This window comes from Fusarium vanettenii, assembly GCF_000151355.1.
Source record: "Fusarium vanettenii 77-13-4 chromosome 1 genomic scaffold NECHAsca_1_chr1_3_0, whole genome shotgun sequence".
Lineage (NCBI taxonomy): Eukaryota > Fungi > Ascomycota > Sordariomycetes > Hypocreales > Nectriaceae > Fusarium > Fusarium vanettenii.
The window spans coordinates 2,189,264-2,393,887 of NW_003315881.1; the positions used below are offsets into that span (position 1 = coordinate 2,189,264).

Here is a 204,624-nt window from a genome sequence, read left to right on the forward strand (position 1 = left end):
CTGACGGATTTCATTCAGATCCTGCAAGAGCAAGATATTGACCAGGTTGTTCTAGGCGACGTGATGAAGCTTGTGCAAGATCTTGATCATCCGACAAAGCAGCAGTCCAAGAGACTCAAGGCCTTTAAGAACGGGAGCGTGCATGAGGCGGCTCTTGGAAGAAGTGGGCTGATGATTCGAGGAGATGACGATCTCCTCCGGTCGCTTCAGGACGACAAGGGCAAACTCGAGAACAAGCTCAAGACAGCTGAGAGTCGGGTTCGACGGTTGGAAGACCTATTACATCGGCAAAGCCAGGCATCCCGTCCGGGAAATCTCTTCCAACCTTCAGGTCCTCAACAACGCGAAAGGGGCAACTCCGGTTCTTCGGTCAGATCAAGTCGGTTCGACGATCGCAGACGATCTTCAGATGGCTTGGATCCATTACTACGTCGTGTCACTCAGTTGGAGAATGAACTACGGGAAGAGAAGCAGCGTTCGACTCGTCTACAACAAGAGCTCGCGGCTCAAGCAACCCAGCACGAGGATGTGAAGGGCCAGAATGAAGATTTGAAACGCCGCCATGATGACCTGAACGGCCAGATTGAGGAGGTTAACACCACCAAGAAGGATCTACTTGGAAACATGGAGGCATTCAAGCGCGAGTTTCTGGAAGAGAGGAAGTCTCTGGAGAGCGAGATCAAGAACCTCAAAGCCCGCCTGGAGTACACTGAGGACGAAATCGAGAATTTCGATCAGTCTCGGCAGCACGAAAAGGCTGGCTATGTTGTCAGGGTGGAAGAGCTTGAGGCCGAGCTTGAGCAGATCAACAAGCAACGCCAGGACGATGCTCTCAAGGCTCAGGGCCAAGTCGAATTTCTCAGGAAAGAAACGAGGATTCAGAGGGAGCAGCAGGAGACGTTGGAGCGACAAGTGCAGTCGGCTCAAGAGGAAGCTCGCAATGCCTCGAGAATGTTGGCCACTGCCGAGGAGACGTCGGAAAATCAGTGGCAGGCCTTGACAAAGCTCTATGCGGAGCTTTCGCCCGATGCTGCCATCCCTGACAACCTGGTGGATCTCTCAGACTCTCTCCTTGCTGTAGCGACAGAGATCATTGCCAAGCTACGCAACTCGGGTGCTGACATTGATCTGCTCAAGACTGATGTGGAGCACCTCACAGCAACCGCCAAGGAATTGCGGGAACAGATTTCTGAAAAGAATTCGAAGCTTTCTGAAGATGAAATCACAACTGTCCACCTTCGAGAGAGTCTCTCCAAGGAAGAGGCAAAGGTCTCTGCTCTGGAAAAGGAGCTGGCAGATGGCAGAGAGCAGCTGACCGAGTTGCGTGGTAAACTCAGTGACGGTGAAAGTGGCTCAGAAGCATTGCAAAAGAGGGTCGAGGAAGAGGAGAAGAAGGTGATAACGCTGACGGAAGAGGTAGCATCGAAGCAATCCCAGGTCGGCAGTCTGGAGGAAGAGCTTCACCTGTTCCAGGAGAAGGTCGAAGCCCTCCAGGGCAAGCTGTCTACTCAGAGCACCCAATATGAGTCACGGGATGAGAAGACAAAGGATCTAACACAGCGACTATACTCGCAAAACGAACGCATGTGTCGTCTTCTCGAGCGGGTAGGCTTCGCCATTACGCGGAAGGATGGGGAGGTGACGGTTACCAAGATTCCGCGAGCCGAGAGGAACGCCCAGAACCCCAACGACTCCTCCGACCCTGGCTCATCTCTCCGTAAATCAGCAACGCTGAGCCGTGCCATGGCCGACAGCACAGATCTTGAGCTCCTCTACTGGCTCAGCAACTCGGACATGCAAGCCGAGGGCGAGAAGTACGAGGCGTTCATGAACAAGCTTGGCAATTTCGACATGGACCTATTCTCGGAAACCATTTACCGCAGAATTAAAGAAGTGGAACACATGGCGCGGAAATGGCAGCGAGAGGCACGAGCTTACCGGGAAAAGGCTCACCACTTGCAAAAGGACTCGCATGAAAAGATTGCGTTCAAGCACTTCAAGGAGGGCGATCTCGCCTTGTTCCTACCGACGCGTAACCAGCAGGCAGGAGCATGGGCGGCCTTTAATGTCGGATTCCCTCACTATTTCCTCCGAGAGCAGGATGCTCATCGACTCCGTCACCGGGAGTGGCTTGTTGCCCGAATCTCGCGGATCCAGGAGCGTGTGGTGGACCTCTCGAAGAGTCTACAGCCAAGTAACGAGACGGACTCGATTAACGATGAGGAGAATGACAACCCTTTCCAGTTGTCCGACGGTCTTCGGTGGTATCTAATCGATGCCTTCGAGGACAAACCAGGGGCTCCTTCGACCCCGGGTATGGGCAAGTCAACGGTGGCAGCCAACACGGTAGAAGCGACGGCAAACATACATACTCATGCCACGGGCGCCAGGGGTAAGAGCCGTGACAGCGTCGCCAGTATCGAGGGTATCAACAAGACTCTATCCAAGAGTCTCGAGAGCAGACGCAGCAGCACCGGGTCCAGAAAGGCTCTACCGTTCCAGCTTGGAGGTACGACTTTGTTAAAGAACAGCGCCCTGGCCAGTGAAACAAACTCACTCCGAGCTCACCCAACAGACACCCCTTCCGGCGCGAGTCCCACACAAGGAGGGCTTCTCACTACGACCAATGCCAGCAGTTCGAACCGGGCAGCGGACGGCCAAGATGCGCAGAGGAACGAACAAGCGGACAACCTTGCCAAGTCGCCCCCGAGCGAGTCATCAGCAAAAGGCGGCGGCGCCCGACCGGACGAGGTACGAAACGTCGACTCCCTTCTAGGACCCTAGGTTGCTGATGGCCACTTGGCAGCCTCGGATTGCGGTGCAGCGGGAGGACTCGATTGAGAGCCAGACGAAGAAGTCGGTGGTATGGGATTCACTGTGGAGTGTGGACTACAACTATGAGGGTGGTGGACGAAAGTAGTTCAGATGTGCGATTGTTTGAGTAGGATTTCACTTGTCACGGTCTGAACCAAAACTGCTGGGAAGCCTTCATGGTGTTATGGAAGGGTGTTTCTACTGGATGCATCAGCGGCACTTTTCCTTTGTCCTATGATATACAGGTGGGACGGTAGATAAGGGCAATGTTTTGTTTGATTTTGACAGCTATCTATGGAGGCACCGACGTGAAAACTGTCTGGGCAATATCGGATCAACTCTCAAAGGTGTCTGTCAACAGTCAATACACAGCATTTGGGCAATTGTGTCAAGCCGGGGGGTTGGGCACAACTAGGCGCAGCTCGCCGCCTGGGCGAAGGCATTCCTTGAGGAAGTGGATGTAGTTGGTGAGTTCGGTGGGATCATTGTATTCATCCCCTGGGAATACCAGAAACTTGTCATCCTCTTGTTGCGCAACGTACTCCTTGCTACCGACCAAGTTGAAGTCGATCAGTTGGGGGACACCGATGAGAACAAGAGTCTTGAGACGAAGGCGCTTGCCCATCTTGACGAACAAATCCTCGAGTGATTGGCGCCTGTCTTCCATGATGCCACGAATGTCTAGACAGAGGGTCTCGAGGTTGCTGAGAAGCCGCCATTCGAGGTCAAACAAGGAATCTCGATCGCAACAGTACCTTTCCAAAGCAGCATGATCGATATCCTCCAACTGTAGAAGAGGGATCCGGGAAAAGGTACCGCGCACGCTGTGGGCCACCGTCGAAGGCAATAGCCTGTCACCCTTGCGAATCATGAGATGGCGTATGTGCTCGCACTCAAGGAGGGGGTCCTCTGGCTTAAGGCGTCTTGTCCACGCCTGAGCGTTGGGGCCGTCTTTTCCGCCATACAAAAAAGGAGGAAAGGGAATCTTGTCGAGCAACCTGGTGCTTAGAAGGGGGGTCTCGACAACGACGTCGGTAAAGTCAACAATCGTGAGCGCGTCGAGGGCTGCATCAAAGGACTTAATGTCATCGCCCTTTGGTGCCTCCGACACACGCTTCTCGATGCCGCCAACAATCGCCTTTGCCTGATCCAACAGGCTTTCCATATACTCCTCGCCCCTGAATCGATCATAGACGTGGATGCGGTTCGCGAAGTGGTGGCTGATGAGTTCCTCCCTGAAGCAGGTCTCCTTTTCAGAGGAGCACTGAGGAACACAACACCCAGGGATGCCCTCCCTATCGGCGATGGGCAAGTCAAAGATGCAACTCTTCTCTGGAGGGACAACTTGGAGCTTTCCACGAAGATATTCATCCGGTCTCCCGTACGGACCAGAGGTGGGCTTCTCAAGCTCACCTCGAGTGTAGACAATGGTGGAGAAGTATTCCCTGTGCTCTTCGCAGCTCATCTTGTCTTCAATGGCTTCGCTTATCCAGCACTTGTCCTTTTGTGTGTCACGCTTAGCAAGCTCAAGGGTGTGAGAGATTGCAGTCTCAGCTGGTTCGGTGCTGTTGCTTGGTTTGTTGGCCATGTTGGTGGCTGTCCTGATCTGTGTGTAGTAAGTAGATGGTTGTTGGTGTTGGAGAGTGTGTTGTTGTTCTCGAGGCTGACTATAAAACCTCGAGTTAACAGACTTCTACGGTATACTTATACCAAGTCAGATGTCGATTACTCTGCTTTTCATTGTTCTTGCTTATGTTTATGGACAAAGGCATGATGGTGTTCACAGCCCAGTCAACCAGACTTGGAAGGCGTGGGTAAATGGTCTTTGTGCTTGTTCTAATAAGTTAAAGTCTTTTATGGTAACAACAAGAGACTCCAAAGTTAGCAGTGGTATTTCTTTCAAATCAGTGAGTTTCTGAGCCATCATGGCTTTGAATCAATAACTGATGTGTTGGTAGAGTTGTACTGAAATAGACCGCTGACGTCAGCTTCCGGTAGACGTTCCTGGGGTCGGTATTGTCGCTTATCGCAACCCTTGTCATGACGCTCGATAAGGCTGAAGTCCCTCTCCTAGCGGGCGGCGGCGCCTTTGGACACGCCTCTTTTTATACAAACTCCAACCTCACCCGACGCCCGGAGCGCGAGTCTTCAATGGGTAATCAGCCATGTAGGCTGCCATCTCGTCAATGGCAATGATCTCTCAAACGTCACAGGCGCATGCGCAGCCTGACGCGCCAGACTCGATGCGCGTTCTGCCCACCGAGCTGCTCTACCACATCATCGAGTCCGTCCTGCCCTCGAATCCTCGCGCCTTGATACCGCCCTCGCATATCTCGACAAAGACGCTCCTCGCCTTGACACGGGTCTCGCGCGACACGTACCGATTGGCCACTCGGCTTCTGCGAGAGCGATGCCTCTATATCGACACGGACCGCCGCCTGGCTGACCTCTTGCTCTGCGTCCCTCGCTTTGTCCCGAGCCTACCGCCCGTCTTATCCCTGCGAAATATCACATCTCTCTATCTGGCCCCGTTTGGCGACTCCCTCGATGACCAGCCCACGGCGATCTGGGTGCGAGAGCTCTTTTGCGAAGTCTGCGAGACGCTGAGGAGGCTGGTGGTTCTCATGCCATTCCAGAGCCTCGATCCCCTCGATGACCACCTCAGCATCCGGAGAACTCTCCGCGAGGGGTTTGAGCGACTGCACAGGCTGCAGGAGTTTGTCTGCCTCGGCGACTATCCGGCGCTGAGTGTCCCCGACAGCCCCACGGACGTATGGAGGTTATGGCCCGACCTCGAGCGCCTCACGCTGTTCGGGGCGCCGGTGGACAGCCACTGGCTGTGGTGGGACATTGCGACGCTCCCCAGGCTGCAGCATGTCATCCTCGCGCGGTCCCTCAACGTCGAGGCCACCAACATCAAGGATGAGTACTTTCATAAGCTACCCCGGGACGATGCCAAACTCGACCGAGATATCAAGATCGTGCTGCTGGACGCCGGTTTTGTGTGGAGGGGGGTCAAGACGGATCGCTGGAAGCAGATTGACCCCAAGAAACGCATGACGGTTGAGCTGTACGATGTTCCCACCTCGTTCTACGGTGACGAGATGCCCCGTGAGCTTGTTACGACGTGGGTGAGGCGAGGAGCATTGGATGGAAGCTTGTGGGATTGGCAAGGGACCGTTGTGGAGGAGTCTTGACATGGAAGCAAGTCACGATATAGATACACTTGAGATATAATACTGGGTAGAATCGAGGACGGTCTAGACCTCGCGGGTGTTTACAAGTAATTATTCACACCGACGCAAAGCAAGGCTTCCTTGTATAATTTGTATATGGGTCATCTGGCATCGAATGGATATCTCGTGAATATCCGTAACCTGTGGATATTCCTGCTGAGTTGTTAGAAACTCGGTGCCTGGCTCCCCACGTTCGGCGAGTTGTGGATCTCGAGACGGACCGCCAAGTTTTGGTGATCCGGCAAAACGGCAAAAACAACAGGAGACCAACAGTAAAGCAGACAAATAGAAATACACATCTTCGGAGCTACTATTCCTAGTACGCGGATCAGAGCCCCTCCCCCTCACTCGAGGGCCCCTCGATATCGCATTCTATCCGCGTGTTTAACGGGATACGGTGAAGGTCCAGGGTAGCAGATGTGCATGCCTCGCTGGTACGTTTTGGTGGTCAGCAGCAAACGACATTTCCAGGTTCCCCCACCGAAGCTTCCGAGGCCTGTTCCCGGGGGAAGAAGAGGGGGCGGGGGATCCACCGAAGCCCTCCCCAAAAGGACGCTAGAAATCCTCCACTGGCGCCCCGTGTCGGAGCTGCTCCCCCCCCTTGCGACCTGCCCGAATAGGGCGACCCTTCAGCGGGTTTCGGCCCATTCTTTCGCAGCGGGCTCCGGCTTCGCTTTTTCCAGAAAACCCGCCATCGCCATCGGATTGGAAACCACCTTGCTGCCCCCCCAAAATCTTGCCTCGCGATTCGACGTCAAACTTCCCCTCCACGCCGCCATTCGGAACCTTTCTTTTCTTTTTTGGCCTTGAGATTTTGAGTTAATAGTCTTGGTTGCATATCTCTCCACAACATTCCTCACATACCGACTCCTCTCTCTGGCATCTTCGACCTTGCCATGTCCTCGTCGGCCCTCCCAGACAGCAGCTAGCAGCAGAAACACACAAAAAAAGAGGGCTCTGAAACTCTATCCGTAACCCAAACCCTCCCTCGCATAAAGGAAAAAGAATACAGCACCGGGCATGCCCGCGCGCCACAGCCTGCTGTAAAACCGTTTGACCTGTCAGACTTGAGCTTGATTCCCACTGCTGCTGCTCGACCTTTCGAAACCCCCCGAGATCCCGATCCTTCCGAGCAACCGTTTGAACGGTTCCCGCTCCGCTCCCCGTTGACCATGCCCGACAAGTCGGCGTCGGTCGTCACCTACGCCGCCGGAGCCTCTCTCGCCGCCGCCGCCCTCATCTACGTCTTTGCGCCCAACTTTTCCATCGATCACGATCCCGCGAGCTCAAAGAAGAAGTCGATTGTCGGTCTGCGGAACCAGGCCAATGACTGCTTCATCAACTCGGTCCTCCAGGCCCTCGCCGGCCTCGGGGAGCTGCGCGTCTACCTGATCCGCGAGACGCACCGTCGCCGTATTGAGGATCCCGCCGTATATGCCAGTCTCGTCCAGCCCGAGGGCAAGCAGATGGCACAATGGAAGCTACAGGGTCTACAGGAGGGCCTCGTTACCCAGGGATTGAAGGAGATGCTGGATGCGCTTAACGAGCGCCCCATCTATAGGAAGTCCATTTCCCCTTTCCAGTTCGTCAAGGTCCTGGAGGCTGCTTTTAAGCAGAGGATCAGTCGCCAGCAGCAAGACGCGCAGGAGTTCCTGCAAATTGTCGCTGAGCGGCTCAAGGATGAGTATCACTGCGGCCAGCGCGCAAGACTCCACGCCCGGAGAGGTCTGATTGCCAGGCCCAGCACCGTAAGCCTCGATCAAACGTCGAGCAGCCAGGTCAACGGGAATGATAGCGATGGATCATCACAGGAGCAGTCAGCCAACAACGACAACAGCGATTCTGCCATTGAACCATCCACAGAAGCCGAGATTCCCCAGATCAACGGCCAATTACCAATTGAAATAGAGGAGGGCTTCCCCATGGAGGGAAAATACGAGTCCCATCTAGAATGCCAGACTTGTCGATACAAGACCAAGCCACGAGAGGAAACTTTCTGTACCATCACACTGGCTGTGCCACAGGTCTCGAGCACAACCCTCAACGGGTGCTTTGATGGAATCTTCAAGACCGAGTTTATTGACGACTTCAAGTGCGAGATGTGCCGCCTGCTGCAGACGAGGAACAACCTAAAAGATGAGATTGCCAAGTCGACATCTGACAGCTTCAAGGCGCAAGCCCAGGAGAGCCTCGATAAGCTGCAGTACGCCATTGACACGGATCCCGAGAACCCGCCTGAGGATGTGGAGCTTGGTGATATGCGGTATGCGCCCAAGCGGAGAATCGCAAAGACGACTCGCATGTCCATCTTTCCCAAGATCCTGGCCATTCACCTCTCGCGGTCCATTTATGACGCCGGGCAGATGACGCAGAAGAACTCTGCCAAGGTCTCTTTCCCAGAGCAGCTGCCCCTGGGTGGCTTGATGGACCAGAGGAAGTACAAGCTTCTAGGCCTTGTAACCCATCGTGGTGGACATAACAGTGGTCACTATGAAGCCTTTAGGCGGCAAAACCTCCCTGCCCCCTACTCCAACCCAAACACTTTCCAGGCTTCCGAGGTCTACAGCAAGACCCCGACGCCTATTTCTACTCCCGTGATTGGGGCTCGTCCGACACACAGCCCGGCAATCTCGACCCCTGATCTCCTATCGGCATCGTCGGGCGACAGTTCATCGACGCCGTCTCTGGAGTCAATGGCTGCCCCTCCGAGGAGCGTCCCCTCGGATCTACGCACCTCGATTAGTCTCCCAGCAATAGGCAAGAAGGACTCCGAGACTGTCAGTCTCCGCTCTGTCGCCGCATCTACCAAGTCGGCGCTCTCCAAGCTCACGTCCCCAAAGCAGACACACGACAGCCCGTCACCACCAAAGCCAGTGATCTCGCCTCCTAAACGATCGAGGAGGCGCAAGACGACGGACAAGTGGTGGCGGGTCAACGACGAAAAGGTGCGCGAGGCAAAGACCAGCGAGGTGCTGGGCATGCAGCGGGAGGTGTATCTGCTATTCTACGAGCTCGAGAAGGATTCCTAGTGGGCTTCGGCTCTGAAGAGTCTGATCTCGGGCCGTTGATTCATGTGCCACGAAGTGATGGATGTGTATTTGTTGTTTGCTCTGCTTCAAAGGGGGAGTGTGGCCGAGACTTTTTGATGATGAAAAGTCGGCCCGTGTTTCGTCTTTCATGCTTGTTTATTATTTTTTGTTGTTGCATGGGTTGGCGTTGCAAAATGCCGGTGTTTTCGATGTGGTTTAGATTCCATTGTTTTTCTTGATGAAGGATATCAGCACTTTTTTGGGGGGTGGTAAGACGGGGGTTGAAGTTGAGCGGGTTTTGTAGATGATGACGGTCTTTCAGAAGAAGATAGAACAGTACCAGGCGTACCTGCATATGAAAATCAATACAGCGCATCTCTTAGAACGGCAGTGTCTATATATCTTGTCTGGGGAAGTGGAGCAGTTAAGCCTCGGGGCTGTTCTCTAGGCCGGTGTTTAGGAGGTTATGTTTCGGCTATTCCTCACGTCAATTAGTTGCTCGAGGTCAACCTAAACAAGGACGTTGTGGGATACCGATATTGAATGCTACTAGGGTGGCCTTCTAGAAGACACATCATGTCAGCCTCGTTACAGACTGCGGAGCCACTGGCATGTTTCCAATGGCAGGGTGCAGATTGTCAATAACATCTGCCGAGAACTCTTGCTCGAGTGATGGTCACAGGGAACAATTAATATCCCTGTTCATCATGCGCATGATGCATGTCATGAATGGCTGGTCTCATTGCAGTATTTGGTCTAGTTACGGTCATGGTGTGTACATATTAGGCAAGATAGAGTTTTCTTGGCTGTTACGAGAAAAGAAAGAGGGAAAAATGGATAAATTCTATTTTGACGAGGGGTTCGGTTGATCACCTGTGTTGGCTTTGAAACAATATCCTTGTCTGTTTATGTTGGGCTCTCCTTTTCGACGGGCCGACTATGTTGTGTGATCATGGTATGTATTTGGTCATATTTGAAGTACCCAGTTTGGTTAATAAAAAGAGAACGATTGATAGCTAGAAACTGCCAGACTCCATCACCGGTGAAAATAAGGATCGATATAGGGTATACAGAAAAACCAATTGAAACATTTCACGATCCAAATCTGCCTTGGAGGGATTCACAAGATTGCGCATCACCCTAGCAGCCAATCATGTTCCCTCCCATCCCTTGCACCGACAGCTGCTGAGTCATCAAAAGGAGTCGAGGTCAACGTCAAGCATGACGACCCAGACCTTGGTTTCGTAGCAAGTTCCCAAGCCTGATTTTTTTTGTTTGCATCTGGCATCATCGATAATCATTATTCCCCTCGTTTCTTTTTCATCTGGATTCTGGAGTCTTCGGATTGAAGCTGGTTGTGTTTTTTATTCCTTTATTCATGTTGGAATTGTAGACGTGGAAAATCTACAGCTACGAACTTGCCCATTTCAGTGATCCAGTGTGGGCAAGGGATCAGCACATACGTCTGCATTGACATTTTCTCACTTGGATCAAGGCATTGACAAAGAAGAAACGTTTCCTTTGCGGTTATGAGGACTTCATGAGAATAGTAGCCTCATGAGAATGGTGCGGCGCAAAATTGGCACCTCAACAAGTCACATCGGCTCCCCCTGAGCCTCATCTCATCTTTATACGCCTTCACTCACATCACCACATTCTAAACTCACCTATTTCCCAAAATGGCTATACTTTCTCGTCGCCTCCGTCGTCGTCTCAAGACTCCCTTTATCCTAATCATCATCTCCCTCCTCATCATCTACTCCATTCTTCCACATGACTCAGCTATCCGACTAGCCCTCGTCTTCAACATATCACGCTTCTTCAACCTTTTACGCGGCGCCACGACAGACCGTGACGCATGGCTCCGAGCACCGGCGCGGTATAGCGTGGATCTGAGCACCGAGGTCGGCTACCTCATCAAGACCGGCTATGGTACCCGCCACCGCGTGCCCGACCAGCTTGCTGCGTTTGCCTCAACCGGCGGCTATCTGGGAAAGGAGGGTCAGAGTTTTCTCGTCGTTGGCGATTGGACCACCGTGAACCAGACGGATGCGGCGCTGATGGGCGTCACTGTGCATGATGCCATCAAGAGAGTCATGGAGACCAAGATCCGAGGCAAGGTTGAAGATTACCCGAGGTTGGTCAAGTACAGGAGCCTCCAGGAAAAGCTCGAGTCAGGAGATGAGGATGAGGCTCTGAGAATTGGCCAGAGCTTCGGCTGGGAGTTGGATGCGCTCAAGGTATGTCCGTCCCTTCCGATAGTTGGTTGGCGTTGGCCAAATATGGATACCAAAACTAACCTCATGCAGTTCATCATGGGCATGGAGATGATCTACAAGGAGCTACCCGGCAAGAAGTGGTACATCATCCTGGACGATGATACCTTTCTAGTCCGCCCTTCGCTGGAGCTCCTGCTGGGTCATGTCGACTACCGCAAGCCTCAGTACATTGGCAACGCCGTTGGGGACTTCAAGGCTCGCTTTGGGCACGGAGGATCTGGCATTCTCATCTCCGGAGAGGCCATGAGGCGCCTGTTTGAGCACCCGGGCATCGTCCAGGAAGCATACGCCGAGTCCATGACTGAGACGTGGGGTGACCGGCTCGTAGCCACAACGCTCCAGAAGCTGGGGATCTATATCGAGGAGAGCTACAACCATCACTTTAACGGCGAACCGCCGTCAATCACGCGCATCTGGGGCGACCGTTTCTGCTCGCCCCTGGTCTCTTTCCACGGCCTGCGCAAACCTGGCGAGATGCGCCACGTGGGGCAGACGCTCGCCGAGAGGAACCAGCCAGTGCTATGGCGCGACGTATGGGAACTGTTCGGGGGCTCTCCCATGTCGACGCTCGAGGGAAGACCGACCGAATTGACGGCCGACCATGTGGGAAAGCCTGACGAGCACACGCGTTCGTGGGGGGATGTGAGGAGCGCAAACGCCTGTCAGACGCGGTGCCAGCAGAGCGGTCGGCGGTGCTTGGCATGGACATACGAGATGGAGAGCGAGAGGTGTCACACGAGCCCTTGGGTTCTGCTGGGGGCGGATGGCGCTACGGCAAAGGCATCGGGGGTGAACTGGCCTGAGGTGAAGCCACTGCTCAGAGCCTGCTCATGATGGGGACGGTGAGCTTCTGCGCATCGCAGCTGAGAAAGGGAAGGGAGGATCCGAGAATTCAGTTCGGCTAGGGGCTCCATCCAGCTCAGCCCGGCTGTCGAATTCGAGTCCGGGACGAAGGGTATGGTTTGGGATGGGCTCCGGTGCATTGTTTTGCAAGGATAGGCGGCTTCGCCTGGCGGTATGGCACGCATGGAGTTCGTCAGACGGTGTATCATATCATGTATCATAGGTTGCCATAGGTTGTCATAGCTTGCCCCTTTTAGCGTCGACAGCAAAGCAAAAGCACGACGTCTCATTGGAACAGCATGCACGGCCGGGCTAGCGACTCAAGAGCCGACCGATTTGGATAACCGGCGTGGAGAGGGACACTGGAACGTGGATCCCCATCGTACGGAGGGGGCCGGGGGAGGCTACGGCGGTAAAGCCCGACCGACGTTCCAGGAATTCGGGAGCTAATCGCAGGCGAGTCACCAAGGCGAGATGGTGAGATGCGCGAAGGGGACGTGGTTGGCCAGACAGTCTGCAGCCCCTTGTTGACGGCTTTCGCTCGCTTGCTTCCCGCCGCGTCTGTCAACCGGGATGTTTGCTGATGGTTATGTGCCAGGATCCATCCATCCGTCCAGCGAGCGAGCGAGCGAGTGCTGAGGAAGCTGTGGTTGGATTGGGTTGGATTGGCGTCGGGTCGGCTGAGTGTGGAGAGGGTCTTCCTTTTGGTTCCATCAGATGGAGGTGTAGAGCTGAGAACTGAATCAGTCGCAGCAGCTGAAGAGGAGCTGCGAGAGTCAGTCAAACTCAGACATGGCTGAAGGCAAACAACGGTCGGCTGTGTCACTCTGACAGAGGTAGTCCAGGACCCGTTTTGGGCCCTTTTCCCTCCTGTTTAGGCATCTGCCCTCCTGGAGATGGAACAAGGCATGACGAGGTTACACAAGAAAGATGATAAGTACCAGGGGGTGTGAGAAATTGGAAGAAAGGGAAGAATCAAGGGAAGGGGAAGAAAAAAGGTTCCCAAAGGTCGGTCGGTCCAGGGGGGGAGATGAGATGAGATTGGGGGGGAGTGTGGGCAGCGAGGAAATTTGACGGTGGCTTGGCGGGTACCGTTGTACCTTTCCTCCATGTGCGTGCTGTGCTGTGCTGTGCTTGGAAGAACAGGGTAAAGCACACCTTCTGTAGAGATATCCATATGGAAATGTGCTGCTTCTCTCTTCTGTACAGTAATTATGACGCTAGAATGATGAGCCGAGGATCGGGGAATTTCTCTGGCGATCGGTACTGTACTGTAGGTTATGGCTGGATGGCTGGTGCTTGCTCGCCCCGTTCGTCAACCTCGCGTGTGCCCAACTGAGATGGATTCCCGTGAGATTGGATCAAAATGTGGGTTTGTAAAGGTTCTGGGTAGGTTCGCTGTCACCAGCTGGACGGGCTCGGGTAATTGAGTAGGTACATTAGCGTCTTGGGACCTCCTAGCCTCCCTGGGAGCTAAGGGTTTTAGGGACTCGTTCACTCGTGGGGTCCAGTGGCTTGCGGGGGATGGATGGGACCTGGAAGCAATGGATCCAATCGAGAGAAACAGGGCCCTGGCCTGACAGTTTCCATTTGTCTGGTCGTTGGACAGTTGAGGAACGAGCCCGATGGGCCCGATGCCAGCACGCCCCTTGTTGTTGGAGTAGGTTCCCACGTCCTGTCCACATCCACATCCACGTCCACGTCCACCCATGATTTGATTTGATTTGATTTGCGTATCGTAACCTGAAGGAGAAAAGAGAAAACAGAACCATACCTTTCTTTACTCATCTGGCCTGCCATTACCCGAACCTGGTCGGGTCGTCTTGTCTTGCGAAGTACATACCCCTAAGGTCCAGTCCAAGCGGACTTGCTCAGTCGTTCCCAGCTCACTCCTGAACCACCACCACCACGACGCACATACGACTTGTCACCGCCAAAGGCACGAATAGACGGATTTGTCGGGAGAAAAGGGGGGTGTGCGTTGTGTGTCCTCGATTGTTGGGTGGACGACCCTCGCGGCCCCTTGCTCCCTACGAACCATGAGTGGCACACAATCAAGCACGGGCGTGCGCCCTGCTATCAAAGCTCTTTCTTCGTTCACTCTCTGGTTCCTGGGTTTGCCCAGGCTTGTGCTTGTCCAGATGGAGTTTTGATGTTTTACCATGATGCATGCTCTGGGATTTCTTGTCAGACACCCATCTTTCCCTTCCCTTCCCTTTCCTTCCCGGTGCGACAAGAGATTACAGAAAAAAAAAACGGTCCCTGTTGGACGGGGACAAAGTGCGATTCGGCCCCGGAGGATGCTGATGCAAGTGGTTAATCCCGTTCATGGATCTCTCCCGGATCCATATCCTATCCAATGCCCACCCCCCTAGTCGCACTTGTGCTGAGCCGCGTGCCCTCTTCACAAAAGTCAGAAGCCAAGGAGTGCTACCTAGGTAGGTATGCTCGCCAGCTCCATGCCAAGAAAGGTCAATCCATGCTATATCCGCTGTCATGCCTTATGGACAGGGTAACTTGTTGTTTCGCAGAGGGAGCTTGGGTACGGTAGGTACCTGGCTACCGTATCTACCCAGCTCAGGGCCAGCTGCCAAAATAATGAGCTGCCGTTAGACTTGCCCAAGGGGGTAAAGCCTGGGTGAGGGAGGTTGCTTCCAAGGGACCAGCCTGCAGTTGGATTGGATGGAACCGTAGGTACCTAGATTCTCATGCCCTGATACAACCAAGACTAAGACCCTCCACTGCCACTGCCAGGATGGAAGCTCTGGAAAGCTTGAACGCCTTTATTGCTCGGATTAAAAAAACCCGACCGTTCAATCAGCTTGTCCATGCTGGTCGTTTGTGGCAGGAGCATGAGCAGGATGCGCCGCTAATGCAGCTGCCTTTCAGCAAAAGCCTCTCTGTAGCTCGAGCTGGAGCTTCTATTCTTCCGCGCGGCTGATTGCCCAAAGAGACGGGAGGGAGAAATAAAAAAAATTAATTAAAAAAAACTTATTTTTTTTTGTCCCCCAACCTCTTTTGAGCCTCGCAAAACATTAATCCGACTTGTTTCCCATCTTCAAACCTCCTTCTCCCCCCCCCGAGTGAGCAAGCGAGCGAGCGCAGCGCCCAGGTTGTATTCGGCCTCTTGTCTTGCCTGTTCCCACGATTGGAGACTAATTTTGCCCCCCCGTTCGTCTCCATTTGCCCGTTCCCCCTACCTCTCGCTTTTTTCTTTTCTGCCTAGGCTGGAATTCTTCTCACAGGGAGAAAAGAAGCTCGCGCGCTTGTTCGTCGAGTATCGATCGTTCCGCATGGCACATCGGCCTACCAAGCCCGGCCGTCCCCACTAGAAACTTACAATTTGCGGCCAACACCACCACCACGGTCACCACTCCCACCACCACTACCACTACCACGCGGCAGCCGGGCAGGGGGTAGAGTGAGAAGAGTGACCTCGATGTTCGACGACGACAGCGAGTCGATCCAATCCATCCCCCATCCCCGTTTGTTCCCGATCTCCTGGAGCCATCCTCTGTCTCCCGTCTCCGATCCCGCTCCCCATCCGCCTGTCGCAGTAGCGCCTCGTCACCTGTTGTTGGCCTTGGCCCAGTCCACCATCACGGCTTTTGCCTCTTGCCTCTGCCGCAGGCGCATCGCAAGCCGCATCGTATCGCACTCACAACGGTAGCTTGCTTGTACGGGGCCCGCTGCTCTCGGCCCTGGTTCCGGAGACGAGACCTGCCCCTCTTGCACGCCTCTTGTCCCCCTGCTGCTTCCACGCCCTGGGCTGGGCTGCTGCTATTCACCTTCCCTGCCCAGCACCAGGTCCTCCTCCGTGGCCTAGGGTCGCTTCCCCCCGGTCGCCTCTCGTTATTCCTGACTCTTGCCTCGTGGCTCCATAAAAATTTCTAATTAAAAACAACATGGCTCAAGAAGTCCAAGGGCAGAGTCACGGCGACTCTCCCAGCAATCCTCTAGTTTCTGCTCCGACGTCGACATCTCCCTCTCTAGCTCCCATCGCCGCGTCTGCTGCTCCCCCAGCATACGCCGCCAGTTCAGCACCTGTAGCTGCAGCCGATACGACCCTCCCGTCCCTCGCCGCCGCCATTGCTGGCACCTCTTCCTCAACACCACCGGATAACCCGACCGCCTCGACCGCCTCCGCAGCTCTTCCCTCCGCACCCGTGCCCGCCGCCGACCCCGACGTCACCGCTGCCTCATCCGCACCGACATCTACGCCGGCCTCGGCTGCTGCTGTCTCTGCTGCCCCGTCCGCGGTCCCTCAGCAGAACGGCGACAGCAGGGCTTCCGAGGGTGCTTCGACGCCCTCGTCCAATCCGGAAATGTCCAACCAGCACCCAGGAGCTCCCCATGGCCAGCCTGTGAGCTATCCGGGTCCCTCGACGCCGTACGCCACGACGGTTGGCGCGACCACCGCCCAGTATGCTTCTTATCCTGCTGTGACGAGTCAACAACAGATGGACGCATATCGACCAAACCCCATGCCCGTTGGGAGCAACGTCATGTCACTACCGAGCATGCGTACGATCGATCCGGTCCCCCAACAACCGGGGCCGTCCGTGACGAATCCTCAGGGCATGCAGATGAGCATGCCCATGGCGCCTGTGTCGGGAGGTTTGCCATACTATGGCCACCATGGAATGCCGATGGCTGCGGGTTACGGGATCCCCTCGGACCCCATGTCTCGATACGCTCTCCCGCACGATCCGCGACTGCTGGGACATAGGGGGCCAAAAAAGGTGTGTTAGAAGCTCAAAGCTCGACCTGTCGAGGTCTTTTGCGAAAATACGGTGAGAAGAGTGAGCTGACGCGGGATTCATCCGTGGTAGGAAATTAAGCGTCGGACCAAGACAGGATGTTTAACCTGCCGAAAGCGCAGGATCAAGGTAAGCTGTGATTTCATCGTTGTTGAATTCCTCTTGCGGCTCAAGGCATTGCCCTACGTGACGAGACGAGACGCGGTTTCTTGGGAGGTTGGGCTGGGAGGGGGAAAAGGGAGCAAGATACACATCCAGCGAGCCACGGCCGGTCACAAGCTGACCGAGATGGTTGCATTGTACTGGCGGTTCCTTGCAGATTTGCTCGTTTGCCATGGAGCTACAGCAGAAGCGAGCAAGACTCAAACTCACGTAGCGTCCGTGGCCAATGTTTCTTCCTCCCAGTAGAGCCTCCCTCTGTCCGAGACAATGCGCGCCCCAAGCTCGCCCAGGTTGCAAGCTTACCTCGCAAGTAAGCCACTGACGGAGAAACCGTTTGGAGGCCGTTTGCTGAGCTTTGCTGAGCTTGCCATTGGCCGTTTTGTCTTGTCGTGTCGCGCCTTGTGCGGCGTCTCGCATGCTGCGGCACTGCCAGCCAGCTGCTGCTGCTGCTGTTTACCCACCTCGCCCTCGCCCTCGCCCTACCTATTTTCTTTCTCTGGTGGATGCCCACCCCGCCCAACACCAATCTCTAACATATTCTGTGCCAGTGCGACGAGACTCATCCTACCTGCAACAACTGCAAAAAGTCAAAACGCGAGTGTCTCGGCTACGATCCGATCTTTCGACAGCAACCGGGTGGTCAATCGTCGTCAAATATTCAGCCTGCGCCCTCAAGCCAACGCACTCCACCCGCGATACCGAGCTCTATCCCCTCGACGATCCCCTCGTCAATCGCGACCAACCCAGGCCTACCTGCACGGGCGACCAACTCCTACGGTAGTCAGCCGTCTATGCTCCCGAGCTCCTACGCTACTGCACACGTGACCACTGCCAGCCCCAACCCGTCCATCACGTCGCTCAGCTACGAGTCCAGCCTCTCCACTGTCGCGTCTCCTCCCATCAAGTCCGAGTCCGGATACGAATACTCATCCGCAATCGATCCGGCACTGCAAAGCCTAGCTTCATCAGCGATCCAGGACGGCTCAAGACCAGTTGACCAAAAGCCTCTGGACAACAACCTGCATCTCAGAGGTGGCGCCCCCTACTTTTGATTTTCCCCTCGTTCGTCGTTTGCTGCGCTGCTGTGAGAACATCCGCTTACGCATGTTTTCGACAGCCAAGAAAATGAAGATCGATGAGATTATCGACCTCCTGGGCGCAGCCCCACCTACCCAACAGACGGCTCAAACTGAGGAAGTCCTTAATGAGGTGACCAAGGTGTATCATGAGATGTACGCACCCGGGCTGAGCTCCTTCTTTGAGACCGGGTGGTACTACTTTGCGGAGAGTGGAAAGATGTCGTTTCCTCGGGACCCACGCTTGGTGGACTTGATGGCGTCGTTTCTCAACATCCTGGAGGCCGTGAGGGCCAACGACCATGCCCAGATGGCGTATTCTGGTATTCTCGAAACACGCATTGTGTGGGAGCTTGCTCGGACCTCTTACCAGTCCCCTGACCAGGCACCTCCCATGGGTGCCATGGCACTACCTCGAGATGGTGACGCGAACGAGGCTAGGAACCGCGTCAAGGTTGTGGAAGCACTCTTGTGTGGTGACTATCTACAGGCCAACCCCCTTTGCCCGCCTTTGCAGGATGTCGACCCTCACCGGACCCGTCAGTTTGATTTCTGGTACAATCTTGCAGAATTTGTTCGCATACGCGAGAACCCAACACTACAGCCGGCCGTCAAAGCCAGGGACGATGTTCTAACCCGGTTGCGTTATCTTCTTGATGGCCGCGAGAATCGAGATGTTCTCTACTCGATTGCTGTTGTCCGGGAACTTTCGCCTCACTTTGACCCTAGTTATGGCAACACAATTCCGGCGCACCTGGACGAGAGCGACCCCAAGAACAGGCTCGCAGTGGCCTCCAAGTTTATTCTGGACGAGTCTCAAGTCACAGGAGGCACAACCAACGTGGTACGGCGGTTTAGCGATATCGCTTACAGATCGTTTGTCAACCCGGGCGTCAACGTTACTCGGAGGACTTAGGCAGCAGCCGAGGCCGCTTGAGCGGCTATACCATACATACCATTGTCCGAGCTGGATTGTGGACGAGAACCGGTTTCGAAATATCACCTTCAGATTAATTTTCTTATGTTTAAACAGAGTTGGAGTCGACTCGCCTGTCACTCTTTTCACCCACCTTTCCTATCAAAAGCACCACCTTGTTACTCTGGAGCGGCTATCTCGCTTGAATTCGTTGCATCGTTTGGGAGGCATGGCGAGGGGTTCACATAAAAGTTTCTTTGTCTGATTGTTTACTTGTTTGTTTGCTTTGGGCGTTTGTTCCCTACGGGGATGTGGGAGGCACTTTGTCTTTTCTTTATTCCCCCAAAGTTTGGACGGCCTACAGAGTTATTGGCCGAGGCGTTTGCAGAAAGTAATGGCCTAGACTGGCAGAGTTGTACAACTAATGCTCCTGCGACACGGCAGTGAGGGAGAAGGAGGCGGCATTCTTTTTTTTTCTTTTCTTTTCATTCTTGTTTTGGGCAGAGAAAAGGCACTGGTAGAGACTGAACATGGAGCGATTTCTGCAAGGAAAGGGATACCACACAGCTTGGAGGAATTCTAGAAGCCACGCAGTGGCAGCCATACCCATGTACGATATGACGGCCGTTTGAGCGTGCAAGGCAAGACAAGGCGAGGCAAGGCAGAGCAAAGCAAAGCAAGGCGATGTGGAGGTGTAAGAGATGTGAAGGAATAGACAAGCGGCCTAGGCCATGTTTCCGGGAGAGCGATGTGGGTGTAAGATTGCCTGCCTAGTCCGCCTTGCCAGCAATGGTTGGTTGATTAGCTTTGGTTGAGACAGCTCTGTTGTTGTGTCGTGCGTAGCCTTGCAACTCTCCGAAAGAGTCAAGGATCTGGGATGTTGACACCACCAAGTAGCCAACGGGACAAGGTCAGCCCCACGATCAGTCAGCTTGTCCTGCGAGGAATACGAGCACCTACCTGAAAACCACTAGCTTCGGAGGAGAATAAGATCCTTTGTAAATCAGATGTGACTGTACGTTATCGGTGAATCATGCCTAGCCCTGTCATAGTATATGAGATTCCTTCCGCCTAGAAATATGGCTGGAAACTCACAACTGACAACCACCGTCACTGGTCGCTCTAGACTACGTGATTGATCAACCAACCTTGGCTCGAGTCCCATATTACTTGTCCTAGGTATCCCCGTCCAAGATGGCGGGTCCTACAATACTATCCTCGCCCTCACCCCCTAGTGAGGAGGCCGGAACTATCCTCTTGGAGACGGAGCGGCTCATCATCCGCCGATACTTCCTCTCCGATGCCCCGGCAATGGCCGAGACGGGCAACGACACCTTGGTCACGGCCAATCTCCGAGCGGGGTTCCCATCGCCATATAGACTATCAGACGCTGAGGCCTTTCTCTCCACGGCGTGCAAACCCGATGGCACGGCCTACCCACAACACAACGGCATCTTTGTAAAGCCCCTCACGGCGGACAACCCATCCCCGGAGCCGCGCTTCATCGGTGCTGTGGGAATCATTCCCAAGGGCGACGTCTACTTTCGGACTTGGGAGCTGGGTTATTGGTTGGGTTCTGCTTCGTGGGGCAAGGGATATGCAACTGAGGCGATCGGACCGTTTGTGAGGTGGTGCTTCGATACGTGGCCTGGGCTGAACAGGATCGAGGGGGAGGCGTACGGGAGCAACGAGGCGAGTCAGAAGGTCATGAAGAAGTGCGGGTTCATTGAGGAGGGGACGAGGAGGGGGGCAGCGGAGAAGCTTGGTGTGCTGAAGGATGTGGTTAACTTTGGGTTGTTGAGGAGTGACCTTGAGGGGGTGAAGGAGTTGGTGAGAGATTCATGATGGGTTTGGGGCATAAGAAAGGAGTTGACTAGGAATAGAGGCATATGGACTTGGCAGGCTTGGTTTGTGTGTTAGCCAGTCGTGAGGTTATACATGGAGTATGTCAAAGTGGCTGACACAATTATTGATTCACCTCTTGCGCTATACTCATACTAAAGTGTGTTGTACATTTTAGTCGGATGACTATCTCATTCCTACTGAAACACGATTGGTTACTGATACAAGTCGAACTTTTAATCAATTGTACTATACCTGATTAGAAGGGTGCTTGATTGCATTACGCATAGACTTGGACTTGGTTGAGTAGTGGCGATTTCCCAACTGCTCAGTACATAACGTTATGTGGATGACGCTGTACATGGGAGATGACTAGACAGGAAGTCTGCTGCACATCTCCTTGCTTGCGCGAGGACTACCAGAGCGTACTCATCTCCACCATTAGAGCACTATCTAAACCTTTATAAAAATCATACAAGAATAGGTTAATCCCTTATCTTAATTTTGGTGAGCCTAGGAAGAGACTTATCATAATTGGTCTAGATCCCAGCTCAGTACATAATGGCAGTCTCCGCGCAAGCAAGGAGATTGTAGAAGGAGTATAGGCCCAGAAGTACTACTGCTGCCTCAATTCTATTCCAATAATGTACTATATATCAAGAATAATTTTCTTCAATTTTCCCCGAGCTTTACAGACACATTGCCATGTCCATCAGCTCTTGGCCGAGATGGATTGGACAATTGGTGAAGACGGACGCTCGGGTAATTGTATAAAAACGAACGAGTAATGGTCGGTCGTTGATTGGTCAAATCCCCGCATCAACAATAGTCCGGCCCACCACCAAGAGCAAAGCTCCCAGGTTTCAACAGAGATCCCCGGACCGCGGGAGATGACGGGCACAACCACCAAGGCGAATTCCCCTCCATCAACCAGCCATTGACCTCGAGCCAGAGGTCCTCCTGGGAGACTCTCTTAATCTCGCCTCACTCACGGCCGACCCTCCCTCTCCGCTCCTCTCACAATGGCTTCCCTCAGACTCGCCAGCCGAGGCGCCCAGAGCCTGTGTCGAATGCGGCCCGCTGCCCTCGCCGCTCGCCCCTTCTCGACGACCTCCCTACGAAAGTACGCCGCTGCCGAGCCCGTTGGCACCAGGCTTGTCCCCGTCGATGAGGACTTTGCCAATCCTAACGATCCCTACGGCCTGTCCCGCCAACTACCCAGTGGCACCAGAAAGTCGCGCGAGAACTCGGTTGAGGACCGCAAGGTCCGACACTACACTGTCAACTTTGGTCCTCAGCATCCCGCCGCCCACGGCGTGTTGCGTCTGATTCTCGAGCTCAATGGCGAGGAGATTGTCCGCGCCGACCCCCACGTCGGTCTGCTGCACCGAGGTACCGAGAAGTTGATCGAGTACAAGACATATCTCCAGGCCCTGCCTTACTTTGACCGACTCGACTACGTCTCCATGATGACCAATGAGCAGTGCTTCGCCCTCGCCGTCGAGAAGCTACTCAACATCGAGATTCCCGAGCGAGCCAAGTTCATCCGAACCCTCTTCGGCGAGATCACTCGTGTCCTCAACCACCTGATGTCCGTCCTCTCTCACGCCATGGATGTTGGTGCTTTGACGCCTTTCCTGTGGGGTTTCGAGGAGCGTGAGAAGCTCATGGTAGGTCAATGGCGGGCAATTGGTTGAGAATGACAGAAATTGACCAATATCAAGGAATTCTACGAGCGTGTCTCGGGTGCCCGTCTCCACGCCGCCTACGTCCGACCCGGTGGTGTTCACCAGGATATCCCCGTTGGTCTTCTCGACGACATTTACCAGTGGGCCACACAGTTCGGCGACCGTATCGACGAGACCGAGGAGATGTTGACCGACAACCGTATCTGGATTGAGCGATTGAGAGGTGTTGGTGTCGTTCCCGCCTCCGAGGCGCTGAACCTCTCCTTTACCGGTGTCATGCTCCGAGGTTCCGGCGTGCCGTGGGATATCCGAAAGAGCCAGCCCTACGACGCCTACGACCAGGTCGAGTTCGACGTCCCCGTTGGAACCAACGGAGACTGCTACGACCGATACCTCTGCCGAATGGAGGAGTTCCGACAGTCCCTCCGCATCATCCACCAGTGCCTGAACAAGATGCCCGCCGGCCCCGTCCGCGTCGAGGACTACAAGGTCTCGCCTCCTCCCCGATCCGCCATGAAGGAGAACATGGAGGCTCTCATCCACCACTTCCTTCTCTACACCAAGGGTTACGCCGTTCCTCCTGGTGAGACCTACTCCGCCATCGAGGCCCCCAAGGGCGAGATGGGTGTCTACGTCGTCAGCGACGGCAGCGAGCGGCCATACCGATGCCACATCCGAGCCCCCGGTTTCGCTCACCTGGGTGGTTTCGATCACGTCTCCAAGGGTCACTTGCTGGCTGATGCTGTGGCGGTTATTGGTACTATGGATCTGGTGTTTGGTAAGTCACCCTGGCTTTTTGCTGGTATATGCACATGCTAACAACCATACTAGGTGAGGTCGATCGGTAAAGTCGAGTGGAAAAGAAAGAAGATTAGAATGGGTTCCTTTTGTTTGTAATCATAGCTGATAGGGGGACCACGGTAAATACTCCCACAAATGTCGTGCGCTCGAGCGAGAAGCTATGTAGGTAGAGGTGATGTTGTGCTGTGAGGTATCAATGAAACATGTCAGTTCCAACATTTTTTGGCCTTTGACCTGCCCTAGAGTGATTATGTACAAGTCTAATGTTACAGATCAAGAGTACATGCGTTAAGGGGAGTACAGAGAAGTTTTACAGCAGCTTGATGCCAGTGCCTGAAGCCTGCTGCATGAAGAAATTCTTCAGGGGTCCAAAGGCATTGACAGCTCTGAGACCAACTGAGCGCAACGGAACTAGAGGACCGCTCTCCACAGAGTAGAGTCTGTGAAGCTTGTCGCAAACGCCTAGGATGACGTGGTTGGCAGCATAGCGCTCACTGTTGTACGACTCGAGAGACAGCTGCGTACCCAAGTCCTGACCGTGAGACACAGCGTACTCGATGGTCTTGGCCAGACTCTGAACATCGCCCTGACCCTGGTTCAGGCCCTGGCCAGCGAGGGGGTGAATGGTGTGCGCCGCATCGCCAACAAGGGCAACGCGTTCGCCGGTATAAGTATCGGCATGACGCAGCTTGAGGGGGAAAGATGCGACGGTACCCTCCTGAACGCCAACGACGGTTTGAGGGATCGACTCAGCATCGATGGTCGTGTGCTCCATGCGCCATGAGAACTCCTCCGCCTGGCCATCTGCTTGAGTGTGCATGTAGCCGATGTCGATAGGGCTCAGGCGGAAAGCGGCATTGACTATAGCGATAAAGTCCTTAGAGGAGAGGCTCTTGAGAAGGGTAGCCTTCTCTGGCGTGGTAGACCAGACCAGCGAAGCATGGTTACCAGGAAGAGGCAGCATCGCAACGGGACCTGTGGGCAAGAAACGTTGGTAGGCAATCTTGTTGAACTCGCCGCCCCATCCGTCACCCTCCAACTGAAGAGTTGCCACAACGCCGTGTCTACCATAGTCCCAGCCGCGGCTGTTTATACCAGCAAAGGTACGCACGGGGCTGTTGGCTCCGTCTGCGCCGATGAGAAGACGTGCCGCTAGGGAATGACCACCTGAAAGCTGGACGATCGGCCACTCGCTCAGATCAACCTCTTCAGTCTCCTTGCCCAGATCAATATTCTCCACCTTGGTCTTGTCGAAAATATCCACCCCACCAAGCTCATTCAGTCTCTTGAGAAGTCCAGACGTAAGGTTGAGGTTCTCGGCCATGTAAGCGATCGTCTTGTCGGCGGCGGAGCCCGGAGGCCAGTCGAACTCGATGCGGGCGCCCGTCACTCCATCCCAAACCTGCATTTCCTGATAATCCTGAATACGCTCACGCTTCATGTGCTGCCATGCGCCTATCGTGTCGAGATATCGGGCCGAGGAGGGGGTGAGGGAGCTGCATCGGTTGGAGAATTGGGTGGGAGGGAGAGAGAATGACGAGACCTTGGAGAGATCCTGGGCTTCGACGAGGGCGACTCGGAGGCCGGCGGTGACGGGATTGGCCCCTGTTTGAATGTTAGCCAGGTTCCGAATAGTGATGTAGTAACTTACGAAGAGCTGTAAGCAGGCTCAGGCCCGCTGGGCCACCTCCAACACAGACAACATCGTAAATGTTGTCTTGAGCGGCAGTGGACGCTCGGCGGATCTGCGACTGGTATTGGCGGACACAGCTCCGACAGACAAAGCTGGACTGTCCCAAAACAGACCTTCTGGCTAGCATGATGTATGAAAAGTTAATTGAGCCCTCAATTCCAGAAAAACGCCGTCGTGAAAGGCAAATCACGGCTCACGATGTGGGATGAGACATCGCTTGAAGCTCCCCAGCGAATGTCGTCCCTCAATCGTTCGATAGCTCGCGGGACAAATGTGGCGTACTGTGGCTGGACGTGGCGGTGCAGCTACCGCACGGGTCAAGTGACAAGGAACGTGCAAGTTCCAGGCTCCAGTTGCCACAGACAACGGCGCTATCAACTTTATCATTGCGTCAAGGGTCTTTGTCTCAACAATCTGTCCAGACGAGACGAGAGGGAAAAATCCATCACCCCACCTCGAGCAGGAATTTCTTACGCCGCCTGGGCATCTCTTGCAAGACGCTACTCGCGACTGCGCTGCGACCATTGCGGTTTCAGGTGTTAACCCAGGCGCAAACTGCAGCTATCTTTGTTGTTGATCCTGCTGCGTGACCTCACCTACATACAACGTGGACGGTCTATGATCTGCGGCCATCCCGCACTCTTCCATTCTTTGCAACTTGTCCTACCATATCTCAAGCTTCAACAGAGCAGACATCATGGCGGACGTTGAGGATTACCTCGAGGAGGGCTTTGACGCCCACAAAGTCACCATCCCGCGACTACGATCTATACTCGTCACCCACAACGTCGAATACCCCGCAACGGCAAAGAAGGCACAGCTGGTTGAGCTAGTCGAGGAGCATGTCTTGTCTCAGGCTCCCAAGCTCCGAGCCCAGCGGGCAAGAGCCAAGCGATCTAGCATGGGTATCGTCAATGCCGGTAGCGCCGAAGACACGGGTACCTGGGACGACTATGATCTTGCCCCCCCATCGGTCGCAAAACGGCGATCCAGGTCTCCTCGAAAGGTATCAAGAGGAATCAAGACTGAGGATGATGTCCCCGCAACCCCCGCTTCCAGGCTTAGAAGCCCGGCGAAGCGGAGCACACGATCCGTGAGCCGGGCACTCTCCCATGCCGATGACCACGATGACTATGACGCTCCTCGCTCGACCCGTCAGACTCGGCGAACCGTTACACCTAAGATCAAGGCGGAGCCCGAGGAGGAGGAGACCATCATGCCAGACCCCGACGAGAGCGTCTTCACATACGATAACCCATTCCAGAGTGGAAGCTCACCCGCTCAGAAGACCCCAACCAACCGACGACGCACAACCGGCGGCGGAGACACTATCCGAAGCGTCAAATCAACTTCGAGGCGACGAACAGATGGTTATTCCGATAATTATGAGGAGACACTTGAAGCCCCGACGCCCAAGTATCGCGAGCCAACACCCAAATATCGTGAGCCGACTCCTGATCTGCTTGAGCCTGGCGAGGAGTTCACTCCTGATGAGCAACTCGAGCTAGAGGAGGCAGCAAGCAGAGGGGAGACTACGATTGAGCCGCGCAAACCTGCTGGTCAGGTCGCTCGCAAGGGTGGTCTTGGCGCGCCGTTGCTGGTCCTCTTTATGGCCCTCTTGGGCGCATATCTTGCCTGGTATCGACAGGAGAAGATGGCCGTCGGCTACTGTGGGATCGGAGCACCAGCGAAGTCGTTGGTTCCACCAGAGATTCCTGTCCCTGACGCTCTCCTCCCATACATCGAGCCTCAGTGTGAACCTTGCCCTCAGCACGCCTACTGCTTCAAGGACTTTTCTGTTCAATGCGAGCATGACTTTATTCTCAAGCCGCACCCACTTTCTTTTGGCGGCTTAGTCCCTCTGCCACCTACCTGCGAGCCTGATGGCGAAAAGGCGCGACGAGTCAAGGCCGTGGCGGACAAGGCCATTGAAGAGCTCAGAGAACGCCGGGCCAAGTATGAGTGCGGAGAGCTTGTTAGTGAGGATGGCAAAAAGGAGGAGTCTCCTGCTATCCCTGAGCAGGAACTTAAGAAGACTGTCAGCCGAAAGCGCTCCAAGAGACTCAATGAGGATGAGTTTGATGAGCTCTGGGCTGCTGCCATTGGGGAGGTTACTGCAAGGGAAGAGATCGAGATTGTCGAGACAGCACCGTAAGTTCCATCTCTTTATCCACACGCGTCGACAACCGGCTCCGCGACGACGACGACGACATTGCCTCAAACCGTTTCTGACCAAAACACTAACCAGATCCACTATTGACCCTACAGACCGCCCGGTTCCCCCGATCTTTCAGAACGACGGCTATCGTCCACGTCTCTCGCTCGCCTTCCGCTCACCTGCGCGCTCAAACGATCGCTCAGACTCAGCCTGGCAAGATATCGACTCACAATTGGACTTTTAGTCACGTCAATCTTGACTGTCTTGTACATGCGAGCCCGATATCGCAAGCATGTCGCTACCTCGGCTCAGGTTCCTGCTCTGGTTGACTTGGTTCTGGGAAGACTGGCCAACCAGAAGGAACTGGGTGAGGAAGATATCGATGACCCTTGGTTGTTTCTGCCTAACTTGAGAGATGATATCCTACGCTCCGTGCATTCCCTCTCGGAGCGTGAGCGCATCTGGCAGAGAGTGAGAGTTGTGGTTGAGCAAAACAGCAATGTTCGAACCAGTCAAAGAGAAGGTCGCAGCGGTGAAGTCGGCCGTGCTTGGGAGTGGATTGGTCCTGTCGCAGGCGATGCAGCTAGAAGACGACGAAGTGGGCGCGTGTCACTCGGCCCTGGAGTGGAAGAGTCTCCAGCAGCAAAGGGAACTCCAGAACCCAAGAAGTGGGAAGATCCGAGGCCGATCTACTAATAGCTGTTTTGACAGCAGATTCTTCTGACCTGTTTTTCACAACAGACAGTCCTTTATCATATTTCTTTTTTATCTATTGGTCTTGATGCGCCGGGCGGATGGGTGGTTACCTATGCTTTGGATCTTGAATCCGTGGAGCAGATGGCCGGCGTTGAGGATTGCTGGTTTTCTCGAGTGTATAATTACCCATGTACAGACGCACAATAATTTCTTACTGAACATTGTTGACATGTTGTCGATTTGTGATACTTGGTGTAGTGAACTATAGTCCGCCCCCATCAGTTTATCCGCGGCGGATATAACAATCCAATGCTAGACGACGTTGCGAGGGATGAACAATTAATCTGGCAATGTCAATCGGGTCACTGTCACGAAAATAGACGACATCGTGTTGATATTTGTTTTGATTTTTCGCTCAACTCGGAAGATAGGATAGGCGATATCGGAGATCCCGACCTTTCCCGAAGAGCAAATTATAGCTCCGACAAACCCAATTGAAACGCAATTGACCCTATCTTGACGTATCTCACAGGCAACAATAGCTTTCCAGCAGTGAAGGAACTAGGGTCTTGATTGATTCGGCTAATGCACAGGTGTTGTTTTATGACACAAAAGGGGTACAAAGGGAAACTGTGGAATCTAGTGATCGAGACTCTAGCGGCGGTTGGTCATCTATTGCTTGGCGGCGACGATCTCTGTAAACTGTGTCAGCATAGTCAATTGGATATCCAGGGCAAATCCACGCACTCTCAACGTCGGCAACGCTCTGCTGGAGGATCTGCTGGAGGACCTTGGGGTTCTCGAGCTCCTTCTGGACCTTAGCGATGACAGACTGAGCAAGCTCCCTCTGCTGTCGCTGCTTGACCTGGCCCTCGTATCGGACCCAGGAGTCAAGGACGCTCTTGGCCTCGGCGGCCAGGGCGGTCTTCTGCTCGAGCTCGAAAGCCTCAGCCTCGAGCTTGGCGGTTTCCTAACACGCAGTACCATCAGTATATATCACCTCGGGTCCGACGGCCATCTCGGAATTACCTTGGAAACCTCAAACAGGTTCTTGGTGATCTCGACGACGCTGCCCATCTGCTTGACGTCCTCAATGCGGCCCTTGACAGCCTCGGTGTGGTCGGCACGGGCGCTGTTGAGGATGTTCTTGATCTTGTTGTTCTGCGCCTCGGCCCACTCCTTGTAGGCAGGGCCACCGTACTTGATCAGACCACCCCAGACGGAGAGCAGGCAGATGGCGATGATGGTCTCCTCGTTCATGACGTAGTACTCGCTGGAGATGCCGTAGATGGAGAGACCGGCGGCGGAGCTCAGGATGGCCGTCTTGCTGAGCAGGCTGTTTCCGGGAAGGGCGTCGATGAGGCTCTGGGCCTTCTTCTTGGGCTCCTCGGCGGGGACATTGCTGTTGAATCGCACGGCGGCGGCGGAGATGGCAGGGGCGGCTCGGCGGGCGAGGACGGGTCGGAGGAGGGGAGCGCCTGTTTAGGTCAGAAAGAGTCGTCGCGAGGGCCCAATTGGGGTGGAATTGGGCCAGGATCGAGTATCGAGGGCTCTCAGAACGTACCGACGGCGCTTCGTGCCAAGCGTGACGCCATTGTGAGATGGTTACGTGATGGGGGTATCGTGGGCTTGTCGTTGATCGGGGAGCTGGAAGTGAGGTTGAGGTTTTATCGCGCTAGCTCGGCAACAATCAGATCCACGTGACCTTGAAAATCGGAGGGGATCTGGCACGGCCGGGATTTTGCCGTGGGAGGTCTTGGCGCCGGTGTCAGATTTGATTGGACGAAATTTCAACAGTCAAGTAAAGATTTCTGGACGTTGAACTTTATGAACTTGGATGAATCGAAGTTTGAGACTTGCAACAGAACCGGCGATATTTGGTCCTTTTCTTTTCTTTTCTTTTTAATCTTATTGTATAGGAGATAAGCCCAAGGAGACGCGATCAAAATGCCCAAGGCCGCTACAGAGGAGCGCTCCAAGCGCAAGCGGTCCTCAACTCAAGAGAAGCCCACCAAGAGACGGAGGTCATCAAGCGCCAGCGATGAGTCTGAGGACCCCAACGCCAAGATCCTTCTCATGGAGCAAGGCATCCTAGAGTCGAGGAAGAACTACAACGACATCACCGTCCTTCTCAGTACCGCCAATGACTTCAAAAAGGGCGAGCCCGAGAGCATGCTGGCGACCGTCGCGCTCTGCCGCATCTTTGTGCGACTACTCACCCAGGGTGCTCTCATCGCCAAGAAGAGCCTGTCCGAGAAGGATCTTGTTGTCGTCGGTTGGCTCAAGGAGCAGTTTGGAGAGTTTAAGAAGACTCTGCTCGCGATGCTTCGGGATGAGGAGCTGGCCCCGACCGCCTTGACTCTTTGCATGAGGACGCTCAAGGCTGAGGGGCAGTTCATGTACGACAAGGAGGAGTACATTTTCCCTCGGGCATTCCATCGCGACATTATGGAATCACTCCTTGTGAGTGAGAATGAGGACGCAAGCAAGGTTTATATCGAGGAGTTTGCTGAGCAGTACGACGACATCCGCTACTTTACCTTCAGCTCAGTCAAGTACATCGTGGAGAAACATTCAGACGACAATGCTTCATCAGAACTCTTTGATCGATGCTTCGCGCTCTTGTCCGCTCTAGATGGCGTCCCGGAGTCAGCTGATGAGCTGGAGGATTATTACGTCCCCCGGCCAAAGAAGAAGGCTCACCCTCTTCGAAATGTCACCCAGCACAAGAAGCAAGGCCAGGAGGCATGGCTTGCCATCATGACCCTCGCTGAGGAAAAGGAGCAGCGCAAGCGGATACTCGACATCATCTCGACCGTGATTGCTCCCTGGTTCACAAAGCCCGAACTGCTCGCCGACTTCCTGACCAACTCTTACGACGTCGGTGGTTCTATGTCCCTCCTGGCCCTTTCGGGTGTCTTTTACTTGATCTCGGAGCGAAATCTGGACTACCCCTCCTTCTACACAAAACTCTACTCCCTTCTGGATCGCGATATTCTTCACTCCAAGCACCGATCACGATTCTTCCGCCTATTGGACACCTTCCTCGGCTCAACCCATCTTCCGGCAGCGCTCGTCGCCAGCTTTATCAAGCGCCTCGCTCGGCTTTCGCTGAATGCGCCCCCAAGCGCCATTGTCTTTGTGACCCCCTGGATTTACAACCTGCTCAAGCGTCACCCGACATGCACGTTCATGATTCACCGAGAGGAGAGGGATCCCGAGGTCAAGAAGCACATGAGCGAGCATGGAGCTGAGGACCCATTCCTACCGGAGGAGGCGGACCCAATGGAGACCCAGGCGATTGACAGCTGTCTCTGGGAGCTTGTACAGCTTCAGTCTCATTACCATCCGAACGTTGCCACCATTACCAAGGTCATCTCTGAGCAGTTCACCAAGGTTTCTTACAACATTGAGGATTTCCTCGACCACTCATATGCTACTGTAAGTTGTTGCTACGTGTGAGATTGATGACAATGTTCTAACTATTGTATAGCTCCTCGAGGCCGAAATGACCAAGAACGTCAGGAAGGCACCTGTAGTCGAGTTCCACATTCCCAAGAAGGTCTTTTTGCCTCATGAGGCCGGTGACGCTGAGCCCGATAGCCTGCTCGTCAAGCTGTGGGACTTTGAGGGATCTCCCCAGACCACCGAAGTTGCGTAAAGACGGTTAAGCGGACTGTAAGGATGGCAAAAGCTAGTTTGTTGCGTATACCCAAGTTAGACTCGCGTGTAATTCTTAGAGATGTGAGGAACATGGCGCAAATGGCAATGTGTTTGGGCATTCCACGAAAAGTTGTTACTCTAGAATGATAGGCAATGGATACTTTGTTAGTCTTGGTATGGACACAGGTTTTCATGCAGATGCGGCGCTGAAACATGCCTTGACGTCAAAATGCTGTATTTCCTCGCACAGCATGTGGCATTGGTTGTTGCTGGGGTTTCTGAGTGCTCATTGATAAGCCTCACACGACGGCGCAAGTTCTCGAAGCAGGGATACTCTTGCTATCTTGTAACGTAACCTGAAGTGCCTATCATAGATAAGAAGCAGTGGTGGCAAAAAGAAACGATGCTGAGTTGTCGTCTTGGTGGCAACAGAAACACCAACACCAATCGCGAAACAAGGCAAAAAATGAATCATCAATAACCGCAGAAAGAAGCAAAAAACCAATCGACGTGGGCCTGATTCGAACAGACGCCTCCGAAGAGAATAGATTTCTAGTCTATCGCATTAGACCACTCTGCCACCACGCCTTTGCTTATGATAGGTCGTGTGGTGTTGCGGTATATTGGGCTGGCTTGACGGCGCGTGCCGGACATGATACCGAGCTAGTAGTGACAACCGATAGTTGGTGGGGCCGGTGATGTTGTACATCATGATCATGACAACTCGCTGGCTCCTCTTTGATGTTGCGGTAAAGGCGAAAAGAGGAGTTGTTGTTTAGCGAGAAACGTCCTCAGCTGGACACATGTCACCGGGAACCCAGCGAGTGAACGTGGTGAGTCTGAGACCCAACAGTTGTCATGTGGTAACGCCTTGAAGCCCCAAGTTGGCGAGGGCCGGATATGGCCGATTGACTGGTGAGTGTGGAGCAGACATGTGTCTAGGTAGGCTGCAAGGCATGACCGACATTGCTGTCTTTGAGTCGCATACCAGGAGGCAGGAAAAAAGAGACAATGACTAGACACGCTGTCGATCTACAACCATGATGAAATTCACTTCTGACATTGACCTCCCTTTTACCTTTCTCTCCAGCTGCAACCCCAACTCTCATCGCCCCCCGCTGCGGGGATTGACCCGACGGTAACTTTGGTGGCCGGTTAGTGGGAACCCAGCTAAAAGTGCCCTACGCCAATTATTGCTCCAGGCGAGCGCCCCCCTGTAGCTGGCCGATGCAGGCGCCAAACTGTAGGCAGGTAGCCCCAGGTAGCTGACATCATCACTGATCCATGGATTTGCGGCTTGATGGCACTGCGCAGTCATTCCTACGACTTTTCCACAACCCTCGACGCTTTCTCTTCTTCTCCCTTTCACATAATTCCATAGTGTCCCTGTCTTCAGGAGCACGATATGGCTTCGAACAATCGCTTTAGCAACTTGGCAAACCCAAGCAACACTCAATCGCCTGGCACCCCCACCCAACGGCAGGCTGCCTCTGGCTCCGCCTCCGCCTCCAACTCTACCCCCAAGCCCAGGAAGAGAAAGGGACACCGAGGTGGCAAGAAGAAGCGCGCGCGCAGAAAGAGTTTTGCGGCCTTTGACGAGGATGATGGACGCGACGAGGCTGAGGAGGCTGCTGGGGAGGGTTTCTTCAACCTCCCCAAGGCTAATCTGAGCGGCGCGAGCATTGATAGCGAGGCATTGTTAGATCATCGGTGAGCTTGGCTTGCATGAACAATTGCTTCTGTAACATCCCACTAATATGCAACTCAGTGGTCACCACCCTATGCGTCCCAGACGATCATCGACAGTCCCGGCTCCGGTCTCGCCCTTTACAGGCCCAAGCAGTAACCGTCTCCGCTCGATCCCAGCCGTTTCCGCCGAAGAGGAGCATCCAGAACATTCGCAATGGGATGAATCCGCGCCTTTGCTCGGCGAATCGAGGCTACGACGTTCACAGACTGGTCTATCTGGCTACGGTGCAAGTGATGCGGTATCAAGCCACAGTCGAAGTCGTCGACCCTCCAACAAGTCCTCCACGACACGGCTGGGAACTTCATCTGGCGCAAAGGACCGTTACGATATCAACCATCCGCCATCCATGCCGGGCTCTCCTACATTTGGCACCGCCGATCGCATAGAACTCAGTCTAGGGGATGTCATGATACGGGATGAACTCGGCAGTGTCCGTGACGACTCCCCACATCGCTTGATAGGCGAGATTGACGGCCTTTCTGATGTCGGAAGTGTTCTAAGGGATAATCGACCTGAGCTTGGTCGAAGAATGGTGGCTGAGGCTGAGCAGGATGTTTGCTTCCCGGGTCCTGGTATGTCCGAAATGGGAGATGACGAGCCTCAGACACGAGGTCAGGAGCAACGCCAGTATCGAACACGACGTCGTCGCGGTCAATGGCCCGACTTGTCCACCCTGGAAGAATGGAGTCACATGGAGAAGGAGGACCGAACCGAGGAACGTCGCGTCAAGAAGATTACGGAGCCGCAGCTCATCAATGGACGACTCCGCCCGTTGCGCAAAGGCTGGTTTCAGTCAGATGAGGAAACGCCCTACCGGTTCACTTACTTCAACGAGGAGTTTCAGAGCACGATTCACAGCCAGACGATATCGGAGCTTGTCCAGCCTGGCGGCGGCTTTCGAGAACTCTTCATTCCAGATCCTAGACTTCTCTCTGATGACGAGTCTGATGAGGAAGATTTGGACCCCATCGCTATTCCCACCAAGGCTCGCAATCAGGGCTCGGGGACAGATAGCGAGTCCAAGGCTAATACACGCCAACCGTCATTGTCAGCCACTCGTGATACTCTCGAGACCCGGCCTGAAGGAACGACATCCCCCTCGAAAGATCCATTGGCGCATGTGGCCTCGAGAAGCGAATCAGGGCGGGCTACTCCGACGGGCCGCAAGTCAGCAGAGGAAAGCTTATTGCACATCTCACAGGACACTACGGCTGGTTCAAAAGACAAGATCCTGAGATATGGCGAGCGACCAGTTTGGTGGCTTGATGTTCTCTGTCCCACTGAACCTGAGATGAAGGTCATATCCAAAGCCTTTGGTATCCATCCGCTTACCGCAGAAGACATCATGCTGCAGGAGGCTCGCGAAAAGGTTGAACTGTTTAGGCACTACTACTTTGTCAACTATCGGACGTTTGATCAAGACAACAACAGCGAAAACTTCCTGGAACCTGTCGATATGTATGTGGTTGTCTTCCGAGAAGGTGTCTTGAGCTTCCACTTCTCCAAGACGCCGCATCCTGCCAACGTTCGTCGACGAATTCGACAGTTGCGCGACTACTTGATACTATCCTCGGACTGGATCTCGTATGCCATTATCGACGACATCACGGATGTCTTTCAGCCCTTGATACAGAATATCGAGGATGAAGTAGATGAGATTGACGATGTCATCCTCAAGCTGCACTCATCTTCTGATAAGCGGTTGAAGGAGGTCAACTCGAGGCCAGACGACGCCGTCACAACGTCGGATCCTAGTAGTGACATGCTTCGACGTGTAGGTGACTGCAGAAAGAGGGTCATGAGTCTATACCGCTTGCTGGGCAACAAGGCGGATGTTATCAAAGGATTCGCCAAGCGCTGCAATGAGCGATGGGAGGTTGCGCCTCGGTCCGAGATTGGCCTCTATCTTGGTGATATCCAAGATCACATCATCACCATGACTGCCAATCTTGGCCATTACGAAAAGTGAGTTGTATACGTGTATAAGGCCAAGGGACAAAGTACTAACACATGCAGAATACTCGCTCGATCTCATGGCAACTACCTCGCCCAGATAAACATTCGCATGAACGAGCGCCAGGAACAAACGGCCGACGTCCTGGGAAAGCTCACCGTCCTGGGCACCATTGTCCTCCCCATGAACATCATCACTGGTCTGTGGGGTATGAACGTCTGGGTGCCCGGTCAAGAGTATGAAGGCGACCTGGCCTGGTTCGCCTGGATTACGGCTGGTCTCCTTTTCTTTGGATTCGCATGCTACATGATAGCCAAGAGGGTATACAACATTGTATAGGGGCCATTCCTACATCCAGGAGAGCCGAAGCGAAGGATACACACAAGAGTGCTACTTTCAAGAGTTGAGCACACGATACAGCGGTTGGCACACAGTACACAGTCTTGCCGCCCTCACTCTTTTTTTATGTTGTTTTCTTTCTATCTGCCTGTTGGCATTTTCAACCTGTAGGCCCGGAGTTATCACGGTACAGCACTTGTTCGTCTGGAAATGGCTGGTTGGTTTAGGGGGGTTTGGGGGCGCATCCAGACAGTACATCTGGCGCTGGGTAGTTCGGGTTCCCAATACTTTTCGGCGTGTGGCATGGGAGAGTATACATAAAATTGACATGTCTTTTGGGGCGCGAGCCGTAGCAAAAATTAGGCATCTTGGCTATTGTGACTTTCTCCTTGATGGTAGTCTTGAAGATATGCCAGAACACACCTCCAACATGTTCTGTAAGTACTTTATAATAAATCCAAAAATCGGAAACGAATCGCATCGTAGTATCAATGAACATCGACATAGATTAACTAGTTCATGCATGGCTAAATAGATCAATTATATGGGATAGAAGTTGTCAATCTTGCCCACTACCTATGGTCTTCTTTACCCTACATCACCCCTGAAGCTCAGCTAGGATCACATTCAAACCCAGACCATTCGTATTCAAAGTAACACCGGGAATAGAATTCTGTTTCATTTTCTTTTCCGTAAATCTCAGTCGCGGGTATCTGTTCAATCCCTATCCCATAACTGTTGCAATCGTGCCACCTCTCTTACACCATCATGATGATACCCCTCACAATGACCTGGCTTTCAAGATACCGCCATGTTACCCCCTTCTCCTTGGCATGACGGAGTTGTGACCACCAGAAAGCACGTCCAGACAACTGCAACGTCGCATCATATGGCTACCAACCTTCGACCCTACGACTAGCAAATAGTTAGGGATTATGCTTCCGCCTGGACTTTGTAAATCAATGGCCCATATCTGCGCCTGAACGCCTAATACATCCAAATACCCTCCAAGTGCATGATGCGAGATGCCTCTGGCGAGTCTCTTCACTCAACACGACTGGCAAATCACCTTGTGCGAATGTATCTATACATCGAATCACCTCCGCTGGCCAGCAAATGTAGCCCGGAGAGCCAAAATCTGTTGCCTCTCAGCCTCGGGAAGCATGTCGATCTGAGCTTGAGGAAGCTCCATGACAGCTCGCATCAGAGCATCAGGATCCTGGGCAGCCGGCGCGGGCGTAGCGGCAGGAGCGCCGTAGGGTTGAGAAGGCGCCTGATATGGCATATTGGCGACTGGAGGAGTGTTACTCGCTCCGGGGTAGCCAGGCATCGGAGCGGGAGGATAGGCAGCAGCTGGTGGGGGCGCTCCTGGTTCGACGACCGACTGAATAGCTTCGGGGGAGACGAGACCCATAAGAAGAAGAGCCTGGAACACTGCGTATGCCAACTGTGGTGCTTGCTGGAGAAGCTCGGCAGCTCGCTGAGGTTCGTTGGTCGCGAGGGTCTTCATCTGGGAAAGAATGTCGAGGAGCTGGGGAGGTGGGAGGGTTTCAAGAGTGCGGGAGATAGCATCGGTGCAGGTGACGCCGTGTGGAAGCTCCTTTCCGGCAGGCAGAGGAGGGAGAGTGCTTGGCTGGGAGCTGTAACTGGGGCCGGCGCCATTAGATCCGTGTGGGTTATAGCCTGAGCCGCCCTGGTGTCCAAGGTTAGAGTATGAATCTGAATAGAGCTTGCATGCCTAGTACCTGGTCCTTGTCTTCGTCGGTGCTCTTCTGCTCGTTAGAGAAGTCAACGCGAAGCTTCCTGCCCATGATCTCGTAGTCGTTCAGGTTGCGCACAGCTGAGGAGGCCGAGTCTATCAAAGTCGGTTAGAAGAGAATGTATGTCGGCGATCGAGGAATCGTACCGGTATCCGGGTAGTCTGCAAAGCCAAAGCCCTTGGGTCGTCCAGTCTCGGAATCATAAACTAGGCGAAAGCGTTCGACCTTGCCGGCGCTGCTGAAGATTTCGGTGATTTGCTCCTCGGTGAGTCCTGCGAGACTAGTCAGATACAGTATGCCACAAACATAGCTGGCGGCGCCTACCATATGGGATGTTGCCCACAAACACAACGCGAGAGGGTGGCCTCGTCGACATGTTGACTATAGACGGCCGGGAGGCAACAAAGAAGATTATCTCGTATACGAAAAGAGGGATCGCGTGTTTGTCGAGGACGTGCAAGTGCGGCGCACAATATGAAAACGAACGAGTAAACTATCTAAACCGGAATAGTTGGTTCAGATGGCGGTTACAGAGAGAAATGGTGATGGTGTAGGAAAGTTGGAAGAGAGTGAGTGATGGCTGGAATTTCTCAGCCTTGCGATCTGATTTAGTGGACCTACAGCGGCAGGCTGAACCAAAGCTTCCCTTCCACGCAGACCAAGAAATAAATGGCACACTGCAGGTAGGTAATAAGACCTTTACCGGGCAATATAGATATAACTTAGACTAGAATAAATAAAAATAAAAATAAAAATAAATTATATAAATTATATTCTCAAGTCTATATGACTTCTTAGATTTATAATCATAAGCCTTTTATGCTGTGATTCAGTGGATTGAATACTTGCGAAGTGTGCCATTTTTTTCTTGGACCACTAGCCTTCCTTCCCGTCTGCAGTGCCTGACGCATGCGAAGCTCCAATAGAAACCGGAGATTTTCCGACCCAGTGCCTCGAAGCTCGGGATCAATCCCTTTTAGGTTTAGCTCAATTGAAGATACCACGGAGGGGGGACCCTGTTCTGAGGCAGGAGAGGAGGGCCCCAAGCTACGCGCGGAAGGACCAAGAGATAGGTACCGTACTAGGTAGTCGGCCGCAGTTGGAAAAAGGTGGCCTTTAAGAAATGTAAGAATAGGAACAAGCCAAACTCTTTATTCTCGCATTGCTTCAATTCTTCCTCTTTTTTTGCTGCTCGAGTGTGAGGTGCCGGTCCGCAGCCACTCTCGACGAATGCTGTCTCTCATTCACTGCATTTGATCCTTTTCTTGCCCATCTTCTTGTGGTTGCTCCTGAAGCCTGCTCTCCTTTTCAGCTGCTCTTTAGCGACCCGCGCTGCTGTCGCATTCATACCTACCAACTTATACCCGTCTCGAACCTCGTCGCATCCAACAAACGACACGCTTCTCCCAAAATGCCTCCCAAGTCGAGGTTCACAAGGCTCGATGCCTTTACCAAGACAGTCGACGAGGCGCGAATTCGAACCACAAGTGGTGGTATTGTTACTATCGTGTCTCTGATCGTCGTCATCTTCCTGGCCTGGGGTGAATGGTCAGAGTATCGCCGGGTTGAGATACACCCCGAGTTGATTGTGGATAGAGGACGAGGTATGGAATAGCGCCTAGGTCCCCGGGGATAGAACCGCGATTGCTTCCCCGTTGTGACTTTATAACCGCGAGTTGCTGACGTGGATGTGATTTACAGGAGAGCGAATGGAGATCCACCTCAACATCACATTCCCCAAGATGCCCTGCGAGCTCCTGACCCTCGATGTCATGGATGTCTCTGGCGAGCAGCAGCACGGCGTCATGCACGGTGTCAACAAAGTCCGTCTTCAACCCCAGTCCAAGGGCGGCGCCGATATCGACTCCAAGTCCCTCTCCCTCCACGATGATGCTGCCGCCCACCTCGATCCCTCCTACTGCGGTGGCTGCTACGGTGCTCAGCCCCCTGCGAATGCCCGGAAAGCCGGCTGCTGTCAGACTTGTGACGAAGTTCGTGAAGCCTACGCCCAGGCGTCCTGGGCCTTTGGTCGTGGAGAGGGTGTTGAGCAGTGTGAGCGCGAGCACTATGCTGAGAAGCTGGATGCTCAGCGTGAGGAAGGTTGCCGTATTGAGGGTGGCCTGCGCGTGAACAAGGTTATTGGTAACTTCCACTTTGCTCCTGGACGAAGCTTCAGCAGCGGCAACATGCACGTTCACGATCTGAAGAACTACTGGGATGCTCCCAAGGGCAAGGCGCACGACTTCACCCACATCATCCACTCTCTTCGCTTTGGTCCTCAGCTCCCCGATGAAGTCGCTCGCAAGGTCGGCAAGGGAACGCCCTGGACCAACCACCACCAGAACCCTCTTGATGGTACTCGCCAGGATATTAAGGATCCCAACTTCAACTTCATGTACTTTGTAAAGATTGTCCCTACATCGTACCTCCCTCTGGGCTGGGACAGCAAGGGTCTTAAGATCGCCGGCCTACTGCAGGACGACACAAGCCTTGGAGCCTACGGTTACGCCGAGGATGGCAGTGTCGAGACTCACCAGTACTCTGTCACTAGCCACAAGAGGAGTTTGGCTGGCGGTAACGACGCCGCTGAAGGCCACGCCGAGCGCCAGCATACCAGTGGTGGTATTCCTGGCGTCTTCTTCTCCTATGTAAGTGCACTCCGGCGCTTGTCTTGACAGGTGAATCGAAACTGACGCTGGCTGTAGGATATTTCCCCCATGAAGGTTGTCAACCGCGAGGAGAAGGGCAAGACCTTCAGCGGTTTCCTTGCTGGACTCTGCGCCATTGTTGGTGGAACTCTGACCGTCGCCGCGGCGGTTGACCGCGGACTGTTCGAGGGTGCCGCTCGTCTCAAGAAGATGCGATCCAAGGACATGTAAGCAGAGAGTACATAGATGTGATGCAGGGACGAGTGAGTATGAGCAAGGTACAACCAGCTATGGTGAAGGACCTGTGTAGCTATTGTAAAAGTCCAATGCTCCCTATGCATTGGTGGGTTAGGCGTTCTGGAATAGTTGGGAATTTTTAAGGAGCATTATCAAATCATAAGAGGAGCCATGAACTTGATGGCACATGCATCTTGTTCGAGAACCTAGGCCATGGGACGTCAACTGGGGAGAGAGAAGGGTGGATTATAAGATGGGCTTTCACATGTCTCATGAGGGCGGCTATGTAAAACAGCGTCGGATCGAAGACAGTTTCAAATACGGCGGCGGGTGGGAATTGAGATCTGCAAATCACCGACATCGTACCTGGGAGATTCTGCCATTCCCTCTTAGTCAATTGCGCGTACTCGTCCGTATAACCCCTGAAGCAGGGGATCGATCGTTGAAGACGCTGTGGAGAAGAGAAGCACTCAAGGATGGCGAACCTTGGCTTGTGCCTGGCCTTGTGCGAGCACGGAGATTAGTGACGAGATTGTGAGATTATTGTGCACAAAGTCCTCGTGCTCAGGGACCAATCGAGGAGTGCTGTCAGCAGGGGACCATGTCCCTGGATCATGGACAGTTGAGAAACACTGGCGGGATAAGGACCGGGGTCGGAAGCTGGACAGTGTGACGGGTGGTGTTTCATTGGTAGGTGCCGCTGTAGAAGGCATAACAAAGTGAAGAGGCTCAAAATGAGACTTGAATGCGTCTTGACCACTTGATTCTCTGACAGAGACAATGGCTGTAAGATGGATGGATGGCTGTGTAAGAGGACTCAGGAGAAGTCTAGACGGAGTGTCTGATTGGTTCATCTCGGGTGATCGTTCATTTACGATTGACAGGCGAGGGACGGAACGATGGCTGTTAGCGATATCTGCGCTCCCTTGCGAGATACTGTACTACACACTGTCGGGTGGAGGAAGAACTTCAGATGCTGTACAGTACCCTTGGTGGAACGGGTAGATGCAAGATTCGGCCATGACAGTGGTGAAACCGTAGCCACATGTACGGAGTACCTAGCAACCGGTTTGAGGTGTGATCCAATTGTCCTGTCCTGTCCCCGTCCGCTGTCGGCAAACAAAGGGCCGCCTGCGTCATTCCCTGTGCCCTTGCGTCAGGCTCTGTAATACGTGAGCTTTCGTGGCATCCAAGGCCGCACTCCATCTGGCACCAGTGACACGGCGTGGCTTGACCCTGGAGGTAAAGAGAATTATGATTTGCGTCATTCGCTGCGGCTGAAGCAGCAGTTGCAGTGATCCACGTCAATCCTCCGATAAAGACGGAAAAGAAAGACGTTTACGCGTGCAAATTTGCCTTTGTGGCCCGGGTCGCCGTCTTGGTGGACTAGCGCTGGTCATCAGTTGCTATAAAAAACTCGTGAGTGAGAGAGAACTGGGGTCGGGCGTGAACTAGTCGTAATCAAGAGACAGAGGCGGAGGCGGAGGCGCATACAGTACGGAGTAACTAATGCTGAGAGGCGAGGCCTGTTGACGAGACCTATGTTTGTGGCTGTTTTCAAACTCGGCTGGCATGCAGAACTGGGTCTTGGATGGACCGTCAAAGACAACAAATGAGCCTAGCCAGGCGAAACTGTCGCTACATACGTGCGTGCGTACGTAGCACACAAGGCTAAACGAGATCGGAAGAGTCCAGACAGCCAAGCAATCATTGTCTAGACCTCTCTCTCCTCTTGTGCCAGGGGCCGAGAACAGACAGGAAAGGGTAGGGTAATCCTGGAGAGCTGAAAGGGGGCGATGAAGAGAGGCGAGGTTCAGATACCCGACCCGAGGTGAACCATTGACAACGGGAGCCAGCGCTAAAAGATGTTGTGTTGTCTGGCAAATGTAGACCGCTCTCGAGGCTGAGTTTGATCTGCAACGGTTTATCAATGGCCAGGTAGTGCATCCGTCACCAGGCATATGCCTTTCTGACAGTCAGATAATAGAACAAAGATAACAATGAAAGCCCCAGAGCATGTACCCCAGACTGGCAAGTGGCTGCAATAAGACAGGTACTTTACACTGGAGCCATGGAGTCTGTGGAGCCTCAAGCCGGCCGACCCTGGTCTGGTCTCATTGTTTTGCCGTCGTCTTGGGGTTGGGGTCTGACAAGTGAGAGAGAGAGACACGCTGGGAGGCCTTTGAAAGGATGAGAACAAGGGGAGCAAGACATTTGTTGTTGGAGATGGGGGGAAAGCAGGGGATAAGAAAGAAAAACAATGACGACGGGCCGCAGGGTGGTTAGAATGTGCAAAGACGCATGCAAGGCACCGAAATGAGGCGTCGAGGCCGTTTTTTTGCTTGTGTGACCGCGGCTGCTGGTCCTTGAAAAACAGCGAAATTGGATGCTACTGCGAGAAAGAGGTTGCCTTCCCGAGTTGGTAGCCTTGACGGGGGAGCAATAAAATCTCCCTGGGTACGGCTGACTTTGAATCCATCCATATTACACTCTAGAATCCCCTTTACTGTAGACGGACATGGCTCCGTTCTCAGTTGGACTCGGTCCCCGCCCGTCAATGTCAAGTCAAGTCGAACCCTGGTGATGGTCCTGGAGCAGGTGGGACTATTCGAACGCCTCCTTTCGGTCATGGGGGGTGGTCTAGAGGGCCAGCTTATTAGACTTGCCACGAGGGTCGGCGTTGTGCAGCGCAGTGCAGAGCGGGGAGAGAAACATTCAGCGTAATAGTGCAGGTCAAGGGCCTCGTATTTTGGACATGGATTGTCAGTGCATTCGCTGCGCCGCCACGCCCTCTGAGAGAATTGGATCTTGTGCAGCCCAGTCTCAATGTACAGAACACCTCATCAGCACAGACCTAGTGGAGAGAGGGCATCCACATCAACAACATTGATGAGAACATGAGGCGAAGTTGGCGAGATCAAGAGGTTAGCATTTCAAAGCCCCCCCCCCTTTGATAGTCAACTCTCCGCCGGGGCTGGCTGGATGCAGACAACAGCGTAATGCAAGAACCGACCTAATCAAAATGCCTTGTCCTCTTGGAGCGTTGCACAGCACAACGCCAGAGACCTCCCTCTCCCCATCCGGTATCCCTCCACCCTGGGTCCCATCCAAAAGGGACCCGACGGGATCCATCCATGATCCATCACCTCCCTCTCCACTCTTTCCACATCGCATCCATCAATCTTCTGCACTGTAACCAAGGTCTAATAAAGCCACCCAGGGCAAGGTAAATTAGTTCCCTGTTCGCGCTTGGGGGCTATTGCTTGGGGGGGAAGGACGAGAGAGAAAGACTTAGCTAGGGCCGCATGTCTATGCTCTCTACAGATACCTTAGACCTTAATCCTACTTCCCGTCTACAAACACCATCCCTCCTCTACCACGACTCCCCTGTTCTCGCCGCTTCTTCTTTGACTTTGAGTCGTCATTCGCATACTTGGCCGCTCGTTCTCTCGGTGTTTTTCTTTTTCTGTCGCCCTCGTTCTAATACTCGTTCGTGCTTCGTCTCATCTTGGCCCCATCAACGAAGGAAGGGCGTCGCCCCGTCACCCCACGAAGACCCAAGACCCGTCAACAACACCGCCGTCGCCGCATAGCATACAATACATACATAGCATAGCACGGCTCCGTGTTGCGCCGTTCACATCTCCGACAATCTCGAACCCCGTTCTCCGTCTGCGTCGCCGATTTCCTCTTGGTCGTAGTGGCCGTCGCTCGTTTCAACTCCGTTCCATCGAGCTTCTTCGTGGCACTAATCGCATAGCGCGGCCCGCGCAAAGATCCCTCTTCCCCCGCCGATCACTGCTTGGCTGTCTTTCGCCGTCACCCTCGTCTCGCCGTTCCTGACGTCTGTTCGCCATCATCCATTCTTTGTCGACCCCCAATGTCTGCCGCAGCTTTGTAACGCCTTGTTAATACCGGTGCCCCCTGCTCTTTGACAATCGCTCGGCCTGTTCTCCCGACCATCTCGGATCCTGGTCCTTCCTCGCTGCAACCGAGCGTCAAAGCAACGAAGTAATACAGCCAACTCTCCTGCTACACTCTCTGGTTGCTTTGGTTTTTTGCGGAACTCTCGAGAGGGACAACCTCAGTTACGCTTCCGCATAGCGCATTCGATTTTCCATAATAGTAATATCTGCATGGGCACCAGACTTTACCGCTAGAGTTATACTTGAGAGCGGCCAACCATGTCGACACGACCGTCCATTTTGGACTTGCGATCCGAATCGCAGCATTCGAATATTTCCACCATCTCCAAGCCTCTCCGTTCACCTCGCCTCCATGTCGCCGGCGAAATCCCTCCCGAGCTGTCCCCGTTGGACGCCTTTGCCATGCAGAGCCGGTTGCTCGCAAGGCAATTACAAGAGAGCGCCAAAGAGGGAAACAGGATGAGCCGACTTCCTCCCCTCACAGTCGAGAGCCCTTTGATTGTTCAGGGGCGGTCCGAATACTTTCGGTCCATGTCCCAAGATTCGGGATCTGAGGCTGGTGATCGCCCTGGTTCTAGTTTTGGCCCGAGGACGGATATTGAGCTGGAAGACGCGTTTAGCGATGATGCCGACCGGCCAGTCTCGATGCATCCACGAATGAGCCGCATACCCCCCACTCCGGATGAGGATATACCAGCAGTGCCTGCTCGTGATCCAGCTCGGTCTCGCCCACTGCTAAACCAGATTGACGAGACAGACCCCTTTTTTGGTGCTAGGAGAGAACGCTCACCTTCACCGTTGCGCAGTGAAACTCAATCGCAGTATGATAGGCGAACCGAATCATCTCCTTCTCGAAAGGAAGACGCGGCCTCACTTTCTTCTTACCGGCGACCCAGCGGGTCAATCAGTGGCTCTATCAATGGATCTGTCAGTGGCTCTCCTCACAAGCCGAAGCAGCCTTCGTTCGATGAACTTGGACTCGCGCCTCCTCAAACCATGTTCACGAGGAGATCATCCAGTACCGTTTCCACCCCCCTATTACCTACCGATGAAGAGTCGACCGGTAATATGGCTGGCTCATTCCATTCTTTACCTCCACGAAAACTCTCCTCTGGGAGCGCCGCCTTCAACGGCGCAGTGACATCCCCGGGCATTGGCTCTTTTCAAAGATCGCCTTCAGTGAGCTCGGACACGTCTGCTCTTCCCCGACCGTCCTTCAACTTCTCGAGACCTCTCAGCAGGTCTGGTACGCCTGGTATGGAGTCACCTCTGAGACAACTCTCTTCCGATAGCCAACCCTCTTTCATTTTGGCTGATGACACGGCCCATACACCAGTGAGCATGCATAGCGAAGCCTTTCTAGAGCAACAGCTCGACGACAAAGGCGCACCGTCGTACATTTACTCCAAGTTTTCACTGCCCAGAGGCAAGACTATCCAGCGAGCCGAGCCCTCTGATCATCAAACACAAGCCTCTTACCGATGGGAGCAACCCATTGTTCCTCCTAGCAATGTGCAGCGAATCCACGCTGACGCTCCTCCCTCGCCTCCCACCCGCCCATCCAGTTCTTCAGCCAAGATTGTCCCAGAGGATTCCTTGACACCCAGCAGCCCGATGCCAAGACCATCGACAGATTTGAGAAAGGTCTACTCAGAAACAGCGGTGCCCCCAATGCCGCAGGTACCCTCTAGTCCCGAGAGGCCTTCGGTCGACGACCCGCGATCTTCAGAAGATGCACCTAGGGGTCGAGGCAGGACTCCCGTCTCCACCACAACCAGCGACACCGCTAGCACGATCCGACCACCACCTACGGCTCGGTCTGCGGCTCCCACCGCTTCAGAAATGTCAGCAGAAGAGCATCTCGCAAAGGGCATAGAATGCCATGAGAACGGGTCCCTGAAGGAGTCGACATATCACCTTCGATACGCAGCCCGGCTGAACGATCCTACCGCCATGCTCCTGTATGCGCTTGCCTGTCGTCACGGATGGGGCATGCGGGCGAACCAGAAGGAGGGCGTTGAATGGCTCAGGAAGGCGGCTGAATATGCCAGTGTCGAGATTGCGGATGATGAGGACCAGGTCAAGGAGGGCAAGCATGTCGATGTCATTGAGAGGAGAACTCGAAAGGCGCAGTTCGCTCTCAGCATTTACGAACTTGGTGTCAGCCATATGAACGGATGGGGAATTGAGCAGGATAAGTCTCTTGCGCTAAGGTGCTTTGAGATCGCCGGTAGTAAGTCTATATGCCTCCGCCGCAGATGAGTTGTACTAACCGAGAACTAGACTGGGGCGATGTCGATGCACTGGCTGAGGCTGGCTTCTGCTACGCACAGGGCATAGGTTGTAAGAAAAACCTCAAGAAGAGTGCCAAGTTCTATCGTATGGCTGAAGCCAAGGGCATGAGCATGGTTGGAAACAGCTGGTATGTATCTGCTGAGACAGGCGTCTCATTGTGACCCGTTACTAACTGTCATGCTACAGGATTCACAAAGCCAAGTACGATGATGACGAAGACTCAAGCGCACCCAAGAAAGACAAGAAGAAGGCTCGGAGTAAATCTCGAACCCGAACCATGTTTGGACGGAAGTGAGCTCACGAGCCGCTTTATTTGACACGCCTACCACGATAATGATGAGATCTTCGACATACCCATTTCATCGGAGTTTGAGTTGCACATCGCATTTGGGATTCATGGGTTTTCTGGGAGGAGTATTCTTGTGCTCTATGCACCGACTTGGGCGCAACACTTGTTGATCATACGACATACCACAAGCGCAACGTTGCTCAGGGAGAGCAATGATGTGGTTTGGACAAAGGGAGTTAACTTCGCTTCTGTACCGGGCTTGGATTTTGGGATGGGGGGGTTTTTAGCGATGATTTGATCCCCAGCACTGGCTACGGCTTTCGTGGCCTGGGAGAGGCGATTGCATGGCACCGATTTGCGCATAGCAGATCGGTTGGCTGTTATTATTCTATTCTATTCTTGTAACCTTCTTGTCACATAGAGATAGTGGACATATCCACGGGGTGTAGCTGGAAGCATATTTGGAGCTTGGATCCTTCTTTCAATGCTAGCCAAATAAACAAGCGGCAGCTGTTCACCTCTAAACGAACATCAATGGTCACCTCTTGGAGATCAAATGACAAGTTCAGTGCTCCAGTTTATAGTGTTCCCGGATTGTGTTGTTACATGCCACGCTCTAACCATCTAACTGCCCAAGCATAATCCAGGCGCTTAGGTGTCGACATCCATCTTCTCAAGAGGCACCTCTTCCACACTAACGTACCGCCCGATCTCGTTCTTGGTAATGATCTTCTCGTTCAGCACAGCTGTCGTACCCTTGGGGAATGCGTAACTCTGCAGCTTGGGCTCCTTCTCGTTGGGCTTGATGTAGTTTCTCTTCAATGTCGTCTTGTCCTTGGTGATGACGGCCACATCCACGTTGGAACCAGAGCCCAGATCGTTCCAGATACCCGCCAGGATGGCGTCGCTCGCCAGCTTCACCGCCTCCTCCTCGCTGAGGTCGGGCTTCCACTGAGTCTCGAAGACGCTCATGGCGGCCAAACTACCACTGCCCATGGTGACATAGGGGAGCTTGTCGGTGCTGCCGTGAGCGTGGACGGTGAAGAGGTGGGTGCCAGTGGGATCGACACCAGCGACAACGAGGTAGGCGCCGATGTATCCCTGGTAGCGGAAGAGGTGCTGCTTCAGGAGGGTCATGCAGGTGACGACGCGGGGCTTGCGGCCGGTGGAGAGGGAGTGTAGCTCGAGCTGGGAGGAGATGAGGGCGGTGGTGAACTCGGTGTCGGCGGCTGTACCAGCACCAGCGCACCAAATCTGAGGTGAGATGTAGTGAAGCTTCTCACAGTTCTTGTCGGCGACGATGGGGCCGGATGTGGCTCGGGTATCGGCTGCGATCTATTGATGGGGGCAGTGTCAGTGGGTGATGCTTGAGATGGGGAGCTCTTATCGTCATGACGATAGTTCCGTTCAAGGAATTAAAGCATGCGCCATAGCAGGGACGCAGAAGTACTCACCACTACACCGCCATCGAATATGCATCCAACAATGGTTGTTCCGGTACTGGTGGCCTTTGGCAGAGGGACTCCTCGGGCGTGGAGGGCCGCATTGCGGTTGTAGTTGGAGAAGTCGAAGCCGGGCATCTTGGGTGACGTTGGTTTCCCCGATTCAATATCTCAATTTATGCGTAATTCCAGGCGTTATCGACGGGCACAGTATCGCAGGATGGGACAGTCGTTCGGGCGTATCTTTGTGGTTGGGACGTTGTTCACAGCGACGAGTTGAGGTTAACAAGGCAGAGCTGATGACGAGGCTAAAAGCTGCCTTCCAGAGGCAGAGGCACGTCGTTGAGCTACCCCAGGGACACGCTCTGATTGGACTGTGGCGCGCAGGTAGAGGCTGGTAGTTGGCGGTGGCTCGAGCTTCGGCACGTGATGATAAAGCTCCAAAAAGTCACTGCAGTCGAGACGAGGCGAACTCTTTGAAGCAAGCAGTTGCGAATTTCGTCGTGGAACATTACCTTGCTCCCAATTCACACTCAATTTTTTCTTCTTTGGACATCATCGACAACGCGCCCCAGATTCTGGTTAACCATCAGTCTCGATCCATTGCTTGCTGGGCTCCAGGCGCTTCAGCTGGCCAATCACGATTATTTGCTGGCCTTCTCACTGAGCACGTCCCCTGACCTACCACCGCCTGCCTAAGCCTTGCGCGAAAGCAAAGCAAAAGCTCCCCCGGTCTTCCCAGCCCACTCCATGCGAAGGACAAATTTATTGAATTCTTGGTCCTCTTCTCCAAGTCAAAGCCGGCTACTCTGCTACAGTCATGGCTTTCGGCTTCGGTAACTCTGGAAACTCCATGCTTGGGGGCGCCGGCGGAGCAGGAGGGCTGACTTCAGGTCCTGATTTGGAGACTATCCAGACAGAGGTGAGTTTGCGCTTGTGTTGATGGCATCTTGAGGCTGGATTTGTTTTGCTCGCCCATTGAGGCCATGCTAACCACTTGCGCCAAACACAGGATCTAGGTTTTCTCACCATCGCCGGCGACGCCAAAGTTCGTCTGACCTCTGCGTGGTCATCTCTTCCATCTTCAACCGCGTCGCTCCTGAGTGTTGCTTCGCGAAAGGGTCTCGTCGCTGCTGCCGGTCCCGACCAGGTCATCATCGCCACCACTGCATCCGTCCGAAAAGCATTCGAATCAGAAAAGAATGGCGACTCCGACATTCGCGCATTCGAGCCTCAGCTCAAGATTGCCATGCCCATGCGGGTGTCGCAACTCGCCTTTACCGCAGACGAGAACTACCTGATTCTCTCAGCTGAATCTGGTGGTGGGTTGGCCGTTTACGAAGTCCAGAGCCTCCTCTCGGGCTCGACAAACTCTGCCTTTGAGCTGCCGACGAATGGCGAGACGTTGCGAGCTATGGTCCCGAACCCGACACCCGAGAAGGCTGAGCTGTGTGCCATCGTAACCACCAGCGGCAACTTGTACATGGCGAATCTGAAGGAGCGTCAGATCAGCAACCCTCTCAAAAACCAGGTCAGCTGCCTCAGCTGGAGCTCCAAGGGCAAGCAGCTGTGCGCGGGATTGGGCGATGGCACAATAGCTCAGATGACGCCGGAAGGTGAGGCTAAGGGGGAGATCCCCAAGCCCCCTAACATGGGCGACTTTCATGGTAAGCGACTTCAAGAATCTAACAAGACTACAGTAAGGCTAACATCCAGATAGTATCATCTCTTACTTGGCTGGAAAACAACCTCTTCCTGTCTATTCACACATCGAACAATGAGTCTCCACCAACATCCATTTACCACATCATCACGCGCCAACCGCCAGCATCTTTCAACTTCCAAAAGCTAACGGATCCCGTTGAGCCCTTTGGTTCAGAAAAGACTCCTCACCATACTATTCTACGACTTCGGGACTTCCCACCAGCTCTCCAGGATCTTCTCATCGTCTCTTCTACGGCTGCTACTGAGATGGGTGTATTGAGTCGATCCAAGACGGCTTTGGCTACTGATAAACCGGCCGACTCCATCACCGGTGTTTTCACTACGACCGAGTTTTTGGATGACACCAAGAGACCGACTCTCCCTATGACCGACTCCATGGACGACTCGACACCCGTGGGCGTTGCGCTGGACTTGTCTGGCACGGAAAAGGTCTACAAACCCATCCCTTCGGATGTCGAGCTGGAGGAATCACCAGGGCCCCTTCCTGGATTTTGGGTTCTGACCCATGAGGGTATTCTATGCGCGTGGTGGGTAGTCTACAACGACTCCATCAGGCAAGGCACATCTTATCCTCATCTAACTGCTGTAGAGGGCTCTGCTGCCCCTGCACCAGTTCAGGCGGCTCCAGCAGCAGCAGCAGCACCTTCTGCATCTCCGTTTGGTAACGCCTCCGCCTTCGGCTCATCAGCTGCCGCTCCCGCGTTTGGCTCGTCCTCTCAACTTGGACAAAAGCCTTCGCTTTGGGGTTCAGGAGGCTCCAGCGCCGCAGCCCCCAGCACGGGTGGTGCTGTGTTTGGATCGAGCGGCTTCAGCAACGCCGCACCCTCTTCCGCACCAGCTTTCGGCAAGCCCAGCGCTATTGGCTTTGGACAGTCGTCACAAATGGGCGCGAAGAGCTCCCCTTGGGCGGCTGCATCAACTGGAACGGGATCGACTCCTGCTTTTGGACAGTCCGGCTTCTCGAGTTTTGCGAATAACAACAACAACACCAGCCCCTTTGGCAAGGCAGCCTCATCTAGCCAATCAGGTGCCTCTGGAGGATTTGCTGGTTTCGCCAGCCAAGGCGGCTTTGCTTCTGTTTCTAACAACAACACCAGCAACAGTGTATTTGGCAGCGGAGACAAGCCAGCAGCAAGTCCTTTTGGCTCTACCTCTAAGACAGAGACAGCTTTCCCCTCCAAGCCTGATCAACCTTCCAGCAATCCATTCGGCTCCACCCCTTTCAAGCTAGAGAGTTCATTCAAGCCGGATGGATCTGCCAAGGACGATGTTAAACCAAGTGGACAATCCTCCATGTTTGGAAGTGGGTTTGGTTCTGCTCTTAACGACGCTGCTAGCAAACCCGCCATCACCACAACTGCGGCGAAGGATGAGGATATGGATACTGCTCAGACGCCCCAAGAGACTCCCGCTAAACCCAAAGGCTCGTTATTCCCTACGCCCCAGAGCCCCGAATCTACCACACCGACAACTACCCCAGCGCCCTCCAAGTTTGGATTTGTTACCTCGCCTGCCCCCCAAAGCTCTGTCTTTGGACAGCCTTCCAAGTTTGGTTCGTCGACATTGTTCGGTACCAAGTCAGAAACCCCAAAACCCGGTGGCTTGTTTGGATCCTCATCCTCTACACCCAAGCCTGGAGGTCTTTTTGGATCACAGCAAAACACGCCCAAGGCAAGTATATTTGGATCTCCTCAGACGGCGGCCAAGACAACCGGATATACGGGGATTTTCGGACAAAAGTCAGTTCCAGATGCGGACACACCAAAGGCCAAGGTGGAACAAGACGCTCCCCTGCCTCCTGATACTACGAGCAGGACCGCCTTTCCTCTTGGCGATTCGTCTTCTTCATCAGCTACTTCTGCTGCTCCTAATCCATTCGCAGTGGCGACAGCTCCTGCTAAACCCGAGGCAGCTCCTTTGCCGCCAGACTTCATGTCAACGAGAAAGACGAGCAAGTCTGCAGACTCGGCGAAGTCAAGCGATGCTACAGACGCCCCATTGCCGCCCGACTTTGTCAATGTGTCCAGGCCCTCAGAAAAGTCGACGGCTGCACTAAGTGCCCCTTTGCCGCCGGATTTTACCAAGCCGGCAAAGAAGCCAGACGATGCTCCCTTGCCCCCCGATTTTGTTCTTCCCAAGGTCCCCTCAAAGGAGCCTTCCTTTGTGCCCTCGGTTCCCGAGTCAACCGAGGATGAGAGTGATTTGGAGGATGAGGATGAGGATGAGGATGACGACGATGGCTCCGAAGGTAGTGGCATCGACGTTGCCAAAGATCTGAGCCCAAGCGTCAGTGGCCTGACCCCCACGCCAGGTTTTACTCCTCAAAGCTCGTTTGGTGGTCTGGGCGGACCTGCCCTTGGTAGCAGCAGGGCCAACCAAGAATCATCCCGGCCCCTGTTTGGTGAAATCAGCCGCAATGCTCCCTTGTTCCCACGCCCGACTGCGACCAGCCCCAGGTCCCCTAGCCCGGTTCGGAGTGCTATACCAAACCGAGTGATGAGGTCGGAAGCTATGAGGTCAGTGAGTGCCCCCGGAATGGCATCGCAAATCCTCGGACCCAGACAGTCTCAGATGGGGGCTTCTATCACAAGTAGGGATACCAGCGCGCCGGAGGATCCCTTCATGGTCCAGCACCGGAAGTTGAAGGCGAAACAGGAGGCAGCGGAGACCCAGCCTCTCGTGGATGAGGAGGATGACGAGGTGCAGAAGATTCTTGCATCTGAGGTTGAGGGCAGCTTGACGTTGGATGAGTTCGTTGCTCACTCCAACGTTGCGCCTCCCGCCAAGGAGAGCATCCCAAGCCAAGTCGAGGCAGTCTATCGAGATATTAACTCGATGATTGACACGCTCGGCCTCAACGCCCGCACTGTCAAGTCATTCATCAAGGGTCACACTGAGGAATGTAAGCAAGGTGGACGTACCAAGGATGACCTCGAGGATCCCGATGATTGGGTTCTTTGCGAGATTGATGAGCTTGGGGAAGTTCTGGACAACGAGCTGTACCCGGATCTTGAGGATGGTCGTGTTCGTGACTTGGAAGCTAAGCTCGACGCATGCCACGAACTGACAAGAGATATGCACCGCCTACGGGCTAAGCAGGAAGATCTCAAGAAGATCCTCATGATCAGGACGGACCCTGACCAGGCCGAAGTGACACGGTCTATGCCGCTGAGCGCGGAGCAAGCAACACAGCAGAACGAACTCAGACGGGAGTTTGCCAAGTTCTCGAAGCTTGTTGCCGAGGCGGAAGAATCGCTGACGCTGCTCAAGACACGAATTGCATCAGTGTCGAGCGCTTCAGGCAAGGGCAAGACAGCCGTGCCGACGGTGGACGCCGTGATCCGTACCATTACCAAGATGACGGCCATGGTTGAGAAGCGAAGTGGGGACATTGATGTCCTGGAGAACCAGCTGCGCAAGGTCCATCTGGGCGGTTCGAGCCGAGAGGGATCCCCAATGACACCTCAGGCAAGGAAAAGCATCATGTTCTCTCCTGATTCGACGCCTGCGCGAACTCTTCGTCACAGTTTCGCGGGCAGCATTTCCCTGGGTGCGTCGGTGCGGGCTACCCCCCCTCGCAAGAAGCTCAGTGGTTTCAGCCGGGAAGAGAAGGGCGATCTGATGGAGAAGAGAGCGCGCAGACAGGCTGTTCTCCAGAAGCTGAAGGGGAGCGTCGAGAAGAGAGGCGTCAATGTATGGAACATGGAGGATATTGAATAATGGCAAGACTGGGATATGAGTAGAGAGAAGTTGAGGATGAATAGCATATGAAACAAACGAAATAACCAAGCAACTGTAGTTTAGAGCTTAGATAGTGTATCAATTGGTCGGGAGAAGCACTCAGCTAATGTATTCTTTGGATTCTGGACTTGTCCCGGGTTAATCAAGTAGTTGGAGAAAAAGAGAACGGTTTGAGGTTATCAAAATGATGTCAAGTTTTTATTAATTCCTTCTTTCCTATTGCTTGGCCCAAAAAACACCTGACTCCATGGGTATTCATCCCCAGACATTAATTAAGATACATGATGCGTATGAAGCCGAATCGTCGACTTAAGAGGTAGTGGTAGAGGGAACAGATCGAGGGACGGCAGGCTTGGACTCGACAGCCGGGGTCTCAGTGGGCATGGTGCGAGGGATAGCAGCCGTGGGCGAAGAAGGAACTCGGCAGTGGTCCTTGTTCTTGTGCTCGGGGTGAGTTCGAGGAGTGTAGCTGAGTCTTGTTAGTATTGCGAGTGTTTTGATTGGAGCTGAGGTGAGGGGTGAATTACTTAACGAAGGAGAGCATCTTGAAGGTTGTAGTGGGTTGGTTATGGTTGTGTAGTTGATTGAGGCTTTGAGTGTCTTGATTGTCAAGGCTGATTGATTGCTTTGATGGTGATGATGGATTGAGTGAATAGATCGACACCAAGAGGGAACCAGTCAGGCATTATATACTTTTGGAGTCTGGCAGAAATCTTTCAAGGCCGGACCGGTTACCGTTCTGGTGACTCCAAGGGAGCCCTCTACGTATGACCGGCATCGCATCTAGGTAGTACTCTGCTGAGGGACAGGGATAGGCTACTGGAAAGCTGGGCACGGGACTGACGTCGTCCGGGTTGCCCGGACAGGGAAGCGATGGGGGGGGAATCTCTGCTCCTTGCAGCGGGGGATCAGAGGGTGCGCGTGACGCCTTCTTGCTTGCGCAGTTGCTCGTCCGTGAGATCCTTGCCCAAAGAGCAGCAGCCCAGGGGTCCCAGGTTCGCGGAGAATGCTGGGGGTGGTAGTGGGCATGTGCTGATCTGAAAAGGCCGGCCCGGTGAGCGGCGAGTACGGAGTACCGTGGCCGTATAAGCGAGAGGCTCTGCTTTTGGTTTCTCAGGGATCTCTATGGTTTTCTTTTCTTGTTCGGAGGCGAGGCCGAAGTCGCAGTTCTTGATGAGAGCAAACACACCTGCCAAGTATGAATCATGACACTTTTTTTATCATGGTTATTATTTGATAATTCAATTCTGCGATTGAGTGATTGACTGCAATCTTCATTCCACACTCTACATGATTTGACACTCCACATGATTTGACATCTGCCCCTCGACTCACATCGGCCCATTCTTTCTTCACTTTCAAAAACTCCGGTCGTCCTTTCTGGTGGGGCTGCGCCGGTCCGCTTTCACATTTCAATGGGAACAGCCACCGAAGCTTAGGCCAAGGTCACCGGTCGTCGGTCTCGGGGTGGGGCCATGTCTGCGCCGTGCTGCAGTGGGTCTCTTCCTTCTGCTCCTGCCTTTCTAAATTTTTATGTGGGGACATTTCTTCACCTTGGTTCACCTTGATTTTTTTCACCGTTCACCGAGGAGGGGCATCTTTCAAAAAATTGTTTGGTTCTGGTTTCTCTACCCAGCCATCACACCCAAACCTGCCTGTACCTATATTCCAAACTCGCGCGAGCGCATAGTGATTTCAAGATGCATCCCACACAGCAGGCTGCGTGGAGGAGGGCTCCCGATGCGGAGGAAACTGCGCGCCGCCAGGTAAAATGTCAATTGGTCCCTCTCAAAGTTGTAGGTCTAACTTTTCCATGCGACAGACCGTCGGTATCAACAAGGAGACGGTGACCAATATCTCTTCGACCGACTACCCCGGACATCACCCCGGCGAGGACGCCGCCTTCACCATTGAGCGGTTCCGCGAGGGCTTCTCTGTGGGATTTCACCAGAACGACCAGTTCCTGTCGTCCTTCTCCCTCGTCGGCATCGACGCCTCTCTCGCCAACGCCTTCCGCCGCATCCTCCTCGCCGAGATTCCCACGCTCGCTGTCGAGAACGTCTACATCGAGAACAACACCTCCGTCATCCAGGATGAGGTCCTCGCCCACCGACTCGGCCTCGTCCCCTTCAAGGGTGGCCGAGAGGGCCTCCGCGACTTCCTTAAGTGGTATAAGAAGCCCGAGCCCGGAGAGGACCCTTTCTCAGGCTGCTTCGACTACAACACTGTCCGCCTTGAGCTCAACGTGACGTGTACCGTGAACCCGGACGCCTCTCCCACCGAAAACGATCCCCTCAAGGCCTACAACAACGCCCACGTCTACGCCCGCGACATCGTTTTTGTACCCACGGGGAGACAGGCCGAGTACTTTGACGGGGAGGACGCCATCGCCCCGACGAACCCGGATATCCTCATCGCCAAACTGCGCCCGCGCCAGACCATCAACCTCGCCATGCACATGCACAAGGGCATCGGCGCCGACCACGCCAAGTTCTCCCCCGTTGCGACCGCCTCGTACCGCCTCCTGCCTACTATTACTATTACCAAGCCCATCCTGGGTGCCGACGCCGACAAGTTCGCCAAGTGCTTCCCTCAGGGTGTCATTGGTCTTGAGCGTGTCACTGCCGAGGAGGCTGCGCAGGCTGGTAGCGGTTACGAGGGACACGAGGGCGAGACCAAGGCCGTGGTGGTGGATGCCATGAAGGACACGGTCAGCCGTGAGGTCCTGCGGCATGAGGAGTTTGAGGGCAAGGTCAAGCTGGGCCGGAGGAGGGATCACTTTATCTTTTCCATCGAGAGCACGGGGCAGTGGGACAGCGACGAGCTCTTCCTCGAATCTGTCAAGCACCTCAAGCTCAAGTGCAAGAAGCTTGAGCAGCAGGTCGTCAACATGGTGCGGTAGTCAAACAGGGCAAGCATGCATGCGTGGTTCTTGGGGAGTCTTGATTGTTTAGGTTGTTCTCTATTGCGGCTGTATCATAATCGTCTTGTCTTGTTGCTGCTACTTCATCTTTTTCTTGCGGTCTCTACGGTTAGATAAAAAGGAATGATACCATGACCACCTTCTTCATCTTCGCCAGTCAATTCTTCTCCATTTCATCATGACAACTTATCGATGCTCACTCCTTCTATTCTTCTTGGTTGTGTCTGCGTCGTCAAGTCTTTTCAGCATCATCATGTCCAACGCCCGAAAATGCCCAAAATATCCCAAACGCCGTGTCTATCTCCTGACCCCCCCAATCACGAACTCGTCTTGAACTTGAGGAAGAAGTTGAATTCGAGGGGGAATGCGGGATCGGTTACTACAATCTCCTGTCCTTCCTCAAGGCCAAGTTCATTGAGTGACTTGTCTAGGTTGGGACGTGTCTGCTCCTCTAGGCTAGGTGGGAACTGCATGTACAAGGTCTTGCTCTCGGCGCGGATGGATGGCTTCTTGAGCTGGGCCTCGGGCCGTATAGCGAACGAGTCGATAAGGTCTTGTAGAGTAGTCTTTGGGTCGACTTCGAGAGGACGGGCTTGGCGTCCGCAGACGGGGCAATCATCCTTCTTCTCGTGCTTAAAAGTATAAGTGTAGATGCTATCGTTGCCCGAGTACATCATATAGTTGGACTCGAATCCCAAACATGGAGCCGAGCCGGTGGCAATCTTGAAGGCCTCGTTACAGCAGGCGGCAGCAATGATGGCATTGGTGGATGCGATGGCCGGGATAATGTTCTTGATGGTACCTTGCGTTAGGGAATACGTCACGCCTGAGATGCCAAACTCTTGGGCGCGGATCAGGGCCTTCTGGAACAACCAGGTGACGTGCTCCGGATCATCCTTGTCGAGCTTGGGGAACGGCTTCTCCTTCTCCCAGGCAATGACATGGGCCCACTCGATGCAGTGCTCGGGCTGTCGCGGGATCGAGGCGATGGTGCAGAGCGGGACGGCTGCACGTGGGGCGTGCATGTCCAGCTGGCACTCGATGCACGAGGTTATTGATGGTATGATGACTCTGGCCTGGCCCTTGAAGCCCTCGGTGCCGCCGTCGATGAGTGGCTTTATCGCATCGGGGTCCTTACCCTCCTCCGCGATGGACACCAGCATGGCGTTGATCCACCGACGCGCCTCGATGCTGTCCAGGCCGCAGATGATGAGCTGGAACTGGTTGTAGAACTCCTCGTCAAAGTCCTGGATGCGGTTGTTGTGCGCCGTGATGGACACACCCTTGACCCTCTTCTGTACGAACTCGGCGGCCACCTCGGCCTTGTACTTTCCGACATCGGACTTGCGGAAGAGGAACTGTCGGTTCAGGTTGGAGATGTCGATGGTATCTGGAGAGCGCCGTGAGCTGATGGCCATGTCAGTAGCGGTGGAGGGGATGGCGGACGGACCCATGTCTATTACGTGAATGTTTTTGAATCGCGACATTGCGAGGTTCTTGAGGATTTCACATCCTAGGCCACCAGCGCCGCTGTTATAGTCAGTACGGGTACGGATCGAAGCTTGGGGGGTATAGACTGACATGACACTGGCGAGGTTAGCACGATAGCTCCAGATAGCTCGAACGGGACGACTTACAGAATCTTGAACTTGTCAAACTGCTCGAGAAACTCGGGACCGGTAGCATCGGGGTCGGTATAAGGGCCTGGATTTCGACGAATGTGGTTGAGATACTTCCTATGGTTGCGGTCAGCAGGTGATGGATGGTCGACTAGGTAGCTAGCTCCCTCACCATCGTCTCTCTTCAACGTCGGCCGCTGAAGCAGGAGCCGCAGCAGCAGCGGGTTCTAGAGTATCGACACTCATGGCCCAAGGATTCCAATCGGGCTTTCTAAAGATTGAGGGGGAAATCAGGTGTAGGAGGTGTAAGATGGGGGAGATGGTCGAGGTGCACAAGGCAGAACAGATCTGGGGGATCCGTGCGTTCGCGGGGAGCATCACGATTGCTCCAGGTGGCACGGTGAGCTTCGGTGAGCGTCGGTGAATGTGGGGTTGACAAGTCTTGGGTTGACGGTCTTTACCAGGCAGGAACAGGAAGGAATGACGACCATATATAAGAAAAGAGAGAGAAACCCCTTCATTGTTTGTTTATTGTTTTGATTGAATTCTCCACGGATTTACAACTTTAATCCTAAATCTACCGATATCAAGACCGTTCAGGAATTAAACACGGAAATACAGCCCACGAAGTACCTGCAGTAGAAGCTTCTATTGTGGCTGCCCGTGGCTGCAGAACGCTCACACCCCACCAAAGCCCACTAAGGCTCCAGCATCAATCACGGCCACCAACTCCAGCGTAAACTTGACTTTGTCAACTTTAGCACTTTATTTGGATTTAATATTTCTACCCTCACACAGCATGAGACCTTTCTAACAACGCATTGGAAGACCTCGGGCATTTCTTACGCATAATCAATATATGGTTTGCCAACCGTCACCATGGACGACCTTCTCACCCCCGTCAGCACCACCTATCTCAAACCTCGAAACGAGCCTCAACAGCTCCTCACAGAAGTGAAACCGATCATTGAGCATAAAAAGATCACTTCCATCTCGACTTTGGATGAAGCTTTGGACGCTCTCAAGAGCCAGCCGGATTACGACACTCTCATTGCAGTCTTGAAATTCCTAAATGGTGACAAGCCCGCGTCCGACGGTTTCTCATTCCACACTCCATCCCCCAAGAGCGCCGCCATCGTACACCTTCTAGTTTCCGAGATCGTGCCAAACTACTACGCACTGCTTGTTGAAGGAGCTTCCGAGCACGATGAGTTGGAGGAGGAACCTCATATTGAGCTCCTGCTGCGCTGCCTCCGCAGCTCAACAGGTCTCAACGCGACCATGACTCAGATCAGGGCTCTAATTCAAGAATCACGGCTCGGTGGAAAAGAAGAGAAGCGCAGCGATATTGCTCTCAACCTCGGAATTCTCTTGGATATGCTGGCTTCTCTCCTGCGTGGCTTCGAATCGATCCGCGACATATGGGCCTCGTCAGTGAAGCGGCTTACCAATGCAGGTCTTCAGAGAGTTCAGTCGCAGAAACTTGGCTCTCTACTCACAAACGGCCAGATCGTTTCCGTCTCTGCCGAGGCCCTTGAGATTGTTGGGCGTGGTCGAGTACGTGACGAGAGTCAGTGGATAGCTGATGGACTGTCGTATAGCAGATGGATGGGAAACAGCATTGTTTCATGGGTCAAGTCCTCACCCGGGACCGAAGAGATAACATTCTGCTCTGATCTGTTTCAGAAGTCATTATCCCTTCATCACTCAGGTAAGTTTGTGTAGTATGCCTATGTTGATCCCTTTTGCTCATCATGCCCTAGAAACTCTCAACAAGATTGCCATTGATGGGCTTCTCCTTTCTAAAGGAGCCCCCCCTGCTTCTTTTGTCAACCTGGCCTTCAGCCAAGCACGATCATCCAAGAAAATCCTCCATCTTGTTCTCCAGCATATTTCCCAGAAACATCTCAGTCATCTGGACCTGGGCGACACATCACCCAACGAGAAAATCTCTGCGGCTGCAAACATAATAAAGCAACTAACCCTGGATGATGAGACAAGAAAGAACATTCTGATAGACTGGTGCGCCTCATTATCTGGTGCTGGACTCGGCGATGGCATCGGTATCCGTCGTGCTGTGATAGCTGCCCTTTCACAGGACCGAGATGGTATTACTACTGTCTTGGAGAAGTCTCTTGCTCAGTTCGGGGATGAGTTGTACATAAAACATGCGGCAATACTACAGCAGGATGGTAAGGTATACCTATCCAAACCAGTAGAATTTGAAGCACTAACAGTTTCCAGTTCATACTCAGATCTTGCTCCTTGCTGCTGGCTATGTGCACAGGCTTTCGCCAATCAAACTGACTCTACTCATGCGAGCAGGCTCATACATGACCACTATCTCCAACAGAATCGGTTCAAGTCAGGCCAGAGCGCAGTTCCTTGGTCTGGTTGTGGGAGAATCCCTCTCGGCTCTGATCGACGACAACAAGAAACGATTGGATTTCAAGATGGAAGAGACGGAAACCGAAGAGGCACAGCAGCTCAAGAGCCTCACAAAGGTCTCTGACGCTATAGGGCCCATTGAGCCCATCCTATCAGACCCTGCAACAGAGACGTTAACCCAGCCTCGGAAGTCTACCACAAAACCCAAACCTCTCCAGAAGAAACAAAAGCAGAAGAAGAAACCTCTCATCGCCGAGGTCAAGCCAAAGGCTATCATTGAGGAGATCGGTTCTTCTGACGAAGAAGATGATGATCTCGCTCCCTATTCCAAAGACTCTGACCCCGAGGATTCCGATGACGATGCTACGCTGGTCGAGCGTAACAGACCAAAGCCTCCCGTCTACATTCGAGACCTCATCACCTTCTTTAGGGACTCGGAGTCGTACGACAAGCAGAAACTCGCCCTCCAAACCGCCCCGGTTCTCATTCGCCGCAAGGCAAACTACGGCACAGAGGTCAGCTACCATGCCGACGAGTTGGCTGGGCTACTCGTGGGCATACAGGACAAGTTCGAGATGGACGACTTTCAAGATCTGCGGCTTCAAGGCATGATTGCATTAGTGGTCTCCCAACCCAAGACCATGGCACCTTGGTTCGCTCGCACATTCTTCGAGGGCGACTACTCCCTTTCTCAGCGAACCTCGATCCTCATTACCATTGGTCTATCGGCGCGTGAGCTGGCTGGCTTTGAAGTATCTCAATACCAGTCTGCTGCTGCTTTCCCGTCCAAACGGCTCCCTGAGAAGATGGAGCAGCTCTACCTCGAGCCCTCTAGTAGCAACAGCCCCAACGCCCTCCCTGCCTCCCAGCTCAAGGCACTTCCGTCCAATGCCCTTGACAGCATCTCACAGTCCCTTACCTCATCCTTCCTCGCCCCTATAGCCGCAGAAGCCGCTGACGCCAACACGGGGCCCGATATCCTAAAGCTGCAGAGCTTCACGGCACGTTACAAGTCCAAGACCAAGTCCAAGCCTCGTGCGCGCGCCATCCCCAACACAACGGCCGCCCTCCTTGCGTCGTCCTTTTTCTCGCCGCTCACGGCTCACTTCCAGGTCGCCCTCCGTTCTGCGAAGCCCATCGTCCTGAACCCTGCACTCCTAGCGCTATATCTGCAGACCCTCGGTATCATCGTCCATGCCGCGGGCCCTTCAACACTTTCACTTCCTCAGTTGACGGCGGAGTTGTGGGATCTGCTTCTCGGCGTGAGGGTGCATGTCTTGGGTGATCTTGGTGCTACGAAGGGGTGGCTCGTAGCCATGGCTTCACTCTTGGAGGTCAACGGCGGTGACATGCGTCGACTCTGCGAAGCGCAGGGCAGGGAGGTGATGGAGACGAGGGAATGGGTAGCCATGGTATTCGAGAGAACGAGAGGAGAGGACGGCGGGGAGGAGAATGAAGTCAAAATGTTGGCTGCGGGTGTGTTGATCAAGTTGGGCGAGGCCATTGAGAAGTATCAGGCTTTGTTGATGGGAGACATGATTGGGTTTCAATAGGTGGTCGGTTTCAATAGGTGGTCCAAACAAAGAAACCGGCGATGAGATCAAGACTATTATTGAGGCATTCTATTCGTGATTAAAATTCATGATCATACGTCATGTCATGCAAGACGGCATCCGTCCCGGATCCAAGGCCCAAAGATGCTACCAAACTCATTCCGAGCATGACCAAATTATTTCACCTCTCCTCCCTATCCTAGCTCCATGATGCAAGCTGTAGTAGATCAAGGTGTGTCGCCGATAGACTCGATCCTGGTCGTGCTGGCTCGACGAATAGGGAGGCCTGACAGATATGTATTCGCCTGGTTGAGATGGTCGCTGAGGCTCATGGCCATGCGGCGAAGTTCCTCCTTGACCTGCTCAGACGAAGCCTGACCCTCCATCACCTGGGGCGAAGGCGCAGTAGGAGCAGGTGGAAGGAATGGTCTTTGCTGGTACGCACGGGGGTAGTCATCTTGAAACGCTGATGGCGGTTCCTGTAGAGGTGACGGTTGGCGGGGGATCTCAGCGATTGTTGGCTGGGGGGTGAATGACTCGGGGTCCGTATCCGCGAATTCACTCAAAGAGTATGGCCTCTCGCTGCCGTTTGTTTGAGCGGGTTGGGATGGTCCTTGTGGCGGTGGCTGCTGGGCTTGGAATAGTGGTTGTGGTTGCTGGAATGACGGCTGGGGATCATGCCGTTGCGTGTCGTTGAGAGAGAGATCCGCGATGGCGTTGGCATACTCCGAGTCATCTGATACATAGATGGATGGTTCTCGGATAGTATTGGGCATCACATAAAGGGAGGCGTGTTTCTCCAGCTCGAACGGATTCGCTCCGCCCATTTCTGAGCCAGCTATCGAGCCCACGTCCGAGTGTGATGTAGATGGTCGAGGATAGTCATTGATGGGATCCGCCAGACTCATATCCAGATCGATGAGACTTCCTGACGACGCTCGGTTGTTTATTGGCGAAGGAACTGCCAGATCATTAAATTGAGAAGACGGTTGAATTGGCTCAGTGGGCGGGTGAATGAGACGGCTGGTGGTCGGCCCCTGGTCATCGTTGAAGGGGAACCTGAACATCTCCGGGTTCGCAGAGGCAGGAGGAGCCATGGATGGGAATTTCCAATCTCGAGTCCGCCGATTGTTGTTCAATTCTGGATCACTGAGTGGCGGCTTGTTGTAAGACACATCGCCAAAGTCGTAGTCTGTCGATGCTCTAGGATCCCCCGCCCGGATGGTGTTCATATCAACAAACTCGGAGAGGTTGCTCCCGTCCAACGACGCGTCAAGATCAATCAGAGATTCCCTCACGCCCTGGGACTGGGACGAGTCATCTCGCAGGGGCAAGTCTGAAGCCGGGGGAGGAGGAGGAGGGTAGTCTAGGGAGGGAGGAGGAAAGCGACCATAATACGCTCGGGAGTTGTCCTCGTAGTTCGAAATGGTGTTCGGATCAAAGAGCTTCTCCAGGGGCGCCTTGACCGAAGGGAGATGCGGGGGAGGACGTCGACGCGACTTTGGCTTTTGGGTGCGTGAGGCATCGTCATAGCCATCTTGCCTGAGGTCGATACTGGACCCATAAACATCATAGACCGCTTGGTCATTATCCATCTTAAGGACTTGTTGATCGAATGCAGCGGTCGTACTAAAATTCCACTCATCGTTTTCGTATCCTGTCGGCGCGAAATCCGAGGGCCCCTGAGCTCCTCCTGCAGAGAAGAGAGATTTGCGGTTTCCGCCCTTAGCCTCCCACAGCTTGTAACCCTTGACCAGCTGAGCGAGAGTAGATGTTGGGAACATCTCCTGCGTGTTGTGTAGGTATCGGTGATGTTGGACCTCCTCGATAGTTGGGCGCTTCTTGGGGTCGTCCTCCAAGCAATACGCTACAAGGTCCTTGAGGCCCGGCGAATATCGATCACCTTCGAGGCGAGGGATATGTTGCTTCAGATAGGAGCCCAGCCTGTTGAAATCCATGCCAGCCGCCACATTGGGCGGCAAGCCCGAGGCAATCTCGTAGACCATGGCGCCAAAGGCCCAGATGTCAACTTCAGTGCCGTACGAGGCAGCAGGATCAAAGAGCTCGGGGGCCATCCAATGTGGTGTGCCGATGACGGTCGAACGCTTGTCAAACTTGGTCTCGATAACACCGGCAACACCGAAATCGCAGAGTTGAACGTCTCCAACCTCGGTGACGAGAATGTTGGCGCACTTGATATCTCGGTGGATGATACCTTCCTTGTGTACCCAGTGGACTGCCTCAGCCACCTCGCGCAGGATGGGTATTATCCATTTCTCTTGGAGACCACCGGGTGAGGTTGGCTTCATGAGGGTGGCCACACTGCCTCCAGCGCAGTACTCTGTGATCATCCACATGGACTGGCCTACCGGCAGAGCCTCGATGACATGGTTGATGTTCTTGGCGCCCGTGTCGCTCAACAACTTCAGGGCGCTAATCTCCTTGAGCAAGTCGCTGTATGTGTCGGCGAGCTTAGGGTTTGGAACAGCAGTGTCACTCTCCTCAATGTCGATAATCTTGACAGCGACCAGTTGGTTTGTTGTTAGAGAAGTGGCCTTGTAGACGCGGCCGAAGCTGCCCTTGCCGATGAGCTCCGATAGGCGATACTGAGGGGGGTCCTTTCCGGTCTTTGAGCTCTGCTCGGTGACGAGCTTTTGCATCTTCTTGGCATCTTCGATGGCCTTTTGCTTGGTGACGGAAAAGTCCGGGCCTCTAACCTGGAGCGACGCCATGTTGATGAGATCTTGGTGCCCGTCTGGGGCTGGGCTGCCTGAGCCGGGGAGAAGACGGACTTGGGGCCTTGCGGCGTTTGGCGGGACTAGAGAGCTTGGGGAAGGACAGTTTGGTTCACGTCATGGTATCCTTAGCCTGATCACGTGTCGCTAAGCCGGACGGCCGTGATCCTTGACCGGAAAACGAGAAGCGAAGATGGGGGTGGTGTTGAAAATGAGATCGTTGAACATGTTGGAAAGGGGCCACTCGCTCGACGCTTGTCGTTCAGTGTCTGACACGGCACGCACGAGCCTCGTGTCACAGCAGCCGCCATCTTGGTAGCCAATAGGCGGGCGATGTGGCGGTGCACGACGAGTCAAGGTGGCTAGTGAGTGTGCCAGCACAATAGAAAGACAACAAAGAGACGGGACGGGAATTGTCTTCAAAACAACCCCTGGCTCGAATTTTACGTATTAGTTCCCCTCCATTATCAGCTCTGGCCTGAATCAACTTTTTTAAAGTTCTCTCGTGCTTTTACCCAATTCATCCACGCCACAGTTGGAACCATCATGCAAGCTAAGCTAATCCTCCCTTCAGCGCATGAGCCAGCGCAACCAACTATCGAAAGTGCCCTTCTTCGCATCGCTAGTGCAACCAGCAAAAAGTGCAATGAAAGGCAGCGGACTAAAGAAACTTCGCGTCACTTGGAGGCAGTGTGATACCAAGGACACTCTGGAGCGGGCCCCCGGGCTACGCAAGCGTAACCAAGAGCTTTAACTCCGAAAGCAAAAAATTAAAGTCAACTTGTTTGGAAGGGCGTTGAAACCCATGCCAGGGGTTAACCTGTGCAAGAACAGATACTACACTTGATCTAAGCCATATGGCAAAGGAAGCTGAGGAGGAAAGAAGAGAGTGCCAGAGTTGGGCGACGTGAGGGCTCTTTTATACTCGGACACATCGTCTGTAAAGCCTTGGATCTGAGGATTCAAGTACAGGATATGACGATCCCACGTCAATGTCAATCATTCTCGTCGAATCGCTTCAGAATCCTTCCAGGCCGCAGGCAGCTGCCTAGTCAGGGCTGAGACGGGTGATCATCGCTGCCTGGAGTTTCCATTAGAAGAGCTTCCATGTAAGTGGGGATCTACAAGCGTACCCGACAAGGACCGGACATTTGAAGGCCACGCTGACCCGGGATCTCGTTCGCCGACGGGTCCCGTCCCAGGCCCAGGGGTTGGATGGGATTCGGCCGATAAAGAGGATCCAATAGTCCAGTGCGCGATGGCGCCCGCCGTCAACTAAACAAGTAGAATCGGTCATATTCGCCAAAGAACGATACGATGCCCGAGGCTTGTAGATAACCAGAAGCTGTCCGTGCGCAACCGAGGCAACGCGCCACGGAATGACACTGAAAGAAGTCTGTTTGATCGCGACGTTTATCGAGCCTCGAGCTCATGGCCACATGGCCTGACAAAAGACATTCTGCAAATGTCTCGGGCTGGTTAGCGACGTGACATACACAGGCTGGTCCCCTGTGTAGATGCGCCTTTATTTCCACGGGCTGCGAAACAAGTCGGCGGTCATGGCCACCAACACACCAACACACGTCCGGGTATAGCCTCTTTTCCAGCGTCAAAGCACACCTGCAGCCGCCTTTCCCAGAAAGACAAGGCTTGAAACAGAAGAGAAAGGGGCTTCACTTTTTGAGAGCCTCCAATGGCTATCGGTCCCGTCCCAGCTGAATGGACTTGGCCAACACCAAGCAAACGCCAACCGTTGGTGCCAGTTCGGAATGAGCGATCCTTCTCTTGATGGTTACTAATCGAGGGCGCGAGGCTTTATCCGTCGATTACCTCTCGGCGGTGTGACTGGTTTCTGCTGGTATGGCCCATCTGACCCATTCCAAGGTGATGGGTAGTGCGGCCTGAGAAGAGCATCAAAGTTGGAAGCAATACCGAGACCATCGAAAACACTACGGGCATGACAAATATCGACTTGAGTTGTTCATCGGTGGTAAGTCCCGACGTCGTTCGGGTTGGCGTCATGCATTCATTTCCTTCATCACAAGCAAAAGCGCCCTCTCTCTACTAAACAAGCTCCTCCCAACGGAAAGCCTCTTCCATCAACGCCATCAGCTCCCAAGATCGCAGTCAACCTGGTTAGTCCCGTCAAAGCCCGGCCCCTAGCCTCGACTCCCCGCGACGCCGATCTCATTCCCCACGTCCGTGCCCCCCTTTTTTCCCTTTGAGATTCACGAGTCAGTACCTGCATCTTCATCGATCCCCCTGGCTGGGAGTGTGTGAGTGCTGAACGGTGCGTCGGTGATAGGTTCGAGCCACACCTCGCCTCGCCATCGGATGCTCGGCTTACATCTGGCGCGAACTGTTGGATCGAAAGGCCTCTAAAATGCTACTACCGATACGGCAGCTACCTTACTGTAGCTAGTCCTGCCCGGGAGGTGGGAGGGCGCATGATTGCTGGATCCCACGCTCAGGGTCGTTCAAGTATTACAGTAGGAAGATGCACAAAAAGAAGCTTGTTCCGTGTCGAGGCTTGAGTCCCTCGGCCCTTTTCGTCTGTGTCTATCTTCAGTGTCCATCATTCAGTTTCCCCATCTCCTTCTTGATGACTGCCGGACTCCATGCAGCCCGAAGCCCAGCAGCATCACCACCATCATCATGGCAACCGCAGGTGAAGAGTACTTGAAGGCGCACTCGGAAAGCGAGTCCATCGCGCCTCTGCCATCCAGCCTCCGCAACGGTCTCATCGCCATCTCCGTCTTTGCTCTGCTCTCCTTCCTCCTCGCCTCAACTCTCTTTCTATACTTGACCTACAAGCTCCTGGCATGGCACATCCAGAAGAAGAATCGCGCCGACAACATCGCAAGAAACATCCCCGACCCTGAACCCGTTGCCGACTTTACTTATCAGGAGGGGCCGTTTGGGCCTCAGGGGCAGTCTTCGAGGGCAGTACACGGCCAGAGCGCTGAGCGCATCAAGGCTGCTGGAAACAATCCTCCCAACCAGTTCCTTATCCTCGTCTTCAACCTCATTATTGCCGATATGCACCAGGGCGCTGCCTTTCTTCTAAGCGTTACCTGGATCCAAAGAGGCGGCATCTTTATCGACACTCCTACATGCTTTGTTCAAGGTCTCTTTGATTCCAACGGGGACTTGTCATCGAGTTTATTCATTACAGCCATTGCCGTTCACACATATCTCTCGGTCGTTAGAGACTATCGACCACCCCAAAGGGTCTTGTATGCAGTCATTATAGGAATCTGGATATTTGTGTACTCTCTCGCCATTATCCCTTTGTTGGCCACCAACAATGGCAGAAATGTCGGGGGTTACTATGTTCGCGCTGGCCCATGGGTAAGTTACCTATCAAGAAGAGCACTCATCGATTGCGACTATACTAACATAATTCAAGTGCTGGATTAACGACGCTTACGAGAACCTTCGACTACTCACTCATTACCTCTTTATTTTCCTTTCTCTCGTCACAACCAGTGTTCTCTACATCGCCATATACATATCACTTAGACGACAGGCCAAGGGAAGCGCAGAAAAAGACGGCTCGAATAATCGTGTCAAGTTCAACCATAACCCAGCTTTCCTCGTGTACCCTCTGATCTACGTCATGTGCACTCTTCCTCTCGCCCTCGGCCGTATTGCCACCATGGCTGGCGCCCACGTTCCTATGGGATACTACTGCTTCGCCGGAACCCTCATCGCCAGTAACGGATCCTTTGATTGCGTGCTGTTCGGCACGACCCGACATGCCATTGTCTTCGGTTCCAAAGACGAAGTCGATATTGAGGACACGGGCCTCGAGACCTTTGCCTTTATGCGTACCCCTGCCAACCGATACGGCAACACTGTCTGGATCCAAGGCGGAGAGTCCCATTCCGACGGCATGGGAGGAGTTGGGGGATGGTGGCAACGGCTGGGGAGCAGGTCTGACAAGGTATCAGGAGCTCTACGCACCCGTACCCTCAGCCAGGAGTCTCTGAGGAGTGCAGCGCGCAACGAGATGGCCATCCAGATGGACGTGGTCACATCCGTGGCGGTGGAGATTGAGGTGGACAAGGATAGAGATCCGAGATTCCCTGACCCGTCGATGAGCCAGACTCCATCGCTGAGCAGCGGGGAGAAGCATGTCATAAGGAGTTTCTAGGGCAGGCCTTTGTGACTCGCTCAGACCCCATTCATTATCTGATTGAGGGTAACGAGACATGCCGTATATAGACCGAGAATGTCTGTCCATACATACCTAGATACCCAACATTCTGTTCTCTTGGATCATATCATACTCAAGATCTAGTCTTTAATCTAAGCAATTTCTATATACCAAGTCTTCCTCTAAAAAGTCCTGTGAAGCCTTCTACCACACCACACACTCTGTCTGGATAAGCTTACTTCTGTCACGAAGATCCCTTTAGCCTCTCGACCATCTTGCCATGCACCCCTTTCCACCCATCTTCGCACGAACCTTTGACCACACCCACAAGCAATCTAGAACACGCAATGACGACATCCTCGACGATCTCGCACCTCCCATCCTCTGCCTCCTCGATCTGCCACACCGTCTCCAGCACCATGCCCATCGGACCTCTCATGCGGATGAAGACCCCGCTCTCAAGGTTAAAGAACTCTGCATTGCTGACAACGTCGGAGTCCCAGAGGCCCGCCGGCAGGGCATGCACTCTGTCTGTGATTGAGTAGCACTTGGGCGAGGCGACGACGGGCTGGCCCCCGGGAGGAGGCGCAGGAGCCGGATCCTGAGGCGTCTGCAGAGCCTCGAACTTGATCATGTGAGGATCGCACTTGATGAAGAATTCGTGGTCGTGCAGCATCTCGACACCCTTGGACGGTGGGATGCCGGCGGGGATGGCTGAGACGTGCCGAATCTGGGCCGTGGTCCGGAACATGTTTTCCTCGAGGGAGAAATAAAGAGGCGTCACGGACGTGGCAAAAATCTCACGTGGCTGCAGCTGTTGGAGGGAGGGCTGGTTATGGTTTTGCGCGGGCGTTTTGGTGTGTTGATTGCGGGATGATACTGTACAGTTGAGCCAGTGACAGGTTTGGAGTTGGAGGGTAGAGGCTGAAGGCAATGGATGGCGGCGGAGGTGACGCCCTGGTTTTAAGAGCGAGACACATCATAGCGTCCTGTAGCGCATGGTAGAGTAGCATTTTACCAAGGTTAGAGGGCATGGGGATTCCAGTTTCATGGGACGAGAGATGCAACCCTCATTTCCTCATGTTTGCGCCTTGGTGGTGATTAGCTACAGTAGCTGCGGCTGCGGTTACAGCCCGGACGGCTATTGTCTCGTCTCGTCTGAGCGTCCATGCGTTTGATGCTTCTCAACTCTTGGCGGCACGGGTCGAACCGCAGTGATTGTTGTGAGGATATTGTGATTATGGCGGATAAGATTATTGTACGAAAAATACGAACTGCATTGGACACTCCAAGAAGGACTCATATTAAGGGTACTTGCTCTTCTGTTCACTTCTCATGATGTCCAGGTCTGTTCAGACTTCAAAGTGGCCATTGCTTCTTCGCCAAGGAATTCAACGATATGCCATGGCTGAAGGATACAATGAATCAAGCAACAAGGCTTGAAAAGATGCGTAAAGTAAATCTGACAATTTCTCCCCATCAAATCAAGGGATAATAGCACAATTTCATTGCCAGGAATTATACACGTTGAAATAATTGCAGTGCAAATGGTTGCTTACGATCGTCAGGGCCTGTCATGGCGATCCCTTAGATCAAGGAGATGTCATGTGACTTCGCGATTCCCACTTTGCCTCCCAGCGCGGTCTCGCGTGTAGCGTTAACCCCCATCCCACTTTGACTGATTCTCGTGCTCCTCGCAAGTTGTCGTGTCTGCCTCTTGGGCTTTGATCCCCATCTCAATCCTTCCCGATTAGGATTTTCTTGGATCTTTCATGCAATAATTCAACGCCCCTCGTTTCCGCCGCTTAAATCACCCTTCATAATGGTTACGTCAACCAAATCCAATCGATCCCGCACTCCGAGGAAGCCCGCTTCCAACTTTTCAAAAAAGCCCGTCAAAGCCAACAAAAGCATCCTCAGCTTCTTCAAAAAGGAAGGGAAGCAAGAAACTTCGCTTTTCTTGGGTGCAGCACCACAATCCGTCGATGATGAAGACATTTACACTGCCGACGACACGGCTCGATACAACGAGGATGAATCGCCCAGCAAGAGAAGGAAGCTGAGCGAAGAACCCGAGAAGGCGACAAAGAAGGAAACCATTATAAAAACTGAGACGGTGGTCACGGTGGACCAGCCCTCATCGCCTCCCAAGGCAGAGAATGGTTCACGGCCGAAGCAGCCCAAGCCCAAGATCAAGACCCCTTTCGTGATGGACTCGGATAGTGAGGACGAAGGCGAGGACGAACCCGAGACAAAAACCGCCGACAAGGAAACTAGAAAGACTGCCCAATGTACAAAGATACCCCCAAATCACGAGGTCCAAATGGACGGTTTTGCTAAGGACGACAACAAGGACGCAGAAAGCAGGACCCCCACGTTGAAACAGGACGACTCGACATACGAACAATTCGACCACCTCCAGGACATCCCCGATGAAGACCTACTCGAATTAGACGACCTCGAAGGCGAAGAGACACGTGAGATGCGGTTCATGAAGGAACAAGCCCGGCTCGAAGCCGAAGAAGCCGGGGGCGTCGAGCATGAAGACTTTGCAGACGACACCCTCGATGATGGTTCCATGATAGAGAGTTGCCCCATTTGCAACGGGAGTCTGGCCGGCATCTCCACGGACGAAGCAACTCGACATGTCAACTCTTGTCTCGATGGAAACCCAATCCCCTTACCAATCAAGGAGACTCAAGCCCCGAAGAAGCCACCCGAGCCCTCCAAGGCAAAGTCGATTGAAGTCATTAAGAGGTTTGAGCGGGCTGCTATTCCTAGACCCGGCCAAGCCAATCCTTTCAAGATGAATCCCTCAGGCTCCGCACCTAAATCAGCATTTGCAAAGCTCATGTCAAACAATGCTGAGGATTCGGCATGGGCAGAAGCTGCTGCTGCTGAAAACTCTTCTCGAGGGAAGCAGGCTTATGAGAGGACGTGCCCCTTTTACAAGATCATGCCTGGCTTCTCCATCTGCGTCGATGCCTTTCGCTATGGCGCTGTCGAGGGTTGCAAGGCGTACTTCCTGAGCCACTTCCACAGTGACCACTATATTGGCCTAACAGCGAAATGGAGACATGGGCCAATTTACTGCAGCAAGGTTACTGGCAGTCTAGTCAAGCAACAACTTCGAACAGCAGAGAAGTGGGTTGTCGAACTTGAGTTTGAGAAGCCCTACGACATCCCCGGAACCGATGGGGCATCGGTCACCATGATACCTGCAAACCACTGCCCAGGGAGCTCGCTGTTCCTCTTTCAGAAGAATATGAGACATGGAATAGGTAGTCGAGTTCAGCGCATCTTGCATTGTGGAGACTTTCGGGCTTGTCCTGCTCAAGTCCAGCATCCACTACTCAAACCAGAGATCGTCGACTCCATCTCGGGAAAGGTCAAGCAGCAAAAGATTGACATTTGTTACTTGGACACAACATATCTCAATCCTCGTTACTCGTTCCCGCCCCAAAACGACGTCATTAAAGCCTGTGCCGACTTGTGCGGATCAATGTCGCCTGACCCTGATTGCAAAGATGATGTATGGGAGAAAAGCAATGCCCAGGGGACTCAGGGCGTCAGCAAGTTCTTCAAAGGCCCAAAGTCGAACGAGACAGGGAAAGACGGTGCCAAGAAAGGTCCTCGAAAGCGGTTGTTGGTAATATGCGGTACCTACTCGATCGGCAAGGAACGCATCTGCATCTCCATCGCCAAGGCATTAAAGTCCAAGATCTTTGCATCGCCTGGAAAGATCAAGATATGCAAGCAACTCGGTGACCCGGAGCTGACAGCTCTGCTTACTTCGGATCCCCTCGAGGCACAGGTTCATATGCAGATGCTAATGGAGCTACGCGCCGAGACTCTCCAGGAGTATCTCAACAGCTACAAACCTCACTTCAGTCGCATCGTGGGTTTCCGTCCTAGTGGCTGGAACTTCAGGCCTGCCGGCAAGGCTATCGGGGCGAATACTTCACCTGGAAGCATCCAGACAGAGCAGATCCTTCACGGCAAGGGTTGGCGAACCCGTTTTGGATACAAAGACTTTGTGCCGCAGAGGGGTAGTACCAAGGAAGCCATGTGCTTTGGCGTGCCGTACTCGGAACACAGCAGTTTCCGGGAGCTGGCCATGTTTGTCATGAGTTTGAGGATTGAAAGAGTGGTTCCGACAGTCAACGTGGGAAGTGAGCAGTCTAGGAAAAGAATGAAGGGTTGGATAGATCGTTGGATGGCAGAGAGGAGAAGGGGAGGCATTGTAGTGCCACTCATTGAAGGTGAAGATGATGAGAAGATATCAGAAAAGGATTTGTGGGATGGTAAATCGGGCAAGGGAGGGGGAGCATATTGGTAGTGAACTGTGTAGAGTAACGTGTAGAGTATAGCCTCGTTTGGCCATATAATGTCTCGTCATGAAAGCATCACAAGCACGGAATGGGAAAGAAGAGCATTTCATTATCCATATCAGGAGCCAACGCCACATGAATCCCCCTTTTGCCACACCAAGTTATCCATGCACATCTCCCTTGTTGGGAAATCTATTCCATGACACGTCGCTTTGCTTTCATAATACCCCGTTTACTTGGCCTTTGCCTGCTGAGCTGCAGCTTCTACAACGCATCTAGTCAGTCTCGTCTCGTCAACAAAGATTCAAGGCGACTTACCCCTTCGGGTGGCATCTTCCAGCAGCTGCGTGTCCACCGACGCAGCGGGGAGGTGAACATATCTCACCACGGAACCACGGATGAAGACGTTCTTAACGGAGCTCTATCACAGAGTTAGCGCTATAATTTTGACAAGAGTAAAGGGGGCGTGCCATGTGTGGGTACTTGAGCTCTTCGACAACCTGGATATCGTCAAGCTTGATGTTGAGATACTGGTCCACGCTCTTGAGGATGCCCTTGAGCTGGATATCGTTCTTGAGCTCGACCGTGACCTCATGGTCGATGAGGGTCTTGAAAAAGCTTGAAAATTCATGTCAGCATACAAAAAGGTATGGGGGGTTACGCTGGGAAGGGGGTGAATGAGTACCTGAAGAAGAGCATCTTGTCGGTGGGAGAGAGGGTGAGTGAGAGAGAATGAGCCGGGGTTCTTGAGCCTCGCAACGCCTTGGCCTCACGTTTAAATGGGGTATCTGTCCGTGTGAAAGAGTTATAGGGCCTTCTTGATTGATTCACGGACTTTAACGGCGTAAAAGAATCGTTTAGATGAGGACGCGGGCGGTTTAGTTGGTTGGTGGTGCAGGATCTCCATCATGAACGCCAGGCACACGACTGGTATGGTCACGTGACTATATCAAACTCTCAATCACCTCCCATCAGGGCATATCACTCAAATCAAGTGGCAATTCAGATTAAACAAGCAAATGAGACTCGGTATTATAAATACAATTTCTACGCTTGGACTTCCTATTGTTAATTCTATCAGGCATTCAGTCTACTCCATATTCACTCTGTAGTTACACAGTCCTTGAACAGGACAAACCGTACAACTCCCCTCCGCCTTGATACACCTCCCCTGGATGCGGACAAAACATCTCAGGAACACGTCAAATGGTGTTTTTCTTTATGCAGCAGCGAGTACCTTGTTTCCCATATGCACACCCTCGCTTTCCAATATAGCTCAGCTGGACCACACAGTAAAAAAGCGCTCCCCGTGCCCCAGTTCATGCGTTGCGCTACGTTATGTAGTTAAAATCAATCGAGATCCATGCCCCCCTTTCCCAACGCCATGCAAAGCCCAGTAAATGGTGGTTTTTCACTTTCTTCCTTTCGTGATTTCGTGACATTAGAGCCATGGCGGATTTAGGCCACGTAACGGTACAGTGATGGCATGCCGTCCTCGTCGGGTCGCTCCAGGTACTCTCTCGCGATGAGATCCTCAATGCGCTTCTTGATGAGGGACACTTCGGGTCGGAACCGGCCAGAGAGCTGAGTGAGAACTTCGCTGACGAGCTGTGAGTGGCTGAGTTCCTTGCGGGACCTGTATCTGGTTAGTATGTTTGTATGCGTGGTCTACGACACCAAATACGTACTTCATGATTCTCACAACTGCCGCGTCGACAATGTGAGCTCTCGTCTGGTTGTTCTTTTCCTCAGTCTTCTTTCTCTCGCTCGTATCCTCAACCTTGGATACTGCATTGATGATGGGCGCCTTGATTCTGATCGTCTTGCTCTGGAAGGAGGCGTTGAAGGTGAACTTGTCAGTGGGCTTCACCGACTTGGACAGGGGCTCCTTGGCCAGGACGCGTGATTTGGGCGCCACAGCGATGGCCGTCAGAGTTCGCATAAGATCTTGGGTCGAGATGTTGGTTTTGGCTTGAATCTCCTCAAAGCTGAGAGACTCGCCCTCAGCCAGGTCGTTGAAGAGTAGCAGAACAACCATACCGAAGGTTGGCACGTTGATCTCATATCTCCGCTCCCGAGCCAACGGACCAGATTTGCCAGGGATAGCTGGGAATGTACACTTGACATCGGCGCTTCCAGTTGTGCCAATCCAGGTGAGCTTGCGTCCGTTGCGGTTGGTAAGGTAAAACTGCTCGAAGCTCGCCTGCAGTCGTTGCACCTCAGGTGGGTATTCGCACGTCACTCGGGAGCCCTCACCAATCTGTGCGGTTCGACCCATAACCTCAGGAGGCCAATAGTTGGTCGTGAGCACGTTGATGTTGAGATCTATGACCTTGGCACCGTCACCAACGTTGCGGATGTGGTCTCGGTAGCCACTGCTAAGATCAGAGGAAGTGGCCAGGTCTCTGAACATGCCCTCAAACTTGCTAGTGAACTGCTGGCCCATTTCTTGCTTCATCCGAGAAATGATTTGTTTTTCAACGTCATGGCTCTCCGACTTTGCGTGGAGAAGTCGTCGTGCCAGGTGTCTCTGGTAATACGTCTGGAACAGGTCCCTATCCTGCAGGTACCGAATCAGAACAATTGCCTTTTCAAGGACGACATCAACCTCAGCCTCCGTCTTGCCCTTGATGCCTCTCTTCAGGTTATCATCGATAAACAACGAGACGTATTCAGAGCACCGAGAAAACATGTTGATGAAGTCGGAGAAGCTCTTGGTAAGGGCACTCTGGATGATCAAGTCGTTCTGGAAGCACTGTGCCCAGAGCGCATCAAACTTGTCCTTCAGACGCAACACATCGTCCACCCACTTGACAGCAGCAGCTGTCTGCTGCGCAGCAGGGTTCAGAGTCTTTGACTTGTCCCCTTCGCCACCTTCCTCGCCTTCACCATGGCCAGCCGAGAAGTCGGTGCTCTTGAGGTTCTTCTCAATCTCCAAACCAAGCTCAACCACACGGTGTTGCAGGATCTCCTTAAGTGCCGTCTTCTTGGAGTCGACTCGCGAGATAAGACGGTAAAGGATAGAGAGTTCGTCAATCTTGTCGTTGTCGATCATCCATCTCAAACCACTTCCTTCCAGCGCGAGGAACTCGGACATGTGGGCGACAATGAGCTCCTGGTCGATGGTTTCCGTAACCTTTGGTAACGTCTCCAACTCGATCGTAGTCCCGCACCGGTCAATTTCCTCGTTTAGTCGCTGCTGCGTGTGTCGAAGCCAGGTACCAGCGTCTGACTCACGTAAAAGCTTCTTGCCTTCGGCGGCATAATACGTTTTGCTGTTGGCGAGGAATCGAGGCTCGAATACGGTGAGGTATAACTTGTCGTTCTCGCTCTCCTCTTCAGTTTCGTAAAGACAACTAAGCATACGACTGCAGCTTCGAACGAGGTTTCTGTCGATAATATCTCCCTCACGCTCCATATCGATCTGGTCGAGGATGACGGATATCAGGATATCAATGACGGTATCCTTGGTGTTGGAGTTCAGGCAAGAACGTAGGATATGGTCTCGGAAGAGGGCGATGGTGGTGGCGAAGATAGGTACTCGCTGTGCCTCGAGATGTGAATAGCCTCGATCGAGGTACATGAGAATATCGGCCGTCATGTTCATCGACATGTTGTGATCCTCCCATGTGTCTCGTAGTCCCTTGAGGAACTTTTCTCCCGTTTGACGTCTCTCGTTGACCGACGTCACCGATGTTCGCTCGACGCCGATGTTGATCAAGCTGGTGGTGACGAGGTCTCGGATCTTGGGGATAACATGGTCGGCAAACCACTGTTCTTCGAAAGCCTTGACCCGATCATACAAGGCCTCACCTTTCTTCTTAAGAACAATCTTGTAGGCTGCGCGATAGAGTTCTTCGAAGGACAGTCGACTGCAGTTCTTCTGGTGGATGTCACGGAGGGCCTCCTTGAGCATGTTCCAGCAAGCCTCAAAGTCGCCTCCTTCGTCGCGTTCGTTCGGCTGTAACGGTGAGGTCAGCACACTTCACCCAAGCACATAGCCTCCTCTTGCACAGGTCGAATTCTTGACATGTCCGTGGAAGGGCGCTTTCCAGACTTACACGCACGATGCGACGAGGGGGACGAATCCGCCCAGTTCGTGCGCCAGATCCGCCTCTTCCGGATATCATGTTGCCGTGCCCAAGATCTCTCGAGATGTCGTCGTCAAGTAACAAATTAAGGCAGGCAGAGCGCGTTCGCGTGGCTCGGTTTGACTTGAACTCAGAGAATAGTGGGGTAACGGTAGAGGGGAGTCGGTATCGAGGCGGGGGTAGAAGGGCCGCTGCGCTGTAGGCAAAGAAGCAAGAGAGAGTCAGTTAATGCAACGGAGGATTCTGACCCCGAGTATCCAGAGGATGGTCCAGGGGGAGAAGAGGAAACTCGGGGCTCAGGCATCAGGCGAGCTTCGTGAAAGATGACATGCTCAGGATTGACGAGACGAGGCTACAATCCAATTTATGGGTGGCCATTCGGTCTCCAGCAGGTCCACGAACTGGGTTACTGAGCGCCCCAATTAACTTTGGTCCGGGGCAGCATGTGGGCGCTTGCCCGAAGCTCAACCGGTCACGTGGGACCTCTCAAGCAGCAAACATCGACCTCCCTTCCAACAGGCAACGTCACGTGCACCTCCCCAGCTCCCGAACCTTGATTTTTCCGACCGACTTTCTCGACGCCGTGTTGCAGCCTCAGCCTCACGCCGAATCACGACGCGCGCGAGACCCAACCTCAACCGACCGACTTTTGAGCATTCACCACTCAACATCTCTTAGCGGCTGAAGCGCATTTTACACTTATAAGCCGCCAAGATGAAGCTCGTTCGGTAAGCTCAAACTCCCCTTCCATCTCTTGCGCCGCGTCGCGCCGCAGTTTGGAGATTATGCTGAGCTTACTCTTTCAAGCACGAGCTCTTGGGCTAACATGTCACGACCAGATTCCTGATGAAATGCGCCAACGAGACGGTGACAATTGAGTTGAAGAATGGTATGGGAGCAGCATACCCCTCATTCACAAACTCTCGGGCTTAACACTGACCTTGGTACAGGCACCATTGTCCACGGCACCATCTCCTCCGTCTCTCCCCAGATGAACACGGCTCTCCGCAACGTCAAGATGACCATTAAGGGCCAGGACCCCGTCTCCCTCGACACCATGAACATCCGAGGCTCCACCATCCGATACTTTATCCTCCCCGACTCGTTACCCCTCGACACCCTCCTCATCGACGATGCGCCCAAGCCCAAGAACAAGGCCCGCAAGGAGGCCGAGCGGGGCGGTGGCCGAGGGCGCGGCAGGGGTGGTGGTAGGGGACGTGGTCGCGGCCGCGGACGGGGAGGACGACCTTAGAATGGCTACACGGATGGGATCAATGGTCACACGAATGGGTATACAGACGGAGGGATGAATGGGAGAAGGTCGAGTAGGGCTTGAAGAGATCGGGACCGCGGACGGGGCGCGACGACGTGAGGGGTTTTATCAAACGGTATCACGACGATATCAACTATTCACCAATGGATTGGCGTTCGGGATGCTTGGCCCTAAAAACTGTATGAATCATCGGCGGGTGGGTATCGCTTGTTTTGGTATGAAAAGATATCTGAATACATGCTCTTGCACGCCTCCAACCCGGCATCTTCTCCGCTATACTTGTTACTCCGCTGGGTTCGCATAGTCTCGCCATATCCGCACGATCTGCAGCTTTTCCCAGCCAGCTTGCTTGCCGCTGGTGCCCACGGTAAGAGTCCGCCACTCGGGTCCGAATCTTTGGATGCGCTGCTTGACCTCTTCAGGCTTGTTCTGGGCACAGAGGAGGATGTAAGCACATCCGCGACGGGAGAGGACTTGCGGTAGCCCTTCAATAAGCCTGTCGGTCGTCTCCATGCCGTCCAGCCCACCAGCGTACGACAAGGCCAAGAGGTATGAGTCGTCATCGAAGGAGGGTTTCGCGCTCACAGCCAGATCATCCGCGACAAACGACTCGGGCCGAGCAGGCATCTCAGGTGTAGGCACATACGGCGGGTTAAAGATGAGGACGTCGACAGAACCCTCACGCAAAGGAGTGACAAGGTCACCCATGCACGAGCCCAGGTACAAGCCGTGGGTGTCGACATTGTCAGACTCGGCTTTGCCAACGGTGCCGACAGTAGCTCGGCACGCAAAGGCGTTCATGTCGACGCCCGCGGTGAGGATGTTGCGTGTGCCAAAGAGAGTCTGCGCATGGGCGTTGACAAAGGCGAGGACGACTCCTGAGCCTGTGCCGACCTCCACCACAAGGGGGGCAGCATCCGGAAAGGCTTGGTTGAGAAATGCAGTCTCTGTGGCGGATGAAAGCGTATCTAGGAGGAGGTAGGAATCCTCTGCGGGTTCATAGACCCGCTCGTAAGGAACATGAGAAGTGTCTGGGGTCGGTAACATGGTTCATATGACTGGAGAGTTGTGAGATGTAGTTGAGTTTTGAAGCTTCACAAACTGCACGATTAGAAAAACTATCATGGCGGAAAGTGGGTGCGGCACGTGATGCAGCTGGAGTTCGAGTGTCAGAGCTATCGATATTAACCAAGAGGAAATCAAGCAATGGAAGAGAGATGAAGTGTTGAATTTCACATGCCTCGATGGCATATGGTGTCGAAATATGTTGTGTTGAGGGCTTGTATAGGAGCTGCAAGTCGATCCCAATCCAGCCTTAGACACTCTTAACTCAGGTCCTTCTTCAACAAATTGTCTTGACCCTCCATCACCACCCATCAGTTCATAACGGATCAATGATACCACTCATAGAACCACGCACTTCATTTCGCAACCCCAATCGTCTCTGCCAGGTCCAACCCCCCACTTGATCCCCCGTCCCATACTCTCAACCATCCGGACCAGGTTGCGGTCATATTCGCCGTGGAGATCGCAACGAGGGCAAGGTCGGCTCTTGGTGCGATAGTATTTAGGAGGTTGCTTGGCCGTGCCATCGCAAAAGGTCGGGCAGTTGTTAAGTCCCATGAGTGGTTCGCACGGCTCCGTGACGACGACCCAGATGTGTTTGCAGTCTTTGTGCTCGAAGCAGGTCACGGTGCACATGTTGATGGCTGTTTGAGGTTGGGCGAACTTGAAGGTGGGAGGTATCGCACGAGATGTTGTTTGATAAAGAAAGTTGTATTGTTAAGAAAAACTTATTGGAAGGCCTGTGAATCAGTATCCAAGCCCTCACATACAAACGCCGAGCCAGTGCCTCTCCAAACGCATTCTGATGAGAATCACCACCTAAAGAAAAACTCCTCGCAATGCTTATGAAACCCGATCCATCAAGCCCCTGAAAGAAGATGCTGCCGTGTTGTCGTCTCTAAGTGTACCGCTCTCATCTAGCTCAGCATCGCCACTATCATCGTCAATTGCTTCCTCGCTGGATGGGACGAGCCGTGAGAGCATGGTTTCCATCCTGCGCATGGCCCTTTCCATGTTTTCAAGCCTCTCTGCCGTTCCCTCCAAGACGTCTGCGTCGGAGAATGATCCTCGAAGCTTCTGCGGGATGCCCGGGAACATGGAATCACGTCGAGACGGACGTCGAACATTAGGGTCGTTCTGGCGGTTATGGTCGTTCGGACGACCATGGTCGAGCTCAGCCGTCGCATTCCGCGTAAACTGTCTCCGAATGAGATGATGCGTCAAGTCATCGTCGACGGCGATATCGTCGTGCACCGTCTCCGGTGGTGGAACCTGGAACACGGCACGCAGATCTCGATGGACGGTCAACCGCCACTTCTTCCAGAACCGACTCTTGGTCGGCGGTGGAGCCTTGACCTCGGTAGGATCCTCGACAACGCGAGAAGGCCAGAGTAGACGGCGCTCAGCAACGGCGATGAGGATAAGTACTGGGAAGTTGAGGGTTTTGACAGCCGCGACGTGGATCTTGTGGAACCACCGGGGGTTGACGATGAACTTGAGGGGGATGAACAGAAACACTGCAAGGATGTTGAACGGCGGCTGGTACGCAAAGACGGCGTCAGCCTTGACGCCCTCGAGTGTGAGGACTGCTCGTCGAAAGTTGATCTCTTGTATGGCGTTGGACGAGATGTTGCTAAAGGTGTTGGATAACATGGACACCAAGATCGTGAGGAACAGTGTGTTGCCCAAGAAAGCAAAGGCCACCATGACACTGGGCCCCAATAGCCAGTGAAACTCGGTCTAGATATGTGTCAGAAGAAATCCAATAGCGGGTGACGGGGTGAGGACTAACTGATCTCTGGATGCCTGTACCGTCAAGCCCAAACCAGATGTAGATCATCCATTTCGAGATAGTCCTAGAATATTGTAAGCCCAAGACTTGTCAACTTGTCTGAGAGAGACATACACTATGGGGTGAGCTCCCTCGCCGAGCCAGAGGAGCGACAGCAAGAAGCCGAGGAAGCACCAAGCAGACAGTGCCGTCAGAAAGAAGAAATCGGCTACCATCGACCTAAGTGATAAGAAGACCAAGTTGTCGCTAAGTAGGTTGAACGCCAAACGCGGGACCAACACAGGGGCGGCGAGCGCGAGCACGTCGTATGCTTGCTCAATCATGTTTATATCATCACTACGCCATCCGTAGATGCGCAGGACGAGGTATACCCAATAGATGAGAACAAAGGCGACATCGAGGAATGACCAGAGGTTCTGGGTATACACGTTCCTAAACACGGTCAGTAAACTTGTAAAAAATCAAGTGGTGATGGGCGTGGACTCACCATCCGTGTGCCAGGATAGTAGCAAACTGGTCCAGACCCCATCCAAAAGCAAAGATGGCAAAGGCAACCTCGACGCCATTGTGTAAGCCCTGGCTCCTTAAAATCATGACGCTAAAATAGAGAGCGAGTAACACTGCGAATTGAAGAGACTCGAGAATGTTTCGGGTGCGAGGAACAATGAGCCGGTACTGGTTGAGAAGAGGCGACTCGCGAGGTTCGTAAATGGATATAGGCTTCAGCTTGTAGTGATCGGGGATAATGTCCCAGAAAGTCGAAGGAGTATAGACAATACGACCCTCGTAGATGGCATCGATAACCTTTTGACAAGTAGCAGAACTCAGAAAGTGCTTGCTCTCAGTCACAATGGCAATCTCGAGAGACGGCAGGGTCTTGTGGTGAACCCAGGAGGTGATGCGCTCTGCCTCGGCGCGAATCTCATCAGGGGCATTCTGGAAGGGCTCAAAGCCGGCGACGAGGATGTGGGCCAGCAGGAGGAGACCTTCGTGGCCGACGTGAGCCTCGCCGAAACGACGGAGGATGCGTGTCGCGATGAGCTCGCACAGGGTAGCACGCGTAAAATTGACATTGTGTCTGTTGTTCAGATGAGACTGCTCATCGAGGAACTGAGCACGGTTGACCAGTAAACAGTAAACTATGATAGGTCAGCAAGGTGTTGTGAGAACGAGGTCGAGTCTATCTCACTGATAGAAATATCATTTAGGCCATAGAACTTGTCCACCAACGGCCTCACAACAGTGACGTTGATCCTCAGGTCCTGCAGCTGCTCCAAACTCAGATAGTCCTCGACCACGCTGATAATGTCGCGACGGATGCGGTGGATGTTTGTGTACACGGGCAGGTGGCTGTGAGGATCCGTCATGCAGCTGTAGACGGCCTCGGCGTTCTCGACGCCGCCCGTGCTGAGGCGGGTTCCCAGCAGAGGACGCCTCTCCTCCACTCTCGGATCGAATTCGGGATCCGGCAGCGTGATGCGCCGGCGGACGTTGCCGGCCATTGACGCGCCGGGCCTAGAAGGGGTTAATCAATCAAGTGAGGTGTCTGGGTGATGGTGAAATGATCGCGTCGTCGAGTTGTTGAAGAGATAAGTTTTCTAAAGTCCGAAGGGCCAAGCGAGCGATTAACCTGGGCAACCAAGATAAGAAGGCTCAGGCAGTATCTAAAGGTATTTAAGCCTTGGCAAGAAAGAGTTCAATCAAGATTAAAGATTCAATGCACGTCCAGAGGCTTAAAGAAGGTAAAAAAAACTATGCAGGAAATGAAATTGAAATCCCTTGAGCAACGGTCAACGTCATAAAAGTCCAGTGTTTTGGATCTTGAAATCGCTGATGTCGCACTAAAACTGCGCCACTGATTGGACGAGTCCCTGGGCGAAAAAAAAAAACGTGGCGAACCTGGATCGGCTTGAGCCAAGTTTCTTATGCATCTTTTTGACAGGATCTGATAGAGGCAAATCAGATCAGGTGTTAGATAAGGGGACCCTGAATGTGAGGCTTCATTTGTTGGGTTGCAGTCCATCGTTCATTGGAGACTTGGCGTCCACGTGCATGAAATGTGCACAGAACCATGGATAGACACTAACAAGAAGATAACCTACAATCGACATCTCTTTCATGCGCATAGATCTAGTTGTGATCTTGATTTACTCTGAAACAAATGCATACCCTGTCAAAAGCATCCACCATAATTACACATCCCTCACAACTTTGCCTCCTTGCCAGCCCCAGCCTCCTTGGCCAACTCCCAAGCGACCTTTGCCAGCGGTCCCCTGGTCATCGAGTAATGCTTGGCCTTTTCGCTGCTGGCCTGCCTCGCCGCGTACCGCGCCGCGATTCCCTGGCACACGCCCGCGAGCTTCCAGATGCTAAAGGCCATGCCCCATGGCACCTCGGCTCGGGGGTCATATCCGCTCTCCGCCGTGTACCACTCTAGGATCTGCTCCGGCTGCGGGAGGCCCGGCGTCCGTCCGGGGAGGAACTTGGACACGTCGTAGGGTGTGGCTCCCGGGTATTTGGCAGTGTAAAAGTTCATCATGAAGTTGCACACGTCGGATAGAGGATGTCCGATCGTGGACATCTCCCAGCTATACCAGAGTCAGTCAGATGTCATCAAACAACAAGGTAAAAACATACTCTAGAATACCAATGACTCTTGGCTCCGTCTTGTGAAACACCAGGTTGTCAATCTTGTAGTCGCCATGCACAAGAGTCGCCCGGTCCTTGGGCTGCAGTCGCTCATTCTTAAAGAAGCGCACTGTCTCATCAAAGTTGGGGAGCCTTCCCACGGCCTCCTTCGTCTCAATGTCCACGGCCTTTTCCTGGCTTCCGCAGATGGTGACCCACGTGTTGATCTGTCGAGGGTAGAACCCTGATGCTCTGCCAAACTTCTCCAAGCCAACCTTTTGAAAGTCGACGGCATGGAAGCGCGCGAGCGTCACCACAGCGTCACGCCACATGGCCTCACGTTCAGCGGGCTCGACACCCGGCATGGTAAAGTCCTCAAAGATGCGCCCGTCGAGAAACTCCATGATGTAGAACGGGGTGCCGATGACCGAGTCGTCCTCACACAGGCAGTACGTCTTGGGCACAGGAAGGTCAGTGTGTTCAAGGGCGTGCATGATGCGGTATTCACGCTCAACCTTGTGCGCCGTCTTGGAGAGGAGCTTTCCAGGAGGCTTCTTTCGCATCACGAAGCGCTCACCATCAGTGGCCGTGATCTGGTACGTGGGGTTGGATTGACCAAAGCCGAACTGATTGACGTCACATGGTCAGCCATTTCCAGAGTCGAAGGGCGGTCGTGAACTCACTTGCTTCAGATCAATCGGCGTCTTGATAGCTGGCACATTATCCGAAATGTACCTCTCAAGCGCCGCCTCGTCGACGGGCTGCCGTACCCTGCCAGCCATGACCAAGAGTGTTGATTCCTCGTCTCAGTGATGTGGGCTGCTCAGTGATCAAGGGAGCTTCCAGGTCTTGCGAGACACAAATTGTATGTGACAGGAGAAGTTTATAAAAGTCTCAACAGCTAAACAAACCCCAAGTCAGTCTGACCGGGGTCGCCAGGTCGACTTTACATGCTTATGTTGCAGCTGAGGTCCCCCGTTCTAGGACATGCCGAGGTCCAAATCTGGGGTCGTCGGTCAGGTTACATACAGTTCATCGCCGCGGGCCATGCCTTGCCCCTCTTCCCCAATCTCTCCACATTGTGTCACGTCTCCTCGGCATCTTGCCATGGAGACTAATAAGGGGCCGCAATTTGATCCCGAGCCAATGAACAATCGATTGATCTGGCTGAGATCGGCTGCGCTTATGAAAGATATCCATGGATACTGTACTCTGTAGCTAGCGTACAGTGATAGGTGGACAGGCCAAGCACAAACGGCTGGTCACCAGCTTTACCATGTGTTGTAGGGACAGTCATTCACTTGTACCGACGAGATGAGAATCTTGAACACCTGTGAGAATCTACCAAATGCTATGCCTGTTTTCTTTCAATGTTATTACAGCCACTTACACATTCACAACAGACAACGAGCCAAATTAAACAAAGTGTAAATCATATACACGCCTAGATTTTCAGACACTGACTCCCTCTGCTACTGGTGATCCGATCCGGCATCGAATCATACTCGATGGCAACTCTAAACTTATACATCCATGGGCCACAGGAGCACCAAGTCCATAAACCAGTCCTCATTTCTTCTCTTCCCAAAGTATTTAACATGTGACAAAATATTCTTCTTTTTTCTTTTTTCTTCTTTTTCGCATATTCGGGTTTGTTGTTCTCTTCTCCATCCCGCCCTCGCTTGTCAACTTGTATTGGAATGCCTGCCCACATACATGGGCAATATGCATCAACAGCCAAGTGACTTCGTTGGTGCCAGACCCACGTTGTACGAGTTGCGAACCATCTTCAAAGAGTTCGACAAAAAATAAGAATGAGAGAACCGAAAGACAAAGGAGAAAGGCCCGAACGAAATAACAAAGAGGGGGTATCCATCATGTTGAATCGTCCATGCATTCTGTCCATCCGATATTCCTGAGGCCACACCCATCCGAGTACAGGCGTGTCATGCTGTTGCCAGTCCAGTGCTGTATTACAATGAAACAAAAAATCAAGAAAGAGACCTGCCGGGTCCTGGCATGGCCCCGACAGCTCTGTAAGAGCCGTAAACGAAGGTGTCAAAACTTGAGAAAAAAGACACAGACCCATATTAACCGAAGACACCCCCGTCCGGTCGACAATAAACCCCCTCGCCCGTCGCCGACCCCCTAAATAGACTCGAGTGGGGAGTGGAAAAGAAGGAACAATCGTGCTGCTGTCGTGACGTCGTAAACCGCTTATAGGTCAACAAAAGAGACTTGGGTGATTTATACACAGTATACGATCAGCCCTCGTCTTCATCTTCGTCGTCCCCTGGGCTCGCTGTGTCCGTCTTAGCTCTCTTGTTTGTTGATGAAGAGTCGGCTGCAGACTTGCGCTTGGTTCCTGCGGATCCAGACGTCTTATCTCCGACCGAGGAACCATCAGCTTTGTCGTCTCCCTTGCCAGCGTCGCGCTCCATGGCGGCGACCTCTTCTGCTGTGAGAAAGCGACCACCAGGGCCACGCGGACGGCGCATGGCGTGGTTATGTCGCGATTCGTGAAGGTAGGGTTTTCGGCCTTTCGAGGTCAGTCGAAGCTGCTCCTCAAGCTTTTGTCGGGCAACACGCCGCTTGAGAATTCGATGAAACTGCTTGGCATTGACATATAATGGCGATTCCTCAACGCCGCCTCCGGCCGGCATCTCCGGGGATTGCGGATGTTGCATCTGTGCGGCCGGCATTTGAGGTGGGGCAACACCCGGTCGCGCGCCGGCGTGGCTCATCATGGTCGACGCGTTGGGAACCCCCGGGCTGGTGACCTGGCTCATTCGGCGGGCGGGAATCTGTGTCATATTGTTCATGCGAGGGGACTGGCGATTGTCCTTCTTAGCGGAGGCGCCGCCCATACGAGGGGAGCTTTGAGGCATGTTGGGATCTGAGGGCATATAACCATAATTGGAGCCAGACGCGGCAGCGGTCGCAGCCATTGCGGCCGCCTGGATTCCGGGCATGCCATAAACTTGCTGCATGCCCTGCTGTGGCACGCCGTATTGTGGTTGATACATGTTGTGTCCTTGAGGCTGGGCCTGGTGCTGCTGCTGGGGGATAATGGGCGACGTTTGCACCGCGTGTTGGTTGATGTTGTTTGTGGGCGAAGTGATGTTATTAGCAGCACCCGAGTTCGCGTATCCTGAGTTTGTGTTTTGTCCTTGCTGTTGATATTGGCCGTAGTCCATTATCCACTAACAATCCAGTTTGATTGGTAGGTGTCGAGGATAGGCGTCCTCGTCGCGTTGCAATTCGTTGATGGCGTGTTGGGGTTCAGAGCTGGATTCGACCAAAGATGTAAGACGCGTAACAATTCTGACGTCCAAAATTCGTTCGACAGAGAAGCAAATGACGAATAGTTGCAATGCAATGGAAAACCGAGTTGGAGAGTTGTGGGTTTAAGGTCAAGCTGTTTGGCTTGGGTAGAGTTGGGCTGTCGAGTCAGGAGCCCTCTCTTCAAGATGCTCTAGTCGCGACAGATCTGGGAGAAGGCGTACCCAAGTGATTGGGCATACGTGTGTGAGGTGGCAAGCTGAAATGGGGCAGAAGCGGTCTCTCAGACGGTCAACCACAGCATATGCGAGCTGATGTCGTGGCTGAATACTGCCTGTAGTGGCTGATGCGGCGGTTCACACAGCCACGTGAGAAGTAAGCGAAGCCGTTTAGGCAAGAGAACAAGATGGCAGCCGAGAAGACGGCAAGGAGCGACGAGAGATGGCACTGGCTGGTCAGTTGCTTTGTCTGGAGAAAACTGTCCAACCATAGGCGTTAGCTACGCTGTATATATGCTAGGCTAGGATGAAGGGGTGGGACGGTGGAAAGAAAAACGGGGGCGGGCAACGGGAGCGGGAAGGGGTGCAAAATGCGCGTCTGGAAAGCCACTCTTGATGCGTTGGCAGCCCAGAGTCCCATGCATGACGGAATATGCAACAGGCGGGCCCACCAGCCCACCCCGGCGTGCTAGGCTGGCCAGGCCTCGAGTTGGAAGCAAGGGCTTTGACTCGAGGCCTCAAAGCAGAGGAAGCCTGTTGCGCCGGGCAGACTGACGACGGCCATGTCAAGAGACGCTGGTACTCTTGACTCCAGCTTCTACCGCTTTTTGTCACGTCCCTGGCGGACCCCATGTCCGATCATCAGTGACGATGCCGAGACGGATGAGGTTGAATCGGTCCGCCATGGGAAGCGACCTGCCTGGCCTTGGGCTGCACTCATCCAGATAAGCGCCGTTGGACTCGCATCGAGGCAAGGCAAGGCGGCGCCCAAGCTGGTTGGTGGCGGAGACTCGATTCCCTTCCGGGACTCTGGATAGCTGCGGCCCTGCGCCTTGCAACAGGGTGCCAGAGCGGGGTATTGGCTGGCCAGAGGAACGGGACGCAAACAAAGGGACGGGTGTGCATATCAAGGCTGAACGACAAGGATATGGGTGAAAGTGAGAACCAGGGGACAATATCTCTTTCAACAACATCATTGACTCTGTGTCACGAAGCGGACACCCGAGTAGGCTGTTTCGTGGGGGAAGAGGGGATGATGCTTATGTGGTGGAGTGGAAACCAAGGTGGCATGCCTGGTCGGTGACGTTTGAATCAGGCAGGTCGGCGGCGGGCGAAACGAAAGAGGGCGTGCTCGAATTCCACGCGACCGCCCTTCTGCCAGAACACTGGGGGAAAAGGAAAAGAACCAAAATGGAAAAACTTGTACGTACAGCAATGGCGTGTAGGAGTGCCTCGCTTGAAATTCAAGCCGTGACAGAGGTGCGGCAGCTGTGATCGCGTTGTCAGCATGAAACGCGGTAGATTATCGGCGACGTCGAGTCTGTGTAAGTGACACCAGAACCATGCAGTGCAGCACAACGCAGTGGCCAAGGTTGGAGTAAGCCGTGGGCAAGCGGCAGGAATGCGCGCCAGTGATAATGCCAAAAGAAAAGACGCGTTTTAGAGACGAGACAGAGTCAATGCTGGGTGTGCTGACACGGTCGACTGCCTGCCCAGCTGCGAACGACGCGCTGTCGCGTATGCGCCCAGAAGAAGAGGGATGGCCTCAAAGGGAAGTGCTCTGGAAGGGGAGCTTGGGGGATATGGTGAAAAGCAAGCAGAAGCGGCTCTACGTACCTTTTGTGATGCAGGAAACCGACAGATGCACACAAGGCGCGGATGCACGGTTGATGAGCGGGAAACGTAGGAAGCTTCGGCGCGCTCAGAGCTTACTCGCACGACCTTGATTCACACAAGGCCAGTTGAGACGAGAGTTGAATCTGGGGTAAATCGGGATCCGCAGGCAGAAGTCGTCAGGTGACGGACAAAGCGGCCAATGGAGAGTATCAAGACGATGCTGGCGACGATGATAGGCCTCGAGGTTGAGATGTTGAAAAGGCGAAGCGAGGTGAGAAAAGCGAGCTGATTTGCTGGTGGTGCGTGGTGGATTTGATTTGGGGTGGGTGGGCTGTCTCGGGCGAGTGACGAGGGCTGGTCGTTTTGTCGCGCGGCAGCGTGAGCCTTGCCAGGAAGGCAATTAATTATCTGACGGGCCACCAGATGACGGACGGCAAGGGCCAGGCTAAAGATGGTCCGAACCCGGAAGCGACCGTGACGGCTGAGGAATCGCTTTGTCAGAGCAGGCCAGGGTGCGAGAGATCCCGATGCTAGCTCGCTAAGTCAAGCTGCTGGCGAGAGGGCCGGACGCGTCTGGTCAGACTTTCAAAACAATTGTCCGCTGACAGCCGCGTGTATGAGACGAGGTCTTGACTCGGTCGAGTCAAAGAGTAGAGCCGGGTGTGGAGAGGTAAGACAGGATAAGAGGGGGTTGGGAGTTGAATCAGATATGTGAGAGTTTGCGTGGAATGCGTAAATGGACGAGTGATGCAGACCGAGAGGGGAGGGTAACGCGGCAACGCGGCAGTTGTTTCGCAGCAGGCCTTTTTGGCTTAGCAGGCGTAAGAGACCCAGGACGTTTAAGCGGAGAGCTGAAAAACACCCTTGAAGCTGAAAAGAAACAACCTGAAACGTAGGTAGGTTGGCCGCTGGGGAGGAGTTGGGCGATGGAATTCGCAGCTGAAGAACAGCACGAGTATCGACACCAAGCTATCGATTGAGGTGAGGGTATCTGTTACCGATAAGGCGCGTGTTAGTCCTATTGGTGAACAAGCTTTTGGAAACTGTAGTTATACTACAGTTTCTGGGCGCCGTGCATTACCGTTTGGGGCGGTTCGGCGGACGATGAGCGAATGGCAGAAGCTCAAAGCGGGCGGAGGCAGAAGCTTGTCTCTCGGACGGGCCAACTGGAAAGCAAGGGCAGAGCGTTTATCGGTCGCGGTTCACGGGAGCGTTTGCGCGCGCGCGTGGGATCCAATCAAGGCGAGATTGGATGCGAATGGATTTGATTTGTGAATGGCTGGCCAGTAGACACAATCAAGTGTTTCGAGGCCTGGGACGAATCTGATTGCTTGCTGAGTGGATGAGAAGGAGAGCAGGAAGATTGATTGGCCGTGAAGGAGGAAAGGCCGCGAGAAAGGACGAGGGAAATGCGACGAGATGATTTGAGGGGCGGGCTCCAGACTCTTTGTAGACTTGTGACTGGCGGAAGCAACCTTGGGTGGGTCTCGCATAGGTGGCTGGGGGTCAGGCCGAGCTCTGATTCGAGGGGCATAGCGTGACGCAAGGGCTGAACCTTTTGAGTCCTGAGGCAGAAGTCCAGGGGGTGTGGGGGTGTGTGAGGGGAGATTTTTTTTAGGCTTGCCTTGGCTCGGCCTCGGGCTCCGGATGACGGTTTCCCGCACCGTACGGCACCACGGGCAGAGGACTTGACCTGTGAATTGCGGCTTTTTGTTGGCCAGGTGCTCGACATCAGTCAATATCAGGTAGTTTTTGGCTCATCTGCAAGCTTCAAGTCATGATAGTCTCGGGCACCGACTTGTCTTTTACTCTATCTCTCTTCTTCCCGCCAGCACAACCCTCGATGGCCCTGGTCCGTGAGCCGTGATCCGGTGCCCCAAGAATCAGATCTTGGATACATCCCTTTATCTGACGCGCTCCATGTCCTGCCTTCCATCTCCCTCACGAGTAACCCCGCTCTTCGTTCAACTCTCTTTTTTTTTCTCCTCTGCGAATTCTCACCTTGGAATGCAGGACGGGGGTGATTACGAAACGCTCAGCAAAAATGGGCCACGCGCAGGAGCCAAAAAAAAAAAATGATTTTGGGCTTGTCTCGTATTGTCTTATTTTTTTTGCCTCGTCCTTTTTAGCTTGCTCAGCCACTCTTGTTTTTTTCCTCGTTTTCTCAGGCTGGTCCCTGACCGCTTCTCTCAACTTGTTGTCTCCTTGATGCCTTCTGCTCCAGCAACAGGCTGCCTGCGTGCGTGTTGCAAAACCGGTGACGACAGAACTTGCAACCAAGCTCGAGCTGTCTTCACCCCCTCCTTCTTGTCGGCCGATCACCGCCCGTGATGGATGGTGTGTGGATGAGCTGGCAATCCGGCTCGGGGACTAAAATTAGCCCCAAGACTTTTTTTAACCTTCCGGCGGACGACGGGGGACACAAGGCCGTGTTGCTGAAGCTGCTGGGAAGCTTGGAGTGAGCTTGTTGGAGCTGAAGCTGAAGCTGAAGCTCCAAAGTACCGAAGCTAGAGTGAGGTCAGAGGCAGCCTGTCCTGCTCTGGACCACGACAAGCGGTGACTGGGCTGGGCTTTGTTGACTCACGGGGCTGGCCGTTGCAGTGAGCGTCCTGCCGATGATGGATGTCGACGTGCTGCCGTTCGATGTGACTTGTCTCACATTTTTTTGAGTGTTGGTTCGCAGCACCAACATGGCTCCAGCCTCAGCATCCCCTATCGATACGCTATCGATTTCCACCCCATCAAGGCTGGCTGGGCGGGAATTTGACGACAGATCCTGAACCTGGACACATTCAGGCTGTTGCTGCTTGCCTGCTGGTGTTGCTGCTGCTGCTGCTGCTGCTGCTCCTGATTCTGGCCTCAGCAGGCTCTCCCAAATTCATTACTTTGCTCCGTCCCGTGTTGCTGTGACTGGGTTGGGCTCCAGCACCGGAACCGCTCGTGGCGTCGGGTTTCTCTGATCTGGGCTAGCATGGAGTTGGGCGTGAAATCACACACACCCAAGGACCAACTCGGCTCCACGTGACGACGCGAAATTCGCCTCTTTTCGGTCACTTGCACGGCAGCGAAACAGACCAAGCAAAGCAGGCTGGGCTGGCAGAACAAGGGACTGTAGCAGCCGCACAGTAGCAGCCACCCAGGGATCGAGAGTATCGATCACCAAGAGACGAATTAGAAATGTCGGTGTGCCGAACCTGAATCCGGCGATCTGGACACCTCCGTCACTGGTCGCATCTCATCAGAGACAAATGCAATGCCAGCCTCGTGTGCTTGATTTTTGTTTTGGCTTTTTGCCATGGCCTGTGGCTCACGCAGTCACGGTATTGACGAGGCAGCAAGCTCCACACAACTCTCTCGGATCTGCGAGTGCTGGTTCCGAGTCTCTGTGAGGAGGGTTGGTGCTGGTGCCAGCTAACTGCATTGATGCCAGCTTTTTACAAACCAGACGCCCGAGTGAGTGCCGTGCTGGGACTTGAAGCTGTCGAGTCGAGAGCAAATATCATGCAGAGGCACCCGACGCTCGCTTCCAATCCCATGGATGGATCCAATGCCACTGCCGTTGGAGCCCTGTCGTCAACAACCTATGTACCGACGGCGTCGAGGGGGATGGATGGGATGAGATGGGGCCTTGGATGCCGGCCGCAGCAGTTCGTACGTGAGCGCTATGAGTCGGTGAGTGGCCGTGGATCCCTGGCCCTGTGGATCAAGGTGGCACGGTCGTAGCACCTCGTTGGGATGGATGTGCGGGACGACCTGCCGAAGGGTCCGTGGGCCTCTCACTCTGTCTCTCTGATGGCCAATTTTTCACGCGTGGACGCGGCGCGTACCTGCTCACTAATGGGTTTTCCGGTCAAGACGGACAATGGCATACGTTGACGCGTATCAAGGCATACAAGCTCGACTGCACAAGTCAGGTCAGACTGGAGACCGGACAGCGAGGACGATGGGGGGGAGTGCTACGTTGGTGCGTTGTCGGTTGTGCCCTCTTCTCACGCATCGCATGCAAAGCTGCTGCTGCTTGCTGCTTGCTTCTACCTACTTCTCCTCCTGCTGTACAGTCATATCTGCTGCCGTTATAGCTCCCCGCCATGTTTCGCACGTCTCGGGTGGTGGGGCTCTACCGCGTGGTGGTGTGTGAATGCCCGTGTCTTTGGCGTCCTTGGGCCATCGAGCATTGCATTCATGGAGGGGGGATGGTCTACCGTCTACGTAGGGAGGTGTTGATGTGGTTGGTCCCATGGGTGTGGATGGGCTTCAAAGTGAATGAGATGAAGGATGGGGTTGGGCTGCCAGCTTCTGAAAGGCGGGAGCATCAACGGCATGGCCGCTCAAACACGCCCAGGCTTCAAGGATCGATTGGACAAACAGCGCACCCATCTCGATAATCTTCCGATTGGCCATCCCAAGAGCAGGAGCAGGAGGCTCACACAATGCTCTTGAGGGCCATGACGCACTCATCTCTGCCGTCCCCTTGCCGCATGTGATTTGATTACGGTGATGACGGAACACATGCGCCATGCGTTGATGGCATCCCAATCATCCCACATCACAACGCGATGCACGTAGCCGCCTTGTATGATCTACGGGGACGGACAAGTTCTGGGCCTGAGGGGAGAGAGGGGCCCAACGTCTGTCGGCCTGGCCTGGCCACCTCTATTGTATGGGTTGTGCTTGGGCTTGACACGTCGTCGTCTCAACAGATGTATCAGAGTTGCCAGGCAAGGTAAATTGATGGGTCGCATTCAAGGCCCGATGAATTGCATCGGCCTGTCCGCCTCACCTTGGTTGTGCTGTATGTTGGCGTCTCTGGCTGCAAGCCCCTGGACATGCCATCAGGCAGCCTACTCACTCGAATCGAATGCAAAGGGTCCCGTCTGGCTTGACAAAAGATTGCGGGCGTCTTTGCATGGCGGAGGAAAACCTACGAAGCCGTATTCGCGTGCCTCCTCCTCTGTTCCAAAACAGTTGTTGACTTTGGTCTCCCACTCATCAGCCCACCTGCGCTGCCAGCCTGGCACCACTTCGAACTGCTTGCTCCCAACATGCACACGACATTCTCTCTTTCTGGCATTGACATCTGCTGCCCAGTAACTTGAACAGCCTCGCCTTTCTTGCTCGGACGGACGGTCGGTCTCGGGGCTCGTATTGCTCCGTCATCCCCTTTCAGCTCCTCGACACGGACGCCCATCACGGACCTGTTTCCATCACCCTCCTCGTCACTATCACCGCAACACACGACTCGTACCCCTAGAGATATCACCTACTATCACACACAAGTCACATCTTGAATTCTAGAGCCCTTCTCCCGTCATACTCGGCGCCCCCGGGGCTAGGCCCGGGTCGCACGCGGCCGTCACCATGCCGCTCCGATTCGCTTTGAAGACAAAAACTGCCCAATGCTTTTCCTTGCTGCGCGCTTAACCCGTCCACTCAGGCATGATATCACGTCCCAGACGCGTCCCAAAACTGCAATTAGCTCTCCCCTGTTCGTGACGAGCCCGCTCCCCTTGCGACGGCCTCTCATTTGTCGCCACAGCTTTTGGCTCGAAATCGACCGCAGAAAGGTCACCCATCCGAGCTTTCGCGGGGCCGCACGCGGCGATCGTCATCTCGGGCCAGGGCGGCTCTAGAGCCTCGGGGGGGTTCCTTGCTTCTGTCTGTTAGAGCCGAGGCGCGACGCGGTATTATTTCAGTGTGATATTGATGACAGGCTTTTTGTTGATGCTGTGATTGTAACATCACTCTGCCTTGAGACTTCAATTGAGCCCCTGTGACATGTCACCGGCTCGTAATACCATTATGATTAATCACTGCAATGTCTCGCCACTTGTGAAATGCAATTGAAGGGGGGGCTGGTGAGTTGCTTGTTGAGAGGGAATTTCATGTCTTGGCTTGGATGGAACTCCACGGTTATCGTAAGACTCGGGTGTTTTTCATCCCAAACTCAGTTGGCTTCATTGAAAAACGTCTTGATGATCGACCAATGGCTTCGGTTAGTGGAGAACTAGCCATTATATAAACCAATGATAGAGTTATGCATTCCGGTTTGGGCGAAGAGGCTGGCTGTGGTTGAAACTCTCGTTTCGGCCGAGATGCAGGGTAGACAACAACACCACGAACATTAGTTCTCATACACTTGTCCGGAGTAGTTGGGTATAGTTATTTTGTGTGCTTTTGGCGTGCGAATATGTAGAGTTAAAGTACCTCCTCTGCGTATATTCAGTCCAGTGTCCAGTGGCATGTTGAGTAACTTCAAAGGGGGACATGTTCACTTGCATGAGTGCTTAGGAATCAATTCAACCGTCAACTCAAAAAACCTCCGCCGCAAATGCGATACAACCACAAGTAACACAAAATGGAACAATCGAGAAGCACAATTTCACTCACAGTTGTCGCCAAATGGCGCTCACTGAGCCAACTTAGATCCCAACTTCGGTGTTGTGTTCTCAAAGATTGATCAGAACTGGTGTATTATTGTCCAGCAAGAGTCCATCTGGGCCAATAGATTCAAAGGCAAGACGCACGATAAGCTCAATGCACTCATATAAACCCGTTCAGATCCATATACTTTCCGCCACTCTCACCCACAGGATACACTCAGAGTTCCTTTCACTGACCCTGCTGGACTTGGCTGAACCCCAAAAATGGACCAAACTGGAAGGTATTCCTGGCATAAAATTTCACGATCGAGGCCACTGACTGAGAAATCTGGCCCCATCAGGTCTATGAGCTGTGCTCTGCAGTGGAGATGTCATTTTTCCGCCATTAAACGGTCCCCAACAGCTCGAGTCACTCGCCGAGGAAAGCAAAGAGACAATAGATACGAGTGAATAAGAGGCTGTAAACGTCATGATGAAACCCCAGATTCGACCTTGACAAGTAGTTTTGTGAATGACTGGAGCTTGGGTTCATGTGGTAGACTGGCGAATGGCAGTGAAATTAAGGTCAACGAAGTATCCTGCATCAATTTCCAATTCACAGGGAGGATTCTATTTGCAGTTATACATGTGCCATATAGATCACACTGGAGTTGGAGGTTTGCATTGGTACAATGTTCAGTACTTAACCCAGCACCTGCTCGGCCATGGACACTGGATGGTAACAATGTTAGCCGCGGAGCCGGAACGGAGCCGATATCAATAAATGATGACTTACCACTGCTTCCAGTGTTGTCAGGCTCAACATGCGCCTCCTTGACCTTGCCGTCCTCAACCTTGAGGGCATATCTCTTGCCTCGCATACCACCGAAGATGGCGTACGCATCAAAGCCAAGATCAAGAGCCTTGGTGAACTCTCCAGTAGGGTCGCCGAGGAATCGAATCTGTGAAATGGGTTAACTCAAAACACATGCCCGTGTTAATCTTCATTTACTCACCCCGGTCTGCTTGGCGGGATCCAGCTGCTCGCTCCAGGCCTTCATACTGCGGGATGAAGTCAGCATCGGGCACGCAACGAGGTCAAAAGATAATTTGAGCCAGAAAACTCACACGAAGGGGTCGTTGACAGAAACAACAAAGACCTGGCCGGCCTCCTTGAGCTTGGGGTGGTTCATGTACGATGGCACATGCTTGCTGGAGCAGGTGCCGGAGAAGGCGGCGGGGACACCGACGATGTAGCCGTTACCCGACTTGAACTCCTCAGCGAGGTTGACCTTGTTACCGGGCGAGTCCTCGACCAGGACGTCGAGGTCGGGGATCTCCTGGCCGACGCGGACCATAGCTCGAGGGGTCGAGTGGAAGCTGCGTGCGACGGTGGCGGGCCTGGCGAGGGCGACGCGGCGGAAAGAAGCTCGGAAGGCCATTTTGTAAAGGTCAATTGAATCTGCTCTGGGGATACGCGAGGCTCTTGGAGGGTGTCGGGTTGCCAATCGTGTCTGGGGTTGTTTGCGGGGAGGTTGTCGTTGAGGAGCTTGGGGAGCTTGGGACAGCCAGGGCAAGTCCAATGACATCACGGGTTTGGTTTCACGATCCACCACGCTAAGAGATACGTACTCCAACCTCACCCTTCAAGGTTCTTGTCTCACTGCTGGTTCTTGCATGTTTTTGTTGAGAGTAGGTAAGTGGTGTAGAAGATTACGGTAATTCATAACTTGTAATATTGTCTAATACTGGGAGGATGCTTCAATGTTGATTTGGTTATGCGCTTGTTCTCTCTGCATCGGGAAATGAGTTGCGAGTGAACTCGGGAAGCATCTTCTTGAACCCATTGTTGGAGTCGTTATCAATATATCAAGACGATTATAGTCTATGTATAATGAAACCAAAGCTACTCCATGAATGGAGTGAGTTTTCCTGATCTTTTGTTAAACACTTTCTCATCAAATGGGATTCAAGGTCGTGATGCTCCTGCCGAGTGTTGACACCTGCCGAAGCAATGTCCACCAGGTAGAACAATCTAGAGCTTTATCCGTTTGCCTGTTGTGGAAAACAAACACCCAAATTCACCTAATTCGGCTCATTCACGGTCCTCAATAGCCCTCAATAACCCTCAATAGATAAAATGCACTGACGTGCGCTCCTGCCCCCGGCAACTCTGCCTTCACCCAAACAACTCACCCAACGAGCAACACTTCCCTTCCACCTTCTCTGCCTTTCACCCACAACCTCCTCTACAAAGCCAGGAATACTTCGAAGCATACGCTGTGCCTACACTGCCAAACCGACACAAAAAACGAGTTCATGTCACTCCCTCGTTGCCGAGGCACCAACTCCCCATCCTAAGCACCAAGCAAACACTCTAATCCTCTCCCCGAAGCACTCGTTCAGTATCGACTATGGCCGCTGAAAAGGTGTTCTATAAGGCCTCGGAACGCATCCGGGACTTACTCGCAACGGAAACGCCTTGGATCGATCACATTTACGTTGTGCGCTACGTCGACTTCACTGTTAATACTCCCGCAGACGAAGGAGGCACATGCGATGACGGAAAAGCCCCTCGACCGGACGAAGAAGTCAGAAGTGCCATCTTCATCGGGAAATCCGATGAAAGATACGCCGGTACACTCTACGAGACCTATCGCTGGCCGGGTTCTAGCAAATTCAAGCTCGGCGTCACTAGATACGCCAACCTGGAGAGCCACACCCACATGTCCACCGATGCACCCGTCGGTTTCATCTGGAAGAAGGACGCCGAGCACCTCCTCGACATTGTCAAGTCGATCCCAACTCCTGACCCGTCCGCCATCTACGCCCCTGGGAACCTCCCTGATGGCTCAGACCTCCCGCCTCAAGACTCGATTGAATGGGTGACAAGCGTGACTAAGGCGCTACGAACTCGGGGCATGCTTATCGAAAAGAAGCCTACGGACTGGTACATTGATGAATCGGGCGTGTTTCACGAGCGTGGCCGCGCGGAAGCGGGTGTTGGAAAGACCACCCGTGTCGGGACATCTACGTTGGTTGCGCCGCGGACTGGGCAGAACTGAGGGTCATCTGGGAACTTGAGGGAACGGGATTTGCACATGTGTACACATCATGCGATGGAGGCAATACCTAGAGAGATGCGCTGAACATGATACTCGTCAAGAGTCTTTTTCCACTTGGCATGACAACTCCCCGTGTAACTGACCTGATCATCTCGGCAAGAAGCATGGAACGCAGCATGATGATATAGAGGTGACGAAACACGTTCTATTAGTAGCAGGTATGCTAAGCATCTAAATACAGAAGCAAAGCGTATATCGCACCATGTGCTATAGTTTCACATGCTAGTTTCATCAACGGTGAGATCAGCATGCGTACGCCCTCCCCTATAGAAACAAGGTAGTCAAGCTATTGGCCGAGCAACCCCTGGCCTGTCGCAAGGGGTTGACGGTGAACATGGGAGACTGAGTAGCATCAATGCGTCAACCTCTGAGGCTCAGCCCCTACTTGACACGGACGAGTTGATCATTCAAGCAGGTTTAGAACCTGGCACCGGAATCAACCGAGGGCAAGGGTGGCAGGCTACATACATACACTACTACCGGGTGCACCACACTGCGTCGGATGAGCCGGCCGTGATGTACCGGGTGCGTCCCCGTTCAACGGTCTTTGTTTCAGAAACCCGTAGATGTTGGCTTAAACGGCTCGTCCGGAACCCCAGATGTTGGGGTTGGCAGGGGAGAACCTGGAAGTGATGGGGAAACCCAATGTTAGGCGGGCGAAGAATATCATGAATAAGACAAGACAATCACGCCCGACTCGACTCAGTTGACTGAATGTGCAAGGCGCCTCCCTGTAGTCGAAGTCGCGATATCGCATGTTGCACAGTCGCCGGTCGAGAACTGACATGTATCCCGACAAGGTTGCGCCGCAGACTCGGACGCAATTCTCCCATAGGTCAGACAATATCGAGTCACGCACGCAACGCATGCACGGCAGTTGGACGGTTTTGTTAGACGTCAACCAAAGAGAAGGAGAGAGAGCGCAAGCGCAAAAAGCCGCCGGCACGTGGGAAGTGGACTCGACTCGCATACGTAGACGGGATTAGCATCCCGGACTTGGATGCGGGTGAAGCCAGAAGTGACAAGCGCTGAGGCGGGTTGGAAATGACGACTCACGCGGAACATTCTCGTTGATGACGGAGGCTAATATGCCGACGAGGAAATACTACCTAGTTGCGTATGTCCAGAGATAAGGATAACGGACCTAGACTCGCTTCTCCTTGATGTACAAGGCGGTTCTCGAGGACGCCATCTCGTTGTGCATCTGGGCGCTGGGACTAGGACTGCTAGTTCAGCACCCGCTTTGACATCTGCTTTCTTTTTCCATCGGGCTCTAGATCCGACAGGCTGAGAAGCAAGCTGAACCCATGCGAGGCGTCTTGTCTTGTCGTGTACTTCACTGCAACTTCTCGTCAAGTTGCTGTCGAGTCTCCTCATCCTCCCGTTGGCGGCCGAGTCGGGGTTACAGGCTCTCCTAATTAAACGAGAGTGGACGTGATATATCAGGCGGGTGACGTCCATTGTTTGTAATGGTTGCGTGGCACGAAGCCCGTCTCTGAAGCCATGACTTGTTGATTGGCACAATCCGACGCCCAGTTATCCAAGCAATCCAAGCAATCCAAGCCATCTCGAGACCAGTCAAGAGTTGGCGTCGTCTAGGCCCTGGATCGGACTAGCCACCTTGAAAAGTGCAGCGTAACCACGCCGGGTCTAGGCAAAACGATCACGATCAGTTAAAGACGTTGATCTCTGGATGGAGAGTGGCCGAGTGGCACATGGCCCTTTGACAAGCCTGGTCGTGCGCCCGAGGTGGTTGATGGCAACACTAGCCCGTGATGTATGGGATGGGATGCGAAAAGTGGCTTGACCCGTCTCCCTGGTGGACGAACTGGGCTTTTGGCAGGACCTGGGCAACGCGACGAGGCTTGAGACGAGAATGTGGGGGTTTGTGTTGCATCTTGGTATGGATGGATGATGGGATATGCTCTTTTGGCCGAGACTTTACGTGTGAATGTCACCAACGAATGCTCGCTGGGCATAGGGTCTTTGAGCCTTGAAACGGGCATCTAAAATTGTCGGTGCTTATCTTCAACAGCGAACCCCGAGTTGATCTTCAGGGCTCGGTTGCATCGCTCCCTTGATGGTGTCGTTTTGCCCACTTGGCCGATCGACAAGGCCCTCTTCGCAACTAGAATCGCCGCCCGCACGACAGGGAGGTCCTGGGAAACCCGGGTACTATACATGGCAAGGGGAAGGCCGCATGGCAGGCCGGGGGGGGATGATGGCCTGCCAAGAGGGCACAGCACGGAACAGGGGGACATGGGGATCCCTAGAGGGAAAGACACAGAGAGTGATGATGGATGATGCGAGACATGCAGCAAGGGGATTGCATCTGAGTGAACCAAGGTTAATAAGGTGCCGTTGGCGCTTGGAATGGGTTGACTGACAGGCCCGGACATGGAAACAAGTGTCTCTGTCCCTAGTCAAATTGCGGCGCAGAAGACGGGAGCTTGGACTGCTCATGGAACAGGGCAAGGCCCACGGAAGGAAGATCACTTTGTGACCTGGAAGAAATTTTTCTCGATAATGGCCTGAAGTAATGTACGGTACCGTAATAATGGAAGTGGATGCTGGGGAGTCTTTTTGATGGATGGAGCTGATCTGATTTTCGAGACCGTGAGCTCGCTACCCGCATTATGACCTCACTCGGTCACAGCGGTCAGACGGGCCTATAGCACAAGAGATTGGCTATCACGGGAGCAATCTCTGCGGTGAAATTGCAAGACGACGAGGCAGAGAGGATTGCGCATGCGCAGAGGTTGACGATGATGATACTCGTCCTCAATCGCAGTCAGAAACTCGCCCGTCACCACCAGCAACAACAAACCATCCCGTCACCAAATTCCCCCTCCTCCGGACAGTGGAGGACAAGGCACCCTTTCACGCGTCTGGGACTCCAGCCCCTCCATCATCCCACGCACGCGGGCATCCACAGCGACCCGTAACGTGCATAAGCACGGAAGCAGGCACTTTAATACTGGAGCCATGTGCCCTGTGCCTGTGTGCCTGGGCGAGAAAGGAAAAAAACTGGCGACGGTCCAATCTGCCCCTGGCTTTTCGGTGGACAAGGATCTCGGCTTCCCCCCCCCCCTCTTTCTCTCCTCCCCCCTCCCTCTCCGTTGCCCCTCAAGTGTGTCCGTTTCTCCCAGGCACAAAGGACAAAAGAGCTGTTTTGGGTCTGCAGCTCGTCCACCAGTGAGGTCCTGCGGTGACCCTCCAGTTGCTGTCGATGGAGCCCCCCTCCCCTGCATCGTCCCAGACATGCTCTGTTATGTGCCTGGAACAATAGTGCAAAAGAAAAAGCCGTTGCCATGCCAGACTATTTCTTATTCGTTTTTGTCAAAGTCCCCCTCCAGCTCGGGCATCAAGAAGGCCGCAGCTTTCGAGGCCCAGACGTGAAATGTGTGTGAAAGAGAAGACGAACGGGCCATGAAGATGACCGTGTTCCGCGTCCGGGAAAGAGAACCTCCGTTCAAAGTTTTCTCCCCCTTGTCCTTGGTGTCGAGAAACTCGGAACGGGAAGCCTAGAGAGAGATCATCGTTCGTGATCGACCTCCCAAGGCTCTGGCGGTCAGAGGATGATCAATTCCGCTTGTTTATCCTTCAACCACTTTTTACTCTGTCAGAGGCTTTTTTTGTACTACCCGAGCCGGACACATTGGATACCAAAGAGAGGAAGAACTCCCTTCCCCGCCGCTGACGCCTCCGTTCCACCCGGGAGGCAGATTGGGAGATTGAAAAAGAGGCGATTTCCAGCCGCGGGGCGAATAAACGAGAGACCATTCTTTGACTTTTATAAACAGAAGAGGTCTCGGATCGGGAACCGGAAGCGAGGAATTGTTTCGAAAGATGTCAAAGGCATTGACTGATGGTCATCGATGTAATGCTATGGTTGTGTTGCTTCAAACGTTGGGCTAGGTGATGGGCCGTCTAGGGGACTCTCTGCCCTGTGGGTTCCCGTTGCGAGAGCCCGCCCGCCCGCTCTCCAACGCTGCAGTGCCTCTGGGCAGACTCCACCTCCTCAGGACGGGCAGGTACAGAGGTAGGTTTCGTCTCTGCCCCTGATCCCAGCCGGGGGCACCTAGGACAGTCTTGGCCGTCTTTGTCCTTGTCCCTTATTCAACCCCGGCATCCCTGTTGCCGTGAGCGACTCTTGGCTGATGTATGTTGTTGTAACCCAAGTGACTGCGGAGCGAGAATGGGCGTTGTCCATGGCCTGGTGCTCTAGTGATTGTCGTAGCGGATGGTTACAGGGCAGTTGGAGCTGACTGCAACGCTCAAAGGGTCTCGATGCTTTTCCAAAGTACCTAGAGCTACCTCGAAGCTGAATGGAAGCCCTCCCGTCTATTGGATCGCCCGCTTCTGCAGCCTAAACATCTGGCCTGGCCACGCTCTTGCATTCCCACCACCACCACCTCAGGGACATCATCAGGTACCGATTCTGTACCTTTTTTTCGCTCTCCTCAGTGTCCGTCCGTCACCCCAACCTGCAACCTGAGAGCATCCATCACATCCATTCCCATCCGTATCGATTCATCCCTCCCTCCCTCTTAGTGTTGCCCCTGACTCCTGCTTTCTTTGCTCTCTTCTTGTCGTCAGTCACCCTTGGCTTTGTTCTGCTTCATGCTTGTGCTTCTTCTTCTGATTCTTCCAAGCGTCGATCGTTTCCTTCAGTCACCCTCCATCGTCCTCTAGACCCGTCTGCCGTACGTCCTTGGTCACCCTTCTCGTTTCGCTCTCTCTCGATTCCATCCATCCTTCCTTGCTCCCCACACACACAAACCCGCATGACCCTGCAGCTTTGGACGCCCGCTCTCCACCGACCGTCCCACGCGCCGTCTCTCCCTCCTGAAATCCGCGTCTCAGCCGTGCATAAATCTGCCCGATAATACTCCTCAGCCCAGCCTAGGTACCTTGCAGTCCGTGACCTGAGCCGCCGCACGCCAAGTACCTGCCTTGCTCAGGTACCTCTCGCCGCCTCGCCTGTACAATTCCATCACGGCCCCCCCTTACCCTTTTCTACCACCACCACTACCACTACTGCTACCACCAGCACCAACACCAACACCACCTAACCTCCACCGCTGCCACCTCCACTTTCGTTATCACCATCTGCCCGCCGTCGCTTGTCGTCCTTTTTGCGCTTCCATCCTCCTCGATCACCTCCTGCGCTCCTTGTGAGAACTCGGGTCCTCGACGTCCGCTGAGCGACACGCAGAGCCTCTCGATTGAGTCGCTGTCGCCTGTTACTATCGCCCCTGCTTGGTCCTTTGCTCTCTGGCCTTGTCTGCCTGCTTCGCCCTCGTGTCGACCGCATCCTAGTTGCGCCTGATCCATCGTCATTAGCTGAAATCGACGCCTGCCACTTTGCTCGAGTACTGTATACACGAAAATCGCTCGACTATTGCTTCCCTCGAATCTACAACGCTTTTCGCTTCATCGCACCCAAGTCCGTCCAGACACGACACCATCTACTTCGCATCGCTCGACAACGCCCTTACCGTTCTCCGCGTTTCTCATTTCGGCTCGTCGCAACCGAGACATCGATCTCGACCTCGACCGTCACCTTTCCAACTGCCTTGGCCGTTGAGACGCCTGAGCTCAACGTCGCTGCCGCCATCAGGCGCTGTATGAGGTCAAGAGGCCCGCGAGCCTGATCGCTCTTCCAAGCCGTTGCTCGCCATCAACAACACCATGTCCGTCATGTTGCAAACTCCCTCCCGAGCCTCTACTGCCTCCTCGTCGTCGTTCCAACCTATATCACGCCAAAACACCATGTCTTCCTACGACGGTTCGCGCTCTGCGCGCCAATCCAAGCGCTACTCCATGTCGGCCCTGTACATGTCCATCTCGGCCAACGAAGGAGACCTTCAGATTGAGGATGACCTCGCTAAAGGTGAGCATTATATGCCGTGAAGAATTCCAAGATCAAGAGTAAATGATTAACCACATCTACAGCGCAAAAAGCACTTCGTGATCTCAAGTCCAAGATCTCATCTCAGTCTAAGAAGAACTTCGTTCTTGAGAAGGATGTGCGATATCTTGATTCGCGAATTGCGCTACTTATCCAGAACCGTATGGCTTTGGAAGAGGTATGACTGAAATGGTCTCGATGAAGAGAGTTGATTCTAACGCTATCTGCAGCAAAATGAAGTCGCAAGCCATCTCGAGGATGCTCTTGAGATGCAGCAAGGTGTCTTTCCCAACGACGACAAGACGCAAAAATACGGCAACCTCTTGTTTCTTCTGCAATCCGAGCCCAGGCACATTGCCCACCTGTGTAGGCTGGTCTCGATGGCGGAGATCGATTCGCTGCTGCAGACCGTCATGTTTACCATCTACGGAAACCAGTACGAAAGCCGTGAAGAGCATCTCCTTCTCACTATGTTTCAGGTACGTCTTGTCGACGATTTGAACCTTTCAAAGCTCACATGTTTTTCAGTCTGTCTTGACATACCAATTCGACAACACACCCGACTATTCCTCCCTCCTCCGCGCCAACACCCCTGTTTCCCGAATGATGACTACCTATACTCGAAGAGGACCCGGTCAGAGTTTCCTCAAGTCCGTGCTTGCTGATAGAATCAATGGCTTGATCGAGCTGAGGGACCTGGACCTGGAAATTAACCCGCTCAAGGTGTATGAGCGCATGATTGAGCAGATCGAGGAGGATACCGGCCAGCTGCCCCCTCATCTTCCCAAGGGAATTACGGGCGAGCAAGCTGCCGAGAACCCTCAGGTCCAGGCTATCATCGAGCCCCGTCTGACGATGCTGACCGAGATTGCTAATGGCTTCTTGACCACCATCATTGAGGGGCTTGAGGAGGCGCCATACGGCATTCGATGGATCTGCAAGCAGATCAGGAGTTTGACCAAGCGCAAATACCCAGATGCTAACGACCAGGTTATTTGCACTTTGATCGGCGGATTCTTCTTCCTGCGCTTCATCAACCCAGCCATCGTCACGCCGAAATCGTACATGCTCATCGATGGAACCCCGGCCGAGCGACCGCGACGAACCCTGACCTACATCGCCAAGATGCTCCAGAACCTCGCGAACAAGCCATCCTACGCCAAGGAGCCGTACATGGCCAAGCTTCAGCCTTTTATCCATCAGAACAAGGACAGAATCAACAAGTTCATGCTCGATCTTTGCGAAGTCCAGGACTTTTACGAGAGCCTCGAGATGGACAATTACGTTGCGCTGTCCAAGAAGGACCTCGAGCTCGAGATTACCCTCAACGAAGTGTACGCCATGCACGGATTGATCGACAAGCACCACAACGAACTGTGCAAAGACGAAAGCTCGCATCTCGCCATCATCATGGCCGAGTTGGGAACATCACCAGCCCAAGTGCCTCGCAAGGAGAACAGGGTCATCAACCTCCCTCTGTTCAGCAGATGGGAGACTGCCATTGACGACCTGACAGCAGCCCTGGATATCACGCAGGAGGAAGTGTATTTTATGGAAGCCAAGTCCATCTTTGTGCAGGTTATGCGATCGATTCCTTCCACGAGCAGCGTGGCCCGTCGCCCGCTACGACTCGAGCGCATCGCAGACGCCGCCGCAACAAGCCGCAACGATGCTGTGATGGTTCGAAAGGGTATTCGAGCTATGGAGCTGTTGTCTCAGCTTCAAGAACTGCGCGTCATCGACAAGAGCGATCAGTTTGGACTCCTTCGAGATGAAGTTGAGCAGGAGCTTCAACACCTGGGCTCTCTCAAGGAGGGTGTGCTTACCGAGACGTCGAAGCTGCAGGAGGTGTACAAGACGATCCGAGACCACAACGTCTACCTGAACGGACAGCTCGAGACCTACAAGAGCTACCTGCATAATGTGCGATCGCAGAGTGAGGGCACAAAGAGAAAGCAGCAGAAGCAGCAGGTGCTTGGTCCTTACAAGTTCACCCATCAGCAACTCGAGAAGGAGGGTGTCATTCAGAAGAGCAATGTTCCCGACAACAGACGGGCCAACATCTACTTCAACTTTACAAGTCCCTTGCCGGGAACCTTTGTTATTTCCTTGCATTACAAGGGTAAGTTTCTTTGTTATTCTGAGCCGAGCCGAGCAACATGCTAATCTGTGTATAGGCCGCAACAGGGGTTTGCTCGAACTGGACCTCAAGCTGGATGACCTGCTTGAGATGCAAAAGGACAACCAGGACGATCTGGATCTTGAATACGTCCAGTTCAATGTGCCAAAGGTGCTGGCTCTGCTCAACAAGCGCTTCGCTCGAAAGAAGGGCTGGTAGACGATCTATGACAACACACACGACTCTCAGCCGAACATCCATCTCGACGCATATTGATCCATGTACTACGACCACATCAAACGGAGGGGCTTGGCGTTATGGACACTGATACCACGGAATATTCTGTTCTCTTTACCTACTACTACTACCTTGAGTCAGTAAGCTGACTGGCTGGGAGGATTGCTGCCATTGTTTCTTTTGTGCTGTTTTCATTTGTCAGTTTTTCTTCTCGACATGAGCGTCTGTTTCATGTGTTCTTTGTGAGTGATTGATGGGTGCGCTGGGGGTTTGTTTCTTTTATATACCGAACGCTTGCTTGCCTGCTTCCTTGCTTGTTTCTTGGACGGCGGTATTCTGCTTCGGCTGGTCCGCAGTGGGAGTTTGTATGCGGCGCCTTGATTATCTATGTATGCATGCTGGTAGTTTGTCCACGGGGCGAACTGTTCCGTTGGGACACGAGGAGTCATGGCTCAGACGGAGGCATAGTTGGCACCTAGTCTGGAGCCATGCTCATAATGAAGGAAGGATTTCAATGTCTGCGATACTGTACATGTCCCAGCTGTGCTAGCTTTGTTAATCTATGTATGTGTATATGTCAATATGATGCTAGTTATGCCAATTTCCACAATGACTGTGAAGTGAAGTGACCTGGCTGAGTGAGACATGGACTGCCAAACTCGTCGTGATGGAGGCTTGTGAATGGTACCCAATGTTTGTTTCACCTGCTTGCCACGTCCACGTCCCCGGGTAGCGGCCGTGCCAATGAGAACGTGTACCGACTACCTGCCATGCCGGGCTAGATGAGTTGGCAGGCCGGGTCAGAGATGGGCTCTGCTTATGGGCTCTTCTGGAAGGTGATTCGCTGGAGGTCGAGGTAGGCCTCAAGAATCAATCACGCCTCGGATGTAAGACGGCAGAGCCGCCTGGAGATTAATTGCTGGCAGATTGGCGAGGGTCAAGTCTGAAAGGGGAACGAACGAGCTGGGTAAGGATGTAGATAGAAGTACATTCTTGGTAACTATACATGTGTGATAGCGACAGGAGGTATCTCTCTAGCTCTAATCAATCTGTCTCTCTGATCTCATAAATCATAACCGTGGCCGTCATAATCGTTACAATACCATGTACAAAACCGAACCTGAGATAATGAAAAGTGTTGTCACAATCTGTCATCGAACCAAAGAAAGTATAACGTTGCACAAAAGACATCATAGCAACAATATCATACCATATCAAACACGCTCTCCTCTCTCCATGTCGTTCACCTCATCTCTAGGGGGCTGCCCGCCCCAGGGCCACGTCAACCTCCCACTGCTAGTCCGCAGCCACGGCCACGTGCCGCTGCTACGTCTCAACCGAGCAACGGAGCGACTATCCGGGATGTCCGTGTCACGGGTCTTGCGGCGCAGGAGACGGGCAGGTACAGCACCGACGACAGCAAGCTTGCGAAGGAGGAGGCCGAATGAGCGGGTCTGGAGGAGGGTTATGAGTAACATGAATGGGACGCAGACGAGGATCATAGTGAGGGCGAAGCGCCAGTCTGTTGCGGGGATGGTGAAGACTGTCATGCCAAAGACGGACTAGAATGTGTTAGTGAGGGCTTCTTTGCAACACTGACGAGACGGTAGAATTTAATGCAAGTGTTTCGGATAGGAACTTACCGTGACAAAAGTCAGGGGCAGAAAGATCATGCTAATCATGGTCAGGATGCGGATATTGTCTCCCTGCTCGATGGCCCTTCGACTCTCCTTGATGGAACTTCCGCTGAAGAGTTGATCCCTCAGGTTTTCGATCTCCTTGCGGGTACGGGCGTTCTGCTTGAGAACTTCACCAAGTTCTTGCACAACCTTGTCGAGCTCACGGCGCAAGTTGGCCATATGCTCACGATAGGCGGCAGCATCAGCAGTCTCTGGCGACGGATGCGGCCACAGAGTTGCGTGGGTGCCGGCCCAGAAGCTGTCAGTAAAGGTCTCGTAGTAGGCGTCCATCATGGCCCTGATGCTGTTATTAACCACGGCCAGGGTGTTGTACGCCCAAAAGTAGCGTCGAATGTAAGTGAAGTGCTTGTCCTCAAAGAGGAGCTTGTCACGCAGCTTGGGGTCAAACATGAACTCGGTCTGTCACTTGTTAGTAGAGGATCAGCTGAGATAGAGGAAGGGAAGTTACAGGAGGAGTGATGAGCTTGGTAACTCTCTCGTGAAGAAACTGGTTGCGCGTTCTGGCGTCTCGATATTCCGAAATGAGGAGATCTAGGAATGCAGACGGTCCGTTGATGTACTTCTTGCGCTGGTACTCCTCGCCTCTAACAGTGTGGGAGTTGTCTGGGAAGCTCTGGATAGCAAGAAGATGCCACGGTCCAAAGGTCTCAAACAAGACACCCTCTTTTGTACGCTCCCGGCGTGTTCGCCAAGGAGGCGCCCTGGTGGACTCACCCCCGAGAGAGAGAGCCAGAACGGCACCACACTCGGCAATGTCGATGTGATCACCGCTTCGCTTGTCGAAAGGACGCTTGTCGAAGCGCTGCCAGGGAGCAGGCTCCAACCGCGGGGCGACGACGGTGTAGTATTTGAAGGCAAAGAAGAAAGAGCGCTGACGTAGATTGGCTATGGTCCGAGGGGGTGGCGGTAGTTCCACAGGTAAAGACATTGGTGAAGAGGGAGAGATAAAGGGCGAGCTGGATATAGCTGGGGAAGGGGGACGCTCATAAGCGCGGTTCATGAACGCGTGAGTGCGGCCAGGGTTTGGCTGATCAGTAAGGAGATATCCCAGCAGCTCAGACATGTCAAAGTGAGAGGACATGGCAACGTGAAGAGCGGCCAGAGCGAGAGGCGTTGGCTCCTGGACGATACTGCCATTTATGTCAGTTTCTCTTCTTCATTCTCAAATACACATGGTATGAGTACGTACGTGATACGGCCAACAGACTCACTATTCATGTTGACGTCCCGAATAGTATCCCACACAGTTGGCGCATCGACACCAGGGGCTGGGTTCTCCTCCTGCTCAGTACAATTGTCCTTGACGTCTGACGGATCCTCAGAATCGCTATCTGCGCTCAGCTTCTCCATCTCGAGGTTCCTATGGACCTCGTAGACTTCAAAGGTGCACTGATTGTAACACTCGCGCTCATAAGCGGCAAAGTCACGAAAGGGCGCAGATAGGTTGATGTCGGCTCGACGCTTGATGGCCTCGTCGAGGAGAGAGGCCATTTCTGGCGTAAAGTCTGTGTCACGGAGATAGCGTAGGAGCACGTCGTCAGACAAGTGCATCTGTTTGAGGGGACTTCGGACTACATTGAGTGCATAGTCCTCGACCTCACGTGTGGTTGCGGTGCCAGTCGAGTCCAGTAGCGGGATGAAGTTGACATCGTCATCCTGCGTGTAGACGGCGCGGTGACTACCACTTGGAGAGCTCGTAAAGGGACGAGATTCAGCAGTGAAAGAAGGCCGCTCCCTCGTACTCTCAAAAGTAGAGGCTCGAGGACGACGATGCAGGGGAGACAGACGGGCAGAGTCAGTTGCAAAGATGGGACCGCTGTCCGCTCTCAGGGGCGGCGTGAAGGCACCCTCGACAGTCTCGCGGCGGCGAGGGGCGAGGCTATCTTGGAGACCACGGAGAGTGCGGACATATTGATCATGAAAGAGGTCGGCTGCCCTGACGAAGTCGTCTAGAGCTTGTGGAGTTGGTTGTGTTGATATTGCTGTGGTCATTGACACATAAACGTCACTTGGCTAAAGATTATGGATAAATGCCCATATTCAACTTGAACTGAACAGGGCTATAAAGATGTTGGAAACACGTCGATATGGGCGGGAGAGTAGAGCCCTATTTCTACTCCTCCTCATCCCCCCTTCACTTCAGGTTGGGCAGCATGATGCTTCGGAGGACCCCGACGGATCTGCGGCTGAGCCCAGCTCGGTCAACCTCCATGGGTTAAAGCAGAAAGGGCAAACGAAATCCTTCTGCGCAGTAGGGCGAGAGGATGCACGATTAAGCTGCTTCTAGCGCGACAAGGCAACCGAGCACGCCTACACCTTTTGTCGCACGTGGGGGGGCCCGAGGCAGCACAGCAGGGACGGGACGCTTGTCTATAACAGGGCTGTAGGAGGTTTGAGCTTGACTCATGCGGGAAAGTCGGAGTTGTGCAAGGGGATTGGGATTCGTAGGACTTTGAAGGGGGGGGAACAAGGTTGAGGCTGTACCCGAAGGGCGTTGGTCGATCTCGTCGCTTCGGCTCGGCTCATGACGGCTGAAGACGGTATGACGCTTCTTCCGCGATCGTGATGGTTGCACAGATGAGCTCTTGTTGGTTGTTGGTTGCGTCGACATTTGATAGGCGTAGAAAGTTGCTTGATAATATCACCGAAACTACAGTCGCACACAGGTCAAAGGGAAAAACAAGAGACGAGGACGACAAAGAGTCTCTAACTCCTCTTAGTATCCTACCTTTCTTATGCCTAAATTTAGTTAATAGTCATGATGAAATTACTAACGTTAAAAAAGAACTAAGCTTTCAAAAAAAAAAAAAATCATATAATAACCTTTGAACATCTTTATAAGTGTCCTTAGGAGAGCAAATGATGTCCTTTCCTACCAGCTTTCTGCCAAGACCAATCCTCGCATCATGGCATCTGAAGAGTCCGCCATCACGATCCAGTTCACCACTGTATCAAAGCTGTTTGAAGAGATCTATTCTGATGATGCCCGAGATGCCCTTGTGGTGCAAAGTATGTTGCTATCTGTCTGATTTGTAGATACCTATCTAGGTAACTAATTTCCGACGCAGATGTCTCCCAGCAAGATTACATCGACATCGACAATGAGCGAGAGCTTCGGAGGCGCAAGTTTCGCCTCAAGCGATACTACTCTGAGCGCCAGATACTCATCGTGACCATTCCAACCGAGGCTCACGAGCTTCTGTATGCACCCCTGTCCGGACACATTCACGCTGCTGTTATACAGATGGGGCTGGGTTCCCAGTGGACTGCGATGGGCTCCACGACGTGGCGAGACCATCGGAATGGAGATGAAGGCGAGGGAGACTCAAGCGGCGGTCCAAGAAATCGCCAAGGTCCTCGTTGGCCGACGCTTATCATCGAATCGGGATATTCGCAGACTCTAGAAAGTCTAAGAAGAGACATGAAGTGGTGGTTCAGCGCCTCGAATTACCAAGTCAAGATTGTTCTCCTCGTCAAGCTCGACCCGAGTTCTGAGGAGATCATCATGGAAACGTGGCAAGTTGCGCAGGGCGAAACAACAAGCACCGAGCCTAGCTGTTCTCAGGTCATCACCGTCAGTGGAGGGCCCAACGCGGACACGCCCGATAGTGTGTCTGGAGGACCACTACGATTGGATTTTGAGCTCCTTTTCCTCAGAGCGCCACGGGAAGGAGAGGGTGATATAGTCCTGCCCGTCGATGTACTTCAGCTGCTGGCTGGAATAGCTAGGGAGGGACTAGAGGCCACCATCTAAGTCTTTTCGACAAAGTTACAAGTAACTTGGGATGAATATTCTAAAATGATACTCTAATACAATTAATGCTTTAGGTTGTTTTTCTTTTAGCGGCGACCCTTGGAGGAAATTAAACTAACTTATGTGTGCTGATGTGTCTCGATTATTTCTTGACCTGCACGGGAAGATGAGATGCAGCAATGGTTACGCACGTGATGGATGGGTTTTCGATCGGCATTGAAGGTTGCTTGATAATCCCACCGAAGCGAAGCTGTTTGCCTACGTAGATAACTTTGCGACCCAGGTACGTCATCATGGTTCGCCAACACCTCTCAAGGAGCCGGGCGAACCGTGGGGAGGTTCAAAATGAAGGGGGGCGCCATATCGCGGGGGTTTGATTACTCCGCCTGCCATTGAGCGTCAAGAGATTGTCGTTTCAGAGGCAGATGGGCTGGTCTGGGCCAACTTCTACTCGTGGGCGCTTGTGCTTGAGCAAATCCTCTTACGTACGGGTCTAGTGATACGCCCGTCCTAGCACCTTGAGCCTCACCTCGGATGCATCCCTCCACGTGCCGACTTCGGCTGGCTCTGCTTTGACACCTCCCGCCCTGCATTGAGATCGTCCGTGTGACCTTGACACGATGGCATCAGCACAACTGACAGCTGCATGTCTCGGTCCCTCTGCAAGTTTAACAGGATTCTATGCACGTCGTATCGAAACTCTCATGTCTAGAGTCCCTCATCCGACAGACCTAACGTGTTTTCCGCCTAGCTCCAAGCCTCCAAACCAATGTTCCCCTGATATCATTCCCTTCGTGTCCTCGTAACTCTATTAGACAATCAACATCCTCCAACCCCATGTGTTAATATCCATCACCGTCAAAGTCCAAATCAGGTGCGTGTCTCGACAAATGCCGACGTAGCCAACAGCGAACCAACCGTTGCAGGCTGTCCCTAGGACGCCACAGTGACAGGCTTGGCCGCCGGCGCTGCGGGCTTCTCGGTGCTGTCAACCTCCATGGCGTCGTCACCCTGTCCCTCACCCTCACCCTCGACCTCCTCCTCTTCGAGCTCATCCTCACTCTCGCCCTCGATGTCGACACTGCCGTCCTCAGACATCTCGTCCTCTTCCTGGGGGGTCTCTGTCTCATTCTCCACGCCAGCCATCTCGGAGTCATCTCCGTTCTTGGCCTTGGCCGCAGCCTCAGCCTCAGCCTCGGCGGCCTCTTCTGCGGCCTCCTCTGCACCGTATTCGTCGCCGTCAGCGACAAGATCGGCCTCAGGTTGCTCGGGAGGGAACTCGGCAGGAGCAGAAGCCTCGGAATCCCTAGTCATGTTAGCTTTGGGCATTTGTGATGGACAACTTATTCGACTAACCACTTGATGGCAAAGCGAGTAACTCGGGGCTTCTCTGCCAAAACGTTTCGCTTCACCCGCTCGATGATGGGCTTGGCTGGAGGTTCCGCGTTGAGCTCCTCAGAGTCGTATTCATTGTTGACGTAGTAGCCAACTCGAACAAATTCTCGTCCATCGTAGGCGCAGGTCAGGAGGATGACAGTAACGCCAAGGATGTCGGTCTCGGGGATGCGTGTGGTGTTGGGGGCGTCGGCCTCGAAGATGAACTTGTTAACGCCGACGGGGATGGGGCCGACGAGGAGGGAGTCGAGCTCTTGGTCCCATTGATCGCTGCGGGGCGTTAGAAAGAAGCGGTGTGATGAGAACAAAGAAGCTCTAGCTTACGAGGTGGCAGATCCAACGTAGGTGAGCTTCCACTCGAGATCTGTCCTGAATTAGCGACGCGGTTTTGCACAAGGCAGTGGCCAAACGAACCCTTCTCGAGTTGTTCGAGGCACTCGAATGTGATCTCAAACTCGTACTTGTCGGTGAACTTGGCAGGGTTGTTGTTCACCTTGACGCCCAGGAGCGACACGACAGACATGATGGCGAGGGAGGAGGAGAGACTGATGGGTGTTTGCGATGGGGGGTAAAGCCAAGTCGAAGAATGCGCAATGCGAGAGGCAACGGAAGGCTGTAGAGGACGGTGATGGTGTATGAGAGAGTCTGCTCTTGATAAAGCGTACGACAAGAAGTGAAGCAAAAAATAGATGGAGAAAAAGGGGGGGATAGCGTGGATAGTGTTGGACGATATAGAGCGGCGAGCTAGTGGTTTGGTTTGAAAGAGCAAAGAAAACAAGAGCGGATCGAATGTGGTTGCGATGGGCGATGGGTGGTCGAGGAAAAAGCCAGGGCAGGCAAGGCAAGAACAATGGGCATGGATGGGCATGGGCCTGGGCGGACGCGTTTCGGGTCGCACCCCGCGTAGAGGGGTTGCATGGACGCGAACCTGCTGGAAAGCGGAAATTACGAGTCAGCTGAGATGTCATGTGATGTATTCTATTGAGACTGCTTGCACGCTTGATCCTCAGGCCCCACATGCAGAGCTGCCTGCTTGCGGCTCTGTCACCGCCCGGAGCTCACTAGGCCGCTTTCAGTTTCTGCCGTCTCAACTTGCTCAAGGCTCTTCGTTCTTTGTTGAAGCTTTCGGACATTGCAGGCTCTCCTCAAACATCTGCGCTCTAGCCTGAGCCACGACACGACTTTCGACCGTCTTTGCTTACTATACGTGGCGCTTATTCTGCCGCTTTTAGGGTTTTCTCTCCTTATCGCCGAGTCCAGCTTTTGCTCAATCGGGGCCAGTTGGCTCGTCTTTGAGCTTGCCCGTGTTCGCGACAAGTCTCACCACATCTTCAACCACCGCATCAGGGGTTTTACTCCCTTCAATCGGTTCCGTCGCGCTTCTACGACCGACGCAAACGCGATCCCTTTATCGAAAGACGTACATCCTGTTTTTGCATTTTCGTCGCCGACTGCTAGATCGCGAGTGAGAACCCTTCACGCTTAGCCCCTGTGGCCTTGGAGCAGTGCCCTGCCCATCGACGACGCGCTCGTAGCCGGCGTTCGAGTCGCGACCCCGATCTTTTCCTCCAGTACTATTCTTGAACATTACAATATGGCTGCCGAAGGTGCTTCATGGGGCGGAGAGGATGTTGGGGCTCCCCAGGGTGATCAAGTTCAGCATAGCGAGGAACAAGTTGATAACTTTGCTCAAGACTCCCTTGTCTCTGGTGATGCAGCGGATAATGGTACAGAAGATGGAGGAGAATATGATCCAGAGTCGGTCACGATTGGCACTCCCGTCCAGGTTCCTGAAAGAGCTGCTTCCGCCACGGCTCAACGTCAGCCTTCCAAGCCAAAGATGTCCGGTGGTTTCATAGTGGAGGCATCTGACGATGACGATGACGAGGATGAGGAACCAACTTCTGATGCTCCCAAGGTGGAATCTGTTCCATCTCAAAACCAGCCGGAGCCTTCTACTGCGTCTCACCAAACCAATATCCCAGCCCCTGCCGCCGTCCCTTCTCCTGTTGCCTCATCCAATGTGACTCCAGCCTTTGGTGGTCTCGATCCAGTTGCCCTGCTCGAAGCTCGTGTCAAGCAGGATCCCCGTGGAGATATGGATGCGTGGCTTAATCTGATTGCCGACCACAGACGCTCCAGCCGACTGGACCAGGCTCGAACTACTTACAACCAGTTTCTAGAAATCTTTCCGCAAGCTGTAAGTTGACAAACCAGACTCTATATAGTGCAGCAGCTGACCATTTTGAAGGCTGATATCTGGGTCGAATGGATCGAGATGGAGCTTGGGCTCGACAACTTTGTCGACGCTGAGCAGCTCTTTGGAAGATGCCTCATGACAGTCCCCAACGTCAAGCTGTGGACCGTCTACCTCAACTACATCCGTCGGCGCAACGACCTAAACAACGATGCGTCTGGACAAGCTCGAAGGACCATCACACAATCCTACGAGTTTGTTATCGACAACATCGGTGTGGATCGGGATTCGGGCAACATCTGGCAGGATTACGTCCAGTTCATCAAGAATGGTCCAGGCCAGATTGGCGGCACAGGATGGCAGGATCAGCAAAAGATGGACCAACTGCGCAAGGTCTATCAGCGCGCTATTTCAGTGCCCATGCTCACTGTCAACAACCTGTGGAAGGAATATGACCAGTTTGAGATGGGACTGAACAAGATAACTGTAAGTCTCATTTCATCTGCTTGATGAATGTACTAACCTTGGCCGACAGGGTCGCAAATTCATCCAAGAACGATCACCGGGATACATGTCAGCCAAGAGTGCCAACATTGCGCTTGACAACATTACACGGCACCTCAAGCGCACAAACCTTCCAAGGCTTCCTCCTGCTCCTGGCTTCGACGGCGACCAGGAGTTCCGGGATCAAATCGAGATGTGGAAGAAGTGGATTGCTTGGGAAAAGGAGGATCCGCTGGTGCTCAAGGTTGACGAGCCCAAGGTCTTCAACCAGAGGGTTCTCTACTGCTACAAGCAAGCATTAATGGCATCGCGATTCTGGCCCGAGATTTGGGTGGACGCTGCCGAGTGGTGCTTCCAGAACAATGTGCGCGACAACGACAAAGAGATGGGCACCGAACTGCTTCTAGAGGGCATTCGGGCGAACCCAGAGAGTGTTTTGCTTGCTCTGAAGCAGGCTGACCACATTGAAGCCAACTACCCAGCCAAGGAGGGTGACAAGTCGGAATATGCCAAGGCAGTCCGCAAGCCCTACGACGATGTACTGGAGACCTTGTATGAGATGGGAGACAAGGTCAAGGAGCGAGAGAAGATGGAGGTGATGGCCTTGAAACAGGCGGCGGCGCAAGATCCCGTCCAGGCATCGATTGAGCAGAACGATGCCGACGATGATGACGACGACAAACCCAAGAGGTCCCCGATCGAGGAAAGGATCCTCGCCATCCAAAAGTCCTACTCGAGCGAGACGCTACTATTGTCACGTACCATCTCGTACGTCTGGATTGCCCTTGCTCGAGCTATGCGTCGTATTCAAGGTAAAGGCAACCAGTCGGAGGGCGGTCTGCGCAAGGTCTTTACGGACGCGCGCCAAAAGGGGCGACTTACGAGCGATGTGTATGTTGCCGTCGCACTGCTCGAATCAGTTGTCTACAAGGACCCCGTGGGCGCCAAGATCTTTGAGCGCGGTGCTCGCTTGTTCCCCAACGATGAGATGTTCATGATAGAGTACTTGAAGTATCTTCATTCCAAGGACGACACAACCAGTAAGTGGCACATTTCCATCGACCAAGACCAAGACTGACCATATGACAGATGCCCGGGTCGTGTTCGAGACTTGCGTCAACAGGCTTATTTCCAAGCCTGAGACACTGGCCAAGGCCAAACCCTTGTACGCCTACTTCCACAAGTATGAATCACAGTACGGAGAGTTATCACAGATCTCCAAGCTGGAGGACCGGATGGCAGAGCTCTTCCCAGAGGACCCCAAGCTCAACTACTTTGTTTCTCGCTTTTCTTCTGACAAGTTTGATCCAATCTCGACCCCTCTCATCATCTCAAAGGCAGTGCAGATGCGGCCCAGGCAGGCCATGCCTGTGCTTGAGCAGCCTATCTCGCTCCGAAACAGCCCACTTCCGGCCAGACAGGAGCAGAGCCCCCGACTACAGTACGTACGGGCCACTGCATCACCGAAGCGACCTCTGGGCATCGATGACGAGGAGTTGAACCCCCCCAAACGACTTGCTCGGGGAGTGTCACCCCTTAAGGGTGCGGCTGGCCGTCGACTCGACCAACAACGGCGGAACCAGGCATCGGCACTCCACAGAGACATCACTTTCCTTCTCAACATTCTCCCACCGTCTCAGAGCTTTGACGTGCAGCGCCTCAACCCCTCAGCGTTGGTCAATATTCTCCGGGACACCAGCCTGCCTGATGCTGCCACGTTGAAGGCGACGGGAGGCGGTCAGCAGCGCTACAACAACCCGTCTCACGCACGGCAGTCTTCCGGTGAGTACGGCAGCCGGCCGCTGAGCCCTTACGGAAGAGTGACCGCGGCAGCTGGCGGATACCGGAACTCTCCCTTGCGGCCAGAGAGCGGTGGCGGCTACCAGGCCAATCCTTATCCTCCACCCGAGGCGGGTGGTGCGTCATCGGCTTGGCAGCAGGCGCCCAGCGGATACGGCGCGCCGCCGCCAGGACAGTACGGGTACCGATATTGAGGTCGACAGAGGTCGGATGGTGATGCGTAAGCAAACATGATGCCACTAATATTACTGTTGAGTATTTGCCTGGGGTTGCAAAATGGGACTTGGATGACGTTGGAGGATCGGGTCGGTTTGTCTTTTGCCTCGCATGGGTTCGGCGTTCGGAAGGGGGATCGACGACATGCCCAAGCGGTGGCTGTCACGGAGGATATTGCTTGCCAAGATGAAGACGGGTGCAGAGACGGCGAGAAGATGACGGGCTGGGCTGGGATGCGTTTCATTCATAGCTTTACCAATCACATGGGATTGTATCAATAAAACTCGTTGGATTTGGTCTTGAGCGGCTTGGTGTGAGCGGTTTGGTGCGTGTGGGTGTGATTTGCTTTCTCTGATTTCTCGAGTGCTGTATCTGTGCCGTCTTCCCGTTTGATTGCCAGGGTATTACCGCCTGTTGTTTATCCGTGTTGCAAACGACGTTGCCGTTGCCGTTGCCTTGGTTGGAGCTTGAAACCATGACGGATAGCAACAGGTCAAGATTGATTGGTCACACAACACGCTTGCCACGCACATGGCTGCGGCTTTCCCCTGTAACCATGTATTTGTTTTCTATTGCCGGACGTATAGCAGTAACACTTGACTTAAAATACACCTAATCTACAGCAATTGCATCCGTTTGACTTGCCAGCCCCTCAAATCATGTGCGGCGGGCCCAGCACCGAGTGACAGCGTGATATACCCCCTACTGACACTCGCAAAAGTTGGGACAATAGATCAAGCTGGGACCAAATTAAAACCATACGCACAATAATTGGACGTTAATTATCCTCTGTGCACACTCTCTAATCAATCTGTTTGGTAGATAAGACGCAATCAACCGTCACCTGTCTACGTGGAGCGCCACACCGCGCGGTGCATCCGGTCAACAGTGTCCACTCCTTTCCTCGTTGGAGGCATTGAATTCCGCCCGCGCTTCTTCCGTGTGTTCGTTGCCCTTGGTTGCGGGGGTGTTTTTCTGCCTGAGATAATAGGGAAAGCGCGGTCGGTTTACAGCGCTTGCCCAACAGGGTCTTCTCTCCTCTTCTTCACCCCCTCCACCGCACCACCTCCTCTCACCCTCTTCTCTTCTCACCCTCGGAGGAGCTGCAGATCCTGCTCATCATCCTAAGGATCTTCATCTCTCTCTTTCCCTCTCGCTCAAGCTCGAGTGCAACCGTGAGTCATAGTCCCCCTCTCCCTCTCTATATATTCAACCTCTTCCCGCCCTCTCCTCTCCCTCTTCTTCTTCCTCCTTCACCCTCACACACACCCTCTTCTCTTCGCTTGGGTCCTCAGCCAAGCACCTCCAACACTTGTGCAAGCTTCTGCAAGCACAGATTCCTTCTCCTCATCCATCTTCTGTTTCTCTCGCCGGTTGCTGTGATCCTCACATCAGCTAGAACAAACTCTCGCTCCACGACCGCGGTCTGCGCAAGCAAGGCATCACACCTTTCTCGTTGCCGGTAAGTTCCTGTTCTTTGCCTTGTAGCCCTCGCCTGGACGAGGGCTATAAATCTTGCCTCCGTCCCCCTCTTCCCTCTTTCTCCTCCTCTCTTCCTCCACCAGACTTCGATCAACCACTCTTCCACCCAGCACTACCATTACCTACCATCACTCCTCTTCTTGATCTCAGTCGCTTACTTCTTCAGACTCAGTCGCCATCATGTCCGACAGAGGACGTTCCCCTGGCCCCTCCGGGTCGGGCGGCTCTTCTGGCTCCGGGAGACGACCCTCTCAGTCTCCCGGTGGCTCATCCGCCCGCTCTTCTTCCCGTGGCCCTGCCGCTGGATGGGCTCAGGGTCCAGGTTTCGACCCTGCCAAGCCTCAACAGCAACAGGATCAGGGAAACACCCGCATGGAATTGCCGCCTGATGCATACGTGTCCGAGACCAAGAAGGACTTGTTCACGCTGCGCAACGGCAAGTTCAACACCGAAGGCAAGCCCGAACAGATCGAGGTCAACCAGTACCGCATGACCAAGTTTGACTTCAGCAAGAAGATTCATCAGTATGATGTGAGTACCAATCTTTGCCATGCCTACTTCTTGCTCATTACTGACAATGACTTCAGATCTTCATCTCGCCCAACCCTGACAAGCTCGGCCCTGTCATGAAGAAGATTTGGGCCCACGAGGTCACCAAGAAACAGCTTCGCCCCTACAAGGGCGACAAGTGGCTCTTCGATGGAAAGAAGCTCGCTTGGGGTCCTGCACTTGTTGAGCGTGGAGAGCTTCGGTTCAGTGTCGATCTCGACGAGGGCAAGGCCAAGGCCCGCGAAGGAGGCAAGTTCCATGTCACGATTCGCAAGACGACCGAAATCCAGGTCGCCGCTCTTCAGGGCTACCTTGAGCACAAGATGTCCTTCAACAACAGTGTTCAAGAAGCACTGAACTTCCTGGACCACCTTGTTCGACAGTTCCCATCTCAGAACCTGCTCGCCATCAAGCGCAACTTTTACGACCCCGCCAGCAAGCAAGTCACGCCCCTTCTCGATGGTACCGTGGTCGAGGTCCACAAGGGAACCTACGCCTCGGTTCGAATGAGCCACAACCTCGCGCAGAGAGGTGTCGGGCTCGGTTACAACATTGATGTCGCCAACACTTGCTTCTGGATTGGAAACCAGACAGTCGACAAGCTGATGTGCCACTTCTTGGCTACCTTGGACCGCAAGTTCCAGGGACACACCCCCGCCTCCCTTTGGGAAGTGCTGAAGCCCTCCCGAGACAAGACCGGCCGTTGGGCTTCTTCGGATGCTTTTAAGCAGCTTCGAAAGCTGCGCCGACTCAAGTTCAAGGTCAAGCACCGAGATCGCCCCAACGTCGACAAGGTCTACACCATCATGGACTTCAGCTTCAACGAGAAGTATGGTGAGCAAGGCTGCACCGCGAAGACGTACACTTTCGAGTGCGACGGCAAGGATGTGTCCGTCTATGACTACTACCGCAAGAAGTACAATGTCAACCTCAGACTGGCCAACCTCCCACTCATCGATGCTGGCAAGGGAGGAATGATCCCTGTTGAGCTCGCTATTGTCGAGCCAATGCAGCGCTACCCTTTCAAGTTGAACCCTGATCAAACCGCGGCCATGATCAAGATCGCTGTCACCCGTCCTCCCATCCGCAAGAGAGACATCCAGCAGGGCGCAGCTTCGCTCCGCATCGGTGAAGACCCCTTCTTGAAGGAGTATGGCGTCTCCTTTGAACCTCAGTTCTCTAGAACCGATGCTCGAATTCTCGCTCCCCCGACTGTCAAGTTTGGCACTGGCACGGCTGAGCCCAAGTTTGCCGGTCGTTGGGACCTTCGTGGAAAGAAGTTCTGGAAGCAGAACGCCGCCCCCTTGATGAACTGGGGTTTCATTGCTCTCGAACAGCCTGTTACCCTCCCCGTGCTCTCGCAATTCGCCAACACTTTCAAGAGCACTTTCATCGGCCACGGAGGCAAGGTGCTGAGCGACGCTCAGATGCTCAACTGCCCAGGAAACTTGCGCTTCGATGCTGCAGGTGCGGTTCAGTGGGCTCATGAGGAGATCACAAAGAAGAAGGGATACACTCAGCTTTTGTTTGTTGTTGTGTCCAAGAAGAACAGCGGAACCTACGAGCGCCTCAAGAAGTCTGCCGACTGCAGATTCGGCATCCTCACTCAGGTCGTTCTTGGCAGCCATGTCCAAAAGAACAATGGCCAGTATCACTCCAACGTGTGCATGAAGGTCAATGCCAAGTTGGGCGGCGCGACTGCTTGCACTCCTCCCCTTTGGAAGACTCCCACCTTCTTCCCTGAGACCCGCCCTACCATCATGATTGGTGTGGATGTCTCTCACACTGCCCCTGGTGGTACATCTCCCTCTACAGCGGCCATGACCATGTCTGTCGACAAAGATGCCACCCGTTACGCCGCACTTGTCGAAACCAACGGCTACCGTGTTGAGATGCTCACTCCCGGTAATATGCGCATGATGTTTGGATCCCTTCTGGAGCAGTGGAAGGTCAACCACCCCGGAAAGCTCCCCGCGCATGTCATGTACTTCAGAGATGGAGTTGGCGAGGGTCAGTTTGCCTACGTGATTGATCAGGAGATTGCAGAGATCAAGAACTTCCTCCGAGAGAAGTTGCCTGCCAAGGCCCCTCTGCCCAAGTTCACGGTCATCGTCGCTACCAAGCGACATCACATTCGGTTCTTCCCTCAGAAGGGTGACAAGAACGGCAACCCTCTTCCCGGTACCTTGGTCGAGAAGGAGGTCACCCACCCGTTCATGTTTGACTTCTATCTGAGCTCTCATGTTGCTATTCAAGGCACTGCTCGCCCTGTTCACTACCATGTGATCCTTGACGAGATGGGAATGCCTATCAACGACCTCCAGAAGATGATTTACCAGCAGTGCTACTCGTACGCTCGCTCGACTACTCCGGTTTCCCTGCACCCGGCTGTCTACTATGCCCATCTCGCTAGTGCTCGAGCTCGGGCTCATGAAAACATTGCCACCAGTGAGGGATTCAGAGCTGGTCCCAAGGGTCACGAGATGATCCGAGAGAAGGTTGCTCGCGGTATTTCTCTGGGCGGACCTGACCGAGGTGCTGATGCGCCCCCACTGCTGCCTCTTGGTGGCAGAGTCGGAGAGAACGCAATTGATGGGGAGCAGCGCCAGCGCAGCTTCTTCCGCAGCACCATGTGGTACATCTGATGGATGTAATCGACTCGGATAGGTGGCAGAGATACGCGACGGACAGCGTAGGTGATGTGACGGAAAGGTGATGCTTGTGATGGATAACACAGGCTGAAGAGGAGCGATCGCTAGGGCGGAGGGTAGGGCATGGACTGCATGCGAGCGATCTGATCACTGGCGCAATATGCGTGAAGAGATCAATAAACTAAAAGGGGCGACCGGTTTGGTGGAAGAGTGGCGGTGGAGGCTGTTTTCATGTTTTCTAAAATAGTTCTGGATCAATATCAGTGATTTGACCCGGCATATGAGGTTGTCTCTGGTCTTCTTTAGAGTGAAGTGATGGTGATGTTGTGATGGTTGAGAAGATGAAAGCGGAGTGGGAATAGATTGGGCAATATATGGCTCAGCTATGATGGGCGGTTTGTCACGGTTCAGAGTGATTGGAGGAACTGTTCGCGTTGCTACGTGTCTTGGTCAGTACCCAAGGTAGACTAAGGTATAAATAAGTTTTGGGGTAAGTAATGGATATGTACATGCGTATGAGGTTGGGGGGATTATGCAGAGTAATTTGTTAATGCCTCGCCTCGCCTCTTAGAGCAGGCCTCGATTTCTGTGGGTAATGAAAAACACTAGAATCGCCCACCCACAATGCAATGAATGTAATTAATGCTCAGTCCTTGATGAAAATATCCTTCCCACCATCTTTCAAAGGAGTAAATCATGAACCAAAGCTAGAACTCTCCAATTTCTCTCCATGAAGCAGTGCTGACATCTTTACCAACCCGTCGGTACCATCTTTGTTAGTTCCCCCCTTAACCAAGTTATGCAACTGTGACACCATCCACACAGTGCCCATCCAAAGGACTCAACGCGTCCAGTACCCTTCGATAACGAAACGGCAGGCAAGGGGAGGGTGTGAGGAGATGGGTGTGGTGGGTGGAGTTTTGATGCATCACAAGTCACACACACACACACACACACGATCCGATCCTGGAGAAAGGTGGGCACGGCGTCGACCCTGAAAGGAAGCACAAGATGTTCTGTACGCCCCCCTGCCCTGGCTTTTTCCCGTGGGGGTCCAAAGGGGGGAGGGGAGGGGGTGCGGACACACACACATCCTGGACGGGCACTAAGGGGATGGGACGGGACGAGGCAGGGATTTTAGTTTGAGGCTCTTTTGTCGGGACCCATCGTGTGCAACTCTAGATCAACGACATGCCTTGGCTTGGAGGGACGATGTTTGGGAGGAGGGAAGTGGATGGATGGGATGTTTGCCCCTGTCATGATGAGATGTTATGTCATACTCTGGCTGTCTTCCTTTATCTGGGCTATATAAACCTTAGAGGATGGGTAAAGGGGCATGGGGAGGGTTAGCCCTTAGTTGGGGAAGAGTCAGAAAGACATGCTCAAGAGGGTTCGACATGGGTTAGGGAAGGACCAGAATGGCATTGGTAAAGGATTGGATAGATTTTGCTCAGCCTTCGCCCATGGAATTACCCAGTCATGAGGTGTCTTTATGGCGACGGCTGATTGGCCAGTCATATATTGCTTTTTCTTCACCAAGGATGGACATATAGGGTAAACAGGTTAGACTTTTCGTATCCATTCAAGCTGGAGCTGAATCCCATGCAAAGCTTACGTTGGCCCTAGTATACATACACAAAGTTGGGGTTCTCCTTATCCGTTAGGTCATTGAACGCGGTCGCGTTCAGCTCATCAGTCGTGCCGTCACCCGCCAACCGGAGGGCCTCACGCTGCCTCTCCTTGCGCTTGTTCTCCCACATGAACGAATAGCGAAAGACGAAAAAGAGGGCGAGCTCAATGCAGTTGGAGACGAGAAGTGAGCCAATGCCAAGATGGTAGGTGGGGGCCTGCTCGGAGCGGTAGAAAAAGGGGCTGGCAATGTTGCCAATACAGGCTCCGAACCATATCATACCCGACACAATCATTTTTTTAGATTGTCCGCCCGTGTTTGAGGTTATGAGAGAGAGGCATATGACGAATGAAGCCTGGTAGGAGCCTGTGAGGTAACTTTACGAATTGTTAGCGTAGTTTAGGGTAGGGTTAGGAACTCAATTGGCACTCACAAACAGATCAAACGACCGACGTAGGCATCGGTAGGAGCAAGAAGGAAGCCGAGCGCGCCGGCGATAGTGGGAAGCATAAAGATGGCGCAGACAAGTGTGCGGCTGTTGGGCGGCATGTACTTGTTCGCCAGCGCACCGAGGCCGATCCAAATGATGACGAACACGCCCTGAGGGATGCCCAGGAGGGCAGTATGAAGCGTGTCAAAGCCAAGACCCTTGATGACGAGCGTCGAGAAGTTGGATATCCCACCGCTGGGGATGTTGGATACGAACCCGAGCAGAGTGAAGAGCCATGTCTTGTAGTCAAGGTAAGCCTCCTTGACCTGACCCCAATTGATCTTGCGCTGTTCGATACCCGTCTGATTGCGGCGGATACGGGCAATCATGATGAGTTTCTCGTCATGACTAAAGCCCCAGATGGTCCTGGGAGAATTCGGCAGCATGAATAGCAGGGTGATGGCCCAGGCTGCGCAAAAGGCGCCGACGACGAGGAACTCGTAGCGCCAGGATTGAAGAGCTCCCTTGATGTTGCCGATACCATAGCCTATTGAAGCTTGAGTTAGCATTGTTCAACAACAAGATAAGGGGCGAATACTGACCGATCAAGCCTCCACCCGCGACACCGACGCCGTTAAAGGCGTACCAAGCTGCGATGCGGCTCGGCTGCTCGGCACGGGTATAGTACATCGACGTGATGAGCATGAAAGCCGGGTCGGCAATAGCTTCAAAGGCTCCCGACAGGACGCGAAGAGAGAGGAGGCCACCAAAGTTGTGCGCCGCGGCCTGAGCCATGAGGAGAGCCCCCCACATGAAGATGTTGAAGGCCAGGTAGTAGGCTGGCGGACTGCGCTGCATGAGGAGGTTGGACGGGATGGCCCAGAGCAGCCAGCCAAAGTAGAAGCTACTCGAGAGCCACGAGTACTCATCGCCTTGAAGGTCGAGGTCCTCCTTGAGACCGAAGATGGCGGCGTATGAGCTATGCGAGGGTGGTCAGCCATGAACCCGCGTGTACGACTCAGAGAACTTACAGAGTGGTCTTATCCACGTAGTAAAAGAAGTAGCAGATACCCAGTAGAGGAATTATCCTCATATCAATCTTCCTTAGGACCCTCTTCTCCTTCTCTGGATCGATGTCGTCGTCGGTGGGGTACTGGGCAAGCGCCTCGACATACATCGCGTGCTGTTGCTTGTCGAGATATCCAGGCTTCGCTACGGAGCTCTCGTTGATCTCTCCGACACCCTCTTCGACCTCATCATGACCGATGTCGTCTCTTGAAGGCTGCTTATGCGGCTCGGTCGCCAGTGGGGCGGCATCGGCGTCGGTGCCGGCCATGGTGGAGTACAGATAAAAGGGACTCGATAGACAAGTCCTCCAGTCTTATAAAATCGGCCAGATCTGCCAGATTCTGCGAGAAACTGGCCAGAGAATGGTAGAAGAAGATGAGCGATCGCGGCTTTATAGGTATCCCAGGAGGAGCAGATCTGCCGTCGATAACGACGCAAGCCGGGCCCCAGAATGGGTCGAGGAAGGGATCTAGTGGAGCATCTCCACACACAGCCCAAGTCCCCTGGAGGGTAGAAACGAACGACTCCCGCACAAGCATGGGGAGAGAGCCGTTGTTGGAGTCGTGATGCTTTCATGGTGGGGTTTGCGGGGCTTCATCAAGCAGCCCGCCCGACTGAGCAATTTCGTTGATGCATCGAGGGCGGCTCCGAGTTCAAGACGACAACCATTAGCTAATTGAATAGAGCAAAAGGCGGTGTCTGTCCTGGGAGCTGAGCCTTCAAGGTGCCGATATCGCTCTTGGGCCCTGTCCTTATCGTGGCCCGTGTCCATCCTGCGAAGCTGGAGTACGACCTCGTCATGATGATGATCCTTTCCGTGGATCCCAAGGTCGACCATCATGAGTTTCCCGGTCGGTATTTGATCAAGCCCCGAGCGATTCAATCACGGCAATAACTGCTGGGTCCGGAGATCTGCTTGGCGAATCGCTTAGCCGTGCCGTACTCCCCTTGAGGTGATCGCATCTAACCGACGTAGATGCCGAGGAATTCCCTCAAATCAGGGGTCTTAGCGACGCCGTTATTTCCCACCAATCCGATATTATAGTTGGAAACTTGGAACATACCAATGCGCCATGTCGATCTGGGGAAGCTTGTTGACGATCTGGAGATGGTTGGGGGTTACGGTGGTGCCAGATTGGGGGTGGGTGCTAGCTCAACGCTAATCGCTGCTTTTGAAGCGAAAACAACGGGCCAAGATGGAAGATCTAGACTTGGAAGCGATGTAACGTGAATAAGAGATAGAAGGATCGTCTAGAGAGTGGTATCGAAGAACTAAATCGCAGCGAAGCGAAACCGCCGATGGAGTCAGTTAGGGATGATAAGAACAAGGCAATTGAACCCACTTACAGACGGGCCACGGAGAGATGACCTAGATTTGCTGTCAAGTGGATTTGCTCTTAAAACGGAACCAGAGGCCATGCCTAAAGGGCAACGGAACGGAGGGCGACATGGTTCCATCTGTCTTTGAGTCTTGTTGATATCCAAGCTTCTGCGGCAGTAGAAGTTCAAGTCTCGCGGTTGGGTTAATAGTTCTCCTGTGGACGCGTCCGGTCTAATAATGTTTGTTCGAGGCAAAGTGAAAGGAGAGGGAAAGAGAACTCTTGGTTTATTGAAGCTACTGGGCGAGAAGGGAAGCAATATTGACGCGACAAAGCCCAGCCCGTCACTGTCCAGCGGTACCAAAATCAAACTCGGGGGAGACGGGTAGCTATTTGCTTCCAAGGACAAACTTCCCCGAAAGGGAACACCGTGATTGCAAGAAGCAGGGGCAGAGATGTGTTATAAGTGAACCATGATATACCTAGATCAAATGTAAATGTTAAATATGGCTGTGGCCGGCGCACAAGGAGAGCCTGGCGCTTGTTGGAGTGACAAAATTCCACCACGACTGTCAAGAATGTGAATGAAAGACAATAATCTGGTGTACAAATCGGGCTTAAACAAACAACAAGAATAAATCCAAGCATGAAAGAGCCAAGCAAGCAAAGAAATGGCAGTCTCCTGCAACTAGCTGACCCGGGCAACCTTCCTAGTCAAAGTGGTCTAAAGGACAGACTGCTCTGGAACTGATGGGAGTCAATACCGACAGCTCCAAACTTTTGTCTTTGGCCTGCGTGCTGAGGGCGAAGGAGCATGCATAGGGCGTCGGGAAGGCATAGGTTTATAGGTTGCTGTTGTGGACGACCGAATGACAGGAGTGCTGCTAGTCTAATCATCTCTTTCCATGGAAGTCCCCGAAGATCCCTGGCTGGAGTGAAAAGGGCGATGGAGCGTGCTGGCGAGTGAACACAAGTAACAAGGAGAGTTGATGGTCCCTTAAACTGTGCCGAGTACTCGCGCGGGCATTTGTATAGGGCGCCACTCAAAGCTTTATACCTCTCCCTGGCTGAAGGGGGCATAAAAATAGCTGACTGAATGATGCAAGACGCTTTGCATGAGCTCAAGGGCACCAAAACTGGGCTCCTAGCCCGGTCAAGTCAGCCCTGACATCTTCCATTCTTCGTCGGAGACGGATGCAAAGAGACAACAGGTTTATTATGGCTTGGGAAACATTCCCATCGCGAAGGGCATAGGTGGAGAACGGAGCATCGCAGGCGGGAGTGTCCAGGAAGCGAGCCAATGTGTAGGGGACCTCGATCGAAGGAAAGGGGGCTTGGTCGGCCCGGGTGTTGCCGTCGCGTTCTTCGCTGCTATAAACGGTACGGTTAGTCAGATGCCAACATAGTAGAGACGGATATGTGCTGGAAATGGGATGGTCTCGGGATGAATGGGTGCTGTTTCTGGATCATACCTTGACACTGACAGCCAAAGGCTCTGCTGGTCTCTGCTATCCTGGGAACTCATTTTCGATGTGGTGAAGAAGCGTTTCTTGCTCGAAGAGTCGTACCGCACCACGTGGAGAGTTGGGCCGTGTTCTGGACGGGAGGGAGCGCTCAGCCTGTGTTTGAAGAGTCTTGGTGGAGAACAGGAACATCAAGACATGCTCAGATTCTCGGTTCCCCTTAAGTAGTCCAGAGAAGCTGCAAGAGTTCTCAACTTGCCGGTCGGTAGCCATCCCCTCGCCGTCATCCTGGAGGCATGGCAAGCCGACGATGTCTCACACTCCTCATCCTTCGTGATATTTCAGACACCGCCATGCAAGGGAGGCGAGATGGGAATCAGCTGGAGGGACGGCGTCGGCTCGTCCCTTAGTTTGCAGTAGCGTGCGGGCTTGGGAATCGGTCGTGCGTTTTGCCGTGGGAAGACTATGCAATTAAGGTTAGTAGATGTCTTGGACAAGAAGCAAGAGTCGAGGGCGGAGGGGAATGGGAGGGCCAGGGTAGATAGAGAGAGATACCTCACCCGAGCTTCAAGAAATTCATGGCATGAAGCAAAAGTGACAGATCATTGAATGGACTCGGGGTGGTCAGACGGACATGGCGTCTGCCGGCCTGCGAGACGCTTCACCGTGATAGGCCCAAACGAGGCGAGGGAAGGGGAGACAGGTCAGAAAGGCTTGGGTCGTCGTCGTTGGGATGGATTTTTCTCGATGCGTCTGAGTGCGATGGCTGGAGAGGCATGGGTGTCTCACTTCACTCACCACATACCCGGTTGAGGTAGAAGATAGCCGGTGCATGTCTTGGATTAAATAGTGTATTTTCCGCAATCGTCAAATACCCATGTGTGCTCTTGTTTGATGTGACTCGTGGTGTTGTAGCACGGGAATAACTAGCTGCAAGCGACCAACTCTAACGAAAGCTATCTCGATCATTCCGTCCCGGTTTTCCCGGCTTCGTATTACCGGGGCACCGTGCTGCTGCGCCAGGATCCCCTTGTCCGCCCTCTCCGGGTATTGACTTGAGAGTTGACTGGGTTTTGTGTGCCCAAGGCTGGGAGTTTTTGGGGTTGTACTGATTTTATGCAACCCTGTACGTACCTGCAAGTGCCTGCAGCCAGCTCAGCGGGGAAATGCCCGGGCGCCGCCTGGAGGCCACCAGAAGGATGTGCTCACCGCTGGATTCTCGCTGGATGCGGCTATGCAGGAACTGTACTGCCCGAATTTGTCGCACAATTTGTACACTTTCCAGTAGGTACTTATAGCCACTGAGTCGCTGCTACTTTAGCCGTCCACTGGGCCATTTACCGGGCACGAATTCCCCAAGTGCCCAGCATAAGAGGTTTGCACTCATGATGACAGAGCAAGCCATGTCTTTTCCTAATCATATATTTTCTTTTTCCTCGACGCTGCTTCCAGTCACCACCGCACTGTGCTTACCTTGATGCATATCTTTCACAACTCACACCCCCACCACTACTGCTGCGCCTTTCTTTTCTTTTTTCCACTTGCTTCCCTGTTGACATTGACAACACCTAGGAAGGGGTCGATATAACATTATGGATCCATCATCCATGTTTGAGTTTCAGAGGCAGGCATGCCACGCTTACAGTGCGGGGCCCATCCAGCCATCACATCGGCGCCGAATCAGATTACATCGCCGTAGTGTTTCGTACGGGGAAATAATCATCCAGTTAACAACATGCCGTCCCGTCGCTTCGACGATGAGGTTTGATACAGTTTCCCTCCATATCTAAGCTTAATTTCGACAATCAGCACTCTTGTGAGACTTGGATGCCAATGTGTGTTGGCTTTGATGCCCTGCCTGGCGACAGTCCACCCATTTCTTGCTGCGCCAAGGCACACTGGGTGTTGACATTGCAACACTGATTGATACTGCGATTGTTGGGCCTGGGAACTGGATTAAACTGCTTGAAATTGCCATGGCATGGTGGGCTGAGCGACCAAAGGGAGCTTGGCGCAGATCGCCCATGATGGAGGCCCCCCCTGCGTCTGGTGTGTTGACATGAAATCAGCTTGCCAACCTTGCTTTGCATCGGCTGGGTGAGAGCTGCGGAATGAGAGACGATATTCTGGATGCGACCGAGAACCCGTTTAGCGGCAAGGGGAAAAAACGGTGAGCGCGTGTGTAAGCCTCACTTACGTCCTTGTTCTGGAAGCCCGGTTCTCGAGTCATGAACCTCCGCCACACCATCATCCCCCCTTCGTGAGGCTTTGCTTGAGGAAACCAGTTTTAATTGGCCGTGTTGGTCGTCACGATGGGAGTTTGTACGCCTCGCTGTGAGACAAGAGACAACAAGACCAGAGATGGATCGATTGAGTTGCTTTTAGGGGCTAGGCGCACCCGAGACCAAAAGTATAACGCCTCCAATTCGTCCAGCATCGCTTGTAAAAACGCCTGTCGGCATTGTTTTCTCACCCCGGAGGCCGCCTTCCCCTGGATTCGGCGTTGAGGGGAGGGCGAGGCAACAATGAGTGCTCTGGGTGACGTGCCTCGTGGTGTGCTGAGCAGAGAAAAGGGGCATATCATCACGCCTCTCTTCCCCGTCTCTCCGGCTTGGCTACAATTCACCAGCGAAATGATGGATCGCTGTAACGATGCGGGAGGCCGCCCTGGCTGGAGCTCAATCAGTAGCCGGCAGTGGGCAAAGGGCTTCTAAATGCTCGGGGCCGCTGGCGGTCGGTCTCCTTAGCCCGTCTTCAGCGCTCCGTGTCCCCGCTGCTGATCGCCGTTCTTGGAGACGGCGTCATACTCTTAGCCGAGTCCGTCGCCCCGAGTTTGCTTTTAGATGGTCCCGTAGCGTGATGGCGGACAAGCTGGCGATGATCTTTGGGGCGGGCCGATATCCCCAGCTTGAGCGGTGTTGGGCGGAGTGCGCAGGTTCCCCACAGGCTCTGCGCATGGCTCTTGATCATTTCTTGACCAAGATAAAGAGGGATTTGCTTGTTGAGGAACCATTACAATCTTACCCGCCCCGTGGAAAAGGAGTTAACTGGCACATGGCCACTGAAGGAGCGACTGCTCTCCTCTGCATTGGAAATGGTCTCCCGCCAAAGCCACGTCCCGTCTCAAGTGTACTGTGGCTTCACAGAAGAGACAGCGCCTTGTTAGGCAGTCACAAGGAGAGGCTGGAGTTTCCAGGGGGTACTGGGTAACTAAACTGCCAGTTGCTCTGCGCTGGCTGTTGGCTCACCAGGATGAAACATGAGCGCGCCAATTTGAGCCCTTCACCGCCAGTGTGCTTTAAACTGGTTTCTTCATGATCCAAATCACTGTCAGCCTCACTTGTGACCATGTTGGTCGCGTCCTCCTGGAGTTGTTTGCGCGTAGCCGTCAAGACCACCCCCACTCGTCTTTCTGGTTCCTGACGCTATCACCCACCAGCGCCCCGAGGACCTGGAATAATCGTCGCCTAAAGCACTGAAGCGGATCTACGGATCTTCATCCGTCTGCGCTACTGCGCGAGCCCTGCAGGATGTTCGTTTATCTTGCGGATGAGGTTGTTATGGATGGGTATGATCTCTCCCCCTTTTCCAGGGGACCGTGTTGTTTCCTCAATTGATGAAAATTTTGCACAGGACGGGAGCCTACGTGTTGGTTTGGCCCCTTCCTGGTCTCCGTGTGCGAAGTCTACCACACGCCCGCTGCACTGCTGGAGGAGCGGGAGCCAACGTCTCCAGGGCTGGAAGCCTGGAGCTGAGCCTGGCGGGCCCCCACCCCCCTTAACTCTGTCACGGCCAATCCATTTTAGTGGCATCTTAGGTAGCACGCCCTAGCAAGTGGAACTTCAAGTTGACTTGAAGTCTGGGGCGAAATGGGTGCCCCGGATGACATGCCGTATCAATATCACTGTCAATCTGTAGGTCCGGCTCCCCTGAGACGATGCTGACGACAGCCTTGAAGGTCAGATGGAAAGAGAACCGCGATTGACCGACACTCTGATGTTGGCAAAAGAGTGGCAGAGCCTAGGCCAAAGGGTGCGCTGCCGAGGCGCGACCTGGGTAAGGTAGGGGGGGTCTGCGCCATCGGACGAAGTGTTAGTGAAGTCTTGGGAGAACTCGGTCGTTGTTTGTTCCACTTAAGCAAACATAGCTACCAATTCATGCCTTATTCGAGAATAATTAACAACCTGATTTGGGCCGTGGTCGGAAGCCATTACAGCTTCAATGAAGATCAGTCGAGACCAGGGGAGAACATGCCAGTATCGTCATCGCAAGCAGCACCTAGCGGCATCGTCTGCTAGTGTGGCCAACGGAACACCATTCCGCTAGCGGTGTCAGTGGCGGTTTCAAGTCTCTGTATGCAGGCATATTGCGAGGAGAGAGAAGAGACCACAATGAATCGACATGGCAGGGAGACTTGGAAAGGGTTGTCATGGTTTGAGGCTTGAATACCCCAACAGCTTCCGGGGCCAGCAAGGCCCGAGCCGAGAGCGCGATAGAGACCTTGTTGGTGCATGCGCCATGATGTGAGGCCGAACTGTGCTCGGCATGGGGTGTTCGGCTGTCAATCCCGTTGGCATCTAGGTGTGTCTCTATTCACGGCACCATCCGCGGCAGACAGTCCAATCTTACCACTCTTCTACCCCGGACCATGCAAAGGAAGGGATCAAGACAGGACCAGAGTCTAGCCGTGACCTATCAAAACGGAGTTTCATGATGGAGTTGCCGCTTTAACCTTGTTGTAGTTCCACACTCAACACACAATCTCCTCTGCTGTGCGAAGACTACAGCTAGGTCACCCGCAGGGATCTAGCCCAATTAAGACCAAGCTATTCTCCGTGACTTCATAAAGCACTCATCTTAGGAGGAGTGACAAGTACGGGAAGTTAATGCTTTATCACCTTAGTGAGTCAATGCCCTCAGATCAGTTAAGACACTAACTGCGGGGCGAGTGACATGCTGTAGTCTTTGCACAGCAGAGATAGGTCTCACTCACGAATCACGACGACAGAAATTGCCCATCGTCAGTAAGAGCCACATCGGAGGAGGGCATCTTGCGCAATCTCCTTTCATGTATTAGGGGACAACCTGATCTGATCAAACACAACAGCCGTATCACCCGATCAGCCGTGATTCTGAGACGTACTGAGGTGGGAACTGGGGGGCCAAAGTGCAAACAGGCAAAGACAAGGCTCTGAGACAATCAGATCATTGCCAAAAACGAATGGAAGATTCTGGCAAAGTGTGGCTTTGCGTCATCACGATTGGCTGACCTGACTCGTAGAGTTCTCTTCTGCCAAGCATCACCACAAGCCCACACACACAGCCTGACCGTGAATGGAAACCGCCGAGTCCAGGATGATAAGGTATACTCTCTTGTGGGACGATTTATTGTTCCATGGTGCACCCATTCTTAAAAAGAAGAAGGGAAATTGATAGAGCGAGCTGGAATATTGTTATAGACTCCCGGGACTATCTGCCGCCCTGTTATGGGATACAAGCATGGAATCTGGGCCGAACTCTCATCGTGAACGGTTTTGGCTGTTACGGCGCGTCAAGACACTAGAAAAGAGGCCCAATTTCTTCTATAGGTAATAGACAATCACATTAGAGACTGATCACATACACTCAATGTGCTAGGTACCGACCATGCTTGTCTGAAAAAATCTTCTCACCAGACCATTGCGGAGGATCCTTGTGAGTGACTGGTAACATAGGAAACGTGAAATAGGTTACCCAATAGTAAATCTTTAATTAGCTACTCAAGAGACATTGTGATGAAGAAAGGGTATAGGCTTCGTTATAGACAGCCTGACAGGGCATCTAGACTTTAAGACCGCCATCTCCCACCATACCAGCCAATTAGTTTAGCTACTCTTCTAATAATCTAATACTCTACTAATTAAATACCCTCCTCTAACTACAAGTTACTCGACGGGGAGATGAGAACGATGGCAATGTCCGAAGGGAGGCTTTCTGTTGGTCTCTTATCTTATCTTCCCTTCCTATTTCGGAAATACCTAGCCGATGCTGATTGGCCCCATTCAGCCACAACAGCTTTGAGCGAGACAAGCTGAATGGTTCATGATGTTAACTGAGAATCTATTGGGTTGGAGGGCCGATTGTTTATCGTTGGGGTATGAATGAGGGAGTTTATGGATTATAGGTAACCCAGATGTGTTGCTAGAACAGAAGGGCAGGACCCAGGATGGCGAGCATGTCGAGTGTTTTGTCAAGGCGACCTCCTGATCCCCTTGTGAGCCAACCCCCTTTAACACCCCATTAGCCAATGGATAGGATAGGATAAGGCTCATGGTTAGGGAGGGGTAAGGATCCGGGTTATGGTTGGTTAAGATCATGGTTGGGATTGGTCTATGATTGGTTCAAAGTACAAAGGGGCTCAGGGGTCGTCCTGACTAGATACACGACGATGTCGGGCACGAAGGTCGAAGTAGGGAGAAGGAAATGTTGTATTACGTCTTTAAAGACAGGATTAACAGAATTAACTAAAGATAGAAGGTAATGGGGCTTGGGATATTAAAACAGACCCCGTCGGATTCCAGGGAAGCTGAAGCGGGCGAGAAGACACGCTTAGCGGAACGCGTTCAACCGTTGTAAAGTCTCCGACAGAGAACGGAAAAGAGAGAAGAGAAATAGCAGAAAGCCTCTGTAGGGGCAGAGCCAAATACTTGCATCAGCTTATGCTTCTGTCGCTCGGGGATGAAACTCTCAGCGAGCACCATCCACAAGAATGAATGTCGAAGCAAGGATGAATACCATGGCCACGAACCACAATGCCATCAATCAACCCAAGCATTAGGAGCAAGGGCTGGTAGATATGACGGTCTGGAAGAGCCGATATAGATTTTGTTCCAAAAGCTTCGTCTTGAAGACCAAGATGGGATCTGATGCTGCAGTTCCCATTGTTGATGCCCCCTGAAGAGACCAGACTTCGGTAGCAACTTCTTGGAGCCGCCGTAAACGCGTTCGATATTTTGTCGCTGCTCTTGGAATACTCGACACTCCGTATGTTCGGAACGCTTGGGGGCCATCGTAGCTTCTGCTCAAGGAGTATCAAGTAAATTCAGGCGTAAATCCAGCTCGATAACTTCTGAGCCTGACAAGATCCAAACCCAGAGCAAACGGGACTGCCGGTAACATGATATCACCACGAAGCGGTAACTGCGAGAAGGGTCGCTATATCGGAGGTTGAATACGGAAAGAGGGTCATCGCAGGCTCGTAGGTAGCGGTCCATCGTCTCGGCCGGTGAAGGTGTCGGCGTGTTCGGTAGTTCGCAGAAGCTTCGAAGAGTACAGGTAGTTGTTAGTGAGAGGTTCCTCTCGAAATTCTTCAAGGGGCTCTATGAGGAAAGGCTCAAAGGCAGAAGTCCTTTGATGAAGAAAGAAGACTCACCCTGGCGTTAACACTTTCAACAGGTTGATGAGACTCCGTGTTGTTCAATGACGACCGTACGGAGTATGGCCTGAAAAGGTCAACGTCGATGAACGCAATCAAGACTGCCAGAGCCTGGAGAAACCACTAGGCATGGAATGGACTCAGTCTTTTAATAGTCCATCGATCTACCGACAAGGAAGAAGCATCCCATCAAGACATGACGATCGTCTCAACCCTAGAACGCCATGTGGACGACTGGGGCGCGTCTTGACAGTTTGGCCCTTCATGGCGAAGCGAGGAAGGACAAGATCGAGAGAGTTGCAGTAGCGTGTCGGCGAGAGAGGGACTAGAGGGAGTCAGCAGGGAATAAGGGTCAACAGCAGACTAGCTACTTACCTGGTCAGTTGCTCGAATGAGAAGAAGAGATGGAAAAAGAAAAGAGAAGTTGAGAGAAGAGACAGCTAGGAAGGTAGGTAGGTATGCAACAATTGGCAGATGGGATGAGAAAAGAGAAAACAACTGTGTTAGTAGGTCTAGCTCGACGCGAGGTGAGGAGAGTGTAGGGATGGGTAAGCAGTGGTGACGAGCGCCACAGCGGCCGGAAGGGAGCCGGAACGCGAGACCCCGGACAATCTCTTGCAGCACAAGGGGGGGCTAGTGCCGGGCCCGATGACTTGTGACGGTACCTCGATGTGCTGGCTTTTCATCAGTCCATGCTGGAGAGGGTCAGTCTTGGCTCGACCAGGTGTTCATGGATCGAGTCCGCTCAGATCTGCTTCGTTTGGCCTGCGTCCTGGGCTCAAAGCGGAGGCAAGCCTCGGAGGTGCGCCGGACGGGGGAGGGGTCGATTCCCCGGGGTGGGCAAATGCCGGAGGCGAGCAGCCCGTAGAGCCTCATAGTGGAGCTTGACTGCCATGGCGTCGCTGATGACCAGAGAAATCACCAGTCACATCAGACAGTTGACTGTTGTGAAACACACGGATCGCCAGAGTCCCCTCTGGAGAGGCAACGCTTGCATTCCAGAGGCCGCCCGTCTTGGTTAGGATCCAGTTGCAACTGCCATCATGGCGGATTAAGGAACCCCACCTCCGGCCTCCAGTCCTCGTTTGACATTGCCAGGCGATCAGCTCCGCGTGGAGTTGCAGCTGAGACATCGATTCATAACCAGCACCATACTCTCGGAGTCATTACAGAAACATGGCAATCTGGTGGACCTGCATTTGCACACGTCACAAAGAGATTGTTCTCCAGCACTCAGTCTTTGCTGTCGAGTTTCTTACACCGCTATTTGGAGATACGGGCCTGCAAACCGCGGGCTCGGCCCGCACACACAGTCCGGGATCAATCGACAAAGAAGCAAACAACAAAAGTGGCCAGGCCAGGTATTGCAATTCAACCACAGGTGCACTTTTCGGTGAAGGAGGGATGTTTGAGAGGGCCTTGTCCCTGTGTTGTCTGTTGGGTTTGGGAGGCTAAGAAGCCTTGGCTCCCTTCTCTGCTTCCACGCCCCTCGGAGCACGGCTCAATCTTGACTCCCACTGGTGGATTCATCCAATAGATGCAATGAGGTGCCGTCTGGAGGTTGAAAAAGACTTCCCTGCATTTGGCGCCCTGACCTCATTTCCGCCCGGCTGCCTTGTCCTCCAAACCCACAAGGCAACCTAGGCAGTGATTTTGATGTGACGCAAGTATCTCAATTGAGGGTCTTGCAGTTCATTGCTGGCGCTTGTCACCAATATGGCACGACGCTTCCGTTAGCTGACCTCTGGTTATCGCCCAGTGGTTGGGATAGGGTCTTCAGGGTTGGCACGACCCGAGGCTGAGCACAGACATCCAAGGATGGAAGCCAGATTGACGTGCTTCTCAACTGATGCAAACCCTGCGGAACTTGCTTTGGTTGCTCTTTGACAGCTCGAGTTTTGTCTAGGAAGCCTTGTCTAAGAGCGTCGCAGTCGCGTAGACAGAAGTCACCCTCCAATCCGAAAACGAATAGGCAACAAAGCTTGGACGAGGACAAGGGTTGTTACACTGCAAATTTTGCAGTCATTGATACAATGAGGCTCAAATGGCTGGTTCGCCTGGTTCGCCTTGTTGCCTTGTCTGAATCGAGACATGATCAGTGCGTACGGATAACACGTTTCTGTCCGGTTTTCCGTTTGTTTGTAAATAAACAATTATCGCTGTTAAAGGTTTCTTGATCGTTGGCGGGACATTACTGGTTGGCCTCGAGTGTAGCTGTGAATATTCAACAGTAGAAACTAAAAGACTGGTCCCTGAATCTTCCCGTCAAGCGACTCTCTCAAGCACAATGCAGCCGGCCTAAAGCATGAATTTTCTTGTATATTGACACTGTCGAGATGTCCACTGTGACCCCTGGGGCCATGCGTATCTCGACGCGTTCGGAACAGGTCCGCAAACTCGTACTTGCTGATCATTTCCTTGCAACCCCCCACACGAACTGAAAACCCTGGGCCTAGAGCCTGGTAGTTGTTGGGTGTTTTCGTCTCTCAACAGCATGTTCCGGTATAGTTGTCAACTCAACATTTACAGTGGTATGGCATGGATCTATTGAGTGTGTGCGGAGAGAGACAGGGGAGAGTATCGGCGAAAGGGCTACCTTGGTTTGAAACGTTGGCCTATGCTCTCACCACAATTTGGGAGGCATCCAAGGTCAGAACTGGTCAAGCCGTCACGAGTTCGGCCACGTGAACCCCAATCATTCGTCTCTGCTGGCTGCATCTTTGAGGAGTGTGGTTCGTGCTTTTATTAAACCAGGGTCAACTGATGAAGTTTTGCCTCGCGGAGGTGTGCTGTGCCACACCCATCTTGAAAATTCTTTCGGTCATCCATACCTGTCTTATTTGATGAACCAGAGCACGGGATAACGGGCAGATGTGGCCTGCTTTGACGTGGTGCATCAATTGTGAGACAAGTTCCTGCATGGTCTCAATATTAATTTGCTACTCATATGGGATTATGGATCGGATGAGCTGTCATGATGGAGACGGTCCCCCGCAACTCGCCCCTTTCAGGCCCGCGACAGCGGGAGGAATGCCGGCGAACGCTCGTCTACCATGGTACCGGGATTACAGCCGTCTCGCCTTCGGAATCTCTCAGGCTACTGCTAGTGGGATCTCGCCAACATGGTACGATCGTCGATATAGCCGTATTACTTCGTAGGGCTGGGAACCTAGTCAGTATCTGATACTTTCGAGACTCTCGCCCGCCCCAAACTTGCTTTACTTGACTCCTAAACGACCACACATTTTCTGCAAACTCATCAAAGATTCCCCTTTTTCCAGTTTTTTTTACTGGGGGACCCTGCTGCCTGCAGCCGTTTCCTTATTCGCTGTCGTGCATTGGTGTGGCCGTTTCTGCGGCCTTAAGGGGTGTATAGAGATATATGAGATTACAGCCTCACTTTTTTCTGTATTGTTCACCCCCCCAACTTTCAGGACTGACTGACGGTTTCCAAAATTAGGCAGGATTAATCTAATTGACAGCAGTAAGGTCAGATAATCAGATTGCATGCTCAGCAAGGATGGCGGGTTCGCCGATGCGGTGTGTGTGGATGCTGTAATATCAGGTGCTGTAAGATAAGAATAATTGGACTGGATAAAATTGTGACACCATCATACGGACGCGAAATTGGCATCTGAAACATGATGTAGAGAAGTCATGGAGACGATGCAGATATGAACGGGTGGGTGTTGGTGACAAAATAATAGAGGATGTTACTGTGGGGTAGCTGCCTTGAAAGTGGTTGCGATACATTTGTCAACCTAAGCACGTGAATATCTTTTGGGCGAGGTGAACGAACTTCCCTTCCTCAATCGAGACAAGTTCCCGTCTTTGCAACCAACCCTCTCTCTTTGACCAAGCGCTCTCTGCGTTCGTTGAGCGCAAAACGTTCTGCCAATTCATTCTACCAGCCCGAAATGCCTCTCAGGAAGATGACTTTGCCGACTCTCCTGATGCCCTTCCTCTACACTCCTTCCCAGTGTCAATGAATTCGAAGACGCCTTTACACAAGTCACCTCGACCAAAGCGGACCGAGCCTTCCGATGTGAGATTGTGGCATGTCGATGCCACAAGCATCATCGACTTCGCAAGAAATAGATGATGCACTTCACTAGGCAGTGGGCTCGATAGAAAGGTAAAGACCAAAGACAAATATTATAGCTTTGACAAAGCTAACGTTAGACTCAAGCAGGACTCCGTTCCCGTTTTCTATACGAAACAAATGCAAAGACCCAATGCGACCTTTCTCTCCCACCCCGATCCCGAGCTTTTTTACCATAGCCCAACCAAGACACCGGCGACGACTGCAAACATGAAGCTTCCAGCCTCAGTCTTGATGCCCGAGTTGACGCAAGCTGTTCCAGTACATCCGGACTGGTCACCCTGTCCCTGAGAGGACTGATCCGATCCTGAACCGCCCGCGCTGCTGCCACTATCCGTTCCGTCACTTCCTTGACTGGAGCCATCTTGGCCAGTTGCGTCGCTACCAGATTGGCTTCCAGAGCTTCCGTTGCCGGAATCACTACCGCTCCCTGAGCTGCTACCGTCTCCCTGACCGCCTTGAGATCCGCTACCAGAGTCCTGTCCAGCGCCTCCAGCGCCTCCGTTGTTGTTACCTCCCTGGCCACCGTTATTGCCATTCCCACCATTTCCGTTATCCCCACCGCCAGGAGTTGGGCCCTGACCTGGAGGGCAGCCGCCAGGGGGACACGCAGGAGCAGTCCAGTTCTTGCCACCGCTTGGGGGACTGCATCCGTGGCAAGGCTGAGGGATAGGCTTGGCCCCGCCACAGTTGCCGCCAGGGCACTTTGTGCGATAGGGGCAGTCAACGACATCTGGGGGGCAGTCGTGGAAGACATCGCCAGGCTTGTGTCCTGGGTCGTTGGGGACCGGGGCAGGTGTCTGTCCAGGGGCTACAGGAGTAGCAACGTCGCCTGGGAACGGAACAAAGACGACTCTGGCGTCATTCCTCTTGTAGAGGTCATAGACCGGCCAGCCGCGGACGGTGGCACCTCCACAGGTTCCCTTGGACTTATCTGCCGGATCGCACCATTGGTTGCAGAGCGAGTTGTCCACCTTAGTCACCCGGTAGGGAATTGGGCTCGGCGACAAATCAAGGCGATCGCAAGCACAGGAGTTACCGTGGAAGGCGATGATGTTGCCATTGGTCGAGCAAGATGATGTGCACCCGGCCTGACCCAAGTCAAACTGTCGAGGAAAGGTTCCAGGCTTGATGGCAACGCAACCCAGATGCTGGAACTCGCCACCTTTAATGAGGCTGGGGTCGGGAGTCGACTGAGCATAAACGCCAGCGGCGATGAGGGTGGTAAGAAGAAGAGACTTGGCCATCTTGATTAGAATGACAAAGAACCAAAAAAATTAGAAGGAATGACTTGAACAAGGAGAAAAGAAAGACGAGGTGAAGGTTGATTGCCTAAGACAACTTGAGGATTCAGATGAGAAGAGGGTTCTTGTCTGGCGCTTAAGTAGCTCGTGGTGGAATCTTGTTGTCGATATCATTCCTCTTTCTGGCACTCAGGGGGAAACTGGGGTTTTATGGAATGAGGGCTGAACTCTACGATGGTTTCGCCTGGCCTACGACTTCGAGATTCCGACAACGTTCCAGTCAAACGTTAGCAGAGTGGCCGGTTTCAGCCCTCCTCGCAGCAACAGCTGAGACAGAATCCAGGCACGGCTGCTGTACGGGCGAATGAGATACCAAGAGGAGAGACATGGCACCCGCACTTGACAGAAAGCATCTGGTGGAATGAAACGGGTTCGCCGCCCTAGGACGAGACCACCGGCTGCAAGGTCAAGTGGTTTCACTTCGATCAGCCTTGAAAGGCATCCTGGGGATCTGGCAACAGCTATAAGCTTAATGCGTCTCTCAGCAGATGTGTCTCGGCTATAGTGGTTGGAATTCCTACGCAAGGGAGCCTCGACAGTGTGCCTGGCACGCGACCATCCACATCCCTTGACAACACCGTCCAGAAGCGGGAAGACAGATCGTAGGGCTCAGACGTGAGGATTTCTGACGTTTTCATTTGGCGAGCACCCGTGAAGATGCTTAAAGAGATGTCTTGGGTAGCATACGACCCGAAGCGTCTAGCTGAAAACCTGAGACATGTCAAGATCTGCAAGCGTTGGCTGTCCACTCACGAAAATCCCCGCGATGGCTTCACCTACCAATTCAAGGCATCACACAAGCCTTGAAATGCAGTGAAGCAAGCCTGTCACATGATGGCCTGATTCGGAAAGACACAGTGGTTCGCCTTGTCTGGTTGCCTTCCCGAATCAGGCTTTGTTGCCTTGTCGCGAAAAAGTAAACCGAGACGCGCCAGACAAAGACGAACCCTATGACGCGCTCTGATCGGACTGCAAAGTCTTCTTGATGCTCTGCTTTCGTAGCGTTGACGAAATTCAAACACATTAGCCTCTTGCTGATGCTCTCGCGAACCGACAAAAGAACTACCGATGTTCAACGACGAAGACCCCACCGCGATGCGAACGACGACCGAAACGAGAGAACATGATACTATTGATGTTGAGGGTTGAATACAGGGCTTTCAGTCAGTCTGTTGTTCTGTGAACAAGGCATTGTTGGCATTGTTGCGGGTTGAAGATGAGCACTGAGCACACACAAACGCCATGAACAATTCTCGCATCTGGCGAGAAACCAGCAAAGTCCAGCTCGCCGGTCCTCCCTTAAAAGGCTTCCATACTACCACGCCAAGTTCCAGCTCCTGGTCAACTGGCTGAGACATCACCACTCAAGCTGAAGGTTGCACTTTAACTGTCTTGTACACTGGGAACACACCGAGATCTGCATCACCAGATAACTCGCAACAACCTGCTTCCCCCTCCGTACTCGCCATGGAGGACTCAGAACTGGTCTTCTGGAAGGTCTTGTTCTACGTTGCCCTAGGCCTTGTGGGCGCCCTTCTCCTGGTTTGCAGTTGCCTGCTAGGAGGAAGACATTACAAAGACGAGGCCATCAAGGATGCCGAAAAATTCAGTCGGACCCTTCAACACCAGGCCCAGCTCTGGGAACAGGAACGTGACCGACGGGAAAGGGAGTACGAGTTAAGGCTTGAGGAGCAGAGACATAAGAACGCCGCCTTTCAGCAAAACTCGGAGATTCGGGATGATATGGACGATGTCATGGAGGAGAACAGAGTCCTTCGTGAGCAGAAAGATGCACTCAGCCAACGCAATGAGCAACTTGCGCAGGAGAGTTCTCGCCTGAGGATGGAGAATGCGGGACTGACGGTACAGATCTCCCAAGCCAAGCGGCCGGGACAGGAGGTTGGGCCGGGATTCGGGCTTAAGTCTGGGCTGGAGTTGAGGCCGGGGCCGGAGAGGGTGGTGAGCGTGGTGAACGTCGAGAACGTGGAGCCGGGGCTACCGCGCAACCCCTCGTCGACGTTGTTCGGCTCAGGGCTACCCCCAGGATCGACTTACAGCTTGGAGGCTGCTGTCCAAAACGGCTCAGATAGCCCTGGGTCTCACTACTCGCTCCCGCCAACCTCAGAACCGGGCAGTCCTGAACGCACAGAGCTGCCTCCATCCCCTTCTGACGACGGGCAGGACCCAAACAAGCTCAACCCTGCGAGTGGTATGTTGACGATGGGCGGCCTTTTGCCAGGCTCCAAGCAGCGCAACACATGGTCTGGGGTTGAGGATTCGGTATCATCCCGCCCTGTGCATGAAGGCAAGGAGTGGGAACCCGCGGCCCCTGGCCAGCGACGCTTAAGCAACTGAGGGGGATCTACAAGCAAATTAACGTTAGAAGATGAGTTTACGGCCTCCTTTCTTTTCCTTTAACCCCTTTCTACTCTTTGTCTGGATCGAGTCAAGTGACCGGCCCCCCTTACCCTTGGCCTTTGCTGAGATACTGGTTTCAGTATAGTTGTAGTGCAACTTGGTAAATTTACCTGCTCAAGAGAAGCCCTTGGGGCCAAATCATTTATCCTCTTCTTGCCATGACACTGCATGCAAGTGCTGCAATGTCCATCTCACCCAAACACAATAAAATCCATGTGGTATCTAGAAACAGTCCTGGAATTGAACATCAACAATTCTCACCATCTTAGAAAAATTTGCCCTTGAGCCCTCCCAGTACCACATTCCTCTTTTGCTTGTTGATATACTTGTTCACGTCATTTGCCCATCCTGCACTCTGCTCCTGGAGGTTCTCCATATTGTCACCCATCATGTTAAGCTTCTCCGTCCTCTCGTTCAGCTGCCTCGTGAGGTAGTCTCCCCACCCTTCTTGGGAATTTGAGCCTGATGCCAAGGGCTCGCCGGTTCTAGCGGCACGTTGCTCAGCGGCAGCTGCATCCATCATGCGCTGGCTGGGTGGTCGATCGGGGCCACCGACCAGTAGATCTAGATCCATTGGGGAAATGTATTGTGTTCCCGAGATCCATTGGAGGTTGGAGATGGTCGGGCGAGGAGGACATTCAAGCTTTGGGTTGATCATGACATCGGGCGACTGTTGAGGCCCCTTGCCTGTGCCCCAGACGTGAATGACAGCCAATTCGCTAGGTCCTGACCAGGCAAAGATGTCTCCCGTCTGGGTCACGACCGAAGCCGTGCTCCGGCTGACGTCCATCATGGGCAGGTCAGCTTTGCCTATCTCTTTAAGGCCTGGAATAGAGAACGCCCGTGCTGTTCTATCTCCGAACACGCCTACAACGGCAAAACCTTGCAACTCAAGCTCCGCTACGGAGGCCGCATCGCATAGGATGTTGTCAAACTCCTTGGATGCGCCCTTGGAGTTGGCTGGTCTGAAGATGCGAATCTCGGTTTGTGTAACTGTAACCTGTCAGCCGTAAATCACCATATTGGCTACTGAGACAAACCTGCTACCACCACGCCATTGACTTGGCGTCCTTCTCTGAGGCCTGCGACTATTGGTCCAGTGGCAAAGGCTGGCTTGCCAGTATCAGCCTCGATGGGACTGAGTGAAATGATCTTGCCGTCAAAAGAGACAACGCCCGCTGGCTGGGCAGTGTAACTTCCATCCTGGCCCGGGAGCAGCTTAAAGGTGACGACCTTGCCCAGATTTGTTCCCACAAAGCAGCAAATGCTGGAATATTTGTCCTCATCCAACGTCATGACGCCAAACTCGATCACGACAGGCCACTCCTTTTGTGGCTCCGAGGCCGAGTGGTGACCCTTCAAGAAACTAGATCGCTTGTCTTGCTTTGCAAAGTCCGTCATGGGAGCCTGGAAAATGATGGAGGGCCCTCTGAGGTCGATCAATGTCAGAAATCCCAACTCTGAACCCACAGCCACGAAGCCGACGTTGGACACTTGGACAGCCGTGATGGGTCCTGACACCATCTCGTATAGAATGGCGGGCTGAAGTCCTTCCTTGAGACCCGGTTCAGCCCTCGAGCTGATGTCTGTCAACCCCTTGGGGTTCGGGTCAAGTTGTGGCGACTTGTCTTGGCCGAAAAAGCGGTTGCCGCCCCAGCGAAAGATGATGGCCTCGCCTGTTCGTGTTCCTACTACAAACTCTCCCGTGCTAGGTGCCATGTTCATGCATGTGATGTCGATATCATCAAATCGGTCCAGTGCTCGAGCCACATCCACTTGCAGTTGAGTCCCATTCTCAATATCGTCAGCATGACCAGAATCCCATATTCTGATGGTGCTGTCGGCATGAGCGGCCTGGATGATGGTGCGCTCTTCGTATCTCTTTCGAGGTCTTTGGGCTTCAGCACCTCCCTTCACCAGCGGCTCTCCTTGGTTGCGCTTCTCAAACATAGACAGCCATCTGGGCCTTTCAAGACACGACACATTTACCTTTGTGACAAACGGATGAACAAAAGAGATAGATGGGTGGAGTTGATTGGTAGGACTGATTGGGAATCCAGAGGGAAAGCTCATGGTGATGAGCTCACCAGATGACAGCAGGGTAATGACGGCAATGGGATCCTGGGCACCGGCGAAATGGGGCGAGAAGCGAGGGATGAGGAGGAAATCGACAGCCTGGGCGCCAGCAGGGAGAGGAAGGGGAGTCTGTCGCTTTCCACGAGTGTAGTTTGCAAGAACTTGCCATGTTGAGGTGGCATAAACCGGCGTCTGCCCAAGATCAATAAAGGTCAGGCCTTTGGGCGACGCGTCAGGCTTTTGTCCACCGGCAATGAGCAGACCACTGTCGTCGCAGTTCTCCTTGCAGCACCAGGCAATCTTGGTGATGGGCTCGTTCAAGGAGGGAGACACGTCGGGTGATGGCTGGTTGACATTGAACTCAGTAAGCGTCCTGGCCATAATGACCCTTTCCTCCTTGGGATCCCAGAAAACCAGACTTCCATCTTCGTGAGCGGTCAAAATAAAGGTTCCCGAGGGATGCCACAAGGCGTGCGTGACCCTTGGCTTTCGGACCGTATCGGCAGCCACGCCGTTGCCGCCCGGAGCACCCGCTGGGAGGACGTATTCGTAGAATTGCACGGCTTTGTTCTGCTTGAACGAGTAGGAGACGGCTCCGTTGGTGTAGGCCAAAAGCAGCTTTCCGACGTCTCTTGGGTGAAGCGACATGGACACGAGGTTGGAGATCTTTGCGCTGGGGTCCTTTTCCTTCCAGAAATTGGGCAGGCGGAAAGATCGAGCCAAGCTTCCTCGATCAAGGTCAAAGGCCATCACGTCGCCATTCTGCAAGCCAATAAAGGCCCAATCCAGCATGGGATCTGTCAGGAGACAGGCGACCTGACCAGCGACGACCATGGCGGCAACTCGATCGCCCGTATCGAGATCCCAGACTCCCAACTCATTTTTGGCATCCACACTGACGAGGCGGTTCGCGCAGAACTGTAGGGTACGGAAGGAGGTGTTTCGGGGAGGCTGGAGGACCTTTTGGACACGACGCTGGCCAAAGATGTATATCTTTCCGGGACCAAACTTGGTCTCGCTGGTTCCGATGGCTAGGAGGGACTGGACGGGCTCGTACGCGTAGCAGCTGTCGAGAGTCAGAGAAGGTCGGAGAGAAGGGACAACTAGAAAGAGGCTGGCGGGGTTGGGCGGGAATGCATGCTCACCTTACTTGGGAATTAATCCCATACCTGGCTTGATCGTCAGGCAGGAATAGCTCGGGTCTGATGCTCGCGGACAAGTCATTTTGCATGCCCGTCTGCTTGCCTCGCAGGAAAGCCGCCATTTTGAGATGATGCTTGCTCAGCTGAGCTGGTGTTGAAGAAGTTGTCTCTTGTCGCAGCTCAAGAGGGAGCTCCCGGGCCCCAAGTGTTTTTAGTGGGGGAGTGAGCCAGAGCCAGAGCCAGAGCTTCCGAGAGACCTGCAACGTCATCCATGGTCCGTGCAGGTGGACAGTGATAAGAGAACTGTGTATGCACTGTGGTTCCCGTAGCACCTGATATTAATGCCGATAGCCTCTCTTCTATCTCCCAACTCACACCTTATACCACTTACTTTCGACTGCCTATACAGCTATCCATTTCCAACTTGTTTTTTCTCCTCTGAAATCTACAATTATCACACGATATCATCACCAAAAACCTTTCTATACCCGCTCCACAACGTCCAACCTCCCATCATTCACAGCCCATGATTCTTGGCTGCACAGCCCCAAACCCAGACTGGTATTGGAACAAGGCCAGTCAGTGCTCTTCTCCCTTTTTTTTTCAGCGTGATTAATCCCAAGATTCGACCAATGCTGTCAAGCCGAGACGGAACACCGGCAGACCCGGAAGCTTGGCGTGGCCAGATTCTCAAAAAATGTTGAGAATGGCTGCTAGTTTACATACAGCACACATAGATAGTATGTCGACCGTTGCGACTAGCTACCGAGTGGCTTTGGTTAGTCTGTGCGTTTGAGCTGCGCTTTGATAGTAAGTTGCATAGATCTACGGTGATTTATATCACACACCGCTGGTTGGTTTGACCTTGTGCAAGTGCAAGTGCAGGTGCCAACGTGAGGATCCATGTCGTTCCCTGACTGCCGATGAACCATGATTGCCGAGATGCATCTTTAAAGTGTATATAAATTCATTTGTAGTCTGTGTGAATCGTTGTCCTCTTCAACTACAAGGATCTCGCTTGTGAACTTGTGGCTTAAGCTTAGTTATTAGACGGCGTTGGATATTGTCTAGTTTCAATAGTATGTCTCTTTGTCTTGACTAGGCATTATCAAGCCTCGACAATGTTTGAATATAGTTGCACAAGGTTTTTAGATATTGCTTGTTGTCTCTTTGCGGGCGAGTTGCAGAGAACTGCACTGATCGGATGATCAGAGTCTAGAAACTCGTTGACAGTTGTCAATAACTCCAGCATGACAATGGTTTTTTTTTTTTTTTTCACATCGAGGTATGTTCTCTCTTCTCTCGATCTATTCTTGTGTTAGTTTGGAATTATCAGCGGCATGCCCACTCCTTCGCGAGGCGTTCTGGAAAATGTCTTGTCAGCCAGCCGAGAATTCAAAGCTGTAACCTCTCATCCAACCAAACCTATGCGTCACCCATCTCAAACAGTTCTCAAACCCTCATCCATGTCCATGGGATGAACGAAATCACACGCATTAGTGTCCGACACCTGTCGTGCTACGACGTTTAGGCATAGGAGCAGAACCATCCCGTGACAGTCTTGACAACTCAGTAACCTGGCAAGAAACAAGGCGGTTCCGTGGAAGCTCGAGTAGACTACATGAGCCATTAATATTCCACGGCAGATTAATACCCTGAACCAAGTCTCGAGGCTTGCGGTATCGAAATGCTGGGCTTCAATCGAGACCAAGCGACACCCTCAAGGTCTCCGAGCAGCAAAGCCAATCGTCCACGTGTAACGAAAAGGGGCCTGGAGGATGCATATAAGGCTGTAATGGGTCCCCCTACTTGTCCACGTCGGTGCCCAGTCATGTCCAAGTGACGCTTCGCCTCGCCTGCACAGGATAGGATCGTGTTTGGGCCCGAAAAGCTGAACGCGGCGGGAAGGGAAGGGAAATGCAAGGCATTCATTCCCGCATAGGTCAGCAAGCCCACCACCGTCCTTCTTACCCCTTGGCCAGATCTTAGGGTTACATGTCGTCATTGGGTGTTTCGAGACGGGAGGGGTGTAAAATGAACGAGAAGTTACAACGTGTAATCAATCGAAGCGACGTGTCGAGGTTGGGCATCGAGACCATCACTTGCAGCAACCCGTGCCCCTCACCTGGCCTCTGACGTGGGCCTTTGAGGAAGCCCTGCGACTCTCTTTGGCCGAAATGGCTCGCTGGGACTGTTCCAATAAGCAGGTCATTCTGCCGGCCGCGAAAACGGCCAGCTGGGCTGCTTTGCTGTCAGTCGGGCTCCTGGCCTGGGCCACCTCCATACATCGATTGCGCAGGTACCTGCCGCATCGTTGTCACCACTCTGACGACTCAATTCCAAAGCCCTGCTCTTTCTACCCTAAACATAGGGAGTTGACTCGAGCCCAATGCAATTGCAGGGCCAGCGTTCAATTCCGTCAGGCCGGCTGGTGCCCAGCGAGCCTGGCATTTTAACTGTCTCTTTAATTGCTGGTGCCAACCCTCTTATGGATACCGAGCATAGAATAGCATCGATCGACATCAACTTCAACACCATCACACATCCACCCATCCACAATCCTCCTCACATTACATACTTCCCGACATGAGCTACAACCCGATTAGTGACGTATCTGCGGATCAGTATCGCCACCCGGATCCCAACGCTCGCTACCAGCAATGGCAATCCTCATCCTCTTCCTCGGGCTTCTACCCAGACCAGCAACCCTCAGACCCTCGCTCCTACGCCTACAGCAACCACTACGCCAACCAATCACACTCTGGATCCCAGTTTCCCTACCGCGTAGGAGGTGACTACAATGAGGTGCAGCAGGTAGAGGAGCACCAAATGTGGCAACCTCAGGAGTACGGCGGTGCATCCTCGTCCTCTGTCGCCACCTCAAGTCCCCCAAACGCCTCGGACGAGGCTTACATCTGGACGGGCTCTGCAGAGAACAGTGATCGCAATCTGTGCCAATGCGGCAAAGCTTTCCGACGTCCCTCTGATCTTGCGTAAGTTTCAAAGTAATGCAACTCTCTCAGAGACTAACACGCAACTAGGAAGCACCAAAAGTACCACATCAAGTACTTCTCTTGCCTCTTCTCAGGCTGCGACAAGGCCTTTGCCACACAGAAAGACCTGACAAGACACATGAGAACGCACCGCAAGGGCGAGGGCTACCAATGCAAAGTAGAAGGCTGCCGCAAGGCCATGTCTGGCCACGTCTACAGCCGCAAAGACAACTTTGATCGGCACATGAGGACTGCGCATCCGGAGCACCCGCATATCTGAGAGAGGCGAACAGTGACTCTCCCATGTTGAACGACAGAAAGAAATGACACACACGACGTGGCACTGCAGAAGCCGCCCACAGACAGAAAGAATTGTGCCAGAACGACATTTGAAACGACCGGTACGACATGAGACACGCACACAAGCAAGCAAGACACGGGTGTCTCTGCAAAGCTGGATTGTATTTATTATGGAAGGGGCGTGTGTTTGGAGTTTATTTGGTTCTCAAATAGAGAGGATGCCGAGGTTTCGCTCATACTTTTTACACTTCTTGTAAAGACTTTTTATTCTCTTTCTTTCACCTTTTAGATGAGATTATGAAGTCACTTGGCAGGCCCGGGGTTTATGGTCCTTTATATTTTCTTTTTTTTGATTTCTTTCAAGTTTCTTTCTCATATACATAGTTTGAAAGCCAATATGTTGAAGAACGAACCAGATATTGCGCCTATTCATATGCTCCAACTTTATTTTCACCAGCAAGCGAACAATAGGTATCAAGACTTGAAGAGACGCGAGGGTCACTGAGGGTGAGTGAGGCCATTTCACAGCATGTTTGTGTTACTCAAGCCGCATGTTAATTTACAACTGAGCAACCTGACCCAGAATTACGACGACGACGACGAGAGTTTTTTTTCATCCGTACTGGATCTCCCTACCAGGTTGGCGAAATTCCTTGCTTTTGGACATTGCCTCGTTCCGTCTTTTGTTTAACCCAGTTATCCCAGGTACTTCATATCCTTCCAGGATACCCCGGTTCTCTCGCTCCGCCTCAAACACGGATGTTTCATGACAACCAACAACCAACAACCAACAATGGCGTGTTTATGATACTTTACGGCAGTACTGAGGCCTGGCTCAGAGAGGACAAGCTGGTTACCTGTTCGATTGAAATGTCAGTGATCTCTGCCTTTCCTAACAGTGTTGGAAGAGTCTTTTTCAAGTACTCCAATTCTTTTCATGGATCGAGTCTCGTCTCTCCATGAATTAATGTTGGAGGTGCCCGGACCATCCGCTTTCTGCAACCCCGCCACGAGGGAGATACGACGGATCGCAATGCTTACCTGTATTGTACAAGTACACAACCTCCGTGGGCTACAAAAGAACGCCATCCTCCTCTCATTTCTCATCTTCATACAACCCTCTCAGCATCGAACGACACCGTTTCCCTCTTTAGAATGTCTTCACAAACCTCCTTCGCGATGGAAAAAGTACTTGATGCCATTGTATCTGATTTCAGGATGCTACAGGAGGAGCATCGGAAACACGGGGATGTGCCGTTCGAGTATTTCAATTACTCACAAAGCTACAAGCGCCCCAGGCCATCCGCTACAGCTTCTTCTGCCCAGGCAGCTTCTTCAACAAACCCTCCGGTACCAACAGCTAACAGCCTACTGGCAGCAGTCGGATGTGAGCACCAAGACGGACCAGATGAATTTTGGCAGTCCAACAAGAAGCTCTTTGCCAAGAAAATCAGACTGGGTCTGCAGAATGGCATCGACATGAATATTACCTGGACTCAAAGCGAGATGGACCCCCCTTTGCGCTACATGGAACCTTCATACGGGGGGTTCTGCTATCACATTCCTCCTCTGCCACTGGGTCCCCTTTGGTTCTTTTACAACACGCCGCTCCATCAGGCTCTAGTTCACAAGGACTTCGAAATGGTAGAGTTGATTCTTCAGTCAGGTGCAAACCCGGACATATACAACCTCTACGGCTGGACATCACTTCATAAGGCCCTCTTTGAGGATCGTCAGGATGAAATCTCCTTCTTGCTCAACCATGGAGCTGACGCAAATGCTCCCACAATTGGCAACAAGTTCACCCTTTATAGCGATATCAGAGCCGATGGCTCTGCGGGTGTTTTACCTATCCACATCGCCATGTGGCTTGGAAACCTTTCTATGATGCGTTTACTTCTGGAAAATGGGGCAAACTGCTCTTGGATTTCCTTAGATGGATGGAATCTCCTGGATCTTGCTCTACTGGCCGGGAATCCGCGAGCAATGGCTATTCTAATGTCTCGTGGTCTTCATCTATCACCATCGCCAGCAACAATATCGTCGTTGCCCGATGAGAGAAACTCCTCAAAGAAGCTCCTTGCGGTTTCAACCAACAGACTGCTCGTCCCGCCACCTGAGCTATACCCAGTGTACTGTCATATCATGTCTCGGGTTGACTATCCACAAAATGACAGCTCGGCTCATTCAGAAATGATTCTCCAAACAGCCGAGAGTATGATTGAAAGATTCCTCGACTGCCTTCACAGAACGGCTGTATCAAAGAGCTGGGAAGGCCGAGGAAACCTCTGCAACCACTGCTACAAGTTTCAGTCACTGCTACGCCACCACTCTGTCAAGGACAGCTATAACGCAAGATTTGATTTCCAAGTTCATGAGACCTGGCAGCAACTGGAAGCATCTGCGTCCAACAGTTGCCCCTTTTGCAATCTCATGGCAGACACTCTGGACCACGCACGAACGCACATGGGGCCAGCTAAAGGGGAACCCTCCTCATTGGGGTCCAAAGATGTCCGCATAGAATCTGAGACTCAGGAAACCAGCAAAGCTGTCATTCTCCATGTGTCTGATGACATAGAGGTTCAATGCGGACAGTTGTATGAGCGGTTCCAGGTCTCAGAACAAGATGAAGACATAGTCTCTAATATCAAAGTTACCCATGACGAGGAGATTCTAGGAACTGGCTCGGAACAAGCTTTCTTTACGGCGAGAGCTTGGCTTGGAGATTGCAGGTGGTCACCACGGCACTCGGCTTGTCGACAATATGCGAAGGACTTGACCGCTAAGAATGAATACCCGTTGAGGTTATTGCGAGTCGGAGATGGCCTAGATCATATCGTACTTATCGAAGGCGTGACTGACTCGATGCCATATACTGCGTTATCTTACTGCAGAGGGTCGTCAGACATCGCAGCTCAAACGACACAAGCCAATCTTGAGGCACGTATGAAGGAGATTCCGCTCGAGAAACTTCCAACTCTTTTTCAAGAGGCGATACTGGCAACCAGAGGTTTAGGAATCGAATGCATCTGGATTGAGGCCCTCTGCGTTATTCAAGATGACAGCCAAGACTGGGGTTATCATATTCAAAGAATCCCCGAGATATTCTCACACGCCGAGTTGACCCTCTCCAGCTTGGTTGCAAACAGTATCTCGGATAGACTATTTCGCCCTCGATCTACTCGGTCACTATCCTTGGTTCCCATCGAAGTATGGAGAAGCAAGAAGTTCCGCGGGCATTTTAAGGCTGGCGTTAATCAATGCTATACATTGTCACGAAGGTGGCTGACCAAGCGGGATGTCGCGACGAAGGGCCCGGTTCATTCTCAAGTCTGGGCATTCCAGGAGCATCTCTTCAGCCGCAGGATATTACACTTTGGGGATGGGATGCTGCACTGGGAGTGCCCTTGTAGGTACACAACAGAAGCAGATCCAACTTCGACGCATTCACTGCCCATGAGTGAGTGGAAAGAGGCAAGAAAGACGCTGCTTCAAGGGGGATCTTCTGTCTTGTCCACTTTCTGGATGAATCAGGTCGAGAGATACTCCAAACTGGCACTATCCAAACCTTCGGACCGACTACCAGCTTTCCTCGGATTCTCGAGGTATATGGAGAAGCAGCTCCAAGTCACGTGCCTTGGAGGGATCATGATGGGAGAGAATTTGCTTCAAAATCTCTGCTGGAAGACCGAGCCCTCTGACACACAGGAAGTTGTTTTGCCCACGTGGACGTGGGTATCTCAACCAACTGACGTGTCATTCTGCTTTGCCCCCAAGCCAGAGACGCACGAAGGCATTATTCCGCTCGCGGTATTAGTCTCAACTGACGCCAAGGTTAACGAGAGCACATTACAGGCCTCGGGCTCTCTCACACTCAGGGGATCTCTTTATGCCTCACGTCTCCTCAAGGACTTCTCTATCAAGGTAGATAAGAGACCGCTCTCGCTGAATCCTTTCTGGGACCGCAAGGCCTACGAATCGCGAGAAGACTATTACGTCTTTGATTTGCTGGGCTATAGCTGCGAGAAGAATCAAGCATGGAACACTTACGGTGTCAAGAAGTCGCATCCTGCCAAGATGCTCCTGATGCTGGAGCCAGCCGACGAGACTCTCACTCGGTTTCGCCGGCTGGGGCTTGGATTCTTGGGGTGGAAGGATACGTATCCCCCGTATGGATATGCACCTGTCAAACCAATATGGATCGATGACGAGACTCAGTTTGAGCACACCATCACTCTTGTCTAAAGGGCCATGTTGTGTAATGTCTTTTCATATAAACCGTTTTCTTACTATCGGAACCCACCGAATTTGCTCCCCGAATGCCGATATTAGAACAATATATCGGCCGCATATTAGTTAAGCCAAAGCATGTCGTTGACGTTGAATCTCATCGCTTTAAAATCAAGAGCAACCGACGGTTCTCCTATATCCCTTGATCCTCTAATACTATCTTGTAACATGACTTGTCGTATTTCTCCGAATGGCAGCTTTTCGTCGACTTCTTCCCCAGATTTGGACTGACCCTTGATCTTGGCCGATAGGACTTCCAGGGCCGCTACGTAACGCTCTACTGACTCTTCTACTTGTGAATATGCTCTTAGTAGTTGAATTGGTTAGCTTTAAGCGGTATTGGCACCCAGGTCCGTTGGCCCGAACCGCTCAGCCAGAGGAACTGTCGCTGCTGTATTATTTGAGTGACTGGGCTCCTCATGGTCTGGGATGGCCTTCTTACACAATGCAACAAACTACTATGTAGGAACTGGGCTCGTCGCTGTGTTATGGGCCAAGTTTTGCTGAAATATGCTGATGGTCTCATGCGCAGCTTCAAAGCAGGGAACGAAACACTCTTCTATAAGCTTTTGTGAGACACTCTCGTCTGTCTGCAGGTGCTCTCAAAGATCTTTTGGCTCCGCCCGCTTGAGATAGAAACCGGCAACTATTGGTCTAAGAACTAGTTTTATCGCATGAAGATATCTTTTGATTCCGTCAGCTCTTCAGAGCATTAACAAGAGAAATCCCATCACTCGCCGCACTCGCAGGACGATATGCTGTAGTTGGAAGAGAAAACCTTCATCCGTACTTGTGTATATATAACTAAGCTGCTGAGATATGGAACGGGTCAGGAAACAAAAGTCCAGAAACCGTCTTCTTTTACTTTTCTCTCTCTGAGATTTATGTATAGTTGAAGAAGAGAGCCGTTAATAATACTATAAAGCTCGAGATTAGATAAAAAAAGGCAACTTCGGCGGTTCTGCCATCGGGAAGAACTACGGCAGGGTTTGCTTGCGTATCTAGAAAGCCATTATCTATCATCAGGGGCAGTTGGACAGCGTCATAAAGCCAGTCTGCTTTCATACTAGGGCGTCCAAAGATCATCGATAAGACGCTACTATTATGTTAGCACGAGCTATACTCATCGTCCATTCAATTGCAGTTAATTAACCATGACTTCTTTGTCCGTCTCTGGGTTGTTGCCGGGTCGTGACACGATTGGCTCCTGTTCCGTGTGGATAACCTCAGCCATGACATCAAGGCTTAGCATCCACGGAATAGGGACACAGAGGAAGCCGGGTGATAGGGTTACTACGACAAGGGACTTGGCAATGTACTGCCCTAGACCATCGGTTGCATGGTTTCCTACTGCCAGCGTGATATCAAGGTCGCAAGGCTATCTTAAAATCAAATGGTAACCCACAAACAAGGCCGAGATTCCACTTCATAGTAGCTTGGAGAGCAGCAGCAATAAGGAGCTGACCAAGAGTTAATTTATGCAGTTCATCCTCGACGTAACAAGTCTATTATTAGTCTAGGTAAACCCGAGTCCCTACGTGTCGTTTTACAAAAGGTTTTTCGCCACGACGTGCAGGTTAAGGATGAATTCGGGCGTTCCAGTTAACAGCGAGGCGGACAAACGTCTCCCAAGTCCCTAGTGCATCATCGATTCCTCGCTCTGAACTCATTGATCTCAACGTTACTAAGATACATACACCACGACTTTGAGGCTGACTGAGCAGGCGCTCATCATTTGACAAAAGAAGGGCATACACGATAGCTTTGTCGTTTATCGATAGATGCTCCACAGCGAATAGCTTCTCTAAGTTTCGGAGCTAGGGGCAAAAAGAAAACTTCTCCGGTACAGGGAATCGAACCCTGGGCTCCGCGGATAAGGATCTCTCAACTGAGTTGATGAGAGCGCGAAATGTTAGCCACTACACCATACCGGATTGCAATTGGTTCAGAACAAAAGCTTGCAAATAGCGAACATGAATTGAAACGTCCACAGCTGACTAGTCACCTCGAAGAGAGTATCTGTACTTTAAATACGATATCCAGACCCAAATGAAAGTCCTATTTGAAGAAATTTGAGCTTCCGGATGTCCCTCTTTGGTTTCAGAGGGGGTGACGGGTTGGCGTTTTCAATACCCAGGATAGGGGTCTCGTCAAGAGGAATGATCTTGGTCTCTTGTACAACTTGAATTCAATGTGTAAGATCGCGATGAACGGAATGTTGAAATAGAAGACACAAATAACTTGGTATTCTAGTGACCATGGACAACGTTCTGTTATCCGAATGCGATAAGGATTAGTATGAATATGCTGATACAGACCTGGTTGAAGCCGTGCTGGAAAGGAGATATGTAGGGCAGCTCGTTACGGTCGACTTCTTATTTCTTACAACCGTAGGAGAAGCGAAGGTAGGTTGCCAGGATGGCAGTTCAGTTGACCAAGATTGCGATAGACAGGAGATACTGTATCCAGGTAAAGACAGCGGACACTCCTTGAGACGTAGTCAAGTATCCTAGAACCGTAAACAGAGTAAAATAGTGACGGCCACGTATTGGCTCTGGAAACGGTGGAGACGAGCAAAGACGCGAGGTGTGTGTCCATTCTTCGCCAGACCAAAGAGGTAGCGGACATCACTCATCATGCTGTAGTTGCCGCAAGACTAAGCTGAAGTCACGATGATGGCGTTGACATGCGAGATAACTTTGATGCCAGCCAAAGAAGCAGAGATAAAAAAGGGAGACGCAACATTACCCCTTGACTTAAGGAGTCTATCATCGTTGGAGAGAACGACCGGGCCGACTGGGAACATGGTCATACTGTAGAAGATGAGAATTCACGAAAAGACTTGCTTGGCAGTCTGAGGAATCATTGGAATCACATCTTCGAGCATTAGCGGTCTCAACAGCGGCTAGGGAGATAATTTCAGTTTCAGAGGAGGCTTAAAGAGCATCCTTTAAGGTAGTGTATAATCCCAAGGACCATCCGAGAGATCCTTGGATGCCCCCATATTGCACAAATGCGGCTGGGCCTGTGGTGAAATTTGATTAGCATTTGGAGTTAAGAACCACAGTAAGTAATCACCAACCTTTCCATTATCTGAACCCAAGAACTTCGTCATTGGGACCGCCACCGGCGATGATGACAACTGTCATGATGTTGATGATAATGGTCAGGACAGTCAAGAGTAGGGCAAGGTCGAACTCTAGCTCACCCAAGACTAACGAATAGACAGTTAGTGAAGCCCATCAAAAGTCCAAAAATGGCAATCCACTGTAGATATTACTTAGAAAACACACTTCCAAATCTTAAGAGGAAATTCCCACCACAGCGTTGTGAACTTCGGCCCAGAACGACATCAGAACCGCAGCGGCAACGATTTCAGCGAGAATATAGATGAGGCCCTAGTATGCCAGGTTCCTGCCATTAGAAAACGACAAGGCCTAGCCGACAAAGATCGGCATATGTCACGATGCCTCCACTCAACGGAACAAGGGCTGCTATCTCAACCACGGCGAGGACATCGCCAGCAGCCGAAAAGCAGATGAGGGTGTATCCAGGAAACGCTCTAATCAGCTTATCTTGAGTGACGGCGCGCCCAGATCCGAGGAACAGACTAGTTCCAATGGTTTTGGTGAGGGCCATCATCTGCAGGCGACGCCAATGAAGGCCTTTGTTCATGTCCTTGAGCTCCAACATGTCCCAGGGTGTATTTGCAACGGCGACTTTCTGAGTGGCTATGGTGTTTTTAGTAGCATTTGATGAGTTATTTTTGGCTTTGTAGGCGATGGACTTTCGTCCACCTCCATCTGGTTGACCTTAGAAGCCATGATCAGGGGGGGAAGTCAAAGAGAGAGAAGTTGGGGATGCTAGAGATAATTGATGCTTCCAATTACGGAATTCTTTCAACGAAGAGAACTTGGGATGATTGCTAACCCTCAAACTGGGAGCTTTCCAAGGGGCCAAATACCCAGCAGCCTCTTAGCGAATGAGTCTGGGCAATGTCGACTTTCGCCAGCGATATCCGGATGTCTAAACTAAAAAGCAAAGTGTCGATAGGGACTGAGTAAGTCGTGGATACCCCATGATATATATTCTCACATTTCCGGGGAAGCGGAGGCGATGGGCTCTCATTCGAGGCCGCTTCGCGGTGTACTATCAAGATAAGCTTGAAGATTTCGGACCACGATGCCACTGTAACCTCCAAGTCTTGGTCGGCGGTGGTTCTCTGTCATCCTGCGAACGGTGGCGACTACAACGGTCTGGTAGTGCTGGTGAAGTTATCTTGCTTGCTCGAGTCGCACCTTGCGGAGCGCCCTATTGTCGAGAGCCAGCATCCAATTGAGGGTTTTGCTATTACACGGGAGATTGGCGATTGCCTCACACGTCATGTTTCCCTGACTGTGTGTTACTCGGGTGAGGAACACTTCCGGAGCTTGTAAGTGATAAAGTGGCTCCCTTTTCGAGATCCTGTGAATTCTCCAAGCAGTTCTGGAGCAAAGCACCAAAGTCCAACCCAGTTCAAGACTCAGACATTATGGGACTAGTTCAGGAAGACGCCATGTCTAAAACCTTCGTCCAGACGGCGCAGGCCTTTCACAGAGCCCTGCCCAAGATGGGCATGGCCACCAGGGCAACTCATGTCGATGACTTCTCAAGCCCCCATCGCGCCATTGCACCCCCATCCAACTCGCAGTCAACTATCGATGCCACCGAGACCCTAAGCAGTTGGTGCCAATGCAGAACAAAGACGTGAGTTACCATCTTGACCCTGTCTCTTCAGAGCTCAGCTGACTGATAGCAGCCAAATGCACCATCCGGCTCCCACATATACTCACGTTACACTGCCCCCAACTCAGCCCTCTTCGAGACAGTCTTGCATAATCTCTTTGGAGCGCTGATGTTGTGACATACTCAAGTGCCCTTGTTTCATTCCACGCCACCATAGCCCTCCTGACGCCCAAGTGCACCTTTATCGGCGAGGGCTACCACGGCGTTCACCGAAGCATCAAACTCCAGTACCGAGTTACAGGAGGAGAGAAGCTGGGCCTGGATGATCTGAACCAGCTCGGGCGCGGGACCTTCTGCACATTGAGACGCCACTCAGTCCCACTGGGGAAGTCCGCAACGTGGAATACTATGTCGCAAAGCCACGTCAGGCTGGGGCTTACATCTCAGTCGATGCGACCTTTGCACCTCCACCCCTGCAGGATCCTCTCCAATATGGTGTCGACATCTTCATGCATAGCCGTATCAAGTACATTGGGGGCCGTTCCTATTTGCTCTGGGGCATTCCGGTTGTGCATCAAGTTCGAAAGGAGTGGGCCGGGACCTGTATCAGGCTCGCGAAGTGATGGGATCAATCGCGGGTCGCTTAAGAGCTGGCTCGGTATACGATCGCTGCGAACCATCCACCTGCGCGTGATCAGGCAACCTCAAACTGCCGAGAAGCTCATGTCTTGGCTCCACGAGGGGGCCCAGAAGTCTGGCTCTCTAGTCGCAAAGATGATCGACAAGGTACAGCATGCGTCTCTGTAAGAAGCAGACCTCAAGGAGGGGTGGATACGAAAGCAGATGCCCGGAGGCATTGGGCCAGTCTTTTCCATTTGGATGAACAAGGTGAAACACACGGAGACTGCCGAGTAGGCTGTACATCCTTCTGCATGCGATAAGTCTTGGTGGTGTCAAGAGCCTGATGGAGCGGCGCGCCATGGGCGGCGAGGGAAGGGACACCAGGCTGATCCGCGTCAGCTGTGGCGTAGAAGATGTTGAAGACATGAAGGCTGATCGGGATCTTCCGTAAACAGTAAACATCAATTGCATATTGGATAAATAAAATAAACGTATGGGATCCCAAGATTGGAGTGAATCCCTCGAGTGAGTGAGCCCCGCACGTGCAGGAGTGCATGACAGCGCTCAGCCTGGTTGGCGCCTATCATCCGTATTCGGAAGGTGATTACTTACAGGCTTAAGAACACGACGGGCCTCAAAGACCTGCATAGTAAACAAGGACTTTAGGAAAAGTAATTGGACACTGACTTACGCAGCCAGTGCAGCCGGTGCAGCCAAGTGTCAGCAGGTACACTTTCCCATGAACAGCCTGATGCGTCCACTACCGTCAAAGACGCAATTATGCGGGCGCGCAAGGGACCCAGCCACTCGGTGTTGTGCAACCCGACCCGACTTGAAGAAGTTCAGCTTGCCAGCCGGCATGGAAGCATGCATGGAACCTTTGCTGCCGGGTTCAGGGGTGCAGATCACACACTTCCATAAGTCTTCTCGAACGTCAGCGTTGTGTTCCTCAACCTGCAGCATGCGCCCGTACAAGCCGCCCATGAGCATCGATAGAAGAGCATGTTATAGCCCAGCTGTCTAGGAGCTCATGCAGGGTGGTCAGAGAAGCGTGGGTTCCGTCCTGTGTCCATCATCATCTGTTCGTCGGCACCGTGTGATACGAGCCAACCCCTTATCCTGATCCAGGATTAATGCTATCTGTCAAGTTTCAACGCTGCTCTGCCTCGTGCACGGCCCAATGTCGCATCGCTCTCTCCGGGTTCGTTGGGGGTAAAGTAATCACACGTGCCGAGAGGTAGCACAGCTGAAAAGAGGTTGACAGGGGGTCGAGGAGACGGAAGACGTGAGATTGTAGATCTGGATGGCAGTGGGGGCGGGATAACGAGGTAGTACCAAGTTTTTATCCATCAGTATCGGTACGGGGTTCTCTACAATCACCTCAGAGCTATTGCTGCATTCTCATGTAGGTACAGTGCAATGTCCGAGTGGTCCGCTCTTCTCTCACATCTATCCATCGTTGACGGGCGCGAAAGGCCCACGTGCTGCGTCAAGGGGCAAGGAATCTGAGCACAGATCGACAAGTCCTACAGCTCGCACAGCTCGCATGATGGACCCCGCGATTATCGAGGGGTCAAGCGGTCCAGTCGTTCACACTATCCCGTTTCAATGAGCCAACTAACCAGCTTATCCCAGCAACGGATCCCTGATGCCTGTCACTCGCGTGGCAACAGGGTTGGTTCACTCCCCTGTGTCACAGTAGTTTCTCCACATTGATCACACGCTAAGGGCGTTGCTCTCGTTTGAGTCTTGATCTCCCGGGTGCCTTCATCTGCAACGCGGCGGGAAGACTGGCTCATCTGCCCGCCCCCTCAATCTGTATCTCTTCCAAGTTGTGGTTCACTCCGTACTGACTGGAACTGACGGCCTTCGTGTTGGAGAGACCCATGCATCCTAACTCTTACCAGCAGTAGTATAAATAGGAGATCGGATTCCCCTTGATGGCAGGAAAACTCGCCTTCTCCAAGCGAATACTTCTCATCTACTTGGTCCTCTTCCCTCTCAACCTCTCTTACATTATACGATTCCTACCTGGCCAATTTCCAGGGTTGTCTTCAAGTTCCTTTGAGAGACTGGCTGCCCCCTTCTCCACACTACCTCCCACTACGAACACACACGACAGCGAATCCATCATGGCCAAGTCTTCTGTCGTTGCAGTTCATGGCTCAAGCCCATCCATCAATGGAAAGAATAGCGAGTACGTCGTGTTTTGGCGGATGAAAAAAAACTTAGACCTCACACTGATGCAAAACAAGGATCGATCGCAGCCAACAAGACGGCCTCTGTCCAAGCCTACATCAAGACGGAGCGGCACCCAGGTCGTCACTCCAACTTTACGACCCAACGGAGCCTGTAAACTCCCGGCTTCAAAATCCCCTCTATGTAGCACAGCCAGCCCGAGACGCCGCTTTATTGCATCCGACCGCTAGTGCAACAACTACTAGCACAACTGTGTTGAAAGACACTATCTCGAGCAAGGATCTAGCCGGCGTCGGGGACCAGTTCTTGGCCGAACGGTCGGCCGAGAGTTCGGCCGAGAATGGTTGAAAGCTCCGTTGATTGAGTCCTCCGCTTTTCGGATGCACGAATCCAGGGAGGGATGGGTAGCATATCCTTCTTTACTTGTTGATCTCTTCTTCTCTTTTCTTTCCCCTACCAAGTTTTCTCCCAGCGCTAGATACCTAGGCCAAGAAAGGTTGGGCTGATGATCAATGTGCTCCCGTGATTGGCTTAAACCAGCAGGAACGAGGAAATGGAACCTCTGCTCTGTCAACGATACGGCTGTGTTATTTCCGTTGAGTTGCTCAGAAGTCTACCCCCCACCCCTTCTTCGAGCCCTTGGCCAAGCTCTGTCAACGGACTCGACGAAGCAGAGGCAGAGGGCAGTTTCTGAGTAAAGCAACGGAAATAACACAATAGTGGTGTAGCTAGAGTTTATAACCGACGGAAATAAATACATCAACACCTTAACAGCCGGAAATAACACTTGGCTTCACTTGGTTAAAAGGCTGCGGTCCTAGGAGCAACTGAACAGAAATAATACAGCCGTAACACTGGAGATAAGACTCATAGCCAACCCTGGCGGAAATGACACGACCGTAACACAGCTAACTTGTACTTGGCGGAAATAACACTTCACCACGTCAGCCGGCGGAAATAACACGAAGTTAAAGATACTGTGAAGCCAGTTCTGCCTTGAGCCACACAACTAGTTAAGGCTTGTCAAGCTGATTGGCAATATAGATCCCATCAAGAATGCGCATGACAGGATAATAGTCATTGGCGCGCTGTGTTACGCTGCGTTATCATCTGATGTGTGTACAAATAAGGTAGCCACCAATTGACCTGCTGTTGGACCTCGAGATCCCAGATTTTCATCCTCAACGTAGAGTGAGCCAATCAAATCTCTCAATTCAGCCCAGTCCAGCCCGCACACCCGGTGGCAGATCGACAAAGTTCGTTGTTGGGGGGTGCAGGTAATCCGCCTCCCCATCGTACCCTCTCCCGGTGTCGCGACTTTTTGCTCTCCCCATCCTAAATAGGTGTGCGTACCAAGCGAGTCCTTTCAAGATGTGAAAATGTGTTATAAAGCCCAGCTTCGCGCACCTTGCATTCTACCTATGACAACGACTTTTATGCGAACTGAAATCCATACACTCTTCATCAAATACCTCTACCTATTCTCGTGCCCTTCGCCATTCTCTTTTCTTTACACCTAGATACCTACCCTCTGGTGGTGTTCCGCACTTGCTTACATCTTACGCATGCATCACCCTCTGCCCAGATCTATCGTTGTTTTTACCTCTCCAAGCTCGCCCAAGAGCTGAAATTCTATAGAGAAACACTATCAGCTCCCATCTTTCCACCAAGAATGTCTGCCACTTCATCCAAGGCTGACCACGGCTCAGTCGAGTCCAAAGACATGGGCCAGTCACACATCATGTAAGCCAGCGGCTCCACTCTCCCACCTCAATCGTGGAACCCCCTAACGCGGGCTAGCTCCCGGCGGTACGCCAACCAAACGGACCCGGGCAGATCGCACCAAATGCTTCGGTACCTCAATGACCCGACGTACAGACCTGTGACCGAGACGCTCCTAGACCCCTCCCACGTCCCTGGTGTCCGGAACTGGACCAGCCTCGATATCCTTCTGTGCAGCGCCCTCTCGCACAACAGCAAACCCACACCTCCGCAAAACGGCCTCTTAACTAAGATCGGGGCCCAGTTTTCTGATCACAAGCAAGGCACGGTCCGCCCCGCAAAGCTGGACCTCATTGATGTTGCTTCCACGGCTTCTTAGTCCATGGTATGGAGGTCATGACAGGGTTTTCACAATATGTCATCTTGCCCTGGTTGATTCTTGGTGTATGGCGTCGCGGAGACGCATTTCTATTTGTTGTCAATCGAAGCATGTCCATTAGCCAGCGAGCGACACGTCGCGTCACATTGGGTAGCTTCAATTATAGAATAGCTCATGTCAATCCAATTAAACCGGAATACCGTAAATGGAGGTGACACACCGAAAAGCTTCTACCACGCGGTCAGCGACCTTCCATACACCTTCTTTGCAGCAACGTTATGCAGGCGCCTTAGCGGTAGCCCGGACCGGCAGCCTGTGCAGCATTCGCTCCACTCCACGTCATCAGAAGCTGCAACCATTTGGTTCCCCGTCCCCAATGTGAAGAACCGGGACGCACCTCAAGTCTTCCGCTGACAGCTTACCTGCTTTCTCGGCTCCCTCACCAACCGGGAGCACCAGATTGACGCCGGGGAAGACTCGATGCATTGCCGGCACATGTAATTGCAGCAAGTCTCTGTTGCACAATGAAAACAAGCGCGCCCTTGCGTCTTCCGGCCGCCGCGGCGAGCAGGCGAGACAGCTGTACCTGGGCGTTGCTGATTTGCCGTCCCAGCGTCATAATACTCGCCCTTGCTAGGGATGCTAGGCTAAGCCACAAGTACCTACTTAGGTATTCAGAGAGCGCAGGGTGCCCGGCATTCGTGACGCTTCGACCACCCGGCTCGGTGAAGCCGGTCGGCTCTGGAGATCCTATAACAGCCAAGGAAAGCGATACGCATATTGCGGCGTCCAGTAAGATAGGGAGCTGATGGTGTGTAAGCAGTCACGGAAGGTCCTAGCGATTTGTGGATGCAATGGAAAGCTGTGGTCCTATGAAGGTAGGCCTTGGTTGTCCGGGGAAGTATCCGGAGGCCAGGGAGGTTCGAAGCGGAAGGGAGACGGCAGCAAGCCAATGTTGAATGTTGAGAGAAGGCGCATAAAGTCCGTGCAGAGCGCAAAGTAGGGCGAGGTTGCAATCATCACCTAGTGATCTCTCCTAGTTGAGGCTCTGCCGCTGAAGATCACAGATGAACGATGTGGGAAAGCTAGGTCAACTCCCCGACATTTACGGTGAACATGGCATCAGTGTAGGGTGCAGCCTTTTTTTACTTTGTACTTTTGCTAAACTAAACGGTACAGATGGATCTGTTAGGGCGGCGTGAAACTGCAAGCCCAAGTCTGCACATTATGGCTGCACCAAGTTGCAGCAACACTGAGCAGACCAGCAAAAAATAAAACAAGACGCAAAAAACATACAACAGCGGGGATTCGCTGGTCGTCACCGACCCAACTACTAATCCGCCCCTCACTGGCTTGTCTATGGGAGAGCGGACGGGATCCCGAATTTTCCAGTGGGTATGGTCGTATGTGACAGCTTCAGTTGCTGGCCTCCTGATGAAGGGCTCACGGGGACACCACGAGGACTTCCACATTGTAATGACTCCTTTCTTGAGATTCATGGAGTTGGATTGATCAGACATACACATGCTTGGGAAACTAGCATACTCATTCCTGTTTAGTACTTGCATCTACCGATTATCCACAATAAAAGCTTCCTAAGCACTTCTATAGCGGCCCCTGAGAGAGCCACATCACGAAAAGAATCCAGTTAGTCTCCTATCCATGGAGAATCGGAAAGAAGGATATCGTGTATCCCCTCAGTAATATATGGCCAGCAAGCTGTCTGCGACACGGCAGAGTTCCCATCAAGTCGCTCAACCCATACTTCACTTCTGACGCACATTTTACACTAAAAGACACCACTGGGGTCATACTTGTGTTTGATATCAAGCAACCTCTTATAGTTGGCGCTCCAGACGGCTCGTTGCCAGTCGGGTTCAAGAGCATCAGCCTGGAGAGCAAGGGGAGTCAGCAAGATACATATTGTTAAGCTCTACCATTTTTCTTACCTCGTTAAAGTATGTTCCAGAGTCAGGAGCTAGGCTGCGCAGGGTGGCACCCTTCACACTCGTCATGCCACGATTCCTCAGCAATTGGGTAGACCAGGGCATCTCTCCAGGCAGGGTTCAGAGCGTTGTCGACTGTCACTGAACTTGCTATCATGCTTCCTGAGATGCTTGGGTTGAATACGCCGGTCTGTGGGGACTAGACACGTCAATTCTTTTATGTCGAGGTGCACACCTTAGAGGCTTCATCACTGGGACCAATGAGCTCCAGAACCCGCGCCAGCTTGTTAACATCTTCAGTCAGGGACGGCTCAGGGAGCCTAAGCGAGGAGGCGGCACTACCACAACCAGCAGAGCCCTCAGAGGGCAGAGTGTCAAAGACGCTGATCCAAGGCGGGGCCCAGGCAACTTGCCCTGGAGACCCTGGCGCTTCAGGTCCGGGAGGATTGCATGCAGCCCGGCCATGAGATCCCACCACCTCGCCATCAAAAATTACTAGTACCGCTTAGATGATGCTATCAGTTCCCATGCGGAACTCGCTCGTCAGATGGCCGTGACCACCTCCTGTGGCCCAGCCAACAAGCCCAACATCCTGTTCCAGTGTCAGCAAAGCTATGAGCTCTAACCTACTGCAAGATAGAGGAGGGCAAGATATCTACCGACGCTGTTTGTTCCTCTGACTATAACCATACCATACTCAGCAGCTGCGTGGAAAATCTAATCGTCTTGTAGATCAGCGCCGATGGTGAATGCAGTTTGGGGTGGGGATATCTGACAGTAGACTAGAAGTCTTCACGGAACTCTACTTGCTTCATGTAATGCGTCCAGATTCCGAAATAATCGATATTAGCCAAGTTCATGTGAGGTAGGTAGGATGGTTTGTCTACGCACGAGAGACTCCCATACAACCCCGCCTTCCCAGGAAAGAATAGACTCCGTCAGACTCGATGAGTGCCGGCCAGGCCCCGGAAGCAACGGCTCGCAGGCCACAGTGGACGACGACGTGCTGGACCCAGTGGTCGAGGAACCGGGGTAGATCTGGCTCCCGTCGCGCCAAGGTGTCGAGGAGATGACAACCCAGGATTAAGGTGAAAAGCAGGGAGGGTCACACAGCTGGAACATTCGATGCGTATGCATGTCGATTTGAAGCTCTCGGCGGTTTGTGCTTACAGGTGAACCGCGTGCGCGAGGTAGAAATGTGACTTCGCCGGGACCTGGGATGCGAGGCGGCCTCTGACGTAGGTCGAGACTAGGCGGGCTTCCATAAGATCGTCGGCGGCGGCTCTGACGGGCCAGGTTTCGATGTCACGGCTTCTAGGCCGAGCTTGCAATGCCGTTCAGACATGATGCAGTTCAAACATGCCGGGCGCGTCTCATGGCACGATCAGCATGTCAATACATGATGCTCCTAATCTCAATTGACAACTTGGGTCGGTCAATATATACTCGCAGACCTTATGTGCCTCCTTTTACACTCTTGAAACCCATTGCGTGGTTTACAATGCCGGCGAGGGAAACCGAATACTCGTATTACGTCAAGATGGGCGGGCGCCTATCTCTGTAGAGGGGCGGGTAGTTTAAATAAACTTGACAGAGGGTAATACTCGTATTAGATACTATAGCCGCTAGTAAGACAGCCCTATCAGAGCTGGTCCCGGCGTTGGAAAGCAGGGGGTGGGAGCTCGGCACCATGACTCGGAGGAAACTTGCGTAATCAGGGGGTCTTTTTTTGGTTGAGTTGGTTGAGAAAGAGATGAATTAGTTCTAAGATTGCGTATACAGTTAGGCTGAATTGCAAACGGTGATCGAAATGTGCCTTGCGATTGCGTGTAGACGGGGTTGCGCAGGGACATCTATCCTGTTACCATCGCGAGTCAAGGTCCACGTACGTGGCACATGTCTGTTTCTATCCCCGGTCAGGTTCATGCATAATTCCGAAAAGCTTAACACTCTCTAGTCTCGACATTTAGAACGAGCCTTGTCTTAATACCAGCCGAGTGCTTGCTTGTTATGTTGTTTTGTTGTCTGCTCTCCATCTTGCGACTCTGAATCACTCTCCACTTGTCGTCTTTTCACTCTCTCAACACTGAATCACTCTCCACATTTCTCTTCACTCTCCCATCTCTGAATCACTGTCACAATAATCGGCACCATGTCAAAACAATCGGAAAATGGCTGGCCGACTCACGATAATTCATCTACAGGAGCTGAGCAGAATCTCAGAAATCACGGGCTCAGGGTGCAACAACAAAGACACGAGAGCCACGGTCCTCCTCCCTACAGCTACTACCCACAAGAGCCTAGCCCTCTTGATCAATTTGACCTGGATTCTACGATCGGTGCCAGCGTCTCGAGTAAGTCTTCTCCCTCCTTTCATCCAAGCTCGTAAGCTTATGGCGGTTATTGCAGATGACGGCCGAGTCAAGATGACTCCTAACAAGAGGACGAGCTACATCGCCGACATGATTGCGCCGACACTGCACCAACAACATGATCCTCATCTCAACACGAGTCCTCGACCTCCTCCCCCTCCCCCGAAACCAGGTCTTGGCCATGGCCAGGGTCCCCCGCCCATGAGCATTGTCATCCAGATCGTCGGATCCAGGGGCGACGTGCAGCCGTTTGTGGCGCTGGGCAAGACCCTCTCGGCATACGGCCACCGCGTCAGAATAGCCACTCACCCAACGTTTGCCAAGTTTGTTCGCGAAAACGGCCTCGAGTTTTTCAGTATCGGGGGTGATCCTGCCGAGCTCATGGCCTTTATGGTCAAGAACCCAGGACTCATGCCTGGAGCCGACGCCGTGAAGACGGGAGAGGTGAGTAAGCGACGCCGTGGTATCGAAGAGATGATGTTGGGCTGTTGGAGATCGTGTATCGAAGCGGGCGATGGTTTGGAAGCCACCTCTGACGAACAGAAGCCGTTTGTGGCCGATGCCATCATCGCCAACCCTCCCAGCTTTGCCCACATTCACATCGCTGAGAGGCTCGGTATCCCTCTGCATCTCATGTTCACCATGCCTTGGTCACCAACAACCGCCTTCCCGCACCCGCTAGCCAATATTCAACACTCAGCAGCCGATGGAGCTTCATCAAACTACATGTCGTACGCAATGGTCGAGGTCATGACCTGGCAGGGACTCGGAGATGTAGTCAACAGGTTCAGAACAAAGGTGCTCGGGCTAGATCCTATCGCACTCATGTGGGCACCTGGCTTACTCGAACGGCTTCGCATCCCGTACACCTACTGCTGGTCCCCTGCCCTGATCCCCAAGCCTGGGGACTGGGGTGACAACATTGACATCTCAGGCTTCTTCTTCCTGGACCTCGCTTCATCATTCAAGCCGCCAGCAGACCTGGATGCATTCCTTCGCGCCGGTCCCCCGCCTGTTTACATCGGCTTCGGTTCCATCGTCGTCGACGACCCCGCCAAGCTCACCAGAACCATCTTCGAGGCAGTGCGGCTAGCTGGAGTCCGAGCTCTTGTATCCAAAGGCTGGGGCGGCATCGGAGGGGATGATCAAGTGCCTGAGGGAGTCTTCATGCTCGGCAACGTACCCCACGACTGGCTGTTTGGCCGCGTCTCAGCCGTATGCCACCACGGCGGCGCAGGCACCTGCTCTGCGGGCATCAAGGCCGGTCGCCCAACCGCTGTGGTTCCCTTCTTTGGCGACCAGCCTTTCTGGGGCGCCATGGTGAGCCGAGCCGGCGCAGGTCCCGAGCCGATCCCACACGCCGACTTGACAGCCGAGAAGCTCGCCGCGGCGATCCGCTACTGTCTGTTGCCTGAGACACAGGCCAGGGCCCAAGAGCTGGGCGCCAGGATCCGTGAGGAATCTGGAACAGCTGAAGGCTGTAGAAGCTTCCACCGCCAGCTCCAGGATCGCAAGATTAACTGCGATGCCGCGCCTGGGAGATGCGCAGCTTGGAAGGTTAGGAAAACGACTGTTAAGCTGAGTCCCTTTGCTGCGGCAGTACTTGTCAGAGCTGGAGAGCTGGAGTACTCAGACCTAAAACTGTAAGTGAAAACCCCCTTGTCTGTTCTGTAACATGGGCTCTGGCTGACATGAAATCAGATACAGGTCAATTGAATACAGCACTGAGGAGCAGCCGTGGGATCCCTTCTCAGCGACTACAGCCGCTCTCATAGGAGACATGAGCAGCATCGCCGCAGGGATCGCTACCGTCCCTCATAACGTGATCAAGGGAATCCGAGCGAGCAACAAGAGAGGGAAATCACCATCCCCTGGGCCATCTTCAAATGCCCAGGAACCCCCCAATGGCCCCAGTTCCTCTCAGATCCAGGCCTCGCAGCAACTCCAGGGGACGCCAGGGGACAACAATCACGTCGAGCAGCAGGAATCAAGTAACAGCCATGCAGCCGAAGTCGCCAAGAACGCAGCCATTCAGGTGGGCGAGGGCATCGGTGGCATCGTCGGGGCAGCCGTCAAGTCCCCCATGAACTTCAGCGTCGGGTTGGCCAAGGGGCTCAAGTACGCGCCGCGCCTCTACCATGACGAGCTAATCCGTCAGCCGGACAAGATTGACAGCTTCTCCAGTGGCCTCAAGGTGGCGGGTAAAGAGCTGGCATTGGGATTCTACGACGGCGTCGCGGGTCTGGCGGTGCAGCCGTGGAAGGGCGCAGTTAAAGAAGGACCCAAGGGGTTCATCAAGGGCTTTGGAAAGGGCGTTGGTGGCCTCGTTTTCAAGCCTGCAGCTGGTAAGATCCCCTCTCTTCTCCTCTTTTTCTTCTTCTGGCTAACTCTTTCGTCTCAGGCATCTTTGGTCTCTCGGCTTACTCGATGCAGGGTGTTCACGCTCACTTCCGGGCCATGTTCTCGAGCAATGTGCCAGACTATATCATTGCATCGCGCATTCAGCAGGGCGAGGACGACTTCAAGGCTGCGTCAGACCATGAGCGAAACGCTGTGCTGGGGAAATGGTGGAGTATTCAGCCAGATCTAAAGAAGTGGCATCAGAAGGGCAAGGACAGGGAGGATGACCCCTATGTGTAGAGTGGTGACTGATCGAGGTGTGTTCAAGAAATGGCTTCCTTCTACCGCTCAACGAAGCGCAGTGTTTGTACCTACTCTTTAGCTTAATTGGCTAGCATTAGAAACTGGATAATACAGGCATTAAGATAGATTCCCTTCCGTTTACCATTGTGATTCAACCTGTGTCCCTAGTATGATGACTTGTCAACGACTACACAGTCGTTCTAGTTCACACCCATATCAGGCATCCAAGCCCCAAGCCCTGATCACCGGCAGCCCTCACAGCGCAAGTAAAGCAAGTCCCCTCGTCAGCTCTGGCGATGACAGCATACCTCCCCTCCATTGAACACCACGCCCTTGCTAGTAGTTCGCAGTCTCCCTCCCCAGTAGCGTCTATGATCAGCACCCTCTCATCCTCGGGCACAGACTTAAAAGGGTCTCCAATGTCAGCCACATCCACGATGTGCTCGAGTCCTGGCAACTGGCGCAGGTCGACGAGGTGTGGGCCATAGGGGCAACGACAAAGGTTGCGTTGTATTTCAGCTCAAGTAGTGAGGCTATCGGGGCCTCGTTGATTTTAAATGTCAAGACAGCTCTTCTTGGCTCATCGGCCACATCCATGGGATCAACTGCCTTTGCTCTTAGAAACTGCAGGCCCATGAACTTGATCTTAGTTGGCAAGTTTCGAGGAGGAACTGCTCCCACCCACTTAGCTGACTCGTCTGAGCCCTGAAGATTCGAGGTCCCAGCTGGTTGCTTGGAGACTTGGTCAAAAGACACCTCCTTCTCCTGAATCCGCCACCAGCCAGGGCTGACAACTTGACCATCGTTAGGCAGAACCGAGGGGCAAGGCCCAACCCAGCCGTTGGCCGCGTTGACACCCTTCATCCCGCCAAAAACACGGCCAAGTACGTGCCTGGAGCGCCAGTATAATTGCCAACCCAACACGAGCCCAGCGGAGGGATGCGCTGGCTCGCCCATCGGCAGCAGACTTGGGGTAGCAAGCACGAGGGCGGGCATGATGGCGCAAACATGCCCTGAACCGGGCAAGACAGTTCCAAATGCCCAGTCCAACAACTTGTGTGTGCCCATTGCAGATGGAAGGACGGTAGCTCCTCGAGGTTCCAAGAATTCTTGCATCTCGTCCAAGCCAGGCCACTCCATGAACTCAGCGAATCGAACCAAACCTTCAATCTGCTCATCATGAACTAGTTCTTCAAAGTAATAATATGGCTCATACTCGGGTCCTGAGCCATTCTTGATGCGTACACCTTTGATCCATCGACAAGCCGACTCTATCGCCGCCATGACTTGGTTGCTGACGGTAAAGTTGGTTGTGGTTTGCTCGAGACGTAGTTTTAACTCGTATGCGACGATCATCTGAAAAAGCATCTCTAATCTCATTGAGTCGCCAGATAACCACATCTTGGCAGGAGGGACGGCTTCTTTATAGTCTGGAAAGATATCGACGCGATCTAAAGTGACGATCAGATCCTGAATCTGATGGTCCAAGTCGTACGTAGGAGCCTTGATGCGTTGGGTGTTGGCCGGGCCGAGAAGCATTTGCATGTACTCGAGTGTCGATTGTTCTGTTCTATTCTCCGGTAATGCTTTATGCTGTTGTAGTTCGTCCAACCATTCGACAAGTTGGCCGAGGCTGTGGTTAGGAATGACGCCGGTAGTGTTGTGAGTGTCGTCTCCTTCACTTGTAGGTTGGCTGTTGCGTCCCAGCCGCTCAAATCTGCTGCAAATCCTTGGACGGTTCGTGCTCCAGGCTATTTTCCCTCGAACTTGCGACTGGCCTGCCATGGTTGAGTGAGCAGCCGTGACAGAACGGTAGTGAGGGGTTCGAGACCAACGTACCTCGCTGTCTTTCTCACTATACCTGCATTGCATGTTTCCGATGCCATTGTTTATCTCTGCTGTGGCGTACATCAAGACTGCCTCTGTCAGCATTGACACGGGCTTGCCGCAAGGAGTCACTCACGCCAAGATGGATGAATTGGGTTGACGTCCTCCATCTCTTGTTGCTTCTCCTGGACATCCTTGCTGTTGTAGCCTTCCCACCTCAGCGTTGCGTTAGCGAGATGTTTGTCCTTGACTACGGTGATTCGTAGCATTCCCTTCAGGTGATATTTATCGCCAATGCTTGACAACATCAGACTCGTAGTCATCCTTGGTTGTCAATTTGCGAAACTGCGGTTGCTGGCTGTCTGACTTTACCCTGGACTTCTCGTCGTAAGATTTGTCTATCTCATTCGGCTCTTCTATACTCGAGGTTATCGGCTTATCCGCGAATCCATCATGGCTTGTATCCGCTACTCCCTCGGTCTTGGAAGGCCCTTCCACAGGCTTAGGAACAGGGTTGAGCAAGATATAGGCATCTGCATCAGCCAACAAGACAAACAGCAAGTTGATGCATTCACAAATGCCCCGGCTCAGAGACACAAAAGCCTTCTTATCCTTCCTATGCCACCTCATCGCGCTGCTGATTTTCAAGTTCATTGATGGAGGCCCGGGATGACCCCCTAGGTCTGGCCTCATGTGCCTTCTAGAAAGTGGCAAAAGCGGGGCGATGGACTTGACTATGTCGTCGAGAAAGTCGAATGCCCCCTGGGCGAGTCGAGGTACCGTGAGGCGAGGGTCGAGAGGGCCATGATCGTTCGGATCAAGCATGTGTGGGAAGCCAAGTTGTCTTCCCCAGTCCTTCAGACGATCTTGTTGCGTCCAGATACCAAGTCTAAAGTCAGAATAGTCAGATGTGATGGGATTGCCGCGGGCGAATCTTGACAGCATATTGTCGCAATCTTTCCAGGCGTTGGCGAGCGCCAGGGCATTGTTGTCTTGCATCTGTGCTGGGAGCCATTGTTGCTCGAATCTGCCGAGTGTCTCTGCTACAAAGGCGTCATCCTCGACAGCTTGTGTCTCCGCGGTTGGTGTACCGCTCATTGCAACTGTCGAGGTAAGCTTCAGTTGTGATTGTTGAGGTCTTTAAAGAGTGCATTTGAGGATGGCGAAGGGGGCTGAGCAAGCCAAGCCCATCCTCAGGCGCCACATGGTTGGCCTGACTGGCCACGATGATCCATGATGAAGCTAACAGATCGGAGCTAACATTAGGCCTGCATTATAAGAAATCAGGGATGCCTTGCCTTGCAAACCATGATACAAACCAACAAAATCTCAGATCTTTACCTAGGTAGTGAGTCCTTGTTGATTAGTCCCTTGAACAAAGACTAGGGTAGACTTTAGAGACTCCGAACAATACTCCTATACCCCGTGGAACCGTCTCGTCTAAAGGCATCTATGTAACAAATTTCAGTAACCGTGGCTACCTTTAAGGCAAAATATGACATAGCCTGTCCCAATCCTTAAATAGCTCTATAACTACACTTAAAGAGACTCTGGGGTAGCGTCAAACACCAAGTGCCAAAGTTCGGGGTCCGCGGACATCAACCCTTACAACTATTATTTCACCCATATCCTTGCATCCCGATAGCGGATAGATAAGACAGAGCGCGTTGTCCCACCTGAATTTCGCGACATAGACTTGGTCTTTATACATCCTCGCCACTCCAACATTATCCCGGGCCATAGTATTGCTAGTTGTACGACCAATCTTACGACAGCAGCACCAAACCGCCGCCGGGAATGTCGCTTTCGTGTACAGACTCGGGACCCGCGGATCCCCAGGCTATCCCGGATGTCGCTCGGTCCAGGTCGTACATTGGTCGGCGAGGACAGTTTAAACGTTCGCGGAACGGATGCCTTACATGTCGATCCCGGAGGAAGAAATGCAACGAGGAGAGACCACGATGCATAGGTTGCAGGAGGAACTATCTTGAATGCAATTGGCCAATGGAACAAGACCATCAAGCATCGCCAGCAAGCTCACACAAGCAAGATGCCAGCCAAATTCACAGTCAAGACTGTTTGACCTCTCCTTCTAGTGAGATTGTCTCACGGGCCGCAGAAGCTGAGAAGCCAATGAAAGAAAGCTTATGGACGATATCTTTTGGATCTTTCACGCATCTCACCCGATCTTGCACACTCACTCCCGAATCCCCTCTTCTACTTCAACACTACCTCACCACAACTGCAACCATGCTCCCCATGCCAGCCAACGAAAACGCCTTCATCACTGAGATTATTCCCGCCGCCTCTGTGGACGATCTTCTCATGCATAGTGTTCTAGTTGTTAGTGGAGCACACATGAACTTTGAGGACGATTCCGATGGAGCTGCCCAGAAAGCGACGTTGTGTCACTACAGTAGTCTTATTAGGCTTTTGCGCGTTGAGTTCTCCGAACTACAGGCCTCGGACACTAGGAAACTTGTTCGGTTGCTCTTAATTTTGGTCATATTGTGTCACTTTGAGGTCAGTACTAGTCCCTATCAACTGTTAGTCCTTCCATGTCAATACCGAGTTCGTCATAGGCAATCTCAGGGGTAAATCGAGAAGCCCTGTTTCGCCATCTCCGGGCCAGTCGAGAAATAATCCTCAAAATCTTAAAGTACCAGGAGTCGGCTGCATTAGGACACGACCTCACGACGCATTTCGGGCTCGGCCTCGAACTGTACTCATACCTCGTCGTCACCAATTGCCTAACACCATATGGTCTCTTGACCGAACGCACGTTTCCTCTGGATCATTTCGTCACTTCACTCGACAGCCTCCGCCAGTATCAGACGTTTGGCATCATGTTTGCTGGTCTTCACGGCCTTTTTGAGTTGATACCACAGGCATCTCTCCTTTTTGGTCAGAGACTGACTGAACAAGAGGCCGGTGTTGATGACCCTTCACCTGGTTGCGTAGAGCTGCATGATACGATCCAGAGTTGCCTTCAAGATTGGAACGTCTCACGAGCTGCAACTCACAGCTTCTATGATAAAGACTCCATGATACATGTTTCCGAAGTTATACGACACAGTCTAGAAATCTACCTAATCGCAGCGATGCAAGGTTCATCTATCTTAAGCCCCGAAACCATCTCCCAGTTCCAGGCCCATGTCGATATCTTCTTTGGCTCGGGTCGGAAATTGCACCAGTCTCAGTGGACAGCAACTTTGATGTGGCCATCTCTCATTGCTGGCTCTTGCACCACCCGGCAAGACCAGCAGCAATCACTTTCCCGCACCCTGCGCAACTCGAGATATCGGATGAAGCATAGCATCAGGGCATCGAATTTACTACAGAAACTCTGGGATGATCCGGACCCACGGATGTATGGACCGTATGGGCTGTACCTAGCCATCTCGCAACATGACATTACATTCGGGACTCTCTAAATGCAAGGATATAGCTCATGGTCGGATGCCGGCTGCGCTGTCGTTCAATTGAGGATACCAGGTCCATATTTTAGCAATCTTCACGATGAGAGGGGACGAACTTTCAGATACCAGCATTGTTCACCAAACTTATGATCATGTAACACAAAATTACCGAACCTAGGACGCAGATTCCAGAACGGATCACTGGACGCAACTAAAGAGAATCAAGCTATCGGAGTTGGCCCTAAAGAAAAAGCAAGCACATAACCCCCAAAGTCCTCCCCGACAGCTTCCAAAGCCCCCATATCTGCAACCATCAAAATCATTCATCATATTTAATCTCAATGGTGTGTTTAGGGTCATAATGCAGGGCCCAATACCCGTCCCAGATCAACTTCGTGACCGGACCAATCTCCCCGTTGCCCACAGCGCTCCCCTCAAGCTTCGTGATAGGCATGACACCGCCCGCAGTGGTGCACATGAATATCTCATCGGCCTCAAACGCCAAGCTCGTCGGCACGTCGTCGATATGGACAGAAATATTGGCCACCTCCGCGACATCAAAGACAGTTCGTCGGGTAATACCCTCCAAGACGCCCTTCCTGGCCGTAAATAGGGCGCCATCCTTGACGAAGACGATGTTATACCCGGCGCCCTCAGTAATGTTGGCGTCCCCGTCGGTCAAGAAGGGATACTGTGAGCCCCTATCTTGAGCCTCAAGGAGACCCCTGATCAAGTCTCCCCACTGCAGGTTCTTGACCGTGGGGTCAATTGCTCCAGGTGGAATACGTCGAACTGTGCGAGCAACGATAGCCTCGCCGCCAATCTGCTGCAGCTGTGGAGGCATGATCCAGACATACAGCATCACCAAGATGTAGATGAAGTTGCTGTCGGGGGTGTCGCTAGATACGGGCTCACGAACAAAGCGGAGCCCACGTGTGACGATGAGTTGAACATAGGCATCGCGAATACCACTCTTTGCGATCAAGTCAATTGTTGCTTGCTTGACCTCATCCCACGACATTGGAGGCTTGAGAGGCAACTTCTTGCAACTCGTCTCAAGGCGGTCCAAGTGGTCATTGAAACGGAACAGCCTTCCATCCCAGGCGGCGGGCACGTCGTATGTGAGATCGCTGTGGAGGAACCCCTGGTCGAGGATGGGGATTCGGGCCTCGTACAATGGGGAGACCTGGCCTTCAATGAGGGATGCACCGTGAGAGAGCGGGTTTTCGGACTGTTCGAGCTGTGTCTGGCGCTCTTGGAAAGTGTCCAAGATCTTTTGCATGGTTGACATTTTAAAGGTGTGAACGAGGTTGGTGGAAAGGCGTGTATGTATATGTACAAGCAGGGGGGTATAGACAAGTGCTCAAGAGTTGATGCTGAGTAGCAGTCGGGGTTCGTAACATGACAACAAGATGGACAATATATACTCAAACTTCACAGTCTATAAACCGGTCCCCGATAGATCTACGGCGCCCGAGGAGCCCGTGATACTCACCAGTGTCGTCATCTGGGTTGATGAATCTGGTCGACGACCTCGTGTAAGTCTTATCTATCCGCGGCAGATTATCGATAAGACCGTTCTGAATGCACGACATTCACAGTCAGTAACGGCCGAGAGCCTAGTCAAACACTCACAGCCACAGTAATCAATCTCACAGATGGCTGTTTCAATCGAGACACCCATCGCAAATGCGACAGAACACATTCTCAGCTTGCATATCTACCGACGGAGTTCAGGCTCCGTTGCGGATCAGCGCCAGGCACGTAGTAGGTATATAGAAGGAGCCTTTGCCCTACAGAAACTCTGCCTGCTCTCGTGTTCTCCGTCTTCGACGTCCCATCCCGTCCACTCACGCTCCCGCTTCAAAGACGCTATTTACCCCGAAATCGATTCTCGAACAGATTCCTCGCCCGAAATCACGCCCATGAAAATCACACCGCTTTCGCGCCCTATCCCGACCAAACAGAAACTCGCCTGGCCAGCCCGAAAAAAGAAATGGATACTTGGTCACCCCGCACGATGTTGTCTGGGTTCAGTGAATACCTCTATATCTTAAGGGTTCCGATATTGGATCCTTCAGACGGCCTTGTTCTCGTGATCTGGTCAACGCCCTAAGATGGGTGCTCGTCGCGGCGATTTCGTGCCCGAGGCCGGCCAAACGGACGATGAGTCAAAAGTCCTACTTGGCCTACGCGTCCATGCACAAAAAAAAAAAAAAAAGGTATGTGCTGCTTATTTTCCCCTCCCTGCGGGGTCATGGACGGGAAAACACCACCGAAACGCAAGATGCCATCTGATTGGGCTTTATGTCGAGCGTCGTGTTCGGGATGAGGGCTCTTTGCGATGATGCTGGGGGATGGGAGCTACGGGTGTGAGGGGATGGGGGCGTGTGTCGAAATGCGACGGCGCAACAAGGGGGGGGAAGGGCGTCCATTGACCACAAAGTGATCGACAGCCGTCAAAGTAGAAAAAGGGTCGGTCGGGGGGGCGGGAGAAACACGCCAGATTAGTTTCTTCCCTCTCTAAGAGTCTGTTTTCTCATTTAAAAGCCAATCCAGCGCTGCGCGTCGGCTGGGCCCAAGCCGTGCGCTCACGGACGGCCTCCGCCGAAGCCGGGGAGCCACTGGCCCGACTTGCACGGCCTACGGCCCCGTCCGGCCCCACTCAGTCTAGCTCCGTTCCGATGCCTCGTTTACGGCGGGCGGCCCATCCTGCGGCTCTGCAAGGAAGGAGCCCCAAATTTTGGGGGAGGACGCGATCCCCCAGCTTGTGACGCTGGTGAATTCACCGTCGCCTAGACGAACCTGATGTTTCCTTCCCTTCTAAAATTCGATGATACCACGACCATTTGCCATCGGCGTCAAACTACTTGATCGGTGAACTTGCCCAATAATGTAATGAGCGCCCATCTCTCGACCGAGCAGATCCGCTTCATCACCTCTCTTCGCAAACATTCTAAGAAGTCTCAAGGGCACCAGCACGCTGCTTGGTGATAAGGCAGTCGGGAAGCCGACCCGGAATGGATCCGTGCTTGAGCCAAACAGAAGCCCAAGAGAGGCTCATTACGTGCAGCCAGCGCCTGGACCATGCTTGTGACGAGGGCCGCTGGCAAGGGCTGGCAATCGGTGGACCTGGTCAGTGGCGAGCTGAAGACAGCATGAGCGCCCGTCTCAGGACTTCTAGTTCCGAGCTAGAACATCCGCCACAGCCAGAAGGCCAACTAAAGACTCCTCCGCCCACATCCAAGCTTTCCCACCCGCACCTTGGAAGCGGGAACCGACGACGCAGGTACCACCAAGCTAGGGCGCCTCGCGCTCATCTGAAAGCTCCCCTGCCACACCGCTTGGTGTTTTGCCCCCTCTTGAATATTAGTAGTACTGTTGCTACAGAGGCTTCCAGAGACGTTGGCAGCCTACCCAAATGGTATCCAATTTGACGTAAGTCTGCGCTGTCGGATAATTCCTGTTCACAGATGAGAACAAGTGCCATCGCCGTAGTCGTTCCCATGCCAGTCATCCTGTCCACCGTTGTGGTCTGCTTGTAAACCGGCATCTCACTTAGGGTCAGTAGTCAAGAGGAAATTAGCTGCTGGCTCCGGAATGCCAACCTTTTCCCATGCCACCATCACCAAGGCGGGGCCTAGGAAATTGACAAGATGAAGACTGACGTGGCCATCGCGACGATGAGGCTGCCTCAGGCCGGCCGCAAAGGGGGTTGATGGTTGGCCGTGGTGGACCGGCTCACTCTCCTGTGATGAATGATGGATGGCGCGTGTGTGTGTGTGTGTGTATGTGTGTGCCTGTCCGTGTCTGTCTGTCTGTGTGCTCGTGTGGAAGGGCACCACTTGTGGCCCAACTCCAGCGAGAAAAAGAAAATAGGGAAAAAATGTCTTGGCCATGGCGGCGGCGAAAGTAGCGTCATCTCGGCCTGGAACACAGATTCGCTTGCCGAGACCTTTGTTCTTTGCAGCCGTAAGGGCAGCCCTGTGCCTTGCCTTGTCCTCGATCCCCTCGACGGCAGAGAGCGCAGGGGGTGCGGCGGTGGCCTGCAACCTACGTGCCTACCTACCCACCTACCTAAACACCAGACCCCAGTCACCTTCACCATGGTGCCGGCGTCGGGCTTGCTCTGCAGTCGCGCTCAACGCCTGCGTTTTGGCGCCAACCCCTGTTTCTTCTCGAAGGACAGATGAATGTTTTGTCTCAGGCGTCCACATCCAAGGACCCCAGGTGTGTGCCAAGGGAAAGGACGAAAGCCTCACTGGCCTCGTCGCGCCGCGTCGGTGGAAGGCTCCTGTAAATGTTACCCAAACTCGGCCATGCTGTGAATGTTCCGCTGGATGGGCACTGGTACTCTTGAGCTTAGGGACGGTACTGTCCATACCCCAGGAGCACACACACGCCAGAGCAGCCCTAAAGTGACAGCGGGATCTCCATTGCTGGGGCCGGTGGTAGCGTCGGTGGTAGCGTCGTTACTGCCAGGCCACGCAGGCCTTATTTTTAGTCCAGGTAGAGGCCGGCTTTCCTTTTTCTTGAAGCGACTGAACTCCCGACCGATGGCGGGCACGGGTGAGCGAGAACTATGGGCTATTGTCGAGATCTCTCGTCACAACAATCGTGTCCTGTGGTTTCGCGGGGGTGTGGGCTTTCGACTACTTGGCATCCATTCTGCCTTGGCAGTCTCGGCGTGGACGAGCGCTGTTCTTGCTCGGCCTCACCAACGGCAAAGAATCCACCGCGTCGGCTTTCTCATCCCACCTTGGCGATCCGGGAACGCTCTGGCCACCGCATGTACGAGAGGGCGCCTCCCAAGCGACATGCCCCAAGCAGTCGGATCGCAAAGCAGAAGCGCAGGAAGCAACGAGCAATGGGGCCCGGAAGTCATCCCCGGAAGCCATCCCTGGCAACTTGTGCAGATGGGAAGCCGTAATAGGAAATCCCATGAAAAGAAGCAATCGATGTCCAAGCTCAGTCGAAGGTATAGCGTCGGAACAAGAGCGGGCGCAGAGAGCATGGGAGTCGTTCCATGGAAAACTCGTGGGCTGGCTATTTGGCCAGGTGACATGCGTGGCCCGTCAGGTTGCCTTTCCAGAAGGCCGTAGGTGCGGATTACCGCACAGGCAAAGGAGGTTCTGTTCAAGGGCACTTGGCCTTTTGAGGCCACGTCTCCCTATCTCATCAAATCCATCAGGTGAAGGCCTCGTCGCTGTCATTGATATCGACACCGCACGTTCCAACAAGAGTCTTGAGCTCAGGTTCATTATGCGCAGCCGTTAAGTTGACTGAGAGGCGAACAGCCGCACCACATCCATTCCCTGTACGGCTGTTTAGTGAGACGTGATACCGAGCACAGCGCCCCGAGAACCACACTGCGTGACGGCAACTCATCCATCCTTCCTATGGACATTCACAGCTCTGACGAGCCTGTCAATGCACGTTTACAACACCCTTCTTACACGCCAGGAACTTGTTTACTTGTGCGCGATACCAGTTTGCTCAAAATCGCCCCTCAGATCAATGCTTCTATGCCACACTGGAACGCCCACCAGCCACAGGGCCCTGGCACCGGGCAACGGCACCGGGCAACGGCAGCCCTGGCGGGACGGGAGCTGGGGAGCAAAAGCTCAAAGCTCTGGCCGGTGATGCCGACGTGCTCAGCAAGATCCCTGTACTGTAACTGGGTAGTTGTTGTACAGGGATTTAAAGCGCCAGACGTTTCGTTTCTCAGACATACGCACCCGGTTTTTTTTTTTTCTCTCCCCACGGGGTTGCGCTCATAAGCTCATCTCTCCTCCCCGATGGATGTAATGTCGGGTTTATGTTGCCCGGCCTTCTGGTGCGTGTCAAGGAGCCACAGGCCACAGGCCACGGGCCATTGGGTCACTGTCTCACATTACCAGCATCCACGGACACAAGCTCTGTCTCTGCATGACCAGGGAGACTCGCGCGCATGGGATTGAGGCAAAGTCAATCCCAGTGTCTGGCGGCACGGCTGCTGAAGCTGCCAACGCGGAAGATCTCGTCATCACATCGCAGACTGAGCGTCTGGCAGCTGTCAAAGAGCCTCCTCTACCTGAGCCTTGAGCCGCCCCGCTCTCTCGCGAAGCCGTCTGGGGCGCTTTTTGGCGCCCAGCAGTCCAAGCGGCGGAAGGACGTCTAAAGAGGGGTGTGAGGGAACTGACCAAAAAAGCGTCTTCCGTACGCGCTGCTTCTCTGCGTAGAAGGCCCATTGGTAAATCTGCTGGAGTACTCTCGTCACCTCGATCCAAGACTGGATCTAAGTCTGACTTAGGGCAGGCAGGGGATGGTAATCACGGGTGTGGAGGTTGGCAGGGAGTGTGTGAGGAGAAGCTGGCTCACTTCACTTGGACTCGGATGGACTGCCGCTGAAGAAGCAACGGTCTGTATGTACTCCGTACTCAAGCTGGCAGGCCAGGATCATGGTCCGACCCCCGAGCTGGGTTAGGGCCACAGATGTTCTGAAGCTAAAGCGCGACGATACTGGGAGATAGAAGAACCGCGCGCTGACGAAGCACCTTGGCATCCCTCCAAGAATGATGCACAGGTCTTCCGGTCCAAAGACTTTTCGCGAGGCCTCGAAGCCTCCTCCGTCCCTCTGGGTCAGTCTCGGACGGACACACCCCTACCACACCCGCATCATACCGGTAGTTCGCGTATGGATCTAAAATGCATGGGGCAGGGGGGTGTGCAGGGATAGCAGGGACACCAGCCACAGATGCGGGCGATACGCAAAATGGCAGATCAGGTCTTGTTTTCTTAAGTCAGTGAATCAATTGACAAGGTATTCCTGCATCTCTGCCTCTAGTGTGCCGTTCTGGTTCTTGAGGGGTCAGCTCGAGGTTAGAGTGAAAAGAAACAGTCGAATGGCACAAAACTTGAAGCAAGTTGGGCGGTGCTCAAGCGTGGCTGTGGCTGTGCAAGCCAAACCGTTCTGTTTAAGGCGTTGCCAAACCTTGCGTGGACGACATAGGTTCAGAAGGCAGCCGGCATAATTACAGGGAGGGCAGGCCTGTTCTAGGTGTACTCGATGGAATTAGCCTCGGTGTCTTTTCTCCTTCTTTTTCTTTAAGACGGGGAGATGCGAGTAGCCAGTGGAGGCCAGGCTCACAGGAAAGGGTCGGTCCCGGGCCATGATGCAGTCGAGTAAGCCAGCGAACATGGAGCAGAGAGGGCTCAAGACAGCGGCTTTGGAGACTCAGAGAGGATCGGCGCTGAGTCCCCACAACCCACCCCCCTGGCACCACCATGGTGAGAGGAGCAAAGAAAGATTGAAGGAGGGCATGGGCAGCTCGTCGACGTAGCTTGTCTGGGTGTGCGCCAAAGCAGAATGATATCCACTCCCCATGCCATCATCCCGCCGGGGCGTGCAAGCGCTCAGGAAAGGGGGAGTGGTGCCAGCCCGCCGAGGCTGCTGGACAGTTGGACTTGGGGGATGAGCGTACCTATCATGGGCAATGCCTGGCAGAGAGAAGAGCGAGCAGACATTCCATTCCGATTGAAGATTGGCACGGGGCAGCACGGTACAAAAGTACAAGGAGAACGGATCCCAAACCGCCGGGTCTTTGCGCTGGAAGGACTGGGAGAGTGAACCACCTGTCCAATGCAGGGATCACTAGGAAATACCTACAATTATATGCACCTCCCTACTGCCAGAATACAGGCTACCTAGGAGTCAGATGAACATAAAAGGTTTACAATAGCCTTGCATCTGTCGCTTGTATGGATATCTAGATACTTAGGCAGGTACCTAGGTAAGTAATCCAGTACCTATGGACAGCCCAGGAAAGGACGTCGCTCAGATTGGAACCCCAGGCAGAGCAACCCGCGAGCGAGATCTGGCACCAGGCAGCCCGAATGTCAAATTCTCACACCGACGAATTGCTAGCACACACCAAGCCTACCTACTCAACACTTCCAAATACCCGGGCCCTACCACGGCGTCAAATTCCCACGAGGGTCCATAACTAGGTAGGTAAGCTTGGAGGTGCCGAGTAGGGCAGTTGCGGCCAAGTTGTCCCACGCCCTGACGGGTTGGGGTGGACCCCCGGTCCCTGCCCTGGTAAAGTGCGGGAATCCCTGTCTGTCTGTCTGCGCTGGGCCCCCCTCCAACACCATCATTGCTCGACCCTCCTAGATTTTGGAGCTCGCTCTATCCTTCCTCACTTTCCATCGCGACAAAGTATATAGACCCCACTGACTTCTTTACTATCGCGGCCTACCATCCTTCTTCAGCCTTCTCTACAACCATTTTTTACATTACTTGTTCGTCTCTTCGCTTCAACTTGTCGGGAGTCTAAGCCCAGCTCCGATACCTACCTGCCTTTACCAACGGCCGCATTGCATCACCGCAAACCAGCGTACGGAGACAGACCTCGACAATACCGAGAGCTTACCTCACCATATACTATACTCCTTCCTCTCCTCAGACTCTCAATACATCCGTTGTTTCCATCTTCGGCGCCAGCTTATTGTCCTCGTTCTCGTCGGTCGTTCGTATCGATCGATCGCTTCGTTCATTCATTGAGTGCGTCGTGATTGCGTTCGGTTCCGCCTCCACCATTGTACCCAGAACGCCCTCGCCCTCCTCCCCTTCTCCATCCCCTCTTCTGCTTCAGCTTCTCCCACCGCCTCACTCCTCTCCGGCCTACCCACGACATCGTCCCACCACCACCACCAGCCGCTCCTCAGCCGCTCCCGACGCTACCTCCACCGTCACCACGCCGCCCGGTATCTCCTCCTCCTCCTCTTCCTGTCCCTCAACCACTTGCTACTCCGCCACCGCCTGCCACCTCCTCACCACCGTGCTCGTCGGCGACATTCCATATCCAAGCCCTTGAACTATCATCGTACGGACAGAATGTCGTCTGTCGATGCTCAACAGGGCTCAGCCGCAGAGTAAGTCGCCTCGCTCAACCAGCGATCGGTCGGTCGATAGGTCTTTAGGTCGTTAGGACTAGCCATAATCTTGCAGGCTGCTAACAAGCATGGTATTCGTAGTATTGCAGCAAACGTTCGGCCCGCAGAACAACATGGCACGTCGGAGGCCAGAGTGGCTGGGTACTCTCACGACAACGTCTTTGCTCGGATCTATGCTCGCGTCGAAGATCAAGGTCCCGGTCCCGGTGGAAACGATCAGGCTGAAGCAGACCTTGGAGATCTCGAGGCAAGCATGGCAGCGTACCAACCGCCAGCTGGTCAGGGTGATGTTGCGCAGGCTTAGTCGCCCTTGACCACAGTCGGTTCGCAGCCTGATTAGTCTGGTTCGTCAGCGTTCTCTTATGTCGGCATATGTCGTCCCTGCTAACATAAGTAAGCAATCACTGGCGCCCAGCCCTCGCAATCCTCGTCTTCATGGCTGTATGCCTTTGGGGTAGTAGAGGGTGTTGGTTGGCGTCGACTTCGACTTCAACTTGATTGGGCCGGTCCCTATTCGATTCTTAAACGCGGCGGATCAGTTTTCTTTGTTTGTTTGTTTTAGCCGCTCCCTCGTTTTTTTTTTCTTGCCCTCTGGGTTTGTTATAACATGTTTGAAGCTCTTTGCTTTCAGGGCTTCAAGGCCAAGGTGCCACTGGGCGAAAGACGAGAGCCAAGATATGACGCAGCATGATGCATGAAGATGATGACTTATCATCCTTCATGGCATGATGAAACGTCCGCATCTAGCATGTATCCTCGATGTTCTCGCTTTTTCCTCTTTTTTTCCTTGGCTAAGAAAGACCGGGAGGGTTGTTTTGGGTTTGGCTTTTTTGGCATGTCTCGTTTTCAAAGAACACATCCTTGTGACGTGGAAATGAATAAGGGGAGAGAGGGATGGGCGGGATGAGTGAGATGAGCGTGTCAGGTGGGATGAAGCTACTCAATGGCTCCTCATATGCCATGAATCAAACTCAAGGATTCATGGGTTGGTTTTGTCCTGGTCAAAGCAGGACGAGAGACCAGTGGCTCTTTGTCCTGGGCGCGGATCGTCATCGATGTCGTTGTAGCCAAGGCTGCTACATGAGCTTCAGGAGTGTGGCAGGGAATCAACGGCTGCCAAACGATGTTGTGTCGATGATAAGGCGGGAAGTCGAGCGACGAGGATCTTGCCATCAATTCTCACGGCGTCATTCTCATAACGGAGTTGCGACGATACGATGCCATATCGAACCGACATTGACGAGGGTTCAGATGAACGAGGGATAAAGCCTAAAGGAGAGGGGGGCAGCGCTCAGTATTTATCACCGCAGACCACTTACCGTTGGGTTACACTTGGCCAATCACAGCTGCTTCTGCATCGCCGGCACATCCAGGATCCATCGAGACACGAGTACACTGAGCCGCCTCGCCAAAACGACAGGTCAATCCTTGGAAGTGGCCCCCTGCCGACTAATGAATGGTTGGCTCGAGACGACGTTGCCACTGTCGATGGCCTCGCCATCAAACTATCGCCCTGCTGCCTATGCCTTGGCGCCTCTTTCAAGACTCCGCGAGAGGCACTCGATCGCGCACTTTGTCTCCGCATCATGCACAGAGCTGTTCATGGATTCTTATCCAATACGACTGCATGGCTGGATCCAGCCTAAGGCGCCAGGGTTGAACCCCCGGATGTCTGACCATCACGCTACGACGCCATTTCATTTCTCCAAAACCCCAGGGCCCTTTGGTTGGTAATTTACGGTTTCTGAAACGGGACGACCCGTCATGGTTTTGTATTTGCGAAATGTTCATGTTGGAATGCTTATATTACGTTACATGACTTAGTATAGATGTTGCATATGACAGAATAGAATAAAAAGACGGCTGTAAAGGAAGGCATTGCTCATATCTGCGGCTCAACGTGTCTCATGCTGCAGGCATCCCACGATGGATGATACGTGGTCGGCCGGTCGACCGGGGATGTAGAGACCGCCCCAAGTCAGTAAATGTCACTCTCCACAGATCAACGGGTGGCAATCTACCTTCATCCATAGATGCCCAACGCCAGATCCCAACGGGACAAATATCACATTTTCGATTCCTCGAGGAAGTTTCCCCATAATAGCATACACGACCTTTTCTCCCCAATGCCAACGCCCGCTGTCCTAATAGACTCCGCCCTAATAGACTCATGACTCGTTGCCGTTCATTGTGCGTTGCTCATAATCATTCAGTAATCAACCCGTGCCAGCTGGTTGACTCCCCTCCACCACTCAGCCTTGGGTATGCTTGCTTTGACCATGAATCCGGCATCATGCCTTCCAAGGCCGACACGTCTAGCACAACCCAAAGCAGGGAAGCTCGTACGCGTGTAACCATCCGCCTTCACCAGCGATGCCATCATGATCAAGGAATAGGCAATGTTGTGTCTGAGTGGCTGAGGGTCGTCAACACCCAGCGCCTGTTTTTCCCAGGGAAAAACATGAAGAGTAGAAAAAACACAACTTGTTGCGTCCTGTGAAGTTTTTCGACCATGGACCCATGATCTCCATAGCCCTCACCCGCCTTTAAGGAAGACTTATGGGTTAATGAAACTAAAATCAAGGGATTGGTAGTTCCAGAGGCTTGCCAACTCTCCAAGCTCCTCGTCCGAGATGCTGGCAAAAACCGCATCCGAGGGAGGCAGTTGACTGTTGGGAAAGTTGGCTGGGTCTTGCATGGGTACTTGTGGCTGCCATTCGATAAAGGGGGTGGGTGCAACATCCACACCAGCAGCGGCATCCCTGTTGGTGCCGCTAGGCAAACCGGACCAGGCAGGAATACCAACAGACGAAAGAGTCGCTATCGATGTCATGGATGTAGCCATGGTCGTCGTGGGTTGGGGCGTGAAAGAGGCGGAAACGCTCTCGTGAGAAACCGTCTGGGGCGACGCCGCAGCCTCGCCGAGACGTGTCTTTTTGCTCGAAGGGCTACCCGTCGCCACCTTTGGTGTAACGACTGTTCGAGGTAGGCGCTGAACGATACGGTTCAGTATACCAAACGACGTCTTGGCCGACTTGGTCACGGTGCGCAGACGCTGCAGCATGTCATGCGCCTCGTCGATGGCCTTGAAGACATCCTCCCGACGTGGAATGGTGTGATACTGATCGTGGAGAACTGCCGAGCAGAGAACAGTCGCCGTATCAAAGATGCAGAACAAGACAAAGTGGAATTTGGCGTCGCGGGGGTACACGTAATCAAAAAATCCACGTAGGGACACCATAAGCTCTAGGCAGTAGTTGATACCACCGCTACGGATCTGAAGCTCAGCCTCAGATGAGCGAATGGTGAACGGCCGGGCGAGGAAGACGCGAATTGGGTCGAGCAGCATAGAAAATGCCATTGTCCGGAGGTAGTGGCGATGCAAGACAATCCATGGGTACGATGCATCCAAGGACTTGTCCGGGTTGTGAGCCTGGAAAGGAGCAGGGAAGTCTTCAATCCATGCCTCAATCATTCGCTGGTATTCCTGGACATCTTCTGTAGAAACAACATTCTTGGTGAGGCCAAATCGACCAAACAGTTGCCGAATCAGGTTCGACTGCAGCTTCATGTATGTCAGGGGTGATAGCGGCGTCCCCTCCAGACCGAGGTCTGGAAGACCAACGTCGCAGTCAGCTCGGTCGATGAGCTTAGGCCTGCCTAGAAGACCCGAGATTTGCCTTAGAGAGATGAGCCAAGATCCAACCAGGGAGAGCAGAAGGAGTTGTCACAACTTAAACCTACCAATCGAATGTGTCCATGACGCACCAGAGTCTCCGTCGCATCTCCAGCTCGAATTCTGGTACTGGATCGGCCTTTGATTCTTGGTGGATGGCTGAGAAAAACCGTCAGCTGGTAGCCGGCAACGTGTGTGAGAACCTCAAGACATACAGAGCTCCTGAGCTTCTCGGATAGCCGAGTTTAGGACATGCCAGCACTCGATAAAGCGAGCTTCCGACTTGTACCAGCAGCACGACTGGAGGAGCTGCTGGACGCTGCTAAGGTGGCTGTAGCCAATGGGGACGGCGCTTCCCAGCTCACGGGCAGCTTCATGATACTGCTCCGTCAGCCTCTGGATAGTGTCACCCAGGTCAACTTCGAGTTTCCTCTGCAAGTTGATATCGGTGTACTGCGCCGAGCATGCGCAAACCGTGAGGAGGAGGGAGGTCCACTGGACGCTCAGGGGGCGGTTATCACCGCGGGCAGCCCACCACAACTGGTATTGCTCCAAAAAGGAAGGCGGGTAGATAAGATAGTAGTGGAAATTGGCATTGTTGAAGAAGTTCTGAACAAGGATGTCTGTGGCCGCGTTAGAGGTGGGAGTTCGACCAGAGGGTGCAATGGGGTGCTTACCGGTGTACGGCCTTGGGGGAATAACCTGCAGAGCCCGCTCCAGCTGCGGAAAGATCTTTGGGTCCTTGAAGAACTCTCGGGCTGATGCCTTGATGATCTTGAGGAGGCAAAACGCGTTAGTTGGCAAAGCCCATGCTCCATGGCAAGGGGAGGGACGCAAACCTCGGCCTGAGACGTGAGGCCAAAGAGCACATGGCCAGGCATATATCCCAAAGCATCGATACCATCACCATCTAGATCCTCACTGTCAAAATCCTCTGACTCGGTGCTGCCTTCGTTATTCAGTCGACGCTTCCTCAGGTTCTCCGAGGCGGCCTTTTCGCAAGCAGGGTGATTGGCGTCCTTGAAGCGACATTTATCGGCAACCTTGCGCTTCTGGCAATGGTTGCAAGGCCATTCGCGGTTGCACTAGGTAGACGGTTAGAACATGGGAACGAAAGGCGGAGGGGGAATGTTTGCGGGTTTACTTTTTGCTTACGGCGTGCACACTCCGTGCACGCCGACCGGTAACTGCTCTCCTTTTGGGTTTCGTCTCCCATGACGCATGCACGAGGCTGCTGGCTGGCTGGCTGGCTACGAGTTGATGGTTTGTGTCGATTTGGACGTGAACAAAGCGAAGTTGAGTTTAGAGTAGCCAAATGACGATGAAGGTGGGCTGATAGGATGCGGAGAAAGCGTCGTAGGAGGAATCAGCGCGAGGAGAACGTCTGGCCTGGCACACAAAAAGTGATATGGCCACCAGGGACCGGGCAGTCAAGGCAAATAAGCTGGTGATGGGTCGAAGTGGAGAAGTACTAATCGACCGTTGCTAAGATGCATCAGCCCGGCTGCAGATCCATCAGGTGGGTGGCACACGGGAAAGAGATGCATCGATGCGTTTTGGGGGTTGCCAATTTCTTGCCGAGGCGAGTCGAGTTGGCCCCTGTTGATTGAGCCTGGGGCTTGGGATGAGCAAGATCCAAGGAGATAAGCGAGCGAGTCGACCAAGCAAGTAAGACTGCAAGATGGATGCATTATGCTCACTCACTCCATTGTGAGAACCTCAACCCAGTGCATCCCTCGCCGTCTACTCCTCCACCAACTCGTCACCGGTGTTGACGGCTCTTCCCGTCGAGTGAGTCCCGCTTGTCCAGCGCTATCGAGCCAAGCCTCGGGAAACCCAAGGCAGCTCGTTGGTCAGCATTGTTCCTCGCAACAACATAAAATTGTTCAGCATAGCAGACGAAGCAAACATTGCAGCCTCCAAGCGCTGGCCAGGATTGTGGCAAACCCAGTTAGTTGATTCCCATGGTTGCTTGGCCATCAGACACACAAACCTGAAGCCTGTCGCCTCTGTCGATTCCGGGGAATGACCCTGACTGAACAAGGACTGAAAAGGTGAAAAAAGCCGCCCCTCACGCACATCCGCACATCCATCCAACTTCAATTCATCATGTCGTTTCGTTGCACAGATCCACCAATGTCTCTCGTTTCTCGTTCCGGCGTCTTCAACCCCCAACCCTGAATGATCCCCCGCTATCGTGGCCGGCGTCGACCGGTCCTGGGCATGCCAATCGAGCACTTCAGCCGCAGCCCATCTTCTCCCTTTCAACCGTCCTCATAGCCGCCGGAGATGCATTGTCCTTGGAACGGTACACGGCGTCTTTCGCACAGTCGTTGATCGCCAAGCTCGCGCGGGCTCAAAGATCGGCCAGGCCATCGTTCCAGCTTCTCCTTTCGAGGGTCCTTCTCATCCCACTACCCATTTTGCTGCAGCTTTGGGCCAGGCGGGGAATGTTATCCGCCAACCGCCATGCACGTCTCTGTCGTCCGGTCCTATAGGAGATGTCCCAACAACGCGCCCAGCCATGCTCCCGGACGTCATCATGGTGGAACAGTTCCATGCTCGAACATGAGTGATGTTTGGTCTCGAAGTTCAAGCTAGTGCCAAGTAACGACGCGCCGTTGCGGTGGCCTCGGTTGGGGGCACGCTATCACGCGTGGCTGGATACCTCTGAAGACGGAGGAGTCAGGGTTGTTGCCAGATGGTGATCCATACTCTCTGTCCGCAACATTGAGGCAAACGCTTGCACAGTGCTTTTTCTGGCCTGGGGTTCCAGTTCAGCAGGACTCGAGACCTTGTCGATGAGGATTGCCATTGGGTAACGGGATGCCGCTGTGCCGCAGACTCGCACAACATTGTGTAGACTCGAGGTCAGGACCTCTGTGCAAGTACAGACTTGCCGCTGTCGCTGTGTAGCGGTTGCTGCGTCTGTAGGTTATTTCGCAGCATGAAGGGTTCGGTACAGCACCGTAACCAGCCCGGCTGGTTCGGCGGCTCCAGCCGGCCCCCCAGAGTCCGTGGATCACTCGCTTCGAAGTTATGGATGGTTGCCCTATCGGAGGCAGGGGCCCTGAAGAGTTTTGCACCCCATCTCCTTGACAATGCAGCTGGGCTGAACTGCTGCAATTCCTAGGCGCCATGGTCTCAGACTGTACATGGCGGTCTTACTCTGTAGTCAGCCCGAGGCATAGCACCGGTCAGCCGGACTTGAACGAGGCTCTCTAGCCGTGCAAGCATTAGACGTCCAAGTCAAGTACTGTACGCAAGGGAAGTGTACAGTACATTTGGACATTCAAGCTCCGTCCCCCAAGCAAGAGGGCGCATGCAGATGACCATTTTCGATTGGCGACACGCAGCTTGGGACATACGGGGGCGTTCGGTGGAGAATCGAACCATTTGTTGGGGGCGACGAGGAGAGAGAACAAATAGAAGAGGTGAGAGTTGAAGATCGTTGCCCAAGTCGACTTGACTCGAGTTGGAGATAGAATGAGGCTCCTTCCTTCCCAAGGGGCGAGGTTCTGTGGGGAGGAAGGTAGGGCAGGAGGTTGTGGTAGAAAAGGGAAACCACCTCTCTTTCAGGTGGTCAGAGGAAGGCGCGGGCTTCCTGTAGTTAAGAACCACAAGGCTCGCAGCAAACGCACCACATCTCGATCTCTCGCAGCCCTCAGCGCTCAGGATCCTGACAGAATGGTCCGAAAGAACCCCCAGAACCCCGACAATTATCGGGTCAGGCCATAATTTCTGGGAAGCGGGGCGAGCATGCAGCCGGTTCCTCGCGTGCCTGCCTGTGTCTCCCTTTGCGAGGCCAGGAGTCTATGGCAAGGTCATCGATGGTCAGCAGAGTGGCCTTGGGCTGGCATTAGATCCAATGTAACCTACCTAACCAATGCATGGCTAACTAGGTCAGTCAAGGGTAGACCAAGACGATCCAAGAGTGAGAGACGGGAAATCACTCATCTCAAACAATGGTGGAATCACGAATGGCCTTATTATTTATGTCTTAGTAGACAATGGCATCTTTTGCGAGTCTAGAATCCATCAAATGGCCTGATTTTAGCTAGTTCCCGCGTCCACAGTGTAACCGCCACAACGCCCGTCTCTCTCGTAGCATCCACAACTCATGCCAAGTCGACAGCCAAGGGTTCTCAGCTTTGGACTTGGGACGGGCAAAGAGCAAAGAACAGTCTCGAGTGGAACGTCCATCTGCGACATCCATCACGCTATTAAGACGGCTGATCTCTCAGCGCTAAAGTTAGCCCCGCGTGCTGTAATGGCAAAGTGACGACTCATATACAATCTCATGCTGGGCCCTTGTCAGCCGCTCCACGGCTGCATATCCAGGCTCTTGTCCTGTCAGAACCAGCCCATTCGTGCATAAGCCTACTTAAGCAGATGTCCGCTTTGTGAAACACTTTGTCCTCTTAACTGGGTCGCAAAGAACTTGTCCTGTCGGCTCTCTCTCGTCAGAAGTTTGGAGATGGTGTTGTACTGATCAACATCCTGCATTAGATGAGCATAGTCGGTGAAGGGTTTCCAACGATCAACAGCACCGGTACCATTGGTACAACTATTCAACATGCAAATGTCATTTTCCCATCTCTTCAGCATCGCAATGTCATGTTGCTGATCCCAACGGTGCGGCCATCGCCAAGTTGTCGGTGGGGGATATCCCACATGTCCAAGGCCCTACGGGTCCAACCATGGCTTGTTCAAGCAGATATTTCACCTTCTGGCCAATGATTCCAAGCCAAATCACTGTTACAATTCCCCCGGCCGAGTTGGCCACATGGTATAATTTTCCGAACAGTCTCCACCACGCTTCTGCCTCCGATGCTGGCGGCCCACCCTCAACGGTCTGATGCCCACCATCAGCATCGCCGATCTCTAAGCAAGCGTGTTGCCAATGAGAGTGGAACTAGTCTCCTGTGTTGTTGCGACCGAGGTCCCTTCTCACCCTCCATACTCGAGACCCTACAGGCCGTTTGTCGCTCCCTTTCAGAATCTCTACCCAGGGAACTTCTGTCAAGTCACTGACTTTCGCTGCCGCTTCCGGCTCAGCATCCGAGCTGTCGTCTTCTGTATCTTCATCCGTAACTTCAAGCACATCGTTGCTTCCCTCATCCGCACCCGCTTTCTCATAGAGGTCTTCGGTGTATGCCCAGCTCGGAGCATCGAATTTACCGTGAAGCAGGATTATGTGCCTTCCTTGTGACCTAGCACGCTTGAACTCCTCTAGAGGAATAGGAGTGATCAGTTGAAGGGCATTTGACTTGGTATCAATGCCCCGTAGAAGGACTAGTCCAATGGTCCGAGAGTGCCGGGGATCTAAAGCGGCATCGTCGTAATTGGGTATAAACGGGAGGCCTTCGGGGGTCGTGGAGATGAGCGGCACAGGGCCACCGATATCAACGTCCATGTTACTGGGGCTGATCTCTTTCGATAAGCTTTCTGACGAAAATCCAGAGAAAGCTCTGGTATCTTCAATCTCCACTGCCGCCAATACCAGACCATTTACTGTATCTGCCAACAGTTCCGGGGGACATTGGTAGTCGTAGGATAAAAAGCCTAGGATTCCGCGGGTTGGCGATGAATACTTGACAAGCAATGGAGGCTTGCAAGAGAGAGGCGACGGGTTCCATTTTGTTGACGTGGTTAGTTTTGATCCTTCTGGTGAGCTTGTAGCCATTTCTTGGAGGTGGAAATAAGACATCGTCTGCATCGCTCGCAAATGTGCGGCCGTTCGAGAAGTGAACTCGGATTGCTGGGAGGGAAGTTCTGTGAATGCTGTCTTTGTGGCAGCCCGTAAGGCGTCAACTGTCTCCAAAGGGCCTTCCTCTGACATGTATAACACTTCCCCTGGGCTCGTTTTTTCGATCAGTTCTGATAGTAGATCTAAGCCCGTTCCCAGAATCCACCCGGGAGTATTGACGATAAGTGGCAGGTCGGCCAAGTCCTTGCGGTAGGTATCAAACAAATCCATGGCACATGCCAAGTAGAGGTCTGGGTCTGAAGCAGGGGTAACAGAGGCCATAGAATGGCAGCGTCGAATATTAAAGGCGGGAGTATTGGCACCAGGGTGTGTGAAAGGTGTACCCAAGTTCGGTTTCGTGACTACAACCAGTGACAGGGTCCCTGCTGGCGCATATTCCGGTTGTCCTGGGTCCAGGTCGAGAACCACAACCCTCTTCGGAGCATGACTTGGGGGCCGGTCAGTTACTAGTCGATTCACAAAGAGTCGAGAAAATGTAGATTTTCCTGACGACTTTGGGCCGCATACTAGCGTTGAAAGAGAGGGCTTTTTGCGACTTGTTGATAATAAAGAAGCCAGCTTCTTGTTCCATGCGGGAGGGGAGACCAGGTCCTGGAGTATACACTTCTTAGGTGCATCTTCCGAGGTACATATCTTGGATATATCTGTTAATTGGAGAATTTCTAGAGACTGTACAATAACTCACAATCTGGAAAGTGGCTTCCCTTGAAGTTTTCTTCCCCGAGCCTGTTTCAGAGGGTTCGTTCCACATTCTCCTGAATAGAGGAGAGATGCGACTAAGTTGGCGTAGGCCCCGCGAATTTGAATCTGGATGAAGCTCCAATCTCGTGTTCTCCGTAGTCCTCAACACCGGAATGGCATGGCAATGAGGAGCGTGAACCCATTCGATTGTCTCTGAGGGACGCAGAGTGGCACCGGCCAAGGTCACCTCACCTTGAACTACACGAACTCCGAAGCTCCCAATCACCATAAACCGCTGCTAGTGTTGGCTTCAGTCTCTCGACTCGCAAATAGAGCACATACCTCGCTGTTAGGGAGCCGCAGGTCTACCACGCCCCCAGACTTGGTCCGGTGGTTCTGTTTCGACAGACGAAAAGACGAGTACTGAATCACACGTTGAGGAGATACAGTGGATTCGGGAGTTGTAGTACCCGGAGTATTGCTGGAGAATCGATGAGCGATGTTGACGATGAACAAAGGCGGATAGTGTACCTTGCCAGCGCAGTGGCTTTAGGATGAGCAGCAAGCGAGTCAGTAACTCGTTGTTGGCGTGAAGGTTTCGAAACACTCTTCTTAGGAGTTGGCGAGGATCCATTTTGGCTGTCGCTTCTTCGAAGGGGGCTGAAATAGTTGGTGGTGGTGACGATTGGCTTATCGTCGTCGTTGGCCTCTGGGGTTTTCTGTGTAGCTGGAGGAGTCGAGGCTGCTTCGCGACGACGAGCGGCGAGAGCACTTATAGCACTCATAGCTGAATAGTGTCAGGCCATATTTAGAGCTGTAAGTGATGGCTCAATTGCAAGGTCAACCTACGCTTGGGTGTCTCAACACCATCAATCCTCCGCTTCTTGTGAGATGACATGATGGAGATGTTGTCAGGGTGCAATATAAAGAGAACTCTCGCCTGATATAATTACTGGAACATAGAGGGTTCTAAAGCACAGGTATACATCCTGATATGATCATATTACAACTTTGTAATCATCTTGTATTCTAAGATGCCGTGCCTGAAAGCCTGTGGCTGGAGGTGGTTGACAGTGAATCAGAGACCAAAAAAGTCTTATCGATAAGCGCCAAAATTTTACACGACCTGGTCGCGTCTCGAGTGGGTGCCCCACTAGCGCATCCTCTCTCTCCCAAAATTTCGTCGCCGGCATCATCTTCACCTCGATCAACCTCTCTCTTCTCACCAATTGAACCCTCTTTCGCGAGCATCCTCCCCCAAAACCTCGCCAAAGATGGCGCCCAAGGAACCCTTCAAGATACACTCGCTTAGCAAGCACATCGAGAATACAAAGAAGGGCCTCTCTGCAGAGGCACAGTACAATCGACGTCCTGCTACTCGCGCCGCAGCAATCAAGAAGGAGGCCAAGTCCTTTGAGCCCAACAACATCTTTTCAAACAATGACGACGATGAAGAGGAAGGCTCTAGCGACAGTGACAGTGATAGCAGCGACGGCGAAGACACCCAAGCCGATTTCTTGCGCAAGCTGACCGCTCCCTCTACCACCAAGAAGCCTGCTTCTACCCCTTCCCGTCGCCGCAGCAAAGATGACGAGATCGCCGACAGCGACGACGAGCGAAATGCGTCGAAGAAGAGCGCAACCTCTGCCAAGAAGGCCTCTCCTGTGAAGCCCGAGCCCAAGTCTTCCAGCGATTCCAGCAGTGAATCCGAGTCGGACGAAGCTGAGGACAAGGCAAACGCAAAGACAAACGGCGCCGCCAAGGCTTCAGACACCACATCCAGCTCCTCCGAGTCGGAAAGCGAGAGTGAAAGCGAGGCCGAGAAGGCAAAGCCTGATGCGCTCGCCAAGGCTGCCGCCGAGTCTAGCAGCGAGGAGTCCAGCGAGTCTGAGAGCGAGGCCGAACCCAACACCAAGGCCAAGCCTACCGTCAACGGCAAGGCTGCCGCTCCCACCACCTCTACAAGCTCTAGCGATTCTAGCGACAGTGAGAGCGAAGACGACGACGACGAGCAAGCTGCCAAGCCTGCTAAGAAGACCGCCGCTCCCGAGTCGGACAGCTCCTCCTCTAGCGAAGCCGAGGATTCGGACGACGAGATGGTTGACGAGTCCATGCATATCGAAGATCGCCAGGTCCAGAGCCGGGCCGCCGTTCCCAACTTCATCGCTCCCGACTTTGTCCTCCGAAAGGGCGACGACGGTGCGAGCGGCCAGGACGTTGCTGAGATCTGCACCCAGGCCAACCTCGAGGGCAAGCAGTTCTGGTACTTCACGGTCCCTTCCAACGTCCCTATTTCGGTCGTTCAGAACCTTGAGATCCCCATGAACCAATCGCAGTCGGGTAACAGCGTCTTCTCCCATGACGGCGAGGAGTATGGTGTTTCGTTCGAAAGCATTGCTCCCAAGGGCAACATTCAAATCTTGATTCCCTCGTCCGATGGCGCTCAATACCGTTCCTGTAAGCTCGCCGTTCACTGACTCTCGATGCGATTCGATTCCTAACATGTATGGAGCAGCTTCGAAGCAGGTCGGCCAAGTCATGCAGGTCAAGAAGATTACACAGCTCGGCGCCAACAGCACTGTTGGACCTGCTGCCAAGAACACCCCTCGCGCGCAACCCTCCGGTCTGAAGGCTCGATACCAACCTATTGGCGTCAACGAACCTATGGGCACCATTGGAGATGATGAGGCTGGGGAGGAGGATGTCGAGATGACCGAGGCTCCCACTGTGTCCACCAAGACTCCCAAGAAGGACAAGAAGCGCAAGTCCAAGGATGCGGCTGCACAGGATACCCCGGATGTTTCGACCTCTGCCAAGGGCAAGAAGCAGAAGAAGCGAGGCGAGAGTGTTGCTGAGCCTGCCAGCTCCCTGACCGCCGAGGCGGCGACCCCCGAAGTCAACCGCAAGGGCAAGCGGAAGCACACGGCCTCTGAGGACGACGCACTTGCTGTTACGGAGCAGCTCAAGGAGGAGTCCAAGTCGGCCATCAGCAAGTCCAAGAAGCAAAAGACGACACGCACCGGCAGCCCCGACCTGGGCTCTGAACCCGCCTCTGCGGCCGGCAAGCAGACTCCCGTGCTTCCTCCCGTCTTCCCCTCGAGCCAAGTGGCGGGTACCCCAACCCCCAAGGCCACCGCTTCTCCCGCAGTTGGCACCAGCAAGAAGTCCAAGAAGGCCAAGGCTGAAGCCGTCCTTCCTCCTAGCGCCAGAAAGGAAACTCCTGTCCCTACCCCTCGCCAGTCTGCCGTGCCTATCCCCTCGATTCCTCACTCTTCCCCCGCCCGGGCCACCTCTCCTAGCCAGGTCAAGGAGGAGAAGCGAGCTAAGAAGCGCAAGGAGAGCAAGAAGGCTGCTGCCACCCCCAACGGCAGAAAGGTGACTCCCGTACCTGCACCAAAGATTGCCTAGGAGCAGCTCTCTAGGTACAAGAACAGTGCTCGGCAGGGCAATGGCAATGGCAACGGCGTCGGCGTCGGTCAGAAGAGACGATTCTGAGTGTCTTTCTGGTGCAGTTCCAGTACACGACAGACATGGTGTTTACTGGGTCACGGTGACAGGCACGACTGATGTGCCCTTTTCGTCTAGGTGACCGACCGTTCGGAACGTTTGGTGTCACGAGCCTATAGCCATTGTCTAGTAGTGGTTAGGGGCTACATTCAGAGTTGGATGCCAGCGAGGAGATCGGGCGATTTTCTTTCTTATAGGGCATGCTACGATCCCGGAGCTTTGATACCGCGACGAGACCGATGACAATTGGTCTCTCGAATTTGGCGGCATGGCGTTGGTGGTGATTTTTTCTTGGTCGCGAGCGGATGGAGTGCATTAAAAAAAGTCGATTTGAGCAGGGGCGAGAAGGGGATCTCGACGGATAATTCATCTGGCCTGCATCTCGTAGTGGAATTTTGGGTTGAGGCCAGCATCGTAGGATGTGGTAGGGCAGGTAGACGAGGTCAGAGAGGGAGATGGGGTGTAGATATTACGATGTGTATCAATCAATGTCAGAATACAATCACATAACATAACTTGAAAGGCCCCGTGAATTTGTGACATGTTGCCAGCTAATTCTAATGTTTGTCCCCTTTGTTGCCTGGTCAAGTAGGTGGCCAGTGTTGAGGTCCGAGTTGTGATGCCACCCTAGAGGCTCATGATGATATTCCCAGCCTCAACAATTCAAAGTTGCACTTTATAAATAATACTACCTAACATATCCAGGTGATACTTATATTTATTTATATCGTCATTATAATGATATGGGCCAGCCTCTTGCCATTTCGTGCACTTCTTCCCTGACCAAGACATCTCAACATCCCAACATCCCAACATCCCAACCACCAAGACCAAACATCAACATCATCACATCAATGTAACAGTCACCACCCCCAAGCCTCACCCGCCATGTCAGTTTCCAACCGGTGGCTCAAACGATTGGCGTCCATCCTCTCACCCTCCAAAACGCCATTCCAATATCCCACTCGATGCAGGTCGCCTAAAGCTTCTCGAACCTCCAAGCCACCCTGCAGGACACGGCCAACCAAACCTGATGACGCCGATAGCAACGCTCCTCTCTCAAGGTTTCGGCACAGTATGTAATCATAGCTTAAGCTTACAAGAGGTCGACGTATCTTTTAAAGGGATGCTTGATGGCTGGGAAAAGGTTCTGCAGTAGATGACACTTTGGGAACCACACACACATCTTTACATAGAGTTTCACGGGATCAAAGCTGCGCCTGTGTAAGCTTAGTCGGCGGCTCATCGTCAGCCAAACAAGATAGAGCTAATAGAGATCCACGCCGTAGTTCATGCAGTGATAATCAACGGCGATCGCGGCTGGTTGCGGTATCTCTGAGTGAACGAACAGTGGGGGCTAAAGAGACGGGCCTTTATCTCTTCAAAGTTCAGACTCTATGCAACAGGTCAAGAAAGAGATAACCTTGTTCGAGGCTCAGTAGACGGTAGACGATGGTGTAACATGCACCTGAGTAGAGTCTCTTGTACGACCTCACTCCAACCTCGCACTGCATATTCATAGTTGTCACAGATAGAGCAATCACTAGGACAACCGCGAGTACCACCAAGAAACGGGAACCATATCAACCTTTTTTCCTTTCACTTCTATGACAGCGGATGGCAGAAAGCAAGGCAAGCAGGGTGTATGTCGTGCAGCCGGGAGCATCTCTACCCACGTGGCCGACACGAGGCCAAGTCGACAAAAGGGTTCAAGGTGTGCAACTCTCAAGGGCAACTCGTGTGTTCTTCTCGACTCGATCCATTATTGGTCGAGCTCTACGGGTCAAAGTAAAAAAAAAAAAAAAATCACTAGTTAGAGAGTCATTTACTGTAATTCAAGTCCACTAGCCGAGGCTCGAAAACTTGTTAATTTATGATCACCCAAGTCCGTTTGCGGACTTGTCGGAAGAACCGGCGAACGGCATTCGAGGTTGAAAACATCAGGAGATCACACCGGCAATGCCTGCATCTAGCATCGTCCCACATTCGCCGCGCCGAGACGAGTCTAGAAAAACTCCGTGTGCATGTACATTCCACGCCGACAAGTCCCGGCCGAACAGTACCGAACACGGACCAACGGCCTTTTTTTCGCCTCATGATCTTTGATGAAGAGATTTTTTTAATGCTGGTTCCGCCTTCGATTGGTAAGTAGGTCTCGAACTAGACACTAGAACGAATGAGTGGAAGAAGCAAAGAACAAATCAGCGTGGTCTTAAGTGGGGAATTCGACGCGGGTTTCACAATGATTGCAGCCCGTTGTGGGAATTCGACACGTTCGTCAAATGCAAATGAAATTTGCGTTTAATTACCCTGGCTCAGGCGAGGCGAAGAGACAGGCAGAAAGAAAAGCTGACAGAAGCATCAGCATGAGCATAGCATCAACCGCGGCTCGCTCGCTTACCATGATAAACCGTTGCACTGACCGCCTCGCCTCTCCTGCGCATCACAGAACCAGGCATTCCTTGGAATCCTAGAGTGAGCATGCATACATACGTCTTGGTGTTGCTGTCGTAGCTCACGAGGGCAACCCGACTGCAGCTAGACCCAACCACCAGTCACCGATGGGACGTCCCGGCAGAGCTCTCAACACCATGTGCGTCCATTGGGCAGCTGGCGTCCTTGATCCATATCTTGGGTGCAGGGAGGGAGGCACCCAGCGGGCATTGGTGCAGAGGACGCTCGCTGCAGTCATTGTGCATTTCTGGCGATGGGTTCACACGTTGGCGGTCTGGAACCTCGTCTCCCCAATGAGAAGCACCGCGAGCATGACGGTGTCTTCGAAACATGGAAATGCTGGCCCGCCAGTGACCGACCGTTCGAACCGGCCAGAGATGGCGGCCTGAACTACTGTATAAGTCACTGAACCTGCAACGCACGTCGTTGAATCGAAACGAGGGGGCCAAGCTCAAGCGCCGCACCGCGTCGTTAGGCTCGACAAATGCCGAGTGTGCTATCACGCAAAGGCATGGCGGTGCCAGGTTGACTGCCGTCTATCGAGACTCGAGCAGGGGCTGGCCCTGTCTCCTGACAGTCCATCTCACTGAGAGTATCCCCCTTTCACTATTGTCTGTCAGTTAATGAGTGGCAAGACGGTAATCTCCAAGGAAATCAACCCTATTTCACAGTCTTGCCCAGTCGCGCGATCCTGGGGATCGGGCTGAAAGGATCAATCCGCCCTTCATCTTATCGTCTCCATGAGATTGTCAGGTCGCCTGAATGTGTGAAATGGGGCCAAGAGGACTAGCGCCTCGAGGTGATGGGTGTCTCGTGCGCAGGTAGGGTCCCCTTGGCTGATCCCCTAGGCCAAGACCAGCAAACTGGTTCAAATGCTGAGAAGCCGCGCATCACGACACGTCAAAACGCCTGGCATGGGCGGTGACGGGCCTCGTTCGTTGGACGTTGAGTCGTTGACCTGTTAGAGATTGCAGGAGGAACGTCAGCCTGTCGACCAACGCATCACATCCGTCATCAAGACCAGGCACACAAGGGACCATGCTCTCTACCAGGCCTCTCTTCGTTTTCTCTCACTCTTTCCAGGGAGCTGGACAAGTTTCGTATCCCTGTTGCGGGAGCCTGGGTGCTGGCCCTCCTCTTAATCTCAGCACCCCTGGTCTTCCGCTGCTGGCCTTGCAGCTAGCTATCCGTCCCCCGAATCCCGATGTTAGAGGCGCTCCACCCTCGGATCCCTCGTACTAGATGGAATCCGCGCCTCGCATATGGGAGAGCCCTGTCTGCAACCCATAGCCGGGATACCGAGCGGCCGTCTCAAGAGCCTCCCAACAAGCGGCGCACCCCAAAACCCCGTGGGAGTCGGGCTCGGAGTGTGTTAAGCACCGGCTGCAAGCCCTACTGTAGGTAGGGCGGACGGAAGCGACGTCACCGTCCGATGAGGATGGGGCTTGAAGGTACTAAAGAGGAGCTAGGTCAGCTAGCCTGCCGCTCTCAATGGCAGAGGCTCAACGGTCGTTTCTGCTGCTGATGCGAGTGCTTGCTGACTGACTCTGCAGAATCAATTGCTCCGCTGCATCCGGACGAGCCGAGGCCATTATCAATGTAGCAATGGCGAGCCCTTGAGCGACGACGAGACCGAGACCGAGCGAGGCTTCAACCCATTGGTGACCGAGGTTTCGTGGGGTTGCTTGCTTGCTACATATCCTGGCTCGTCCGTGTCTCCTGAGTGACGGATTGGTGAGGGCGCGCGGCTACTCGCGTGGGAGACGGCGAAGTGGACGAGGGTCTGGATGATGCGAAAAGCCTGAACCATCAACCCGTTGCAGTACGCGCATCATCCATCAAGCGACCTCGTTCTGATCGTATGTGATAAAATGTTCATGATTTACCTTGCAGGGAGAGGAGGCACAGGGCTGAGTCGAGACTCGAGTCCGTCACTGCTCCAACCGGTTAGGGGTAGGGAACATGGGCACATGATTGATTGGTTTGGCACGATTTGATGCCGTTTCAGCAGACAAGTGGTGATATGGGCCAACACGGTCGACGGGCTGGAAGTTAATGGATGGGTGCAGCTGACTGTGCTACTGTGTGCTGTTCTGCTGGAAGAGGCTGGTGATGTTTGATGGTCGAACGCCAACGCCAACGCCATGCAGGGTGCGCCGCTGCCGACCAGACATGCAGCTAGGATCAGCGATCATCAAGTACCTCTTCCGTGTGCCTCTGCTGACGAGGTACATTAGAGGGCATCATGGAGCCGAGCTTCAGGGCTGTGGTGGTGTTGAGCGACCAGACGTGTGGGTGTGGAGGTCAAAGTGTGAGAGAGCTTGAAAGCCACGGCAGCCACGGAAAGCATTCCACATGT

The 204,624-nt window shown here is 53.2% G+C and overlaps 50 protein-coding genes across 50 annotated transcripts; 27 read left to right on the forward strand and 23 right to left on the reverse strand.

Moving 5' to 3' along the window:
* Positions 1 to 3,202: 3,202 nt before the first annotated feature.
* On the reverse strand, positions 3,203 to 4,402 carry NECHADRAFT_75009 (uncharacterized protein; the record flags this gene model as incomplete). The annotated part of the gene is made up of 1 exon (XM_003054328.1): positions 3,203 to 4,402. One exon carries the CDS (start codon positions 4,400 to 4,402, stop codon positions 3,203 to 3,205), a length of 1,200 nt encoding a protein of 399 aa, XP_003054374.1.
* Positions 4,403 to 5,057: 655 nt separating this feature from the next.
* NECHADRAFT_75010 (uncharacterized protein) lies at positions 5,058 to 6,101 on the forward strand (the record flags this gene model as incomplete). The annotated part of the gene is made up of 2 exons (XM_003053596.1): positions 5,058 to 5,941; positions 6,062 to 6,101. The coding sequence occupies 2 exons, from the start codon at positions 5,058 to 5,060 to the stop codon at positions 6,099 to 6,101; spliced, it is 924 nt and encodes a 307-aa protein (XP_003053642.1).
* A 1,121-nt stretch (positions 6,102 to 7,222) lies between these two features.
* Positions 7,223 to 9,079, forward strand: NECHADRAFT_31403 (uncharacterized protein; the record flags this gene model as incomplete). Its single annotated transcript, XM_003053597.1, has 1 exon — positions 7,223 to 9,079. One exon carries the CDS (start codon positions 7,223 to 7,225, stop codon positions 9,077 to 9,079), a length of 1,857 nt encoding a protein of 618 aa, XP_003053643.1.
* A 1,679-nt stretch (positions 9,080 to 10,758) lies between these two features.
* Positions 10,759 to 12,192, forward strand: NECHADRAFT_75012 (glycosyltransferase family 31; the record flags this gene model as incomplete). Its single annotated transcript, XM_003053598.1, has 2 exons — positions 10,759 to 11,319; positions 11,389 to 12,192. The coding sequence occupies 2 exons, from the start codon at positions 10,759 to 10,761 to the stop codon at positions 12,190 to 12,192; spliced, it is 1,365 nt and encodes a 454-aa protein (XP_003053644.1).
* Positions 12,193 to 16,106: 3,914 nt separating this feature from the next.
* On the forward strand, positions 16,107 to 18,175 carry NECHADRAFT_30529 (uncharacterized protein; the record flags this gene model as incomplete). The annotated part of the gene is made up of 3 exons (XM_003053599.1): positions 16,107 to 16,943; positions 17,034 to 17,090; positions 17,672 to 18,175. 3 exons carry the CDS (start codon positions 16,107 to 16,109, stop codon positions 18,173 to 18,175), a joined length of 1,398 nt encoding a protein of 465 aa, XP_003053645.1.
* A 2,134-nt stretch (positions 18,176 to 20,309) lies between these two features.
* NECHADRAFT_75014 (uncharacterized protein) lies at positions 20,310 to 20,960 on the forward strand (the record flags this gene model as incomplete). Its single annotated transcript, XM_003053600.1, has 1 exon — positions 20,310 to 20,960. The coding sequence occupies one exon, from the start codon at positions 20,310 to 20,312 to the stop codon at positions 20,958 to 20,960; it is 651 nt and encodes a 216-aa protein (XP_003053646.1).
* Positions 20,961 to 21,979: 1,019 nt separating this feature from the next.
* On the forward strand, positions 21,980 to 23,493 carry NECHADRAFT_90188 (uncharacterized protein; the record flags this gene model as incomplete). The annotated part of the gene is made up of 3 exons (XM_003053601.1): positions 21,980 to 22,627; positions 22,682 to 23,423; positions 23,477 to 23,493. 3 exons carry the CDS (start codon positions 21,980 to 21,982, stop codon positions 23,491 to 23,493), a joined length of 1,407 nt encoding a protein of 468 aa, XP_003053647.1.
* A 135-nt stretch (positions 23,494 to 23,628) lies between these two features.
* Positions 23,629 to 25,266, reverse strand: NECHADRAFT_65697 (uncharacterized protein; the record flags this gene model as incomplete). The annotated part of the gene is made up of 2 exons (XM_003054329.1): positions 23,629 to 25,051; positions 25,098 to 25,266. The coding sequence occupies 2 exons, from the start codon at positions 25,264 to 25,266 to the stop codon at positions 23,757 to 23,759; spliced, it is 1,464 nt and encodes a 487-aa protein (XP_003054375.1). The 3' UTR covers positions 23,629 to 23,756.
* Positions 25,267 to 25,551: 285 nt separating this feature from the next.
* On the forward strand, positions 25,552 to 28,190 carry NECHADRAFT_57472 (uncharacterized protein). The gene is made up of 2 exons (XM_003053602.1): positions 25,552 to 27,290; positions 27,408 to 28,190. The coding sequence occupies exons 1-2, from the start codon at positions 25,837 to 25,839 to the stop codon at positions 27,991 to 27,993; spliced, it is 2,040 nt and encodes a 679-aa protein (XP_003053648.1). The 5' UTR covers positions 25,552 to 25,836; the 3' UTR covers positions 27,994 to 28,190.
* A 174-nt stretch (positions 28,191 to 28,364) lies between these two features.
* NECHADRAFT_102380 (uncharacterized protein) lies at positions 28,365 to 29,594 on the reverse strand. Its single transcript, XM_003054330.1, has 4 exons — positions 29,558 to 29,594; positions 29,023 to 29,471; positions 28,741 to 28,963; positions 28,365 to 28,688 (listed from the first exon to the last, which is right to left on the reverse strand). The coding sequence occupies exons 1-4, from the start codon at positions 29,586 to 29,588 to the stop codon at positions 28,666 to 28,668; spliced, it is 726 nt and encodes a 241-aa protein (XP_003054376.1). The 5' UTR covers positions 29,589 to 29,594; the 3' UTR covers positions 28,365 to 28,665.
* Positions 29,595 to 29,846: 252 nt separating this feature from the next.
* On the forward strand, positions 29,847 to 31,654 carry NECHADRAFT_65701 (uncharacterized protein; the record flags this gene model as incomplete). The annotated part of the gene is made up of 2 exons (XM_003053603.1): positions 29,847 to 31,434; positions 31,487 to 31,654. Exons 1-2 carry the CDS (start codon positions 29,941 to 29,943, stop codon positions 31,652 to 31,654), a joined length of 1,662 nt encoding a protein of 553 aa, XP_003053649.1. The 5' UTR covers positions 29,847 to 29,940.
* Positions 31,655 to 33,061: 1,407 nt separating this feature from the next.
* On the forward strand, positions 33,062 to 36,055 carry NECHADRAFT_65704 (uncharacterized protein; the record flags this gene model as incomplete). Its single annotated transcript, XM_003053604.1, has 3 exons — positions 33,062 to 33,366; positions 33,425 to 35,371; positions 35,423 to 36,055. The coding sequence occupies 3 exons, from the start codon at positions 33,062 to 33,064 to the stop codon at positions 35,697 to 35,699; spliced, it is 2,529 nt and encodes an 842-aa protein (XP_003053650.1). The 3' UTR covers positions 35,700 to 36,055.
* Positions 36,056 to 36,795: 740 nt separating this feature from the next.
* NECHADRAFT_75021 (uncharacterized protein) lies at positions 36,796 to 37,835 on the reverse strand (the record flags this gene model as incomplete). The annotated part of the gene is made up of 4 exons (XM_003054331.1): positions 36,796 to 37,392; positions 37,445 to 37,554; positions 37,606 to 37,731; positions 37,784 to 37,835. The coding sequence occupies 4 exons, from the start codon at positions 37,833 to 37,835 to the stop codon at positions 36,796 to 36,798; spliced, it is 885 nt and encodes a 294-aa protein (XP_003054377.1).
* Positions 37,836 to 38,870: 1,035 nt separating this feature from the next.
* On the forward strand, positions 38,871 to 40,338 carry NECHADRAFT_31575 (uncharacterized protein; the record flags this gene model as incomplete). The annotated part of the gene is made up of 3 exons (XM_003053605.1): positions 38,871 to 39,063; positions 39,161 to 40,107; positions 40,165 to 40,338. 3 exons carry the CDS (start codon positions 38,871 to 38,873, stop codon positions 40,336 to 40,338), a joined length of 1,314 nt encoding a protein of 437 aa, XP_003053651.1.
* Positions 40,339 to 44,528: 4,190 nt separating this feature from the next.
* NECHADRAFT_90195 (uncharacterized protein) lies at positions 44,529 to 46,860 on the forward strand (the record flags this gene model as incomplete). The annotated part of the gene is made up of 3 exons (XM_003053606.1): positions 44,529 to 46,503; positions 46,554 to 46,692; positions 46,752 to 46,860. 3 exons carry the CDS (start codon positions 44,529 to 44,531, stop codon positions 46,858 to 46,860), a joined length of 2,223 nt encoding a protein of 740 aa, XP_003053652.1.
* A 565-nt stretch (positions 46,861 to 47,425) lies between these two features.
* On the reverse strand, positions 47,426 to 48,434 carry NECHADRAFT_57478 (uncharacterized protein; the record flags this gene model as incomplete). Its single annotated transcript, XM_003054332.1, has 2 exons — positions 47,426 to 48,189; positions 48,309 to 48,434. 2 exons carry the CDS (start codon positions 48,432 to 48,434, stop codon positions 47,506 to 47,508), a joined length of 810 nt encoding a protein of 269 aa, XP_003054378.1. The 3' UTR covers positions 47,426 to 47,505.
* A 682-nt stretch (positions 48,435 to 49,116) lies between these two features.
* On the forward strand, positions 49,117 to 53,842 carry NECHADRAFT_57482 (uncharacterized protein; the record flags this gene model as incomplete). Its single annotated transcript, XM_003053607.1, has 3 exons — positions 49,117 to 49,218; positions 49,309 to 49,963; positions 50,017 to 53,842. 3 exons carry the CDS (start codon positions 49,117 to 49,119, stop codon positions 53,739 to 53,741), a joined length of 4,482 nt encoding a protein of 1,493 aa, XP_003053653.1. The 3' UTR covers positions 53,742 to 53,842.
* Positions 53,843 to 55,462: 1,620 nt separating this feature from the next.
* On the forward strand, positions 55,463 to 56,664 carry NECHADRAFT_90198 (uncharacterized protein; the record flags this gene model as incomplete). The annotated part of the gene is made up of 2 exons (XM_003053608.1): positions 55,463 to 55,528; positions 55,585 to 56,664. 2 exons carry the CDS (start codon positions 55,463 to 55,465, stop codon positions 56,662 to 56,664), a joined length of 1,146 nt encoding a protein of 381 aa, XP_003053654.1.
* Positions 56,665 to 57,002: 338 nt separating this feature from the next.
* Positions 57,003 to 58,682, reverse strand: NECHADRAFT_90199 (uncharacterized protein; the record flags this gene model as incomplete). Its single annotated transcript, XM_003054333.1, has 4 exons — positions 57,003 to 58,075; positions 58,136 to 58,215; positions 58,323 to 58,421; positions 58,477 to 58,682. The coding sequence occupies 4 exons, from the start codon at positions 58,680 to 58,682 to the stop codon at positions 57,003 to 57,005; spliced, it is 1,458 nt and encodes a 485-aa protein (XP_003054379.1).
* A 501-nt stretch (positions 58,683 to 59,183) lies between these two features.
* Positions 59,184 to 62,245, forward strand: NECHADRAFT_31035 (uncharacterized protein; the record flags this gene model as incomplete). Its single annotated transcript, XM_003053609.1, has 3 exons — positions 59,184 to 60,015; positions 60,068 to 60,496; positions 60,549 to 62,245. The coding sequence occupies 3 exons, from the start codon at positions 59,184 to 59,186 to the stop codon at positions 62,243 to 62,245; spliced, it is 2,958 nt and encodes a 985-aa protein (XP_003053655.1).
* A 719-nt stretch (positions 62,246 to 62,964) lies between these two features.
* NECHADRAFT_11302 (uncharacterized protein) lies at positions 62,965 to 64,977 on the reverse strand (the record flags this gene model as incomplete). Its single annotated transcript, XM_003054334.1, has 1 exon — positions 62,965 to 64,977. A coding segment is annotated over one exon (2,013 nt), but the record flags the coding sequence as incomplete, so codon positions are not given.
* A 2,658-nt stretch (positions 64,978 to 67,635) lies between these two features.
* NECHADRAFT_75030 (uncharacterized protein) lies at positions 67,636 to 69,136 on the forward strand (the record flags this gene model as incomplete). The annotated part of the gene is made up of 2 exons (XM_003053610.1): positions 67,636 to 68,331; positions 68,390 to 69,136. The coding sequence occupies 2 exons, from the start codon at positions 67,636 to 67,638 to the stop codon at positions 69,134 to 69,136; spliced, it is 1,443 nt and encodes a 480-aa protein (XP_003053656.1).
* NECHADRAFT_102381 (uncharacterized protein) lies at positions 69,105 to 70,011 on the reverse strand. The gene has a single exon (XM_003054335.1). It carries the CDS (start codon positions 69,888 to 69,890, stop codon positions 69,384 to 69,386), a length of 507 nt encoding a protein of 168 aa, XP_003054381.1. The 5' UTR covers positions 69,891 to 70,011; the 3' UTR covers positions 69,105 to 69,383.
* A 950-nt stretch (positions 70,012 to 70,961) lies between these two features.
* NECHADRAFT_65714 (uncharacterized protein) lies at positions 70,962 to 73,478 on the forward strand (the record flags this gene model as incomplete). Its single annotated transcript, XM_003053611.1, has 1 exon — positions 70,962 to 73,478. The coding sequence occupies one exon, from the start codon at positions 70,962 to 70,964 to the stop codon at positions 73,476 to 73,478; it is 2,517 nt and encodes an 838-aa protein (XP_003053657.1).
* Positions 73,479 to 74,928: 1,450 nt separating this feature from the next.
* NECHADRAFT_90203 (uncharacterized protein) lies at positions 74,929 to 77,600 on the reverse strand (the record flags this gene model as incomplete). The annotated part of the gene is made up of 3 exons (XM_003054336.1): positions 74,929 to 75,106; positions 75,159 to 77,431; positions 77,532 to 77,600. 3 exons carry the CDS (start codon positions 77,598 to 77,600, stop codon positions 74,929 to 74,931), a joined length of 2,520 nt encoding a protein of 839 aa, XP_003054382.1.
* Positions 77,601 to 78,407: 807 nt separating this feature from the next.
* Positions 78,408 to 78,813, forward strand: NECHADRAFT_75034 (uncharacterized protein; the record flags this gene model as incomplete). Its single annotated transcript, XM_003053612.1, has 2 exons — positions 78,408 to 78,450; positions 78,512 to 78,813. The coding sequence occupies 2 exons, from the start codon at positions 78,408 to 78,410 to the stop codon at positions 78,811 to 78,813; spliced, it is 345 nt and encodes a 114-aa protein (XP_003053658.1).
* Positions 78,814 to 79,116: 303 nt separating this feature from the next.
* NECHADRAFT_75035 (uncharacterized protein) lies at positions 79,117 to 79,881 on the reverse strand (the record flags this gene model as incomplete). Its single annotated transcript, XM_003054337.1, has 1 exon — positions 79,117 to 79,881. One exon carries the CDS (start codon positions 79,879 to 79,881, stop codon positions 79,117 to 79,119), a length of 765 nt encoding a protein of 254 aa, XP_003054383.1.
* Positions 79,882 to 80,572: 691 nt separating this feature from the next.
* On the reverse strand, positions 80,573 to 85,101 carry NECHADRAFT_57487 (uncharacterized protein; the record flags this gene model as incomplete). Its single annotated transcript, XM_003054338.1, has 8 exons — positions 80,573 to 81,639; positions 81,692 to 81,755; positions 81,806 to 82,123; positions 82,179 to 82,830; positions 82,881 to 83,206; positions 83,899 to 84,279; positions 84,329 to 84,945; positions 85,003 to 85,101. 8 exons carry the CDS (start codon positions 85,099 to 85,101, stop codon positions 80,743 to 80,745), a joined length of 3,354 nt encoding a protein of 1,117 aa, XP_003054384.1. The 3' UTR covers positions 80,573 to 80,742.
* Positions 85,102 to 85,936: 835 nt separating this feature from the next.
* On the reverse strand, positions 85,937 to 89,662 carry NECHADRAFT_98863 (uncharacterized protein). Its single transcript, XM_003054339.1, has 3 exons — positions 89,415 to 89,662; positions 89,009 to 89,066; positions 85,937 to 88,057 (listed from the first exon to the last, which is right to left on the reverse strand). Exon 3 carries the CDS (start codon positions 87,514 to 87,516, stop codon positions 86,584 to 86,586), a length of 933 nt encoding a protein of 310 aa, XP_003054385.1. The 5' UTR covers positions 87,517 to 88,057; positions 89,009 to 89,066; positions 89,415 to 89,662; the 3' UTR covers positions 85,937 to 86,583.
* A 6,715-nt stretch (positions 89,663 to 96,377) lies between these two features.
* Positions 96,378 to 97,301, reverse strand: NECHADRAFT_102382 (uncharacterized protein). Its single transcript, XM_003054340.1, has 4 exons — positions 96,924 to 97,301; positions 96,812 to 96,857; positions 96,592 to 96,757; positions 96,378 to 96,527 (listed from the first exon to the last, which is right to left on the reverse strand). The coding sequence occupies exons 1-4, from the start codon at positions 97,235 to 97,237 to the stop codon at positions 96,499 to 96,501; spliced, it is 555 nt and encodes a 184-aa protein (XP_003054386.1). The 5' UTR covers positions 97,238 to 97,301; the 3' UTR covers positions 96,378 to 96,498.
* A 908-nt stretch (positions 97,302 to 98,209) lies between these two features.
* On the forward strand, positions 98,210 to 98,860 carry NECHADRAFT_75040 (uncharacterized protein; the record flags this gene model as incomplete). Its single annotated transcript, XM_003053613.1, has 1 exon — positions 98,210 to 98,860. The coding sequence occupies one exon, from the start codon at positions 98,210 to 98,212 to the stop codon at positions 98,858 to 98,860; it is 651 nt and encodes a 216-aa protein (XP_003053659.1).
* A 5,835-nt stretch (positions 98,861 to 104,695) lies between these two features.
* NECHADRAFT_57490 (uncharacterized protein) lies at positions 104,696 to 107,745 on the forward strand (the record flags this gene model as incomplete). The annotated part of the gene is made up of 5 exons (XM_003053614.1): positions 104,696 to 104,816; positions 104,879 to 105,012; positions 105,065 to 105,313; positions 105,363 to 106,956; positions 107,012 to 107,745. The coding sequence occupies 5 exons, from the start codon at positions 104,696 to 104,698 to the stop codon at positions 107,170 to 107,172; spliced, it is 2,259 nt and encodes a 752-aa protein (XP_003053660.1). The 3' UTR covers positions 107,173 to 107,745.
* Positions 107,746 to 108,404: 659 nt separating this feature from the next.
* On the reverse strand, positions 108,405 to 110,882 carry NECHADRAFT_75042 (uncharacterized protein; the record flags this gene model as incomplete). Its single annotated transcript, XM_003054341.1, has 4 exons — positions 108,405 to 108,752; positions 108,834 to 109,289; positions 109,339 to 110,020; positions 110,080 to 110,882. 4 exons carry the CDS (start codon positions 110,880 to 110,882, stop codon positions 108,405 to 108,407), a joined length of 2,289 nt encoding a protein of 762 aa, XP_003054387.1.
* Positions 110,883 to 111,796: 914 nt separating this feature from the next.
* Positions 111,797 to 112,644, forward strand: NECHADRAFT_75043 (uncharacterized protein; the record flags this gene model as incomplete). Its single annotated transcript, XM_003053615.1, has 3 exons — positions 111,797 to 111,899; positions 111,959 to 112,498; positions 112,616 to 112,644. 3 exons carry the CDS (start codon positions 111,797 to 111,799, stop codon positions 112,642 to 112,644), a joined length of 672 nt encoding a protein of 223 aa, XP_003053661.1.
* Positions 112,645 to 113,577: 933 nt separating this feature from the next.
* Positions 113,578 to 114,562, reverse strand: SGA2101 (histone chaperone; the record flags this gene model as incomplete). The annotated part of the gene is made up of 4 exons (XM_003054342.1): positions 113,578 to 113,950; positions 114,001 to 114,309; positions 114,364 to 114,403; positions 114,454 to 114,562. The coding sequence occupies 4 exons, from the start codon at positions 114,560 to 114,562 to the stop codon at positions 113,578 to 113,580; spliced, it is 831 nt and encodes a 276-aa protein (XP_003054388.1).
* A 1,071-nt stretch (positions 114,563 to 115,633) lies between these two features.
* On the forward strand, positions 115,634 to 118,734 carry NECHADRAFT_31071 (uncharacterized protein; the record flags this gene model as incomplete). The annotated part of the gene is made up of 4 exons (XM_003053616.1): positions 115,634 to 116,239; positions 116,291 to 116,722; positions 116,772 to 117,780; positions 117,830 to 118,734. 4 exons carry the CDS (start codon positions 115,634 to 115,636, stop codon positions 118,732 to 118,734), a joined length of 2,952 nt encoding a protein of 983 aa, XP_003053662.1.
* Positions 118,735 to 120,418: 1,684 nt separating this feature from the next.
* AGO2101 (uncharacterized protein) lies at positions 120,419 to 123,487 on the forward strand (the record flags this gene model as incomplete). Its single annotated transcript, XM_003053617.1, has 2 exons — positions 120,419 to 120,769; positions 120,826 to 123,487. The coding sequence occupies 2 exons, from the start codon at positions 120,419 to 120,421 to the stop codon at positions 123,430 to 123,432; spliced, it is 2,958 nt and encodes a 985-aa protein (XP_003053663.1). The 3' UTR covers positions 123,433 to 123,487.
* A 1,573-nt stretch (positions 123,488 to 125,060) lies between these two features.
* On the reverse strand, positions 125,061 to 126,834 carry NECHADRAFT_31843 (uncharacterized protein; the record flags this gene model as incomplete). Its single annotated transcript, XM_003054343.1, has 4 exons — positions 125,061 to 125,445; positions 125,502 to 126,054; positions 126,125 to 126,477; positions 126,530 to 126,834. The coding sequence occupies 4 exons, from the start codon at positions 126,832 to 126,834 to the stop codon at positions 125,061 to 125,063; spliced, it is 1,596 nt and encodes a 531-aa protein (XP_003054389.1).
* Positions 126,835 to 141,034: 14,200 nt separating this feature from the next.
* NECHADRAFT_75048 (uncharacterized protein) lies at positions 141,035 to 142,111 on the reverse strand (the record flags this gene model as incomplete). Its single annotated transcript, XM_003054344.1, has 1 exon — positions 141,035 to 142,111. The coding sequence occupies one exon, from the start codon at positions 142,109 to 142,111 to the stop codon at positions 141,035 to 141,037; it is 1,077 nt and encodes a 358-aa protein (XP_003054390.1).
* Positions 142,112 to 143,635: 1,524 nt separating this feature from the next.
* NECHADRAFT_75049 (uncharacterized protein) lies at positions 143,636 to 144,523 on the forward strand (the record flags this gene model as incomplete). The annotated part of the gene is made up of 2 exons (XM_003053618.1): positions 143,636 to 144,377; positions 144,408 to 144,523. 2 exons carry the CDS (start codon positions 143,636 to 143,638, stop codon positions 144,521 to 144,523), a joined length of 858 nt encoding a protein of 285 aa, XP_003053664.1.
* A 130-nt stretch (positions 144,524 to 144,653) lies between these two features.
* Positions 144,654 to 147,926, reverse strand: NECHADRAFT_98867 (uncharacterized protein; the record flags this gene model as incomplete). Its single annotated transcript, XM_003054345.1, has 3 exons — positions 144,654 to 145,579; positions 145,627 to 147,728; positions 147,808 to 147,926. 3 exons carry the CDS (start codon positions 147,924 to 147,926, stop codon positions 144,852 to 144,854), a joined length of 2,949 nt encoding a protein of 982 aa, XP_003054391.1. The 3' UTR covers positions 144,654 to 144,851.
* A 2,464-nt stretch (positions 147,927 to 150,390) lies between these two features.
* On the forward strand, positions 150,391 to 151,077 carry NECHADRAFT_75051 (uncharacterized protein; the record flags this gene model as incomplete). The annotated part of the gene is made up of 2 exons (XM_003053619.1): positions 150,391 to 150,797; positions 150,846 to 151,077. The coding sequence occupies 2 exons, from the start codon at positions 150,391 to 150,393 to the stop codon at positions 151,075 to 151,077; spliced, it is 639 nt and encodes a 212-aa protein (XP_003053665.1).
* A 3,671-nt stretch (positions 151,078 to 154,748) lies between these two features.
* Positions 154,749 to 155,342, forward strand: NECHADRAFT_75052 (uncharacterized protein; the record flags this gene model as incomplete). The annotated part of the gene is made up of 1 exon (XM_003053620.1): positions 154,749 to 155,342. The coding sequence occupies one exon, from the start codon at positions 154,749 to 154,751 to the stop codon at positions 155,340 to 155,342; it is 594 nt and encodes a 197-aa protein (XP_003053666.1).
* A 3,498-nt stretch (positions 155,343 to 158,840) lies between these two features.
* NECHADRAFT_3034 (uncharacterized protein) lies at positions 158,841 to 159,062 on the reverse strand (the record flags this gene model as incomplete). Its single annotated transcript, XM_003054346.1, has 1 exon — positions 158,841 to 159,062. A coding segment is annotated over one exon (222 nt), but the record flags the coding sequence as incomplete, so codon positions are not given.
* A 10,310-nt stretch (positions 159,063 to 169,372) lies between these two features.
* Positions 169,373 to 171,991, forward strand: NECHADRAFT_30546 (uncharacterized protein; the record flags this gene model as incomplete). The annotated part of the gene is made up of 3 exons (XM_003053621.1): positions 169,373 to 170,994; positions 171,053 to 171,696; positions 171,753 to 171,991. 3 exons carry the CDS (start codon positions 169,373 to 169,375, stop codon positions 171,989 to 171,991), a joined length of 2,505 nt encoding a protein of 834 aa, XP_003053667.1.
* A 378-nt stretch (positions 171,992 to 172,369) lies between these two features.
* On the reverse strand, positions 172,370 to 174,919 carry NECHADRAFT_75054 (uncharacterized protein; the record flags this gene model as incomplete). The annotated part of the gene is made up of 4 exons (XM_003054347.1): positions 172,370 to 173,723; positions 173,834 to 173,855; positions 173,958 to 174,093; positions 174,194 to 174,919. The coding sequence occupies 4 exons, from the start codon at positions 174,917 to 174,919 to the stop codon at positions 172,370 to 172,372; spliced, it is 2,238 nt and encodes a 745-aa protein (XP_003054393.1).
* A 2,640-nt stretch (positions 174,920 to 177,559) lies between these two features.
* On the reverse strand, positions 177,560 to 178,531 carry NECHADRAFT_75055 (uncharacterized protein; the record flags this gene model as incomplete). Its single annotated transcript, XM_003054348.1, has 1 exon — positions 177,560 to 178,531. One exon carries the CDS (start codon positions 178,529 to 178,531, stop codon positions 177,560 to 177,562), a length of 972 nt encoding a protein of 323 aa, XP_003054394.1.
* Positions 178,532 to 188,204: 9,673 nt separating this feature from the next.
* NECHADRAFT_103177 (uncharacterized protein) lies at positions 188,205 to 191,069 on the reverse strand (the record flags this gene model as incomplete). The annotated part of the gene is made up of 7 exons (XM_003054349.1): positions 188,205 to 188,939; positions 188,988 to 189,857; positions 189,918 to 189,992; positions 190,065 to 190,476; positions 190,531 to 190,627; positions 190,693 to 190,938; positions 190,998 to 191,069. 7 exons carry the CDS (start codon positions 191,067 to 191,069, stop codon positions 188,735 to 188,737), a joined length of 1,977 nt encoding a protein of 658 aa, XP_003054395.1. The 3' UTR covers positions 188,205 to 188,734.
* A 3,699-nt stretch (positions 191,070 to 194,768) lies between these two features.
* Positions 194,769 to 197,202, reverse strand: NECHADRAFT_90213 (uncharacterized protein; the record flags this gene model as incomplete). Its single annotated transcript, XM_003054350.1, has 6 exons — positions 194,769 to 195,273; positions 195,307 to 196,256; positions 196,309 to 196,599; positions 196,647 to 196,785; positions 196,836 to 197,091; positions 197,154 to 197,202. The coding sequence occupies 6 exons, from the start codon at positions 197,200 to 197,202 to the stop codon at positions 194,769 to 194,771; spliced, it is 2,190 nt and encodes a 729-aa protein (XP_003054396.1).
* Positions 197,203 to 197,486: 284 nt separating this feature from the next.
* On the forward strand, positions 197,487 to 199,712 carry NECHADRAFT_98869 (uncharacterized protein; the record flags this gene model as incomplete). Its single annotated transcript, XM_003053622.1, has 2 exons — positions 197,487 to 198,761; positions 198,820 to 199,712. The coding sequence occupies exons 1-2, from the start codon at positions 197,579 to 197,581 to the stop codon at positions 199,710 to 199,712; spliced, it is 2,076 nt and encodes a 691-aa protein (XP_003053668.1). The 5' UTR covers positions 197,487 to 197,578.
* Positions 199,713 to 204,624: the final 4,912 nt, after the last annotated feature.

Bases quoted from the DNA above. Each gene is read 5' to 3' on its own strand.
- NECHADRAFT_102382 (XM_003054340.1), bottom strand. From the start codon at position 97,237: ATGGCCTTCCGAGCTTCTTTCCGCCGCGTCGCCCTCGCCAGGCCCGCC. The intron at 96,758-96,811 runs GTGAGTAAATGA...CCCATTTCACAG, and splicing joins ATCCCGCCAAGCAGACCGGG to ATTCGATTCCTCGGCGACCC. The intron at 96,528-96,591 runs GTAAGTCATCAT...GTTACCATCCAG, and splicing joins TGACAACACTGGAAGCAGTG to TGTCCATGGCCGAGCAGGTG.
- NECHADRAFT_102380 (XM_003054330.1), bottom strand. From the start codon at position 29,588: ATGGCGTCACGCTTGGCACGAAGCGCCGTCG. The intron at 28,964-29,022 runs GTAATTCCGAGA...ACTGCGTGTTAG, and splicing joins ACCTGTTTGAGGTTTCCAAG to GAAACCGCCAAGCTCGAGGC. The intron at 28,689-28,740 runs GTGCGTGGATTT...CACAGTTTACAG, and splicing joins GAGCGTTGCCGACGTTGAGA to AGATCGTCGCCGCCAAGCAA.
- NECHADRAFT_98863 (XM_003054339.1), bottom strand. From the start codon at position 87,516: ATGGACTACGGCCAATATCAACAGCAAGGACAAAACACAAACTCAGGA.
- NECHADRAFT_57472 (XM_003053602.1), top strand. From the start codon at position 25,837: ATGGCGGACGTTGAGGATTACCTCGAGGAGGGCTTTGACGCCCACAAA. The intron at 27,291-27,407 runs GTAAGTTCCATC...TTGACCCTACAG, and splicing joins GAGATTGTCGAGACAGCACC to ACCGCCCGGTTCCCCCGATC.
- NECHADRAFT_102381 (XM_003054335.1), bottom strand. From the start codon at position 69,890: ATGTTCCGGACCACGGCCCAGATTCGGCACGTCTCAGCCATCCCCGCC.